General features: G+C 42.9%; 1 protein-coding gene across 2 annotated transcripts; it reads right to left on the bottom strand.

Moving 5' to 3' along the window:
* Positions 1–11635: 11635 nt before the first annotated feature.
* On the bottom strand, positions 11636–191244 carry LNX1 (ligand of numb-protein X 1). Of its 2 annotated transcripts, XM_066573077.1 has the most exons (11): positions 191130–191244; positions 170135–170585; positions 110735–110982; positions 105576–105737; positions 96418–96620; positions 93055–93426; positions 71119–71253; positions 50434–50611; positions 46017–46251; positions 22236–22394; positions 11636–18039 (listed from the first exon to the last, which is right to left on the bottom strand). In XM_066573077.1, exons 2-11 carry the CDS (start codon positions 170527–170529, stop codon positions 17904–17906), a joined length of 2223 nt encoding a protein of 740 aa, XP_066429174.1. In that variant the 5' UTR covers positions 170530–170585; positions 191130–191244; the 3' UTR covers positions 11636–17903. The 2 variants fall into 2 exon arrangements, with proteins under 2 accessions (XP_066429174.1, XP_066429175.1); XM_066573078.1 differs by lacking the exon at positions 71119–71253.
* Positions 191245–220369: the final 29125 nt, after the last annotated feature.

Below are 220369 nucleotides of genomic sequence, written 5' to 3'. Positions count from 1 at the left end.
CATACAAGCTCCATGTGTTATCCTGCAGCACATTTGTCCACAGAAACTAGGGTACCTAGATTCTGCACACTCGTAGGCTGCTGAAGCTGCCGCTCCTACCGGTCCCATAAATGTGCCGAGTGGTCAGGCCAAGGAAGAGTGGCAACCTGACGGGGAGGCATTCCTGGGAAACCCTTGCTATGTGTGGGCGAGCATTATCCTGCTCGAAAATGCATCTTGGAAGCCCTGCCATGAGACAAAGCTGTAGCTGCAGTATTTCTAGCACATACCTCTGAGCTGTTAGTGTCACTCATATCACTACTAGGGGTGACCGACTATCCTATGCGATGGCTTCCTCGATCATCACACCAGCAGTTGGGGCAGTGTGTCGCTCAACAGTAAAGGCAGGATTGAAGCACCCACCACGAGGCCTTCGTACTCTAACAAGATCGTTGTCTGCTTCTGGAATCTCCTCTGAAGACCATCTGGAAATGATCCAGGCAATGACAGCGGTCTGTAATGAAGGTGCCACCTATGTCTGGATGGTGGTCAATGAAACTGTTGGATCTGTTCGCGCTTGTCGGCATATCAAACAATCCTTTCCACTGGCGTTCTGTCTGGGCCGTCCAAATCTTGTTTCCCTCATGTAACCACTGCTCCCAACACCTTCTAACAGCTTGGTCAGAATAGCCTAAATGCTGGCAATTTGCTGAAATGACCATCCTGCTTCTCTCATTCCAATGATGCTCCCCCTCTCAAAGTTTAACTTGGCAAAATGTCTTCCAGTTTGTGGTAGAGGCATGTCTAGCAGTCAACGATCTGTGCACAAAAGGTAACCTTCACAAAAGTATCCTCCGAGCCTTTTTATAGAACAACGAGGAAAGCCCTTTAATGGCAAGAGCCAGTGTCTAATCGTATCACAATCTGCCTGACACATAACTGCATCAGAGTTTTACAGCAATCTGACATTTCTATCTAGGTGAGAGTACATGGGCAGATATTAATCCACCAACAAGGTCACGGATGCACAAGCCTCATTGATAGGCACCTTATCCATGAAGACCCCCACCTCACAACTTACATGAAAGGATCCAATGCTAATGCCAGGTACTAGACGACACCTTCAGAGGTCTTGTGGAATCTATGATTCTACGGATCACAGCCATATTGGCATACGAGGACCAACACAATGTTAGGTGATTTTTGGCTGATTACTCTATATTACCTGGTATTTTCCATGTGTGACCACTGCACTTGGATCAATTCTGATCTGCTTAGAAACTCTAATGTTTGCAAAGTGCTGGAAAACTGAGCAGTAATGTACAACTGAGCTCTCCAGCCTTGACACAGGCTGAATAGTATTAAAGAGATTCTGTCAGCAGTTTGGTAGATGCAAAACTTGATGACAGCGATAGAGAGATGTCAATGCATTATTATGGATGTTTTCATGGTCTCCATCGCTTGGAAAACTATAATGCTGCCACCACAAGTGTTCTGGCGGTAGGACTGCTAGCCAAAATGTTCACTTTCCCTCGTCATCATGACAGCATATGTTGGAGTATGTCCCATGGACTCCTGTAGGGACAGGAAATGGAAGAGCATAAAAACGCATCTCCCTCCACCTGAACACCAGTGTCTTCCTATCCCTACAGGACAGCTATAGCAGAGGTCCTACTCGGATGCTGCTTGACTTCCCAGGTGGGGTGGGGCAGCTTACCTTCCTGGGCTTCTTGTCGGTGTCAGCGCGGGTAGGGTCTTTAAGGAAGGGTCCCCTGCCGTCCGGGACCGCTGTCCACAGCGGTCTCATCCTCTGCAGCCCGGCCTCCTTAGGAGGTAGCGTCCTGCCTGGGCCTTGCTGGTGTCTGCGCAGCCCGGGGCACAAGGAAGAGTCTTTACCCTTTGAGTGCATTTCCCGCTTACGGGAGCCTATGGATAACAAAGTTGATATTGTGATGCGGAAGGCTTGGACTATGTCAGCCCTAGCAATCAAATCTAACATCGCAGCCACGTTGATGGCCAGGTCTATGTCCGTATGGTTGGACCAACTTACTACACTGATAGACCAGAAAACCACGAGGGAAGAGATCTCCAACTGTCTCCCTCTTTTACAAATGGCCATTGGTTTCCTAGCAGATGTGTCTATGCAGTCAGTCTGCTTTGGGGCCTGTACTTGGGTTCTCGCTAATACCACTAGGAGAGCCAACTGGGTAAAGGACTAGTCAGAGAATAGCTCGTCGAAGAACAAACTTTGCCTCCTGCCATTCCAAGGGCAACACATATTTGGCCCGGACTTGGATCGCCTGCTGGAGAAGGCAGTGGATAAAAGCCCAAGGGTTACCAGTGGATAGACCCCCTAAGAGACCACATATACCACATCCATAATCTCCATATCACCTAAAGTCAAGGACTCCCTTCGTTGGTGGATGTCGGTAGATAATCTTGCCAAAACCACGAGGTGGAATCAAGATCCTTCAGTCATCATTACGACTGCCAACTCCACAGCCTTGGGGGCACATCTACACGGAAAGTATGTACAGGGGACTTGGAGTCCTAATGAAGTAACTCAGACCTCTAACTTTTTTAAAGAATTAAATGCTGTCTGGAAATCACTACGTAACCTTAAGACCAAGATAAAAGGGAAACGCATTAAAATCTTCTCACATAATATAACTACTGTATCGCTTATTCGCTACCAGGGGTCCACTAAGAATCCTTACCTGCAGCTGTTGGCAGTGAAGATCCTACTCTGGGCGGAACAACTAACACTATCTCTGTCAGCCTTTCGCGATCAGAGGACATTACAGCTGACTACTTCAGCAGGAGGAAAGTGAATCCTAGAGAATGGGAGCTGCATCCCCAAGTGTTCAAGATACTCACTACAGAATGGGGAACCCCACAAATAGACCTGTTCGCCTCCCAGGAGAAACACCAAATGTCCCCCATTCTTCACCTGGGGCGTGGAGGCCCTCTCGCATGTGTGTGACTGGGATTTAGCATACACTTTTCCTCCCCTGTCTCTGATCCCTCTCATGCTAAGCAAGAGCCAGAGGTCAAGAGCTACCGTAATAATGATAGCTCCCTTTTGGCCCAAGAGCACCTGGTTCCCACTGCTAGATTCTCTCTGTCGGAGAGCCCATTCGCCTACCAATGAGACCAGATCTTCTACTCCAGGGACCACTAGAATACCCGGAGGTTCAAACTAACCGCCTGGATGTTGAAAGAATAAAATTCCTAGGCCTATCTAATAGTCATATCAACCGTCTGCAAAAGTCTCAAACCCTCGACTAGGAAAATTTACTTGAAAGTCTGGGGGTAATTTTCTGAGTGGATAGGTCAGGACATCCGGGAACTTACCTCAGCATGAAATACCTAAAATCCTTGACTTCCTATAGGCAGGATTAGATAAGGGCTTAAATCCAAATACCCTAAAAGTAGAGGTTGCGGGCTTGGGTGCTTTCTTTGACCTTTTCATGTCGGAGTACAGGTGGGTTAGGAAATTCCTCAACGGAGCTAGTAGACTCCACCCCTTTTATCAGGAATACTACTCCTTCTTGGGACTTAACCCAAGTTCTTCAATCACTCTGTGAGCCTCCCTTTGAACCTATAGCAGACTTGTCAATTGGCACACTCACATATGAAGTGATAGCAATTACATCAGCTAGACGAGTGGGAGAGATACAGGCCCTCTCCCATAAGGCCCCTTATATAATGATCTATACCGACAAAATAATATTTATGGTAGACCCCTTCTTCCAACCAAAAGTCCTAACAGACTTCCATAGTGGGCAGTCAAAGTGGATCTCATAAAGGTGTAACAACTTTCTGTCAATTACTAAAGATAATTACCTTACCCAACTTCTTCGCGACCCGACTAGGGGGACAGTCATTTTGGACTTAATATTAACCAATATACCTGACAGAATACCCGGGGTGCAAATTCAAGGGTACCTGGGAAATAGTGACCATAATATAATAAATTTCAAAATGTCCTTCAAGAGAGAGTTTTATAGGGGAGCTACGAAAATATTACATTTTAGGAAGGTCATGTTCGATCAGCTTAGTGATGCCCTTACCCTAATTGACTGGGATAATATCCTCAAAAAGAAGAGTACAAATAAAGTACTTAATAAAGATGTAAAAGGAGCAATAAACCACAAACCTAAAGCATTTAAACTATTACAAGAAGGCAGGGAAAAAACACTAAAAACCTATAAGGAAAAAATAAATTATGTAAAATTCAGATAAAAACAGCAAAGATGGAGACAGAAACTTATTGCTTAAGTGAGTAAAACTAACCCTTAACTATTCTTTAACTATATAAATAGTAAAAAGATTAATACTGTAAGTGCTGCCCCTCTAATAAATAATGTAGGAGAAATTATAAAGGGCGATAAGGCGAAAGCAAATCTATTAAATAGTTTTTTTATCCAGTGTATTCACAGAGAAAATGACATTAGGTGGGATGCAAAGTGATAAAGTAAACTCTCGACTAAATGTCACTAGTCCAACCCAGAAAGAAGTGCAGAGCCATCTTAAAAAGATTAACATTGACAAAGGGCTGGGTCTTGATGGCATATGCCCCTGGGTTTTAACCCCTTAACGACCGCCCCATCGGGAAACTACGTCCTGCTGTTGCAGGACGTGTATGGAGGGAGGTAGCGCCGCTATCTCCCTCCATACAGCGCGGGCATCAGCTGTTTATTACAGCTGACACCCGCGGGCAATAGCTGCGCTCGCCCGATCGCGGCTATTAACCCTTTAAATGCCGCTGTCAATTCTGACAGCGGCATTTAAATCCCCCGAACGCTGTTCGGGGGTCCCGCACGGCCCCCCCGCGGTGAGATCGGGGGAGCCGTGCAGGTGTCACGGCAGCCGGGGGCCTAATGAATGGCCCCAGGGCTGCCTTAGCAGACTGCCTATCAAGCCATCCACACAGGGTGGCTTCATAGACTGCCTGTAAAAAAGCAGTATGACGTAATGCTATAGCATTACATCATACTGCAGGAGCGTTCAAGCATCGCATGTTTAAGTCCCCCAGGGGGACTTCAAAGTAAAGTTAAAAAAAAGATCAATAAAGTTTTTTTAATTGCTAAAAAAAAAGAAAAGTTATAAAAGTTTAAATCACCCCCCTTTTGCCATATCCATTATTAAAAAATCAAAATCATAAAATAAAAATATGTATTTGATATCGCCGCGTCCGTAAAAGTCCGATCTATCAAAGTAGTGCATTATTTTTCCCGCACGGTGAACGTCGTGTGAAAAAAAAAATAAAGAACGCCAGAAATACACTTTTTTAGTTACCCTGTCTCCCAGAAAAAAACGCAATAAAAAGTGATCAAAAAGTCATATGTATTCCAAATTGATACTATCGGAAACTTCAGGACATCCTGCAAAAAATGAGCCCTTGGTCAACTACGTCGACGAAAAAATAAAAAAGGTATTGCGCGCACAAAATGACCGCAGAAAATAATTGAAAAAAATTAAATATCTTTAAAAAAAAATAAAAGTACTACAGCAAAAAAAATACTATACAAGTTTGGTATCGTAGCAATCGTACTGACCCATAGAATAAAAATATCAGGTCGTTTTTGTTGCAATTTGTGTGCTGTAGAAACAGGATGCACCGAAAGATGGTGGAATGTCGTTTTTTTTCCATTTCTCTCCGCTAAGAATTTTTTAAAAGTTTTTCAGTAAATTATATAGTACAATAAATAGTGCCATTGAAAAATACAACTCGTCCCGCAAAAAACAAGCCCTCATACAGCGACATCCATGGATAAATAAAGGAGCTACGATTTTTTAAAAGAAAGTAGGAAAAAACAAAAATGGAAAAAAGCAAAAAAGCTCCGTCACTAAGGGGTTAAGGGAATTAGGGCGCTATAGTGACGGAGTCAGTTCTACTCGATTGGCACATAGCCGGTTATTCGAAAAAGGGTCAAAAAATGAACCTGGAAATTACAGGTCAGTAAGTCTTACTTCTATTGAGGGTAAAATGGTTCAAGTGTTTCTAAGAGATACTGTCCTTGAATACCTCAAGAAAAATGGTTGTATAACTCCATATTAGCATGAGTGTAGGAGAGATCACTCCTGTCAAACCAACCTGATCAGCTTCTATAAGGAGGTAAACTCTAGACTGCAGTTTGAGCCATGCCATCTGGATAGCCACCCACAGCTCCATGGTATTGGTAGGTGCAAGACCTTTGGTGCAAATAAACCTCTCCACATCCCATGGGTAAATGTCCAGGCCCCACAATTAATAGGAAATTTTTACAATGCTCCTCATACCAATTCTGGGCATCCCAATTACGCAGTACACTATCCTGCTGTAATATCCCATCATTGTTTGGGGGTACAGGAAGGACTGCAAATGATGACCAATCAGTGAAACATAGTGGATACTGGTCAGTGACGCGTTTAGATGGAACACTAGACCCAACTCGCGCTATGAGAACACCCCCCCACACCAGTATGGAACTACCTCCAGCCTGCACAGTGCCTTTTTGACAACTGAGATCCATGACTTTGTGGGGTCTGCGCAACACACAAACCCTACCATCAGCCCAAAACAGTTGGTACTGTGACTCATCCTACTATGCCAGGTGTTGCCAGTCCTCTGGGTCCATTTAGCAACTTCATGAGCTCAGGTGCGGTGTTGTTTCTGGTCCCATGATGTATTAACAGTGGCACTCTGGTGGGTCTTCTGCTCCCATGACTTATGGAGGCCAAAGAATGCTTCACTGACCTGTGAGATTTGCGTGTAAACACTCCTGATTATATGTTTGCATGGACAATTATAGCCAAGCTTTTGATTGTGATGGTTAAGCACCCATTGTGTGGACAGTAATGCCTTCCATGACATATTTTCGATACACACGTAACACTGGATCAAGAAATGTTAAATGTCCGCACAACTTTGGAATTGGAATGTCCCATCCATTTAGCACCCACTATAAGGCCTCATTCGAATTGATAATTGAGGTTACTTTCTCATGAGCGTGCTGGCCAGTGTTCAACCTCACAAGATCACACCTCACAACTTATACAAGTATGGGCATTCCCAAACTGTCACCTAAGGTAACACCACTTCATAATCTGTTTACATACTGCTATCCCAGGACTGTTGGCACGTCAGCATAAGTAGTTAAAAAAAATATTTTTTCACTTTTAGGGTAACATTTTTATTATTTTTCTTACCCATCTAGCAGGCAAATGTTTAGTTTTAGCAGTTGTATAAAAATTTTAAAATGCGTGCCGCTTTGTTCACACAGTCTTTTTGTTGCCTTTTTGGGGCTCGTAAAAAGTGCAACATAATTTGTGAGGGGTTTTACAGGCATTTTTGTTTTCTCATAGAGAAGCTAGTGATTTGCAATTAGGGTTTAAAGTGGTATTCCAGTTTTTCTTAACCGATGACCTATTCTCTGATAGGGCATTAGTAGTTGAAGGACAGTACTCGCCGCTCTAGACCCCTGTCCATCATCAGATTGTGTCAGTGCAGCAAGCCGTATGTCATCATCAGTGGTCAGAGAAGGAAGTCGAAGAGCCGCGCTGTTCCTACAGTTTCTGGTCAGGACGTCACTGTCCTTCAACTACTGCAGACCTATCCAGAGGATAGGTCATCAGTTAAAAAAGACCGGAATACCACTTTAAGGTCGGCTTCAGACGACCGTATATCATCCGCGTTTTCACGCCCGGCCGATATACGGTGTCCCTCTCTACAGGGGAAGGAGGCTGGAAGAGCCGGGGGCAGTGCACTGAGCTTCCGCCCCCTCGCCACTATTTGTAATACGAAGGGTCAAAGCTAAATTCCGTAACTTAGCTTCGACCCCTCCCATTGCAAATAGTGGCGAGGGGCAGAGAGGGGGCAGGAGCTCAGTGCACTGCTCCCAGCTCTTCCATTCTCCTCCCCCTGCAGAGAAGGACACCGTATATCAGCCGGGCAGGAAAACCCGACCGATATACGATTGTCTGAATAAGCCCTAAGCATGTGAAAAAAATATAACAGCTCTGGCCCCTTTCATATATTTTTTTATACAGTCTCACGGCCTGTCTACATTGTCTGATGATCGGGCATGAACATTCCCTCGAACATTCATTTTCGCAATGATTGATTAGACACCCAATCGATATGGTTTTATAAACTGTTGTCTCTTGCAAGACTAGAACTCCCGCCATACCTTGTACCTATGCAACAGCCAAGCACCTGTGAGTCTGACACCAGTGCTTGGTCGACACCGGCAGAATAAAATGCAGGCAGGTTGTAGAATATAAATGAAGTTGACTTTTATTGACAGCAAATATAATCTTGTATTCACTTTTCCACATTTTAAGAAACAATACTTTTACAAAAAAATAATTTCATTGACACATGAGAAAAAATATTCAACAGTTACATTTGTAGAAACCCATCATCTAGATTAGAAAAATATTTTAAATGGTTTATGACATGCAATTACCAGTCAAAAAAAAAAGATCACTTTTATTAATTTACACTTCACAAATACAAAACAGTTCATCTGTAAATAGCAATGTAACTGACTGACCCTTAGAAATACAACAGCAAAGACAAAAGTGGTAGAAAGAAGACAGGAAGGAGTTTCCTTTTCGATTTGTATTGAAAATACTATATAGTCAGGCACATCTTGTGATAGAACGACTTGTCCATGTTATTTCTCTATAGGATATTCCATTAGAAGTAATGCGGAGTGGGATTAGGTCATTGTGATGTCATCCTAACCTGCACTGGATTTGCCGATGCTTTCGTTTAGACCAGTTTGGGATAGACCGCCACTTGGACCCACACAAGTAAATTAGCCATATGTTCTATACATACATATAGGTTTTCTTTTATTTTGTGGTCATAGTCCAGAACCCAATAAATTGCGTAAAACAAAGCTTTAGGGTATATTTAAGTGTGGAATAATCACCGCTCTTGCAAACAAACAAAAAAAAAAACACACACAAGTTCTGAAGCTAGAAATGGAGAAGTCAATTAAAACTATGGCAATTAGTGGTAAAACCACATTTTTGGGCTGCATGGTTCTTGGCCATGCTAACAAGCTCAGCAGTTTACCCTTAGTACACTTAGAGCAGTGTTTCGCAAAGGGTGCTTTCATGTGAGTGGAATTAGCGTACATGATGCCCTGTACCGCATGCCGCAGTGAATTCCGCACCAAAATCCACAAAGCTACTTATGGATTTTGATGCAAAATTGAAAATTGCCGATATACGGTGTCCTCATCTGCGGGGGGGGGGGGGGGGGGTGGAAGAGCCAGGAGCAGGAACTGAGCTCCCGCCCCCTCTCTGCCTCCTCTCTGCCCCTCTGGAGTATTTGCAATGAAAGGAGGTGGGATGGGGGTGGGGCTAATTTCCATGAATTAGCCCCACCCCCGTCCCGCCTCTCCCCATTGCAAATAGTGCAGAGGGGCGGAGAGGAGGCAGAGAGGGGGCGGGAGCTCAGAGCACTGCTCCCGGCTCTTCCAGGCTCCCCCCCTGCAGAGAGAGACGACGTATATTGGCTCAGCGTGAAAACCGAGCCGATATACGGTCGTCTGAATCCAGCCTTACCTGCAAAGTTTGGTGTGGAATTTTGCAGTGTGGATTTTTCTCTGGATTGCGTTAATTCTGGCCTGGGTGGACACACCCAGATACCTCTAACTCATGTTTTGAGGCTATCCCATAGAAAGAACACCTGTGGCTATTCCTGATGTACTGACAAGGCTATTACTTGTGTAATACTAAGGAAATCCTGAAAACATGACTTATTGGGAAAGCTTGAAAATTGGAGTTGCTGCCTGAATCCTCGTTGTAATGCCGGTACGGTTTAGCATGGATATTATGAATGCAAATACTAACTCAATGGAGGGTCTATTGACTCAAACGAATATCATCATACATCTTATGCATGATTAGTAAAGTATTAATGGCTAAAATGTTGTTGCATTACAGCCAACTAAATGAGGTCTCAGGCTTTCTTCACGCGACCGTATATACGCAACTATTTACCCGTGTAAATACGCCGGCCATCAGAAGGAATGCATTGAATCCAATATATTTATTCAGATTAGCCAACGTATTTACGCTGCGCATATACGCTCGCTTGAATAAAGCCTCAGACTGCGTTCATACAGCGGTTCACCCTACATCCTGGGTTTCTGTCCCCAAAAGTGTGATTCAGAATTTTGGAACAATAGGCTTTCATAACTCAAAATGAGACCATTAGTGCTGAGTGAACTGAACCAGTAGAACCTTGTTTCAGGTCAAACTTTGCTAAAAGTTTGGTTCGGCACAAACCCAAATTGAGCTTTGAGCAAAGTTCTACCCAAACCAGGATTTTACTGGTTTGCTTCGTTCAACACTCATCCTGAACACTGGGATGTAACACTGTCTAAGAGTCATAAAAGCCCTCAATAACACTCTAAGTGTTATACACCGCTTTTATGGCTCTTAGAGAGTGTCATACACTAGTTTTAGGGGTTTTGGAGAACCTGATCGTTTGCCGGTTGAGCAATGCAAGCCTATGGTTCCATCTCAGGATTCTTTCTCCATTCCGTTTTCAAAGATCCATATGGAATCACAGTACATAGGGTGAAATGCTGTGTGAACATTGCCTTACACATCTAGATACTGTGCCTTGTGTTACTGGAAACCGACAAAGGTGGAAAATACCCAAATGTTTCCCAGACAGTAAAGCTTATTTATGGAATATGGCTGATTTTATGGAGTGCACCTGAAATTGGCAGTGTCAGTATGGAGCACCATTCCATGTCTTCTGATTTGTTTTTTCTATTCATAATTAAAGGAGTTTCCAGTTACTAGACCTCATTCCGCCAATAGAGCTCTGCTTTTTTATTTTTACACAATTGCAGCTTTTTCCTATCCTCTGCTGTAAGGATCCAGTGCTGTAGCGTCGTCCTGGTCGTTGTTGTGGAAGATGTTGTCACAGGAAGTCACCTGACTGCTGCAACCAATCAGATACTTCCGTTCTGAATTCCTGGCATCATGGCACCTATAATGTGAGCGCTGATGCTGCAGACTCTGATTGACTGCAGCAGTCAGGTGACTTCTTGCGACAACATCTTCCACAACAAACAGAGGATGGGCAACTACAGCTCTTTTTGTTATTTGAACAGAGTTGCAGCTATTGCAGGAATGTTGTCTGGTAACTGGACAAACCCTTTAAGACGTCTTAAGATATTTCAATCAGAATTAAAGGGGTTGTCCCGCGCCGAAACGGGTTTTTTTTTTTTTCAACCCCCCCCCCGTTCGGCGCGAGACAACCCCGATGCAGGGAGGTAAAGAAAGCTCACCGGAGCGCTTACCTTAATCCCCGCGCTCCGGTGACTTCTCTACTCACCGCTGAAGATGGCCTCTTCCTCCGTGGACCGCAGCTCTTCTGTGCGGTCCACTGCCGATTCCAGCCTCCTGATTGGCTGGAATCGGCACGTGACGGGGCGGAGCTACACGGAGCTACACGGAGCCCCATAGAAGACTGCAGAAGACCCGGACTGCGCAAGCGCGGCTAATTTGGCCATCGGAGGCCAAAAATTAGTCGGCTCCATGGAGACGAGGACGCCAGCAACGGAGCAGGTAAGTATAAAACTTTTTATAACTTCTGTATGGCTCATAATTAATGCACAATGTACATTACAAAGTGCATTATTATGGCCATACAGAAGTGTATAGACCCACTTGCTGCCTCGGGACATCTCCTTTAAGGTCTTCACAGTGAACGTTGAGATTCTTATCATGGCCTCGATTCCAGAAGATGGTACTTACACGGCCCAAGTGCCCAACCACATGTTCATTAATGCCTCTTATCCTTTTCGTATTTAGACTTTGGTATAAACAATTTCAGCAATTATTCCAATATTTATCATGCAGAAGCATTGCAGGTTTGTAGGAAGATTGGAGTAGTATCATGGGAGATGAGGATGTGTGGGTCAGACCATGGATTGGACATGTAGGGGTGGCAAGTTTTTGTCCTCCTTTCCAAGCGAATGTGTCAGCAACTTTATAAAACGAACATGATCTCGTTGGCCAACAAACTCATCGAAAGTCAATATTATACTTCCGGAAGCAGCGCATAGAAAATAATGGTATAGCAGCAGTCTAATGTAAACTAGGATGATGAGCTATATTTTTGTTTCTTTGGTGTTACTGGCTTGTTCGATAGGGCACTCACCATTATATATATAAAAAAGTTATTTAGGCTAATTAATATACCCATTGTGTGTGAATACTACTAAATAGAACCTGTCATTTCATCGGTAATCCATCCCAACTAGTTCAATCAGCTGGTGTTTTTTAGTTTATTTATGCAGTAGCACCTAATTAAATGAGTGGCACTAGTATATATATAGGAGTTATGCAGTCTCACATCCTCATTTTTCAGATCTTTTTTGTCCCAAAATCCCATCCAAGATGGAACTGTACACCAACCGCTGTTACATTAAAGATCCCCTCCAGCCGAGACAGCCACTTTTACAACTTTAAAACCTGTATCATCTCCATGTGTTGTAAAGTTCAATCTATTCCACCTGAGGACAATGTGATGACTATCAGGTAGTCCATAAAAATGTCTGCCTCCATAGTAACTACCTTAACTTAAATACCGCCCGTCTTTTTTGAGTGATGTGATCAAAAATTTTGGAATCAGCTGGAGACAGATTCCAATACAAAAAGTTGGCCTGGTAAAGAAATGGTAAGAAATGTATTATTGTGGATGCAGTTTTTGTACTCCTAGCTTGTCTGCCATTGGTGGTTAACTGGCGCAATGTGGTTCATGTTCTGAGTGTTTTCTACCGTACTTGTACACGGTTTGATATACACTAGCCACTATATTAGCCTCTGTATATACGAATAACCACTGTATTAAAGATCCTAGCACGTCACGATTGAAGCCAGCTTGCTTTTTTGTATAATATATTCATGTTTAATTGAATTGTGTTTAGAGTGGTGAAGTCCATTTGTAATGCGGCGCTCTCATGCATCCTCATAGACCTAGTCTAGTTCAACCACGACCTTATCACTGACTGATAACCACTACTACACTAGTTCAAGCAATGACAATAAATCACCCACTACATAGCACATCCATAGTCATGTTACTATTACACACTCCCCTATGATATTATACATTTACAGTGTATATTTGGCTTTATCATATCAGTCACCTTTATAAACATTTGCTTTATCATAAAGCATCAAGGAAAGTGATATTTGGGTCTTGTATATTCTCCAGGAACAATAGTTTTCAACTAGTCCTCTTAATTCTACAAACAGTGAACCAAATTCAATGAGTATTGGGCTAGAAAAATAAATGTCACATACAAAAATGAAATTATATTATATCGGTGAGAATCTATCACTCGGCAGCCCCACCGATCACCTTTTTGAAGAGGCCACGGCACTTGGATGAGTACCGCGACCTTCTTCTCCGGTCAGGTGGCCTAAGAGCAACTCAGTCCCATTCAAGTGAATGGGATTGAGCTGCTATAATACCAGGCACAGCCACTATGAAATGTATGGTACTGTGTCTGGTAAGCAGTGAAGTGGCTACAGCGTTCACCCGAGCATCTCAGGCATTTCAAACAGTTGGTGAAGGTAGGTTATCAATTTTTTAGACCCAGAAAACCCCCTTCAAGATGACCCATCAACTGCAAACCACTATCTGGACCTAACCCACCATTCACCAGAAATTAGTGAGATCCCAAATTCTTCGGACATAAAAGTAAATTTGTGTGTTGATGGTAATTTGATTAGAGTTTTTATGCTGTGGCCAATGGCCAGAAGATTGTGCCAGTGAAAGGGCAGTATTACTGGCACAATCTTCCAGCCATCGGACACAGCGGGATTTCTGGCACAGGTGGTTTGGGACCATACCCTGACACCTTACACAATGTTGGGCACTGGTATACAGTTAACAAATCTGTTGGCTTGGTACATATTTTGCTTCGATAGACACTCCCTTTTGGGTAACTTTTTCCTAATCAGTGGTGTTGTGTATTTGTTGAACGAAGGAGAGTTGGATCAAACAGCTATTGTTAGCGGATGTTGTAGTGCCCCCCTTTGAAACTGAGAATCTACCCAACTATTTGGTCATCTATATTCTATTTCCAGATGTCATATACATAACTAAGAGATCTAACTGGCAAACCAAAACATACTTCCTTGTACAAAGCTCATGGTGTGAGACTGTCTTTCGGTAGTGGCACTCTTACCATCCTTCCTTTCCTTACTATTCCTACAGACCTTGACTTGAAGATACAACAAGGTCCTCCTTGTCATGCTGCCTTCCCCAATGCCTCCCTAGTATTTAGGGTATGGCATGACATGTATTTTGCTCTATATGCTGGCAAGAAGGAATGTACATAAGATTATGTACATGATCATAGCAAAAATCAAGTACTTTTTCATATAATTCCCATTACCCCAGGACCGATGAGTTCATCGATGCCTCCAAATCACTTCCCATTCCTTGTATGAAGAAGGAACACTGTGACCCTTAAGGTATGTTCTTGGGTTATACACTGTGCATTTTCTGCTACAGATTTGCGTGTGGAAAATCCACATTGTATGATAGTACCAGCAAAATGGATGGAAGTTAAAGGGGTTTTCTGGGCAAAAACAATTGTTGACCTATCCTCCGGATAAGTTACCAATAGTTAGTTGTTGGCAACCTGATGCTCGGGATCTCTGGTTGCCCAGCTAGCTGTCAGTGTAGCAGGCCATATATCATCTTCAGGCTCAGGAGCAGAAGTGTCATAGCCAACTTAACTCCCATTGTTTTCACTTCCACTCCTGACCCCGATGATGATGTCCAGCCCGTTGCGCTCACAGTGGACTGGGCAATCAAAACATTGCCGGAAATCCTGAGTTATCCTAAGGATAGGTCTTCAATAGTTTTTGCTCGGAAAACGTCTTTGAAGAACTCTTATCCAAACTCTGCGTTAACAAAATTTGCGGTGCAAACTGACCAGAAGTGTGGATCCCAAGTCTAGAGAATGCCAATTCATTCTTCACATTTCCACATTGGGCACATTTTGTGACACATCTGCATGTAGCTTGCAGATTTTACCCATGGCAGATTTTCTACTGCCAAAAAAATACATTGTGAACGTTCCCTAAGACCATGTCCTCCTCCTATATTTGCCAAGATCACAGTGCCTATGGAGACGACCATGTCCACAACCCATTGGGAAGCTTGCTTTGTAGTGACCCACTCTATGAAATATACACTCTCTGAGAAGGAATGTTGAATTAAATGTAATCCTTCCCCGACAGGACAACCTGGTTTCTTTATACACTGTTTATACCCACTTCAGAACAAAGCAATCATATAATATCGGATATGCCATATACGCAGCAGTGTTTAACATCGCCATACTATAATTCTGAGGAGGGCCTTCCTCCTTCATTTCGGATTATTGTATATAATTATTGTTCGTTACTTTGGTCACTGTAATTATCCTAGAAAAGTCTAAAAATAAGCCGAAGGAAAACAAACAGTATGCTGGTGTTCTTCCATATGTAACCGTATTTCCTCTGGGTCATATAAATGATGGACTGTAAGAAAATATACACAGAACACATATAATCTCCGTCACCCAAGATTGTTTAGTAACCTTTTGGTCCTATAGAAATCCCTGAAAGTTAAAGTGTAATTCACCAAGGAATGTTTTTGTATTTCTTCATGTTCTGCTCAATGCAGATGATATACAGCACCTTATTATGTCCTTGCTGTAAACCCTGCAGCGTCGTCTTTCTGCATTCCCAGCATGGTAGTAACCGCAGTGCAAGTCTCTGGCAGTGATAGCCATGTATTTGGAGTCATTTACAATGGAGCAGTACAATAGCATGATGAAAGAGAGGAACCGTGACAATGACCTTCAACCCACCACTACCGTCCATGAACTAAGGGTTTTACTGTTTGACAATTGTATTTGTAAATGCATTCAACTATTGATTGGCTATCCTTATTATAAGCCATGAATAGCCGATCAGCAGATATTTGACACCCAGAATAGATATCCCATTCAAGTGAATAAGACTGAGCCTGCAGTACCATTGTGGGCCACTGTAGCTATTCGATGCTGTTTCTTATGACAGTGGATTTCTTATGACAGTCATGTCACAGTTGTAGGAGGTTGTATGCTACGATGCAACCACATGATGTGACACATGTTCCTGTGTAGCCCTAGCCTTATATAGCTGCCAATGAACTCAACAGCGCTAAATAAATTCATCTTCCGTTTGCTCCCCTCAGTAATAGCCTTGTGTGATTAAAAAGTGCAATGATTGTGAAGCTTGAACATTTCTGGCTAGTCTAATGGTTTTGGAGGTGGGAGAAGCACTTGGCTTATGTTTAAAGAGTAAGTGGACTTTAAAAAAAACTTTTGACAAGTCAAAAGTTTGGATGAACAGGGGTTGGGATGCTGAGACCCCGCTGATCGTTGACAAGTGACTTCTACTTTTCCTTCCTGCTGGGTCCACTTCTGGTTTTCGATCAAAATCAGCTTTTTTTCCCCAGAAAGTGGTTGTCCAGAATTACAAATAAAATATCATGCTTTGTTTCCTAAAACTGTGCCACCCTTGTCTGTGGGCCGTTTCGTATATTGTGACCTGTCCCATTTAAGTGAATAGAGGTAAGTGAATAAAACCCATAGGCATGGAGGGCACTGTTTCAGCTACTGGACAAACCCATTTATGGTGAGTGATAGAGTCCAAAATTATTCATTTGGGTGGGAAAACTCCACATTGCATTGATAAGCCCTTAATGAAATTTAATGGGATTCTCCAGTTGTAAACCATTGATGGGATAGCCTGCAGGCTAGGTCATGAGCAGTAGATCATTGGGCTGATGTGCTAGTGCATGGAGTGAATTTCAGCAGGAAGCAGACAGCTCTGTTTCCACTGTAGTGGTGAGGCTTGGTATTACAGACAAAGTTCCCTTAGAAAATAAATGGGAACTTTGCGTGCAATTTCAAGACTGGCCTCTGCAGTGGGATCGGAGCTGTTTGCTTCCTGCACAAAATCATCTTAGTGCATTGGTCCAGATCCCCACTGATTGACTACTAATGGGCTATCCTGCGGATAGGCCATAAATATTTTACAACTGGACAACTCCTTTAACTTTAAAGTGTACTGCTTCATCATACATAACTTCCAAATACTGAGATGCATCATCAGAGAGGAAAAGACACTCAGTATGATGCATGTATCATGCTGATAGTAAATCAGGATACATCACCATCTTCGTTCAGGTAACACATTTCCTTATGACATATGATGCTTGACGTAGGTTTAACATGACAATGAACACTTTGGTCCCAATTGGTTAGATCTGGTCATTTGGCAAATCGGGGTATAAAACAGAGGGCTCAAATAGTTCAACTTGGTCATCAATCTTGGTTAACCCCATGGACTGATCGGTTAGGTAACAATGACTTTGGGAACTTGTAGGAAACTGAATAGAGCAACTTTGTGTCACCTTCCGGATAAGAGATCAATGACGTAATAAAGCGTAAGACATTTCGAGATGGTTCCACAAAGAATGGTTCTAGTAAGACTGTATCTGTTTCCTCTATGTGTGGTCACATCAGTAGTGATGGCTGATATGATGTATACAGTATGTTAATGTAACACACAGATACTGGGAGTAACACGCAGATAACATCTGTCACATAACAGACAACAAATAAACATCTAAACAGTTAGATTCCTCGTGAGGATGGTGTAAAAGTGCTCGATCTCTGGAGTTTAAGAACACATTTTTTTTTTTTTGCATGCATGAGAATCACATTTGTGGTCATTTACACCCAAAAAAATGACAAACAAGTGTTTAAAAAAATCTAATACCGGTATTAAGAACACGTGAGAAGCAGAACGTCATGTGGAATGTAAGAGATGTGACAGTGACGCACTGTCTACAAGAAGGAGCCCGGCCATGACACAATGGAGAGTACAACTCTTCCTTTCAGTTCTTTTAGCATCCTTACTAGGAGGTTGTAGGGTATCCCAGACGTGCATCTTCCATTTACAGCCAAGAGGATATCACCGCACCTGAGAAGAAGACATACAGGTTACAGTTTACGGCATACAATCCAATCATAATTAGGTCCGGTTATCAGATAACAATTCCTCTATACCACCAACAAACGGATCAGTACTTACCTCTCTCTGGCTGCTGCCCCACTGTGGTACAGGTGAGCGCTGCAGCATCCCCACCCATTCTCCTATGAATATGCCATAAATGCCTGAGATTGGAATAGCCATTTAATATGACCAAGTGCATGCCATCTAACTATAGTTTATATTTCTGTACCAAGTACTAATTAGTTTTTTTTATCATGCATGAAGACCAATGTTACCATTTTGAAGATAAGTCACTTTAAAGAGGACCTTTCATGTCTTCATATTCGCCAGCCCGTTGCATAGCTTTGCACCTGCAGTTCCACTAATTCCGATGAAGTCTTTCTTTTGTGTCGCGGTCTCCACCGTTCACTGTCTATCAAGTCTGATGCCACCCACTTAACACAACTACAGCGCAACTGGGAGCCGATAAGAGCCAAATCTAAGGAGAGCCTGTATGGGCGAATGGGGATGAGTACGAACAATAAGAAGACTTTGTTGGAGTTAGTGGGTTGCAACCACAAAGCTATGTAGCCAGTCCTGGAAATATAGGAGTGGTAGCGTGGGCAACAGCTTGACAGGCACAGGTTCAGGTCTATAGACTCTGTTAGGAGCATTCCCTCCCGAAACCCTCCAACATAGGGGACATGGAGTGGAGTGGTGATAAGGCGCACTGGTCGCAACTACATGACACAGACTTCTTCTCAATCTCCACTCCTGGAACTGCAGGCCAAAAGTCCGCCAACTCCCTTATATCTCTCTTTAAAGGAGCCATAGCCCCATAAACTAAACAATCAACCATACTAACTGAAGAATAAGCGTTAAGGTAATGCAATCTGCCCGTACCTCCCTTACACTAATATGAGAACATGACAAGTCCTCTTTCAATCCATCATCGACTATGAGTGCCATTCATCATCTGCCAGTGATTACTGCATGATTGGTTCCTTCTTAGTATAATGGACATCTAGTTCCAGAAGCGTCCTCTGAAATGCTCCGCTTCTCTTAGAACACATTGCTATAGTCTTCTTTTTAATTATATTGTATAATTATTATCAAATGCTTCAAATTAACGGGTTTGTTTTCAATACAAATAATTATTCCAGCATTGGTTCCTGTAACTATAGAAGAAGGCGGTAGCCGGGAACACTGAATTCTATTAATGAGTCATGGTGCATTTAGTAGGTGTTCTGCCTCCTACACAGCATCCTGGGAAGGGATTTATAGGGGACACAATGTCTATTAAATATAGGGCTGCATGGCTACACAATGTCATCCACAAATCATGCGGAAATTGCAAACATGGCGCCATTTCAATGTCTTCCTATGTGAAAAATGACACAGGTGACCTTACAACTATGGCATCATTTCTAGCACGGTCACTTTGTAACTCCAAGTCTCATGAGTATCAGTATACTGGACCAGAATACAGTAGTACTGTGTGCACCAGGTAAAGTGGAGCTATGCCAATTTAGGGTTGGGTTCCTTTATCATCTACCATAGAAGTCCAATATGCAAGAAGGGTCCAGGGCACCACCAAATATAGCTTTCAATGCTTTACTGTGGAGCACAAAAGAACAGAATAGTGATGTTTTGGCATACAGGTCTTCCTCAACATTGCTGTTATGTACCTTTGTGCTCCACAATTAAGCAATGAAACATGTATTTGGTGGCATCTTGGACCTTTCTTGTATTCTATTTCGCATTAGGAAACATCCAAATTGTGGTGTACCGTATATACTCGAGTATAAGCCGAGTGTTTCAGCACAAAAAAAATGTGCTTAAAAAGCCCCCCTCGGCTTATACTCGAGTGAGGTAAAAAATAACCCCTCAATACTCCCCTTCCAGCCAGCATCTGTGTCCCCGGCGTGATGTTATCCCCGGCTTGCTTTTGAATTTCCTGCCATCAGCACTGTGATTGGATTGAGCGCCAGCCAATCATAGCCAACGCTCGATGAACCAATCACAGCCATTCAGTGATGTCACTCTGAATGGCTGTGATTGGTTTATTGATCGCTGGCTGTGATTGGCCGGCGCTTGATCCAATCACAGCACTGATGGTGGGGATTTCAAAAGCAAGCCAGGGAGAAGACTGCAGCAGCTTGCCGCACCGCCGGGGACAGCATCGCGCCGGGGACACAGACGCTGGCTGATAGGTGAGTATTGTTTTTTTTTTTTTACCTAGTATATACTGGAGTATAGCTAGGCTTATATTCGAGTCAATAAGTTTTACCAATTTTTTGTGGTAAAAGGTATTGACTCGACTTATACTTGGGTCGCTAATACTCAAGTATATACAGTAATCACAATTTTACCTTGACTCATAGGTGATCTTCATATAGCCCTGATTTTAAAGCGAAGGGAGGACTCGTTACTACGTGACCTCTGATTGGCACTTCAGGTCGCTATTAATAACACATACAGATGCTGACATTTAAAGGGACTTTTACCCAGTGATAGATTTCGATCTACAATGTTGCTAAAGCTTTTCTGCCACTTTTCAAAAGTGCAAACCAAATGGCTACAAAAAATGTAAACCGTAATTATTATTTATGGTGGAAGTATTGACCTGAGAAACAAGGACTGCACTATCTTACCAAAGGTAATGGGACACATGAGCAAGAATCAAAAGTAGTAAATATATTTCCATAAATTAATGCTTTGTAGGGCTCCTCTGGCCCTAATGGTATTGGATACTCTCTGTAGCATAATTTCTACTAACATGTGATACATTTCAACTGGTATTTCCCTGCGTTCATCCTGCAAATATCTGGAGAATTCTCTCAAAGAAGATACATCAGACTGTCTACAATGGTGCAAGAAGTGTCCTTATTGGAAAGTTCAGCAATGTAAGAACGTTCTATGGAGTTACGAATCACACTACTCCATCTTCACATCAGATGGACGTACCTGGGTGTGGAGGAGCCTGGGGAAGCCTTTTGTCTGAGTGTGGTAAGTACAGTGGAGGTTCTATTATGGTCTGGGGATGTGTTACATGGCATGGTCTTGGTCCGTTGGTTATAGTGACAAGAACCATCAACACAGAGGTGTACAGTGACCTTCTAGTGAATAATGTGCTGCAGACAATGTGATAATACTCTGGGAATGATCAGCCATACTTACAACAAGACAACGCATCTTGTCATAAATCCAATGCTGGTTTACATTGGTTTGAGGATATGGATGTTCCATGATTAGACCGGCTGCACAGATTCCCGACCTAAACCCTACTAAACATCTTTGGGATAAATTGGAAAATCGGGTTAGGAAATATGAACAGCGTCCATCTTCTTTGAGAGAACTCGCCAGACATTTACAGTATGAATGGAGGGAAATACCAGCTGAAGTGTATCAGACGTTAGTAGAAAGTATGTCAGGGAGAGCATCCGATGTCATTAGGGCCAAAGGAGCCCCACTAAGTATTAACATATGGAAATACTGTAAATACTACTTTTGAATCTTGCTCAGCTGTCCAACTACTTTTGGTAGAAAAATCCAGATTTGGAAACCTGAATTTGTCTTCATGAATATCCCAGATTTTATATACGGTCATCGCCTTTTCTCCTGCACACTTACACTTGGTCCCCCATTCTTTTCCTTTTGCTCTCGGATTGATTAAACCACATCTCCTCCCCTGACCCTTTGATACCTAGATTCCCCTTCCTTCTGGTATTTCATGTTTTATGAATGTAACATATTAAGAATCTTCTTTTATGCCACTTAAACTAATATAACACTCATATCTGTGACTATAACATCCAACTTCCATGAAGTGGTGTCACTTCACATAATACATTCAATCTCATTGCTTCACTGTTTTACTCAGGACCTTTCACAAACAACGGAATTATGCCGCAGGACGCAGCGAAATCCGCAGCTGCGCAATTCCAAACCACAATCCGCAAGCCTAACTGCAGATATTGAAGGGGAACTGCAGGCAGGTTTCAAGCCATTTTCAATTCCGCATCAAAATCTATAGGTAGCCTGCGGAGTTTAGTGCGGATCTTACCACGGCTTGCGGTGCGTCGTGTGGCCTATTCCGTTTCGTGTGAAAGGCCCCTTAGAAAATGAGCGCTGCTCCTGTATCTGACATCACTCTTAGTGCTTTGAATAAAAAGGTGAATTACCGTATCCTCCCGTCGTTGTAAGCAGGCGTGCCCTCCAGTATGGATTTAATAAAGAATGGCTTGTTCCGGTTGCAGTCCTCCGAGCCGCCTACAAAGCTGAAGCCCAGGCTCCCTGCTGTATTCCTCCTCAGCACAATCTCCTTGCAGCTGTACAAATACCTAAAACACAGAGAAATGGCCGTGTTTATTCATCTCGTAATCGCCAAGAACCCCTTCTCAATTGTCTTATTGTTTGCTTTGGATCACACACGCCTTAATATGAAGTGCATTCGCTTGTTTAATGACTTTTAGTCTTCCTCTATTACACATCAGCTTGGTTGTCAGTCCAGATTTGCTTAAAAGAGTGAAATCCCTGAGCCGCCTCCAGTACAAGTAGATATCAGCGCGGAGGTGCCCTACAGCTGACAGCTGTTTCACCCCCTTATGCAGAGTTTAGGGGTACGCAAATGTCCGGATTGTTGGGGTTCTATGCAGTCAGATCCCCAGCGATCAGATACTTATCGCTTATGCCCCCATCACACGGGTGTAACTATATTTGAGGGCTGCGTATTTGCAGAATGAACAATGCTTTTTTGTGAGCATCAGCACATTTTATTGTACTTTTTGCGCGCATCGGCATATCTAACTGTACATTTTGCTCCTTAGCGCACAGCAACAAAATACGCACCAATTGAAATGATGTGTTCCAGATGTGTTCTTTTTCCTGCGCCATTATGCAGTGTTTTATGCATCTCCAAGCGTATTTTGTGCGTATTTTAGTGACGTGTTTAGCTAATAAAAGGAGATGCAGTTGTGAACGGTAGCCATTATTTATTTTTAACAAGTCCTACTGCCCTTACATGTCCAAATTTGCAAACCATGTCCTCAGAAAATCATGTCAGAATTCAGTGATTTTTAATACATAATAGTAATTCATATCATAAGAGTAACGCAATTCATAATTTTTACCACTATCATTAGTAAACGGATGCAGTAATTGTTACCATGACTGCCAGCATGATAACTTCATTTACAGTACATTGTGGCACTGTGTAAAGTTAATGTTTGCTTAATTTGTAGTTGATACATATTCCTCAGGTCCAGAGGCGTAGCTAAAGGTCCAGGGGCCCGGGTGCAAAAGTTTATATTGGGGCCCCCCAACTTCTCTTAACCCCTTAATGCAGAGACGTAACTTGAAGGTCCTGGGCCCCAATAGAAAACCCTTTAAAAGGGCCCCCAACTGTAATGCTTTATTCATAGGCCTTATGGGCCCCCTAAGGCTCCTGGGCCCGGGTGCAACCACATCCCCTATAGTTACACCAGTGCTCCGGTCCACACTAAAGAGCAAAGCACAGAAAGATAATATAGTCAGGGTGGTTTCACACCTGTGTTGGAGGTTCCGCTTTCTTGCCCCATTCGGGGAGCAGGAAAAAGGGGAATCCCCTTGGCCAAACAACTTTGTCTTAGGACGGAACCAAACAGCAACGGACAGACGCCATTGACTATAATGAGGTCCGTTCAGTTTCTGCTCAGTTGCCCAGCTTTTGTGCCAGATCAGCGACGGAACCTCCGACCGGACGTTCCAACAGGGGTGTGAAACTGGCAGAACTACAAATGTAGCAAACTTGAGCCACATTTACCTGGGCAGTTTTACCACACTAGTTTTGTGCATTGTTTAACATGCAAAACTCACACGAAAATAGAACCCACTACTCGCAATGGGCCTGTTTACAGGGGAGATTTATCTCGAAAGGATGCTGCAAGATAGAAAAGAGATGTGATTCAATTTTCTCACAAACTGCATCATAATTGGAGGGAAAACCTTAGGGCTTCCTCAGACGACCAAGAAAATCGTGGCCGCAAAACAGGATGAAACGAAATCATGGATTCACGGATCAAAACTAAATACGCCCATGTGAATGAGCCCCTGACATGGCTATCAATGCACTACGATAGCTTTCTGTGCCGCAGTTTATTTCCCCTTTTCATCACTTTACAACGGCTTTTGCTGAGTTAGGATAAAACAACAACAGTTATGGTAAGATCACTTGTTACAGAAAGTTATCGCAGTCAAGTTAAACTTTGCTACATCTGTAGGTGGCAGACTTGAGCCATTGCACAATTCAGGATACAGATCTTGCAGAACATGCTCCCTGCAGACTTGGAAATAATTCTGGTGGATGAGCTCATGACACAGAAATGTCCATTGACTTAATGATTATCGAAAACTTCCACAGAACCAGTTCAGCAGGGAACAGAAAAATGTCTAAAAGGTGCAAACATATAAAGTACAAGTCTGGAGAGCCAAGTCCGTCTCTCTCACAGGAGCACAAAGTTGTTCTTAGTAAATGGTAGGAGGTATTTGCACCCCCCATAACAGAGTACAAGCTGCTGTCTTGTGGGTAGCAGACTAGCTTTTCTACGTCTGATGGCTGCTCTGTATCTTATCTTCTGTGCTGTATGTATGTTACATATGCTCTGTGTTATGGCATAACAAGCAGCGCGACCCCCACCTTCTTACCCCCTGCAAACAAGTACTACTAAACTAGCACACATAGCACTCCCTGTTGCATGGATGGTGGCGGATGTACACATTTTTGGAAATTCATATTCAGCATGGCAAATATGAGAGGGTAGGAATGTCAAAGGGAACGGTAGATCAGATACATGTGTGATACATTCTATTTGTTCCTTGATACATAGCACAAAATTCCACAAGCAAAAAAAAAGTATCACACATCTATCTAATTGATATATATATATATATATATATATATATATATATATATATATATATATACACACACACACACACATATATATATATATATATATATATATATATATGGCAGGAACGGCAGCGCTGAATTGAGCGGTCTCTCTTCCAGCAGCTGTGCAATCTGCTGCCTGTCCTTAGGCATTTGCCTTCTCTAGTAACAGGGACATGGGGACACAGCTAGTAACTAGTTGCAACACAGGAACGGGCATCCAGGTGCTGCCTTGCAGCTGATTGGAGCAGGGATATGTAAGGCAGAATGGGAATCGTGGGAGAGGAAGTAACAGCCAGTACAGTATTGTCCCCTCCTACCCTGTTTCCCCGAAAATAAGACGTGTCTTATATTAATTTTTGCTCCCAAATATGTGCTACGTCTTATTTTCAGGGGGTGTCTTATTTTTCAATGAAGAAGAATTCACATTTATTATTTAACAAAAAAAAATGAACACTTGTAATCAGGGATGGTATTGCAGCTTCCGGCCACCAGGGAGAGCTCATCACAGCAGACGCGTACAGCAGGAACAGAATGTACAGTATCACATTTTCCGGCCAGCAGGGGGAGCTCACGACAGCACACTCGTACAGCACAGCAGGGACAGGAGAAGGTGTAACGGCAGACTGTCTGCAGATCTACCGATACATCTGGCAGTAGGAGACAATGGGGATGGCAGCAGGGGACGAGCCTCTTGACATGCCTGCACATTTACAAGCGATGGCCGCGGAAGGGAACATCGGGATCGGCGGCAGGTGACTGTCTTCATGTCCTGCATGCAGCTGCTTTGCAACGGATGGTGAAGGTAGGGGACAGGTGTTCTGTTCGGCAAGCATGCTTACATACAAACACACTTTACTATGCCTTACTATCGGGGGGGGTGCCTTATATTTGGGACTTACTATGTCTTACTATGTCTTACTTTCAGGGGGTGCCCTATTTTCGGGGAAACACGGTAGGTCCTGGATTATTTGTCTGCTCTCCACTCCATTACAGATTCTGATGCAGAACTAAATTCATGGAGGAAAATCCACTGTGGATTTTAGTATGGATCCACGTCAAAATCCACATTACATGATGTGGATTTTGATGGATGCCAATCCGCACTACAATCTGCAGCGGAGAGCATGGAATCGAGTCAAGACTTGAGAAAAGGATTTTGGTGCAGATTCGCATCCAATTCCACATGGAAATCTGTATAGAATATGCAGATTTTGGTGCAGGTGATATCTGCACTGTACACAACTATCAAAAAAAAACATCCTTTATATACAAAAAGCAAGAAAAGGTGTCAGATTTGTTTAGAAAACAGTGAAAATTGAAAAACATTTTTTTGCATGCCTCCATGTGAAATCAGGTGAGTATGGAGGTATAGTAGTACAGTACAAGCCTCATACACCATAAAAATCCCTGTACTGCCCTGTAGAATAAGCTGACGCTATAGAAATGTAGAAAATAAATCTAAGGTTATAGATTGGATGATACTGCAGCAAATCTGCTAAAGCCCTGAAATCCAAGGATGGTTGCGGTCCAAACAGCTCTTTGCATGATCCAAGTCCAACCTATGAATGTATGTATGAGAGGAGGCGAGTACCATAGAGATCTCATTTACAGTGCATATAACTACTGAGCAGCAGTGATAATGACTGCTGACAGCTCGGGGCCAGTGGAAGGGAGTGTTGTTCTATCAATGGTCTCAGGAGATATGAAACAGTACAGGAGATGAATATTAATAGTCAAGTACGGTCTGGCTTCAGGCAAAAGCACCTTGAAAACAAACCTTGTGTCGGCTGCATATGAATTGCGTTGCAGCGCTGTTAAAAATATGAATATACACTGAATAGCCACTTTACTGGAGACCCCATCTAGACGTGTATTGGACCTGCTTTGGCCTTCAGAACTGCAGGAATTTGCTGTTGCATAGAGTCCACTAGGTGATGAAATTGTCTTGCAGAAATATCGGCCCCTGTGGACAGGAAATGTCTTGTAGTTACTGCAAATTAGAGGAGGTGCTGAGCAGCTGACAGGAAGGGGTCATCGATTCATGCTGCTTGAGCCAAATTCTGACCTCCCATCAGCAACAGAAATCTGAATTCATCTGACCAGGTGATGTTTTTCCACTGCTCAGTGATTTTTATTTTTTGTGCTCTTTTGCCCACTGGAGACTCACCTTTCTGTTTTGCTTAGATAGCAATGGCGCTGGAACTGGTTGTCTGCTGTTACAGGCCATCTGTGTTAAGGTACAATGAATTGTGTGTTCAGACACATTAGTAAGAGCACCAGCATTGTATTCAGCCACAATTTGCTTGATCGTGCACCACCTGTTCTTGACATCCTCCTCTGACCCCTTTCATCTAAGTTCTTTACATCCACAGGATCCCTTTCGCCGGATGTTTTTTCTTAATCACATCTTTCTCAGTATACTATCGGCACTGTTGCATGAATGTACGATATCCTGACCTCGGCTAGTCTACACTGTTGACCAGGTCCTGTTGGAAGCCACTCAGATCGCTGGATTTTCTCATTCCAATTTGGATTCACACCGAAACTGATCCATGAAAAACTTGTGACTTGATTTTATATTTCTAAGCTCTAATCAAGAAAGAGACGTTGTCTCTAATAACATGGCCATTCAGAATAGAGATTGAGTAAGAATCAGTTTTAAAAATGATTATGCGTATAGATGTTATAGTATAATGCTACTATTAATAATAATTGCTGCAGAAATAGCAGCATTTTACATTTTCTCCCAAGCACTTTCATAAATCGAAAACCCAAATGAAAATGTATCGGTAATATAGTAACATATTAGCTCAGCCTTTTCTCCTGAAGTATTAATCCAGAGGAATAAAAAAATAAACCCCATGTAAAAGCCAACTTTCTCTTCTCTAAGATAGAAATTGCAGTATGGTGTATTGTACATTGTATTACAGACTAATGGTTTTATGGGACAATGGAGCACCACACAAAATACCTATGGGCCCATAATAAAGAAACACAGTGCCATCATACAGGCTTCTTGCACACATCTTTGTTGTATTTAAGAGTCCTTAATTGAAAGAGACACATTTACAGGCTATGGAAAGCTATGTGCATGAAAAAATCAATACACACACTTATCTGATTTTTTCGCATTGAGTTTTCCTTCTCATAGATTTAGAAAGCCTCATACTAGGTTTGTAGGCTCTGCTACATTCAAGTTTCAGGCTCAAAGGTGTTCCCAGCACTGATCAGCTGATCAGTCTCATGAATAATCATAGGCTCAGCTCTCCTTCCCCTCTCCTATTTCAGAGGCTGTGTAGCATAACCATGCCTACTCAATACCACACAGCTATCTCTCCATCTTTCTCATCCTCTCTATGAGCAGCGGCTGGTCCCTTAACTGTTGATAAGAGCTCCTGATCTCCTCCACCAAGCCCCCTGTATAGTCATAGAGCCCTCTGTAATTGTAATTTTCTCTGCTCTTTGTCCAAGTGTACATTGGGCAGGCTAGGGGAGTGGCTGTGTTACAGCCCATCAGTTTACTCTGACTGATGGAATTTGCCAGGATTTCAGTCCTCTAGACTGCAGCGCCTTGGAAGACAATACAAGCATAGAAATAAAACAAAGTTTAATGAAAACCAATGACAAAAAGTCTTAATTTCCAAATACAAATTGATAAAAAAAAACATTCACTATACATAGTTGTGGGATATGACGGTATTATATAAATAATTGTTAAGTAAATAGTTCTAATAATTTTCATTTTGGGTCAACTTTTCATTTTTAGAAGCTTTTTAAAGAAAATAAATCTGGAAAAGTGAAAAATCTCAATGGTAATAATTACGAACTGATACACAATAAAAAGTTTCATGTTACCTACTTAATGCACAAGGTCTTTTCCAGAAGAAGCTGGCTCAGGCAGCAAGGAACATAAATGAGCTCTGAGGCTAATGGCTGTAGGACATCCCTGTAGTAAAAGGCTCCTCTGTATATTATAGCACACAGAGGGGCTAAGCCATTGTTTATCCAAGCAGCATAGCTTGCGATGTACAGATAATGAATGTATCACGTGGACTCTAGTTGGTCCAGAAAAAACATTTTCTAACTTTCCCCTCTTATAAATTTTGGGACGTAGTATTTACAGCTTGGAAACCTTAATAAGGGGCCCCTAAAGGACGCATGTAAGAGGGGGGGGGGGGGGGATGAGTTAGGGGTTGTGGAGAAATGACTCGCTTTCAATGTGTGTAATGTGCAACTTGGCAGGAACACTGAAAGGAATTCCAGATGTGGAATCCGAGGCCTGCAAGGTCACATGAGTTAACACTCAAGGTCACCATGCACCAGAATGAGTCAGGAACATTTGGTGATGATAAAATAGAAAAGAGAAGACAACAATTCACACCTACAAGCTTTGTGTTACTTCATTAACAGAGCGTCAGCGTCGCACTTCCAAAATGAGCTCACGCCGTATTCTTGCCGAAATGAACACAATTTAAGAAAGAAATTATTTTAAACATTTTCTTAAAGGAAACGTGTAATCGGAAAATGGTCTATAGTATAAATCATGTTTTTATGTTAACCCCTTAAGGACATGGCCTATTTTGGCCATAGGGACGTGACAATTTTTGGGAATTTTCATCTCCCTTTTCAAAAGTCACAACTTTTTAACTTTTCCGTCAACGTGTCATATAAGGAATTGTTTTTTTTTTATGGCAATCTGTAGTGTTTACTGGTACCATTTTTGGGTACATATAATGTATTGTAAAACTTTTATTAATTTTTGGGAGGCGAGTGAGAGAAAACACATCAATTCTGCAATTGTTTATTGTTTATATTGCCAGGGTACAGTGGGAAGTGGGACCCATAAATGAGGCAGGGGGCACAGTGGGGGCTAATTAATTACTCAGGACACAGAGGGGACTTATTAATGACTCAGGGGGTAGAGCAGAGTCTATAAATGACTTTGGGGGCATGGCAGGGCATTACGAATGACTCAGGGAGCGCAGTGGGGCCTGTAAATATCCCTGGGGGCATAGCGGGATCTAGAAATGACTCGGGGGGCACAGCGATGACTCAGGAGATACAGCAGAGCCAATAAATTACTCAAGGCGCCTACTATGACTCTGTCACCCAAGGACCCATATAAACCTGGAGCAGTTTCTATATATACCAGACGTCCTGGATGTATTGTTTTCCACATGGGCATAAAAGGACAAGTTCCATGTTTTTCGGTGTCCGATTCAAAATGAGAATTCCTATTCCTACTTTGGATCTGTAATGGGAGTAAATAACTTAGGCCTCTGGCACAGTAGTGTATTTTGGGGCCGTGTGCTATGTAATTCTATAGAAAGCACACAACCCTATTATAGCCTATGAGGCTATACACATGGGTGTTCCACCTAAAAAAAAAACTCATGGCATATCCTTTGCTGTCTTTTTCATGGATGAGAAATTGGACATGCCAATGCATGTCAATGTGCTGTGCCCGTGCAGATTTGGGCAGCACATGGACTGGGGTCCTTGCACTTTCTAATGCAAGTTGTGCCTTAGTCTCACGGGTGCAACTTGCTCATCCAGGACGTGTGTACCCGGCCTTAGACAATGTACCAAATGTCATCCCCTCATTGCATGAAAAATCCACAGTGTAAATTAACCAACGCCGCAGATTTAAAATTCACTGTATGTCAATTTATACGGCAAATTTTCACCACAGATTTCACTGGTGATGGATGGGGTGAAATATGTGGCAGATCCAATGCAGAATCCACAAGTCTGCATGTAACTCATGTGGATTTTGCTGCAGATTAGTCAGGAATTTCCAGTGTGAATGTACCCTAAGAGTTCACCAGCAACTGGATGCCTGAAGTAATGTGATTGTTTGTAGGAAGAGAAATCTGTAGCAACTAGTTGTTCTACAAGTACAACACTATGAACATGATCCAATATTTTTCTAATTATGAGATGAAAAATGTAATACTGTGCAGAAACAAAGGGAGAAATGTCTGTAATGGGGCTGAGTTCTGTGAAGCTCTAGAAAAAATGAAAGTTAATAACTGGAAGCAATAATGTTTAAAATTAAAAGCGTATGTTTAAAGCGACCCTCCAGTTTAGAGCTTAGAAATCATGATTACCTGCCATTTAGTTTTCCTTAGTCCTTGCTTCATTGCTGTTTTTTAGCTCATCTCTATTAGAACAGAGCTGCAATCTGTGACTAGAGTTTAGCTACAGTGTATAATCTGAAGTAGTCTGGGCCACACCCCCTGTGCCTTCTCTGCAGCCTGAACCAATGATGAGATAGGAGGGGGGTAGACTACGTCAGAAGCTAAACTATATTTACAGATCATAGCTGTGGCAGACAGATATTAGGACCCTTTTAAAGCGGCCAATCATTGTTAAGAATCTCACTGGATTCATGGGAATCTGAATGATGATCATTCAGTGTAACGGCTGCCAGTGACTGGTTATTGTTCATCATTCAGTTCATGCATGCATGAAAATTGAATAATGATCGGCCCATGTAAACAGGCAGTGTTTCATCTATGAATGACTGCCTGTTTACTGTAAATGGAGGTGGGCCAGAACGATTCCCGGCCAGCTCCGGAGCAATTACTGGTGGGAGCAATTACTGGTGGGATGACTGTCAGGCGCACCTGCACCCAATAGTTGTCTCATGTAAAAGGGCCTTCAGCTATAGGTCGATACGGAAATATGAAGCACATGCAAACACTGTTTTTTTAGTGGCTTTTTTCACTAGTCCGTTTTTTTGGTCAGTGTTTTTTTATTTTGCAGTTGTAGCAAACTCTAAGTGTGGCGGTCTTTTTCTAGTGTTTCTGCATTGGCTTTTTTTATAGGGAAAAGTAACACCAGAAAAAACTAAATGTAAAGTGTGTGAATTAAAAAATGCCACCTAAGTGTCTGTTGGCCAAAACACTCCACTGAAAAAGTGTTTGTGAAGGAAACCTAAAGGCCTTAAGTCTTGAGCTCTCTTATCACTTCTGACTGGCTGAGAATACAGCACACTACAGATTACAGCCCACTGCAATTGTCATTTTAGGTACCCCTTAAGTAGGCGCAAGTTTATCCACAAGCTAGAGTCTATTAGGTCATCTTGTAGATGTTCTAACTTGAAGGGTTTGAGGACAGATCTTCTTCAACTCTGTTCATGAAGTCAACACCCCCATCCCAAACATAATATATCTATACATGGCTTCTATAAACACAGAAGCAGTGGCGTAACTATAGGGCATGCAGGGGATGCAGTTGCACCCAGGCCCGGGAGCCCTTGGGGGCCCATAAGGCCTCTGCTCTCCATATAGGGAGCCCAGTACTATGAATAAAGCATTATAGTTGGGGGCCCTGTTACAGGTTTTGCATTGGGGCACAGGAGCTTCAAGTTACACCTCTGTGTTAAGGGGTTAAGAGAAGTTGCGGGGCCCCAGATAAACTTTTGCACCTGAGCCTATGAGCCTTTAGCTACACCCCTGTACAGAAGCCAAGGTGACTTGTACTGTGTATGTTCAATTGTTACAATTATAATAAGGAATGTAGAATGCCCTTGCTGACTTTATAGGAAATGCCTTTACAATGCTACAAATCCAGAGGAGTCCACAGTGTTCAAGTTTCACTAACTTTAATGGCTGTTAATTAGTTAATCCTACTGGAAGCTATGAGGGCTTAAAAGAACAAGTGTGGCATTCACCAAGTCAAGTCACTTCACTTGGTGAAATGGTGAGACATGATTTCCTAATTGGTTTAATGGGTAAATAATAAGTTGTTTTGGAGTAGCAACTAGTGTTACCCATCATTAGTGCCACTGCATAGTACTACAGGAAGCACAAAAGAGGAAACTACCCCTTGCCCCCCCAAAATCTGCCTCCGAATAATTAAAAGCAAGGGTCACTATATAGGTTTGTTTGTTTGATACGCACAAGGGTAACTTGGTCTTATCTGGTATCCTTTTAGGCCCACTTTGCACTGGCACTTTTTACCGTGATTAGCGTGGCACTTTCAGCACCGCGCTAATCGCAGTACAACACGCCCATTGTTTTCAATGGGACCGCTAACGGGTGCAGTCAGCAGCTCGATGCTGATGCTTCTCAGCCCCGCGATTTTCGAGCGGAGCGTGTTCTATTTTGGGGCGTTTCAGTGTTTTTAAATGCTGTGCATTGCCCATTGAAATGAATGGCTAGAGTTTTCGGCACTGCTGAAAACGCGGCACAACTTGGTACTGCATTTTGTGCCAGCGCTAAATGCCTTAGCTACACTAAGTGAAAAAGGAAAAAGCAATACTCACCTAGCAGGCGCTGTCCGGGTCGTTCCGCTGCTCTCTGGCATTCCTGCAGGCTTGCTTGCAGTTGTCAGCAAGGACAGAGCTTCTCTTGAAAACCTCACCTCCAGCAAGAGATTGCTCTGATTGGTTCTCAAGCACTGCCTCAGCCCATCAGAGCCAGCGCTCGATGAACCAATCACGGCCATTCAATGAAAAATTAAAATAAAAAGATATACTCACTTTTCCCGCTCTTCCACTGCTGCTGTTTTGCTAGCACAAGGTCTTCTGGGTGCAGAGCGCTGACACCACTGAAGCAGGTCACGTGACCATCAAAGCCAATCACTGGCTGAAGTAAGCCGGTGATTGACTGAAGCGGTAACACGGCCCTGGTGTTGGTGACATCATCGCCAACTCCCTGCACCTGGAAGTGAAAACTGAAGTTTCCGGATGAGGGAAGTTGGGCTAAACTGATGCTTTGCCCCGAATGACGGAAAACCTAACTACGCCTCTGGCCCGTGTGCACCAAGACTTCTTCCTCTGATGCTTTCCCTCTTTGTCCCATCAGATGCTCTACAGCAATGATAGACTGCTGTAGTATTCTCCTGATTGCTTTAGCGCCTCTAACAGGACAGAGAGGGGGAGCACCAGAGGAAGACGACCCACTGGCATACCACTTGTAGTGGGCGAGTGCCTGTGATTAAGAGTTGAACTTTGCCCTGATGAGGCTACCGATATCTTTAATACAGGCGTGATGCCTCTTTGCTGCCTTGCCTGCTCTGTCAGTGATTTTGCATGGGCAAAGCCACTGTCAGAATCCCTTTAATGTAATGTTATGTCTTGTCTCCACTGAAGTAACTGTATATGGAAAATGCTGAGAGCAGAAGTTGGTGGACCTCCATCTACCCAATTAGTGCGGATCCCAGAGGTGACATTTATGGCATATTCAGCAAAGGGTGAAATCAGATGTAACGGTTAAAAGCTGCGCCAATGTATAGTTTTATTGCAAAATTGAGAAGTCTTGAAATTGATTTTTAATGGCTGCATGCCTTTTCAAGCGTATTACCGTATTACCGTATGACCGTATGGGGATTAGCAATCAATTTGAAAACCATAACAATTTGCGTTAAAGCCAAATGTCAGAGTGGTTTTCACGTGACCTCACCCTTTCACAAGGGATAGATTTGTTCTACAACATGCAGCTTGTCTAAATGCGGATTTTGATGCAGAATCGCAGTCAGAATTTAGCCATTTTTAATTCCGCAACAAAATCTGAACATTAGACATGCAGATTTTGTTGTGGAATTTCTTGCACAACTGCAAATTCCACCGCCAGTTCCGTCTCGTGTGAAAGAGCTCTTAAGAAGGTTCCTTGTTGAATGCAACCTGTGGGGAAAATACAACTGCCAGCAGGTCCTGAAGATGTACAGCTGTCAGGGAAGGACCTGCAAGAGGGTTGGTGATAGAGGACCTGCAGGAACATTGAAAAGGCAGGTCCCAGAGAAGAAGGGTTCTGGCTGGCCTGTCAGTGCACCACTCGTGAAGGGAGTGAGGGCTGGAGGTCCACTTTTGAGTAAATGACCACTAGGAGATTCGCTCGTTTGCCCGTGGGCTAATCCAAGCCGGAGGTTGTTTTTGCGGTATGTATATTGATTTCTGCAAGTTCTTTTCAGATGGATTGGACAGTTGGAGAATATCTGCAAGTCTTAGTAGCTAGTCAGACACTGGGAAACTCCAATATAGTTCCTGCTATGGTGACAGCCTCTCTCTAAGCGACATGATTGCGTGGTAAGACTGAAAATCAAGTACATTTCAAAGAATTTCCTGATGTCCTCTGCAAGGCTGAGGCTTCAATGACATTAAAGGATGAAATAATCAAGTCTGTAAATTCTTGGCATTAACAAGAAAGTCTGAATGTGAACTACAATGGGCGAATTACGTACAGAAATGCAGAGCAAGCAAAACGAATTTTTATTTATAAGTCATCCTAATTTTGTCCTTGCTAAAAGTATCACTTGTACAGTAATCATGTAGCTCGATGAATTATCACCCTTTGCAAGAACTCACAGTTTACATCTTGGCAAGAAAAAATTGCGCAGCTAAGGACATAGAGAAATGCATCCAAGAAAGTCAGAAAATGTAAGAATGGTGGACAGTGGTTACCAAACTGTTCAACTGTTTATATAAGACTACTGATACATTACCATGCAATCGCCGTTCATGCACATGTGACCACTGAGGTCAGCAATTGGCTGCAGCGGTCATGTAAGTGATGAACGTGATGTCATCGTTTCCTGTAACTGTGGGGACTGGAGGATGGGAGCTGCAGCAGTGGAGTGGAGGGGCAGTTAAGGGGCGAGTATGCTCATCTTATTATATTAAGCCGTTATCTAACCTGGAGCAAATTTTTAAATCTCTCGGAAAGCCTCATTTTTGAGTATGTGTGTGTATGCGTGTGTGGGGAGGGGGGGGGGGGGGCATTTCTGCAGTGGTCATGGGGGTGCAGGGTTGTAAAAATGACATACTTACTTTATTCTGCCCATCAGTAGGATTACATTAATATACCGAATTTATAAGTTAATAATCTGGCACTGTGTATTTTTTTCCTTATGACATTCACACTGATATAACAGTTCGGACTTTTAGGGATGCAAAAATACCAATTACGTTTCTTTAAATTGTTTAGTTTTTTTAATGGGAAAAATTGGAAAAGGGTATTTTAACTGTTAACATTTTTTATTAAATATTTTATGCAACTCTTTTTGCATTCCTTTTTTAGTCCCACTAGGGAACCTGAACTTGCAATCACTTCATCAGCTTGTATTTTTATTCATCACCTATTAAACCCTGCCATAGGCAGGACTTAATAGGCATCTATACATGGCAGCCTTGGGAGCCTTCACTAGGCTTCAGACAGCCATGGCAATCCATTGGTAGGGTGGGTCAGATAGTGATATAATAATAAAGGGGGTCTCTACCTCTACTTACTGCTTAGACAAAGTGGTCAGTAATGTTAGTTCAGATCATGACTGTTATCGGTAGCCATCAGCTGTTAAAAATAGCTGAGACCTGCCTGGTATGGGGCAACCTCGGCTCTCGAGCCAGCTCCATACGTCCCCCACAAAACTGTATGAAGGGGGGTGTTGTGAAGGGTTAACATCCTATGAAATTGGCCCTAGTGTGTCTTTAATAGAGAAATTATAGTTTAAGCCCAATTGAGAACAGGCATTGGTGTGAGGGATGACATTCGCTGCAAAATATGTTGGCACTATATAAGTAAAAAGGAAGTATGCTTCTTACTAATCAAGTGCAAGTAACTAATGGAAATATCTCAATGCACACTCATCCAAAGGAGGATTATGTTCATTGCTTTTTTTTTGCTAAGGATAGACATTTTTTTGTTACAATTAAACAAAAAAAAGTTCACTAAGGCACTATGGGAGTATTATGTATATGCAAACTATTTAGGTCTGCAAGCTAGTGCAAAATTTAAAGGGATTGTCCAGAACTAGAGATGAGCGAACGTACTCGGTAAGGCCGATTTCGCAATCGAGCACCGCGATTTTCGAGTACTTTACTACTCGGGTGAAAAGTACTCGGGGGCGCTGTGGGTGAGCGGGGGGTTGCAGGGGGGAGTGGGGGGGGAGAGGGAGAGAGAGAGAGCTCCCACCTGTTCCGCGCTGCTACCCCCCGCTCCACCACACCACGCCTCGCCCCCCGGCGACCCCCGAATCTTGTCACCCGAGTACTGAAGTACTTGAAAATCGCCGTGCTCAATTGCGAAATCGGCCTTACCGAGTACGTTCGCTCATCTCTATCCAGAACCTTTTACTATTGATGACTTCTCCTCAGGATGGTTCATCAGTAGTTGACTGTTTGAGATCCATCACTTGGGATCCCCACTGATCAGCTGATTGCCAGGCCCGCTGTCAGTGTGGACAGCACTGGAAGCAGATAGCGCTGTCTGTATTGCAGCGGCCCGGTTTGGTACTACAGGCACAGCTCCGATTGAATTCAATGAGAGTGGTGACTACAGTATCATACAGGACCACTGCAAGGTTGACAGTACTATCTGCTTCCAGCTCTGTCCGCACAGACAGGGATCAGCTGGGATCCCAAGCGGTAGACCCACAATGATCCCCTATTGATGATCTATCCTGAGGTCATCAATATGAACCATTACTATGTTGTATAGGTACAATGGTATAGAGGTTACTACTTCTGCATCAAGACTCAGTAATCTTGAAGTTTTCTGACACTAAGAAATTGATGATTTATCCTCAGGATAGGTCATCAATATCGGATCAATATGGATGACCTATCGATCGATTGAAGCACTGGAGCGCCACTGTCACTTTAAAGCATACCAGGTACATTTCGTAGCGACTTTGCCTGGTATTGCAGCTCAGTCCTATTCAATTGAATGGGATTGAGCTGTTTTCAGAGCATGTGACCATTGAACGTGACGTCACAGACCCGAGAAGAGTCTGGAGCGCCCACCTGAACGCTGTGGCATCTTCAATCAGCTGATCGGCAGTGGTCCTGATTGGAGGACCACCAACAATGTGATATTGATGACTTATCCAGAGGATAGGTCGTCAATATTGGAGTCCTTGAAAACTGCTTTACATTTGATTTCAGTCTAGCTGCTATGTAGCTTTAACCATTAGACTATTACACTATATCCTAGTTATAATGGTAGTATATTTGGTTTTGCCTGTATTTGCTCTTCTTAGTATATAAAGCCCCATTAATATCATGTAACCATATCCTAAGTAGACCTCTTTCATTGGGCTTTGACAAATAAACATTTGCTATTATGGAAGAATTCGGCACGGACAGTCACAAGTAATATAAGCTGAAGGGACATGACAGAACTGTGCAGCCCTGGTAATACCATGTGTATAGAAGTGCGGCAGGGTCATTTCCTTCCACAAACACGTATGAGGACTGATGGAGGTCGGCGGTGAGGATCTCCTGCTCCCCACCGCTATGGACGTGAGAAGAGTGAAAGCTGTAACAATATTTGTCTCCAGCATTATTTTTTACCATTCTCATTCAATCATCTTTCAAGTGTCAATAAACACTTTCTTGGATGAAGGGATATGGAGTTGTTTCTTGTGTTGTTCTGCCAGTGACACTGTCTGCAAACAAATCTAATCAAGGCTGACATCCAAACGAAAGAAATTGGTTGACTCCGTTCCTACGTCTCCATATATTTCATTTATCTCTATAGTGTAGACACGAGATTTTTCCTTTGATGTTTTGGAACCTCATGTTTGGCTTTCTCCATTTAATTCAATTATTGCTTATAGCGGAGCTCCACTTATTTCAATTTAAAGGGGTATTCCGGTATCACTAAATAAATGATTGCCATTGTACAATGAAGTGTTATATCATTTTCTGATATACTTTCTGCACCAGTAGGTAGCAATGTTCACTTCTAGTGGATAAAACAAGGGCTGCTTTAATCATGGGGCAAATGGTTCATGTGCACTGGGCCTCCTGGCAATGGCACCACTTCCAACTATATCTGCATCCTCAACCTGTGGATACAGTTGAAAAGTATTGTGGGGCTCTAAAAATAATAAAACAATAAATACTCACCTCTTCAGTATCTGGCGGATGCTGTCCCACTGTCTCTGTCACTTCCAGGGTTCACATGCCCATCTAAGTGCATGACTGAGACCAGTGATTGGCTGCAGTAGTCACGTACGTAGACGGACATGGGACCACTGGACCCAGAAATGAGAAGAGACCATAGGGAAGCCGGACAGCCTGCTGGGTTAGGCAAGTATATCTCAGGATCGGAGTGAGGCAGGGTGATGGCACGTCGTGGGCAGTGCGATGGTGGGGCCCATTTATATGTTATTGTCTCTCTTCAGCCTAACTTACTATGTAACATACTATGCATATACCTCTGCACTGGGCCCATTAGTCTAAAATAGCCCTGGATGAAAACCTGTCCGGGTCAAGATGAACATACAGCATAACTGGACTTCCCGTATTGCAGTTGCCTTTTTTGGGTACTACTGGTGTCTCCCAGCACTCAGATACCCCCAAGACAATATTATGAAGCACATATCAACATCAGAAGGTGATAGACATGCAAGAATAGGAACTCACCAATAGATGACAGGAACAGAATGGTGATGGCAATCAGGTGACAAACAATGAGAGGGCATTAAGACTCATAGATAAGAAAAACAAACTGAGCAACACTGAATTAAAGGGGTATTCTGGGACTTTAACAACCTATCATCAGAATAGGTCATCAAAAGTTGCTTAATTAGGCCATCCACTCAGGAATCCCGCCAATTAAGAAGCAAGACAAAGACAGATACAAACAGTGAGAATCCAGAACATACTTCAAAGCTAAGAAGCGAGAACTGGACTAGAAATAACCACAGGAACAAAACTGTGCTGAAAAGAAACAATGCTAGACTAGTAAAAAAAGATACTAGAAGCAACCAAGGAATATTGGATTTAAGTCCACATAGCATACGCTATAACCAGCAACACATTACAGAAGCAGGAATATTTAAAGAGAGGTACGTCAACTAGAAGCTCCTTTTTAAGGGAGTCTGAGCTGCAGTGGTGTGGTCAGTTGACCCACTCTAGTGCATCAAATGTGAGATAGCCACATAACTGCCCCAACAACAAACTAGCAGATGTGAGATAATGTCACTGCACTGGAAATGTGCTTAAAATGTCATTTTTAGCAAATAATCTTTATTTGTTAAAAGTGTAATATCCCTTTAAATCTACACAGACTGCTGAGTAACAATGAATTGCTGGTTTATTTTTATGTGGCAGTAGAGGGGAAGAGATTTCTTCTAGGTTAAACAACAAAGTGTCTGCTCTTGAAAAAGTTTATTTAGCTAATAAATGGAAAAGTAATCATTCCCAGGTAGATAGTGTGGTGGAAAGAATGGATGCACCAAGATTTGACGAGTCATTTAAAATGGACTTGGAGTAGTTAGGTAAATTATTTAGAAAGTCATGATAATGTTTCAGTGTTCCTTTCCCCGTATGTGTATGAATTATTAGGTTGGTTTTGGTTGTTATTATTTTTATTTCTATTACTTTGTGAAAATTAATAAAATCAGCCCCCTTACTGATACTTATCAGGCTTCATCTTGAGACTGAGTTTTGTTTTCACAGTTTCACATTTATCCCATGATGCATTAGCACAGCCTTGGCTGAGGCTATACCATTTTTGCCTGCTGGGGGACAGTTTAATTATCATAAGCTCCTACAGTCTTCTAAACAAGCTGCAACCAATAAGTATACAGTCGGGAGGATGAGCTGTGATCTCCTCTATTATACCTGTGTGACAGGAACTGTGTGATCATCATCAGTAACTGTGACAGAAGTACATGTCTCCCCCTGTTGGCAGTAGGTGCATGTAACAGCATCACAGAAACTGTGAAACTGACTAGTTTCAGACAGCATAACCCCAAGTAGATCTGAGCTGGTCATATTTGAGACCACATGACTATCTGAGTAAAAGAGTCCAGGAGTCTCTGTTACAAAAAAATAACTAACCAAGGTATCACTAGTTGACTTGTATATACTGAAGGAATAGCTACGTAATGAATGGAAAAAAAAAATACCGGACTGGTTCTTTAACTTTGTGTTGCGTGGCTATAAATTCCCACAATTCAATGCTTCCTTATAAACAAGAAACCACCAAAATTGTAAATTTTTGCTTTGGATGTGAGTGCGGTTAAATCCTCGGAGTAACTCAATATGTGCAAAAAGTGCTAAATTGCTCAACGTTGTACTTATAAAAAAGTTTTAAAAAATATTCTTCTACCGCGAGGCTTACAGATTTGTACTCGTCTACACTTTCAGCACAACATAAGGAATACACACTTTATGTTCGGTAACGGGCGGATCTGTAATTGAGATGTGGAAGATCTTGTACGTTTAAGAAAAAAAACACAAAAAAAACAATACAAAAAGGTTTCAAGCTGCGTTACTCCCAACCTGGTCAACCCGCAGACTGTATTCATGGCTTTGTTTTACAATACACTGGAGTGCGATCTGATTTACAAACACACAGCTGCTTCCTGAGCAAAAAATACATATACAGCGAGAGAATAAAAAGCAAAAGCTCCAAGAACACAGCAAGTTCTTTACTGGAATTGTCCTGGAACATCTGGGCTCTGTCAGGCAATTAGTAGGAAACCCTTTCTGTGCCGGATGCCGAGGTCTTCCTGGGTAGACTTTTTCTTTCAAGTATGTAATGGAGTATTGGGTGACATATAATAAACTCTCAGAGGGTGACCTAAAGTTTTACTAAGACTCGCACGACTAGCAATGACATCACCTATGTATGATGACATCACTCATGCCATATAAACGCCATAAAGTACTCATTTGTATAGTGATATAATGCACATCTGTACAGGGAGGGATGCAGTTTCTCTATGTGGAGAGTGCCAAGTAGATATAGGAAGACTTAGAGGTAATGCAAAGCTCTTCTGGGAAATGTGATATGCAAATGAGAGCTGGTACAATGCCTCTGCAGCACCACCTATTGGAAAGTTGCTTCTCTATAAGGATATGTATACGATTCTGTTGTATCTTATCTCCGCCAGGATTATGGGTGGAGACAGCCTGAGGTGAAGGGAATGCCCCAAGATTCTCATTGACAGCCAGATACACACCCTCACCAATCTGCCCATAGCTTGGTGGAAGCTTTTGATTAACAGCCACTGGCTGCCGATTTACCCCCGCTCATAGCCACAGGCTGACTCCTGCTGTTTATTCCTGCTGATAGCCACAGGCCGCCTCCCGTTGTTCATCCCCACTGTTTAGCCACCGCTGAAAGCTGCAGCCCGGCCCCCGCTGTTCACCCCTGCTGTTTTTTCCTGGCTGATAGCCACAGGCCTGTTTCTGTTGTTCACCCCTAATGTTTACCCCCCGCTGATAGCCGCAGCCCAGCCCCCGCTGTTCATCCCTGCTGTTTTCCCTAGGCTGATAGCCACAGGCCGGCTCCCGCTGTTCACCTCTGCTGTTTTCCCTAGGCTGATAGCTGAAGGCCGGCTCCCGCTGTTCACCCCTGCTGTTTTCCCCAGGCTGATAGCCGAAGGCCGGCTCCCACTGTTCACCCACTGCTGTTTACAACAGAGGGAGCTCCCTCCCTCTGTGAAGCCTTTGCAGGCCTCCATCGAGCTGCTGCTGCTCTCGGAAGCTCGCTGAAGGTGTGTACATGGCAGCCAATCAGAAGCTATCACCGACCTATGGGCAGATCGTTGATTGTGTGTATCCAGGCTGCCAATGAGAACCTTTGAAACAACACAAACACGTCAGGGAGGCGTTACCCGTGATGGCATGGAGTTAAAATGCAACCTATGATAAAATACTCTATGGGAGTATTGTTGCTGGGAATATAAATTTGAGATAGACTCACCCGGTGTTAGGCGAGTGCTCCTGATTAGAAGCCTCACCAACACCTCCACATCCTCGTTGGCTTATAAATCCCCCGGTGTGTCCGATGAGCTGCTGGGCTTCTGTGTCCTACTGGATAGCAGGACCCACTCGGAAGAAATTCAGATGGAAAATCAATAGAAAAATGCCCGCGCTACAAAGAGCTAGCCACCAGGATCAGGCTCCACACACTTCTTAGTTACGTCAATTTTATTTAAGATACTTTCTGTGCAACGCGTTTCGTCGTCATGCAGGACGACTTTCTCAAGCACAATAAACATACAATACATATGCAATCTATATATAATGTCCTTACTATGTGATGGCAGCATCCCGTTCGTCCGGTTCCATAGGTAGGCGTGTTTAGCGTCCGCATGGGATGAATCATCATGGTAGGTGGATATAGGGTAGTGAATCCCAATATCGCGCTCCTACTGCGTGTTGACGTATGCCGTATGTGTGACGTACCTACGTATTTGGATTGACACCTACTAGGACCAATCACAACTCAGCAAAGAGCGCCGAGTAGACGTAGGTACGTCACACATACGGCATACGTCAACACGCAGTAGGAGCGCGATATTGGGATTCACTACCCCATATCCACCTACCATGATGATTCATCCCATGGGACGCTAAACACGCCTACCTATGGAACCGGACGAACGGGATGCTGCCATCACATAGTAAGGACATTATATATAGATTGCATATGTATTGTATGTTTATTGTGCTTGAGAAAGTCGTCCTGCATGACGACGAAACGCGTTGCACAGAAAGTATCTTAAATAAAATTGACGTAACTAAGAAGTATGTGGAGCCTGATCCTGGTGGCTAGGTCTGTGTAGCGCGGGCATTTTTCTATCGATTTTCCATCTGAATGAGAACCTTGTGGCATTCCCTTTACCTCAGGCCATCTCCACCCATAATCCTGGTGGAGACAAGATATGACAGTACCTATAAATCCTTAGGACATATTCACATACAGAGGAAAATCTGCAGCAAATTGTGCTGCAAAAAACATGTCCAAATCTACATCAATTGAAATGGTGAAATCGGCAGCAATAAGAGCTTATATTGGTGGGCGTGTTTTAGCTCCGTTATGCGGACGTGAAAATCACAGCGGCATAACGGGACAATATGAAACCATTGATTTCAAGAGTTTCATTTTCACTATTGGAATTCCCTCGCTTTATCTTTCTGGCATGTAGTCAATACTACGTACCAGTTTTCTTGCTTTTTTTTTAAAGTCGCGCACACTGGCACGGAGTTTGCATAGTCCAAAAAAAAAAGAACCTGGTTCATGCGCAACTACTCTCTGTAGCGGCCAGCGTATTAGTGCCTACAACGTGTGTTTTTGCCCTAATAATGTGGATTTCGCACACTGGAAATAGGTGCTCCAAAATTTTTTTTTCCTTGGGAATACAAGTATTTATTAGGGCAGACACGTCAGGAGAGCCGACAAGTCCTCTTCATAATCATGATAGAGCAGTCAGTGGATCATATTCATGACTTTGGAACTTAGTCCTAGTTCCCTTGTCGATATTTTCGGGCCGTGTTCTGCCCAAGTCTACAACGGACCAGGCTAGAACATCACATGTAGCCATAGTAGACAGTTTGCCAATTCACATAGTCCCCATGGAATAAAAAAATTGCAGCATACGCCATTCTTATCCGGGAAAGACACGTGACAAGTCAAAATTATTATTTTTTACCATTTAAATTTTACGCCATTGCGCATGGTAAAAAAAAAAGGTAGAAAGATAGAGCAAGACCTAGTTTTTCTCACACATAGTAATATTGCGCAAGAATCATGCTACTCAAAACGAAACCATTGAAATCAATGATTTTGTCTCATCATGTTTAAGCCCTTAGGGTATCTTCACAATGCAAATTTGACAGGGCTGAAAAAAAACCTATGTCAAAATCGGCCTAACTAAATCCCAGATATGCTCTGTTTTTAGTTTCGTTTTTTGCATCTGATGCGTATTTTGAAGCGCATTTAAAACGTATATTGAAGTCCCGTTGATTCCTACGGCAAAATACGATACGGAAAACAGAAAAAAAGTGACATGTCCCTTTTTTATGCAATGCATATTTTTAAATACATATCGGTAAAAAAAGCGTAATTAAGAAAGGGACCAATTACAAATCAAAGGGATGCATATTGTAGGTGTATTTTGGCAGTACTTTGGCTCGTAATGTGTGCCAAAATATGCACTAAAATCTGCCGTCTGCACATACCTGTAGACCACTCTCACACAGCCGAGAAAATCGCCGTTAATGGGGTCATACACATGAGCGATTTTTCTCACGGTGTGGAAAAAAATCATGGCATGTCCTATTTTTGGGCGTTCCCTCGGAACGCCTTGCATCCTATTGCCCATTGCTTTCAATGGGTCCCGCAAAGCATCGCACGGCGTGTGACAAGCACGTGAGTACAATGCAATGCGAGGTTCCCCACTGAAAACAATGGGAAACACTCGCTACTTCCCTGAAGTGATGTAAGGCGTTTTTAACACAAAAAGAGTTTCACGGCCCGATACCGCACTCGCTCATGTGACATTAGCCTCAGGCTGATAATACGGAGCTAATATAACTCTATGTATCTATTCACATGGCCGTATTTTTTGCGATTTTTTTTTTAAGCGCAGCATGACCTATTTTTGCATTTCGTCCTCCATATTGCTATTCTTTTCTATTGGGGAAATATGGGCCAGTGTTAGCCCAGTAGAAAATAAAACAATACGGAGGCAAATATTGCTGACCTAATGTCATCTGTAATGCATCCGTAATATGGACATATTTAATTATTCTCATCTGAGCCTGACGTCCGCATCCAAAATCGTCGATTCCATTATAGCTTTTTTTACAGGAACCACTCCAATCCTCTTCGTGCCTATTATGACTCCATTGTCCCCTCTTCGTGTTCCGATGATCTCTCGGCATGCTGTGTAATTTGCGCCGTCCATGTACTTGACACAAATCTCACCACAATTATAGCACTCTATTGGCAGCCTATAAACTCACATTTGTTGCTGCAGGCCTATTTAGATCAATTGACAAATGCGTAGTCACAAAGGAAGGAACGGGAGATGAGCAAGGCCTCACGAATGGGAACATTATTTTCATCATCCCCGCTGCTTCCTGTGCAAGGTCTTTAGCTGCAGCCCTCTATGCATCCAATTAGAAAAAGAAAATACGCTGTTATGCAAAGTTCTAAAGCCAAATCTGGCATTAATTAGGACACATCACCATAGTGAATAATAAACCCAGAGGAGGGAACGGCCCAAGAAACATCAATCTTTCCACCCACTCTCTTGTAGGAGATGAAATGTTAAGACCTACCGAGGCAGCTTCAGCCACATGACCCAGACTGGTGACCATTCTCTGTTTTCAAAGCCATTTTGGACCGGCTCCATGATCGGGGAGTCGCTGTCGATGTCTTCTTCTGGCTCGTATTCTTTTGTTTCCAGGGCTCTCAGAACCACACATGAGGAGGAAGAGTTTTTTAGTAGTGACACGGCTTCACTACGGCTGACCCCCGTTAGGTCTACACCATTGACATTCAGCAAGATGTCACCTGTGAATCAAGGAATGAAATTGGTTATTATTATGAACACATTTTTGTGCTTCTTTTTACTTTTCATGTGACCACCGAAAGGGAAAAAATATCTTGAAATATTGCAGTTTTCAAATTGACCACTAGAGCAGAAACAATAGGCTGAACGTTCGTGCTTTCTGTAGCTCACTTGTCAACTTTGCTGTGTAGATTGGGACAGAATGAATAAAAGTCAGGGGATTTGATGACAGCTCCAATGTTCTGCTGGAGATCTAGATAGTAAGGATCCTTTTATAAGGGACAACCATGGAGCACTTAAGGACCTGACAGTTGTCCCAAAGATTATGACTCCTGTGCTTTCATAATGGAGCAAATCGGTCAGTGAATGGAGACGGAGAGTGCAGGAGATCTTTCCCGCCCGCCTCTGTTTAGATTAGGACTGCTTTTACACTGACCAATTATCAGCAGGTTTTCATGCCTGCATAAATGAATGACCAACGATAAGTGAATGAATTATTTGTCAATCGTTGGCAGTTTTTGCACCAGAATGACTATCACTCAGTTTCGCGCAATCCAACAAGTACCTGAATGATAATCGCAATGTGTAAAAGGGCCCTTCCTCTATACATATAGGTAAAGCTCTGTATCATCTCCTCTGCTGCAGTGTCTATACAGACAATACAAGAACAAAGAATGGAATCTGTCAATGTAGAATTGGTGCAAGAAAATCATAAATTTTGGCGCATGGTACTTTGCACAAAAATTTGCTACTTTTTTCAATTTTTCAATAAAGTGGGCGAGGATTAGTGGGAGGGGGCATACAGCCACTTTAATACATTTTCCCCTGACGGTCCGTTCACACAGATTTGAAAAATTCCCACCAAAATCCGCTTCAAATTCTGTGTCAAAATCTGCACAATTTATGCGGATTTTGCCACAGATCCGCAGCAGGCTTTACCCCTTCAACTGAAAGGGGGAATTCTGCGGCAGATTCCCACCAAAATCCGCTTCAAATTCTGTGTCAAAATCTGCACAATTTACGCGGATTTTGCCACAGATCCGCAGCAGGCTTTACCCCTTCAACTAAAAGGGGGGATTCTGCGGCAGATTCACACCAAAATCCGCCAATTGTGAACCTTCAGTGTTCTGCAGAGTGGTGGTTATGGTGGTTTGGACTCTACCAGTGTCAACAACAGATTAATCCCGGCGGGGGTTTTTAGGGTATGTTCACATGGTGGAATCTGATGTATATTTTCTGCATGGATTCTGCCTCTAAAATTGCAGCAGAAATCTGCATCTATTTTGCTGCGCCTCTGCACAGAGATTTATCCCTGTCAATGGGCAAAATCGGCATACGGAATTTGCGACACAATTCCGCGTGAAGAAGGGACATGTCACTTCTTCGAACTGATCAGTGCTGAAAATTCTGCATATGGATTTTGCGATTGACAGGGATAATCCAATCTGCGTGTGGATCTGCGGCAAAATCCACAGCAGAAATATGCGCCATAGCTGTATATTTCTGCCATGGTTTCAGGTGCGGAATCGGCGCAGTAAAATCTACATCAGATTCCGCCGCCTGAACATACTGGAAAGCTGACCTTACATTCGCAAGTAAGCAACTGCCAGGTAAACTACAATGTTCTTATCACAACTCCTATCATCTATTCATTTCCACATGGCCATAAATACATAATAAACACTCCATGAAACCTACAGCATCGCTCGTCATCCCAGCAGCCTGACTCCCATCTTGTAACATCTCAGCAAAGTCTATGGTCAGGATCCCCCCCCCCCTTAATTCTGAGACGTGATGTGATTTATTATTCTGCGCATGAAGCCTAGTACATACATGTGTATTCATTCCTGGACTTGTAGGTGTTGGAACTTGTGCCATCGCGTTATGACAGCAGGATACGGCTATGTGCCGCACGTCCACTAAGACCGCAAACAAAAACATCCCTCATCATATTTAGAGTAGCACACAAGAAGAGAAGGCAGCATCAGAGTAGTTACTGCTGAGCATCGGTGACCCTTCCAGAAAGTCTTGTCACTTGTCCGATGATACATCTTGTTTGACAGAGTTTACGGGAAAGTGGGAGAATGCACTGGGAATGGGGCCTGTCATGGGAAATCTGGAATGTGCACACAGCTCAGATAAGTGACTCAGGACCCTCTCACACATACTTCACCCTGCGATGTGCTGCTCGCTGATGGAAGCCAGCAGCCACTAAGCCAGAAGAATCTGACAATGATTCTAACTGGAACAGAAATGTTACAAAGAAAGCTTGTAAATGCGGAGAACTTAGGAGAGATAATCTATACATCCCTTTTATTTCGTAGTAACATAGTATGTTAGGCTGGAAAAAAGACATATGTGCATCCAGTACAATGTTGATCCAGAGGAAGGCAAAAAACTCTAATGAGGTAGGAGCCAATTTTCCCCATTTAAGGGAAAGTTCCTTCCCGTCTCCAATCTGGTAGTCAGAATAATCCCCGGATCACCCACCCTTCTGAGGAATCAGTGACTATAGCATATAATATTGTATCACTGAAGAAAGGTGTCCAGGCCCCTCTTGAACTCTTTTAGTGAGTTCGCCATCACCACATCCTCAGGCAGACAGTTCCATAGTCTCACTGCTCTTACAGAACAGAACCCCTGTGTTTCTCTATGTCTCAACTACATAAGACGTACCTACAGATCTAAATATAAGCAGATACTTTAAGAATACTTCCCTCACAAGGAAAAAACTATTCTGGACGTCAGCAGCCAGGTATAATGGCGCCCACTGAAGTGTGTTATCCTTTTATAATAATGGTTTGTCTATGCAAGTGGTCATAATTATGGCTGATATACAGTGTGGGACCACCTTATTAGAGACCCCCCATCTGGTAGTGTGCTGGACCTCCTTTGGTCCTCAGAACTGCAGCAGTTCATCATGGCATAGATTCCACTAGGTTATGATATCATTTTGCAGGGATATTGGCGCCAGTGGACAGGAAGCTTCTTGTAGTTGTCACAAATTAGTTCGCGGTGCTGACCAGCTGACAGGAAGGGATCATCGATTCATGCTGCTTGCACCAAATTCTGACCTCTTATCAGCATGGTGCAACAGAAAAATGGATTCATCTGACCAGGAGATGCTTTTCCACTCTCAGTGATACAACTTTTGCACTCTTTTGCCAACTGGAGTCTCGTCTTTCTTTTTCTCTTAACTAGTAATGGCAATGGAACTGGGTTTCTGCAGTCATTGTCCAGCCGTGGAAAAGATGATGAGTTGTGCATTCAAACATGTTAATTCGAGCACCAGTGTTGTACTTAGCTGCAATTTGCTTGACTATTCAGCACTTGGTTGCCAGAACAATGCTTGACATCCTCCTCTGATCCCTTTCAGTGAATTTTTTATGTCCCCAGGATCAGCTTTCATTGGATGTTTTTTCTTGATCACGCCATTCTTGATATACTCTCCCCACCATTGCACAAGAAACCCGCACAAGGTTGGCAGTGAAATCCTGGCCTTAGCTAGTCTAGCCCTAATGACAGGCCTCATTGGAAGTCGCTCAGATTGCTGGATTGTCCCATTCTAATGTGGATTCACACCAAAACTGATCCACAGAAAACTCGTCACTTGATTTTGAGCTGCACTCCAGGGTTACAGGGATAATTTCCATACAGGGAAACACTAGTTGTGAAAAGGCCAGGATCTCTCATATAGTGGTCATTCAGTGTAGATTAACTCTGAGGGTGCCTACCCACTGGCGATTTTTTTTCCTGCGATGCTAAATTGCGTTTTGTGTTTTTTCTGAAGAGCAATTAGCATAGAATGTGTTCTTGTCCATTTGGGGTTTTTTTTCGTTTCGTTGCAATTTTTCACATAGGAACTGTCAGTTGCATATGTCTCCTTATTTTTCTCTTAATGCACCCATGATTGTCAATGGAAATTAACGAAAAACGCCGCAAAAAAGGCACGGAAAACGAGCGAAAAACGCTGCGTTTTTCACGCACGAAAATCGGCAAAGCCAGTGGGTAGGCGCCCTTATTAGGGGTTAAGTGCAGAAAAAAAAAGAATTTCTGACTTTTTTATTTGCACCATTTACTATCATAATAAATAATGTTTTCATACTGTATGTAGATCATTGAAATAACTTGATTGCAAGCATTTACATTGCAAAAACACATGATTTGAGAAAGAATTAGGTCACCTGTTTTTATTCTTCCATCTCTCCCAATAACTCCATCAGGGTCTACGCTTGTGACAAAAATAGGCAGGTCCCACTCCCAGTTCGATACTCCACCAGCCACTGTCATGCCTAACGACTCTGTATGATCCTTAACAATGTTCACAATCTTCTCCACACATAGTACTGTTCGATTAGCATTCTGGTAACAAAGCGATAAGGTTAATGAGATATAAAAGTAACAATTTAGAAGATCTTATTGAAAGTATCTACAATAGTAATGAGCAAACTTTTGAAAAGTTCGGTTCAGCCGCTTTGACAAACCTTTGCAAAAATTTGTGTTTGGTCCAAATTAGTTTGAACTGAACCGGAAGTTCCTCAAAACCCTTAAAACTGGCGAATAACACTGTCTAAGAGCGATAAAAGCCCTTTATAATACTCTGAGAGTGTTATACAGGGCTTTTATGGTTTTTAGGCTAGATTCACACGAACGTATATCGGCTCAGTTTTCACGCCGAGCCGATATACGTCGTCCTCATCTGCAGGGGGGGGGAGGCTGGAAGAGCCAGGAGCAGGAACTGAGCCCCTGCCCCCTCTCTGCCTCCTCTCCGCCCCTCTGCACTATTTGCAATAGGGAGAGGCGGGACGGAGGCAGGGATAATTCTTGGAACTTAGCCCCGCCCCGCCTACTTTCATTGCAAATAGTGGAGAGTGGGTGGAGGGGAGGCAGAGAGGGGGCGGGTGCTCAGTTCCTGCTCCTGGCTCTTCCATCCTCCCCCCCCCCTGCACATGAGGACGACGTATATTGGCTCGGCGTGAAAACCGAGCCGATATACGTTCATGTGAATCCAGCCTTAGACAGTGGTATGCACCAGTGTACAGGACTAGTGTTGAGCGAACCAAACCAGTAGAACCCTGTTTCATGTAGAACTTTATTAAAATCTTGGATCTTCTAGCAAAGTTCTACCCGAAACAGGGTTCTACTACATCAGTTCTCTCAACACTAATTCACAGACCAGACAAGACCACCTTTTGGGGGAGACAACTCCTTTTTTCCAGTATATTTTCAGCTCTATCACATATTATGCATACTTCATCTTCTTTAAGAGTATCACCATTTTGGGTGGTCATACCAAAGGCTACCATTAAGTCAATGCTCGTTAAGAAGGAAGACTTACAAAGTAAACCCGAGACAATTGTAATGAGTAGGAATAATAAAGCTAATGTACATAACTTTGGTTTATATTGAGTTATTATCGGTGAAAACAAAAGCCACTGAAATGTACTGAACACAGAAATTAATGGTCAGATGCTGTCGATTAGAAAGATGCTGCCTGATCTTGTAAGGGAATATCCAAACAAAACAAGCTTAGATAATCCGTATAGCAGCAGATAGTGGCAATAGGATTTACTCTTGAGAAAGTCTCTGTAATTATGTGGTAGACCATTACTAGTAATTTTATTGATTGTTGGCTCATAATAAGCCACCACAGACCAATAAACCAGTGGCACACAAATCCCCCACTACTGTATACTACACTATATAATATAGCCATTAGAAAAATATTGGTTAGAAGTCATGTTCTGCGTCTAACCGTCTGAAAATACATATTAGATGTGTAACAGAAAACACAGATATTGGATGGAAAGGCCAGTATTAAATATAGATGTGGGATGCTGCATTCTGAGCCTAGTCGGGGGAATAACACACTGTATAAAGGTGGAAGGAAAATGAGATGGTACCATAATAACATTATAAATGTAATATTGCTACACAGAAAAAAAAACTTTCCTTTTACGGGTGTCAAAAGAAGATTTTTTGAATTTGGTGCTGTATTTGACTAAACATAAAATTATTTTTGGGATAACTTCTTTAATGTTAATGGAGAAATCACTTACTATTAGTAACAGCAGCAGCAAATAGTACTAGTAATATGTGTGTCCATTTCACCGCTGGAGTAAGGGCCAAGAAATCACCCTAGTCTAGAGATTGAATCCATGCGACATGACGAAAAAGTCCTTCAAACGGTCACTATTGTTTCAAACAACTTGTTTTCATGGGATTGCCAATGTGATAACTAGCAAAATTGCAAATAACTTTATTTAGCTGTAAAGTGCAAATCACTTTATTTACCTCTAAAGTTCTGGCCACTAGGGGTCTCCCTACCTTCTAATTCACTGTCCTCAGCCTGTTCTCAGGTCATGCCTGTGCTTAGTAATAGAGATAACAAGATGGATAACAAGAAAAGGAGGGTGATGACTCATGCTGCCCATTGAAATCTGTGGAGAGGGAAGGGGATTTGGAGGGAGCTACTGGAGGGAGAGTCTCACACAGAGGTGGCTGCTACTTCTAATAGTAAGTGATTGCTTATGGTCTTGCAGCTACTAGAATCACATCTTCACTGCTTAGTAGTGCTGTACACTGTCCTGCATACTGCTGTTATTTCCCTGTGTGTGCTATAGATAGTTAGGGAGCAGAATCTGTGGTTTTCTGCATGTGCAATATATATAGAGATATCATAATAGCAACCTACTCCCACCAGCTGAGAGACAACTGAGAATTAGAGATACAGCCTGCAGTGTGGAAAATTATAAAAACTGCAGGATACAAGTTATATAATGGCCAGATAGATAGTTTTCCATGATGTATGCACATGGCAGTTTATTCTAAAAACTCGTCTGAATATCTAGGTACACTTTAAGAGTTATTCCTATGACAGGTAAACTTTCCATGTAGAAAATGATTGGTTTAGTGCTGATTTGCATGAACCTAATTTTCATGGATTTTTTTGCATGGTGCTAGAGATGAGCGAGCGTACTCGCTAAGGCAAACTACTCGAGCGAGTAGTGCCTTAGCCGAGTATCTCCCCGCTCGTCTCTAAGGATTTGGGTGCTGGCGGGGGAGAGCGATGAGTTGAGGGAGTGAGCAGGGGGGAGAGAGTGATAGATAGATCTCCCCCCCGTTTCTCCCCGCTGTCCCCCGCCGCTCCCCGAATCTTTTGAGACGAGCGGGCAGGTACTCGCATAAGGCACTACTTGCTCAAGTAGTTTGCCTTAGCGAGTATGCTCGCTCATCTCTACATGGTGCCATCTACAGAACAGAAATGTCTTATCTTAATTAAACTCTACATTGTCCAGTGCTACTCTATAACATCATAATTGAGGATCAAGCGTAAAACAAAAATATGGCAGCCAGCAAGCAATAAACTACAGGAAACTATTTGTCTACACTGCATAGCGTGAAAACAATGTGAAAAATAAATTAGGGGCTGTCCGCGTTCTACAATTACTTTTACAACACTTTATTGCTGAAATGCGTCTACAAATTAAAAAAGGAAGCAACTTTGCCGATATTCTTGATTATAAATCTCCTATCGCTTTGAGTTTAAAGTTCCCATACAGATTATGTGTTTCCATGGTAACAGGCTACAAAGGGAGCCTGTGTTAAGTGTTTAATCTTGCAGTCATGTGTCACTCCACACTTTTTCTTGCTGACCTACAGAATGTAGGAGATAGCAGATGGGAAGCAGCAAGGCATGATTGCAGGATTGGACTACACTCGCTTAGTCTATAAGCATGGAGACACACTAGTCTGCATGGGAACTGTAGACATAGAAGATATTTACATATTTTTATCTGAGACTCGTTGCCAAGTAGTTTTATTTTCTATTTGAGAAACACTGGAAAAATCCAAAAAAATTTACAAAAGTGCACAATCTTTAAAACCAAGAATGTAATACGATTACATATTAATGTAAACACCTACTACAGTTGCAATCAAAATTCTTCAACCCCCATTGCAAATTAGGTTTCTTTGCCAAATTTACAAACTTACAGCTGTTTGCAAAAAAAACAATCAGACAGAAACAATTTAAATAGCTCAAAACAAGTATAAAAAGTAGCTTCTCCAAATTCATCACAAAATGCCTCTTTAAATGACTACTAGAGTCTCTAATATAATACCTCATAAGAGCACATGTTTGCAAATCAAGTGCTGTCTGAAACACACCTGATGCAACTAATCAAGAGCTTCATTAGTTGCATCAGGTGTACTTGAGAAAAACACATCAAATACCTGGACTGGCTAGGACTCTATTGACTCTGATGTTTGATTGCATGTTAGAAATAAGGCTAAGTCAAGAGCTTGCCTAAAAAGTTAAGAAAAGAGATCATTGCCTTGTACAAACAAGGAAAAGGATACAAAAAGATAGAAAAAGCACCGAATGTTATTAAAGATACAGTTGGAAGCAAAGTTTGCAAATTCTAACTTAGTAGAACACTGGTTATATTACCTGGACAAGGCAGAAATAGGACGTCATCACTAGCTGCCACCAGATTTCTAAGGAAGCAGATGGTCAAAAAGCCTTGAGTGACTGCAAAAGACCTGAGAAAGATTTGGTGGCAACAGGCACTGAGGTTTCCATTTGCACAGTAAAGCACATATTAAATGCTGAAGGTCTTCACATGTGAACTCCAAGGCATACACCTCTAGTGTCCCAAGTCGTCTCCAATATGCTCAAAGCCATATAAATGAGCTACAGAAGTTTTGGGTTCTCTTGTGCGGAGCAATGAAACAAAACTGGAATTTTTCGGGCCTATGGATCAGCAGTATATCTGGAGGTGGAAGACTGAAGCGAACGCTGAAAAGATCACCCTGCCTACAGTGAAACATGGTGGTGGCTCACTGCTGCTCTAGGGCTGCTTTGCTTCCTCTCTTCCTTCTGGAAACCTGCAGCGTATGAAGGGCAAGATGGATTCAATCAAGTATAAGAAAATCCTAGGAGAAAACATAGTACCTTCTATAAGGAAGCTGAAGTTTGGGCATCATTGGAGCTTCCAATGGTATAATTATCCTAAGCATACCTCAAAGTCCACCAAGGCTTGGTTTCAGAAGAAGTCCTAGAAGACTCTTGAGTCGCCATTACAATTGCCTGGCTTGAACCTCATAGAAAATCTTTGGTAGGATGTAAGGTTAGTTGCATCAAACAAACCCAAGAATATCAGTAAACTGGAGGCCATTGCCTATGAGGAATGGGGTAAGACTCCTCAAGACCGCTGTCAGAAGCTGCTGTCATCACATTTATAGCAGGTCATAGAAGAAGGTGCTTCGCTAACTACTAAAGACACTTGTCAAGAAAGAGTTGAATAATTCTGAGACTGCAGAAGTCATTAGAAGTGGCAAATTTGGAGAAACGACTTGTTAAATTAGTTGTGTTGAGCTATCTAAATTGTTCTTGTTTGATTGCTTTTTTGCAAACAGCCAAAGTTTAAACCTAATTTGCAGCGGGATGAATAATTTCGATACATGCAGTGGATTGTTTACACATCTTGTAGTTTCTTAATAACCTTTAGAACGTCTTTAAACGTGCCAGGAGGCTTACGAAGATACAAACCACCACAAGTGACACATCCTCCGCAATATAAACTCTTCCAAGTATTATTATCAGTTTACGTTTTGGCTATATCTACATTCCAACTCAGCTGTCCTTCTCGTATGACCCTTTCAAGGCATGACACGCAAGAAAATACAGCCTGTGCCTAAATTTTCCTGTTTACTGCAAGATAAATGTTTATCTCTGAGAAGCCCAAATTGGAAGTAGTAACACGTGTCTGACACACAAGCCACAGCTGCATGTGCACAGAAAGCCGGAGTGGATCTGACCGCTCCCTCCAGCTGACACAACACGTGAGAGTCATTGAACACAGTACAGCGCAGGACTTCATCTCCCTCGCTTATTCCATTCAGCAAATCACAAGGACTTGGTAAAGAATCCAAAAGAGAAAAGTCTTCACTGATAGATGATGCTGACCTACTTCTGTCATATTTCACGTAATGAGCTTTTAACAATGCATTACTGCCCGAATACAGTCATTAGTAGAGTTCATTAGTCCATTTCAGTTCCATAGCCTCTTGTTAAACCTTAAGAGGTTTGCCGGTGTATTTTTTTCAGTTGCAGTCCAATTCTTGTGACCAACCAAGATAAAGAAATTTATGACCTAAGTCCTGCTCAGATCTATACCAAAGGTGCAGGACTACTATGATATATAAAATAGGTCATGCATTTAGATACAGACCAAGTCCAGTGTAGGACCTAATCAGCTTAGATGGAACCTGGTAATCTTCTTCTGCTTCTCAACTGGCCAAACCATATACTTTATATACAGACCAAGTCCAGTGTAGGACCCAACCCGCTTAGAAGCAACCTGGTAACCATCTTTTTCTCAACTGGCCAAAATGTAGAACAACATCAACATCATTGACGCTACTTACGTAACCTTTGATACAAACATTCTGAGAAACCTAATTTGTATAATTGGTGGCAAATTTTGGATAGTCATCACTGCATCCAATAGTGTCTGTAGCTCTATAATAGGGATAACAATGTCTGGCAGATGCCTTGTAGTATGCATTGTGTCATAAAATGACATCAGGACCTGGATGATGTCACAGTGTCTGCCCTGGCCCACATGTTGGTGCTTGCTCATTATAATTTCAGTGCGTCAATGGATGGGTCGGCTGAGCCAGCCAATCAGCGCTTGACTTTACACATGTATTCCGGCTCCTCCTCATGGAGAATGCCAGTTTTACTTCTGGTGTGAAGGTGTTTCTGGTCAAGTCGGCTGCTCCTGTCCTGTTCCACTCTCAGCTAAGTATGTTTGTTGTTAAGAATATTTTGTGGTGTTGTAACATCTATCTCCTGACTTATTGCTATTCCTACATTGGTAGTTCATCTGGTTAATTACATGCTTGTTTAACATCTATACTGTCTATATTACTATTTACTGTTGTAACCATTATCTCTGTTTTTCAGCTAGGGAGAGTAAGGGTCGCCCTCTCAGATTTCTGACATGAGGTCACCCTCATCAGGGCGAGTGCTCCACTTTTAGGGAAGGGGTCTCACCTCATTAGTAGATTAGGGTCAGATTTACTGTTCTCCCACTTTTTGGTTTCATTATGAGCATATTGTTCCTCACGTTAACATACTATGTGCATATCCATCCATTTAAGAAAATATATTACGTTTGATGTGGACGAGTCTCTAATGGTGCAGGGTTTGCAGGTACTACATATAGTGAAAGACAATGCTGAGTTCAACTTTCTGTCACTTATACTGACCACTTCATGAATTTGGGAAAACATACACTTCGATGTTTACAGCGAACAGCTGAAATGAGTCTGGTGCAGGTCATTAATATTCATATATTCACGGTTCACCCTGCCTCCCTTGCCTGCCTTCCACTGATTGCTAGCTTTCTGTAATACTGTGCATGCAGAAAGACCTGTTAATTAGCAGGTGCTTGTTGGCCAGCGGTCCATGACCTTTAATGCTCAGAGGGACAAATTATTCTCAGTCCAAGTCTGCATCCAGCCACAACACCTTAGTCATGTTATTTTTAAAGTGAACCTGTCACCAGGTTCATGCTGCCCGAACCACAAGTAGCTTGAACCCAGGACAGATATGCCGATTCATCCGATGTATGTTTTATCCTGAAATGCTGCAGTGTTTCAGTAGAAACATACTTAGAAGTTTGACTTGGCACTCAGCCCTCGGAGCTCTTGAGTCAAAGAGGTTCAACCCACCCCGAAGCATCAAGAGTGACAGGTTAACATGCTGTGGGTGGGAAGGACCTGGCACGACCGGCCTCTTTGACTCAGAGCTCCGTTCCAGCTGAGTTCCAAGTCCAACTTTTAGGTATAATTTCTCTAAAACTCTTTTGTGTTTCAGAATAAAATATACGTAGGCCAAATGGGCATACCTGTCCTGGGTACATGCAGTCTGTGTTCCAGGCAGCATGAACCTTGTGCCAGCTTCCCTGTAGAGGTGAGTGATGTAGCAAAATTGGCACCTATTGGGCACCCATCTCCATTGTTTGCTAATATCTTTGTTTGTACATGGTGGGAAGAGATATAAATACATAGTGTCCACCATCTATATGCCTCGTACATTCGGTGTTACGGATGCTATATAGATGATCTGTTGCTGGTGTGGGAGGGGCCTATTCATACCCTCTCTGAATTTATTTACTTAAAGGAGAATGAAGATAATTTGAGGTAGTACTAGTTGCTGGAGTAGATTTCTGGTAAATTTACATCAGTTTCTTGTGTAAAGTACTGCATACATAAATGTGTTAGCTACTCCCCCTCCTGACAAACCACGTCACTTTTTTTGGGAAAGTGGCGTACAGCAACGTACCTATGAAATAGTTACAAACGTTTACAAGTAGGTCTTGTGACAAATTTAGCTATTTTTTAATGCCAAAAAAGGTAAGCTAACTCTCCTTCATAGACTTCAATGAGTGCCAAATTATAATTTCATAGAATGTGAAGGTTGCACAGTAGTGTTGAGTGAACAGAACCAGAATCCTGTTTTGTGTCGAACTTTGCTAAAATTACAGTTTGCCATGAACCTGAACCGAGCTTTTAGCAAAGTCCTACCTGAAACAGGGTTCTACTGGTTCAGTTTGCTCAACACTAGTCCTGAACACTGGTGTATAACACTGTCTCAGAGTGTTCAACTGGATTTTATGGCTCATAGATAGTGTTATACATCAATTTTAGGGGTTTTGGTGAACCTTTGGTTTGGTTCAAACTATTTCGGACCAAACCAAACTTTGTGCAAAAGTTTGGTGAACTGGATAAACTAAACTTTTTAAAAGTTTGCTCATCAGGATTGCACAGTGAGGTGATACAACCTGTGTGCATGAACCCCAAGTTATTTTTAAGGTGTAGTTGTATCCAGATTATGAAAATTGTAGCAAGATGCAACAAAGCTCCTCTAAAAATAACACCCTAAAACAAAGTTGTTCAACCAAGGTATTCCTATGTATCTCCAATTATACAGGGTGTAGTCAGAAAGACGGATCCAAAGTGGATTTCTGCTTCTCACATGCTACTCTTCAACTTTGTAATTGGGTTTTACTCTCTTATATCTTACAAGGGCCACAACACAAAATTGAAATCCATATTCCAGGGCCCCTGGGGGTCTATGCACCATAGCATCATGTACCATCCATGCCTTCCCATTCAAGTGCGCTATTATTATTTCCATATAGGACACCAGTACTGAGATATAGTGCTGGATCCGGCTTTTTGACTAGACCCCATATAGCTACAGCTGGGAATGGCATACTTTTTAAGCATTTTCCTATTTAATTTTCATTGACTTTTTACTGTTCATAGTCCACCCTGGTTTCCTCTTAAAGCTGTCCTGTTAATATCTCCTTTATGGCATTGCTTACACGGAGCCTTTATAAAGGTCACTTTAATAGGATCGTAACATGAACGGTTTGCCCAGATGTACGTATCTCTGTTTACAGAGTGTGTACATAGATACATCATTAGGAAAAGACACTTTTTCCTCCTGTCCAGACAGATTGGTGACCCGGCTGCGCACTGCCCATCTCAGCGTGCTAATCGCCGCCGTGCGCTAACGTTTGTTTCCACAATGACCAATCATCTTCCATGTAGGGATGAATGATGGTTAGGGGAGTCGGCGTGCTATGAACCAGATGCTGGGATGTAGTCACAGGGTTCTTGATCTACGCTTTAATCCAGACACAGCAAAGACGTTAAGCCTCTGACAGCTGTTATCATAGCATGTTACATTTTGCCATAAGAGATAGGGTTGTGTATACAGCTTGGGCCATATATAAAAGATCTAAGAAGGAGGCAGATCCCATAAGGAGCGTATACAGTTACACGGATCGCGCCCCTCGTGCACAGATGCTCCGTGGTGCTTTACTAATTGCATGCTAGCAATGTAATTATCGACTAGAGACGTCTCATGATGAGGAATTAGAAGATTACCATATATTACACTAGTAGTAATCCTTAGCTGTTTGGAATTTGGGGTCTTCAATGAAAGAAAGAGTTACTATATACTCTGAATGGCCACTTTATTACAGATACCGGCTCTTTGGAGTTTCCCAGTATGGAAATTAGCCCAATGCAGTATAAAATTAAGTGACGAGTTTTCCCTGGATCAGTTTCATTGTGAATCTGCAACAGAATGGGAATATTCAGGGATTCCAACGAGGACTGGTTCTAGACTAGCCGGGCCCAGGATTTCATATACTGCCAACCTTTTGGGGTTTTCTCACGCACAGAGTATACTGAGAATGGTGTGATCATATAGCGAAAGGAGATATTGTGGACATAACTTGTCAAAGAAAGGGGTCAAAGGAGGATGTTAAGATCAACAGGCAGTGCAGAGTCAAGCACAACTCGTGCGAAATAACAGCAGATGGTCAGTTTAAGAGACACAGAAAAGCAACTCCAGCGGGCAAAAGAGCAAAAATTGTAGCACTAGGCATTGGAAACACATCTCCTGGTCAGATAGATCCAGATTTTGGTTGCTCCGTGCTGATGGGAGGTCAGAATTTGGCACAAGCAGCATGAATCGATGACCCCTTCATGCCAGCTGCTCAGTACATGTCAGCACCTCCATCTAATTTGTGGCAATTGCAGAAGTTTCCTGTCCACGTGGGCTGATATTCCTGTAGAACAATTTTAACATCTAGTATAGTCTATGCCATGATAGGTTGATGCGGTTCTGAAGACCATAGGAGGTCCAATGTGCAGGTCTGTAATAAAGTGGCCATTCAGTGTATAGAATAAGAGTTCTGTTTCCATATAGTAATAATTGCTGCCATTCAAAAGTTGTAACCAATGTAAATGTCCATACATGAGCTATCATTGAGGAAAATGGATTTTCAATAAATTATTATATAATTGATATCATAGAACTGTAACGTGTAAATAGTCATCGCTGCTATCCTATTAACCCTTTCCAATCCACTGTCTGACGTCTGAAGACATTCTGATTGAAGGCTGTACAACTCTGATGTTGGAAGATGTCCAGCAGGGTATTCTTACTGTTTATTACTGGCCGCTCTGTTGTCGGAGGGCCTCTCCAGCATGTCCCATACCACAGCACTGGCTCTAGCCAACAGATGGCGCCATTGTGTAATGGCAGAAAAAGAAAGCCCCCCTAGGAAACCCTGAATCCAAAATTGGATTGCAAAGGGTTAATATAATGGCATATGCTTAAAAAATTGTTCCAGGTATCTACAACGCGTCATGGTAAAAATATCCCCCCCAAAAATTGGAAATGTACATTTAAAGGGGTTTTCCTGGCATTGCCTGCTGTCAGAGCCGGCATACAACATGATCAGAGCAGAAGCCGCTGCTCTGACCCCTGTGTAGTGGCCAGCGCTCGTAACTGCAGGCTGGGGTCTCACTGAAAACAATAGGAGCAATACCTGCAATTACAAGCGCCGGCCACTTCTGCTCCAACCCTGGCGTATCCCGGCTCTGACAGAGGGCGCTGCCTGGAAAGGTTCTTTAGGGCTCCTGCAGATGAGTGTGATGTTTTAATGCTAGCGAGAGCAACATAATTGCACTCTGTACTTTTTTCCACTGCTGGGTCCATTCACATCAACGCTCACATACCCGCACCATGTTTGAACAGGCAGGCCAGCCAACGCCGTTCAGTGCACAATTTCGTGAAGACGTGTTGCATATCTGCGAAAATCTATAGACACACATTGAGCCTGGGTTGTTGCACATTTTTTCGCCTGGCGTAAATGTGGGCGCAAAAATGCTCCACGTGTGGGAACCCTTTGAAACCAATGGGTTCTTATGGAAGCGGTTTGCGTAAGCGATATTGCACACGCAAAACTGCCTTTGTGTAGGATAAAAAATCCAGTAGATACCGTGTTTCCCCGAAAATAAGACAGTGTCATATTAATTTTTGTTCAAAAAGGTTTAACTTTTTTACATGTATAGCTGCCTGGACACTATTTAAATTGACTTTTTAAATTAACTGTTAGCAGGGCTTAATTTTGGAGTAGGGCTTATATTTCAAGCATCCTCAAAAAGCCTGAAAAATCATTTTGCATCCTCAAAAATTCTGGAAAATCATGCTATGTCTTATTTTCAGGGTATGTCTTATTTTCAGGGAAACAGGGTATTATGGAAATGGCGTTGCACGTGCTTTATCAATGCGCATTGGCGACTTGTGATGCGTTTGGCAGTGGATAGAGGATAATGAGCATTATATACATGGAACTAATCAACTTCTCAGCATTAGTTGTAATGTACATAATGGAACGGTCTTCATGCAGATGCAAGAAAAAAGTAAGTGAATCCTTTAAAATGACCTGGATTTCTGCATTGATTACTAATAAAATGTACAGGTGTTCACGACAACAAGCCGAAGAAACTTTGGGTGATGCAATAAAGCAATGAACTAAGGCATAGAAGGAAAACAACCAAAGAAGGGTTGAAAAGAAGATTTGCATTATGGAATGGCCAAATCAAAGTCCTGGCCTTAGTCCATTGAGATAACGTGGCCTGACCTGAAAACGGCTGTGCATGCAAGGCACCCCAGAAATACTGATGAACTGAAACACATTTGCAGGGAGGAATGGTCCAACATGGAAATGTTTGGTGGAGGTCATTTCTGCTAGAGAGGGATTTACAAGTTATTAAATGTAAGGGTTCATTTACTTTCTCCTAGTACTACGTCTGATTATACAATAGACACATGAATGGTACAACTGTTTGTGCATTATTAGATTAGATTGTGCTCGTCTATAATTAGGACCACATTGTATTAGTAATTAATGCAGGTATAGAGGTAATGCCAAAGGGTTCACTTACTTTTTTTGCAAGTGTAAAGCTTCAGTGCTTCTGTATAGCAGCATATTATCGAGATATTTCCCCCGATGCCTTTTGAGGGGAATAGCTCCATAATATGGCATCTGATGGAGTAAGCCAAGAGGCAAGCCCTGCATGCTTTCATATGACACCGGAGGCATACAGGGGTAGAGAAAGGCCCTATACTGCTGCTATATTACATCTCCATACAAAGCAGATTTGTACACCAGCCGTTACATTCAACACCGGTTTAAATAATAAAACAGAATTGATTTTCCAAAGTTAATTTCAGAGTTGACATTGAGCCACCGCTGAATAAATCAGGAAGCTTTATAGAATAAGACGCCATAACTTTTATTTAAACCTCAGGGCTCCATATTATAGAAGCAGCACAAATTACACACAGCTACCTATTAACTTTGTCTTTCCATGGGGCAGAATAAAGAATCTAACACAAGACCACAACACTGAACTCAAAGAGAATGAGGACTTATTCTCCCATCCCTCCATTTAACCCTTATCATCAGGCAAAAACCTGAGCAGCAGTACAGACCCGCTATCCTAGAGTCCTGTCACTTGAAGACAACTAAATCAAAACATTTCTTGCACCCTTCAAGGAAACTTTGGAGCTGCTAAGAAAACACATACACACCAAATTCAGCTATATAAAACTTACACACGATACATGCAAGCTGTCCTACCCTGAAAATAAGACATAGCATGATTTTCCAGAATTTTTGAGGATGCTTGAAATATAAGCCCTACTCCAAATTTAAGCCCTGCTAACAGTTAATTAAAAAAGTCAATTTAAATAGTGTCCAGGCAGCTATACATGTAAAAAAGTTAAACCTTTTTGAACAAAAATTAATATAAGAGACTGTCTTATTTTCGGGAAAACACGGTAGTAATCGCAGGCCTTTAAGGCCTTGTCATTAGAGTTGAGCGAGAGTACTCGCTAAGGCAAACTACTCGAGCGAGTAGTGCCTTATGTGAGTTCCTGCCTGCTCGTCTCTAAAGATTCGGGTGCCGGTGGGAGGCGGGGAGAGCGGGGAGGAACGTGGGGGGGGGGGGGGGGGGGGAGGGATCTCTCACTCTCACTCTCTCCTCCGCCGGCACACAAATCTTTAGAGACGAGCGGACAGGTACTCACATAAGGCACTACTCGCTCGAGTAGTTTGCCTTAGGGAGTACGCTCGCTCATCTCTACTTGTCATCATAAAGCCTGGATCTGGTATTGTATCTTATCTATGTACTGAGGTTAGTTAGTGCTGTATATATCTACTGAGCTTGGTTCTGGTGATGCATTTCTAACCAAGCTTGGTTCTGGTGCTAAATCTATATACTGAGCTTGGTTTTGGTTCTGCGTTTATGTTATGAGTTTGTTTCTGGTGGGGTATGTCTGTACTGAGCTTTGTTCCAGTAGAGCACTTATGATATGAGCTACGTTTTGAGATTTATTTTATGACCTTTGTTCTAGGACTGTATTTATGTAGTGATGTTGGTTCTGGCACTGTATTTATATACTGAGCTTGGTTTTGTTGCTGTATGTATGTAATAAGATAGATAGATCTATATACTGAGCTTTGTTCTGGTGCTGTATTTATTTTGTGACCTTGGTTCTAGGGCTGTATTTATGTACTGATCTTGGTTCTGACGCTGTATTTATGTACTAAGCTTGGTTCTGTTGCCGTATGTACTGCGCTAAGTTCTGGTCTGTATTTATGTTATAAGTTTGGTTCTGGTATTGTATCTATGTACTGATGTTGGTTCATGCTGTATGTATGTTAGCAACTTAGATCTGGTATTGTATTTATGTTAACAGCTTGCTTCTGGTGCTATATTTATATTATGAGCTTGGTTCTGGTACACTGAGCTGGATATGCTGCTATCTTGCTGCTATCTGTGCAAGCAGAATATAAGTAGACTGCATATCAGTGCAATATATACATCATTCTTTTGACACAGTGTGCCATCTATATGTAACCAGAGCCTAAGGTGCCTATATACATTGGGAAAATTTGCCCGAACACGACAAGATAACATATCCACACCAAAACAGCTTGATTAATAAATACTGTACCAGAACCAAGCATATAACATAAATACAACTCTAGAACCAAGCTCAAAACATTAATACAGTACCAGAAGCAAGCTCATCCCAGAAATACAGCACCAGAACCAAGGTCAGTACATAGATACAGCACCAAAACCAAGCTTGCAACATAAATACTGCAGCAGAACCAAGTTCATAACATATAGCAAAACAGAATAGTAGCAGAACTAAGTAATTGTGTTTCAGGGTTGCTGTTGGGCTCACAACTACGCCTCGGAACATGAATAGGGAAGAGACAGGACCATGAGGAAGATGATTCATGTAGCTCCACATGACGCTGCCTTATGGTGGAAGAAGATCATTTGGTCGGGTGGACCTAAGGGGGCAGATCACCTTAGCGTACCTTAGTGGAAGGAGCTGTACAATCACGTGGATTGCATGTAGCTAAGCCCGCCATGGCCCCTAGAGCAGTCTGGGAGCAGCTTTACCAGTATGCTCTACAGCTTCAAAATTATGAAGTATGGGAAACAAATAGAGATGAGCAAGTATACTCGCTAAGGCTAACTACTCGAGCGAATAGTGCCTTAGCCGAGTATCTGCCCACTCGTCTCTAAAGATTCGGGGGCCGGCGCGGGTGACAGGTGAGTTGCGGTGGTGAGCAGGGGGGAGCAGGGGGGAGAGAGGGAGAGATCTCCCCTCCCTCCGTTCCTCCCCGCTCTCCCCCGCCGCTCCCAGGCCGCCGTCGGCACTCGAATCTTTAGAGACGAGCGGGCAGATACTCGGCTAAGGCACTACTTGCTCGAGTAATATGCCTTAGCGAGTATACTCGCTCATCTCTAGAAACAAACTATCACACATTATATCATCATGGATTGTGCTAAAAATAATAGAACCCTTACTTACAGATAGTGCAGAACCCTTAGGGTGATTTCACACATGGCGGAATAATCCACACCAAAATCCAGTTGTCCAACGTACGGATTTGACCAGGATTTGCAAATGGCTAATTCCACTGCAAATCCCCCTCAAAATCCGCATGTCAGACATACAAATTCTGGTGTGGATTTCCATGGTGAATTATTTTGCCACGTGTGAAAGCACTCTTACTGTATCAGTCTAAGGTGTGTGCTTATATTGATGGGCTAGTATAGATTACAGGCTGTCTGGGCTATAGTTTAGTTCTTTGCCAAGTCTTACACCCTGACAGGGGTGAATAGGCATCCAACACACAAGATATAGTAACTGTGTATGACTCCGTACTTACCATTAGGAGCGTGTAGAAAGAAATATTAGTTGGTAACTATATAAACATGGCAAGGGTAGTACAATAACTAACAGAATTATTCCTTCAAGGCAGAGTTATCAGGTAGCATAAGACATTTCACAATACTTACATATCTTTAAAGGGGTTGTCTGGCACTTTTACTATTTATGACTAGAGATGAGCGAGCATACTCGGCCACACCCCTTTTCCGCCCGAGTACCGCGATTTTCGAGTACTTCCGTACTCGGGCGAAAAGATTTGGGGGGGCGCTGTGGGTGAGTGGGGAGTTTCAGCGGGGAGTGGGGGGGGGGGGGAGAGGGAGAGAGAGAGGGCTCCCCCCTGTTCCCCGCTGCTACCCCCCGCGCTGCCATGCCTCCCCTCTCCCCCCGGCTCCCCCCGAATCTTTTCACCCGAGTACTGAAGTACTCAAAAATCGCGGTGCTCGATCGAGTAATTACTCGAAACGAGTACGTTCGCTCATCTCTATTTATGACCTACTCTCAAGGATAGGTCATCAATAATTGCTTGGCGGGGGTCCACCGCTTAGGATCCCCGTCGATCAACTGATCATTGGGACCGCTGTTACGGTGGACAGCACTGGAAGAATATAGCGGTATCAACATTGCAATGGCCCAGTTTTGTACTGCACACACAGCTCATTGAATTTAGTTGGAGTTGTGCCTTCAGTACCAACCTTGGCTGCTGCAATGTTGACAGTGTTATCTACTTCCAGCTCTGTCCACACTGATAGCAGGCCCAGCAGTCTGAGGGTAGGCCATCAAGAGTAAAAGTTCCAGACAACCCCTTTAAGCACATTTCCAACATGGCACTGTGATATGACGTTAGTTTGGAGCAAAGTGTTACATGATAATCTAGGACTGGTAGATGCCAGGAGAACTCTTCTTGCCCAAATAGATGGTACTAAATTTGTTGGAGTAGAAATATTAGTCAGATGTTTTTCAGGACCCAAACTGAGACTCAATGGATTTCAATGGACAAAATGTTACAAAATACACAGGGGCAGATATATAAAGAGTTTTTACCACTACTTAAAATTGCTCCACAACCACTTTGTCCTTCCTTGTTGCTGCTGACCAGGACATGTGACTGCTGCAGCCAATCATTGGCTATAGAAGGTCATTGCTGTGGCCAGTGATTGGCTGCAGCAGTCACATGTCCTGTTCAGTCTTAGTGTTTGTGAAGCAATTTTAAGTCACGGGAAATTGTAAGACTGCGGTTTCATGTGCCAGTCTAAAAACAAAAATGTTAGAAAGAATTATGCCAAATTTACACATCTCATAATACATTTGGTGCATTTTTGACTGTCTTAATGTTAGAAAATGAAATTTACGCCTACCATAAGCAGAGGGAGAGTTCTGCCAAATTTAAGCCGTTTTCTGTTTTTGGTATTATTTTAACAAATTTGTCAAAAAGTTTCAGATTACACCTCTTCTCAATAAGCCAGGTCCACTTTTTCAGCTTTTGCTGTGTGGTACGAAAGCATTTTTTTTTGTACAAATTGTAATTTTTGGGGGCTCAGTTTATACCAAAAATTGTTGGGAAGGAAAGATGGGGGGAGGGATTGTTACTAGCAACTGTTTTATTGTTGAAAAAGCTCAATAAAAGGATTTTAATGAAAAGAGAAAATGTGGCCTTTCAACTTTGAAGCAACAATGAGGAATTTCTCAGCCCTTTCCTATTCCAACCAGGCCCACAAATATAACATAAATATTATTGTGGCAAAATCCCTTTAATTTTTTTTACACTAAATTTGCTAACTATCCACTATTGTGACCCCAGCTGTTCACTGGGCCATTTCTCTCCAGTACTAAGTTAATTTCTGCAAGAAGCAGACAGCTCTCTTCTTACTGCAGTCGCCCAGCTTAATATTACAAAATTTGCTTCAATTGGAACTTTGCCTGTAATACAAAGTCTGGCCATTGCAGTGCAGAACGGAGCTGTCTGCTATCTGCAGAAATTAGCTCAATGCACAAGTGCACTGGCCTAGCACACAGCTGAACAATGGGAGTCTGGGGAGGAAGTCCTCTGCAGAGCTACTAATGATGGACTACTAGCGGATAGACCATCACTAGTTAACAACTGGACAACTCCTTTAACACATATGACAAGAATTATTAACCAGATGGAAAACCCCTTTAAATCCAGCCTGAGACAATAGACAATTTCAATATTAGTTAACATCTTTTGTGAAACCCTGAATGAAAGTAGCCACTATCTTGCTACACCAGTGTTTGGCAATGCAGTTACCATTTTTGAGGGCACGTTTACATGCTGAGAATCGGACAACTAGTATGAGCACCAATCAACAAAGTACATATCGATTGGCGCTCGTTACTGCCATTCACACCAACAGAGAAGGGGAAATATGATCATTAATATGATCCTTCATTCCGATACTCGGTAGCACATCTTTCTGTTTACACAGGGGAGATGTGTTGCCGACCAGCAATCATTCTTATGGTGGCATGAGAAATCCGATCAGCCAACGAATGAGTGATCTAACCATACGGAATAAGTGCATTGACTACGAAACAGACAATAGTGATAGGTGACGACTCTAAAGTCAGCTCCAACATGCCTCCCAACAGTCCTGAATGTGGCAGGACAGTCCCGGATTTGGATGGCTGTCCTATCATCCCGGGAGGCAGGAGACATGTCCTGCATCCCCACTCTCCAGGCTCCTGCTCCCAAACTTTAAGAAATTAGTAGAATGTCCACTGCATCCTCTATCTACATCACTTGCATAGGACTCGGCCTCTCACACAGCAGCGCTCTGCACATAGGCTCCCCTCTCCTGCTCTGAGCACAGTATGTCCAGAGCCAGGGGAAGAAGATTTGTACAGAGCACTTCTGTGTGAGAAGCCAAGTCCCATGCAAAAGATAAAGATAGAAGATGTGGTGGATGTCCTACTAACTGATTGAGGTTTGGGAGTGGTGAAGTAGGGTCTTGATGTGGGGAGGGTACACTTTAACTGGGGCCAAAGAATGGGGCCTCTTTAGTGGAACCACAGAGTAGGGGGCACTATAACTTGGGCCACAGAATGGGGGAACTATTACTGGGGCCACAGAATGGGGGAATTATAACCGGGAACACAGAATGAGGGCGCTATATCTAGAGCCAGAGAATGGGGAAAATGGTACTGGGGCCACATAATAGGGCATTATTCTTGGGGCCACATAGGGGGGCATTACTTTGTTGAGCCGCATGAGGGGCACTGGTACTATAGGGGATTACTGAGAGGTTCAATAGGATTGACAACAGTGTGGGAAAGGTGTACAGAGACAAGTTGGGACTGATTATGGTGGTCTGGGCTCAGATAAAGAAGAAAAAGTGGATGTCACCAATCAGAGGAGACATCGCCTGTGATCACTGGAGGTAACTGCACTGTAATAACTATCACTGTGTAAAACTGGTATCTATTATTATTTATAGTAGAGATGAGCGAGTATACTCGCTAAGGCTAACTACTCGAGCGAGTAGTGCCTTAGCCAAGTATCCTCCCGCTCATGTCTAAAGATTCGGGGCCCGGCGGGGGGCGGGGAGCGGCGGGGGAGAGTGTGGAAGAACAGAGGGGAGATCTCTCTCTCCCTCTCTCCACCCCCCGCTCCCACCTGCTCACCGCCGCAACTCACCTGTCACCCGCGCCGGCAGCCGAATCTTTACAGACGAGCGGGAAGATACTCTGCTAAGGCACTACTCGCTCGAGTAGTTAGCCTTAGCAAGTATACTCGCTCATCTCTAATTTATAGGTATACTTGTATTGTAAGGAGGTCACTAAAGGGCACCATTACTGTGAGAGGATCACTGAGGGGCACTACTACTGTGGAATCTCTGAGGGGCACTACTACTGTGAAAAGATTGCTAAGGGGCACCATTACTGTGGGAGGATCACTGAGGGGCACTATTGCTATTGTGGGGGGTCACTAAAGAGCACAATTACTATAAGGGGGTCACTGCTGGCCACTTTTTCTATGAGGGAATACAAAGGGTGTGGCTTAGTGTAAAAGAGGCATAGCCAAAATTGGTGCAGAGTGCGAGTGCATCACACAACGTGCCCCTTTTTTGTTGCTCCAAAGTTGGGAGGTATGAGCTCCAAGTTCAATAGATTTCTAATGGACCTTCAGGGTCCTGCTGTATGAGAGCCTGTGCCTCCTAGAGGACCCTCCGACATCGCATCAACGTGATGTTCAGGGGTACAAACAGGTTTAGCATGTATTAGGGAATTGAATAAATAGCTGTTCTATAATATAAAGGTATTCTCAAATTTCCTTAACTTCGCAGTAATGCCCTTCCACCCATATCCTGTAGGGCTGTATACTATAGGCTTAGATTCCTTGCACTTGCCCTGTAGGTCCAACTGCAGAATGCAGCCTGTTTTCTGTCAATGGAGTTGCAGACATGGTTGTAAAACAGCCTGTATCTGTTGATAGGTCATACAGGAAACCATGGGGACATTGAGATTTATTATGGGAAGGCTACCACTGCTAAAGGCATAGGTTTACCAAATGAAACTATATATGAAAAGTTAAGAAAGTTCATTATGCCATTCCTTAGCTCCAAACTTTCCCAATCTATGACATGTATGTGACACGTTAACCATCACATCGCATTGCCATGGAACACAGTAATTCATAAGCGCACGTATTCTGTATTTCGGTCAACATAAACAACATTAGATGGATATATTCCCAGAAGGATGAATAAAATACCTTGTTAAAATGGTTTCTCTCACTGGGGCATGTTGGAGGGCTGCTGTTGTTATGCCATCCAGCCTCCTGTAAGATATCAGGGGTCTGATGTCTGGTCTGTCGTGAAACAACAAAGTAAACCCCTTCCTCGCTGGCCTGTGTGATGAAAGACAGATGTCAATGCTGTTTCGCTGCTCCAGACAGAACCAGAGAAGTTAGAATTCTGCTTCACACTTGTTACAGCTCTTCTATTCTCGATTCACATAGACGGTCAACAATGAGGGAAGAGGTTAACGTATCATTGATAATGCGCTCAATGTCTAAAGGAGAAAAAAAGGACATCACCATGGCAACTAGTGATCATTAAGGCTAATTGAGAACATCTTAATGTGAACGCTTGACTTCCTTCTCATTTTAGGAAACTTCAAGACCAAGTGGACTGTGCTGATCACTGAGGTAAAGGTAATCCATATACGCTCTATCGGTAAGATAGACCGCTGGTTCCTGAGAAGCTGAGTAGAATTTTAGCATCAAGTTCATGCATTAACGAAAATGTTGAATGTGGCTCTCAGAGAAGTTTTATGTTGTGGTTCCAAATGTCTTTGGCTGTAAACAACCCCTTTTTGGGGATCATGATGACACTGGCGATGGGTTTGCAATGACTAAAGATGGTGAAATGGCCAATACATTATGAGTTTTTAAATTCCAAAGGCTTTTTTTTGGTACTTAGGGCACATATGTAGGGTCTGGATGCAACTGGCTTTATACATGTCTCCATCCTGTAGCAACAGATTGGGTGAGGTACATATTCAATGCAGTAAGTACATACAGTGATGACCCAATCATCTTTTTTATGTATCATGCTTCTATATTTGGCTTCACAGCCCTTTTATATTATATACTATGCAACTGAAAAGGATTCTGTTATGGCTGCTGGTCAAAACCGGAGGATTTCCTACCTCCTTTTGCCATTGGCGTGACCAGGGCTGTGTTCCCCATGTTGTATATGGCATACATCATGCCTTTTGCCAGCTTCCCAATACCCCTAGGGTTTGTGTGTCTATGCCCAGCCCTCCTGCTAAAGAACCAGGATGTGGACCCAGCATCCCAGCTCCCAACCAACCATGACGGGTCCTCACTATTTATGGCTACTCATTTCAGCAATAGGTGCCTGAGCAACCAGTCTCTACATTGTACGAAGGTGTAAATATGTTTCTGTCTGATCGCCTGATATTTGATCCATGCTTGAATCACCCAGCTTTCCTGATCTCTCCAATCCTGGCCTTAGCTCATTATTTAACCATACGTTCCTTATTTACACCTTGTTCTGACCCTTACCCTGATCTATGTTGTGCAAGTATTCTGCCTGCCCTGAGTCTGACTCCGTTCTACGACTACATTCCTGTCTACACTCTCTGGTAAGTGCATTGTAGAAAACCTAACCAAGTGCATCAGCTGTCTTTTAATTGAGACTATGTTTAGGGTAATAATCTGGCGGTTCCCACAGCAAAGACCAGATCCCGACTGGAGGGGTGAAAGAGTGAAAACTAGGGAACACCAAGTGATGCCCATGGATGCAGCCCAAAATAAAATCAGTTCAGAGACAGATTGAGATGATTATAATATACTAGCCCTATCTCATTTTCATGATGCACATTTCGATGACCTCCTCTTTGACTTGAGTGGAACATGGTAACGCGGTATGGTTATGGCATACTCTGGACAGCTCTATTTACTAACGCTGGTATCACTGGCTTACTTGTTAGCCTTGAACATGGAAAAGAGGAATCCCTAACTGGATTGGAGGTTCAGTTCTGGGGATTTGTAGGATTTCCATTATTTTATTTGCCTTCACTTGTATTCATTAACTATAGCACATATGGTAAAACAGATGATAAAAAAAGCTGAAAAGCAAGGGTTAACATAATGCCATTCTAGTTGCATTCATTTAAACATACCCTGCAATGATATGATGGAGCATACATTATATTATTTAGTTGCCATGACAACACATATCGTAAGCGCCTTATTCCTCTGGTGAATCAAAACCAAAGTAAACATGTTTCTACATTTATTAGTAAGCAAAGCAAAACTTGACTCATACCGGAAACCAAAGAGCAAACAGTCAGGTGGATCTATATTCATGCGCTCGGCAGTGTGGGAGTAGCTGGTTTCGAGAAATTCAGTCACATTAGGATGAATACATTGTAGATCAAACAAACATGCATAAATGGGGTTATTACTTCTCTGAGTATTTGGTTAAAACCAAGCTCAAGGGGGTCGTATGCAAATTGGCACACGTCAACCAAGACAGAGACTCCTCCAAACGAAGAGTGACCCATCTGGAGATAGCATGGTTTCAGGGTTCTTGCCCCTCATCAACAAGAAAACTCAGTGGGTGTATGGAGACTTATTTTCTAGGCAGTGCTCCATATGAAAAGTGTATACAAATTAGTTCATGTCAACCAAGCCAGAAATTCCTCTAAAAGGAAGGGTGGTCCATCTGTAGATATCATAGGTTTGGAGTTCTTGTCCCTCGCCAGTACAAAGCAGGGTAGTGGTTGGCTGGATGAGATGCTTTTGCATCTAACGCATCTCATCCAGCCAACCAGTACTCTATGCTGTACAGATAAGGGGCAATGACTCAAACACAGTGCTGTCTACAGATGGGTCACTCTTCTTTTTGGAAGTGGACACTTTGGTTTGGGTGATATGAGATAAATGGCATTGATTTAAAAGTTAAGGGGGCTTTACATGGGACAACTGTAGTTGCTCAATAGATCAAATGTAATTGAAAGTTGTTCCGTCTAAACACGGCCACCAAGAGGGTAACGAGTGAGGTGGCAATCGTCTGTCCTTCAGCAACTAGGCCACAACTTTGGGAGGTCCTCTCTCTTTCTCTCATCCTCTTCAGAGATCAAAATTGAACAACAACCTTTCAACATAAACTCACACAAACAAAAGTTTTTCATTCACTAACAACTCTCTGGAGTGACTATTATGGACAACTTTTTGGACAATAATTGTCTTGTATAAAGCCACCCTTAAAGCAACCTTTTAGTTGTGGGACAAAATTTTGTTTAAAGGGACAGAGGTGAATGGGGGTATATAACCGGCAGTTGTTCTTCTTTGCTGTCCCTCCAATCTTACAGTTCCAGGTCCTGTTTGCATTGTCCATCTTGGATGGCTACAATCTGTAGACTACCTAATCATCACAATGCATTGGGAGGGCTGAACTACTAATGCACTATGCCTGCTGTATGACTGGCCAGATCTGCTCATGTGATGATAGAACCATAGAATGGTAGAGTTGGAAGAGACCTCCAGTGTCAGCATTAGCCAAATTAGCCGAGTGTATTAGCTAATTAGAAAATTTCTGCAGTAATCTTGGATGACCAAAAACAGGGCCTGAAACTAGGTGGTCATAGGGACAGCAGAGAAGAACAACTCCAGGTAATATAACCCCTTCCTCTCCTGTTCTAGACCAGAACTTTGTTACGAAACTGAAGGGTCACATTAAAGAGAATCTATCGTGTCGTGTGATCGAGAGGGCAACTGCATCTCCGCTAACTCTATTCTCAGTTTTCTTTTGTTTTTTACACCACCCATTCTCCTGTACTGGTTCCAGTTAGACTCAGCTATGCAGCTAGCCCCGCTGATCACAGGATGTGACAGATTGTTTTTACAAGAATGTGTAAGCCTAATTCAAAAATAAAGTATTTTCTTCTGTGAGTCCATTTTTTAGGCTCATTTGTCTGTTTTGGACACGGGAGCCAGATTGCAGTTGACCAGTCCCTATTATGGTGCCAGTTTTTCTGTTCTCTTCTAGCATGTATTCTTTCAATGATTTCTGAATTGCTAAAGAAAGACTTTGGGGGTGATTTATTAATACTGGTGCACTGTCTGAGGAGAACGCTAAACCTCAATGCAGTGTGTGTGATATGACACAGGGTTAAAACAATAGAAAGTCGAACTTGGCAAAAAATTGACAAATGAGTTGTAAAGAGTGCAAGTTCTGCTCACTTTTCCCGACACATTTGGATGTGTCAGAAAAAAGTTTCCCAATGCACTATATAAATGTAACATTCCTCCGAATAACACATCTCTCACTGTATTAGTGACAGAAAACTGGCGTAAGTACATTGTTAGTTCCAGTATTTTCAAGTCCATGTTGGTTTATGGACCGTATTATTGGAGCCTTGTGACATAAAGCATTTAGATTGTAATGAATGGAAAAATAACAATGAATGTAACGATATCTTCAGCTGATTGGTTTACACATCATACTGCCAATGCAAGAACGAAGAGGGGAATACAGGAGGAGAAGAAGAAGACAAAGAAGGAAAAATAGTGATATGAGGAAAAGATGATAATAGAGAAACAAACAAAGAAGAAACTAAAGAACTGGAGGAACTAAAGAACAAACAGGTTAAGTATGGGGAGAAGAAGAAGAGAATTAACAGAAGATAATAGAGAAGTGAGCAAGAAAATAAAGTAGAACAACAAAATGGAGTTTGACTACTGAGTATTTAATGCGTATTTGCCTCGGTTTTTCATCGCAGGATCCCCACAGAGAATTTGCAATGTGTGCTGGTACCCTTAGAAATCTCTTTCACCTGGCAAGCATTGTAAATGCTGCAGCATTTCCACAGCAATTCTACCATGTGTGAAGACTAGCAATGAGCAAATTTTCAATAATTCGGTTTGGCTGGTTTGCTAAATTTAGGCAAAAATTTTGGTTTGAATTAGTTTGAATTGAATCGGAACTTCACCGGTACTCCTAAAACTGATGTATAACACTTTATAACACTCTTAGGTCACTTAGGAATTTAAGTACTTTTGAGATGCTTTAAGGCAAAGTTAATGAAGAAGAAGAAGAAAGAAGAAGAATATTGAAGGAGAAAAAGAAAAGAAAGATGCAAAAGAAAAGGTAGCAGAAAAGTAAAAGTAAGAAAAAAAAGAAGAAAAGGAAAAGAAGGAAGAAGAAGAAGAGGGAGAGGAAGAAGAAGGAAATAATAGGAAGAAGAAGGAAGAGGAAAAAAGGTGAAAAGAGAAAAAGAATAGGAAGAAGGAATGGGAAGAGGAACAAAGGGAAGAGGCAAAGGAAGAGGAAAAAGAAGAGGAAGAGGGAAAATGAATTAGGAGAAGAAGAGAAGGAAGAAGGAAAGGAATAGGAAGATGAAAAAGATGGAAAATGAAGAGGAAGATGAAGAAGCAGAAGGCATTTTAGTGGGTTTAACAGTCCGAAGTTGGGGTTTATGCCTAAACGGACTTTTAGCAATGTTTGACCAAAATCAAAACTAGTGACAGCCTTATTGTAGCAATATGCTCGTAATATGAAATGGATATTTTTCGCACACCTAGACTCTCTGCAGTAAAGTTTGAACGCTGTAGAAACATGAAGGATTTGTATATCTATACCAGAATATACAAGCAGTGAGCTTGATACCACTATTGTATCAGTGATAACCTCATCAGGACTGCTGGCAAATGAAGTGTGTTTATTTGCCAGAATACAAATCTCTCAGGTCTCCTAGTAGATACTTTACAATTCCTGCAATATAATCAGCCACATCTGACTGGAGTGCACCCAGTCCATACACTAATGCACTCCGGCATTAGCAAAGTGATGTGAATGTAAGCAATCTATCATGAGCTGACCCTAAAAGTTCAGACAAACAAGCAAATTCAAAGGCAATCTGTGTCTTGGCTCAGTGGCGGACTTTAAGGTGCATTGCCCCGTAGCGGAGTTTATATTTTTAGTCCTTTTTTCAAACCTCTAACCTATAATTTAAGATGTCTCTAGAGGACCGTGTAAAGGAGACTTACGGCCTGTGAGCCAAAAAACAACATTTTAATAAGTTTAGTCTGACTTAAAAGAGTCCAATTTCATCTTATCCAATTTCAAAAATGAAATGTTTGGCCAAAAGACTAAAAGCAAACTGCTGGTAGGTGAATGAAATATTGACAGGAGAACTGGTACAGTAGCACACAATGTTATATGGATGACTAGTTAGTCAAAAAAATCTCTTTAATATACAGTATTTTTATATTTTAGCTGGACTCTTCATATGACACAAAGGCCTAACATCAGTGGGGTCTACTGTGAAAATACATATTTAAAAACATTTAAAGGGGGGTGCATTCTAAAACCTGCATGGACAGGAAAGTATATGTCATGCATTTAACCCATAATAAAAGCTAATATACACAGAATGGACACTTTATTGGAGACACCGACCCTTTCACGATTGGAGCTTCTCTATATAGAAATTAGACCCTTGCCCCCAAACTGCAGCATAAAATGTAGTGACAAGTTTTCTGTGGACCAATTTCAGTGTGAATCCACATTCGAATGGGGAAATCCAGCGAACTGACTCACTTCCAACGAGGCCTGGTTATCAGTGCTAGACTAGCCAAGGCCAGGATTTCACAGGTTTTCTTGTACAATGGTATCTAGAGTATACTGCGAATAGTGGGATTGAGGAAAGACATCCAGCAAAAGGGATCCTGTGGATGTGGATGTAAAGAACTTGTCGGTGAAAGGGGTCAGAGGAGGATTTCAGGAATCGTTCTGATGAACAGGTAGTGCACAGTCAAATATGTTGCAGCCGAATACAATGTTCGTGCAGTGTTCCATAGGGTGACCCTGGAAACAGGGCATATGCTGAGGAGCTGGGAGGGTAAGATGGTTACTTATCATGGTGGCACTTACCAAGCTCCTTCCTGGAGGGATGCACGTAGCCTCGGCTAGGACAGTGCTGGGCCTCTTCCCCTCGGAGAGGGATGCCCAATAAACTTGCAAACAGGGATAGGGGTTGTCACAAGTGACACCACCATTCCGATACCCACTGGAATGACTCTTGGCGGTAAATAAATGAGCTGAAGACTTTGTAATGTACCTCAGGTCCCTGGGAACAGTTAGGGCCTGGCAAAACTTTACTTAAAGACCACACTGGGTAAAAGGCACAATTTACACAGGTTGGAGGTGCAGGAAAACTAAACAGTAAGATAGTACCTCTACACGGTGATCCCTGGCATGGGACAGTCATGGAAGAAACAGCGGTATTTGAGTACCTCTACGCGGTGATCCCATGCACAGGACAGCCGCGTAGGAACAGTAGACTTTACGTATCTCTACGTGGTGATCCCAGACACAGGACAGCCGTGTAGGAACAGTAGTAAAGGAGTACCTCTGCACAGGGACTTTGGCCTTGACTCACCACCAACAGGCTCACGCTCTCTCTCCGCAGTGAAGCAATGAACCTCCTTTCCTGCTCTCACACACTCCGATTTATATTCTCACTCATACCACATGACAGGACATAATTGATACATTGCAAGCATCTCCCAGGCTCATGCAGCACTTAACTCCTCAGTTGCTGCAGCTGTGCAATACACATAACAGAATGACTAGACACTTTTGCACAGCGCACCAACACAAGACATGACATGTATGACATTATGGAGGAGGCCAGGAATAGATGTACTGGGCCACTACATTGGTGCTCCAACTAAAATGTCTGATCATTCAACTCATTTTCCTTAGCACAAATGCAGAGGGATCAGCCCTATTCTCATTTGTACAAGGAAAGACTAGAAGCAATGGGATGAAACTGAAAGGGAGGAGACACAAATTAGATATTAGAAAAAACTTTCTGACAGTGAGGGTGATGAATGAGTGGAACAGGTTACCATGGGAGGTGGTGAGTTCTCCTTCAATGGAAGTGTTAAAACAAAGGCTGGACAGACATCTCTCTGGGATGATTTAGTGAATCCTGCACTGAGCAGGGGGTTGGACCCGAGGACCTTGGAGGTCCCTTTCAACTCTACCAGTCTAGGATTCTATTCTATAACAGTAGAGGAAAAGTTTCAGCACCCTTACTATCTAAGAGAAACAAGAAGATGAGATTCCAGTGGGCAGAAGAGCAGAAAAATGATATCATTGAGCAGTGGAAGAACATCGCCTGGTCAGATGGATCTAGATTTCTGTTGCACCGTGCTGATGGGAGGTCAGAATTTGGTGCAAGCAGCATGATTAGCTGAACCCTTCCTGTCAGCTGATAACAGGTCAGGCTGGTGGTAGTGGAGTAATTGTTATGGGGAACGTTTTCTTGGCACACCCTGGGTCCTCTGATACCTGGGGATGGATGCCATGATAAATTGCTGTGGTTCTGAAAGCCAAAGAAGGTCCAACATGCTACTGCATGAGTGTCTGTAATGAAGTGGCCATTCAATGTTTGTACAATACTATTTGTAATTTTTACTTTTAGTCTGGAATAAAAATGTTTTTAAAAGACTTAGAAATTTTTTATATAAATACCAATAACTTTTACAGAAATGTACAGAATTTTCTTCCAATCTGTTCAATACTCAGGACTCTGAGGAAATTATTTTTTTTCCTTTTAGGGTAGATGGCTCATGCTTTATGGGGGCAGTTAGGGCTCTTGAGTTTATCCTCATTATTTCCCATCATTCACAGGGAGTCAGGAAGGAATTTTTTTCCCCAAAAGGGCTAATTGGCTTCTGCTCTTAGGGTTTTTTTTGCCTTCCTCTGGATCAACGCAGGAGGATAGACAGGCTGGACTAGATGGATATTGTCTTCATTCGGCCTAACGAACTATGTTACTATGTTACATCCTTTCCTACCTCTTGGCTGAACATAATGGACATAAGACCTTTTTTTACTTTACTATGTAGCTATGGCTTTACAAATTCATTTAATTTTGTTAAATCTTTTAAAAAAACTAAACCTGCGCTATTACATATACAATAAATCAGCTGATTCTCACTCCATGGCCTCAGGCCTTGAATCATTGACCGTGTACGGCGACACCATCAGAAGGTGATTAATATGTCCATTTTGCATCTATTACTGAGGTTGCACAGGCAATCCATACTGATGGGGGAACTTTAACCTATTGGTGATTAAAAGCTGCTCTGACTTAACTGCAAGGAGACGTCTCATGTTACATATCTCCTGCCAGACTCGCATCTCGTAAAAATACATAATGCTTCAAGAAAATCGTCAAGTTGTAATTTAATATGGTAGGAGCGGCTGGAGATTTCCAGGGCACCTGGTTGATCAGGATGACAGCCCATTATTTATACTGAAAAGGTAAAAAAGTGGAAATCGGTTTTATATTTGAGTAAAATAGATAGAACCACAAATGTCTTCACAAAAGCAATGGGAAATATCATGCTTATCGAGAGTGTTAACTAATAATGGTAAGGGGAGATTATATGGAACTGCACTATCCTACCCAAAGTATTTGGACACTCCTATCAGTGTATTGGATCGTGTCTTATTAGTATGGCATATGTCCGACTCCTAAACCATGCTACATTAGATGCAGACCCTTGGAGGTGTCGGCCATAGTTTCTGACGGGAAAGGCACATTATTGGATATATGGGTTATGTCGCTGCAGACAAGCTGTTCATCATGAAGTGCAATGCATCTACCCATCTACAGGGGTGCAATAAGTGTTGGCATTGGTCAGTTGAGCAATGGAAGAACATTCTATGGAGTAACGAATCACACTACTCCATCTTCACATCAGTTGGATGTACCTGGGTGTGGAGGATCCTGGGGAACACCTTTTGCCCGAGTGTGGTGTGCTGATAGTTTAGTACGGTGGAGGTTCCGTTATGGTCTGAGGATGTGTTACATGGCGTGATTTTGGTCCCTTGGTTGTAGTAACAAGCACCATGAACATGGAGGTGTACTTTGACATTCTAGAAAATAAGGTGCTGCCGACAATGTGGTAATACTCTAGGAATGGTCGGCCATACTTCCAACAAGACAACGCGCCTTGTCACAAATCCAACGCCGTTCTACATTGGTTTGAGGATATGCATGTACCACGATTGGACCAGCTGCATAACGTCCCGACCTGAACCTACTGAACATCTATGGGACGAACTAGAACGTCAGGTCAGAAAATATGAACAGCAAGCCATCTTCTGTGAGACAACTCGCCAGATGAATGGAGGGTAATACCAGCTGAAATGTATAAGACATTAGTAGAAAGTATGCCAGGTAGAGTATCCAATGTCATTTGGACCAAAGGAGCCCTGCTAAGTATTAACATATGGAAATAAATACTATTTTTGATTCTTTCTCAGGTGTCCAATTACTTTTGGTAGGAAAGTGTATGTTCACTCCTCTGGTTATTGTGCGTCATAGGAGATGACTTCCTACCGCAACAGCTAGGCTGACAATTAGATGTAAATTGCTAAATATTAAAATGACATAAGGTTGAGTGTAATTACACAGCGAATTAGAATGTGCTCATATTAAATCTAATTTGTTTTTAATATAGTTTTGGCCTCAATTTGGAGGGCAGTAATAACCAGTGGCCCCAGGAAGGTAGAATCTGTATCATATACTTGGATACTAGCACAGAGTCTTTTTTTTATTACAGGCCTAATATACTGTATTGCGGAGCTATATTTCTCTGGCCATGGAGATAAGTGCTACATTTTGTAATATGCTGTTCCGTAGATGAGGTATTTCAGCTTCATCATGTTGACTTTTAATGGTTTATTTAGCACTAAGATATTCTGCAGCGTTGTACACTAATGGCAGTTAGTTCCTGTCTCCAAAGGGGCTCAAAAGTTAATTTCCCTATTTCAGATATATTTGTCAGTTAATGCACATAAAGGGATTTTAACAAACTGAGAATAACCTTAGCTAACCTTTTGGTATAGTTATGTGAACAGGACTAGCATAGGCTGATCACGATTCAAAGCCAGATATAGCTAAAAATGCTGGATGTAGGAGGTTTTAGGAAATAATGTATCTCTATACTATATACATACTATGAACAATCACTGCATTTGGAGCAGCCGGTGCATGACATCTTGAGATCAGTAATGTGGTACCACATGATGGCCGCGTCACGATCTACTCTCAGATAATGTGTTGACCTCTCCTCTAAGCAGCATAAGGCAACATTTGGCAGCCCTTGGTTAATGTGGTGACTTGAGTGACTTTGACCGCAGGCCGATTGTTAGTGCACAGAGGGTGGTGGCAGTATTTCCGAAACAGATGCAGTTGTAGGCTGTTCCTGAACCATGGTATCAAGAGTGTACCAAGACAGGTTGAACCATGGAAGACATCCAAGAGAAGATCACACAGCGGCAGGCCACGTGTGGTTGATCCTGGAGGAGAGTGTCTGGTGGCATGTCTGATATATCAGCAACAACATGCCAAGGTGGACCAACTGAACCAGCAGTACAACAGCAGGGAAGTTAGACAAATATCCACAATGACCATGCGGTGCACTTTGCGTTGACAGAGGTTCAATAGCTGAAGACCAATAAGGGTGTCCCCGATATCCCCCTGTCAATGCCAACAATGTCTTGCAAGAACCCAGAAAAGGTGTCAGTAAACACATGGCAGAAGGTTGCATGACATGACAAGTCCCATTTTCTACTGAACCATATGGATGGTTGGGTTCACATCTGGCATAAGCAGCAAGAAGCCTTATCCCATGGGTGTACCATTGGGCTTCAACAGGCCAGTGGTGGCAGTGTTATGGTCTGTGGAGTGCTTTCTTGGCATGGTCTATGGCCATTGATTATGCTAACACAACAAGTGAATGATGAATGCTACAGGGACCTATTAGCTGACCATCTGCACTCATATCTTCAGGAAGTCTTCCTCAACTACAGCGCCATCTTTTAACAGGACAACGCTTCACGTCATTGAGCTCAGAACGCTAGGGAGTTGTTGGAGGAACACGACAATCAACTCTCCACACTGTCTTGGCCCCCAAACTCACCAAATTGTAACCCCATTGAACATGTTAAGGATATGCTGGAAAGGGCTGTGAGATCTGCTCCCACTTATCTGCAAAATGTTCACCAACTGATAGAGCCGCTGCAGTGGACATGGGTCAAATTGAGTATGGTGGGTGTTTGCCACCTTGTGGAATATGTTCACTAATGTCTGAAAACTGTGATTGCCCAAAAAGGTGTACTAATCTGTTGTTGAGTAGGTGTTCTTAATGAGGTGATCGTTCATTACCTGTAGATGAGGTATTTCAGCTTTATCGTATTGACTTTGTTTTATAATTACCTAGATACTATAACTTCTGTCATCAGCAGCCCTAAGGTCAAGACATTAACCAATCTTTTGTAGTCATTATCCAACGTTCAGAGATATTTCATGCAGTTAGCTGTTGGCTTGATTGGGGCCTCTAACAATTACAGTAAACTGCCATGTTATTAGAGCTCACCAACCTTTCATGAGCTTCCTTGTATGGAAATTAGATCCGTGACCCCAGAACAATCCTAGTGACTTTCAATAAAGCCTGGTCATTGGTGCTAGACTAGCTGGGGCGAGATTGTCATACACTGCCAACCTTGCGTAATGGTGTGGGGAATAAGCCAAGAATGGTGTGATTGAGGAAAAACATCCAGAGAAAGGGATCCTATGGATGTAAACAAATGGTCAATGGAAGGGGTCAGAGGAGGATATCAAGAACAGGTGGTTCACAATCAAGGAAATTGCAGCCGAAAACAATGCTGGTCCAAATGTACAACTTGTTGCTCCTTAGCATGGATGGACTATAACAGCAGTTCCACCACCATTGTGTCTAAGAGAAACAGATAGATGAGGGTCCAGTGGAAAAAAGAGCAAAAATTGAGTCACTGAGAAGTGGGAAAAAGATCTCCAGGTTAGATAATACAGATTGCACCGTGCTGATGGGAGGTCAGAATTTGGCGCAAGCAGCATGAATCAATGAATTCTACTTTTGAGATGTGGAGGTGGAGTAATGGTTCTTAGCACACCCTGGATCCTCTGATACCTGTGGATGGGCACCATGACAAATTGCTGTGCTTCTGAAAGCCAAGGGAGGTCCAATGCACTACTAGACGGAGGTCTAATAAAGTGACCAATCATTGTATTTCGAGAGGGTAGCATGCAGTTAATTCACTTGCTGAACATATGAATGATGAATAGCATAATAGCACTAATGCTTTGTAGCATAGAGAATATTTTGACCAGGTTGACCTATGTATGACAAATTAGATTACACTGATAACTGCTATGAAATTGTCATTAAGATTTGTGATGATACGCTCATATATGTAATGACTTTTTTGATTGTGCGTTCCTTCATAAAGGAGGTGTCCCATTAGGCCAAACCCTATCAACTGTTCATCATGAGTCTGGAAACTCTATCAGCTGATATTGCCAAGGGAAATAACAGCACATGGTGTGCATTATTGCATAGCTCATTATTGCCCATATTGTAGCAAAAAGACTATAGCCATTGTTACCTAAAGAAATTACACCTTCACTGGGTGCAGGTGCCAATGTAACAAAATACTTCTTCAAGGGGTTGTCTGCCCTCTTGTCCACTGATGACCTATTTAGAACAGTAGTTGATTGATGGGGGTCTGCTCCTCAATCCGCTGTCGGTGCAGCGGGCTGGATGTTGTCATCAGTGGCCAGCACAGGAAGTGCAGGCACTGGCTTCACTCCACTTAAAATCACTGGGAGCGCTGCATTGCTACGTCACATCCAATCCTGATCAGGAGAGCAGCAGGAAGTGGAGGAGCAGCGCAGCCCTCCCATTGATTTCAGTCGGAGTGAAGCCTGCGCCTGCACTTCCTGTGCTGACCACTGATGCCAGCGGGTTGGACGATCAGCTGATGGATGTGGATCTCGAGTGGTGGACCCTTTTCCATCAACACCTACCATCCAGAGGATAGGTCATCACTTGAAAAGAGGGCAGACAACCCCTTTCGCTGGAATATGTTGGCGTCGTATAAATATAATGGGCATAATTCTGCTTTCTACATAACAGCCTGTTACTAAAGTTACAATATACCGCATATGATTAGAGCAGATTCTTTCCCTAATGACTATGTAAAAGCAGTATAAACATGTAATTGCTGCATATATTAATATGACAAGTCAGCTGAGGCTCATGAAAAAGAAAACAATGGCACATAGCGAGCCTCGGTTGTATTCTATATTGCTAAGACTATAACTGTAGCGTTGGAATTCTGCGCGCCGCTACATCATGAATTAGCATAGAAAGCACGGCACGCTCTTTATGCAATCCGGATGTCAGTTCTGGGTGACTTGGCATAGCGATGACTCATTGATTACTAGTAATGACTGTAGGTTGTCATCCAAGACAAGCAGTATGGCAGGTATGTTAGAAATGTCCCAATGTGTTCCATCTATTCTTGGGCTTATAGATGATAACATAACTGAGCTCTTAGAAGGTAGCGAGATACTTAGCCTTCTGGGGAGATTTCAGTCCTGAAGCCTGGAAAGTTGTGAATGCAGCTCTGCACTATAAGACCATATTTACATAGGAGTTATTCTTGCGCTAGTTCTGTCCATGTCTGACACAGACAGAACTCGCATGGAGAATGAACCCCTTCATTTGGGTGGATTCATTCACATGAGCGATTTCTCATTCGGATGGATGGTCGGCGGAAAAATTGCTGCAGGTCCAATTTTTGTGCAAGTTCCGCATTATAATAGGGCATAAAGTATGCAGTAGGCTTGCCACTGACCAATATAAAAGGGGAAGAGGTTGAGGGTATGACTAGGGGCATGGCTTATTACTACGGTATGTAAAATGTTACCTCTCAGTGGCCCCTATAGTAATAGCCCCCCATCTCAGTGGCCCCAGTAGTAATGCCCCCTCTCAGTGGCCCCCTTAGTCACTTCATTAGCATCAGTGCACCACATTAGTGGCCTAAGACAGAGGCGTAACTTAAAGCTCCCGGGCCCCAATGCAAATTCTGTAACAGGGCCCCCAACTATAATGCTTTATTCATAGTACTGGGTTCCCTATATGGAGAAGAGAGGCCTCATGGTCCCCCTAAGGCTCCTGGGCCCGGGTGCAACTGCAGCCCCTGCATCCTCTATAGTTATGCCAGTGGCCTAAGAGCAATAGTGTGTCTTCTTAATGGCCCAAATAAATAGTGTCTCTGATAGTGTCCTGAATGATAGTAGTGTGGCCCCAATAACAATGGTGCGCCGCCCCCTTATTGTTTTCAATGGGTTCATTCTTACTTTTGCCTATGTGCACGCATTTCACACACGCAAAAAAAGCCCAACATGCTCTACTTTGGCGTGCATAGCAGTCTATGCGGGTGCGCAAATAAACACCCGATCCTGTGTAATTGATAACTAATTAGTCACACTAATTAATCACAAGCGTATCTTCTCCTACGGTGGTCTGAAGGAACCCTTACACATGTGGATTTTGATGCAGATTTCCAGAGTGGCAAATTCCGCTGTGTCCTGTGGAACAATTCTGTTCTGGGCAAAAGGTCCCTAATAAGTGCCCTTTTATTGGCCAAGTCTTCCTGCCGTGGGCTGCCGCAGCTGGGTGGGGTTTGGGCTGCATGCACTTTATAGCAGCCTCCTTTCCTTCATTCTATCAAGGTATCAGATATTTTGTCTCATGTTCGACTGTGGGGATTTTGATTAATGGTTTAACCTACTGAAAAACTTTTGAGATTGATCAGTGATGTAGAGACATCTGTAACCGATAACCCCCCCTCCCCCACCCACCGTAAGGCCTGATTTATCAGCTGATAAGACAAAGTTCCCAAACCTCATGTCAATGATTTATCTGCGGGTCATAAAAACTTTATCCCACAAAAAAAACTTTTAAGCCAAAAGTAACCCTTTATTAATGATTCTCTCGTGTCTCCTCCTGTTCTGGTGGGGTTTTTTACTTTAAAAAAATGCCTTTAAATGCAGCCGTGATTTTTGACCATTTAATACGGCACCAAGCAATCATTTTTTTTAGTTCTGTCATTGTCGTATTTTAAGACACATAACTTTTTGATTGTTCCTTCAATACAGCAGTATCAGGGCTTGTACTATGTGCAGGATATTTTTCGAATATACCGGTATACCGGCATATAGTTTGTTAGCTTTTATTCTTTTTTTGTGAAGGAGGGAATGCAAACATGACAATTTTTTTCGTGTTTTTTCTTTGTTGTGTCTGTGCGCTAAAAACACCTTAAGGGCTTATTCACACAAACGAGAAACAAATTTTTTCCTCGCAGCATGTTTTTGCAATAAATTTGGTGCGGAATTGAAAAAAGCTGAATCCTACCAGTAATTCTACATCAAAATCCGCTGATTTTGGCGAGGAATTCAGGGATGCCATCAGGGGCGTAAGTAAAGGCTCATAGGCCCAAGTGCAAAAAGTTTATCTTGGGGCCCCCCAACTTCTCTTAACCCCTTAATGCAGAAGCGTAACTTGAAGCTCCTGGGCCCCAATGCAAAACCTGTAACGGGGCCCGAAACTATAATGCTTTATTCATAGTACTGGGCTCCCTATATGGAGAAGAGAGGCCTTATGGGCTCCCTAAGGCTCCTGGGCCCAGGTGCAACTGCATCCCCTGCACCCCCTATAGATACACCAGTGGATGGCATATTCCACAACACTGTGGCGAAAATGTCCGTTCTGTTATAAGGTTCCTAAGGAACCATTCGCGCCATAACTAGTGTAAAATCGTTTTTTTTTTACATTTTTTCGTTCAGCTGGTTCAGTCCATCGCTGGTCATCAAGGAGTCTGCAAATGCCCAGGAATGGTTTGTACATGACTGAACGATCACCTTTTATATAGAACGACTGGCAAACGACAAATGATCATTTTTACACCTGCATGAAATGAGCGCTGAATGATAAGCGAATGAATTATTGTTCATCGTTCAATCATTTTCTGTGTTTACGCTGAATGGTTATTCTTCATATTCGCACAATTCATTGATTATTTGAACAACAGAAGGGCCCTTGGTAGAGGGTTAATAAGGAAGGATCCGGTATGTCTTAGGCTGTATGCTGCAGAATTCTACCTTCATTCATAAGAAATAATATCATAACTTTATTGAATCTACCGTGTTTCCCTGAAAATAAGACAGTGTCTTATATTAATTTTTGTTCAAAAAGGTTTAACTTTTTTACATGTATAGCTGAACACTATTTAAATTGACTTTTTAATTAACTGTTAGCAGGGCTTAATTTTGGAGTAGGGATTATATTTCAAGCATCCTCAAAACACCTGAAAAATCACTTTGCATCCTCAAAAATTCAGGAAAATCATGCTATGTCTTATTTTCAGGGTATGTCTTATTTTCAGGGAAACAGGGTATACAGGTAAACCTCTATACCACATTTGTGAGCACAATATGGAAAGAATAGTACTCATTGATTTCACATTTCCGTATTTTGCATATGCATTTCGGTCACGCAAAAAAAAAAAAAAAAATAGAACATGTTCTATTTTTCTGCGTATTTGCAGACAAAAGCTCCCTATAGAGATCAACGGGGAGATGCAAATGCAATACAAAAGGATATACGTGAAACGCTGCGTAGTTTTGCTGGAAAAAGAACGCATATTGGACTAATTCGCTATTTCAATCGGTGCGTTTGTTTGCCGCACGCAAATAAACTTGCACTGCGCACAGAAAAAGTACATTAAAATACGCCCAATATGCGCACAAAAAAAGCCTCATTCGGTGCACAAACACGTTGCGCTGCTGAGGCGCGTGCTATTGCCCTTACGCTGATATAAGGCCGGCCCAAGCAGAAAGGGGAGTTCATATTTCCTCGCATAGAATGAAAAACCAAATCTGATTTCAACATAAAGTTTTCCTAGTGGCGGTTCCCAGTGTCCCCTCCGTAACCCCCGTGACGCGGCGAGGAGGCTCCACGTATGAGCTACATAATCACTTTCAGGTGTTGCGCTCAACAAATTACAAATGCCTTCTTGGCAAGTTGTCAGAGATTGCCGGAGTCGGTGGTGAGCGGGATGAATGGTTGTGATGGCAGTGATAGATGCTACAGAAAGCCCCACCAGCCCTGCTTTATGTCACCGGCTCTGGACAGCTTTCAGGGGAGAAGGAATTTTCTAATTGCATTGCTGAGTATGTGTCAGAGGAGCAGATCCCAATGGTTCTCCAGCTTTCATTTCTCTCCTGTCCTTGGCGGGAGGAAAGCTCTAAGCATCCTGCATTAAATGAGAAGTCTGGAGCCTGGAGCTTGGATAACAGTGAGATTAGCTTTTGTTATGTAGAAAGAGATGCGGAAAGAGTCACAGCTGTTCGGCTGCAGTCATGTTATGTTATACGTATTATATGAAAGATAATGGCATGCTATAAAAGCACAGAACATACAGTAATATTCACCAAAACAAAGATAATAACCTGAAGCACGAAGGCCAGGAACACAAACCAAAGACCCGTACAACATGCAAAAAAACTACAACAAAAGTATCATAGAACACAAAGCCAATAATACAAACCAAAGTACCATACAACAAAGAGCCAAGAACACAAGTACCATACAACACAATACAAAAAAAAACTTTAAAAAACTACCATAGAACACAAAGCCAACAACATAAACCAAAGTACCATAAAACACAATACAAAAAAAAAAAAACTACCATAGAATACAAAGCCAACGACACAAATCAAAGTACCATAGCTGTGACAGCTATGACAGGGGATTGGAGGGGGGAGATAGAGGCTTGAATTTAATGGATGACTGTGATTGGCTGAGCGCTGTTACCAATCGCAGGCAGCGCTGAGCTGTCATTCAATGATGGCTGGGAGCTGCCTCTGATTGGTCACAACGCTCAGCCAACCAAAGGCAGCGCTTTTTGGAGGCGGGGATTTTTCAGTCCCCGGCCACCAGAAGACAGATGAAGACTGCTGGGGATGGAGAGAAGAGCCGGAGTGCTCTTATAGGTGAGTTAAATTTTTTTCTTTTACTTTTTTTACAATTAGCATCGATTTTCAGGGAAGGGCTTATATTTCACCCACCCCCACTCCCGAAAATCAGTGCCGCGGTGGTGGCCTTCATTCCATTGCTTTCAATGGGGCTACAGCAGTGCCAGCCCCATTGGAAGCAATGGGATAACAGCTGTGGCAGGACATTCCTTTATCCCCGCAGTCCCCACAGGAATGAATGAATCCTCTGCCATAGCTGTCACAGCTGTGTCAGGGGAGCGCGATGTATTCCCTATGTTTTCAAAGGGGCTGCCGCTGACCCATTTGAGAACAATGGGCGATAGGGCAGAACTTTCTTAGCGCTTGCGAGTCTTAAGTGAAAACATGGCAAATGAGAATGAAACCTTTGAAAATCATTGGTTTCATGATCATGTGGTTCACTCATTCTCGCATCGCAGAAACACCTATCGCCAGTGGGCAGGAGCCCTAAGGTGGCTTTACACAGGACAATTACTGTCTAAATAATGCGAATGTAAGCAATAGTTATTCTTTATAAAAACGGCCACCAACCAGGTGATGAGTGAGAATTCATTCACAAGTCTTTTCGTATCAGCTAAAAATAGGTGCTGGTTAATTAAAAAGGTTTTCCGGGCATTTAACCCTTAGCATTATTTATGATTTATCCTCGGCAGGGGGTCCCCAGCGATCAGCTGATCACAGCACCTGTATTCACTGCAGCAGGGCTGGTTGTCCGGATTGGAGTCGGAGCTGGAAGTACTTAAGAAGGTATAGCTCTCATTGATTTCAATGGGAGCTATATTTTCTAGGGCACTTCTGGCTCCGAGAGCCCTCAATGCTATCAACATCCAGCAAGCTGCAGTGAGTGCCAGGGCTGAGATCAGCTGATTGTTGGGGGTCCCGACCGGTGGACCTCTGCCAATCAACTACTGATGGCCTACTTGAAGATACGTCATCAATATTGCAAGAGGTTGAGTGCCCGGAAAACAGGAAATCGTTTGTCTTTCAACTACTAGTCAATAACTTTGCAGTTACAGTTTTGAAGTCAAGACTAATTCCATCCCATGTGAAAGCTCCCTAATCCACCCTAAGTCAACGACACAAATAACCATAGCAGAGACTACAATACAACATTACACTACCATACAACACAATGCCCACAACACAAACTAAACTACCACAAAGCACACATAACAAACAAGATAAAACTGACACAAATGGCAACTATTATACTCCAGTGGAATGGAAGAAAAACAAAAAAGTCTTGACATGTAGAGATAGCCAGATGGTTACGTCACACGGAGGATAAGAGATCTGTGATACATTAACACAATGGAACCTGACACTGTACAATGTGCACATAAGGACTTTTCAGTTCAGCATTTTAAGCAGCATTAAATCCAATAATATCATTATACCGCCTGGCATATAGAAACTATCAAACAACTCTATTAGGCCGGGTTCACATTTACGCTGGAACCTCCATTTGGAGACTTTGTCGCAGATCTGCCACAAAATACCGGAAGAAATAGCGCTGCATGCAATGCTTTCTCTTCCAGTAAAATGCTGGGCAGATGAGTGGAGAACGAACGGACGCCATTATAGTCAGTGGGGTCTCTTCGGTATTGTTCAGTTCCATCATAAGAAGGATCCCATTCGGCCGGGGGATTCCCCTTTCCTGCTCCCCAAACTGAACAGAAAATTGGAATCCCCACCACAGATGTGAATGCAGCCTTATTAGTATTAAAAAGCTTTGCTGCATTTCCTAAGGGTTCCCCGGATCCCCAGGGAGCAGAGAGGAGATCTACAATAGCAGAACACAATTTTTGGACGCTGCTGTATATTTTAGTGCTATATATCACAATAAAAGGGAAAACACTGATGCTGGAATTTGGACAGTTTCTCCGTGATTCACCTGAAGATTTACCCCTGTGTATGTTGGTATACACTATCCTAGCAAAAGTAATTGGACACCTGAGCAACAATCAAAAGTACATCCATATGTTAAAGGGATTGTCCAAGTCAAGGGAAACCCCTGTCATTGGGTCCCCCATTGTATAAAATAAAAAATCAGCAGTTTCTCACCTCTCCCCACTCTTCCGAGCTCCTGTCGCAGCCAATGACAGACACAGTCATGATTGCTCAGTGCTGTTATTGCCTGCTGCAGCTTGTTTGTAGATGGGCTTAGTCTGCCAAGTGAAATCACAGGGAGACCAGAGCCGGCGGCGGGGAGAAGTGAGTAAGTGCGGATTTGTTATTTCATACATTGGAGGACCTGGTGACAGGTGTTTCCTTAACTCGAACAACCCCTTTAACACCTAGTGGGGTTCCCTTGGCTCTAATGACATTGGATCCTCTCTGTTGTAAACTTTATACCAACCTCAAATACATTGCATTTCCCTCCATCCATCCTGCAAGTGTCTGTTCAGTTCTATCTTGAAGATGTATCGACCTGTCTACAATGGTGCAAGAAGTGTCATCATTGGACAGTTGAGCAACGAAAGAACATTCTATGGAGTGATAAATCACACTACTCGATCTTTAGATGAGATGGACGTATCTGGGTGTGGAGGATCCGGAGGAATGCCTTTGGCCTGAGTGTGTTCTGCCAACAGTTAAATACGGGGAGAGTTACATTATGGTCTGTGGATGTGTTACGTGGCATGGTCTCGGTCCGTTTGTTGTAGTGGAAAGATCCATGAACACGGAGGTGTACCCTGACATTCTAGACAATAATGTGCTGCTGACAATGTGCTAATACTCTGGGAATGGTCAGCAATACTTCCAACAAGACAACACGCCTTATCACAAATCCAACGCCGTTCTACATTGGTTTGAGAATGTGGATGTTCCAGGATTTGACCAGCTGCACAGAGTCCCAACCTGAACCTACTGAATATCTTTGGGATCAACTGGAACATCAGTTTAGGAAATATGAGAGAACTCGCCAGAAGTTTTCAGGATGAATGGAGGGAAATTACCAGCTGCAGTCTGTCAGACGTTAGTAGCAAGTATGCAACGAAGAGTATCTGATGACAATAGGGGCAAAGGAGATCCCATTAAGTATGAACATAAGGAAATAAATACCTTCTTGTTCAGGTGTCCAATTACTTTTGGTAGGATAGATGTACAAGCTACATTCAATGCATTTTCTTGGTCAACATTATAATGATATTATTGATTTACCGAACAATATATTATACAATACCTGTATGAGTTGAGCTGCGATTTCTGGGGTCCCATTTCGGACGTCATGGCCATTAATTGTCAAAACACGATCATTTTCTTGTAAATAACCATCTCGAGCTGCAACTCCTCCTTCCAGTAAATTAAATATAAATATTCCAGGCTCATCTCGTTTGCGGACCAACTTTATCCCAAGCTGGACATCTTGGCTGCTTTTACTTAACACAACATGTATGCTGTCGTCCCGAGGGGAGTGTGAGTCTATGATGACACCGTTGCTCCTACATTTGTACCTCTGTTCCCTGAGAACTGTAAGTTTCAGCACCTGGCAGGGCTGTCTTAGGATGGAAAGTGCATAGCAGTGAGGCACATTGCTGATGTCGATGCCGTTGACCTGCAAGATTACAAAACAACATAAAATTAGTAATTATTACCAAAAAAAAAATTAAAAAATAATAGTGAATGGGCATAGTTGTTCGGTGGTTTCCAAACTGCATGTAAAACCTCATGCAGCTTCTGACCTGCCAATAATGAGCCCCAAAGCTCCAGCAGAAGACTTCCCATTAACGTCTATACAGGGTGTAGTCAAAAAGACGGATCCAGCGCTATATCTCAGTACTAGTGTCCTATATTGAAATAACAGTAGTGTACTTGAGTAGGAAGGCATGGATGCGCTACATAATGGTAATGCACAATGGGCCCCTGGGGGTCTGGAACATAGATTTTAATTATGTGTTGTGGCCCCTGTAAGTGATAGAGAGTAAAACACAATTGCAAAGTCCAGCATCTTTCTAAATCCCGTGGGACTGCTATTGGACATAATAGGGACTGCTATTGCATATATCTTTATAAGAAATGAATAAAGGTGACATAGTAGATAACCAGATCTCATTGTTTAGTATTATTTATAGCTATAAAAATGTGAAAATCTACACTATCCTACCAAAAAGTAATTGGACATCTGAGCAGGAATCAAAAATAGTATTTATTTCCATATGGTAATACTTAGTGCAGCTCCTTTGGACCTAATGACATTGGGTATTGTCCGTGGCATACTTTTTATTAATGTCTGATATACTTCAGTGGGTATTTCCCTTCATTCATCCTGCAAACATCTGGCGAGTTCTCTTAAAAAAGAGAAGCGCTGTTTATATTTTCTGACCTGACATTCCAGTTCTCCTCAAAGATGTTAAGTAGGGTCAGGTCGGGCCTCTGTGAAGACCAGTCCAATCATGTCAATGTACAACCAACAGATTGAGATCATGCCATATGAAACATCCCCAGACCATAACAGAACCTCCGCCGTACTTAAAAGCTGGCACAACACACTCAGGCAGAAGGCTTCCCCAGACATCCTCCACACCCCGATACGTCCATCTGATGTGAAGATGGAGTAGTGTGATTAGTCACTCCATAAAATGTTCTTCCATTGCTCAACTGTCCAATGACAGCGCTCCTCGCACCATTGTAGATGGGCTGATGCATCTTCTTTAAGAGAATTTGCCAGACATTTACAGGATGAATGGAGGGAAATACCGGCTCAAGTGTATCAGACGTTAATGGAGAGTATCCAATGTCATAAGTGCCAAAGAAGGCCCCACTAAATATTAACATATGGTAATAAATACTACTTTTCATTCTTAATCAGGTGCCCAATTATTTTTGGTAGCATAGTGTATATGCATATGTCCTTAATCCTTCTATAGAAGTGAATTGCTTTTAAAGTCAGTTTTACTTGAAACTAATCAGTTAAATCTTCCGCTCCCTGATGTTAAACTCACCTGCCCCCACACTGTCGTACTTTCCATATGTATTCAACTTTCCGATTAGCTAGGTCATTATCTCCCTCTTTCAACTACCTATGTATCTGAAAATCTGAGCAGTCAGCAAATTTGGTTAGGATACAAAGCCGCACACATACTAGAGTGATTAGGCAGGTTTTATGTGGCTTAATATCCCTAGGAAAAGATGATGAAATATCATAAAAGATGGAATGTTTCAGAATCCCAAATGAACCTTATTTTGGTTTTCAGAGAAGTTGTGTCATCCATGACCCCCGTGCCCAGACTTTGGAATATTGTGTATGAGAAATAAGGACTGCTTATAATAAAATATACGGAGTGGTTTCCAGGTGTTCCACTATTCAGTTATGATCTAGAACCACAAAAACATTCCTTCCTAGCAGTGTTGTATATTTTATGCTAAAACTAATCCTCAGCTCTTGTGGTTCAGTAGAGAAATAATAAGGATGTTACTTGACTTCATCATACCTACTACTCTGCTCAGCAGATTCAGTGTCTAAAGTTGGCCAACTATTGTCATGACTTACTAGTCTCTGAGAGATTGTAAGAATGGCAGCCCAGTGCAAAGAGAGAAAACAACAACAATCATCAATATTGCCGGCATCATCTGTAAATACAGAGAATGGTCACTATATTAGAGTGGTTTCACATCCGTGTTGGATTCGGAGGTCGCAGATCCGGCACAAAATATGCTTCATGTAGCGTTTTTTTCTCCCGGTACAATGCCGGGCAGCTGAGTGGAAGCCGAATTGCCCCTATTAAAGTTGTTGAGTGGGTAAGTTTTCCGTGGATTAGTTTCAATGTGAATTTACATTAGAATGGGAAAATCCAACGATATGAGTGACTTCCAACAAGGCCTGGTCATCGGTACTAGACTAGCCGGGGCCAGGACTTCATACACTGCCAACCTTGTGGAGTTTTTTTGTGCAAGTGTGGAGAATATACAGAGAATGCTGATCAAGGAGAAACATCTGGAGATTCTGTGGGCGTTAACAACTCATTGATAAAAGAGGTCAAGAATTTTTGTGATGAACAAGGGGTGCGCAGTCAAGCGAATTGTAGCTGAATACATTGCGGGTGCTCCAACTAATCTCCGAACACACAACTCATTGTCCAGATTTCGCTTGCACCATGCTGATGGCAGGTCAGAATTTGGCACAAGCAGCATGAATCGATGAACCCTTCCTGTCAGCTGGTCAGAACATGTCACTACCTCCAGCAACTACAAGAAGCTTCCTGTCCGCAGGGGCCAATATTCCTGCAGAGTGATTTCAACACCTAGTGGAATCTACGCCATGATGAATTGTTCTGAAAGCTAAAAGAGGTCCAACATGCTACCAGATAGGTGCTTCTAATGAAGTGGCCATTCAGTGCATCAATGCCACTTGTAGCAACATTATCAATAACTAATTGATGCATAGTGTGTAGCTTTTACCAAGCGCCTTTACCATGCAATTAGGATGCTTCCTGTGAGCAGTGAGGCTTGTAGTAGTGGAAATGTCCAGATCTTCGACATTAGTTTTATAAGCCACCAATCACATAATTAAATGGTGTCACTGAAGTGTCCCCAGAAGTGCTGTTACCTTCAAAATCATGTCTCCTGGAAGAAGTCTCCCATCTCGAGCGATGACCCCATCTTGGTAGATGTGTTGTATGATGATCTGGGTCAAAGGAGTCTCATTCCCACCCACAATCCTGATGCCAAGACATTCACTTGGATCTGAGCGATTGATTTTAATACAAGTAATTTCTCCATCTGGGATAAGGTGGGCCAGACTTGGCAGTACTGCGGAGATACAAGAAAACAAACATTAATTTATTCCTAAAGGATACAAGATTATTTTTATCCGAATGGAACAATATTGATCTGATGTAAGCTAGTCTTGTTTTTGTATCACTTAAAGAGTAGTTGAACTTTCAGAAAACTTTTGCCATGTCATAGAGACCTCATAGAGGTACATAGGACACTTCTATACACCTCTATGAGACCGTCTTCAGCTGCCGGAAGCAGCCAAAAATGACCGAACATAGCTGAGGGGGCCCCGCTGGACATGACAGGTCATCTTTAAGAGGAAATCTATTGAAACAGGATAAAGAATAACTCTTGAAATATCATTTGACTGAAACTCTGAATTGGTTTTTGAGTTTTTGATGTACAGGATGATTCAAAAGTCAAAGTCAGGGTCATTCAGTATATCTTCTGACCGAAAAGAGGGAGAAGTAGGAAAATTCGTAGAACACTTAGATGGGTGGGGGGAAACGTTTTGGCACGAAGGTGATGCCTGTTGGCAATCTTACTCGCATCTTAGATTTAGACCAAGAGACTTCTAAGGAAAGTGGGTCATGACTTAAAGGCGTTGTCCCGCGCGGAAACGGTTTTTTTTTTTTTCAACCCCCCCCCCGTTCGGCACGAGACAACCCCGATGCAGGGGTTAAAAAAGAACACCGCACAGCGCTTACCTGAATCCCCGCGCTCCGGTGACTTCTTACTTACCTGCTGAAGATGGCCGCCGGGATCTTCTCCCTCGGTGGACCGCAGGGCTTCTGTGCGGTCCATTGCCGATTCCAGCCTCCTGATTGGCTGGAATCGGCACGTGACGGGGCGGAGCTACACGGAGCCGGCATCCTGCACGAGCGGCCCCATTGAGAAAAGAAGAAGACCCGGACTGCGCAAGCGCGTCTAATTTGGCCATTAGACGCCGAAAATTAGGCGGGCTCCATGGAAACGAGGACGCTAGCAACGGAGCAGGTAAGTGAAAAACTTCTTATAACTTCTGTATGGCTCATAATTAATGCACAATGTACATTACAAAGTGCATTAATATGGCCATACAGAAGTGTATAGACCCACTTGCTGCCGCGGGACAACCACTTTAAGAGGAGAATTCCATCAGAAAATTGATAGGTGCAATCATTTTTCAATAACTGCAACCATTTTTGAGTTACGGACGATATTGTGTTAACTATTAATAAAGTTAGTATGTTGAATTATGTGGAATGGAACACACAAATCCCATGTCTTTTCAGGTACCAGAAGATGCCGTTAACAATCCAGGAAAATTGAGATTATCTTGATGGTCGGTAACAGAAGTTTATGTGAGGTGGCCGAGGCTTTCAATAAAGAACACTCAGGAAGAAGGCCAGAGAGTGCACAAACTGTCAGGAACCTCATTCAGAAATTCAGGGAAGCGGGTAGTGTCCAGGACAAACCGAGAACTGGTCGTCCAAGTAGTGTTTCCAATTTTCATGAAGAGTCCATAGAAAGGTACTAGGAGACTTGCATTAAAGAATGGTGTGAGTGTAGTTTTTGGTTTGTGCTGGACACCACCAGTTTCCTTGAACTCCTGAATCATTTTCCTGACAGTTCGTGAACTTGCTGGCTGTTTTCCTGGGTGTTATTGATCGACAGCCTTGACCTCCTAAAGTGAACCTCTGTTACCAACCATCAGGATGATCTCAATTCCATTATGGATTACTAGCAGCAAATTCTGGAACTGGCAAAGACATGTGATTAGTGTTTTCCATGTCATATAATTTAACACAACAAGGTAATTAATGCTCAACATGGCATCATCCACAACTCGAAAATGGCTGCAGGTATTGAATAAATGACTGCACCTATTAATTCCTGATAAAATTCTACCTTTCAATCATGTATCTCATGACCCCCTTTCTATTGACGTTTCTTGGGCTAAATCCAAGATGGCTGCCGCCAAGTGGCCAACAGGCACCGCCATACTGTCAAAATGTGTTCTCCCATTCATCTAAGTGTTCTACAAAGTTTCCTACTTGTATCTTTTTCCATTCAAAAGATATTTTGGGTGGGCTGACTTTTGAATCACCCTGTAGTACAGAGAACGTAATGTCATGAGCATTATGGCCCAGAATCAACGGGGCCCCTCCATAAGTATTAATGTGTTTGTCTTGTGCATTTGTATTGTCAGTGTCTTCTATGTGTTTGAATTTGATGTGTATTACACCTCTATAGCACTGAATGGTTTAATGTCTGGGTTATGTCTGGGAAATGTATCTTGTTGTGTGTCATATATGTGGTATATATGTGTTTGCAAGGATGCTAAGAGAGGGTAGGTCTTCTTGAGTCATTCTATGCAAGTGAGTTGTGGAGAGAACTTCTGCTGAGCAGGAAAAACTGTGCCTCGTCTTGTGAGAAACCCCAGGATGAAAGAGGCTGAGCGATTGCCTGATGTGTGCCCTGGGCCCAATTTACCCAGGCTTCCTCGCTGTTACTATGAGGAACTGAGAGAGATAGTGAGAGAACCTGTTAGGCAGCGCTGAGTGCCACTTCTAAATGTGAGTGTTGACCTTTAGAGAGCTGGAAAGAGAAAGAGAGTGGCTGGGAGCAGAACCCTACAGATAACTGGGACTGTGGACTCGTCTGTCATTCTGTGAATCCTCCCTGTCACACCACTATTGTGACTGCACCAGGATCCTGCTGGCTTATGTAAAGTTTTGGACTGTAACAGTTTATTGGAGTAAATGAGCTCTACCGAGTGTTCCCGGTTTTGCTCAGAAAGTTATCCCTGTGTGTGGACTATTTATTTTATAACTTCTGGATTCACCACAGGAAACAGAACAATGACGCCAGTGACAAGGACTAAAGGTAAACCGTGGACTAGGTTTCTCCCATGAAACTCCCCCAGCAGTAACTTGGTCAGGTCCCAGGGGAGGAGATGGTAGAGCCGCATGACAAGGTATTATCTACCCCGCTCTCTCCTCGGTTGTGGGCCTGCTCCTTGGACACTACAATTGACGAACAACATTAACTTATAATAAGGTCCATCAGGGTCTGCACTATTCTACCCATCAAAAGTGATGACAGTCTTGATGGAACCCCCAATGTAGGCTCATAATGTACACGTGAACAAATACATATGCTCAGAACTGTTGTTTATTGTACTTGAGCGCTGGGCATTAGTTTCAGTGCTGACTATTCTGTCATCCAGAATATTTCTTTTGGATGCAGCAGAGGGACGGTGAGCATAGATTGTCATAATAGTGGCTACGGAACTATGATTCAGTCACTCGGGGTACCTAGTGGTTTGCATCTGTATGCATACACACTCCTCTGTACCCTCTCCTTGCCTCTACGGTCTCTCTGTTAGTCAATCTTGTACTTGTAGCATCCGTCGTCATACTTCTCTCTCTAGTCAGATTGTCATTAACATCAACATTAACACTCAGGAGGAAGCAGGTGGAAAAGCTCAATAAAATTAATGGTGTGCAATTTATGCCATCCTGGGAGAAAAGGTGTAGAAGAAAATACGCAGTGCATTCGTTTTCTAATACAACACCATATAGTTTTAATGTGTAGCGCGAGGGACATATGAAGTGTAATAGTTACAACCGTAGATCCACTGTTCATATTGTGGAGATTATATTTCTCACACTGGAGCTGTTCCGCGATTACTTGGGTGCCGCTGCATCTACATTAACAAGTCATGGGGTGCTTCACTTTATACAGTGTTAATGAAACTTGCGCTGAGGGGTTTTAGTTAGGGGCTTATATCTCTAGGAGGGTTACCAAGAACAGTTTTATTGGACACACGTAGTGTGACTTTACAGTCCAATGAGGCTTGAAACCTCAACCTCCACGGGAGATGCCACCAGCTTGGTTTTATTGTAGGCCTGCCCTACTGTACCATGATGGATCCTTGAGGGGCTCCAATGCAAATGTAGTCCTGTCAGCAGCACACAACAGCAGACAATAACCCAAATGGATGAGGCATGCAAATATTCTTATGCAGAGCCACCAAGGAGTCTGAGCTGCGATTCCCATACAAACCAATCGATAATCAGAGGATAAATAGTGGAATTACAATATTTATTTAATATTTTAATATTTCAAGCTTGACAAAGACCGCAAGAGGTCGAAAAGATGGAGGAATAAAAAGAAAAATATTTGAATTGCACCATTTATGCTGGCATGTCTCTAATTTTCGTTTGGATCTCTGGGGGGCTACCCTCTGCCACTGATGGGGGTGCACCAGTCCCTTTGAAGGGGGATTGCTTTGCAAATTCATGAGTCCTTGTGACTCATACACCACTCACTGGGTACTATGACCTCCCATGACGCCGAAAGTGTAAGGTGCTGTCAAGTGAACTCTATAGTGCAAAAAATCAAATGGCTCTATGGGGCAGTCACAGTTCTAGTCCAAGTCCACATAATTAAAGGGATTGTACCAAGATGGACTTTTACCACCTATCCATAAAATAGGTGATAAAAGTCTGATTATTGAGGGTCTCACTGCTGAGACCCCTACCGATTTTGAGAATAAGAGTACCATGTTCCCTTCTTCTGTCACTGTAGGAATGTTTCTCCTAACTGCAGTGATGTCAGACTAAATGCAGTGATAGCCGTACATGTGCAGCCGCCGCTCTGTTTCGTTCAACGGGGCTGACGGAAATAGCCACGTGCTTTTACTCGCTAACTCCATCAGCCCTATTGAAAAGGAATGAAGTGGCATTGGCAACCCCGGACCATAACTTCTCCCTCTGATGCCAGCAATAATAGGCAGACTGAGTTGTCTTTCTTGCCCAGTCAACCTATCAATCTCCATGTTAAAGTATTTAAACCAGTCCCTTGGTTCAAGGGGGAAGGGTTATACACTGTGGGTACTGGCCATATGTTGTGCCAGTGAATTCTGTGTTAAAAGGCTCAGTGGGTCTGTGCTCAGAAGTTCTGGACCTGTGTTAAGCTCTGATCCAACTTTGGTCCCAAGTACTGAGTAGACTGTCATTCAGAGGTCAGAGTTGTCGGTCCATCTCAAGCAGTTCCCAGCTCCCCTCTCACAGTATTGTCGCCCTTTTTGTGGCGGGTGCTCCACTTGAGGGGTTGGTCTGGTTAGGTCAGTCCTGGTATATTTAGACACTGTTGCCACAGTTCTGTTAGTTGAAGTCCAATAAAGATTCTACATTTGACTGCATTAATCCTGTTTATCTGTTGATCCCAGTGTTCTGCACTAGAATTTGTCACCTGTGTATCAGATGTGACAAAAATGCACTGCCCCTTTACTGCCATTGCAAAGTGTTATTTTCCTGCGCTCATCAATTCATATTCTTCTATGCAGAACAGTATCACATACTAAGAACTAATCTATAAACTACATGATTTCAATACAATCACTTTGTGCAGAACCAAAATATTAGAACCCTCGTCACAATGCATATTAAGCTTTTATCCAGCGCTGTCTGCCCTTTCTACTAAGCCTGGCATTAATCTCAGCGCAGCTTTTCACAGGGGATCAGGGGACCCCTCAGGGGTGTATATTGTAGAAAACCACCCACGCTGCAACTCAAGAAATACACAAACAACAATGCTGCTCTAGCAAGCGGGAAGCAGAAATGGATTCTGTGTGGAGTCAGTCAGCCGCAGATATATACATAACAGTGAATCATTTGCCTTCAACCAAAATAATGGTATAAATATTCAGTCTAGATGTGTTTAGTCAGACCCCCATCTGTTCTACAGCTACTGAAACTGTCGTCCTCGCAGCGCAGTGGAAACTCCATGACTGCACAAGAGTTTATTACTGCATGTGTAGATATAGATGATCCCTGCCTTGTAGAAGTATAAAAGATATGAGTGAACCACCAGTGGCATAGCTATAGGGGTCGCAGGGGTTGCAAGTGTGACCCGCCCCTAAGCCAAGGGGACCCAGAGGCCCCCCTCACCACACATGTTCACGTGGCGGATTCCATGTGTAAGGCTGCGTTAGAAATCCGCGGCTATTCTGTCGTGGTTTTTGTAGTGGACCCTCACCCAGATCTAGCCCTGTTAGGCCTCTTTCACACAAGCGTGACACAATCATGCTCGTGAGAGCGTGACGTAATTGCGCTTTGAACGGTGTCAGACCATGTCCTTTTGTGAGCATTCCTACGCAGGTAAGTTTTCTACGCAGTCTAAGGAGTAGACAGGCCAGCCTAATTAGTCGCCGGTGTTAGTAATTAACACTGCAAAATTGCTTAGTTATGAGCATGGTTTCGTGCACACGGGCGCGCATTTGTGCACCACCATAGATTCCTATTTAGCCTCAGGTACACAAAAAATACAGCATGTTGCGTATTTTTGCTGATGAAAAGGTGCGCAGAAAATCGACCAGTGTGAGTGAACCCATTAAAACGTATCGGATTTAATGATTGCCGTTCCTGCAGCCAATTTTCTATGTGCAAAAACGTGCGCAAAAGCGCTTGCGTGAAGGAGGCTTTAGCTGGCAAAGTCCAAGTGCGGAATTTCCGACACATTTCCGTATGGATCCGCATGAAGAAGTGGCATGTGATATTAGGTGGGTTCTTTCAACCAGTTACATCTAAGCAAGGCATAAATATTGGTCTTGCCATAAAAAATACCAGTGCTCATTGGAAATATGAACCTAATGGATGAGTGAAACACTGCACAAAACCACGGAGAAAAAAATCTGGACCTCATTAGGCTATAGAGCCTTTTAAAGAAGAGCGGAGGGGTGTCGCACGTGCATATGCGCTAAAAACTACAGTTCTATGTGCAGAGAGGCGCTCAAACAAGCCTCTTTCACTGCACAAACACATTTCACAGATACAAGTCTATTTGTGCATACGCTCATCTGAAGCCTCTCATAAGGCCCATTTACATGGAGCGATGATCACTAAAACATCGCTAATCGGTGATCATTTTAGCAATAATCGGTGCGTGTTTCGGGCACTGCTGGCTGATCGTTAAATTCAAGCTAACCTAAAAATCGTGGTTAACTTCTATCAGCAGTTCTCCACTGATAGCATTGTTTCCCGTGGAGAACAAAGGATCTGAGCGCAGATATTCACCTCAGGCTATTAACTGTATTCAGCTAAGGCTTCATTTGCATACCTAATTGCTATTTAAGTAGCTGCTTAATACTTTATGTAAAATGATTGCTCAAAGCTGTCACTCAGGGGGCCTTCAGACCACCATATATCGGCCGGGTGCCGATATACGGCGTCCCTCTCTACAGGGGAGGAGGCTGGAAGAGTCAGGAGCAGTGCACTGAGCTCCGGCCCCCTCTCCGCCCCTCGCCACTATTTCCAATGGAAGGGGCAGAGGGCGCGGGGCTAAGTTGCGGAACTTAGCTCCACCCCTCTCATTGCAAATAGAGGCGAGGGGCGGAGAGAGGGCGGGAGCTCAGTGCACTTCTCCCGGCTCTTCTAGCCTCTTCCCCCCAGCAGAGAGGGACGCCGTATATCAGACGGGTGTGAAAACTCAGCCGATATACTGTGTCCTCAATACTGTCATTTGAGCGATTTTTGAGCGATCATCTGCTGGTGTAAATGGGCCTTTAAGGCTATATGTACATAGGTGTATGCCCATTTATGCATTGGGTGTTGTGCCTCTGCATTTTTTACTGTACTTTTCGTGCATGCAAATCATTCGCATTTGTACACGCAAAAAAACGCAATAACGGTCCCGGCCTTTGACAGGCGCTTGAAAATAGAAGCTGCTGCTTATTTTTCGTGCTAATGAATTGTGCGTGCAAAATACATGCTTGTGAATGAAATTAATGGGCACTATTCCCTGCGTATTGTGCACGTAAATACGGGCGTGGGAATCTGGCCTTAATGTCAGCACTTATTTTTTCAACTCTGACATATGAAAAAAAAAAAAAAAGCGGGAAGAGAGGTCCTGCCCTATCTTTTCTCGTGGGTAGTATTAGGGCTCCCACCCACTAGTGTTTTTTTCTCCACTGCGCTGCGAGAGTAAGTGAAAACTCTCGCATAGCAGTGTGAGAAAATCGCTGCGATATCGCTGCGACAGTCTTTTCAATGGGGCCAGCGGCAGCAGCGCTAGCCCCATTGAAAAGATATGGAGAATGCCGCAGACTTCTGCCACAGCTGTGACAGCTGTCACAGCTGTGGAAGAAGTCAGCGGAATGCTATCCCATTGCTTTCAATCCCATTGAAAGCAGTGGTTTCTGACAAGCCCTGCAGAATGATTATCGGAGAAGCGCTTGAAATATAAGCCCTTCCCCGATAATCATAAAAAAGTGGTTAAAAAAATTATTAAAAAGTTACTCACCTCTCCTGCTGTCAGCCGCATCCTCCTCCGGCTGGCTCCCCGACACTGCTACTGAGCTCTTTCAGCAGACGGGATTTAAAAATCCCCGCCTACTGAAAGGGCTGTGCAGATTGGCTGAGGGCTTAGCCAATAGCAGCTAGTGCTTAGCTATTGGCTGAGCGCTCAGTCAATGGCAGATAGCTCTTATCTATTCATTCATGAACCGCGGGGATGAAGGAAACTCCTGCCACAGCTGTGACAGCTTTGACAGCTGTGGCAGAAGTCCGTGGCATTCTCCATATCTCTTCAATGGGGCTAGCGCTGCTGCCGCTGGCCCCATTGAAAAGACTGACGATGTCACAGCAATATCCCAGCGATTTTGGGATATCTGCCTGCGTTTTTCTCGCACTGCGATGCAAGACTTTAACTTTAGAATCGCATCGCAGTGGAGAAAAAAACGCCAGTGAGTGGGAGCCCTTAACGTACAAGAATCCCGCGAGTCAAAATTAAACTATTGAAATCAATCGTCCCGTTTCGCCATCTTTTGCGGCCGCGATTTTCATGGCTGCAAAACATGATAAAAGCGCAGCCTCAAGCCCTAAGGCAGTAGAGTCTGTAGGTCACCGATGGATTTGGCAGAGTGCTTTCCTTCTAAATGGAAGCCATGCTGTATCTGGCCCGACGGTGATCTGTGCACATAGCAGGCAGTATATCACCAACCTATACAATCTTCTGTGACATTTGCATTTTGCAGGATCCCTCGCTCCCTGTCAGTAGAATGCAGAACAGCGCTTCCACTCTTTGTTCTCCGCAGTACGCTGAGGGCTCGGTTCAGCTTCTTAAATGACAGGCTCCTTACGGTGGAACGCTCAAAGTTACGACCTGTAAGAGGAAAATATGCTTTACTTCCATGATGAGTAATGGTGAACATCATACAATACCCTTTTCTGCCTTTAATAGGTTATAGTGTACGAGGCTTATGGCGTCTCTGCGAACGCTCCGCACATCCTAGAGAATTAATAATGATAAGCCCGGAGTACAAAAGGTCACTTATTTCCCAACTGCTGTTACCTATTTTTCATGCTGAGCTCAAATGCTGCAAAGGGGATAATGCAAATGTTTCCATGTCAACCATATGTGAGCTATGATGGTAAATACTCTGGGATATAAAAGTATTACATAGGTGATACATTTATTGGCCAACCAGATAAATGCTGGCTTTTGAGGCTACTAGGCTTCTTCACCAGGCTGGTGTAACAACATATATCTGAAGAAATATATATACATATATATATATATATATATATATATATATATATATATATATATATATATATATATATTACAGAGTAGAGACATTGTATTCAAAAAAAGAAACAAAATGACAAATAAGACACTGAGAAGGGCCCAGGATTTAACCCTTTTAGTATCTGAGCACCGTAAATATACAGCTCTTGGTCCTCGGCTATAAACTTGCGCTATTGTAAATTAACCCTTTCCAATCCAATTTGTATCCTGGTTTTCCTAGGGGGCTTACTCTTTTTCTGCCATTATACAACGGCGCTATCTGCTGGCTAAAGCCAGTACTACATGAGGTGACATAGGCTCCGATAGTAGAGAGGCTGGCAATATACAGTAAGAGAACCCCGACGGATGTCTTCCAACATCGGAGCTGTACAGCCTTAAATCATAATGTCTTCAGACGTCAGACAGTGGATTGGAAAGGGTTTACGGCATGAGTAATCTTGCAAGAACGGGTTAGGTGCTCAGCTTTATACTGACAGTTGGGTTCCTGTTGTAACGTTCAGGAGCGGATAAATCTTTGCTCCCAATTGCTTAACCACATCCATGCCATGATCAATAGCGATCAGCGATCAATATGGTTTCCATGGCAGCAGGAGGCTTGACAAAAGTCTCCATGTCTGTCAGGAATCTCAGCTTATCAGACCCCCGCCTCCAGCAGTGTCTGATAGGTTGACAGCATATGCATAGTACACTGCATTACAGAAGTTATGCAGTGTAATATGTTAACGATCGAATGATCGCAACTTCAATTCCCCTTGAAGGACTGAAAAATGGGGTCCAAAAACTTTGAGTAATAAAAAAAATTCATACGGAAGACTGTGCCAGTGAGTCTATAGTCCTGTGTGTTGGGTGTGTGGACAGTGTCCATTGGTAGGAATTTGGTACCGGTCTTGCATTTTCTGCTGATACAAGGAAAAGTGCCCGTCTCTGATGGTGATGAGAGGCACTTCTGACGAGGGATTCCTTAGGTTTGGTGGCTGCTTATATGAGAGCAGAGTTTCCTATAATAGCCTGATGAAGAGGTCTAGTAGCCTCGAAAACTTGCATGTAGAATTCTTCTGGTTAGCCAATAAAGATAACACCTCTATATAACAGTTGTCTTTTCTATACGGAAGTATTTAACATCACAGACTTTTTTGGCTAACATGGTACCACATTTTTTTGCTCCACGTATATGAGCTAGACTGATTTCACAAAAGCCAGGCAGCTAGGCGGAAAGTGGGCAATGGGGTCGGTCCAGCATTGTTGGGTTCCATCCAGAGATGGAACCATTTCGGTTGTGGGGATTCCGAACAGAGCTGATGTAAAACCAGTAAACCACCCTTACATATATATGGACTTGTATATTTGCTTTGACATACCTTAAAGGGAAGCTCTAATTGTGGAAACAATAATATAATACACTGTAGATAGTAAATTCCTAAGTACATTACACAGAATTTGCTCAATCACAGTTGTCCTTTGGTACTGGCAATCTAGTATTCCTACTACACAGACCTGGGTGGGTCATTTTCATAGAATGCCAATTTACATATTTTATGTTATTAGCTTATAGGAAAAGCATAAGCACCCAGAAGAGAGCACCGAGGTATGTGAGGAACATACAAACTTAGGTATTTCAAGGCACAAGCGTTAACCACAGTGTAAACTGCAAAATCAATGGGCCATTGGCCACTATAGGTGGCCAGTTATGCCAATGTGCCTCCAACCAGATGCGTAGCCTTAATTCATTTTGCAGTGCTGGTGCTGCAGGTCCATTAGCAGATATCAGCCTGTATATCCGCAGCTCAAAATTTAACGTGACTCAATGTGTTAAGATGACGTGACGTCCTGTGCTGTAGCTTTTTGCCCTATCAATTGTTTTTTTAATAGCTTTTATTATGTAAAGACAAGATACCAATTGCTTTTCAATGGGTTATGATGAGATAACTTGTAGCAGAATGTTACTTATCACATTCAGGTTAAACTTTGCTACATCTGTAAATACTGTAAGTCTTGTTAAAGGGTTGCATATTGACTTATTGGGTTTATATCCTCTAGGCAAGACCAGAGAGCCAGCTCTCTTCCTCCTAATTTGCATACCTTTTTTCCCAGGGAGCATTGCCTGGCCTAAAAGCTCCTTGTGCCAAGTGGCGCTCTTCGAGACCTTTGTCAAGTACTGAAATGTATCACATACACTCACATTATATTAGTAAGACTTGAATCATAGATGTAGTTTTTCATGTAGGTTTTGGTGCAGTTTTCTTTAGGGTAGTTTCAAATGGGCCATTTTGCTATAGTTGTTGAAGCCAAAAATAGGAAAAAACTCAAGAATGGACTCAAAGAGAAGGCAATGTATGAAAGATAAACTGAAATTTCTCCTCTCCTTTGGATCCACTACTGGTTTTGGTTCAAGAAACTACAGAAACAAACTGCACCAAAACTGTCTGAATCTAGCCTAAAGACCCTTTTAAACGCAAAGATAATCGCTCAAAAGATGGCTCTTGAGTGATCATTTTGCATTAACTGCTAATTGGTACTAATGCCAATTAGTAGCTTATTAATGTGTGTGAGCCGCTGGGAGCTATATTCAGAGAACAGCGGGTAGTCTGTTCTCTGAATACATTCCCTTTGTTGAGACAATGTTATCAGCCCTCCCCGGGCTGAACACAGCGTGAAGTCTTTGTTATCAGCTCTTCTGCAGAACGATGGATTTTATGCTGAACATAAAATCATCCTTCAGCAGAAAAGTGAAAGATGGACACATTTACATGCAACAATTATCGCTCAAAAGATGGCTTTTAAGCAAATTTTGAGCGGTAATCGTTGCGTGTAAAAGGCCCTTAACACTCCCAAGCTTATAATAATACAAGGGGAAATTTAATTAAACTGCTGATTTATATGCTGGTCTAAAATCAAAGTGCTCTGGCGTGAAGTGCGCCAAATTTATTAAAGGGAATGTATCACCTATAATTATTTTTTTTACTAATCAAATAGTGAAACCCTTTTCTAACCTGTTTTTATTTTCTGATTTTAGATTTTTTGATTCTAGCATCTGCACATGACTATGTGGTCTATTATCTCACCTGAGCTGTAGTTAATTGCATTTCTAAAGTTTACTCATGGTCATAAAATGGATAGATGGGGACCCATTAACCTCTATGGGAGAGTGTAGTAGGCATGCTCTGTGTCTTGGGCAGAGGTCATTGTGCAGGGAGGGGGAGGAGGTAAATTGTGATCATCACCTATTATGAATGATGGATCCCGTGTAGAGATGAGTGAACCTACTCGGCCACGCCCCTTTTTCGCCCAAGCGCCGCGATTTTCGAGTACTTCCGTACTCGGGTGAAAAGATTCGGGGGGCGCCGTGGGTGAGTGGGGGGTTGCAGCGGGGAGTGGGGGGGAGAGGGAGAGAGAGAGGGCTCCCCCCTGTTCCCCGCTGCTACCCCCCGCTCCACCACGCCTCCTCCCGCCCCCCCGGCGCCCCCTGAATCTTTTCCTCCCCGAGTACAGAAGTACTTGAAAGTCACGGTGCTCGATCGAGTAATTACTCGAAACGAGTATATTCGCTCATCTCTAATCCCGTGTTATCTATATATAAAGGCGTCACCTTTCATCGTAATTCTGCCTGTGATTATGTTTTTATATAGACCATAAGATGCTTACAAAAAAAACACAAAAATTGAAAAAAATGTTTATCGAAGAAACTTGATTTATGTAATAAGTCATTTTTCAATTACATATTTCCATTAAGAGTCACACAACCTTATTACCGAGGAGCATTGCTGGACCTATAAGCTCTCGATGCCAATTAGTGCTCTCCATAAGGAGAAACAGTTTCCTCCAGATTTATGTAGAGCACTAGGAGTTTGAAACTCGTAATAAATTTGGTGCACGTCTGGCCAATGCACATGCCAGAATATGAAATCTATGCCAGCTAGGAGCTGGCATACACTCCAACTTTTATGAAAGTACAAAGTGAGGCACAAAAAGGTCAAGTCACAAGTTTTTGCACAAGTATGACTTGTGCAAAACATAGCAACTTTTTTTTACGCCAAAATCTGGGGCAAGTAGTTTAATAAGTTTCCACCTAGTCTTTTATAACTATATAGTTGGAGAAATGATACATTTGTATTTAAATTGGCTTTACTATGTGTTACATATATACTCCACATTCCCTCCAGTGTCTGTTTTCTATGCCATATTCATCATTAAAGAGCGTATAGTGCAGATACTGACAGGTTTCCCTGACCCGCTACATGTTGAAGAATACTGCCATTTTTCTATTATTCTCTTACTACGTATTACATCCTACTATAATGCAAGCACCCCCTTATTTCCAAGACTTCGTAAGTGTCAGGAAAAGGGGTCAGTGCTTAGTACAGAAAATCGGAGTGATTGCATTGATAAGTATGCCCAGGGTTCATCAAAGGTGGCTCACAAAGCTTATTGAATCAGCCCGGCTCTCCCAATGATACGAGCGCGTCTCAGCCTAGAGAGCATTATTCACAGCCTAGTAAATTGCTTTTAATGTGAAATGGCTGCAGCGGAGGCATAAATAATAAATTACTGCAATGAAGCGGAGGTTGACTTACTCCTGTTCCGATTAATTCTGCAATGCTCTTCAGATCCACTTCCCAAATGGCTGTCTCCTGTGGGTGAGCTGTATACAGGGTTATCCTGACCCGTTTCATCAGATACTAAGGCTGCAGCTGAGGCAGCTGATAATTCAGATGACACGGCTGCTATGGTTAAGTCTAGAGATGAGCTGCAGTCTGGGGAGCCATCCTGTGAACGTCTTTTGCGCTCTTTAGTAAGGCCATAGTGTGATGCACCTTTACACCTGTGAAATGGAAAGACATGTTAGGTTGGAACGCAATGTCTAAGACGTAGATTGGGCAATAGAAAGGAAGTAAAATTGCAAGGACATGGAATCGTAGGACGCTTACATGCTACTCAATCACACCGAACACTTCCTTATGAGCACACGCATCAGTAGTCTACTATAGACAAGAACCAGTGGCGGTAAGGGAATATGTGAAGGCAGGTAATAGAGTGGCATCTCTCAACTTAGCACCCCTGCTCCTCTGAGCCCATAACTTTAACCCATTTTTTCCCAAGTGCTTTAAAACTGCACCATGGTAAATATACAGCGCTGATTGAAAGCCCCCGCTCCTGCAATGCAGCAGGAACAGGTTGGGTGTTCGGCTGTCAGAGACAGACAAGGACTCAGAGGAGGAGACGGAATGGTTTATAATTGCTTCTGTCTTCTCTTCAAGCCTACATAACACTCAATAAGTACTACCAGAGGAAGCGTTAGTACCATTTCCTCTATTGGACCCAGCGATCACATGGTCGCCAGCAACCCCCCCACTATGTCAGAGCTGCTGGGTCTTAGTAGACCCTAGCACAGCTCTACCAGTAACTAATGTCAAGGGGATGTTTGCCCCTATAACTGGGGCTTCTATGGATGCTGCTCCAGTGGATGCTCCAATTACAGTGCAAAACTGTTAAATATTAAAAATAATGCGAATGTCGCCCAAAGGTCTTAAATGACGTCATGGGGAACATAAATTAAGAAAAAGTATAAAAATATATGCCAAAATAAGTTTATGAAATAGTATAAAATACAAATATATTTAAAAAAAACCCACTACCCATGTCAACTTTAACCCTTTCCAATCCAATTTGTATCCTAGTTTTCCTAGGGGGCTTACTCTTTTTCTGACATTATACAACAGCGCTATATGCTGGCTAAAGGCAGTACTGCATGAGGTGACACATTGGATAGGCTCTGACAGCAGAGAGGCTAGCAATATACAGTAAGAGAACCCCGACGGACGTCTTCCAACATCGGAGCTGTACAGCCTTAAATCATAATGTCTTCAGACGTCAGACAGTGGATTGGAAAGAGTTAACTGTCAGCCTATAGCCACCATGTAATTCGAGACTATACACGTTATATATAAAAGCAACTAAAATAAACATAGGAAACCCATTTCTATGCTTTGAGTATCAATGTACTAATTTCAAAAATAAAGAACTAAACAGCCCAATAACCCATTTAAGAATACAGAGCAAAAATAATTTTGGTCGTCCAAAAAAGTAAATAGTGTCATAAATCCACCACTGATATAAAAATGCTAAAAAGTGTCCAAATCTTTAGGACTGAAAAACACTCTGGTCATTAAGGGGTTAAAGTAACTCCAATCCTAGTACAAAATTATGTCCCGGGACAAGAGGGAGGAGTTAAATTATGTACCATCCATGCTTTGTACTGTTATCCCTCTGATCTACTGGTTCTCGTCTGATTGCTGGAAGTCCAACTACTGAGATCACAAGAAAGGTGTACCTCAATACTCGCTAGAGAATAGAGTGGTTGCACCTGTGCATAGCCACCACTGTATTCACTTCTATGGGACTGACCAAGAAGGAGATACCAGAGTGTGGTCTGCATACATATGCACTACCACTCCATCTGCAAACTGAACTTAGGTAGTGCTGCTCTGGTTCTCTTGAATTAGTATGCTGCAGTAGCTAGATGCAAATTGGACAAATATATATATATATATATATATATATATATATATATATATAATGGAACAACAAGTTCCCACTTAGCTGGTTATTTTCCTAGTCTGATGCTAATGTTAGAGGTGAAGCTCAGCTTATAAAAAAAGGAACCACGTCAAAAGTATAGTTGGAGGATTCATACAATATTTTTATACAACTGTTCTCGTTGTGCAACTTGTCTGGGGTGCAGAAGAAGTGGGGTATGGACAAGAGATAATGGAGACTACATGCATTCAAGCATGGTATCCGGGCCACAGGCCGCTGCACCTGATGCTTCTCCCAACAGTTTCCCATTCATTTCAATGGGAACTTATCTTGCAATACCAAGCCTGGCCACTGTGTAAAAACAGAGCTGTCTACTTCCTGCAGAAAACAGCTCAGTGTGTCATCACACAGGCCTAGGGAACAGCTGATTGGTGGAAATCCCAACTGATAGACCTCCACCTATCTGTTATTGATGACCTATCCTGAGAATAGGCCACCAGTAGTTTACAGCTGGTCAACCCCTTTAAGGAGAGATGTCTTTGTGATGACAGATGAATCTCTGCCCCATTCCCAGTCATCACACATGTAATTGCATGGCATTTCATTTTGCATGTTATACTTATAAAATGACTGTAGGTTTACAAACACAATTTTTTGTATCCTCCTCCAGTTCTCTGCTGGTATATATTATATAAATGTAGTCTGAAGTAAGATGCCACATCCGCTCTGCTTGTTACTATTGTGCAATAAATTAGTATGAAGCAAATTCTCAAGAGTGCCATCAAAATGTTGCAACTAAAGTTTTGAAGAAAATCATTATTACAGCGTGGGGGGGAAGGAGCTGAACATTGTGATTCATCTTATTCCTATGATCTAGAGGATGCTTTAGGGCCCGTTATTTCCTTAGCTTTTTGCAGAGGATAATCAGAATATTGTCATGGTCTGTTCTTCTGTTCTATGTTTTCAGCCTATTTCGAACAATACTTCTTCTTATGAGAAACTTCATCACTGTGCCTCCCCCCGTCAGATAAAAGCTGGGATATCAGGCCGTGCATAAGTCTGTACCGAATACAAAGCGCATTAAAGCATGCTTTCTCATGGAGCATCACGCCAAGCTATGATTCATTGTGTTTGTTTTATCACGCAGTCAATGTGATTAATGCGACTATATCGAATCAGATGACAAGAGCCGTGTTTTTATCTAAAATGCTTATTGCCAATCTGACATTTTGTTTTGGAGAGCACAGAACTATTAAGAGCAAGATAGAGGAGATAATGAAATAACCCTGCGAGCAGCAAATGATTTCACAGCAAGATGAAAAGCGAGATGTCTTGCTCATAAATGGATTTCTTGTGGGCTGATATCTAGTGTTCAACTACCTTACTATGGCCACTTTATTACAGACCCCCATCTGGTAGCACGTTGGACCTCCTTCGGCCTTCAGGACCACTATGATTTGTCGTGATGTCCATTCACGAGTTCTAGTAGATAAGTGAATCCGCGCTCCAAGCGAGGAATCAAATAAAATCAATGAATTATAATAATAATTTAAAGGTGCCATGTTTCCTTTAAAATAAGAACCTGTCTTATATTAATTTTTGCCCCAAAAGAGGCGCTAGGTCTTATTTTCAGGAGATGTCTTATTATACTTACTTAGCAAGTTTGATCCAGGTCCCTCCTGCTGCTCTTTGCAGCTCCAACGCATTTCTTGCAGTCCTTGGCCACCCACAGAAGATCACTTCCTGGTTACGGGATTCATAAATCCCGCCTCCAGGAAGCAATGTCTCTGATTGGTTCTTGAGCGCTGCTCAGTTAATCAATGCAGTGCTCAATGAACTAATGGGATGGCTGTGATCGGTTCATCAAACGCTGCATTGATTGCCTAAGTATTGATCGACAAACCTTTCACAGCCATGGTGTTGTGGATGCAGGATTTATGAATTGGAAAGTCAATGCCGTGGCTCAGCCAATTCATAAATCTGGCCTCCGCAACGCGATGGCTGTGATTGGTTCTTCAACTGCTGCTCAGCCAATCAATGACAAGCGTCGCATTGGTTAATCAAACGCTGCATTGATTGGCTGAGCAGCGCTTGAGAACCAATCAGAGCCATTGCTTCGTGGAGGTGGGATTTATGACTTCCGTTACCGGGAAGTGATCTTCTGTGGGCGTCTGAGAACTACAAGAAGCATGTTTTGAGCTCCGGAGAGCAGTGGCCTGGACTGAGCCTGCTAGGTAATGTATAGCTTTAATGTAATGCAGCTGGGGCTTATTTTCAGGGTAGGGTTTATATTTCAGGCCTCCCCAAAAATCTGGGTAGGTCTTATTTTCGGGGAAACGGGGTATAAAGGTGGACTCAGCTGGTGTGCTGGACCTGTCCTTATGACAGGTCTCTACACCGTTAGTCCAGGAGTAACTTCAAAGTAGTCGCAAGCACCAGATCTCAAAGGTACAGGAAGAGTGTCAACAGAGATACCCAGGACATCAAAGCCACGGTTAAAGAATAGAACAGGATATACAAAAAATAAATAGCTCCTGGGCTACTATAAGTGCCTGTAGATCTTGTGTCAACAAACAAATAGATTTACTTACTCTGAAGAGGAGACCTATGAATCCAACAGGTCTCCTTTATATCCAGGTATACAGATGAGAGGTCACCGTAGGTATGCAGATGACTTCCAAGCTTTAATTCATAAAGTATTTCAAATTAGAAATACAGGGTATGGAAATATAAAAACATGAGTATTAGGCAACTTGTATTAGGCAATGCCTTTGAAATGCATTGCCTAGTACTCATGTTTTTATATTTCCTTACCCTGTATTTCTAATTTGAAATACTTTATGAATTCAAACCACCCTTGTTATTATTCCATTATTCCATTATATTCTTCTATAAAAATTAATATTGCATATTTTTGTAACTCCTTCTGCTGCATCACATCCTGAATCTGCGTAATGATGCAACCACCCGTGACAGTAGAGAAGACAGTGTATAAAATCTTACTAAAACAGTGCGGAGCATATTGCGGCGGAGTGTTGGTCTGGCTATGGGTAGAGTCCTGCATACAGATGGGAACTACTGAACAATGCCCAGGAGATCCGTCTGTGCGCTGATGTATGTAAGATATATTATGCGGTCTGTTCTTTTTTGATCAGGTAAATTCCATAATGGACCATTGTTCGCAGAAAGGAGGTGTCCTATAGGATTGTAACCCACTAATAGCAAACAGAGCTGGTTACTGGCAGATGATTGATTATACATAGTCCAAGAGATCTCTTTACAGTCAACACATGTTCACCAGTTGTGAACTAGCAATGTAACAACCATTACTACTGCCTTGAATTCAGCACTCACTCGCACCACATTTGAAGATGTATATCAAAGCCTCGCCTTGATAAGCAACCACTGGAGTTTCCAGCTCTTGTTACGTATCTGTCCTTCCAGTCTGTACAGCCTCACATTGCATAGTATAGGCGACAAGCACAATATTCATTTCTATATAAAGTATGGCTGTCTTCTAAACATGAAAGACTTGTCGGGAGAGTAAACTACTAACATGCAGGCAAACTGCCATAGGCACATGAGGCTCCTGGAGGAGGCCGCGCAACACATCGTGTAATTATGGCTACACGACTTTGATCATTGCCTACGATTTACAAATCTCTAGTTGTTGTCACTTCATTTGTAACTGTGCGTTAAACGGAGCTGAAGTGTATTATTATAATAGGACGAGTCAGCCACAACCAGCTGTCCTCAAATAAGGATTCTCGTTACCCATCGTCAGCACATGGCAGAGAAGAACTAGGACAGATTTGTATTAGCATCTTAGCTCTGTTCCTTAGAGACATTTATAGAAATGTTTCAAGTATTAAAAGTCTTGTTCTGAGTGTCCTTATGTAAAGGTCTATTCTACATGTTTCCATCTGTTCCTGAGTGTCTTTATATAAGGGTCTACTCAAAAGATTTTCATCTGGTTCTTAGTGTATTTATGTAGAGGTGAAATCAACATTCTTTATGTAGTCCTGAGTATCTCGACATAAAGGTCTGCTCTACAACCTTTCATCTGGTTCAGAGCGTTTTTATAGAAATGTCTACTCTACATGTTTCTATCCTTTTTTGTGTATCTTTTTATAAAGGTCTACTGTACATGTTTGAACTGGTCCTGAGTGTCTTTTGGCTCAGCGATGATGACCTCTTGGTGTTGTTGGCTCAGTAATGATGAACTCTTAGTGGTGTTGACTCAGTTATGATGACCTCTTGGTGTTGGCTCAATGATGATGACCTCTTGGTGATGTTGGCTCACTGATGATAACGCCTTTGTGGTGTTGGCTCAGTAATAAAAACCTCTTGGTGAGTTGGCTCAGTACAACTCCAATAAATGAGCAATTTGTTGCTCAGTGTCCTGTCGGTGGCCATTTGTACACAGGATGACTATCGAATTAGCTGTTTCCATAAATAATTCAGGTGGTAATCGCCTGATGTAATGCTATCTTTAGTTAATTAATTAATAGCTGAAGAGGGAACTGATATGTCAATCACTGCAGTCCAGTTAACTGGAAGGGGAAGACATCCCAAGAGGCCAAGCATTGCAAAATAGCGCTGTCCACATGGCTCTTGGCCCTAGGATGTCCAGTAGTTTTTGTGTGGGCAGACAATAGTAAGTCATTTTCTCAGAAAAGCAGTAATTAGGCACTGTTGTTGACCAGAGGAACCAATAGCTATCTCAGAGTTTAGCTACGGTAGGTGCAGTGTATGCATAAAAGGAGGAGTGATTGACTACAAGTTGATTAAATAGTTGATTACGATACTTCACTCTATGGTTCTAGTGTGCAATAGGGCACTGCAGGCAATGCGGTGCACTACAATCAGCTAGCTTGAGGAGAACCCATGCTTTATGGTAGGTCTGCAGTAGCAGTGAATTATTCTCTCCTTCTTAGGGTGCGGGCAGACGAGCGCATAAATGGCGCGTTTTTGCGACCAAACGTATATACGTGACCATCTGAGGCAATGGTTTCGAAAGTATTCGTTCACATGGGCGATTTTACGGCGCGTAAAAACGGCAATTTGAAAAAAAACGGAACATATGCGACCGAAATACGCGCCAACGCATATTCGATCGCCGAAAAGACCGTTTGCAAAGTAGGAACAAACGAAAATACGCTTTCTAGCTCTGGTCGTGATCGGTGAAAAACGATCGCTCGGGCGATTATACGTTGCGCTCGTGCGAACGTAAATACGCCTACGCTCGTCTGCCCGCACCCTTATGGAAATAAACATGCATGGGGAGGTTGATATAGTTAGCAGGAGATCTTCTTGTTTGAGCCATAGATATGTGATATTTATGTCATATACTTGCATTCTGTATTCAGAAACTAATAAATGCTAACCACAACAAACTGCTTTTCGCCCAATTTGGGGGACCACTGTACAGGGGTTCATCATACTATCTCACATGTGACCCAACAGCTTGGATAAAATATCATCCGCCTGCCCAATAACTAAATAAGTGCATATCTGAGCATCTCTGTATAGCTCAATCAGTATTTCTATATCAATGTAGTCTCATAAACGGCTGAACCATCCATCAGTACTGAAGAAATGTCATCACATAGTTCTGTACAAGGATTGGACCAGTCCCATGAAGACAGGAAGTTCATCCGGTAGACCGCCCAGCCCTTGACTCGGCAATGATCCCAAGCAGTTTACTATACAATTAGGGCACGTGTTCATTAGAGCTGGCCGGTGTGCCCTCAGCCTCATTTACTCTGCTCCTCCCTGATTCTGTTAAAACCTGTTTCTGTTAGTTCGGTTTAATGTGCACTTTGTTTAGTGAGCCTTGATTTATTTTTACAATTTGTAGACTTATTTAGCCAGCTGACAATAACAAGATGTACACTGAACACACAAAGTCTTATAAATTCAATCAGACAATCTGGGAGCTACAAGCTGTCCATGTCATGCAATCTGGGTAAGCTACGATAATAAAATACCAGATTAAACGAGGCTTTTTGGTCATCTACTCATTTTAAAAGGTTTTTGTAAACAAAAGGGGGGAACGTGCATTAACAAAGGAAATACACAGGTTGGTCTGCTTAGTGTATTTAGGCTAAATGAAATGGGGGAGACAGCAAGCAGAGTTACTCACTACTACTCTTTAATGGGAACGTGCCATCAGAAAAACAACCAGGTTTTATGTTAAACATATTATTAAGAATTTTTGGTGATTTTTAAAATGTTCAATGTCACAATCTATACTTGAAAAAAAACTGAAATCTTGCAGTTTTCACACTGACTGCTAAAGGCCTTTTCGCATGGCACAAATATTGTGCAAACACCTTGTTAGACCGAGCTGTTTGCACAATAATTGTTAGGTGTAAAATCTTTTAGGCAAACCCAAAAATCATTGCGCGATTGTCGCTGCACTGGCCTGTGCAAACAGGCAGTGGTGCATCTGTAAATGTCTGCCTGTTTACTGTGAGGGTGGCTGGAACAATCTCCGGCATGCTCCACCTCCATTCATCAAGTAATGATGGCTCCTGTGTTAATGCACAAGAGTCATCATCGCTGGGTTGGCAGTTGGGGACTTTAGCGCCTGACAGCGATCCCGTATAAAGGGACTAAAGACTATGAAAAGGCTGATACTTCCTGTTCTATAGAGAAAACTTTTCAGCAGTTATCTCATTATCATCACAGCAGGATTACAATGAAATGTAACACCATGTATGGATAACACAAGAGCCACCACTTACAATTAGGTGATGGTCACAGCTCACCTCCTTCCCCTTCCTACACAAGTCACAGAGCATGCTCACAACTATAGATGAGCGAGCGTACTCACTAAGGCAAATTACTGGAGCGAGTATTGCCTTTTACGAGTACATGCCCGCTCGTCCCAAAAGATTCGGGTGCCGGCGGGGGTGAGCGGTGAGTTGCGGGAGTGAGCAGGGGGGAGAGAGAGAGATCCCCCCCGTTTCTTCCCGCTCTCTCCCTCCGGCACCCGAATCTTTTGAGAAGAGCGGGGCAGGTACTCGCAAAAGGCAATACTCACTCGAGTAAGTTGCCTTAGCGAGTACGCTCGCTAATCTCTACTCACAACATTAGCTCAGATGATAGTGAGATTTCTCCTCTCCATTGTGTCTGTGATGCACAAGGCTGCTGTAAAGCATATCTCTAAATTCTGTTAACTACAATTCAGGGAAGATGGTCACCAAAGAGGTCTCCATCTCACATATTTTCCCCTCTTTCCACCCTGGTTCCTTCCTATGCAGTATTCTGCACGGAGGATGGAAAGCTGAGACTGTATCGAAGCTGGATGGCGAAACGTAATGTGAAAAGGGCTTATGACTTCCTTTTTATGCCTTTAGGATCCATTACTGGTTGAAAAAACATATTAAAAAAACTGCACAGAACTTCCCCCAACTAATGCAATTGATCAGCAAATATAGAAATCCTCACATAAAGTAAAGGAAATCCATGATAAATCTGTACTTGTTCAAGGACGTTTTTAGCAACACACACAAGGTTGGAAGAAACCTAAACTACACTTGACAGATTAGCCGGCGGACACAATTGATATTCAGGCTCTACCTGGCTGAGCAATACTCATTTATCTCATATTATATTAAAGTGTCCCTGCAGGAGCGGCCTCTTCGTGATATTTTTATGCAAATGGAACCACAATAAATGTCGTCATACAATCCGTGAATACACCTGGAGGAGTATGGAAAAGAGCAGCATGTCCCTGTCGTCTGTTGATTGTGCATTGCATTGTACAGGGATTGCGTTTATGCATATTGCCCCTACAGAGGTTACAGTTATATATATATCCCTACCACAGGTATGCACACAAGTATGTATGATGTTGAAATGTTGGAGAATAAACAAAATCGAGTCCATATGAACATATGGCATATTTTCCTTTTCATATATGCTAGGTAACATCATAAAAGAGAGGCCCAATAAAAAAAGATCAAATGAACTTCCATTATAAGAAAACGTTTTGCAACCCAATACAGAAGGGTTTGCTGTTTTGGTCTCCTTCCACATCCTTTCAATGATCCTATGACCAGTTCTTGCACAGATGTTACTGCCCACTGGATAGGACCAACCGATATTGAGTTCCCCTCTTGCCAAGGGTCCTATGGAAGCCACATAGGCTGCCTCTATGGTATGGAACAGTCAACATTTGAGTAGCCTGTGCTATAAATGTCTATAGCACATAAATCATTGTAATTCATTTACCCAGTTGACCCAAATAACTTAATAGCTGTATGTATGTATGTATGTCTCCATTACTTAACATTTTCGAATTCCAATAGTCTTAAAGAGATCTTTAATCTCTTGCCATGGTTTATAATACTTGCACACTATGGCAGTGTTATCTCCCTGTAATATAAATGCTGCTAAGTTTTATGTGTTTTATATCAAGCACACCTGATGCAACTAATGAAGCTCTTGATTAGTTGCATCAGGTGTGCTTAAAAGGAAAACTTGATTTGCAAATGTGTTCTTATAAGGGATTCTATTCAGGGGATTGAATAATTCTGAAAATGCAGTAGTTATTAAATGCAACAATTAGTTATTAAAAATGGTATTCTGTGTTGAATTTGCATAAATTATTTGTCAAGCAGGCAGGCAGTTGTGGATCTGCCTTGCCACACAGCAATTTGACTTTGGGCTATTAATGAAGGCAGCACTTGGGGAATCCCATTTTTCATCCTTGACCCCTCCAAGCAAGATTTGGTCTTCTCTATTAGTCACAGAAATAGTCTTGGTTGTGTGACTGTTTACGCCACAAAGGGCCATGGCGCTGTATCTGATGGTGTTAATTTGCAGTGGTCAGGGCTGGCAGCAGAGCAGAACTCCATTAATAATATACAGGCAAAGGCCAGGGCAGGCAGCAGGGATATTGCAAAGTTCAATTACATAACTGAGGCCAGCAGCACAAAAATCAGGATAGTCAGCAAAACAGACAGAGGTCAGAACCAGAGTAAACACTTTGTCACAAATAGGTTGGGAACCAATTGCTTAAGCATCATCCATGGGGCAAAGATGCCTAATATAGCCAAGGATCTGAGATGATTGGTGGGAAACAGGATAGGGAAGTGCGCTGGCCCTTTAAGAAAGGATGGTGAGAGTGTGCGCAAGCCTTATGGCCAAACACCAGAGAGTGAGCTGAGGAGAGAATGGGGTGTAAAGCATATGAAACCGAGGGGCGCCTGACCACAGCCCTATCAGCAGGTGAGCAGGGTGGGCAGCGGTGGAGCACCATTATACCACTTGTTATATTAGCTGTGTTGAATTATTTAAAGTGTTTTTCTTTGCTTGTTTTTTTTTGCAGCTGAAAGTTTGTAAATTTGACAAATAAATCCAATTTGTCATAGGGGCTGAATAATTTTGATTGCAACTGTACTTACAATGAATACCTATACTGTTCTCCCTAATTCTGTTGCTACTTTATTCACATAAGAGTCTTTATTTCCGTACAGCAGAGGTCACACATTGAAGGTAAGTTAACTGGGTCAAGACGTGCATTCATCATCTTCTAGTGTTGTATGCAGAATTTTGTCAGCCTTGTTCCCCAGTGTATGGATCTGGGAAGCTGAACCTCAGTTATAATTCATCAGGAATCTTCCCGCTTTAGCACTGAGGAGGACACATCCCTGTTTGCTTTATTCTTCATTCAATAAAATATAGTGATTCCCAGAACATCAGCACAATTACTACTGTTTATCTGCATGTAGGCGGTTAGTGAATTGCTTTTTTGGGATCGTCACTTCAATGGGAAACAGTCATCTGTACGTTTTGCTGAGAAGCGCATATGTGGTGGTTCAGTTAAATGGTCAAATATAGTATCCAGAGTTAGGGCTAAGACATGTTTACTGAGTATCAAATACTAAAGAGGTGAAATCTAGGTTAGAAGTCGTACATGGGAATTAACATAGTAGAATATTTATAGTGAATTGATCATATACAGGGGTGAAGCTGGTGAAAAGGGCAAGCAGGGCATGTGCCTCGGGTGCAGCTAGGAAGGTGGGCATTGGATGGATGGAATTCTATTGTAGTAAAAAGAAATCATTTGATTTGGCAGTTGCTCAGCCCAATATGCAATCACTGATTAGCGTCACTGTATGACCAGCAATTGCAAAGGTGCTGAGGAGTAAAGGGTGAAGTTGTGGATGGAGTATACCTCCCTCCAAGGCTTTTAGCCTGGACAGGGTGGCGCTCCAGTCCATAACTTCACCCTAGTTCTCAGGAGGTGCAGCTGTAGGCCCTGACCTCATTACTGGAGCATAAAAAGACTGCAGCTCCAGGAAGTCAGGGCCTGACAGCCTGAGGAGAGAAACCTCTGTACACTTGGTGTGGTGAAAACTGCCTTTATGCTTGTGTGGACTGGAGCACCCTGCGCGGTGCCTATGCTACGGGGAAGGACACTGTTTGTTTGCTGTGCTGAAAAATAAAGTTTGCTGTGAATTCATTGTTTGGTTTGGAGTCCAGTGTGTTGCTGGAGGACACTAGATCACAATTGGTGTTTCGGATGCGGGCAACAATCCCCGCTGCTGAGGGCAACAGCGCGGCACCTGGTTGTCCTGGATAAAGCGACCACGATGCAAGCGCCAACTCCTGCTATGGAGGAACTATTGGCACGAATGGACAGGCTAACAGATGTCCTGCTGAAACACCCAGCCTTGAGGAAGGACGGAGCCCCAACTACAGCCAGGCCCAGAGAGATGGTGCAGAAGTTCCTACAAAAGATGATTCCTGATGATGATGTTGAGGCCTATCTGACTATCTTCGAAAGAACCGCCAAACGAGAGAACCTCCCCAAGGCTGAATGGGTCGAGGTTCTAGCACCATTCCTTACGGCAGAACCTTAGAAAGCATACCATGATCTTAGTGCCCACGAGGTAAGCGACTACTCCAGATTAAAGGCAGAGATCCTGGTTCGTCAGGGTGTTACAGCGGAGGTCTGGGCCTTAAGGGTGCATAACTGGAGCTTTGCGGCCGACCAGTCAGCCAGGTCGCTGATGTGGTGCTTCTATAATGCACCATATGACAGGGATATTCTCTCAGGCATGTGGTGGAGCATGCTTCTGTATGAAATATGAGCTACAACAGAAGTCTATACAACTCAGAGGTTGTATTACAATCATGTATGTGAGTCCTTAGACTGATGTTCCATAAGTCCCAGAATACTATTACTATATATGGACTCTGGCCATACAATTTAGTTATAAACCCTGACACCTGATAAGACTAAAATGGATACTCACTACGAGTCTCTCCCACAGTTTTCAGAGTGTGTTCACTGACCCATTTTTTCAACATCTCCTTCCTACTTACCCTTATTTGTCCCACTTTCTGACCAAACAATTATTAGTTGTCTACCTGTTATAGCTGCTGGCGCCTTCTCTCACTATTCTCATCCTTTGGCGGGGGCGTCAGTTGTTCCCTCAGTGCGGCAGATGTGGCATTCTCTTCTTTTCTGCCATTGCTGCCAATGGTGTGCATGCACATGGTTGGCACAACTCTTAAGGGCCAGGGGGCACACACAGTTTTCTCATCCCCATCCAATTCTGTGCTGTCAGAGCTCTTTAGGCACCTTTGCCCAAAAGAGGATGCCTGAGCAATAGGTTCTATTAGTGTAGGTACTATTAATTCTTGATTGACTCCTGGTTTTAATCTGTGCCCATATGCCCAGCTTTGCCAACTACTGCATACACTGCTTTTAATTTGCTACAATTTGCCTGATTTCCCCCTTCCCCGACTCTCTGCAGACTGCACTATTGGTTCCATTAAAAAACACAAATCTAATGGAACAAAAGCAAACGGCAGGCTTTGCATTTTTTGGAAAACCCCATTAAAATCAATGGGGAAAATATGGAAATGTTTAATTCTATTTTCCTGCTCCAAAAACGGAACAGAGAGATAGAAAGAACTAAAGAGCCCTAACACAGATGTGGACGAGCCAGCTCCTCTATTGAGCACAACCCTAAACCTATGTTGTGTCTTGTCACGTGTTTCCACTGTGAAAACCATTTTTTCCCGTACGTAATCTACTAATGAACTACAGACGCCTCCAAGCTACTAGAACCCAACCATGCATCAAGTGGCCGGGCAATGGACAGCTTCTTTTAAAGAATAATAGATTCTCAGGGGATACAGCTCTTGGCTGCTTAAGGATGTCACAATGATTTTCTTGATTGGCTTTTACTGTGTAGCTGAGAATTTTCGTAAACGCTGTATCTGCATTGTAAATTTCCCTTGTCGCTCTCGGCCGATCCTTCCTTAATGGGTATCAACATCTGGCACATTACTAACTAGGAAAGAAGCTATGCACGTACGAATGCTAGAGACAACTCTAATGTGAATTATAATCAATTATGGAAATAAAGAAGAAGAGGCAAATGGGAAATTAGAGGGATAAACAAACTGCACACTAGAATGTCATATTATGATATTCCTGATATTACCATAGTGCAAATACTTATAATAAATATTAATTTCTACCAAATACATTTTCACTCGACCTTGATATTCACCTTCATTCCTCACTTTAGCATGGACTTTACTGTAAGCAAAAAGCAATATGGTCAGGAAGTGTAATGTGTTAATGTATGTGCCTTATGTCATTAGAATATGGTTTTGCAGGAAAGCTAGTGTACATTTCAAGCAGTCTATATTCATACTTTACCCAAACAGTTGAGGTTGGGCATGCACAGTGCCGCTCCATTCATTTCAATACGGCTGGCAGAAACACCCAAGTATAAGCGCTGGGCTATCTCCGGAAGTCCCATTGAAGATAAAGCAGTGACACATCACATCCTGCTTCATTCAATCTCCTCCTCATTGAGAGGGATGCGGTGAGCTCTAGGTGAGGAGGAGAGGCGGACACGTAAAGTCAGAGCTCAAAACCAGGAGCCCCTGTGTTACAGGCGGGAGCTCTATCTGCTGAGTTATTCAGCTCTCCGGAGAGCTCCCCTGCTAAACCTTGTCTGTGTTCTTGCTCCTGATGTCCCTTGATTGCATACTCCATATAAACCTGGCCGAGCACCTCCTATTCTTGCAAGATTATTGTGCTCTTTCCCTTTAGTCAAGCTTTACTACCTATAGCTCCTCCCTACACGATTGCTGCTACATGTTACTGACCTCTGGCTAAATCCTGACTACACTACCTGCTTGCTCCCTTGTACTGCAATAGATACCTACTTCTTACTGACCCTTGGCTTTTGTGGACCACACTATCTGACCGCTAGGGGTTACATCATGAGGCTCCGAACTCACTCCAGACCATTACACATAATTCTGGATCGGTGAGACCCTCATCTGTCAGACTTTTAGCACCTATCTTATGGATTGTGGTATAACTAGAATGAGAAGGCCTGGAAAACAAAACTTAAAACTTGGAAATTAAAAAAAAACTGTTTTTTTCCCATTTTTTCCCAAAGCCATTTTTTATGTTATACAGTTTGAATACCATGTCATGGATAAATTATTTATCATTGGAAAAGAACATTTTCTACCCACATTTTTTTCCAATTTTGCTGGGAAAAAAATGCTTTTCTACCAAGTTTTAAGATTTTTTTGCAGACCTTCATATCTCTAGCTATTTCCACATTTAAAAAGGACCTGTCTCTAGATAAAGACAGGGGTGGCTGGGTACATGGATCTGCAGCCCCGGCCCCATTGGCTTTCTTTACCCAGATGGGCTTTTCTTAGGTCTGACTCCTTGTCGAATTAGCGCCCCCCTCCACTTGCTATCAATGTGTGACATAAGACTTGATTGACAGTGAGCGGTGGGGAACACTCATTTGATACAATGACAGCACCGAGTGCTGGACCTAGGAAAAGCACATCCGGGGAAAGGAAGGTGAGTATGAAAAAATAAGGGATAGCATCAGCGGGGCCGTGACTTTATCCACTGACAGGTCCTCTTTAAAAGCTTCTTTAATAGGTAGTTCTACTTAAAATGTCTACTTAAATTTACGTTAGAGTCACCATCAATCTCCTCTATCGTTATGAAATATTAAACGGATTTGTATATAACAAAGACATCTTTCAAGGACACAGGTGTGATTAGATTAGAAGACAGGAACATTTTGCAGGCTAGAAACATTAGTAATTCTAATTACGCAACTAGACTGCTTTGCACTGTCAAACACATTCATTTTATGCATTGCGGTGTGTGGAAGGGAAGGTTTGGTGGAGAATAATAGATGGAGATCACGTGCGTTTTTTTTCCTTCTAAGACTCATCTGGAATGAAGTAACACTCATGGATCTTCTGCCCCCAGTAGCTGGATTGACCCGTCCTCCACATTCTAGTGTCCGTCTCCTGCAGAGATCTATATATTTTTATAGTTTATGTGTTTTTTGGTCATGCAACAAACCATGTGTCTTTTACTAGATTTTTTGTATATCAGTTAAAAGTGAAGAAAGTAAAATAAAGGTGACACTTCTCACTGAAATGAAAAGCTTGTGTACATCTGGCCATATGAAAGTACACCGAGTTTATTACAGCAGTCTAAGGTCTTACGTTCTTTACAAGGCCACAAACTCAGATGGCAAAATGAAGACAATAAAAAGCCAGTAGATTGACATCTTTTTTCCTTTAGTTAACCTTTACTATATTATTCTGCACCTTTAAGAGATATATCTGTTGGGCATTAGTTATTTGTTGTTCTTTGCTATTGCTATTGGGTTCTTCCTTTAAGACAACTCTGGTCCTTTAGGCCAATTATAGGATATGGGCATAAGAGAAGGATGGTCTCCCACTCTGTGCTCCCTACCATAAGTAACAAGAAGTGGCTCTTGCGCTGCTAGTGAAAGGGACTCATTCTAAGGGGTTATGGTTGACATGAAAATGGACTGAAAAATGCACCAAAAATTGCACCAAAATCACTGCAACTAAGCATTCTCACTAAACTAATTGTGACTGATGAAGCCCCTGATATAAAGATGGCAACGTCTTGCTGTGTAGTGAGATATGTAGGTGCTGGACAGAAGAAGGAGAGGCTGCTGGCTGTGAGGAGACATGCAGTGCTGGTGAGGAAGAAGGCAGAGAAGGAGAGCGAGCACCGCTGAGAGGAGACAAGACTAAGCCTGAAAGAGATAGAGATGGTGCTATCTCGGCTCAGAGAGGAACAGGATCACCCAACGTTTGCAGAGAGGCACAAAGAGGAGTGGGGAGTAATGCTCCCGACTCCTGAACAAAGCTGCAAGATCACTTGGGTTGGCAGAAGAAGCAACACCTGCTTTTTATGGATATCATTTTGCGATACATACGATTTTTTAATCACTTTTTATTCATTTTTTTTCTTCGAATTGTGGTGACGAAAAAGCAACAATTCAAGCATTGTGTATTGTTTTTTTCTGACAGCATTTGCCGTGCAGAATTATTAACATGATATTTTACTAAATTGGGCTATTACGGAAATTGCACTATCAATTTTTTATTTACATTTTTTGTCAAATAATGACTGGAAACGTTTTTTAACTTTATACTACTTTCTATTTCTTTTTTCTGATAATTAATAAAGTTTTTTTAAACTCATTTTAATATTTTAGTCCCCATAGGGGGCTTGAACTTGCACCTATCTGATCGCTGATACAGTATAATGTAATACTATAGTATTGCATTATACTGCGTTATGACTTTCATTTTATTAAGATTATCCACAGGCTACCATGACACCTGGAGGCACCTCAAAATATCATTCAGGACCCCCAAACATTGATTGGGGCATTTAAAGGCTTAACAGCTGTGATAGGAGATACTGTTCCACCAACTGTATTTTTTGTTGGCAGTTGTCAGTTGCCAAAGATGGCTGACACCCACCATATATGTAATAGGCTCGACTCTACAACACAGACACTCAACATGCACATCTACAGCATATGTCAGGAAGGGTTCACCTGAATAGCCCATGTGGTGACCATTGTCGGAGAAATATCTGGCTGGCTTAAAAATGCCAAATCTTACAGTACATAAATTTTAATAGTCCTTCCAACTAGCCGTGACATTGTGTTGGGAGGGGGACATCTCCCATTCTCAAGCATCTATGATCATTATGGGATCACCATATTGCTTGTTAACTTCATCACAGTTAAGCCACTTTTACACAGAACGATTATCATGAAAATCGCTCATTAGATCAAGAGGTGTAAACGTATTGAGTGGAAGACTGATCACCAATTTCTCTGATTGGATCTTTCTAGCAAAGCCTAAAACCATCGTTGGTCTGCCACTGCATCGCTCCATTTAAAGAGGCAGTTGTTCATCCATAAATGACTGCCTGTTTACTGTGAATGGAGGCGGCCAGGCTGGAACAATCTTCGGCCCGCTCCACCACCAATCACTGAGCGATGATGTAAGAGCACAGGAGCGATCGTCGCTGGGACAGCTGTTGGGTACTTCAGCGCTCAACAGTTGTCTTGTGTAAAATGGGCTTTAGTTTCCCTCATGCTAAACGAATCAAGTGAGCAGTAATGTAAAAATGATCATAATGGAACTCTATTTGTTTTCTTTCTGAAGGTAAGAGGGACCCTAGAGAACAAGACAGCACCCCTCTGTCTGCCGTCATTCCCCAACATCTGCTTTTCCTCTCCATCCATTGAGGCTGATGCTTAGTAAATCATTGCAGGGCTCTCCGTATTGAATTGTCATCCTTGCACTGGGGCCATCGTATCTGTGAAATATCACTACAAACTGATGAAATACAGATTACACTTTCATGAAATTAGTTATGAGATGATCTTGGAGAGCAGCCATAAGCGATTTTAAGTAGCCTTTTTTTTTCTTTCCACTTTAGATTCATGTTTGCCTTTCGTCACGAGTATCAGAGAAACAGACGATGTTTGGATTCCATTGCGAATTGAAACAATGATTTCTACAAAGACTGAGAAGTAATAAAGAAGATGCAATAAAAGCTCTGCCATTCCCCATATGTCCACCATTTCTGATGGATCCTGATACATTCTCTATATTGCTCCTAGATGTTCAGCGCAAATGAAGCTTTTCAGAATTGAGTGCAAATCGTCCAGCATCAGGGACTACAGATATTGCCATTTTTCTAGTCCTTTTCTATTTTTTTGATTGTAGAATTGTTATTGTCTGTATATGACTATCGGGGTGACTATCTTGCCTGAGCTGCTGTTAATAGCATTTAGAGATATGCTTTACAGCAGCCTCATGGGCCATAGTTACCTGTTGTCTGAAGGCTCATTGATTTCTATGGGAGAGTGTTGTGGGCATGCTCTGTGACCTGTGCAGAGGTCATTGTACAAGGTTAGGAAGGAGGAGGAGAAGCTGCGCTGTGATCATCACCTATTATGAATGGTGGATAGATATAGGGACCCTGGACGATCAACTGATCGGCCACCCAATGTTAGCACCCCAACACACAGTGGTCACAGCAGAAGCTGATGCTCTGACCCCTGTGTAGGCGACAGTGCTTGTAATTGCAAGAAGGAAAAAAGAAGAAGAAAAGGAAAAAGAAATATAAGAATCTTTTGCCTTCTTGTTCTTCCTTCTTCAACATTTTTCATCTTTTTCTTCATTAACTTTGCCTGAAAACCAGCTCAAAAGTGCTTATATGCACACATTGGTGACCTAAGAGTGTTATATGGGGCTTTTATGGCTCTTAGTGTTATACACCAGTTTTAGGGGTATTGGTGAAGTTCCAGTTTGGTTCGAAGTGGTGCAGACCAAATCAAACTTTTTGCCGAAATTCAGCGAACCGACCGAACCAAACATTACAAAAGTTTGCTCATCCCTACTTAGAAGTTTAATTTTTTCATGGTCAATAACTTTATTAGAACATTATTAAATTTTCTAGCAAGTTTCAAAAGTTATCAATATACCGATGTGATGTTTCTGGGCAAAAAAGTTTAAAAAATTGTTATGGCATTGGAAGTTATAAAACATTACGAAAGAGACTTTTAAGCAGATTATGTAGCAATCACACATCCATTGATTGCACGGCATCCGTCTATATGTACCTGACAATTCTCACTTCTCTCTATTCATTTTCTGTCATGTGTTCAGGTTTCATTTCACAGCTAGAGAACTACGTGGGCTGGAAACTCACGGCTAGCGATTACTATTCAGTATACATTCATTTCTGCGGGCTTCACAAAATGACTGGAACATGAACCTGCAAGACGTAGTTAGAAATTATGTTCCATCTGTCACCAAAATTCTCTTTTTTTATGTTTTGACTCAAATCACTTTAGAGTAGTGTAATAAATAGATTCTCCACCATGTGAAGGTCATATTCTTCATATAACTTGCTCTTGATAACTTGATGCTCCTGAATTACATCTGGGAATCTGCTCAGGAATCTTCTTCAGAGGTTCCATCCCCGTCCAGTCAATTTAGAAGATATAAAGTAATCTGGTGTTTTCAGTAATGATGAATCATATTCATTCAGAAGTAGGGAACTTCCTTAGACCCTCAAACCCTTCATGACTCCTAAGTCAAACTTCCTGCACTATTGCTTGGTAACTTTTATTCTAGAATTGTTATATTATGGTCCGTGTAATAACCTACAGATGCTGCACTCTATGTAACAATAAGGACTGTGATCTACGTTACCATCAAGATGGACTGATCCTTTAGGAAGAATAACAAGAAGGCAACAACACACACACTTCCCTTAATAAAGGTGACCATCTGGTTTATTGATGAAATGTGAACACACAATGTTTCGCCTTGCTTGCCTTTCTATTTGCACCACTATGCTTTTGACCTATTACAGTGTCTCCTTGCTATCCACCAACTCATTGCCTTAAGAAAGTGCAGAACCAATTTCTTTGAGAGGACCATTTCCCTAGAAGGCCACTTTGTAATGCAATTTTGATTGATCTTCTCAAGGAAATTCATTGTATCTTATTTATTAAGCTATCGCTAATCAAAGGAAACTTGTGTTTCTACATATGTAGTATATATATATTTACGTCAGGTAAACAACATCTCAAGGTATGGTAATTGACCAAACACCTCCATAGCTAAAATGCCATAAAAGTACAATAACCTCACATATATATAATTATGACTCTGAGGCCTCTTTCACACGAGCGTATATCGGCCGCCGTTTTCACGGTCGACCGATATACGCTACGATGTGAGGTGTAAAAACTCGTGAACAGGCGCACAAATTTAATGAGGCCGCTATGCTGTTGCCCCTTCCCTCCCCCTCGCCGACTCACCTCCTCTCTCCTCCCCTCTGGCTGTTTGCAATGGAAGAGGGAGCTAAGCACCACCCCGTCCCGCCTCCTCCCATTGCTGGCTGCGGACAAGGGGGGGAAGCGTAACCCCGCCCATTGTCCTCAGACAGCAATGGGAGGAGTCGGGCTGGGGCGGCGCTTAGCTCCGCCCCACCCTTGCAATCAGCCAGAGGGGAGGAGAGAAGAGGTAGGGAGGGAGCTTAGCAGACACGCTGCTAAACATACTCCAACCTCCCTTCTCCGGCCGCTGTCACATATTCCCGCCCAAAAGATAGTTCCAGGACTATTTCTTGGGCCCGACGTAAAAGCGCACGACGCTATATTGGCCCGACCGGGCGTTTTTACATCATGGGAATATGGCCATGGGATCTCATGCATTGGAGTCCAATGCATCAAATCATAGCATATATCAGCCATCCATGAAAACGGCAGCTGATATACATTTGTGTGAAAGAGCCCTAATACTGAAAAGTAGTTTTATAGCACTTTAAACTCTTTTCAATGTCTTCTTTTATTTGGACAATTACTGCAATTATCTTCAACTAGAAAACAAAAGGTTGTAATTATCCCAGTGACGATGAAAAGAAAAGTGTTGGTCATGACTAGAGATTTTTTTGTTAGAACTGTTTTATTTTAACACGTACTATAATCTTAAGATTAAGGTTTTCCTGTAGCTGTAACCTTCATTTGTTCCTTCACTTTTGCATTTAGTAAATTACATGTTATTATGAATGCTGGGCTAGTACAATTTATTATTCTATTAATGGACAATTTGATCCCAAACACATTTCTGCTCAGTTTTAATGTCCTTGAAGAGACACCTATGGAGTCCATAATAGTTACTATCTTCAATGGCAAAAGAAAGTTTACTGGGATATAATGGCATAGTCCTTATAGGGATTCCATCAACAGTTTTGCCTATACAAAACTGCTAACAGATCTACATAGGGGCTGGGGCTCAGGGAGTCAGGATACTTGACAAGGTGTTCCTGCATGTTGTCCTCGTGGTTGATTGGGCAAGCTGTGAGATGGATTGTCCAGCCAGCCAATCAACATCATTCTGTGCACATATATTTTGGTCCTTCCTTTCAAAGGGCGCCGGTTATTCTCCTGACTTCATTAGGGTTTGATCATGTATGCTGGTCAGATCTCTGTCAGTTTGTGTTCCGGCTCATATTTTTGTCTTGTCTTAACCCGCTAGATGTAATGTCTGATGCCTGCGTCTTGTCTGTATTGAGTCTAGTCTGAACCTTATTTGATATAACATTAGAGTCTTGTCTGATGCCTTTCTGAATACTGGTCTGTACCCTGTCTGACTTCCGTGTGTAATCTCTCAGTCTGTAGATGCTTTGTTCTTGTCAGCCGCACCCGTTCCTGTCAAGCACCTTTGTTAAGAGAAGCCAGTCTGTGGTTGTACCTATAAGCCGGAGTGTTGCAACATATTTATCCCTGTGCTTATAGTATCATATTGTCATCTAATGTTTGCCATCTAGGGAAAGCCTGGGTCACCTTAGGTTCCTGATGTGGGGATGTGGGGTTGTCCTTATCAGAGCGATCACTCCACTTATAAGTTGGGTTATCCACATTGGTGATGTTGCACTTGTGGTATTTTCCTGTCCAGTTTGGTACTAATATTACCTCTGATCAAGACCTTATCAAGGTGTTTGGCATCTTGACCATAACATAGATTATAGAATGCTTTACTCTATGCCAAGATACATATAATTTTTGAAAGTGCGGGAGTTGAATGGATATTCTGGGCACTTGCTATTGATGATGTGACCTCAGGATAAGTCATTAATAGTGGATCTGCAGGATCCACGACTTGGGATCCCCACTGGTCAGCTAATCCTCCGGCCTGCTGTCAGTGCAGCAGATCGGAGCTGGAAGTTCACTGTTGGTCAAAGTCAGAAATGTAATAGAAAGGCTTCACTCCCATTGAAATCAACAGGAGCAATGCCTTTCATTACAATTCTGGCTCTGACCAACTATGTGGACATCCGACTACACTGCACTGACAGCAGACTGGAGGATCAGACTCCCATTTATTTCAATGCTTGCAATACCAAGCCTGGCCAATGTAGTGCGAACGGTGCTGTCTGCTTCCTGGGAAATCAGCTCCGTGTACAAGCTCACCAGCACAAAGACCAGCTTATTGATGAGGTCCCAGGCAGCAGACCTGCACCGATCCTTTCTTGATGGGCTATTCTAAGGATAGGCCATTAATAGTTTGCAACTGGACAACCCCTTCTTCAATGGCAGGGATGTATATTGTGACAGATTTATCAAAGAGGGCACATGCAGTGCACTCATGCATTTGTCACAACGCATACATTTGCCTTTGTGTCGTATGATAACTTTTACTATTTAGATTTGATATCTTGAGGACAATTAGTGAGCAAAGAAAACAGACACAGTATCTCCTTGAAGTTAGTTGTCTGGCTGGAGGTTATTTGCTTAGAGTATAGCTTGTATATAGAGAATGTATACAGACTGACAGAGATGTTACACAGCAAGCACATCCTCAAAAGATCACAGTTCATTGCACGACTCCTATTAGTCTGGACCTTTGTAGAATGTTCCAACTCTGTATAACCGTGACCGCCAACATGATCATTACTGAAAGGGTTGTGTGGTTACAGGACATCATCCCTTTAATAGGGCTGGCTATACTAAGAGAATAAAGTGGTCTGTACTTACCTCTTCGATGTCGGGATCCAGGGCTGCAGTGTCGCTGTGGTCCCGATATTTGTTGTGACAGATGATGTCACCAGAAGTCAGGTGACTGCTGCTGCCAATCAGAGGCTGCAGCATCACTGCTTGTTCTCCTGACATCGGCGCTCCCATCCTGAGTGCCATGATGCCAGGAGTTCGGGAACGTGATGCTGCATTGGTCACCTGATGTCCGGTGATGGCAGCTGTCACAACAAATGCCGGGACCACAGCGGGGCAGCAGTGCTGGATCCTAGTGGTGGCGGAGAAGTAAGTAAAACTCAGTTTATTATTTTAATGCAGTCAACCCTATTAAGGGGATGTTGTCTGGTAATCAGTCAATCCCTTTAAGTTCTTACAAGTGGTCTAACAAAGGAGAATCACATTAATATCTTAATGCAATTAAGATTACATAATATATATAATATTTGTCTTGAAATAAACATTTAGCTTCTGTAACATTGTGCTCCTAGGATCTGTAGTAGTGGTTGATTTGGCTGGCTGAAGGTGTAGAATTCTCCAGTCAGCCAATCACCATGCGTCGGTATATATAAATACCAGCCCCTCCTGCTACAGGGTGCTGGTCATTATCGATTACTCATCCTGCTGCTTGTTTGAGTTGCTTCCCCCAACTTCCCTGAAGATAGTCTGGACACCCGATCTAGTAAAAGTTATCATACAGCACAAAGGCTATAGCTGAGAGCACTAGGTATTACGATGGTACCCCGAAAATAAGACCCTGTGTTATATTAATTTTTGCCCCAAAAGAGACACTAGGTCTTATTTTTGGGGAATGTCTTATTTTACTTACCTAGCAGGCTTAGTCCGGGTCCCTCATGCTGCTCTGCCGCGCTTCTTCACTCCTCGGCCACCAACAGAAGATCACTTTCTGGATGTAGCATTCATAAATTCTGTCTCCAGGAAGCGATGGCTCTGATTGGTTCAGCGAGCGCTGCTCAGCCAATCGATGCAGCACTTACTGAACCAATGCAACGGCTGTGATTGGTTCTTTGACCGCTGCATTGATTGGCTGAGCATCGGTTAAACAACCAATCACAGACGCCATATTGTGGAGGCAGCATTTATTAATTGGCTAAGCCACGGCATTGATTGTCCACTTCATAAATTCCGCCTCCACAACGTGACGGCTGTGATTGGTTCTTCGACAACTACTCAGCCAATCAATACAGCGGTAATGTGTTGCTTTTTTCCTGTAGTCTAGCTAGGGCTTATTTTCGGGGCGGGCTTATATTCAGGGTAGAGCTTATTTCTGGATAGGTCTTATTTTCAGGGGGGGGGAATAGTATGTATTACCTTCCCCCCTCTAATCCAGGGACAAATGTTGTCCTTAGTTGATTTAATGAATAATAAATTAGTACATATGAGTGGAGCCTGAGTGCCACTATAAGTGCTATAGACTTCCCTAGATGTACATGTATGGAACCGGATGTAAAAAGGTATCTGAGTGTAGCATATACAAGTTTTGGCTTGCTATATCAAACTGTGCGTCATAAAATGTAGCTACCCGTGGCTCACTAGATTGAAGCAGAACATTAGCTCTGCAGGGACAAATAATCTATTTTCACCTCTTCCAGAACCTTTTCAAACTCACTTTGTTAATCTGAAAAAGAAATTCACTATTTGTTACTTGTATCCCCTCATACCAATTATAGCAGAAGGTGGAAAGCAAAGGCTCCGTCTACACAGGCAGATAAATTGTCTGCAATCGGCAATTTACTTGCATTCATATATTTCAATAATCGCCAGGGCTTTTTGTAAATACGATCAATCAGACAGTTTCCATTACAAGCAGCAGACGTCCGTATACACAATGGGATGTGCTGCTGCGAAATGATCATTTTTATGTTGATGCAATCAATAACAAATGAGTGAACCACCATCCTATCATTGGACATGTTTACACCAGGCAACAATTGTGGACGATCATTTATAGGAGCGATCGTTTGGCTGATCATTCCACTGTGGAAAATGCCCATTAGACTCTTTCACACGGGCGTATGTGTTTTTACGTTTTCTCATCCACGCCATAAAATTGCATGGACAAACGTTTTCCAGCGCTCATGGTCAGCGTTTTCTCACCCATTCACACAACCGGGAGCAACGTTTTTAGCGAAAACTTACGTCGCACCCCCGGAAAACCCTCACTCTACCAAAATCCTCAGGATGCCTTCCAATGCCTATATAGAGGCGCCTGTAAGCTTTTCGCAGCGTTGGACGCTGCAAAAATGCCTCCCCCGCCCTTTTTTCCCGGCTCCCATAGGAGTCTATGGGAGCCGCCACCGTATATCGGGCAAAAGATGGTTGCAGAACAATTTTTTTGCCCGCCATATATGCGTCTGCGCGTATTTCAGTCGTATATGTTCCATTTTTCACAGTGCGACAATTTTACGCGCCGTATATTCGCCCATGTGAACGACTGGATGGGAAGCCAATGCCACAGATGGGCGCGTATATCGGTCGGCTGTAAAAACAGCCGTTTATGCGCTCGTGTGAATGAAGCCTAAAGAGGTTGTTTGAGACTTTTGACATTCATGACTTACTCTCAGGACAGGTCATCGATAGTTAATCGGGGGACGTCCGTCACTTGGGATCCTCGCCGATCTGCTGATCTTCGGCCCACTGTCAAAGTGGAAAGTGCTGGAAGTAGACAGCACTATCTATATTGCAGTGGTCCAGTTTGGTACTTCAAGTACAGCTGATTGAATTCAATGGGAGCTGTGCCTGCAGTGTTGACAGCTCTTTCTGCTTCCAGCACTGTACAAACTGATAGCAGACCCAGGGATCAGTTGACCAGCAGGGGCCCCAAACAATGTACTCCCGTCAATCAACTATTGGTAACCTATCCTGAATAAGGGTCATAGACATCTCCTTTAAGGCTATTTTTATGGTTTTGCTTCTGGAAATAATGACAGAGATCTGAGCAAAGGGAATATTGATATGGTTATTCATTGAGCTTTTTGCTTGTCCACTTTATAGATTTAATGGGTGATCTTCATAACCTCAGCTTGTCCTGTGGGCCTTTCAATATATCACCAGGTCAAAATCTAAAGTGACCCTCCAGTTCTGGGATAGAATTTGTTTCAGGATTGGAGATGGGAGTAATATTACTTGCATCCTACTTTCTCACCATTCTGCTCCAGATCTACCAGTTTAGAGGCTTCTCTGACTATCCAATGCACTCTGAGCACTGGCTGTGCCCTGGTAGTCTAAGAAGCTACATGTGGCTCTGTTGGCCAGATTGTCTCTGATTGCTTATGTAAGCAGTATGAAGTGTCTCAGACTACTGATGCATAGTGTGGACCAGTTAGTATAAGGAGTGTCCACCTCGAAAGAGAAATTGGGATCCAGTGGATCCAGTGCAGAATGGCGAGAAAGGAGCAAGTTATATTACTCACTCCCTCCAGACAAATTTAAGAGGGTTTCCCAGGACAAACTATTGATTACCTATCCTAAGGGAGCTTAAGCTGGCTACCACACCTACCTCCGACACCGGTGGAAGTGTACTAGGAGGCTTCCGCTCCCATTGATTTTAACGGGAACAAAGCTGGCTATGGCACTTCTGCTCCTACGGGTCCCTGCCAATTCACTATTGATGACCTATCTTGAGGATACTGTCCCAGGACTGTCCTGGGACAGTATAAATGAGGAATGGGTAAAAGGAGGAAATGTTTTGGTATATTTCAGGGTAACTGATGCTAAGTTTACAGACTCAACGGTGATAAATTGCCTTCAAGACATACAGTATATAAGTGAAGCCTCCTAAAAGTAATACATCATGAGTAACACCAGCAGCACAAAAGTAAATATTGTGTCAAAATAATTCAAATTTCCGGTTTTCCCCTTTTTTTTTCCAAAGCCATTAACTGTATTTGTACACTCTGAAGAAATCATGCATATCATCTAAGGCGTCATCGTTGACCCGAGGCCATCGGTAGTTAACGTTATGGCGTCTGGAGGGACGTTGGTGTTGGTGTCCTGCATGTTGCAACAAATAGTTAGTATTAAATGTGCTGACAGACTGAATCCAGACATATTGAAAACAAATCCAGTTCCCTCTCTGTAAATATGACGAGAACAGCATGCCTTTGCAGATGTCTAATCCAGTTAAACTGACCAGCTTTCCAAAATGCAATATTCTTACAGCTACAGTAGGAAATTCCTTTCATTCTAGTTTTAAAACAACTACTTAAAATGGAAGATTTAGGACAGGATGTTTTTAGCCGCCAAAGACAGACTAAACATCGTGATTAAGACGCGGATCACATGATTGCTATGAAAATCAATGGTTAGAAAACTCTTAATTCCATGTTAATGGTTATTAAAATCCATAGAGCAGTGTTAAGATCCATGTACTTATGACAGGTGCTTCACCTGAAATACTCGTTCAAATTTCAAGGGCACGGGCGCCTTTAAGTGGTAAATATTTTTTCACTTAGATTCATGTATTTTGGAACTGACGATCATTTTGGGTTTTACTGAAAAATATTGCACAATTTGTCTGCTGCAGATTCTACATATCACTATATTTAAAAACTGCCGTCTAAGGGCTCACGCACACAAGTGTATATTGCCTGCGTATTATGAGCAAATTTGTATGCATGTAATATGCAGTACCATGTGTGTTAAGGCAGCAGAAATGTAGTCCTAAGCTCTCGCTCACGACCTTAAGGTTGCAGGTTCAATCCCTGTTTGGTTCAGGTAGTCGGCTCAAGGTTGACTCAGCCTTCCATCCTTCCGAGGTCGGTAAAATGAGTACCCAATATGAATGACGATTGGGGAAGGCAATGGCAAACAACCCGGCAAAAACAGTGTGCCAAGAAAACGTCATGATGTGACATCACCCTAGGAGTCGGTCATGACTCGGTGCTCGCACCAGGGGACTTTACCTTTTACCAATATGCAGAACACAGAAAATACGCAGTTAGCGCAGTTTCAGACAAACATATTAGTCTCCCCTAAGACGGTCGTGATAATCACAGCCGCATAACGGGACGCATATTTTGTATTTCAGCCGCAATTCAGTAGCGGTGAGCGATTCCAGCAACCTGATTGGTTGTTGGGTACACACACCCCTTTGGAGATGTGCACGAGTGGGCGGCCCGTTAAATAAGCAGCAGCACGGCCGTAGAAGTGTCGGCAACTAACCCTAACCCCAACCCTAAATCTAAGCCCTAACTCTAAACCCTAACCCCTAACCCTAACCCTAAACCCTAACCCCTAACCCTAAACCTAACCCCCCCGCAGGTCTCGTGAACTAGTACTCGTGCAGATCTCCAGAGGGGGGTGTGTACCCAACAACCAATGAGGTCGCTGGAATCGCTCACCGCTACTGAAGTGCGGCTAAAATACAATATATGCTAACGGGACAAAATGAAACCAATGATTTCAATGGTTTCGTTTTCACTATCGGGATTCTTGGACATTAATACTACGGCCGAGAAAAGATAGGACTTGCCCTATCTTTCCCGCACCTAGAATTAACTACGTGTTGGAAAGATAGGGCAGGACCTATCTTTCCGCTATTTCTTTCAAACTCCTGCGCTATGGCGCAGGGTTTGAAACGCCGTTGAGGGCAAAAAAAACCTAATTCAGACACAACTATACCAGTGAGCATAGTTGCACCTATGGCCGCCTGAAACCGCCCTAACATACATGTAGACTGCATACTTTATGTAACCATGGACTATAATGGGGCATATTTCGCACGTAATCAGCACCAAATAGGACATGCTGCTTTTTTTTTCATGTATGTAATATGCGTACATGAAAAATGAAGGTCTAAATGGCCCAAGTAAATCAATGGACTTTCAGCACTGCGCATTATGTGCGCAAAAAATATATGTCATGAGTCAGCTGACAAAAAAAAAAGCACAAAAATTGAGCCAAAATGCTTATTGTTGTTCATTTCGCCTCCCAGTAAAATGCAATAAAAGTGTTCAGACATTTATATTTGCCCTACAAATGAAACCATAAATAGAGAATATAAGTTAAATATATATTGTAGTATCACAGCAGAAACGGGATAAATGGTCTATTTTCTTTGAGGCACTACAATTAGTGACATTGTGAAGGATCATTTTGTGAGACCCGGACTGTACTCTGTAGACCTTCATCTTAGGGCTTTTGATTTAGTAATTTTCAGAAGCATGAATAATTGCTCAAATGGGAAAAGAAGTCAAGTCTTGTAGGCGACTTCAATATTTTTACACCCCTTGTACTTCCTCAGCTCCTTTAAAGGTGATTAATCTCCTTACTGGATTTTCCTCCATATTTGTGTTCATCAGAGCTGATTTATGAACATTCCTATAAAAACACAGTCGCAAATTATGATGCATTTGAACTCAAAGCAATTCTACAAGTCAGATGAACTTAAAAGATAGGAGGTGCAGGATCTCTCCCACGGACTGGGGATAAACGTACAGGAAAACTTCTAGATCTAATATGGCGACTTCCAAACAAGATCCTGTAACTTTAACCCTTTCCAATCCAATTTGCATCCTGGTTTTCCTTGTGGGCTTACACTTTCTGCCGTTATACAACGGCGCTATATGCTGGCTAAAGCCAGTACTGCATAAGGTGGCACGTTGGATAGACTCCGACAGCAGAGTGGCTGGCAATATACAGTAAGAGAACCCCAACTGATGTCTTCCAACATCGGAGCTGTACAGCCTTAAATCATAATGTCTTCAGAGGTCAGACAGTGGATTGGAAAGGGTTAAGTCTCAGCCTTTGCTTACTTGTAGACGTATCAATGTACCAGACAAGTGCTAGAAAAATATCAACTTGAAATAATGTAAATAAAATGGATGGAATGTAAAAGTTGCGCAAAAGAAGTTAACGTGCCATAACTCTAGCAGCTGGAATGACTTTCTTACTGAAAGGTAATTAGGTTTGCTTGCGGTTGTAGGACAAGCGGAGGGAAAGAGCTTGAAAATATCAAGGACAGTCGACATTTCAGGGTATTAGTGAGCAGTTCTACAGTGTCAGTGGTAATGCTACAATGGGAAATATATGGGAAATATCAATTATCTGATCATCATTGATACATAAAGGATACCGGTCACCTCTTTTCCACACAATAAACCATCTCATCAGCACTCTGTTAACCATCAAACCACCTTTCCTAATGTGTATCCATAATTGCCGATAACACCCACATGCCACAGAATTCTAAGGAGGGCAAAATAGTCTGGTGGGCCTGCCTGGATTTTGCAGCCACCTAAGGGATCCTTTGAGACTATGAAGACCTCTGGGAAGGTTTAGCTTGAAAAAAAGAAGGCTGAGAGGTGACTTAGTAGCTGTCTACAAATATCTGAAGGGCAGTCACAGTGCAGAGGGATCAGCCCTATTCTCATTTGCACAAGGAAAGACTAGAAGCAATGGGATGAAACTAAAAAGGAGGAGACAGATTAGATATTAGACAGTGATGGTGATCAATGAATGGAACAGGTTACCACGGGAGGTGGTGAGTTCTCCTTCAATGAAAGTGTTCAAACAAAGGCTGGACAAATATCTGTCGGGAATGATTTAGTGAATCTTGCACTGAGCAGGGGGTTGGAACCGATGACCCTGGAGGTTCCTTCCAACTCTACCATTCTATGAGTCTATGATCCACATGACTATCCAAATCTCTCATGTACAGTGGAAGCTGAGGAGTTTGACAGCAGCAGGACAAAAGAAATTGTGCGTGCAATCTAGGATGCGCAGTGCATGTCCGAGATTTAGACAACTGTGTGGATCACATAGGGGACAATCAAAGGCCAGATGCATGTGGTTTCTAAGAATCCTTTGGGCGGCTACCAAGACCAGGCACACCCACCGGACTGTTAAACCCTCCCCTGAGGAAGCTGAAAGCACAAAGTCATGCACGTGGGGGCTTGGCTTCTCACAGCACCTTATACTTAAATGTATAACTATAACTAGGAGGACATTATGTTTTGGGGATTTCTACATCTTTCATTTCTAAGTATTTTTCCATATTGTTCATGGTTAGATGTCACATTACTAGTTTCCCCAAGTGGGATCTTTTGCCTACAATATCTAATGACTGTTTGCCCTTGTATGCATGGCCACTTTACTTTAGGCACAACTGCACTTTAATGGGATTGTTTCTATATATGCGCATTCTTGTATATTTTAGGTTCACTTTGTCTATGGTGCAATATTAATTATCTGTATGGTTGTTTTATTGGTGATTTCATGCATTAGATATATTAATTAATTTTTCTCCACTATATACATAATCCATTATTTGTACAGGCATTGCTGTCTCACTGTAGACTATTTGCTAAGTGCATGAATCTTATAATATTGCTGCATATCTTGTTTCCCCTGATTTCAATGGTTTTAGATAATTGTGTTGTTTGCTTTGCCTATAATAAACGTTGTCATTTATTATATTTTTTGGTGTGAACAAATCCATAATGTATTCCCTTTTTTTTTCTTACATCCATAAAAGCCAATAACATTAGAGATAAGTGAGCACCCAAATGCTCGCGTCCGCGTTATTCGAGTCGAGCTTTTCCTAAAATTCGAGAGCTCTACTCGAGTAACGAACCCCATTGACTACAATGGGAGACTCAAGCGTTTTTGTATGTGGGACGCTGGGTGCTGAACTTTTTTTTCCCCTAGGTTCGTCTCTCTCTCTCCCTCTCTCTCTCTCCCCCCTGCCAATGACATGCGCTGCGTCGCGGTGGGGAGGAGCTAAAACAGGCATGTCACAGCAGGGAGGAGCCAAAGACTGGGGCGGAGTCGAACACGGTTTGATGCCCGTTCCAGTAACGAGCACCATCGAGTACGCTAATACTCGAACAAGCATCAAGCTTGGCAGAGTACGTTCGCTTAACTCTAAATAACATCCATATGGCTTAAGCAACGTACTTTATTAAACTTCCACACTGTATTTTAATGAAAGTTTAATGGTCCGGTGGGTATGCCTGGATCTTGCAGCAAGGATTCTTTGAAACGAACCCCTCCGACCATTGATTGACCCCCTACATCATCCACATGACTGTCCAAATCTAATGCATACAGAGTTATTTCTCAAACTACACAGAATGTGGAACTTCACTACTGTCTCTCAAAACCTTTCCATGGTGCGTAGCACCTTTATATAGTGCCTTGCATCTTCATACAACATCACTTTTTTTGCAGACACATTTAACCAACTCCCTAACTCAACTTAATGTGCCGTCATTTATTAATACAGTAGTTATAAAGATGGCCGTATAACTCAGTCCACTTTGGTGGAGATACTCCCCCCAATCCATGTCTATTACACCATCATTATCTGTCAAGTGTGTGCATACTTAGTCACCGGAAACCGGTGTCACATAATTGGCAACTGTGTCCTTATCCCGGCTCGGATCCATGCTACCATCAGCGTTGTCTGGGACCAAGCCCCGTGCGAGGAGGGAGACTCCCTCTCCTCCCATGTGCCGTGGGCTCCTTAGCCCTGGTGATCTTTCTGGCCAGTACACATCGGACATTGCCTCTTCAGCTCTAGTCATCAGGTCTTTTTTGCTGTCCCAATGATCCTAGAATGGTTTCCCATTGAAATGAATGGGGTTGTCTATCTCTTACCTATTAATGACTTATCCTTAGGACCCAACTCAGGACCACAGCCAATCAGCTGTTCTCCGGGTGGCTGTCAGTGTGTATAGAACCGGAAGCTAACAGCTCTGACCACATTGCAATATCCCAATTCAATGGATGCTGTGCCTGCATTACCAACCCATGTGTAGAAAACTGTCTGCCTCTGGTTCTGTTTGCACTGACATCCACTGGGTAAAAAACAGCGGACCAGTAGAGGTCCTCTACGGTGGACCGCCACTAATTAACTATTGATCTCTGTCCTGAGAATAGGTCATCAGTAGTTAGGAGGTGGACAACCCTTCTATAGTAGCCACTATAAGTGTATTTCTTCCTCTCCAAGAGCTCATCTCCTGAAAATACCTGCGGAACAGACTCCTGGCTTTGCAGGAGACCTTCTTAACCCTTCTGAGAACATGGCAGGTCTCCTTGTCTGGTACACTCCTGGATTATCTCACAGGACTGTCAAATATAGCGTTCTAATGAGATTATTGACAGGAAGTGCAAAAAACGTCTTCCCCATTTCTTATCCCACAGTCCCGATAACCTCTAGAAACATTTCCATGCATGCATGTGACTGGTAGTAATTCTTTTTATGAACATTACCTTTGTAATTCGTAGATTTTAGTTTAAGTCCTGCTTCTAATTGACAATTCAATTGCAATGCTTACCGGCCATTCAACTACTAATCTGTTGACACGGTAAAGTCTACAGTGTGATGGCTAATCTTTAATCTGTGAAGTGAGATTATTAAAGCGGTTCCACCTATATGTTCACGCTACTATCTCCAATGTGGATCACTCAATGTAAACACAGGGACACGTGACAAGAAATAGCTGTTGATTCAGAGTTTACGAGGAGCTAATTAAAGAAGAGGCATGGCACCGTCAGCCATGCCATGAGCAATTACCGAGCTATTAATTAATAATTAACCACGTCCGTAGATTTTAGGAGAAGCAAGCTCATCGGCGGACTGTTTCATCGGGACCAGGTCTTAAGTTGTCATCGAGGTTGCAAGTGTTCGGCAATGACATGTTAACCCAGTGGTTGCAGTCACCAGGACGAATGCATTGTCCCGCTGCTTAGTCACCACTTAGAAGGTTATTATCATCCTTGCCTACATGATTAATGCTTTCTTGAAACAAACACAAGTCACTGGAGAAATGAATGAAATGAATTTATCATCAAGGCATTTCACATACAAATCCTGGACATTTAACAGTTCATCCATGCTAATTTCCAAAGAAATGGAGCAAACAGCCGATTTCTTTTTCTCTTCATTGCTAATTCATGAAAGAATGCTAAGATGCTGCTATGGAAGGATGCAAATAATGATCCCCAAGCATACCAATGAGCGATCTTAAAGGGAAAAGCATGCTTTATAGATGTTGGCAATCAAATACAGTATTTTTCGGAGATGCAACAGGTTTAGACAACAGAAAATAGGAAAAAAAATATTTCATACAAAGTTCCTGCTTGTCTGAAGAAGTGGAGGGTCTACCAGCATTCATTTTGGTATTGCAATGTAGAGAAGGGGGTTAAGAATTAACATTCAGCTCCTGTTACACCCAGAGTGTTCATTACGCATCAGTTCCCTTACGTCACTTTCACGCACAGCTAAAAAAAAAATCCACTATTTCCGCCTTCAATCCAAACAAAAATCTGCAGTTAAATTAATACCATTTTTGCTGATTTGTTGTAGATTTAGCATTGGGATATCTGACATTGCACTGAAATGAATGAAACTCACAGCAAATTTCCCGCAACAAACAGGTCATGTGGTGTTTTTAAAAAGACCTGAATCCGCAGCTGAATTTTTCCGCCACTTGTGAATACTGTATGTTAATACCCCATTTACTAACATTGTAGTACATGGAGTTGCGGAATTCCTGTTGGGAAAAATTCTGCAACAAGTATACTGTGTGTGAAAGTGGCCATATTACATTTTGCTAAGCACATCATACACACACAGCTCTGCTGCATGCATATTGAACACACACGCATGCACTGACAGAGCATGTGCATACACATACATAGCTCTGCTACATATACACATACATAGCTCTGCTACATATACACACACATAGCTCTGCTACACTCACAGCTCTAGTACATATATAGTGGAGGGGGGTGATATGTCAGTGAGTAATGTATTCCAGCTCTGCTACATGCATAGTGTGTGCTAAGGAGATATGTCAGTGAATGATTTATTCCAACCCTTATCTCCAGCATTATTTACTGGAAGGGAGTCTCTCCTGCCCTGTACTGATCGGGCAGGGAGAGGGAGGACCATATAGCCATGCTATATAATGCACTACTAAATCACTAAGGCAGGGGACAGGAGGGTCTAGCAGTAACAGACCCCCCTGACTCTGGAGTATAAGATGCAGGCACTTTTCAGCAAATTTTGTTCTTCCTGAAAACTGCATCTTATAGTCAGAAGAATACAGTAAATACAAATAAAGAAAAATATATAATAATCATCATCATCAAACTAAAAAGCAAACAGCAATACAAATACTGCATTATGGAAGCTTAACAGTCAATGACCAGCATACAAATGAATACACATGCAATGCAAATCCATCCCATTTATACAAGTAGCTGCAAACGAATCGCCACTCAGCTGAACCCCTATTTAAAGCACTAACTTTCTCTGGCTTCTGCACCTCTCCAACTAACAGAGTCCCTGTAGTTTTAACTCCTTGTTAGCCAATGTATTCGCTTCAATTATTTGCAAAGCACAAAACACCAACAAGCACAAAGAAATATTTTATTGCAGCGGATTTCCCTTTAATGCAAGGAAAAAAAAAAAAAAAGTCTTGGTGATCTAAGTCCATAAAGTACAAAGACACTTTAGCTAATTATACCATCAACTTTGGACACATAGGGTGGACAGGACACACAGACACACATATAGAGTCACTGTGAGTACTCACAGTTCAGAATAGAGGAAATGTAGATTGCCCATATTGTCTATATAGTTGGCAGGGCTTAGCCAAGGTAGAACCAATAACAGAAGAGCCTTCATTTTGAGCACAGCGTGGATATGGCTTCCTCCTCACCAATTTCTTTTGCTGCTATTACAAGAAAAGGCTTCCAGCTTCTAGGATAGATAGTGTATGATAAGATGTAATTTGCAGATGGGTTTGCTGCTTCGCTTTAAATCAGATGGAAGCACATCATGGCATCTGATTGAAATGTCATACTTAAGCAATGCTGGAGCGAAAAAAAAGAAATCATTGACCTGTAAGAGGATTAGTTCATTTGGATGTCAGATTGGTTAGAGATGTGGAAGGTTTAGAGACAATGCAGCCAGCATGGATGGCGAGACAGTGACTTATGCTGGGAAACAAGGCTGATGTAAGGTAAAAGGGACCAGCCTCCTGCACTCCACAGAGTGGTTCTCTACAAACAGCTGGTACATTTACATCACTGGCTAGAAGCAGATGGGTTGTGAGGGCTTAGGAAGCCAAAGAGGTTTGACTCACTGATGCGGTGCGATGCCTATATACGTTCATTTACATGTATTGCTCTACTAATACAATCCCTTTAAAGAGACAGCGTTCCTGCAGATGGACCTTTTACGTGCGGTGTAATAGTATTAGGACCTAAAATGGTTAATTCACTTGCAGGGCTTGCAATATACAATATGATACATAGTGTCTGTTTAGGTTTTATGGCGATACATCTCTCCAGAAATGAAACAGTCATCTCAACATAGTTGTCCTTGTTTATAATTTTATGCTTTGTTATCAAACATTCAGTTCAGCAGGAAAACACATATACCTGGAACTAAGAGAATTATAGTCACCCCTATATTGCAAAGATTCAGGTTGCATCAGATGTAAGGGACCATTTACATGAGATTGAATGGTCTGTGGGACGCAGCGCAGATGCGGATTTTGTGAATTATTGCGGATTTTATTGTGTTTTTAACTGTGGAACGACATAAAGTCTAAGCCAAAAAAAAAGTAAGAAATTTTATAATTGTGGAATTACATTACCCGAGCAATCCAGGACTCGCAGAACGTCAGGCGTGCTCTAAAAACGCACCTCTTCAGGGAGGCATACCGCATTCCCTAAACAAACCCCTCTGTACTCCGCCTGATAACATGCTCCCTGACCTACTGACTGCAATCCCTGCTAGCCATCATAAACCGCTCCTGCAGTCATACTGTTTCTGCCGTCACACGGCTGAATGTCTGACCATTGTCTGTGTATATCACCCCTCACTCTCCACCTCGCCATACCGTGCACATCCCCAGCCCCTTTACCTTCTGTCTCACCCCATTACTTGTAGTATGTAAGCTCGTTGGAGCAGGACCCTCACCCCTATTGTTTCCATCAACTGATTACTATGTAACCGTGGTTCTGTAATGTTTGTACTTTTGTCTTTCTGTATCCCCTGTCTATGTAAGCGCTGTGGAATATGTTGGCGCTATACAAATAAAGATTATTATTATTATCTCCTGTATGTTAGAAATCCGCAATAATTATTCCACAAGATGTCCTTCGTTCTGCGGCAGAAAACTTTTCCACTTTGGAATTTAATTTTGTGGTTTTTGCAGTAAAGACTTGTGGATTTTAAGAGGTGCGGAATTCAAGGCCCATAGGAATAACATTGTGACACATTCTGTCCTGTGTGGAAAGTCCCTAACAAGGCAGAGATTGAAGTTGGAGGATTCTAATGAACAGCCTGTTGAATCCATACAGATGTTAATAAGGACGCGTGGACCACATATGATGGTGTACGTGATCATCATCCAAGTGACACTGTCTATAAGATGAGCCACAATGTACTGCATGAAGATAGAGCTGAGGTCGGGGGCTATAAATGTGACCACCACAGGCGCGAAGTGTCCATAAAATTGTTCTCTTTCTTTTTACTCCAATTAGTGGTGGAAAGAGGACTAACCCAGTCCACAGAAAATAGGAGATGTACAGTCATTTTTACCAACGAGTGGGGGTGAAGGAAAGACAATGCCAATTTGGGTGTCAGACCCACAATGTGCTTGTCTTCCCTTTACTCCTACTCATACATATGCACACTCCGTTCAACTGAACATGCATATTTTCTGGATGCAGAGAGAGAAGTTAGATGCTGTCAGATGAGCAGATTATCTACTGAATGCAAAAGAGTCAGAAAGTTGGAATCCAACTGCCCGTACTTATCTTCCCTAAGATTTGCTGTCAGGAAAGAGACGGGAGGTTGGCATACACATTAGATGGTCGGCTGGACCTCAAAAGGTTCAACCACTGTATACCTAATATGTATGGTGACTAGAGATGAGCGAACGTACTCGTTTCGAGTAATTACTCGATTGAGCACGGCGATTTTCGAGTACTTCCGTACTCGGGTGAAAAGATTCGGGGGGAGGCGTGGCGGCGCGGGGGGTAGCAGCGGGGAACAGGGGGGAGCCCTCTCTCTCTCCCTCTCCCCCCCACTCCCCGCTGCAACCCCCCACTCACCCACGGCACCCCCCGAATCTTTTCACCCGAGTACGGAAGTACTCGAAAATCGTGGCGCTCGGGCGGAAAAGGGGCGTGGCCGAGTAGGTTCGCTCATCTCTAATGGTGACCCTTAATCATACATGTGTTGAACAATGAAAGTTATCATCAAACTGGTGCATTCCGATGAGCATGTATATGTTTTGCATGTATCGAGGGGAGAAAACCATTTGCCAGACACCTGGTGGCAGCGTCTTATTTTCCAAGAACAAAAGGAATGGGTAGTTAAAATCCAAATGCCTGATCCTTATTTCTCCAGACTAGGGAGCGTCTAGAGGCCACCATACAGATTAGATGGCTGACTAGTCCTAACAAAATTGGGGAGTTGGCTGATCTATATATAATACGTATCACCTGCCTAAGGATGGCTTTACGGGTTTGTGAAAATGCAAGCCAGTGAAATAGCTGCATTGTTGCTTTCGACTTTTGCAGCATGTAACCATTCTCGTGTGACTAGTTTGACAACTGGTTTGACTAGGCCATATTGCTGTAAGATCGTAAAATCACAATATCTAACCAACATCATTCAGTGATCTTAAAGAGGGAACAGGGTTGGTACACATGAAAATCTGCCTATATTTATGAATTTCCATTCGCCCCTTGTGTTTTTAGAAACACCCCTTTTGTTACTGCAGGAAGGAGATGGCCACACTTCAGGATGGACGTCTCCCTGCAGCGCCGGAGGAAAGAACATGTGACCGGCTTCATTGCAGGTCATGTGTTCTTTCTTCTGAGCTGCGGGGAGTCGTCCGTCCTGAAGTATGGCCGTCTTCTTCCTGCAGTAAGAGCACAGTCACATGGGCGCATCGACGCCCGTGTACGGGTGCCAATGCGCCCGTTGACTAAGCCCTCACAGCAACAATTATTGCCTTCAGTACCACGATTACATGGCAAAAAATCAGAACCTAAAATCCTGTTGATCACAGAATAAATAAGGGTGGTTTCACATCCAGGTCAGAGGTTCTGCTGCAGATTGGCACAAAATGCCAGAAGAAAAAGTGCTGCAAACAGTGCTTTTTTGCAGCTAAGAGCCGGGCAGCTGAGCGGAAACCGAACAGACCCCATTATAGTCAATGAGGTCCAATTGGTTCCGTTCTGCTGTTCTGCCGCGGGGATTCCTCTTTACTTTTCCCAAACAAAGCAGGAAAGCAGAACTGGGGTGCAGGTGAGAAACCACCCTAATACACATACAGATGTTGCAAACTTTGACTTGACACTTACAGTAACAACAAAATCCATTGAAAAAAGTTAAAGGGGTCATCCCACAATGCAACAATTTTGGCAAAAGCCCAGTAAAGTCCTAATAGCAGAAGGTAAAATGCTGAACACCCAAATGAAATTACTATGTGCATACCTTCTAAGTATTTCTACCCTGTTATTTCTTTTGGTGAAGCTTTCCTCACTGAGCCATCGGGAGGTCCTTCAGCTCAGTCACATGACCAGCATTTCTAACTACGTTTCCCAGAAGTACCTGCATCATGTTCAAAAACAGATAACGTGATTGGCACAAGACATAAAGACGCATTAGTAGCTGCATGCTAAGTGCACTTGACCAAAACAAGAACAAGCGAAAGGAGTGTGCAGGACGCCATACAATCAATATACTATATGCGCAGATACAAATCTTTATTAATATACCATGTAAGAATAAAGACACATGAAAAGCACCAAATGTAGCATTTATGAAAAGGTGGTACAGTACAATCCACACAACCATCAAATTAGACACTATGCACAATATGTCCGAACCAATATCTGCATGAAATGGACATAAAAGTGTAATAATCAGCAACTAATAAGGCTGAAAAAAGTTGAAAGCGCGTAGGTAATAAACACAAGAGAGGAATTGTAAATGATTAACAAAAAAGGGACCAGCAAGCTGATGTCAACATAGAACCAAATTAAGTCCTAAAGTGTAAGTGAACAGCAGATAATGCATCATGGGAAAGTAACTGAGTTACATGTACCAACAGTCTATAAGAGGGATGTATAGAGGACCCCATGCGCATCGCCACTAATGTGGCTTTCTAAGGGCTGCTACATGTTTTTGCATTTAAGGCCCCCTGTTCACGGGCGTTGCGGTATCCCGGGAGCAGGAGACACAGACAGTTCTCCGCAGGTCAGCCTAATCTCCGCATGTCAGCTTCCACCTCCGGATTCTGCAGCAAATACCTGTCATAGCTTGCTATGGAAAAACGATTCTTCCTGCCTAGTAGCGGATATCAATTACAATTTTCCACTCAAGGGGAAAAGAAATCGCAACATGCTCTATTCCTAGGCAGATTCCGTGCATATGGCTTCCGTTGAAGTCAATGGAAGCTGTCCGCCGCGCGGCCCTTTCGCAGTCATCATTGTGGAAAGATCGCAGGATCCGCGTCTTCGCCTAGCAACGGTGCGGCATTATCTATACTGTGCAGGTGCGATGGCCAACACATCTTCAATACAGATAAGACAACTGCAGACTGGTACGCGGGGGTCACCGGCCAGACACAGGGTCGAAGTCCACTGTGGGATCCCGCATGCGGAATCCGACCCATTTGTGTGCAGGCGGCCTAAAGGAGGGGGAGCTGAGCTTACTGAATGCAGGAAAGAGAGAGCAGAGACAGAACGTGAGACCTCTGAAAATGCTCATCCAGTGTGCTAAAGACAGGGACAGAGCCAGGAGCGTAGCTAAAGGCTCATGGGCCCGGGGGAAAAAGGTTTATCTTGGGACCCCCCAACTTCTCTTAACCCCTTAACACAGAAGAGTAACTTGAAGCTCCTGGGCCCCAATGCAAAACCTGTAACTGAGCCCCCAACTATAATGCTTTATTCATAGTACTGGGCTCCCTATATGGAGAGGAGAGGCCTTATGGGCCCCTAAGGCTCCTGGGCCCGAGTGCAACCGCATCCCCTGCATCCTTTATAGTTACGCCAGTGGACGAAGCAATTGCATAGAAGTGAAGGCAAGATGAACTGAGCACGCTCGATAGGAGTGAAGAACTACTGGAGGACATGTCCAGGAGCAACCATAGGTAAACAGAAAGTGGGTATGGGATGTTGAGGAGGGAAGAAGTCAGGACCGGTGCATTTATTTGAAAACTGGGTGTATTTGTAACGATTAATGATTTTAGATATAGAACTCACTGAGCCACCAAACTGATCTTGGGAAAATCACTTCTGTTGAAACTATTTAATGAGTTAAGTGCCAAGTTAAAGGGGTTGTCAAAGTTTACAATAAAGCAGAGAGCGGACTCCACTCAGAATACTATCTCAGTAATGAGCTTTGTATTATATGTGTGTACAGAGCACTATGTACACTGACCCCCTGACCCCTGAGGAAGCTAACATTGAGGGTTACATGTGAGCTTCATGACCTCCTCCCCTCCACACTCTTGTACATCCTACTATGAATCATTTAGCTTGCGTACTTGCACTATCCTTGCACTTTGCCATCTGATCTTGGCTATACTGGTGGAATATCTTCTAACATTCTGGTCCTTTGTATCTATTTTCTATTGAAGTTAAATTCTTATTGCTATGGTCCTATTTTATTTGGAAAGTATGTGTTCCTTTTTCTGATAATAAATCCCCCAATCAGTTTTGCGAGGTCTCAGATGGATCCCTGCGAGGTGCTGTTTGGTTGCCGTGGCAACCTGGGGCCTTCTGAAGGCCCCCAGCGCTGCCATGGCTGATTACCTATCAAAGCCATGCCTGTGGCATGGCTTGATAGACTGCCTGTCATATTGCGATATAATGTAATAGTATGGAATGAGATTATACTGTAAGAGCGATCGTACGATTGCCAATTTAAGTCCCCTATAGGTACGAAAAACTAAAATAAAAAATGAGTTTTGAAACATTTTATCAAACATTAGGAATAAAGGTCAGATTTATCAAAATAACACATTATTTATACGTTATAGTGAACGTCGTCCAAAAAAAGAAATATGTGTCAGAATTGTGTTTTTTTGCTCACCCTGTCTCTAAGAAACAATTCCGTAAAAAGCTATCAGAAAGTCATGTATACTCCAAAATGGTATCGATGAAAACTACAGGATGTCTCTCAAAATACAGGTCCTCTCACATAACTAGGTCAATGGAAAAATGAAGCTATGGCTGTCAGAAGATGATGGCAGAAAATGTTTAAATATTTTTATAAAGTAGTACAGCAAAAAAAAAAAAAAAAACTAGATAACTTTAGTATTGTAGTAATTGTACTGACCGACAGAATAAAGCTATCATGTCATCTTTGTCGCAGTGTGTACTCTATAACACCTTAAAAACAAGTCCACCCCCCCCCCCCCAAAGATGGCAGAATTTCGTTTTTTCCATTTTACTCCACTTAGAAACTTTTTAAAGTTTTTCATTACCTTATATGGTACATTAAAAAGTACCATTGAAAAATAGAACTCGCCTCACAAAAAACAATCTTTCAGGGATTATTCACACGTCAGTAAATCGGTCGGGTTTTCACACCCGGCCGATATACGGTGTCCCTTTCTGCAGGTGAAGGAGGCGGGCCGGGCCAGGAGCAGTGCACTGAGCTCACCCCCGGGATGGGAGGGATGGGGTGGGGTCGGAGCTAAGTCCCACCCCATCCCGTCTTCTCCCATTGCAAATACTGATGAGGGCGGAAAGGGGGTGGGAGCTCAGTGCGCTGCACCCCGCCTGGCCCCCCTCCTCCCTCTGCAGAAAAGGACACCGTATATCGGCCGATACACAGACATGTGAATAATCACTCAGTCAGCTGCATCAATGGATAAATAAATGGGTTATTGGTTTTTGAAAGCAAGGGAGAAAAGTTGACAATAAAAATGAAAAAAAGGGCCGGTCCTTAAGGCCTCCTGCCCACTGACGGAGCGGGATACACCCGCAGTTTTGCACTGTGGGAATCCTTTGAGGATAAACAAAATAGTCCCCACTGGCGATTGTGGAAAAACTTGCTTTTTACAGCGTTTTTCCGCGGTCTCCATTAATACTATGTTAATGGAGACACCCCCCCCTCCCGCAGCAGAAAAACGCGGTAAAATAGAAAATGCCGCGATTTCTTTCCCTCAACGTAAATCCGCGGGAGAATCCTGCATGTGAGGACTGAGCCATTAGATTCAATAGAGCCTAATAGCTGCATTATTACGCTGACGGTCATTATCCGACCGTGGGCATTAGCCCTAAGGGGTTAATGTTTTGAATTGTATCTTGCTTGCCATTACATTCCAAGTCAATACTGATTCCTTTATAATGATATTTGGGAATAATGTCCTTTAACATAATATTTTGTGTACGCATTACTCCTGTGCTCGTTGGCATGATTAAAAGGGTTGCGCCAAGATGCACAACCACTATGAGAATGTTGAGCTTGGGGCAATCAGTTTCTTGCCATGAATCCTGCCCTTTGCACCCTGGCAAACAACTGATTTTTCCTGGGGAAGTCGTGGCCATTCTGACATTTCGCCTGAAGCAGAAAGGAAAATGTAGTATTATAGAACGGCCATTCACATGAATGACCACCCTGCAATAACAGGACAGCAGAAGGTCTACCGGGAAGGGAGCCACTTTTACTAAGGGGTCTAATAGGGGGCATACGAACAGGGGATGCCAACTTGACAAATCCCCCTTAACATTTGCTACTTATGTATGCCCTATTAGAACAGCACAGATCTATGCCAACACTGGCTTGCAGAAGCTGCGGATTACGATAATTAGCCATGCCATTCATGGACTGCAGCTACATTTTGTACTTGGAGAGACAACTGGCATCTGCGTACTGTGATGCCATGCTGTTCTAAATAGGCCGTGGCATCAGCAGCATCCACTACGGGCCTACACACATCACTAAACATGAAGCGACGGGCGACAGCTCCTACATTACCAGTGATAGCGTTACAGTCTTACAAGTACATTATGGCATCTCACATTGCATTTCTGCAACCCATGAAAGAAAAGCAATTGGGTCACATGAGCGTGTTATATAAGATCACATATTACATATATATGCATTCTAGGTAGCTTCCTATTTTCAAAGTATATCCACAGGAATTATAAGGATACAAGGAACGAGTTCACATTAACATACAAGGACATGATAGGAGTCAAGATTCCTTTGTTATCTTCAAGGAAACCGCGAGCAGCCAGATTGACTCGGCAATGACCTCAGTGCTACTCTTTGGGGAACATTCGGAGAAAGATACTAAGATGCCTTAAGGCCTTCTTCCCGAAAGATGTCTTTTACAAACAGCACTGGTGGTCTTATATAGATGGTAGAATGTATATAAAGATGTAGGAATCGTTAGTATGACGGCAGCATTGATCTGCAGCGATGCAGTACATGACGGTCAAGGGCTCTTTCACGTCAGAGGAGCTACAAAACAGAAAAAAACTGTTCCATTATAAGGGGCCAGTCACAGTAGAATTGAACCCCCTCAAGACCAAGCCTTCTTATGTCTCAATGACTAGGCCAAATTTTTAGAAATCTGGTATGTATCACTTTAAGGGCGACTTCACATGGGATTATGCGTAATTGCTCACGCCTCAGTGCAATGTACTTCTGCTGTGTCTGCGTACTTTACTGTAATTTTGTGCGCAGACACAACCGTGCCCTGATTTAAATGGCTATTTAGCCTAATAGATTCCAAATGTGTTCCTTTTCCAATAAATAGCGCAGCGTATTGTGCGCACATTTGAACCCTCCCCCATAGACTTGTATGGGGACCTTTGATGTGCGAAAGGCGTGCGCAAAATATGGAAATATGTACGAAATGGGTTTTATTCTCTACGTATTGCATGCGCAAATTTTGTGCATGCAAATAAACACATGTGAAGATATATATTTCTACTGGTTTATTTTGTTTTGGAAGCACATTTGAAAAAATTTGCACATTTCTGTGCAGTTTAGGAGGATTTCTGATTTGACGTTAATTGATAAAATGCTAACATATATTGTTTTAACTTTTCATATATATTAAATGCATAATTTTTAGTGTGTGTGTATAAAAATACGATATTGATGATTTACCAATGTGATAACTAATTTATGCAATAAATTAGTGTAAGAGTACGTTCACATGTAACAGAATTGGTGCAGATTTTGATGTAGATCTGCAACAGACTTCATCCCTACAAGGCAGTTGTGGATCCACGTCAAAATGTTGATTTTGACACAGAATTTGATGCACATCCACACCAAAATCATTGTAATCAAAGGGGTTAATGTGTGTGAGGGGATAATGTCTGGTCTTTTTACAGAGTGTGTTCTCCTTATTGCTCCTCTGATGTCACAGTGATGGGAGAATGGAGTTGAGAGGAGGAGAGATGCTGATGTAGCGCTGACATGTTGGGAAAGTTTGTAGTATATAAACTTTCCTGGCTAGTGCTGTGATTGTACGTCAGTGGTGACATCATCAGGACCTGAAGCAACCAGGTTCCGATGGTGGCACCCAAACAGCCTGTTTTGGGTGTTTTACCTGCTGTGAGGGGCATCAATTACTAGAGGAGCAAATTACATAAATTTACGCCACTGCTGCACAGAGCCCAGGCAGCTGCGTCGTGAATTTACTATTGGCTGTTGTAAAAGAATTAAGCATCCATGAATGCATTTTAAAAAATTGGTTAAAAAACAATAGTTTCATATACCCATGGGCTAGAATAGGTGAAACATAGTTAAAAAAAAACCCAACTTTTGACTACGCAGACCTCCCATACATTTGTGAACTTTTTTTGTGAGATGGACAAACAGAGCCTACTGTGCTTTTATGTTCTACTATAAAAGCATATGGAAACATATTGCTTTTTTTGTGACATTACAGTCAATGGAAACATATGGCTGTATGTTTCCATGTGTTTAACTTCTAGATTTTTTGTTGTCAAATGCCTCAAAGGGGAAAAAAACAGTTGAACTACAAAACTTCATTAAGAATAAAAGAGTTTACGGGGAAAAATGTATGTTTTCTATTGTAAAAACAGACACAAATTATATGGCTATCAGTTTAATGTAGATGTTTAAACAGTTTTTCATGTTCATTTAACATATACAAGAAAGAGACATGGGAATCCTAATGTGTAGTTCTGTAGGCCCTGTAGTTCCATTTGGTGGGGTTTTCTGAGCTTCAGTTATGCTCAGCTCAGTTTTGTTCCGTGTGACTTCCATGCTTTGTGGAAACAACAAGCAGTCTGGTCTATTATTGTTGTTTAAAAACAAAAAATCAAACTGATCTTTTTTGTTTTACATCAATGCTTGACTGAACTGAATGGAAAACTCCATTTTTGACAGGGTTGTGGAGTTGGAGTCCCACTTTGGTGGAGTTGGAGTCGGTAGAAATGTACAAACTGACTCCAGCTTTTAAAAAAAATATATATATATTATAAATATGGTAGAATTCAATGTTTATTTTCTTTCATAGGAATTTAAAGTTTTCTATCCTGAAATATTTGCTACATCTGTGCTATATTCTCCAGTTCACAGAAATAGTGTCAATATTGAAGAACAGAAAAAAGATACAAAGTTTTGGACCCGAGCTTATGGGTGATCTATTGAACAGGAGATGGGATGTAACATGTCTATCTGTCCTGTAATTAACCCACTTTGTGTATTTTGAAGGAAAGTTTGTAACAATAAATCAGACTACTTTTTGTTAGCAATGACCTAAAAATAGTCACTTCCCAGCCATGTTCTCCGGTCAGAGAATGGATTTTATTCATGGGCAGTAATTTATTATCATGTGTCACATCCGTAAGCTGGAGGATATTTTCTCAGTTGCAGCGCTGCACGTGTTACTGGTATCTGCCGTGGATTCTCTAGATCAGATCTTCATGCGGACGTTGAGTTATTGCTCATTAGGATTGGAATACCAGGACCACATGGTAAACATTTCTATATAATACGGGTTACACATGGTAAACAATGGCCTTGTGATCGCGGCAGGGCACACCTATCTTTATTTGCATTCCATTATCTGCATCAAGGAAATGATCTTGACAACTAGGGCTCTATTCCAATCCTACTTAAGTTCTACAGGATATTTGTCGCATAGGCTGGCAAGGCTCCGACAAATGCACCAAACATATTTGGGGTTCTTCATGCAGCTGACATGCTATAATAAGTGTCTTGTTTTTTTTAACATTTGTTGAGTTGATATACATCCAGATGCTTTGCTGCGTAGGATAAGGGCCCTTTTACACGGAATGATTATTGGGCACTGGAATGACTGTTAGGCATTAGGGATGAGCGAGTATACTCGCTAAGGCACTACTCGTCTGAGTAATGTGCTTTAGCCGAGTATCTCCCCGCTCGTCCCTAAAGATTCGGGGGCCGGCGTGGGGCGGGGAGCTGCGGGGGAGAGCGGGGAGGAACGGAGGGGAGATCTCTCTCTCCCGCCCGCTCTCCCCTGCTCCCCGCCACAACTCACCTGTCAGCTGCGGCGGCCCTCGTATCTTTAGGGACGAACAGGGAGATACTCGGCTAAGGCACATTACTCGAGCGAGTAGTGCCTTAGCGAGTATACCCGCTCATCCCTATTAGGCATACATCGCTCCTATGCAGAGGTGTAACGTAAAGCATCTGGGCCCCAAAATCTGTAACAGGGCCCTAAACTCTAATGTTTTATTCATATAATGGGCTCCCTATATGGAGAAGAGAGACCTTATGGGCCCCTAAGGCTCCTGGACCCGGGTGCAACTGCATCCCCTATAGTTACGCCGCTTTCACACAGGAGCGATGATCATGTAGCAAACATTGCATTATTCTAGTTCCTTTTAAAAACCATAGCCAACAGAGCCATAAGAGGGCTTGTTTTTTGGGGGTGGGGTGGGTGGGGGGTGGCAAGTTGTATTTTTCAACAGTATTATTTAATGTACCATACCATGTACTGCAAATTTGAGGAAAATTTTTAGCAGGGTGAAATGGAAAAAAAAACATAATTGTGCCACTGTTTTGGGGGTTTTGTTTGTACAGCCCTACTGGGGCAGTAAAAATGACATGTTCAAATGACCCTGGACAAACAAAGATGGCCACAACGCTTATCTATATGCTTCATCAGTCTAAAACATTACATGCTGCTTTGATTGGTCAGTGCTGCTCACGTGACCAGCACTGGCCAGTCAGAGCAGCATGTAGTGTTTTAGACTACCAATATATATTAATGCGCAGTGTGCATCAGCTAGTCAGAGAAGTGGTGTGGCCATCTCTGTATTCTAAGGTTGGAGTGTTGCTTTAACTTTATTCTACTAATGTGGAAATACCAAATTTACAGTTGTTTTTACGTAGTAATATAGTATGTAATAGTTCAGACTATTACCCCTCAATGTTGATCCAGAGGAAGGCAAAAACCGCAATGAGGTAGAAACCAATTTTCTCATTTTACAGTGAAAAATCCCTTCCCAACTCCAATTTGGCAATCAGAAAAATCCCTAATAATCAATAATTATATGTGATTGTTTTTCTGTTTTAGTAATTTTGGTGCCTGTCCAGGTGCCTGATGCACAGCAAAACTTTGGGTCTGCGGTTTACACCTCAGAAGCTTCGCCACTAGAGATGAGCGAGCATACTCGCTAAGGGCAATTGCTCGAGCGAGCATTGCCCTTAGCGAGTACCTGCCCGCTCGAAAGAAAAGGTTCGGCTGCCGGCGCGGGTGACAGGTGAGTTGCGGCAGTGAGCAGGGGGATCAGGGGAGAGAGAGACCTCCCCTCCGTTCCTCCCCGCTCTCCCCCACAGCTCCCTGCCCGTCGCCGGCAGTCGAACCTTTTCTTCCGAGCGGGCAGGTACTCGCTAAGGGCAATGCTCGCTCAAGTAATTGCCCTTAGCGAGTATGTTCGCTGATCACTATTCGCCACCCCTCGTACCGTACATATAAAACGGAAAGGCCAACTGTGACAATTAGACGGCACAAAAGCAAAGTGAAGAAACAGAACTCCAAACTTTGTATCTTACACCATTTCCTAAAGCAATGTCATCTTAGGATAACAGCGCTGACTTTTACCTTTGGTGACCCGTACCCTCCCGCTTCATCCTCACATGTGTGTACCAGGACCCAGCTGTGGTTTTAATTTTCCCTGCACAATATACAAAAGGCTCCTTTTTGGTGAAGATGGGAGAAGGGGTTTGTCCTAATTGATTTATTGTGTTTCCTTTTATCACAAGAGTTCAGAAGGGCCATAATTAGTAAATGAACGTTTTTTCTTACAAACATACTATACGTTAATCCACATCTTGCATCTGTTCATTATACGAAACATGTAAACATGTTTTTCATGTTATGTGAAGACAAATGTCACAAAACCAACAAAACATAAATATGAACTTTGCATGTAATGCTAAATCTGACCACCGCAGCGGGAACGAAGCTGCCTGCTTTTTGCAGAAATTGGCTCAGTGCAACTGGACAACCCCTTTAACCATATCTGCTTATATTCTCCATGAAAATAGAACATTTGGTGAGTAGGGTAATGAAATGACTGAGGATACCCTACTTTACATTGGCCTATGCATGTAGTCATCCTGTAAAAGAAGAGGTAGACTATAATATAGATTAGCATCTGTAGGTCTGAGCCCCACTAGAGGCAGAAACTAGAGATGTGACAAAGTTTAACTTGGCACTTTGGGGATTTTTTTCTATTGATGATCTATTCTCAGGATAGATTGGCAGAGGTCCACTGCCCAGGATCAGCGCCGATCAGCTGATTCCTGGAACTGCTGTCAGTGTGGTCAGCCTGGATGCAAACAATGCTGTCAACATTGCAGCAACTCGGTTTGGTATTGCAGACACAGATCTTATTGAATTCAATGGGAGCTGCACCTGCAATACCGGTCTGGGTAGCTGTATTACGGATAGTGTGATCTGATTCCTGCACTGTCCATACTGACAGCAGTGTTGGGAATCAGCTGATCGGTGGGGATCTAGAGCAGCAGAACCTCATCAATCACCTATTGGGGGGGGGGGGGGGGGGAATTACCAAAATCCTGGACAACCCCTTTAAAGGGAATTTATCACCTAATTTCAGTTCTTTAAGCTAAACCTATGGGCTGAAAGCAGATGGCCCGCTGAGTCGTGGGATGTAAGTGTTATACTTACCTCTCCATCGAGCCTTCTGTATATGCACTGCATTGAGTGGCCCTCCTAAGTAGTTCACCCATTATAAAATTAGAATGGGTGGACTACTTAGCAATGCTGCTCAATGCATTGATAGCAGGATGGAGGATCAGGTGATCAGCAGCGATCCTGAGCAGAGGACCCTCGCTGATCAACTATTACCTATCTTGAGGCTAGGTAATGAATAGTAAATGTCCAGAATGTCCCTTTTAAGCATGTGCCAGTGTGAGTAAAGGCTGACAAGTGCTGTTTGAGTGAATCTTGCATTGGGGTAGACGACATCCTGGGTCCCCTATATTATTTGTGTCTTGCATCGCTTGCAGCATGTGCACTTGATGTAATGCGTGTAAAGCACTTTATATATTTATGATGCCGGACTTTATTGCACTGCGATGCCTATTATTATTTGTTTACTCATACTGGTACGTGCCTTAATTACAAAGTATTGCAGCTTTGTATTGTTATTTAGGGACACTATTGTTTTAGATCCTGGGTTGTCCCTCTGTATTTTCCTGCTCCCATTTCTCTTTTTTAAGTGTTTTTATGCATTGCATGATAAATATTAAAGGGCCACTCAGTGATTTAAAAAAAAAAAAATCATTCACTATGTAGCTATTCCCCCGATATTTATAGGTCAGCCAGTGCTACCTTGCTTAGTTATTTCTCTCTACCTGAGACTCCTGGCCTCTTTTCCCTCAGATGATCATGTGATCTCAATTCTGACCAGCTCAGACCTACTTGGGGGTTTTGGATTCATTTTCTAGTCAATTTCTCAGTTTGTGTGATGCTACAATATGGAATTGCCTAGAGAAGAACACAAAAAATGATGATCACACAACTCCTGTCACACAGTTATAATAGAGGAGATCACAGCTCATCCTCCTCACTATATACTTATGGGATGTAGCTTATATAGGTGAATATAAAAAGTAACGAGTGTCTCTTCCAGCAGGCAGGAATGGTATAACCTAATGCCGTGCTGATGCAACACAAGATACATTGAAAGTGAAAGTAACAAAGCTCACACTCAAGATGGTACCTGATAAGCATCAGAGAGGAGGCTGCACTACATGGAAGTGGCTGCAATATACATTGGAGATCTCCAAAGATTCCAGCCATCTACTTTTACGCGCGGCCGGAAAAGATAGGTCTTGTCCTATCTTTTGGCCGCGATCAGCCGGCACCACCCATAAAAGTCTATGGTAGCTGCCGGCAAGGGGAGAGCGAGGGACATTAGCAAAGGGAGGGGGAGAGAGTTTAGCATACGCCGCACATGGCCGTCTGAATGGGCGAGAAAATGCGAGCTTTCTCTCGTTGATACCATTTTACACCACGATGCGAACAGACAAAAATCGAAAGGCCCGTGTGAATGAGCCCTTAGGGTTCTTTTACAGATACAGACACTGTAAATTGCCAGTAACAAGTGCTAATTGACAAAATAACGAGCTGTTTAGACTGACAACTCTCCCATTTATGTGTTACGATACTCATGTGCATATTTTGCGCCAGTGATTGCTTGCCTTTCCTCCTCTCATGCTGTCCCATTACAAGCAGACCTGATTACACAGTGGATGAACTGTTGACAAACAAGCATTTATACGTCTGCATAAAAGATACAATCAATGACAAACAAGTCATTTATCAGTTGTGGTTTGATGGCTGCACATGTTTACACTGGACAATGAATGGGAATGATCATTCTGGTGATTATCACCCTGTAAAGGCCCTTAGTACTCAAGTACACTTGGATAGTTGTAAACAAACAAAGTAATTAGTGTTATTCGGTGACCTCATCTGCTGACATCATCGGTGCTGCTCGCTGCCTGACCTGAAACTAGTCACTGCTATGAGATGGGAACAGGCAGGAGCACAGACTGAGGACTGATCAGTGGGGAGCACCACTCTGGTTCAGTTTTATCATGGTCTTTCTTTCTTGCTTATACTGCAAATTACACTGTGTGATGATTATGTTTTAACCCCTTAAGGACCCCGACCTTTTTTTTTTAAAACATTTTTGGAATAGCCTTAACTTCTTTAGTTTTCCGTCGGCGAAGTTGTGCAAGGGCTCTTTTTTTTGTGAGATGTCCTGTAGTTTCTATTAGTACCACTTTGGAGTACATATGACTATTTGATCACTTTTTATTACGTGTTTTTGAGGATGGGGTGACCAAAAATGCACTATGCTGATGTTGCATATTTTTTTTTCTGTTGATGTTCACCAACAATGTGTTATTTTGATAGATAGGACTTTTGTGGACGCAGCGATACGAAACATGTTTTTGATTTTTTTCTTTAGATTTTTTATTATAAATATGGGAAAAGGGGGGGGGGGTAAACTTTTTAAATTAGTAATAAAACTTATTTAAAGTGAGTTTTACATTTTTTTTTTACTCCCCAGAGGGGACAAGAACTTGCGGTGGTTTGATCGCTCTTGCAGTATGATGTAATACCGTAGCATTACATTATACCGCTATTTGACAGGCAATCAAACCATGCAACAGGTATGGCTTAATAGGCAATCTGCAATGGCAGCCATGGGGACTCTCAGAAGGCAGGAGGCCGTTCAGGACCCCTGAACTTCGATAGGGGCATTTAAAGGCCACTGTCAGAATTGATGACTGCATTTAAAGGGTTAAATGACACAATCAATGGAAGTGCTGTTCGCAGCTGTTGCGGGCGGCGTAATAAACAGCCAACACCCACATTGTATGGAGCGGGATCAGCTCCCTATCCCCCTCCATACAAACCTTTGGTGTGCAAATATGCACAAAGATAGAGCGTGCGTGTGCAGAAAAGAGTAATGAGAATGAACCCATTGAAATCAATAGGTTCTATTCTCTGCGTATTGCATACGCACATTTTGTGCACGCAAATACGTCTGTGTGAAGGGGCCCTTATACCTAGTGAGAAGGGAGGGGAAAGTCCTGCCCAACTGTGAATGATCTTGACAGACTGACACGCTACTTCTGATTCTGAGAAGGCACTGGGACCCTAATTCACAGCTACACTGCTAAAAAAGGTCTCCATGAATATCCACGTCAGCAGAGTACCACCGATCTTGCGCTGTGTTGTCCGCCAGCTCACAAGCTGTTAAGTAAAGTTGAAGTTTCATATGCAACAAGTGTTGCCATCCAATATGTGGTTACTGCCCATCCGTCCCCTTACCACGCTGCTGGTGATGCCCTACCTGGTGGGTGAAAACCCACATGTTGTTGGCCCGGTCCATCCAGGCATATGGATGTATCTGGGGATATCACTTGAGGCACCACCACGATCCCTCCCCCTGCAACAACCCCCTCAGTGTCCGACCACCTCTGCACCCCAATTGCCTGAACTCTGACGCGGATTCCACACCACAATACACGCCTGATCCATGCTATTTTAGCATTGCATAGGATGCTGTGGAAATCCATGGCATTGCTCATAAGATGTGGATTTTTCCATATACAGATTTTGAAATCCACTTCACAGAAGAGAACAATTGATGTCAGTTCTTGACGCAGTTTCAAAGTTTTCGGGTAGCCGCAAGCGAATTTGCCCTATTGAATAGTGTTATATCTGCATCCACATCCAGGTGTAAATCTGTGGCAGAATTCTACAGCTCAGCCTTGGAGTCAGATGCACATTGCAAAAATCCAACGCAGATCTGACACTATTAACCCTTTCCAATCCACTGTCTGATGTCTGAAGACATTCTGATTGAAGGCTGTACAGCTTCCGATGTTGAAAGACGTCCGGCAGGGTATTCTTACTGTATATTACTGTCCGCTCTGTTGTCGGGGGTCTCTCCAGCATGTTCAATACTGCAGTACTTACTCTAGTCAGCAGGTGGCGCCATTGTATAATAGCAGAAAGAGAAAACCCCCTAGGAAATCCTGAATCCAAAATTGGATTGCAAAGGGTTAAAGCCATGTGAATATGCTCTAATCAAAGTCAACTCTACTCAAAACCAGAAAATAGACTGTGATTGGAGTTAAGCCGGTAGCCCACAATGCTATATCTATTGCACTTTAGGAATCAGACTGCTTTCTTTGCAGGTTAAAACGGCAAGCAAACACAACAGCAATCACATCTCTAGCAGGGTCAGATTGGGCCACCCAAGTACCAGAGCATCCTACGGTGGGTCTAGGTGCTAGCACATTAATAGCCTCAACAATCCAGCAGAAGGCAAACCCATTAGGCGCTGACGTAGGTGTAAACCATACATCACCATTCATCAGCAGCACAGAAATGACAGATGAAGGTGCCGTACACATGTATAAATATTGCAGCAAACTGAGAATGGGATGGTATCTAAAATACATGAGCTGCTGTGTACGTAATACAAAGCAGGTGCTGCACCGCACGCAAGCGTAACCACATACACACCACAGACGAATCCTTCTATAGTTCACAGAATTAGCACAAACCCATCTTTAACTTCCCAACTAATCCCAACTAATGTTATGCTTCTTCACAGCTTCATAATATCTTGAACGCATTGCATTGTGTTATCCGTGTGTATGCCAAAAACATCAGGAAAGATGCTGCCAATAAAATAATCACTACATTTCTAGTCGCCCTGCTACATTTAATTCACTCTTTGTCAAAAAAAATGAAGCACCTAGGAGTTGACATTTTGTTAGCCATTAAAAGGTATCATATCTAGAAGATTACTTGGTTTCTCTCACTGAGAACAATCAATTTTGTTTTGCTGTAAAACTCGGCATGCAGGCGTATATGTAAATGATTAAAGTTGTGGTGGGACTAGATGAACGGTCTTGTCACCTGAGGCCCTAAAAGTGGTTCCTGCCTTGGCCTATAAAAGGCTCTCAGAGGCTCCTTGTGTGTAGTGGCCTCTTCTTCTGCTTGGGTAGAGCTTGTTGACCACTAGGCATATCTCTACAATGCAATCAAAGAGATTTTGCCCAGTTAACAATCTGGAAGAAGTGCATTATTGGAAGGCGATAAGCTGGAAGATTGTTTTGACAAATTGTTGCCACCTGGGCCATTCTGACCAGACTGTTAGGAGGTGTTGGGACCAGTGGATGCGTGAGGGCACACACAAAAGGCAACCGGGCTCAGGATGCCCTCGACAGACCACAAGAATTAGAGAGGATCCTCTGATCATCACACAAGCAGAAACAGTTCCAATTGTTTTGTTGTTTGCCATCCAGGGATAGGTGGCACCATTATTACAGGCCCTGGTGGTGTCTGTCGGGTATTATTTCTGAGCGCTTGACTGAAGCACTTTCGGTCTCATGGCGCCCATTACATGTACTGCCTTTCACAGCAACCCACTTTCGCCTCTGTTTGCAGAAGTGTCGTGAAAAATTAATCTAAACTGCTACAGAAAGGAACCGGTTTGTCTTCAGTGACTAATCCAGGTTTTGTTTGGACACTGATGACAGCTGTGTTCATGTCTGGAGAACTAGGGATCAGCACCTCAATCCTGACTTTGTTGTGGAGCGGCACACTGCCCCCTGCCGGTGTGATGGTCTGGGGGACCATTGCATATGATAGTTGGTCACTCCTAGTAGTGGTACGAGGGACAATGACAGCTCAGCAATATGTTCAGGACATCCTGCAGCCACATGTGTTCCTCTCATGGCGGCTTCCAAGAGGCATTTTCCATCAGGATAATGCTCGGCCGCTCACACAAGGGGGTCACAGGGATGTCTCCATAACATTGTCACACTTCCGTGGCTGCCCAGACACCACGTTTATAGCCAACAGAACATGTATGGGACCATCGGCAACAGCCTATGAATTTGCACGATCTAGAGACTCGCTTACAGCAAATGTGGAGCAATATGCTGCAGGATACCATGCCTCCGTGCCCACCTGTATCAGATCTTGTATACAAGTTAGAGGTGGCCCAACAGGGTACTAGAGCCTCCATGCCTGCCCATATTACACCTTGTATACAAGCTAGAGGTGGCCCAACAGGGTACTAGAGCCTCCATGCCCGCCCATATCACATCTTGTATCCAAGCTAGAGGTGGCCCAACAGGGTACTAGAGCCCTTCAAGCCTGCCCATATCACATCTTGTATACAAGCTAGAGGTGGCCCAACAGGATACTAGAGCCTCCATGCCTGCCCGTATCACATTCTGTATACAAGCTAGAGGTGGCCCAATGGGGTACTAGAGCCTCCATGCCGCCTGTAACACATCTTGATTTGCAAGCTATAGGTGGCCCAACAGGGTACTAGAGCCTCCATGCCCACCAGTATCCCATCCAAGCTAGAGATGGGACAACAGAGTTCTAGAGCCTCTATGACAGTCCATATCACATTTTGCATCCGAGCTAGAGTTGGCCCAACGGGGGACTAGAGCTTCATGACAGCCCGTATCACATCTTGTATTCAAGCTAGAGGTGGCATAACATGGTACTAGAGCCTCGATGCCCACATCACATCTTGTATACAAGCTAGAGGTGGTACAACAGGGTACTAGAGCCTCTATGACAGCCCATATCAAATTTTGTATGCAAGCTAGAGGTGGTACGACAGGGTACTAGAGCCTCCATGACAGCCCATATCACATCTTGCATCCAAGCTAGAGGCTGCCCAAAAGGGCACTAGAGCCCCCAAGACAGCCCATAACACATCTTGTATCCAAGCTAGAGGCGGCCCAACATGGTACTAGAGCCTCCATACCTGTCTGTATCACATTTTGTATACAAGCTAGAGGTGGTACAACAGGGTACAAGAGCCTCCATGACAGCCCATATCACATCTTGCATCCAAGCTAGAGGCGGTACAACAGGGTAGTAGAGCCTCCATGCTTGCCTGTATCAAATCTTGTATACAAGCTAACGGCGGTACAACAGAGTACTAGAGTCTCCATGCCCACCAGTATCACATCTGGTATCCAAGCTACAGGTGGTACAACAGACTACTAGAACCTCCATGTCCACCATTATCACATCTTGTATCCAAGCTAGAGGTGGTACAAAAGGGTACTAGAGTCTCCATGACAGCCCATATCACATGTTGCATCCAAGCTAGAGGCTGCCCAACATGGCACTAGAGCCTCCATGCTCCCCTGTATTAAATCTTGTATCCAAGCTAGAGGCAGTACAACAGAGTCCTAGAGCCTCCATGCCCGCCCGTATCACATCTTGTATACAAGATAAAGGTGGTACAACAGGGTACCAGGTCCTAACTTCAAGGTGTCAATTTTCCGCAATAAATGATCATTTGGCTCTGATATTGTAATCACTTACTTATAACAACGTTGCAATCACACAGCCAATGTTTTATTCCATTCTGACAACTCCTTATAGGAGAAGCATTTTTTTTGACAATTAGTGTATAATCAGATTGACACTAGTGTAGAAACAGACTGGTTGATCATTATGAACATCTTATTACTAAATTGTTTTTAAGGCCTGTTCAGTGCTGTTAGTGCAGTTTACTCAAACGGTTATATACTAATCTTCCAAAAGTAATTGGACACCTGAGCAAGAATTAAAACTGGTATTTATTTACATATATAAATACTTAGTGGGGCTCTTTTAGTCCTAATGACACCAGATACTCTCTGTAGCATACGTTCCATTATCGTCTGATACACTTCGGCTGGTATTACCCTCCATTGATCCTACATTGTTATTCGGCCATACAATATAGTACAAAATTTTTAGACCATCAATATAACTTGTGAATTGACGTCTCTGTCTGATGGCCAAAAAGTATATGAATAAGACATTTTAAGGAAAGTTGACCATGCTTTATAAGGCTTTTTCTGGAACAACTGAGAGTTGTGAATGAATAAAACTGAACCTACTGAACATATGTCCTTTTTTCAAGACTGATATTGGATTAGTTACTCTAATTATAATGAGGTTTTCTGGTTTATAAAACCCTTTCTAAATACAATATGAGGGAATTTTGAGTTAATAAAGGAGGATCCTCTACTCAGGAGCCTAATTGAATAGCTAGAGAGTGTTTCTAGCTCTGGAGGACTCAACTGTGCAATTCTTCATTTTCCCTGAGGTGGGGCTGTAGGGGAATTTATCATTTACGGTTATGTTCTCCTATGGATTACAGCTGATTGCTAAGGGCCCCAAAGGGTTTGTTTGGAATGTTGAAATTATTTACTGCATTTACATGAATAAGTATTTCTTAGTGCAGGCTGAATGCATTAAATAGGACAATTAAAAATAATTTCCATCTCTGCCCTTCAGAAAGGCTCATTATTCAAAGAACTTGCTCTATGACATGGCAAAAAAATATCCCTTTGGAATTACACATGATGTATAATGACAATAGTTGGATGCACACTGTAAGGAAACGTACTGTAGGTCTCTATAGAAAGTCATTTCCTACCTGTTCAGGAAGTGATCTTCGAGGTCACATCGTGGAAGAACATCTTGACAATACTCACTGAAGGGACAGATAACCAAAAGTTTATCCAGTAAGTTCTTTACCAGCACAGTAGACTTTTTGCATGATTGCAGCATGATATATTTACGGTCCACAGGGCAAAAATTCTCATGGAGGAGAAAGTTAGTCAGGCAGAGAGTACAGTACGTATGACCACACGGAGTGTCCAAAGGTTCAACCAGAGCATGTAGACAAATGTGGCAAGTTAGGTCATCATCCACTTCATCAGTATATGCATAGAAGTGGTTTTCTTCATCAGAATGCTGCTGTCCACATGCGGCACATAAAGGCTCTGCGAAGTCATTGTCCAATATTTCAATCTCATTATTGTAATCCATGATTAAGACCCAAATATCTGTATGTTTCAATGTGATTGTGGCGTGGACCAAAGTACCTTGGGCATAAACATGACACAAAAATGTTAATATCCAACAATTAAGGGCCTTTACATTTACTATCAATAGTGCTAATAAGAAGACAACACAAGATAGTTCTACCACCTAGGCATTCCTAAAAAGTCAACAGGGTTTTTTTGTGTTTGGTTTTTTTCGGAATGTTATAATCAATATAGCCACTATTCCAATTCCTACTTGGGGGTCTTACTCAATTTTCCCACACTCCTAAATAGTAAATCCAGGTGATACAAGATGGGGAAGGGATTTGGTGAAACCTTACTTTTTGGAATCACGTGTCCATGGATTAAAAGTTTTTACCATTTTGGATGACAGCGACCTTAGGACAGCAGAACATAACCTGTTACACACAGCATTAGTTCAACATCCTACTATACATGGCCCTTTGGACCTACAGACAGGGCTACTCATGAAGACCGATATCTGTTCCAAGAGGCTCTGTGCTGGTATTTTTTATATCATTGGCATTCAGGAGTCTGGAAAGCTAAGTTATACCCTCTGTGGGAGATGTAGTGAGAGTCATATTGGTTGCTACTCAATGTTCATAGGCCCAGATATAACTAACCGAATGGCTGAACAGAAAAATACGACTAAGGCTGGTGACACACCACCATATTCTGGACATATTTATGCATCCATAGTAGGGACATGTGAACTAGAATGACTTTGGGTCTTCTGAACCAAACTCCAAGCATCAAGAGTTTGAGTCAGAAGATCCACGGTCAAGTGGGCACTCATACATATTACACACTCATAACTGTGGCCGGAATATGCTGGTGTGTTACCAGCCTTTGGCCATATTCACATCTGACCTGGAGTTTCAGAGTCTCTGACGCAGATCTAGCACAAAATAAAGCAGCATGTGGCTCCATTTTGCCCAGCAAAATATTAGAGGTTATGCTGGAAGCCAGGCGGACCTCATTATAGTGAATGGGGTCCATAAGGCACCGTTAGGGTCCAACATGTAGTATACAACCACGAAGACACATCAGTCTGCATTTAAGCTGTAGACAGGAAATGGTAGAAGATTTTTAATTAACACTATTTGCAAAGTGTTTTGTAATTGTAGATGCATTGGAGTAAGATAAAAATAATTCTTAAGGGCTGAAATGCCTTTTTGTAAGAGCATATACGGGCATGCTGGGCCTTTCCTCAAGAATTGCTATGCTTAAAAATTTATTTTTTATTATGTCGTGTGATGTCACTTTAAAAATGGTGACTGTGGCATATTATAATGGAGCAGCTTGGGTGGAGTATGGCTGATGACATGGCTGGTGGGAGTGGCTTTGAGTACGTAAGTCAGTTGCCATGAGCTAGTAGGCTGTGTGGAGTATAGATGTGGTAGGCACACATGTGTGGTGACGAGCAAAGTGCTGAAAACTGGCATTAGAAAGACGTTCCCTGTAGAGTGGCGGCGGGTCATGGGTAGCCATTAGTGGCCTCCAGAAAAGTGCTGCTTGGAGAGGGATTGAAAGCACTGAGGCTAACACTATCAGCCAAGCCAAAGTGTGCTCAACATCTCCCCAAATAAGCCCGGTTGTTGCTGCAGTAGAAGAAACGTTGACAAGTTTGACCTGTTTCCAGTAAAGTTTGTTTTGAGCAAAAATGCTTCCTCAGTCTTCCTCCTGCCTGACACCAAGTGATACATGGTATTATAAATATAACTTTATTAAAGTGATCCTCCAGTTTCAGGACACAATTTTGTCCTAGGATTGGAGGTGGAGGGGTGCATATTGCCTGCCTGCAGATGTTCTCTGTCATCCCCATGATCCACCAGTTCTAGATCCAATTTTTGGCCATTCAAGATGGTCAACGAAATCTTCAGACTAGCTAATCCCCAAGTTGCATTGTTAGTGTTAGACTATCAATGCACTATATCTGCTGGATGATTGGCCAGAGCTGCTTATGGGATCAGCATTTGGCAATCAGAGAATGAAGAATCGGCGGATTGGAGGGACGGCGGAAAACTTAGTCATGAAACTGGAGAGAAGCTTTAAATTTCCAGTTGGTGACGCTGACCACCAGGTAGAACCTGAGGAAGCTGCGAAAGCTCTGGAGGTCCTACATTTTAAAGGGGTTGTCTTGTTACTTTTTGAAATTTAAAGGGCAGGAGCAGATGTGGTAAATTAACAAGTAAGCAGTACCTACCTGTCTTTGGACCTGGCAATCCAACGCTACAGCCCCGATCTTCTCCTGGTCTCTGTTGACGGTGGAAGTCAGGTAACCTTTGTCTGCCAATCAGAGGCCGCAGCATCACCACCCGTTCTCCTGACACCAGCGCTCACATCCTGGGCGCCATGATGCCAGGAGTTCCAAACCTTATTTCTTCTGTCAACAGAGATGGAGAAAACAATGGGCCTGCAGCGCTGGGGCCAAGGATGAAGAAGTACTGTTTGATTAGTTATTTTAGAATTGCCTAAAAATGGGATGTGCAGATATTTCAATCTCAGACCATCGGTCCAAGAGAAAGATATCTCATGTGAATAAAAATATTGAAATACATGTGTGTTTTCTTACCTGTGTGAGTTCCATCCGTATCGCAATAGAACAGAACTCACACGGGAATATCATTTACGCGAATACAACCTTACATGCATAGTTTTTATAAAACAAATTGCTTCGTACAACAATAGCACCTGTGATAATGGGATTCTACAAAGCGCATCCTATTCACTATAGTTGAAGGGGTGGACTTGTGGTATCTCGCCATGAAAAAAAAATCGCGGCTTAATTATATGTCAATTTCGAGAACCTAATAGAAGATGACAGTGACCCATTGTACTCAGCGGCATTACTTGTAGCTATTGAAGACTTCGGCTTTTACAAATTACATATATATCTAAGCAAAGGCTATAAGCGCAGCGGATGTATTTTTTATTCAATGTAAGCTTTACCCTTTATGTCATATCAAACAGTGAGAATGACGGATTGCTCCCATTTCGGCAGTAATGTGCTACTGGAAAGCACGGTAATGATAACCACAGGGATTTCTGCCGCAGACAAAAAACATCTTTATGCGAAGCCGATGCAGGAGAATCAATCTGGGGCAAAATAAGCAAATAAAGATCCCTCTTTGAATATTTCTGATATCCAGAAATCAAAAGAGGATTTTACAGAAGGGAGCACAACAATGTCATAAGGAGAAGGCGCAGTCTTGTAAAGGTCATTGTTTTTATTGACAGGAGACTGGAGTTCTGGACTAGAGTTAAATATAACCTGGCATTTTTCCTGGTCTTTCATTATTTTACCAGTGACATAATCATTTTTTCCTCTCTCGGGTAACTTAACGTAATTCAAGACTGGTGTAAAATGTCAGTTTAATCCAAACCTTGTTACATTTCACACTTTCTTCTTTCAAGATGAGAACTTATTTACATAACCTTTTTTTTTCCCATGGAGCATCGCCTGGTCTATAAGACTCCCTACGCCAACCGGGCGGTCTCCACAAGGAGAAATTGTACCCACTTAGACTCTTATTTCAATTAGATAAATACTATTGAGTTGCTTTGGTTGCCTCTCTTTAAAGAGGAAAGGATTAGAGATGAGCGAGCAACCACATGCTTGGGTCCTCGTTATTCGAGTCGAGCTTTTTGTAAAGTTCGAGAGCTCTACTCGAGTAACGAACCCCATTGACTACAATGGGAGACTCGAGCATTTTTGTATGTGGGACGCTACCTGCCGAGCTTTTTTTTTTTTTCTTTCTTGGTTTGTGTTCTCTCTCTCTTTCTCTCTCTCTCTTTTTCTCTCTCTCTCTCTTTCTCTCTCTTCTCTCTCTCTTCTCTCTCTCTCCCCTTCCTGCCCGAGAAAATATTTGCCAATGATGCGTGCTGCATCGCAGCAGGGAGGGGCCAAAACAAGCATGTCATAGCGGGGAGGAGCCAAAAGCTGGGGCGGGGTCGTTCGAGCACCATTGAGTACGCTAATACTCGAACGAGCATAAAGCTCGGCAGAGTATGTTCGCTCAACTCTAGAAAGGATGAAAAACTAGAGCAGATTTGCGAATAAGTAGGTGTACAATGGGCCAGACACTAGTACGACACTTTTCAGTCTTCATCTTTATGTGTAATGGGAGGACTCTTCAATGTCTATGGGAAAGCACACAAACCGAAACCGTATTATTATTTATTTCACAGGTTCCTATGTCACTGGTGGAGGTATAGCAAAGTGGAATTCAGGATACGATGCAGCAGATGGAGTAACTAATATGTACAATATTTAAAAATTATTAATAAATAAAGGTGAACATTAGAAAAACAATGGTTAAAATTGAACTTTTGCCTTCGAATACCTTTGTGCTATCTACTGCTAACTAAGAAGTAAGATTGGTAGTATTACATGAAAAATCTGAAGCAACAGTAATACCTGACGAACACTTGCAATAACTCTTCACTAGAGATGAGCGAGCATACTCGCTAAGGCAAACTACTCGAGCGAGTAGTGCCTTATTCGAATACCTGCCCGCTAGTCTCTAAAGATTCGGCTGCCGGCGCGGGTGAGCGGTGAGTTGCGGGAGTGAGCAGGGGGAAGCAGGGGGGGGGGAGTGAGAGAGAGATCTCCCCTCCGTTCCTCCCCGCTCTCCCCCGCCGCTCCCCGCCCCCAGCTGGCAGCCGAATCTTCAGAGACGAGCGGGCAGGTACTCGAATAAGGCACTACTCGCTCGAGTAGTTTGCCTTAGAGAGTATGCTCGCTCATCTCTACTCTTCACCAATATGGGTAATCTTTCACATAAAAAGAGATTGTGGAAAATAATGGGCAGTTTCTCTTTAGGGGTTAACCCTCCACTACTATCAATACAGTCTATTAGAAATGCAGTGTACAGAATGCGTATGTGATGTCTTTTTGTGTAAAGCTTGCTCGCTACCCTAAGCACCATTTGACTTAACTCTTTAAATTAGGCCCAGATATGCTGCCTTGGTCTTAAGTCCCTTCAGTAATGGATTTTCAACCCTGTGTGTTAGAAATACCATGATATAGTAACTTTGAAAAGTCAGCGTCATTCTCACACTGTATATGTAAAGGGGGATACAGTGTTGGCCTTATGTTAGATGACACCTCAGGTGGAAATTTTTGCCCCCTCCCATGTTCAAAAGACATGAACAGTATGTATGGCATTGATGGGCAATCAGCCTGTATTCTGCTTGTGCAGAAAGCAGCGAGATAGCAGCATACCCACACCAGAACAACTCGGTGAATAAATACTTTACCAGAACTAAGCTTATAACATAAATATATCACCAGAACAAAACTCAGTACTTGGAGACAATGCCAGAACTAAGCTCATAACATAAATACAACCACAGAAACAAGCTCATAACCTAAATACAGCATCAGAACCAAGCTCAGTACATAAATACAGCAGCAGAACCAAGCTCATAATATGTATACAGCACAAATCAACCTCAGTCCAGAGATACAATACCAGAAGAAATACATTACAAACCAACTTTGTTTCATAGATACATCCCCAGAACCAAGCTTGTAACTTAAATACAGAAGCAGAACTAAACCATTGTGTTATGGGGATGCCAATGGGCTGATAGTGGCGGATCAGAATATCAGAGGATAGGAGAGAGCCAGGAGGATGACAATTCATGTAGCTCCACAAGACAGTGCTGCAGGGAGGAAGAAGGTTATTTGGCCAGATGGACCTAAAGCGAGCCCTTACCCCCAGCCTACATCTGCCTGTTGCCCTCCTTCCAAACTAAAACCGGCCATGGGAGTATCCGCAGTTAAGACCAACCATTTGCATTCCTTACAACTGAATTTGCACCAGTTGAGAAATATAGTGGAGCTGGGATCCATAGTAGCCATTGTAGGCCTGGGGCTTATGAGATGCTAGAAGCTCAACATAGGCTGCCGCTCTGCAATTTCTTTACTGATAGGACAGGCCACACACCAGGAGAGGCCCGTTGCCCGAGTTTCTCTGTTCATCATGGGGACGGGTTAGGTGAGCATTCATTTCATTATTTTTCGGCAGCACTTTTATTCTGTGGGTTTAGTTACACTCTCTTCAGCTAACCCCAAATCAGCAGGCAATCTCCTTTGTACTCCTGGAAATGTCAACACCGGAGAACCTTAGCTGGGGTAGTCACAAGGGATTTATATATTCTGAAGACAAATTCCAATTCATTCATCCTAACTAAGAAGAAAGTAGAAGATTCTAAAGCTGTGTTTATTTTATGAGTCAAGGGAAACAATTGCAAAAACGTGTACGCTACATGTACTGTGACAGAACTTGTACAAAATAAGTTTCCATTTACTTGTAAAGTGCACTATTAAATATGTTAACCAAACAAAACCTTCCCTACCACAGCTAGACTGCAGCGCAGCTTTAAAAAGGGTAATCATGGCGTTTTAGTTGACTATTTACTGTTACAGGCGTTCAATAGACAAGCGGTACTGTTGTACCTTGTCTCCACCACAAGTATTGGTGGAGACCTAGTGATGGGCTGTATACGCCCAGTATACACCCAGCATACGCCCACAAGCTGCTGATTGGCTGCCTGGAGCAAGGTCCTAGCAGTGTGGGGACTGAGGTTCGCCTTGAATGCAGGGTTAGGGTTAGTTGTTAGGCTTACATTATTAGTTGTTTACACCTAATAATGTAAGCCTAACACTTAAACTAACCCTAACCCTGCATCCAAGGTGACCCGTCCCCGGCAGCCAACCATCATCTCGAGCGACAGCTCTGGTCCTGGGTAACTAGAGTGCACATGGCTGTGCGGCGGGGAGAGGAGCGTGCATCATACTGACAGTGGTCCCGGCCACAGGGGGACCAGTAGCGGAGATTACAGTCCGGCGGGAAGAGGAGTGGGGACCCCCAGTAACAGCTCTCCCAGCTGCAGCGACCGAAGGGTGAACGGGAGGCCAGATGGCAGTGCAGCGGGGAGAGGAGTGTGGAGCACATTTACAGCAATCCCCGTCGACAGAGGGTGACAGGGGAATGGGAGTGGCGGCGCCAGTCCACCGGGGAGAGCAGCGGGGAGCTGAGTAACAGCAGTCCCGGCTAGTGCGGTCGCCAAAGGTATGAGTTCGGCATCAGGAAGGAAACAAGCTGGCCCCGCTGTCAGTGTTCCCTGCTTGGCCCCTTGGCTCTCAGTCTCCTCCTTCCTTGCTGCAGTACTAGCCAATGGGAAGCTAGGGGCCTGACAGGAGGCGTTCACTCCACCAAAGGCCGGTCAGCCCCTAGCTTCCGGTGTAGACATAGTACAACAGTACCTAGACAAGCTACAATACAACCTGTCCCAATCTGCAGGCAGCACGCAATAAAGCAGGAGGAGCTGAGCAGATTGATATATAGTTTTACACATTCAAATCCCTGCAGACTCTGGACTTATGAGTCTAGAGGTTGGTCTTACTCATTCATTGACAACTCTTTCTGCAGATATACTCATGGACAGACATGGAGCCAGTGCGGTTGCACAGGGAGCTGGCCCCCAGCTTGTACGGGGCACATCAAGCTGGGGGCTATTGTCCCCCTTAGGTCCATCTGGCCTCAAGTAGAGACTAATAGGCTGATGCAATAGGCATTGTAGAATACACTGCATAGGTAATGCAGTGTACTATACTAGCGATTGAACGATCTCATCTTCTATCCCTCTTGAGCAACTCTTCCTGCAAAAAAAAGTTCTCACATAGCTCTATTGCTGGAAAAATATAAATGCTATGGATCTTAGGCCACTCTTATACAGCTGTTTTGAATGCTGCGGTAATCGCGGCATAACGCTCCCGTTGATTTAAATGGAGCCTCGCAAACATGTGCTCTTATGCAGAGCTTTCCAGCGCCACGATCTTCGAGTGCTGTATGTTCTATTTTTTGCGTTTAATGCACCTCATCAATGATGGGGTGTGCTAAAACCGCTGTCAGAGACATAAACGCTGCCTCCGAAAACGAAAGTAAAATTGCGGCGCTTTGCCGGGGCCAGAGTGGCCTTAGACTGCAGTGATGTAGATTCCATTGTTTTCATTCAAAGGATCTGGGGAGGGGCGTAACTATAGAGGGTGCAGGGGATGCGGTTGCACCCGGGCCCAGGAGCCTTGGGGGGCCCATAAGGCCTCTCTTCTCCATATAAGGAGCCCAGTACTATGAAAAAAGCATTATAGTTGGGGGCCCTGTTACAGATTTTGCATTGGGGCCCAGGAGCTTCAAGTTACGCCTCTGGATCTGGGCCCATAGTAGAAATCTCTGACCACCGCTTGGTCATTTCCCCCTATACGTGATATTCCCTGTACTCTGCATTGCTATTTGTATACTGCTTGAATAAAGTAAAAACTTGTTAGATCTGTCATCTGACGTCATAAACATAGAGTTACATAAATGCAGTAGAGGTCAGAGGTTAGACTGCGCTATCTCCATAAAACATGAAGACACATCTCTCCTTTCAGATGGAGTACAAATACCTATGGGAGATGATTGCTTAACATGTTGTGATGTTGTGACTAATCCGTCCTTATGTGCATTTTAGACAAGCCACTGCAAGCTAAGGCTTTTGTCAATATCTGTAGACATTGTGCGTGTAATTAGCCTGAAGCTATAGAGTTTCGATCATTCTATCTTTCTATTTCACCACAAGGTCGGGGTTTCAGGGTGACTTTTTAAAGTGCAACTTTCTTATTTTAACTATACACAGTTTAAGTATTCACAGCATTGCACCCAGCGCACAGTATTACCCAAGACTGCAGCTGTAGCTTTATACACTAAACCAGGGGGTCCCCAACTCCAGTCCTCAGGGACCACCAACAGGTCATGTTTTCAGGATATCCTATAGTAAGAACACCTGTGGCAATGTCTGAGGCACCGACAATAATTACATCACCCGTGTAACACTGAGGAAATCCTGAAAACATGACCTGTTGGGGGTCCCCGAGGACTGGAGTTGGGGAACACTGCACTAAACTACCCAAAGTAATTGGACAGCTGAGCAAGAATCCAAAGTAGTATTTATTTCCATATGCTAATACTTATTGGGTCTCCATTGGCCCTAATCACGTCAGATACTCTCCGTGATATACTTTCTACTAATGTCTGATAAACACTAATTGTAAAATAGAAAAATCCCTCCCCTAGAAGGAGTTGATGGAATCAAATGAAACTTTCTCTGTGTGATTGTAGCATTGATATAAGTAAGTGATTACAATCAGAACAAAAGGATCCTTTATTGTGGTAAACTGAACACTTGAAGGAAGGCTCCAGTACCCTGTTGTACCGCCTCTAGCTTGGATACAAGATGTGATACGGGCAGGCATGGAGGCTCCAGTACCCTGTTGTACCGCCTCTAGCTTGGATACAAGATGTGATTCGGGCAGGCATGGAGGCTCTAGTACCCTATTGTACCATCTCTAGCTTTGATACAAGATGTGATTCGGGTGGGCATGGAGGTCTAGTACCCTGTTGTACCGCCTCTAGCTTCGATAAAAGATATGATACGGGTGGCATGGAGGCTCTAGTACCCTGTTGTACCGCCTCTTGCTTGGATACAAGATGTGATACAGACAGATATGGAGGCTCTAGTACCCTGTAGTACCACCTCTAGCTTGGATATAAGATGTGATACGGGCAGGCATGGAGGCTCTAGTTCCCTGTTGTACTGCCTCTAGCTTGGATACAAGATGGGATACGGGCAGACATGGAGACATACAGACAGACAATTAAGCAATTGGAGCTGCTCGTGCAGTCTGTTCAGAACAGCTCATTTGGCAGGCAATTCGATGATACGACCATCCAGCTTTTCGCCATCCAATAATGCGTCCCTCTCAAACTCTGTTAACTGGGCAAAACCTCTCATGTTGTGTCATAGAGGCGTCTAGTGGTCAATAAGGTCTACACAAGCAGAAAAAGTGGTCACTATACACAAGTAGCCTCTGGGAGCCTTTTCCAGGCCAAGACTGGAACCACTTTTAGGGCCTCAGGTGGCAAGACCGTTCATCTAATTGCATCACAACTATCATCATTTGCATATCTGCCTGAGATGTAACTGCATGCCGAGTTTTACAGAAAAAACAAAACTCCCCCTAGCTGCTTCATTTTATTTTTACAAAGAGTGTACTTCAGCTGGTGTTTCCCTCCATTCGCTCTGCAAATATCTGGTGAGTTCTCTCAAAGAAGATGGATGCCGTTTACATTTCCTGATTCGATTTTCCAGTTCATCCCAAAAATGTTCATTTTGGGACTTTGTGCAGCCAGTCCTATTATAGAACATCCAGATCCTCGTTTAAACCAACGTAGACCAGCGATGGATTTGTGACAAGGTGTGTTTTCTTGTTGAAAGCATTGCTGGCCATTTCCAGAGTATTACCACATTGTCGGCAGCACATTATTGTCTAGGATTTCAAGGTAGATCTGCATGTTCATGGTTCTTGCCACTACAACCAACAGACTGAGACCATGCCACGTAAAACATCCCCAGACCATAACGGAACCTCCGCTGTACCTAACTGCTGGGACTCAGTACTCAGGTAAAAGGCGTTCCCCAGGTATCCTTCACAACCAGATGGAGTAGTGTGATTCATCACTTCATAGAACGTCCTCCCATTGCTCAACTGTCCAATGACAGTGAGATGGAGGGGAGAAAGCATTGCACGTAAAGAGATACTAACAGAAAAATATAACAAGTTATAGTGACGGCTAAAGCCTGGTTTAGACGCAACAATTATGGCTCAAAAGATGTCCTATGAGCGACTTTTGAGCGATAATCGTTGTGTGCATTTAGAGGGCAAGGTGATTGCTCAAACGGCAGTTTAATTGACAGTTTTGAGCGATCACTTTGCGCTCCGAGTGGTTTGCAGAAGACAAGTGGGGCTGCTTGCCTTCTGCATTCAGCTGTTTTCAGCTGTATAACAACTGAGCGCTCCGAGCGGGGTATGCAGAAGACAAGCGGGGCTGCTTGTATGCATCCAGCTGTTCTCTTCTTGGAGCGTTTAGTTGTTAGTTATTGGGTCGCCCCTCAGCGTCTTTTTTTCCAAACTAAATAACCCCAAGTTTGATAACCTCTCTGGGTATTGTAGCCCGCCCATTCCATCTATTACTTGAGTTACCCGCCTTCGTAACCGTTCAAGCTCTGATATGTCCTTCTTGAGTACCGGCGCACAAAATTGGACACAATATTCCACGTGTGGTCTGACCAGTGACTTGTGAAGAGGAAGAACAATGTTCTCGTCATGTGCACATAGACCTTTTTTGATGCTCCCCATGCTCCTATTTGCCTTGGCAGCAGCTACCTGACACTGGTTGCACCAGTTAAGCTTACAGTTAACTAAAATCCTCAAGTCCTTTTCCATGTCAGTGTTCCCCAGTGGTTTCCCATTTAGTGTGTAATGATGACACGTATTTCCTCTGCCCACGTGCCGAACCTTACATTTATCAGTGTTAAACCTCATTTGCCACTTTTCTGCCCTCAACTTATCCAGATCCTCTTGCAATGACATTCTGTCATCTACAAATATTCATATTTTACTGCACTATCCTTCCAGCAGGTCATTAATAAATATATTAAAAAAGAATAGGGCCAAAAACTGCCCCCTGTGGTACCCCATTAGTAACGAGTATGTACCATTCATTACCACCCTCTGCTTTCTATCATTGAGCCAGTTACCTACCCACATTCTTGCCCAGACTAGTCTTTTGAATAGGGATATATGGCCAAATTGGCAGCAGTGGTATTCTTCCTCACACTGATGGAAGGTATGATCGATTGGCATGGTCACTACCAGTTTGTGTATGAACGGTTACACAATGCCCCAATGTCTTTCTTCAACTTGCACACCAGACTGGGGATCTCTTGCACATCCAGTGCGGGTGGCCATCTCAAAGTCCGGTGCTCGTAGCCCAACCACAGTCTTCCACCCTCTCCTGCAGCACCTTCCTCCAGAGACTATCTGCAATTTCTATATTAGGGCTTCACCACCAGGACCAACCAGCCCCAGTGTGGAAATAGCACCCCATTATATAGCTTCCTCTCTGTACACATGAGTCACACAATGCTTTTGTATCTCTTTTTCACCACGCCTTACAGTAAAAGCAATGTTACCCTATATCATAATAAAATAGTTATTTTTCTTTAACACCTATAACAGACAACAGGAACAGCATCCATATGTAAGAACCCCTCAATATCATACATGTATACCCTGTTTTGTGAAAAAGACAGCAAAAATGGGCCATATGAATAAGCCCCAGTGCTGGCCTTAGGTTATATGGCACCCTATGCAGATTTTTTTTTTACCCAAGTCCCCATCAAAAGAAATAAAGGATATATATATATAATGCTCTGGCAGGCAGTCTGCCTATATTCTGCTTGTGCAGAAAGCAGCAAGATAGCAGCATACCCACACCAGGACAGCTTAGTGAATAAATACTGTACCAGAACCAACTCATAACATAAATACAGCACCAGAAACAAGCTTAGCACATAAATATGGTATCAGTAGAACATTAACCAACCTCAGTACACACCAGATATAGATATAGCACCTGAACCAAACTCATAACATAGACCAAACACAGTAACCAAGCTAAGTACATACATACAGCACAGGAACAAGCTCATAATCTAAATACAGCAGTGGAACCAAACTCACAACATAAATACAGGACAAATCAACCTCAGTACAGAGACACAATACCCGAACCAAGCTTCTAACATAAATATAGTAGCAGAACAAAGTAATTGGCTAATAGCCACACCTTGGAACATTAGAAGGGAGGAGCCAGAACCAGAAGGAAGATGATTCGTGTAGCTCCACAAGACACTGCTGCACAGAGGAAGAAAATTATCTGGCGGAGTGGACCAAGAGGGGCAATCGTTCTCAGTCTACATCCACCTTGTGCCCCCTACAAGCTTGCTGTCGGCGCCAGCCCTATGTAACCACACAGGTCGCACACACCTAAGGCCAACCATGATAAGCCCTAGTGTAGTTTTCTCTGTAAATGTCACCAAAACAATTCAGCTAGAAGCTGTGGAGGTGGCGGAGGCCTCAGGATTCTTGTTGACTAATCCGGCCCTGCTGATAAACCCCTAAGTATCCCACATTATTCTGCATTATACCAAGATGTCCTAAATGTTCTGGGAATCATTATATCTTATTATATCGGTACGGACAGTAATTCCCCATCAGATAAATGTGTATGTATTGTATGTTTCTTCAGACAGAGAGAATTTTTGCTAGACTCCAGCGTACAATGCCAGCACGCCCGTTCATGCGCGACATTTAATAATGCTAAAGATTACCTGCTCAAACAGCATGAAGCAATTCCTACAGCGGCTATAATAGAGGGCTGAGTAGTATAGACTGCGCAGATCCGGGCACCACAAACATATATAAAAACTAATGGGTAATATGCTGGAATATTCTGAAATCTACATCTATAAATATGTGATTCTTCATGACTCAAAGGCTGCAAATGCCAAAGAAAACTGGTCAGTGCTGCTCCTTCACCCACGGATCATGAAACGTGACTAGTTAATATAGATTAAGCCATTCAGTCCCTGAGGCTGACACACCAGACTACTGCATTGTAGGCTGACAATATAGACGATGGTGACACATAGGGGCCACTTCTGTCTCCTTCTGTTTTCCTCCAAATCCGATAATCATCTTCATGCTTCCTTTTATAAATGACTGCATTTTATACTGATAGACTGGGATGGCAAATGTCATGCAGCATATACATTGAGATGAATATTTAATTGCCTGCAGCGCTCCTTGTTAACTGGGCACTCTGGAAAGGAAAGAGTTAAAGGGGTTGTTCAGCTTTGACCTATTGATGTTAACTATCCGCAGGATAGGTCATCAATGGTTGACCCGCTGGGGTCTGCTGTTCAGAACCCCCGTTAATCAGTTCTTTTCCAGCTCTGTACTCATTGCAGTACGCGGGAGTCCCAGGTCGGACAATCAGTCTTCTGCCATAAGGAGTGGAGCAAGGAAGGACATTAGGTACCTGCAGTATAAAGGGTCATAGGAAGGCAGGGCGGATACTGGGTGAAAATATAAGGGGCTGGGGGTGCACTGGATCCACGTGATTCTCAGGTCTCGTAAAACGTCACTCGACTACATCTTCCAGTTTGAACGCCAACTTTACTGAACGGTAACTGGAGCACTTCAACGTTAGACAGCATCAGTACATGTTCTTGCCTTGGTGAGGAGTCACTGCCAACAAACGTTTCCACTTTCTCTGCCAAATCTGCATTGTAGAGTTCGCTTCCATGCCTTAAGAGTCGCGTCTTAAGACACCCAGCTCTAGAAGCGCTGTTCCACTGCATTCTCTCTCTATGGCCCTAGGCCTCAAACTCTTCCCTCTTATATAGCATGGTATAGCTCTGACTCCACCTCCCAACATATGACACCTTGAACGGGAATGGGCACCATGAACATTTAAAGGTACAGCAGCAAAACAATAAAACTTGCTATAAAGAAAACAATATGGTAACAAGTGTAAGCACATTAAAGAGGTTACATCACTCCTGGGTTAGAAATGAATTCAACAGGAACAGCGCCTGCTATACCAATCCGGGGAGCTGCAAAGTGTACGGAGCCGTCTGCTTCTGGCTCCATATCCAATGTCAGAGACCCAGCAGAGGTAGTGAGCGGTACATCATCGCCAATCAATCAACTATTTGTGACCTATTGTAAGGACACCAAAGGCAATGTGTTGATGTCCCTCACTGAATACCAGAACTGGCATTCATCAGACAATCCCAACGGTTTGTGCTTGCCCATCAAAAGGTCCCAATAAAAAATGACTAGATGCTTTTGGCAAGCCTTTATCAACCATGTTTGATAAAAGTTTGCTATTGGTCAAAATGTTCTACTTTATAAGTTGTAAATGTTGTACTTTGTAAGCGTTACGAAATAAAAGAGGATTTGGACATGTTGATATCTAGTGGATTTTTTGTTGGACCTATCCTGACCATAGGTCATCAATAGTTGAAGATGGACAAGCCCTTTAAGACAACATACGAATTAAAGCAACATGAATGCACAGCTTACAGGGAACAGCGCCGTTGCTATGAAATGGGGATATTTTAAATAATGGCATCTGTAAAGGCCCATTTAGATGGGACGAATGTCGCGCAAACGATGCCTGACACTCATCCCTGCACATACTCGCTCCCGTGCTGCTGCACAGAAGCTAGTATCGCTGGCTCGCTCACAGAGCGGTCAGCAGGGGGGCTGCAGGAGATTTCTCTCCTCGCGCTCCCCTGCCCCTCTACATCGACTTAACATAGCTGCCGTTCAGTACTGAACAGCTGCTATTTACACTGAACGATGTCCACAAAGAGTTAAAACAGCAGGTGCAGATCAAAGTACACAGCTTGGCAGCAATCAGAGGAGTAACTTGAAACTACTGGGCTCAATGCAAACTTATAAACCTATCCTAAATGTCACTGGCATCTTCTTATGTTTGGGCCCAAAAGAAACATACATCGAGGCAGCTCACCCATCTAGCAGCAGATTCATCAACAGGTTGGGGCAATTGCAGCAGTATCAGCAATTCCAAATAGTTCCATATAAAAAAAAAGCCCATCACTAAAAGAGAAAGGACTTAGAGAGACTATATAGATTTCGAATGAAAATAAAAAAAAGTTCCAAAAACTCTTAAAAATATATATTTAACACAAAAATGTGATTTATATAATAGGTCATTTTCTGATAACACATTCCCTTTAACTCATCTAAAATGCCTAGACTCTTTGCTGACTTTTAAAATAAAAGAATAAAGCTTTGAAATTGTATATTTTTTTGTATGGAACTATTAAAGTTCAGCTTCCTTCACATATAGCTTTTTTGTGGCGTTTATTCTGGCTTGTTATCTGAAAAAGGTTTGGTACCTTGTGCATTAGTGATAAGAGACATCATAAAACTGTCGCATTCCTCAGCTTAGTGTACTGATTTAGCGTTTGTCTCTCTGCTCAGACTGCCTTGTGTTTTTTCAAGTCTCAAATTCTGTGTGTGAACATTTATTTAGATTAAGAGGAGTGTGTCCCCCTCCCCTCTGCATCTGTATGTTATAATTATGTGCCCCATCCAAGCTAGTTTCATTCAATAGCCTGACCAAGAGGGCAAGATATCCCCGAAACATTGCTGTAACATCATGTTTTTTTGTTAGCCATTAAAAGGTATCGTATCTACAAGATTACTTGGTTTCTCTCAGAGCTGGAGCTAGAGCTAATACACCTGATGGCCAGTCTGACAGATATACTAGTGAAAGGCATTCTGCAGCTTGCTTTATTCTGGGATATACAGAAACTACAGGAGTCAAATGGTGCAAAGTTTGTATTAAAATTGAATTGCAAAAATTGATTTTATCCAAAGATACATGATTTCACTGAACAAAATCCCCCCAAAGGAGTCCACAGCCTTTATATTTACTTGACTAGATCAGGTTCTATTGGTGTCGGTATTTTTCCACTTTCATTAGGTCAGTCAGTGGTTATAGCTGACCGGATGACAGTGATTGTGTAGTTTTACTTTTAGATTGTGGCAGTGATTTAATTAGACACATGTGAGAGATTCTGTAATTCATCCTACCTAGTTATCTTATCTAAATTGGCAGCTATGCATAGTGCACATGCTGGATAGCCGCATTACTATTAGTTCACATGGCTATGGTTTTTCATAGGAGACATATTTCTGCGTCATTCAGGCATGGCCAGATTTACGATGTCAATCAGGTTAATCTAGGTGTTAGTCATCTAATTAGTATTTGCAATAGGCCTATTTATGGACATATAACTATAGCTTAGGTTGCTTTTTAATGTTCTCTTCTTAACCTTTGGTGCTTTTACTAAGTTCCCCAGAACTCTGCAAAAAACTGCTTAATGGAGACTATTCATACTGTATAATCGCAACCATTTTGGGATTGGGATTGTTATGATATATGGAAGAAGAAAACTTTAGATATTAACTAACTAACTAACTAACAGATTGGAAACCTTCCTAGGAGAACATTATCGCACTCGGCACGTGCCAACAAAACTGCCAGCATACTGTGGATATCCACCCAAACAGCAGGCAAAGCAGTCATCATCATAGATGCCAACTAGAAACACCCAGTTCTACCCAGCAAAAAAAAAAGCGGACAAGTCCGCCCAATATGAGCCCGCTGTATGCTAGCGATTTTAATTGGTGACACAATAAATGTTTTGCCATTAAGGGTTGGTTTGAAAAGTTAGGCATCTTGAATATCGAAAAATCACCATCAGCGTGCCAATTAATATTTACATGATGCTTTGGATGGAAGCAGCGATAGGTGATGAGACTTTCCAATTATGACAACGACTGCACTCAACAACGACTTAAAGAAATACAACCCATCAGATCAACATTTCTATTGATATCTGCTGCAATTGGCGTCTGTCACATTTCATTGAATGAAAAAGTACCACAAAGTTGGCAGCCAACAGTCTAAATGAGCCTTCATGACCACCTAAAATAAATGGCCATAGACTAGACTAATTTGCCACATAGATGTCCCCAGTTTCTACAGTATCAGCCTAAACAGGGTTTTTCTGGTTCAGTTTGTTCAATACTAGTCCGAACACTGGTCTATAACACTGTAGAAGGCCTTATTCACACGAGCGTGTTATCGTGGCTATTTTGCCATGATAATACGGCTGATAATTGCAACCATATGAAGCAATGCATTCATTCACTTGGGCGATTATTAGCCACGTAAAAAACATCTGGCCGGCGAATATAGGACATCGGTGGCTGAATACGCCACCCGATGTTTTGACATGGCCGAAAAAAAGATAGGTCTTGCCCTATCTTTTAGCTAGGATCAGCTGGCAGCTCCCATAGGCTTTTATAGAAGCTGCCAGCAAAGGGAAGGGGAGGGAGTTTAGCAGTGGCTAGGGCTGCTAAACCATGTCACCTGACTCTATTTAACTAATAGAATCCATGCTGAACATTTATCCCGGCCGAAAGAAGTGCAGGCTGCGGCGTCTATACGTCGCACCCAGCTGTGTGCATTGATGAGAAAATGTGAATTTTAGCCGCGATTTCGTTGCGGCTTCCTCTTGTTCATGCATATCTCGTCCGTGATGTGGCCGGCTGAAAAATGCATCATCCATGTGAAAGAGGCCTAAAGGCCCATTTAGAAACAACGATTGTCGCTCAAAATTCATAATCGTTGTGTGTAACTACACACACATCGTGCACTTTTCGTTTTCCCGTCGCTCATCGTTGTCTTATCGATGAGTCTTATCAGGAATTCACAGCGGGATACAGCTGATACTATTGTTTCAGCTGTATCCCGCTCCCTGATAACGGATAGCAGCTGGGCGCTCTGTGCAGAATACATCTGGATGCAGAAGACAAGCAGGGACATCCCGCTTGTCTACTGCATCCTCCGCTCTGAGCGCCGGGCTGTATAACAGTCGGGCGCTCGGAGCGGAGAACAGCTGTATGCAGAAGACAAGCGGGGATACCCCGCTTGTCTTCTGCATCCTCCGCTCCGAGTGCCGGGCTGTATAACAGCCGGGCGTTTGGAGCGGAGGAACAGCTGGATGCAGAAGCAACAGCTCTTCTGGATCCTCCGCCCTGAGCTGTATAACAGCGGGCGCTCGGAGCGGAGGAACAGCTGGATGCAGAAGACAAGCGGGGACACCCCGGTTGTCTTCTGCATCCTCCGCTGGTAGCGCAAGGTGATCGCTCATCTTGAGCGATCATCTTGCGCTGTAAATGATACAACGATGATCGCTCAAAATTCGCTTGAGCGACATCTTTTGAGCGATTATCGTTGCATCTAAACCAGCCTTTAAGGCCAAAGAAGCCCTGTATAATACTCCCAGGGCTTGTATGGCTCTTAACCCCTTGAGTGGCACGCCCGGAAAATTTCCGGGGACGAGCTCCACTGCTCATAGCGACATAGCCCGGAAGATTTCCGGGCTATGTATCACTATGGGAGCTGCAGAGCACAATGCCACAAGCTGTAGCATTGTGCTCTGCCTGCACAGTCCCACAGAGAACAAAGCAAGGGCTTTGAAAAACCAGCAGAAGATATTGCCGACATGTCGGCAACCTCCTGCTTTGTTTACAAGTTGCCATAGAGACCATCGGCTTGTCAGAAGCAAGCCGATGGTCTCTGTGGCAGGGAGAGCTGGTGCTTGGCTGCCAGAGGACAGCTAGGTACCAGCTCTTACAGCAGAGATCAGAGAAAACCTCCGATCTCTGCTGTGTTAACCCTTTACATGCTGCAGTCTATGTGACTGCAGCATGTAAAGTGTTGTCACTGCTGCATGTAAAGGGCTGTCACCATCGGACCCCCGGAATGTGATCAGGGGTCCTGATGGGTCCCTGTGGAAGTCCCCTAAAGGGACAAAAAAAAAAAAAAATTAGAAAAAAAAAAAGTAAAAAAATTATTAAAAAAATTAAAAAAACACTTGTCTCCCTTTACTTTGTAAAAAATCAAAAATACAATCACACATGTGGTATCCGTGTGTGTCTTAATGACCCAGAGAAGGAAGTTAATACATTATTTAACCCCTTAATGACATGGTCCCTTTTTTTCTTTTTTCCCCATTTCTTTTTTTCCTCCCCCCTGTTTAAAAAATCACAACTTGTCCCGCAAAAAACAAGCCCTCATATGGCTATGTCAATGGAAAAATGAAAAAGTTATGGCTCTTGAGACGCAACTGCAAAACTAGTTGAAATTCAATGATTAGACCATTTTAAAAAACCTGCCCTGGTGGGCACGACAGGGTGGTAGGAAACCTGCCACTCAAGGGGTTAAACAGCGTTATACACAAGTTTTAGAGGAATTGGTGGACTTCTGGTTCAGTTCAAACTAATTTGGACCAAACCAAACTTTTTGCTAAAGTTTGGCCAACTAGCTGACGTGAACTTTTCATCACTACTGTCTAGTAGAGGTCTTTCATATGAATTCAGAGACAGACCAGCTACGGTACCAATACTTTATACCAGTTTCTTCCTCTGAGTAGTATAAGACGTACCTATATTTTTGACATTTCCAGTAATCTGACTTTTCCCACAATCTTACGATATTACAAATAGCTTTTTGATTTCTGTTGTAATCCGTAAATTCGGCAGAACTTGCTTACGACTATTTTTAATGCTGCCTATTTAGCACATGGCTCTCTGACCTTCCTACCATCTGTCAGGTGTGCATACTCGAAATGGAAATGAATTTCCTTCAACAAAACTCCTGACTACTCCTGAGGTCTCAGGTGTATGTATTGTATAATACAGTGCTCAGGCAGTCTTGTGATCTACGGCCAGGTGTGACGGGACTGCCAATAGCTCGTATAATTGATAATTACCACCTATTGCATTGAGTATCGCCTATTAGCTCTATCAGGAAGCTCCATGCTTTGTTTCTTAGACTTTTTAGTAAACTGTCACTAATATAATAGTGATACAGATATAGTTAACATTCTTCTTCATATTAATGGAATCCAACCCGTCTTTCCATAACCATCAAACCTTCCATAGACAAGCTATATCTAGTCCATAGTTCCTATAGCCTTCACATATGTCATATCAATCTGTAATATGCTTTACCTTACCTTCAGGTACAGAAGCCAGGACTGCTGTCCATCAGAATTAGTGCAGCCATTGTTCTTGGTGTAAGTTACATACAAGTAGGATAAAGTTGTACTTTCGAGTCACAAGGTGAAAACTCTTCCTGTAAATGAATCAAGGTGGTTATTCACACGAATCATTCAGTGACATCACAGACCCGCCCCGGCTGGCAGGTAAAACCTTGCTGCAGAATGCAATTCATATGCAGATCAGGTCATGTAAACACTTGACAGGGAATACACTCTCTTCTGTGGCAATAGGACGTCATGGAAGGAAAACATCCTCAATAGATCAGGGGTTCCTGAAGCTTTCTTCCACTAGATTAGGCAGTAGCTTTACTTTCCCTTATTTTTTTATCTACCTTATAGGAGTTACTGGTAGCAATAATATTGTATATCTACTGTGGATCACATTTAGGAATAGTCACTTTGTGCAAATGACCTAAAGAGATTGTTAGTAATGTACAAAAATCATTACTAATATTCAAAGTTCATTCATATATCCTCCAATTGTTAAACTCCGATCAGTTATCAATATTTAAAAGGATTTTTTTAAACATTTGCTGTACTTAACCCCTTAGTGATGGCCCAATAGTGTTTTTATGTCCTGTCGTTGCAGGACGTGTATGAAGGGAGATAGCGCCGCTATCTCCCTCCATATAGTGCAGGCGCCAGCTGTTTATTACAGCTGACACCCGTAGGCAATAGCCGCAATCGGCCATACGGCCGATTGCGGCTATTAACCCTTTAAATGCCGCTGTCAATTAACCCCTTCCCTCTCCATGACATATAGGTACGTCATGGAGCGGCGGGGTATGTATGAAGAGAGGTTGCAGGGCAACCTCTCTTCATACAGTGCGGGTGTCAGCTGGTTGTTACAGTTGACACCTGCGGGCAATAGCCGCTATCGGCCGTCAATTCTAACAGCAGCATTTAAATCCCCTGCACGCCCCCCCCCCCCCGCCGCGGTGAGATCAGGGGAGCTGTACAGGTGTCATGGCAGCCGAGGGCCTTCTGAAAGGCCCCAAGGCTGCCTTACCAGACTGCCTATCAAGCCATCCCCGTGGGGTGGCTTGATAGACTGCCTGTTAAATGGCAGTAGCATCGCTGGTTGTAGTCCCCCAGGGGGACTTTAATGTGAAGTCCAAAAAAATCAATAAAGTTTTTTTAATTGTAAAAAAAAAAGTTATAAAAGTTTAAATCACCCCCCTTTTGCCATATCAATTATTAAAAAATCTAAATCATAAAATAAAAATATGTATTTGGTATCGCTGCGTCCGTAAAAGTCCGATCTATCAAAGTAGCACATTATTTTTCCCGCACGGTGAACGTCATCCAAAAAAAATAATAAAGAATGACAGAAATGCACTTTTTTAGTTACCCTGTCTCCCAGAAAAAACGCAATAAAAAGCGATCAAAAAGTCGTATGTATTCCAAATTGATACTATCAGAAACCCTTGCTCGACTACGTCGACTGAAAAATAAAAACGTTATTGCGCGCACAAAATGACCGCAGAAAATAATTGAAAAAAATTAAATGTCTGAAAAAAAAGGGTAGTATAGTAAAAAAAAACCTATGCAAGTTTGGTATCATAGTAATCTCACTGACCCATAGAATAAAGTTATCATGTCGTTTTTGTTGCAGTTTGTGCGCCGTAGAAACAAGACGCACCGAAAGATGGCGAAATGTCGTTTGTTTTTTTTCATTTTACTCCACTTAGAATTTTTAAAAAGTTTTTCAGTACATTATATGGTACTTTAAATAGCCCCATTGAAAAATTCAACTCGTCCCGCAAAAAACAAGCCCCCATACAGCGATGTCGATGGATAAATAAAGGAGTTACGATTTTTTTGAAGGGGGGAGGAAAAAGCAACAATGCAAAAAGAAAAAGAGGCCGCGTCATTAAGGGGTTAAATCCCCCGAACGATGTTCGGGTGTCCCGTACGCCCCCCGCGGTGAGATCGGGGGAGCCATGCAGGTGTCATGGTAGCCGGGGGCCTTCTAAAAGGCCCCAGAGCTGCCTAGGGAGACTGCCTATCAAGCCATCCCCGTGGGTTGGCTTGATAGACTGCCTGTCAAAAAGCAGTATGACATTATGTCATACTGCAGGAGCGATCAAAACATCGCTGGTTGTGGTCCTCTAGGAGAACTAAAAGAAAGTATAAAAATAAGATCAATAAAGTTTTACTAATTATTTTTTTTTTAAAAGTAATAAAAGTTTAAAAAAAAACCTTTTTCCATATTTGCAATTAAAAAAAATCAAAATATTAAACCAAAAATACGTGTTTGGCCCTTCACAGATATAGACTAAAAATACGTTTTTGGTATCGCTGCATCCATAAAAGTCCGATCTATCCAATGAATGCATTATTTTACCCGCACGGTCAATGTGGTATGAAAAAAAAATGAAGAACTCTAAAAATGCACTTTTCTTCCTAGATTTTCTCCCCCCTAACTGATTTTCCCACACTTTTCTTACCCTTTTATCTCCTCCTATAACCCCCCCTTTTTTTACCCCTTTCTCCTAACTTATATTAACCCTTGCATTTCCACCCCCTGTCATATAGATGTCACCGACGGCCCTAAGGCCTCTGTTACGGCCCTTACTTTCTTTGTTTAGTACCACTTAAAACTCTATGAAATTAGTCTAACACAGCACTGCCCACAAATGCTTTTCAAGCCACTAGCGCTCTTGATCACATCAGGATGCACATAGAATTGGGCAAACATTTAAAATCACGCTGAACCAATTAAGTTAGTAAATACAATTAAAGTGATACACACCATGCAAATATAGCCTGCACTAAATGATCCGCATTCAAAAAATTTTATAATTAATAAATATAAAGTAAATCGCTTTTATAATTCATCCCTAATAAGAAGCAACTACCTAAGCATAAAATCCAACATGCTTCCCGATGTAATACAAATCGTCTTCAATCCCCTCTACTTTTCGGCTTATGCACTAATTCAATGCCTTTGAATCTGAAACTCATTAAAATTTATCATGTGTTTCTACGAAATTTTTAGCCACCCCTGAGACATACGATTGCCCCTTGTATATAGCTATAATGGGCTCTATAATACACGTCTTCAGTTTCCTAACTGTGCACCCATGTATAAAACGTATCGTACATTCAACAGAATACACAAGATGGCGAGAGTCACAGTTGATAAAGTTTTTAATACAGAATTCCTTAACCTTACTTGAATCCTGCAGAACAGACGATTTTTGGCAGAATGTGCGCACATTGCACCTACTGCCACCACAAGGGAAAAAGCCTTTTAACGACAGCCAGATATTCCTAGGCGATAACGATGACACATAATCACTAGGTGATAATGTGTTGTCTAGGGTTTTATCCCTCCTCGCAACACATTTAACACCTTCCTTCAATATTTTATTCAAAGTATCCCCCTGAGACAGTGCCGGAAGATGTGGAATATATTTCTGATGTCCTGAAAATTTCTACTATACGCAGTAGAAAAGCCAATTTGCTGTTCCAGACACTAATTGAGAATGTCTCTTATCCATAAGTAGCTGATGAGGTTACTTCTGCCAAATATAAGAAATATCACAGGTATAATATGAAAAAATGGCATTTTCAGGTTGACTGAGGAAGAAGAATTTGATCATTAAGAAATCTGATAATGGGGGCCCAATAGGGGTATTAGATTCGGCCATTTATTGCTTGTAATGTTGGATGATAAATTGGCACACAGAAGACTTATAGAAATCCTGCAGAGGTGTTTACTTCAAAAATGTAGGCTCTTATTGCCAGAAGATATATCTGCGCATTTTGATGGATACAGAGGCAGCCTTTTTGGTACCAGAATGTCTTGGAATGTCTGTTTTTTATGGGTTACCGAAGATGCAAAAGGAAGTGTTTCCTCCACCATTACGTCCTATCATAGCAGGCAGTGGGTCTCTCATCAAGAGTGGAGAGAGTCATATTAATGACAATTTACTAAAAAGTCTAACATAGTGCAGAGCTAATAGGCGACACAAAAGGTAAAGTCCCCTGGTGCCAGCACTGAGTCACAACGTGACGTTTCCTCATCAGACAGTTTTTGCAGTCATCTGTTTTATATCCCCCAGAAAGCTGGGTGCTCATTTTACCTGAACCACCCAGGGATTGAACACACAAACCTTCAGGTTGTGAGTGAGAGCTTAGGACTGCATTTCCGCTGCCTTAACACTCTGCACCAGACAAGGCAATACTCAATACAATAGGTGATAATTATACGAGCTTTTGGCAGTCCCGTCACACCTGGCCGTAGATCACAAGACTGCCTGAGCACTGTATTATACAATACATACACCTGAGACCTCAGGAGTAGTCAGGAGTTTTGTTGAAGGAAATTCATTTCCATTTGGAGTATGCACACCTGAGTCTCTCTTAACTAGAACAATGACAGATGGTAGGAAGGTCAGAGAGCCATGTGCTAAATAGGCAGCATTTAAAATAGTCGTAAGCAAGTTCTGCAGAATTTACTGATAACAACGGAAAATAAAGAGCTATTTGTAATATCGCAGGATTGGGGGAAAAATCAGATTACTGCCACTGGGAATGTCAAAAATATAGGTACATCTTATACTACTCAGAGGCACAGACTGATATAAAATATTAGCACTAGATAAGAGGAGCGAGCACCAAAATGCTCGGGTCCACGTTATTGGAGTCAAGCTTTTCTTAAAATTCGAGAGCTCTATTCGAGTATCGAACTCCATTGACAAGCTTTTTTTTTTGTTTTCCTTCTTTCTCTCACTCTCTCTCCTCCACCAAGCCAACCACAAACTACCGTTGACGTGCGCAGCGTCGCAGCAGGGAGGGGTCAAATCTGGGGTCGGGTCGAACACGGCGTGATGCTCGCTTGAGTAGCGAGCACCATCGAGTATGCTAATACTTGAACGAGCATCAAGCTTGGAAGAGTACGTTCGCTCAACTTTAATAAGCACCTTAGCTGACCTGTCTCTGAAATCATATAATAGACTTCTACTAGACAGTAGCCAGTTAGCCAAACTTTTGCAAAAAATTTGGTTCGGTCCGCAATAGTTTGAACTGATGTTTACCAAAACCGTTTAAACTGATATATAACACTGTCTAAGGGCTCTTTCACCAAGCGGATATACGGCGACGGCGTTTTTACGTTTCACACCTGCTCCGTATAAGCGCCTGAGATGGGCATTTTTCCACGATCATGCCAGCATGAGCCTGTGAGTGCTCAGCCAGGCAAACCAGCGCTATCTGGGGGCAGGGATTTTTTAATCCCCGGCCTCCAGAAGACAGAAGACGACTGCCGGGGCCGGATAGAAGAGCCGAACTGCTCTTCTAGGTGAGTAAAAATTTTTCTTTTTTACTTTTTTTTACAGCTAGGGCTGATTTTCAGGGAAGAGCTTATATTTCAAGCCCCTCCCCGAAAATCATTGCCTGCAACCTATTGCTTTCAATGGGGCCGCAGCAGTGCTGGCCCCATTGAAAGCAATGGATAGCATCCTGGACTTCTGCCACAGCTGTGGCAGAGGATTTCTTCATCCCTGCGGTCCATGTGGGGATGAAGGAATACCCTGCCATAGCTGTGACAGAAGTCTGTGATGTACTCCCTATGTTTTCAATGGGGCTGAAATATGTAAGTGCGTATATATCTGTGTTGTGTTAACTGTATTGCAATTGTGAGCTTGAGCAAGGCATACCAGCCGAAACACGTTGCTCATTGTATTAATAATAAAAAGTTCGATGCTACCGGACACCTAGAAGACTCAGTCAAGTCAATTTTATCCATACAAGCGCAGAGATTTTTTCTTCCATTTGGCTAGTTCACTTTCAAGCGCCTGCCATTGGATTGCTTGGTACTTCAGCATCTCTACAGACCTCTGGATTATGGATTAAAGACATATTTACACGCCTAGCAGGACAATGAGTGTCGGTGGGTTTCCCTAACCAGGGTCATCCCACTGCTGCACCAGGTGAGTTGATACTCATTGTTATACCAGCTAATCAGCAGTAATTTTTCATCTTGTCGGTGCAGCACATTTGGCGCACTCCTGATATATATATGTTCTATTAGATGTAATCTTTTCACGTGCCTTCACTGCCCTAAAACTATGCTCGTGTGAACAAGCCCTAACACTCTGAGAGCACACACATACCCTGTCTCCCTGAAAATAAGACCCATCCTGAAAATAAGCCCTAGCATGATTTTTAAATAGTGTCTAGGCAGCTATACATGTAAAAAAATAAATATTTTGGAGCAAAAATTAATATAAGACCCTGTTTTATTTTCAGGGAAACACGGTAACAGCAACATGGAAAACATTATACAGCAGTACTGAACAGTGTAGATGTAGTTTCAGTAGCTACAACACAGCAAATCACTTACTGTTATCTTCAGCAGCTTCTCCCTCTCCTCTCCATCGATTTTTATGGGCAGCTTGAGACAACATCATCCTCTACTTCCTGTGTTCCGTGTTGGTTATTAGAAAAGGATTTCACTTGACAGCGGGCAGTGGACAGCAAATTAGGAAGGGAGACTTCTAATTGCCAGCAAATTAGGAAGGGAGACTTCAAAATGCCAGCAATTTAGGGTTCGTTCACACAAGCGCTGTGTGCGCGCAGTATAGTTATGCACACACTGCTTTTATAGGAACTAATTCTTTCCTATAGAAGTGTCTACATAAAAGAATATTAGACCTGTTAAATTTGCGCCCATAGCAAAGATAGGACATGCGACTGCAAGGTCGCATCTAAGCTCTGTGGTGCGTGCAAAGATAGGACCTGACTAGAGATGAGCGAGCACGCTCGTTTAAGGCTGATGCTCGGGCGAGCATCGGTTTTTTCGAGTAACTGATTACTTGTCCGAGCAAATGCGGGGGTGTGGCGGGGGGGGGGGGGGGGGGGGGAAGAGATCTCTATTGCGCAGCACTTACATAGACAGGGGGAATACAGAAAGACAAAAAGTACAAAAATTACAGAACCACGGTTACATAGTAATCAGTTGATGGAAACAATAGGGGTGAGGGTCCTGCTCCAACGAGCTTACATACTACGAGTAATGGGGTGATACAGAAGGTAAAGGGCTGGAGATGTGCACGGTATGGCGAGGTGGAGAGTGAGGGATGCTATACACTTAGCAATGGTCAGACATAAGCCGTGTGACGGCAGAATCGGTATGACTGCAGGAGCGGTTTATGATGGCTAGCAGGGATTGCAGTCAGTAGGTCAGGGAGCATGTTATCAGGCGGAGTACAGAGGGGTTTGTTTAGGGAATGCGGTATGCCTCCCTGGTGCTTGGGTAGCCTTTGGCAGTGCGTTCCAGAGGACCGGTGCTGCTCTGGAGAAGTCTTGGAGGCGGGAATGAGAAGTTCGAATTAAAGGGGCGAATTATATTGTCCAAATAATAACATCTCTCAAAATTTTCATCTGTTGTTTTAAAATTTTTGCCCCAATGTCCTAATCTACAGTTTAAGGTGCGGCCGACTGAACGATAGAGAAGAAGGGATTTTTAATTTTTTGTTTTTCCTTCCTGCTGCATTAGTCATCTTGGACTGTACATGGTTGTAAATATCTGTAATGCTAGCGACCTATAGGCCATTCCAACAACAAGGAGTCACTAATGTAAATGTGTCTGCAATTCTATCACCGGTCAATAAGGAAAGCCGTGTTTACTCAGCCTATGTGGTCAGAAGCGTAGATTACCGATGGCGATTAGGCACGAAATGTCATGGTTTTCTTCAGCATTTAATTTGGAATTTGTTAGCAGGTCATCGCTATTTGTTAGCATTTCCTGAAAGATTTAAGCCAGTCGGCTGCAGATGGAAGAGGAGGGGAACGTGGTTTGTTATTTCTACGTTTCCTGCTTTCCTGCGTTTTCTAATTGTGTAAACAAATATATTATGCTTGTAGCGAATATTGTTTTCTCTACACAAACCGTAAAGTATTTCCTATGATAAATCAAGTGGTTTGCTCTGCATCTGTTCATTAATAAACTATGTAGTGTTCCATCCTCCAAGTTGTTGCTATTTAAATAACATTTACTGTTTATTGTAACTTATTACATAAGATATCAGTTACTTTGTAATTGATGAGCAATTCAAAGTTAAGGCTGTATAGTTGCATCCGGCCAGAGGGCATGACGGAAATCCAAGGGTCCCTATTAGAGATCAGCGAGCGTACTCGCTAAGGCAAACTGCTCAAGCGAGTAGTGCCTTATGCGAGTACCTGCCAGCTCGTCTCAAAAGATTTGGGTGCCGGCGCAGGTGACAGGTGAGTTGCGGCAGTGAGCAGGGGGAGCAGGGGGGAGAGTGGGAGAGAGATTTCTCCCCTCCTGTTCCTCCCCGCTTTCCCCCACCCCCCACCGGCACCCGAATCTTTTGAGACGAGCGGGCAGGTACTCACATAAGGCACTACTCGCTCGAGTAGTTTGCCTCAGCGAGTCCCTATTATTAACTGCCCAAACATTTTAGATTGCTGTCGACTAAACACTCATTTGGCTAACTGCTATCTCGCCCGATGCTCCCATAGACATGCACTCTCAGCCCAAGTGAGTGTAGATGTATTCTAAATGTCGAAAGGGGAGAAAGCTGATGCTAGACACCTCTGGCAGCGGCTTGTCTCCTGAAAACAGAAGGATCAGGCAGATGAAAACCAACTGCCTGATCCATATCCACCCTGAAGGTGAATCGGGCAGCCCCATAGTTGGCAGTTGTGGTTGATCGAATATGTATGGTCACCTATAGCCTCTCTACTGCTGACTTCACTCCTTCTCCATCTTTATCATATATTGGAACTACAAAGAACACTGACCTGACTAAGGAATGATTCATTCGCCCGAACGAACAATGTCAAAGTTTGCTGAACAATAAGTCAACAAATTTGCTCAATTGTTGGCTATGTTTACACGGAACGATTATCTTTCATTTTCGATCGTTTTTGAACAACAATCATTGCGTGTAAAAGGGCCTTAATTATCCGCACTCAGCCTTCAGAGCTTCACATACCAGCCTACTGTAACAATGTACTCTGACATACCTTCTCCACTCATCATTAAATTGCTGTATAGCATAAATCTAATCTGCATACAAAACTGATTAATTTTGAAATTAGTTTGCATGACTTAACTTTTTCTAATTCTGAATTAAAGGGATTAATGTCTTAAAGGGATTGTTCTATTAGGACCTAATATCCTTTCAGACAAAATGATACAGTAGAACATAACATCTGTAGTTCATTGTTGGGGGTTTCTGCTCATCATCAGTGGGTCTTCATTTAGGGAAAGTATTGTAGGGATAGGACAAGCATTTCAAGCTCACCATACCCAGGGGATGCTGTAGCTGTGTGGCTAGCACCTTCTCTCCCAGCATCCTGCACATATGGATCTGCTGCATGTGCATGCTCATTTCAAAGGCGAAAAGGAGACAAATCCCTGCTGGGCCTGTCTGGGAGCATTTGTCTCCTTCTTTCTCCTGCTGTCAGTCATATAGAACATTACTTATTAGATGGAGACATTCTTTAAAGGGGTTGTTCAGAATAAGAGAAATATTGCTATGTCTTTTAAAAACAGCACCACACCTGTCCACAGGTTGTGTATGGTATTGCAGCTCTGTCCCATTCACTTCAATAAAGCCAACAGCAATATGTCATATGTTTGAGCAACACATGCAAAGACTATATCTGCCATAACATAAAACTTAAGCTCAAGCTCTTTATTTATTGTAAAGTAGCAGGGGCTGCTGGGAGATTTGAACTGAGATCTGCAGAACTGTGAAGGAATCCTTGGATGCAAATGAACATACTGTAACCTGGGATCATGGACAGCCTTAGCTACATTTGACCTGTGCACAGTTTATAAGGGGGCAGGAGGATGTAGTTTGGGACCGATTGTCCCCCTTAAGTTCAACCAAACAGATGATACTGTTCCTCCATGCAGCAGTGACTTTTGGAGCTGCATTAATCATCATTCACCTGGCTCTGTACCCTCCACTCTGATGTTACAAGGCTCTGCTGTCAGCCCAACAGTGTCCCCCACAATTGTTTAGTTTTGCTACTGTATTTAGGTTATGAACTTGGTTCTGGGGATGTATTTAAGTTATGAGCTTGGTTTTGGTATTGCATCTCTGTTCTGAGGTTGGTGTGTGTTGTATTTATGTACTGAGCTTGGTTCTGGTACTGTATTTATATTATGAGCTGGGTTGGTTCTGGTGTTGGATTAATGTACTGAGCTTGGTTCTGGTGCTGTATTAAAGTTGTGAGCTTGGTTTGGGGGCTGTACTTTATTATTTGAGCTTAGTTCTGGTACTGTATCCATGTACTGAGGATGGTTCATGCTGTATTTGTGCACTGTTAGGTTCTGATGCTGTATTTAGGTTATGAGCTTGGTTCGGGTACTGCATTTATATAATGAGCTTGGTTCTGGTACTGTATTTAAACATTGAGCTGTTCTTGTGTGGGTATGCTGATATCTTGATAACTTTCTACACAAGCAGACTTCATATCAGGGCTATATACAAGACAGTGGGGACCAAGAGAATTCTGCCCAGGGTGCTATCTAACCTAGGGCCAGCATTGCTTGGGATCACAACAAGATAAATGAAGCAAAGTTGAGAAGTAATTCAATGTTATATGTAGAATCGGCATGTCCATTGACTATTTCTGAATTTTCTCCAAACATTACTATAAATAGCATTATATTTACCCAACTTTAGCCAACCATAAAAATGTATTTTTTTCTGGTTTGCTTGGACCAAAATATCCCATCAGTTATTTTCTTGAGTAATGGGGACTCACATGAATCACCGGTAAGTCCAGATCATGTTTATTTTAATGACAGAAGAACATTAAACTTTCTTATGAATGGCTGAATGAAGCTTTCTCTTTCCACCTTGCTGACTATGACAGGTCAAACAAACAGCGTGTCCCCAAAAAGAAATATTATTACTATTTGTGATTGTAAGGTATCATTTGTCACTGTATGGGAGGTCTGCTTGTATACAGGTAAAAGGAACAACTTGCTGAATGTGTAATAGTATTCAATGTGGGTTTAAAAAGCAGAGATAGTCTATGTTGACCAAAGAATATAATCACTGTATGTCATCGGAGGAATGATTGGATGGATGAGATCTGATCATTATCTGAACTAGTGAAGTTATTTATTATACTACTCACCATTAGAGATGAGCGAACGTACTCGGTAAAGGCGATTTCGCAATCGAGCACCGCGATTTTCGAGTACTTCACTACTCGGGTGAAAAGTACTCGGGTGCGCTGTGGGGCGGGGGGTTGCAGAGGGGAGTGGGGGGTAGCAGCGGGGAACAGGGGGGAGCCCTCTCTCTCTCCCTCTCCCCCCCACTCCCCTCTGCAACCCCCCGCTCACCCACAGCGCACCCGAGTACTTTTCACCCAAGTAGTGAAGTACTCGAAAATCGCGGTGCTCGATTGCGAAATCGCCCTTACCGAGTACGTTCACTCATCTCTACTCACCATCTATCATTCACATCCCAGGAAACAAATCCCATAGATAGTAATCCTGATGATAAATTCTTGAGAAGTCAGTGTAATTAGGAGTCAAAATCTTTTATCTGTAACCTGAATTACATATGCACTTTTTACAGCCTGTTAGCTACTATGGTGATGGTCTGGGCTGAATAGAGGAGAAAAGTAAAGAGAGTCTTCAGATTAAATATTCTGCCTTCATCGTTTTTTTTTTAATGTGTTTAAACCCCTTAAATTAGAGAGTGTACTATGTTTTACTTGATTCTAGTGGTTGCATGTGAAGGCTGGGTGGAGTGCAATCTGCCTAAGGTACCTAATCACCTTGTCCCGGACCTAAGGCCTTCTTCATATGAGTGTATATGTTTTGACCTTGGCCGGAAATTCCTCGGTTGGCATAAAGCCTTGGAATGACTTCTAATGGCCGCATCACATGGCTAGGTCTCGCAATTTCTTGCTATTCACGGAGTATATACGCTGCAGTCTGGAATTCCTTCGGCCAGCATAAATACTTCAACTAGCTCAATAGAGCCAGCTGACAAAGCTTAGTAGTGCTAGCCGCTGCTAAGCCCTCCCCCCTCCCTTTGCCAGCAGCTCCCATAGAAGCCTATGGGAGCTGCCAGCTGATCGCGGCTGAAAGACAGGGCAAGACCTATTGGAATTCAATGCTTCTGCATGTGTACATGAGGAATAAAAATAATAATCTTTATTTGTATAGTGCCAACATATTCCGCAGCGCTTACATAGACAGGGGAATACAGAAAGACAAAATACAAAAATTACAGAACCACGGTTACATAGTAATCAGCTGATGGAAACAATAGGGGTGAGGGTCCTGCTCCAACGAGCTTACATACTACAGGTAATGGGGTGATACAGAAGGTAAAGGGGCTGGAGATGTGCACTGTATGACGAGGTGGAGAGTGAGGAATGCTATACACATAGACAATGGTCAGACATTTAGCCGTGTGACGGCAGAATCAGTATGACTGCAGGAGCGGTTTATGGTGGCTAGCAGGGATTGCAGTCAGTAGGCCAGGGAGCATGTTATCAGGCGGCATGCAGAGGGGTTTGTTTAGGGAATGCGGTATGCCTCTCTGAAAAGGTGTGTTTTTAGAGCACACCTGAAGTTCTGCGAGTCCTGGATTGTCCTGGTAGCCTTTGGTAGTGCGTTCCAGAGGACCGGTGCTGCTCTGGAGAAGTCTTGGAGGCGGGAATGAGAAGTTCGAATGAAAGGGGCGCTCAGTCTGGTTTCGTTAGCAGAGCGGGGAGCCTGGGCTGGGTGATGGATTGAGATGAGGGAGGCGATATAGGGGGGCACTGCACTGTGGAGGGCTTTGTGGATGAAGATAGCGAGTTTAAATTGAATTCTGTATTTAACGGGCAGCCAGTGCAGTGACCGGCACAGGGCAGAGGCGTCCGAGTAGCGGCTGGACAGGAAGATGAGCCAGGCTACCGCATTCAGGATGGATTGGAGAGGGTAGAGTCTGGTGCAGGGGAGGCCGATCAGCAATCGAGCCGAGAGTGGATGAGGCAGCAGTAAGCGTTTTTAACGTGTCCACAGTGAGAAAAAAACGGATTCTTGCGATGTTTTTGAGGTGCAGCTGACATGTTCGGGCCAGAGAATGGATGTAGGGGGTAAATGATAGATCAGAATTGAATATGACCCTAAGGCAACGGGCATGTTGTCTAGGTGGCGCCACACACTGAGATGGAGATGTCAGGATGAGGTTGGTTAGTGGAGGGTGGAAACACTAGTAAGTCAGTTTTAGAGAGGTTTAGTTTTAGGTAGAGAGAGGACATAACACTATTTCTGTATAAGGCAGGTGGCTGTGGATCTCTTTTGCCACACACCGCTTTGACTTTGGGATATCTGAGGAGGCAGCATCTGGGGAACGCTGGTTTTCACCATTGACCACTCCGTGTGGGATACAGTCTTTGCTGCAGGTTCCCCAAGCTATTAGTCTTCTAGATGGTCCTGGTAGTGTGGTTGCTGATGCTGCACTGGGCTCTGGCGTGGTTCCTAATGGTCTGAACAGGAGTCTTACAGGACTATAGGTTATGGTGCAGACTGGTGGCACAGGTGCAATAACAAGGTCCAAGCAGGTGATCATGACAGACAGTAAGCAATAACAAAGTCCAGAATGCAGAGCTGAGATCAGGGAGCACAAAAGTCAGAATAATCAGAGTCCATAAGGGGTCAGAACCAGAATATACACCAGCAGGGGCTTTGTCACAAATAGGGGCAGGAGACTAATTGCTTAAGCATCTACCCTAGGATTTGCATGCCTAATATAGCAGGAATGGGACTGAAGGGCGATAGGTTTACGGAGCATGCGCTTGTCCTTTAAGAAAGCCTACATGAGCCCTCCTGGGAGGCAGCAGGCATGTAGAGGAGGACAGAGCATAGTCTACAGGATGGCTGAGCCCAGTGACAAGTGAGGCAGGGGAGTGGTGGCGATGCAAAGTGACATTCTGTCTATTATATGACTTGCATCCTGTACTTATCACAAACTTTTCCTAGGCAGGCTGTATCTCAAATTCTCATTTTTCTCTGAGCTAGTGGGAGGAGCCTAACTACTATGATGCCTCTATGCATTGTACATGGAGAAACGGCTAATTCTGTTCCCAAACTTGCTGTAGTACACACAGAGGAATAACAGCATCATGAAGGACATTATACAGCAGTACTGAGGAGTGCAGATATCATCACAGTAGCTGTAACACAGTAACTCACTAACTATTAGCAGAGGTCCTATCTGTGAGTCTCCCTTACTCTTCTTCCCTCCTTGACTATAGATGTCTATGGGCAGCATAAGTCAACCCCCTCCTCCACTCCCTGTTCTCCATCTTTTGTTATCTTGGCTAGACAGACTTCACATGACAAGAAGTAGTGAACAGCAAATCAAAAGTAAGTGGCCAGCACTATAGAGGTTTTTTTTTCAGGGGTGGGGTAACATCATTTGAGGTATCTTTTGCTTATCACATTGGCTATTACATGAGCATAAGTTGTCTCAAAGTGTGATGACCATTTAAAAGGGGTATTCCTAAATTAAGAAGTGATGGCATATCACTTGGATATGTAATCCATTTATGATCAGTGGTGGTCTGACCTCTGAGACCATGGTCTATCCTGAGGAATAAGGGGCATAAGCCTCTTCAGCACTGTCTCTGCTTAGTGCATGTTGTATATAGGTCAGCAAAGCAGGTGGGTTGCTGTGCATTCTAGCAGGTTTCTTTGTGCCTCTTGTTTATCTGTTCGGCTTGTTAACGAGATGTGTGATAGAAGTAATTTGATAGTCATTATGGATAATGATGACTAATCACAGATAAATGCATCACAGGAGTGTATTATTTACTGCTGTGCTCACTTTTATCACTATGCAAATTTCCTAATGCAGATTTATTGTACTTTGCATATTGTGGATCTTAATCATCACTGATTTTCTTTCTATTCTATTTTTTTGTTGTTCTTGCTTGGTATATCGGATAATAAACCCCATTATTGGTCCTAACCACTTTATAAATATACAAATACAAACCCCTGTTGACGTTTCGTGCTCATCCCTATGCTTCTGTCGTCTTAGTACTGGTCAGTAAACTTTAACCCTTTGCAATCCAATTTTGGATTTAGGGTTTCCTAGGGGGCTTTCTCTTTCTGCCATTATACAATGTCGCTATCTGCTGGCTAGAGCCAGTACTGCGGTATGTGACATGCTGGAGAGGCCCCCTGACAACAGAACTGCCAGTAATCTACAGTAAGAATGCCCTGCTGGACGTCTTCCGACATCAGAGCTGTACAGCCTTCAATCAGAATGTCTTTAGACGTCAGACAGTGGATTGGAAAGGGTTAAAAATGTGTTTTATTTGCGAAGGAGCAGTAAATAACTTGGTAAAGTGTAGCTATTGTATTTACTTTTTTTTTATTCTAAGTAGGTCCAAACATCTGTGCCGATTAATGACTAATTCTTCGTAAGCATATGAGCCCCATTTTTTTCTGTTGTGGTGCCAAATCCTTTCCTTTTCTTCAGTAATAGTAGGCAGGCTTCACAGTATTCCAGCTCTAGGTTTGCGTTTGGTGCATACGCCAGAACATTCTCACAATATATACATCTAAGAAGCCCAGATGTTCAGCCACTTTATTAGACGCACTCATCTGGTAGCGCTGGACCTCATTTGGCCTTCAGAACTACAACAATTCATTGTGGTGTCAAGAGGATCCAGGGTGTGCCACGAAAGCTTTTCCCACACCTTTACGGCAATGCCACCAGCCTGACCTATTGACACCTCACAGGAAGGGTTCATCAATTCATGCTGCTTGTGCGTCATAAGGCTTACCCAGGATCCTGCAGCATGTGGGCACTTAATTTCGGAATGACCACGATACATTTTTTGCGCACTTGGGATTTTATTGGGGTAACGTTCGGCACCATAAATGGCCAACAATGCAGAGGGTGTTGTCTGTGGTTGTAGGTAGTTGTTCTTCTGTCTGGGCTCAAGTTTACCACACTGTCCGATTCAACTGTGTTTGGTATGGTGTTTCTCACACACCACTTGGTTCAGCAACGAATAGGCATGCAACCTCATGGCAGCCCTCAGAAAGGTCTCTCCCTTCTGCTTGAACAGATTCTACTCTATCACTGCTGCAGATAGAATGTAGTGATGCAGGATTCAGGATGCGATGCAGCAGATGGAGTAACCAAAGTGTGCAACGTTTATTTAAAAAAAGGAAAAGAAGATGAACAATAGGATAATAATGATTGTATAATGAAACTTTTACCTTCAACTACCTAAGTGCTATCTACTGCTAACCAAAACATAGACCTTTTAAGTAATCTATAGTAACCCTAATATTTTGTGAACACCATCAATAACACTTACTTACCGTACCATTTCACATCTAATATAAATAAGCCTACAGGTTTTTTCTTGCACCATACTTTGACCCCTTTGTCTGACCTTTGGTGGACGATTTTTGTGTCATTAGATTGGTGACACACTCACCACCACCGTAAAATCCTAAAATTTGAGTTTAGTACAGCGAGTGACCTGTAAGGGCAGCCCAAAGTTCCTATATTAAGTGTATGGGCACGCGGTTGGGGACAGTAAAGCGTTGGTAAGCGAGCGCAAGCAGGCGGTGCTGAAGGAGAGCAGGCAGTACTGAAGGAGAGCGGACGGTACTGAACAGCAGTGGACGTTACTGAAGGGCAGTGGGTGGTGCTTAAGGGAAGTGATGATACTGAAGGGGAGCGAGTGGTGCTGAAGGAGATCGGGCGGTGCTGAAGGGGAGCGAGCGGTGCTAAAGGGAAGTGAGCGGTGCTGAAGGAGAGCAGACAGTACTGTAGGAGAGCGGATGGTACCGAACGGCAGTGGACATTACTGAAGGGCAGTGGATGGTGCTTAAGGAAAGTGATGATGCTGAAGGGGAGTGATTGGTGCTGAAGGAGATCGGGCGGTGCTGAAGGGGAGTGGGCGGTGCTAAAGGGGAGCGAGCGGTGCTAAAGGGAAGTGAGCGGTGCTGAAGGAGAGCAGACAGTACTGTAGGAGAGCGGATGGTACCGAACGGCAGTGGACATTACTGAAGGGCAGTGGATGGTGCTTAAGGAAAGTGATGATGCTGAAGGGGAGTGATTGGTGCTGAAGGAGATCGGGCGGTGCTGAAGGGGAGTGGGCGGTGCTAAAGGGGAGTGAGCGGTGCTGAAGGAGAGCAGGTAGTACTGAAGGAGAGTGGACGGTACTGAATGGCAGTGGATGTTACTGAAGGGCAGTGAGTGGTGCTTAAGGGAAGTGACGGTGCTGAAGCAGATCAGGCGGTGCTGAAGGAGATCGGGCGGTGCTGAAGGGGTGCGGGCGGTGCTGAAGCAGAGCCAGCAATGGCTGTGATTGGTTCATCCTATCAATGCAGCGCTGGATGAACCAATCATAGCCGTCATGTTGTGTCATGGAAGCAGGATTTATGAATTGGCTGAGCTGCGGCTCAGTCAATTCATAAATCCCATTCATCCAGCACTGCTTAATGGCAGCTCCTGAGAACAGAGGCAGTTCCGGGGACAAGACGATGGAAGAGGGCATGGAGGCCCCGCCCATCATCGTCTGACACCCTCCCTCTGGGCCGCCAATCACTGCCAGAGACAGAAGAGGAAGAGCGAGGAGACAGAAATGAGAGGCACAGAAGAGAAAGAGGCAGACAAAGACAGAGAGGAAGGCAGAGTGAGAGACAGAGAGAGGCAGAGGCAGTGATAGAGAGAGGCAGAGAAGGAGAGTGAAAGGCAAGGGCAGAGAAAGAGACAGAGGAGGAGAGAGAGAGAGGCAGACACACTGAGAGAGAGAGACAGAGAAAGAGAGCAGAAGACAAGGGCAGAGAAAGAGACAGAGGAAGAGAGACAGGAAGAGGCAGAGAGAGTTGTTGATGTTACCCCTCCCGACCCACGTCACAGGCCTCTCACTAGCCAAGGCAGGATTCTACTGCACTCCGATGAGGAGCAAAACCCCCGAAACAGTTGTCTGTGTATGGATTCTGGCTTGGTTTTTAATTTCCAATCATTGTTCTAAAGACCAGTCTAAAGGGTCAACCATTGATTTGCAAGAATGCTGCCATCCAATAGGTGGCGCTGCAGAGCTATTGTTCCATTTTCCTTATTTGCAAAAAAAAAAAACACATTACTAATTAATGAAACTACAATGGAAGACAGAAGACACATGACATTTGATAGCTTATCTACCTTTCTATCTATCATATATTTACAAACTTCTAATCCACTAATTACTTTGCTTTGTTTAAGATTACAAACCTGAGTTTCCTGAAGGACCAGATTAATGACAGAGAGCCGCACGCTGCATTATGTGATGTCATTCCAAGCAGCATTTAGTAACTTTGTGCTGACTCATATTATTGAAAACATTAAAAACTTACCATTCACACCCTACACCCCGCTGCGCTCCAGTTGGAATGAAGCTTCTCGCGTATTCAGACTTCATATGTGATAGATACACCACAAATCACGAAACACGCTCAATTTAAGGATCTTTCACATGGGATGGAGTAGGCCGCATGACGCAACGCAACCAGTGATATATTCTGCATCACAATTCTCAGACTACCTGCAGACCTTGAGGTGAAATTGAAAATGGCTTAACCCTTTCCAATCCACTGTCTGACCTCTGAAGACATTATGATTTAAGGCTGTACAGCTCTGATCTTTGAAGACATCCGTCGGGGTTCTCTTACTGTATATTGCCAGCCTCTCTGCTGTCGGAGCCTATCCAACCTGTCACCTCATGCAGTACTGGCTTTAGCCAGCAGATAGCGCCGTTGCATAACGGCAGAAAAAGAGTAAGCCCCCTAGGAAAACCAGGATAGAAATTGGATTGGAAAGGTTAAATGCATCAAAATTCATAGTTAGACCTGCGGGTTTTGGTGTGGAATTCCTCAGCTGCAGATTTGGCTGTGTCCTGCGGCGTAATTCCATCCTGTGTGGAAGGTCCATTCTAGAAGTTTCCCAATATCGACAGTCACCAAGCTCCTATTGAGCTGTAGTACACAGAAATACGTAAGTGTACGGAAATACTTCTGTGATGTGAATATCTCTCTACTCACGCAATGATGGCTGCTCTGTAGAGTAAATGCCAATGCATATACTAAGGCTGGATTCACACGGCTGTATTTGCGCCCGCAAAATTTGTGCGTGCAATACGCCGTGAACAGAACCCTTTGATTTCAATGGTTTACACTGCCCCTCTTTGCAAGGGGAGGACAGACAAGAGCTAGCGCACTGAGCTACTGCCCCTTCTCCGGCCCTCGCCACTGTTTGCAATGGGAGGGCGGGGCAGGGGTGGGGCTGTGATTACTGCATTCAGCGTTGGCTGTGATTGGCTGAGCCCACGAACTCAGGCAATCAGAGCAATCTCTTGCTGGAGGCAGGGTCCCTTCACTAGCAAAAGATGCTCCGTCGGCGATGACAAATGCCCAGAAGCCTGCCTGGAGCTCTGGAGAGCAGTGGTGATACCCGGACGGCGCCAGCTAGGTGAGTATTGATTTTTTTTTTCAGCTTCTTTGGCTGCGCTTCCAGACGTGCTGAAAACGCAGCCAAAACGTTGTCAGAAATGCATGACAGCGCTGCTGAAACCGCAGTAAACGTAGCGGTGCAAAATGCTGTGCTTCTGCAAACGCCAAGGAGGCCTGCGGATTTTGGTGTAGAATTTACTGCTGCTTACGATGCATCATGCTGCCTATTCCATCCCCTGTGAAAGGTTCCTTACAGAAATGAGTTGTTTGTTATGCTAATTGGTCTTAAATTGATTCCCTTTGGTTATTTTAGCGCTGGAACACGCATTCTCCTCCGATCCTGATTTCTTTTGCTCACTGGTTTGATAAAGGGCTCTTTCCCGAAACATTGCCCAGCTGCAACAATTTGGAGTTCTTGCAATAGATCCTTATAGTTTGTATACTTCCTCCAAGTATGTGCTGCCTGCTCTTATGGAAGAGATTAATAGCGGGGATCGGAGTTCTCACTGTTGCAGCGGGATGGTGGTTGTCATAACGGCTCCTGCTGCAGATAGCGTGGGCTCAGCCCCTGAACTTCCACTATCTCACTATCTACATGCCGTACATATACCATTTATGGATACCGCTCTCATGAAGTACATGTGCAAGATGGTGACCGGGTTGGTCATAATCTTACAAGTTACATTGTTATTGTTTGAAATGTATATATATTTGTAGGTTTCTTCGGGGCTGGGGTGTGGGTTGGTGGAAGGTAACATGAAGCGGGGAGACAGAAATAAGCGTTCCTAGGCAGTGTCTTCGGAGTTAACATAAAGTGTTGTTGGGTTCTGGTGAGAGAGAGTGACCGGAAGTGTTGAGTGCAGGAAGTGGGTTCTGACCGCTATGCAGATTCGGTTTGTTGGAGAGGCTAGACAATACAAATGGATGAGCAGTCGTGATTCTGAACACTCTTCTAAAGTGGACAAATGTCCGCTTGGACTATCTTTGCACCTGAACCTTACTGTTTTCTGGTTCCAAAGAGAAGAAGCAAGACCTTTTGAATAAAATTCCTGTTCAGTTGCATCATATTGTGGAGTGGGTTCCCTCCCTAGAACCCAAGGTTGGAGTCTTGGAAGATCATGTAACCACACTTTTGCATAAGGGTTCCCGGTAACCTTCACTTCATGCCCCCAATGTCCATAGCTCCCTTTCCTTTTACTGATCTGGTGAGTGCCATGGCCTTTGCTACTAACCCCCTAACCCAGGAATGCCGAGATAAGGTCCTGTCCAAATATCTACCTACCGCTCTGGAAATTACACATATACGTCATGGGGCGGGAGAAGGTTAAAGAAAACCTGTCACCAGTCCTGACTTGTTTCTTCTGTCACATATTTGCATACTTTATGAAATAACAATTCTGGAGCATTTTCTGAACCTCTGTTATTTCTCCTAGAAATTTATGAATAAATTGACAACTGCAGTTACCAATTCCTTGTCAAAGGGGCGTTTCCCTAGATAGTCCAGCTACTCTCAGCACTGATTGAACAGGGACTGTATATTTAGGGACATGTCCCCAACTGGTAACACCCAGTTGTCAATACATTTAGAAATTTCTAGAAGGAACAACAGGAAGTAAAGCTGCTTCAGAACTGTTATTTCATGAAGAATACAACGAAAATAGACCTAAGAGAATTGTTGACAAGTCCTCCTTAAATATAGAAGTTCCCTTTCAACTTTGTTGTACTTGACCCCTCTATAATAGCTGCATGTACCTGATAAATGGAAGGTAGGAGTTGGTTGCTAGGCAACATGATTTCAATGCATTGTGTTACATTGCGTTATTTTTCTTGCTTCTGTGTATATTCCCTCCTATAGTTTTGCTAGAATGTTTCATGATATTCAACAGCGGTCTATAAATTGTGACTCCCCAGAGAAACTACAACTAGTTCTCAGCATTCAGAATACTGAATTATACTGAACAATGAATTATGTACAGATCTTATATGTCATTGTTTGCTTTACGAAGAACATGAAAACGCTTATTATTATTGATTTTATGCTAATTCCAAGGTGCCTCACATATGAAAACGGGTTTACATACATTACATATGAAAAACAACAAACAATAAACAGGAACTAAATGAGATACAAACTGATATAAAAGGAAAGAGTGGGCAGACGAGAGATGTGAGAAAATATCTGGCACACGGCCCAATTGTCCAAGCGAAAAATGTTTTGACACAAAGTGAAGGATAAAATACTCTTTATTGGACAGTTAAACCAGCATAAAACACGTTTCAAGGTAGAGAGCCTCTTCTTCAGTCAACTGGAATAGGGACAGTTGGGCTGTCTGGGGGCTAGACGCACTCCTTATGCTTGCCTACGTTGGTGCCTGACCCTTTCCAAATAAGGAGCATCAAAGCGTGCCATGTCAGTACAGCTGTCCTTACCCCAGTCTGATGGCAGAAGAGAGACCCCACCTTGAAACGCATTATATGCTGGTTTTACCATTCAGTAAAGAGTATTTTAACCTTTACTTTGTGTCAAAACATTCTTCACTTTGATGTTTGCATTGTTTGCCAGATATTTTTTTTGCCAGACCTCTAGTCTGCACATCGTTCCATGCCTGCGATCAGTTAGGTGTATATGTGGCCTGCAGCATGTCTGTCTAGTCTATGGACTTAACTCCTACAGCCTCACCATAGCCTTCACCTCTAGGCACCACCAATTGGGTTGCTCCACCCATCTTTATTCATTATCCATGGAGGGAGAGACGACCCTACCAGAATACAAGGGAGGGGAAAGAAGACAGTAGGTGAGGGTGAAAGGTGCCCATGTAGTAGTGGCAACAGTGTTGCTGTGGGTTATGTGCTTTTCTGCAGAAGAGGGTTTTCAGAGGAGAGCAGCAGGAGAGTAATTGGGAAGAGGTCAATTTACCTGGGCAGCTTAGTTGATGATGGATTGGAGGCTCAAGAGTGTTAGAAGGTAGCCTGCAGAGAAAGATGTTGCGGTAGTCTAGACGGGAGATGATGAGGGCATGCACTAGCAGTTTTGTTGAGGTTGAGGTAAGAAGTAGAGGCTGAACTAGATGGACATTGTCTTCATTCAGCCTAACATACTATGTTACTATGAAGGATTGTAATTGACAGATAGTTTTAAGTTGGAGGCATCAGGATGTAGTGAGGGCTTGTATGTGTGGTTTTCAGGACAGGGCAGAATCAAATGCTATACCGAGACAGTAGAATTGTGAGACTGGGGAAAGTGTAGCATCATTGATTGTGATTGAGGGTATTGGTGAGAGTATTGAGTGATGTGGAAAAAATGCTGAGTTAAGTTTTCTCCTTGTTGAGTTTTAAAAAGTTGGAAAAGAAGGAGGATATAGCTGATAGACACTTTGGGATTCTGGATAGTAGAGAGTCAGTGAGGAAGATTTGAGTATCATCAATGTAAAGGTGGTACTGAAAGCTGTTGGATACTATAAGGTATCCTAGACCAAAGCTGTAGATGGAGAGCTATACCTACCCAATCCAGTTCAGGTTTAGCAGTGTTGACATCAGCCGTGATATAGAAGGGGTCTGGCTTAGCTGATGAAATAAGCCAATCAGCCAGTTTCCTGCAATGACGTCACCAACCCAAGAAAAAAGGGAAGGAGATCTATAGCAGATGACCCGGTATAGGGACTGGGCCAGAAATGGAGGTGCCAGCACTGCTGGACCTGGATTAGACTCGGGTAAGTATATCGCGCTCCGGACAACCCCTTGAATTTACAAATCAGAATTCCAAAAATCTGTAATGAGATGTTTTACAAATAATTTTCAGTAAAGTCTAAACATCTTTCATTCGGATTTTAAATCCAGAAAATCTTTTAGCCTTTTCACCGATAACATAGAACACATATTAAGTCCGGGCTACTTTATGAATAATTATGTAGCTTATTGTGAGAATTGGGTTGAAAGCATTTTAAATCTATGTGTCTTACTGCGACGACCAAAACATTCTTTATAGAAGGAAATTGAAGTCGTTTTTGATTTGTTTCTTTTGCTTGTTATTATTATTTCTGTCTGCAGATCAGTTTCTGCATTCCAGACAATCAGATAACTGTGAGCAGCTTCTGATCTGCAGAATTACCACCGGTGCTGTCCTGATTATGTGGAGAAGGACTGTGTATGTACAAGCAGAGGCTTCTCCTTCCCCCTGTTACAGTGAATAATGTGCTGGGTAATAGAAGCTGACACCTAACTGACGGCTGATTAGTATCTGGCGAATGGAACTCTACAGGGAGACTTTCATTTTACAAAGTCATCATAGGAAGGTTTATGGCTTAAAGGGAATGTGTCAGCAGAAAATAACCCATTATTTAAATCAAGAACGTATATCATTTTTAAAAATTGTTGGTGATTTTTTTTTTTCTTGAGTTTCCATGCCGCTATGTACGATGCATTTGGAAAGTCTTCTGACTCTTTTTTTTTTTTTTTACATTTTGTCATATTGTGGCCTTGTGCGAATTAAAACAAAATTGAAGTTTTTCCCTATCATTCTGCACTCAATGCCCTATAATGATAAAGTGACAGCAGAATGTTAGAAATACTTGTAATTTTTTTTTCAATGAAAAACTAACATATTGCATTGCCATAAGTATTCACACCCCGTACTTCCTACTTAGACGAAGCACATTTGGTTAACAACGTTTTTATTAATTTTAGAGTAATCAAAGCATGTCACTCAAGACTTTTTTAACATTACATTCGTGGATAAAGTCAGAGGAATATAAAATTAGGCAAGTTGACGATGAAACATTTTTGTCAGTGATTACAGCTTCCAGTCTTCTTGGGTATGATGACACAAGGTTTGAGGATTTTCTGCCATTCTTCTCTGTAGATCCTCTCTAGTTCTGTCAGGTTGGATGGGGGCCGTCTGTGGATATCATTTTCAGGTCTCTCCAGAAATGTTCGGTTGGGCTCAAGTCAGGACTCTGGCTGGGCCACTCAAGGACATTAACAGAGTTGTCCGTAAGCCACTCCTGTGTTGTCTTAGCTGTGTGTTTAGGGTCATTGTCTTGTTGGAAGGTGAACCATCTGCCCGGTCTGAGGTCCCTTGAGCTCTGGATCAGGGTTTCATTAAGAATGTCTCTGTTCTTTGCTCCATTCAGCTTTCCATCAACCCTGACCGGTCTCCCTGTCCCACAGCATGATGCTCCCACCACCATGCTTCACTGTAGGAATGGTATTCGGCAGGTGATGAGCCTGGTTTCCTACAGACGTTAATACTTCAGTTCAATCTTGGTTTCGTCAGATTGGTGGAGGCTGCAATGATGGTTGGCCTTCTGGAAGTTTCTCCCATCTACACACAGGATCTTTGGAGCTCAGCTAGAGTGACCATTGGGTTCTTGATCGCCTCTCTTACCAAGGCCCTTCTCACCAATTACTTAGGTCGGCAGCTCTAGGAAGAATCCTGGTTGTTCCCAAATCCTTGCATTTAAGAAATATGGAGGCCTCTGTGCTCTTGGGAACTTTCAGTGCAGCAGAAATAGTTTGTAGTCTTCTCCAGATCTGTGACTCCACACAGTTCTGTCTCTGAGCTCTACAGACAGTTTTATCCACCTCACAGCTTGGTTTTGGCTCTGTCCTGCATTGTGAGCTGTGAGACCTTATATAGACAAGGGGGTGTCTTTCTATAGTTATGTCCAATCAACTGAATTTACCTCAGATGACTCCAATCGGGGTGTAGAAACATCTCTAAGATGGTCATGAGAAATGGGAGGCCCCCAGAGCTAAATATCAAGTATTATACCAAAGGGTCTGAATACGTAAGTCAATGCTAAATTAAATTTTTCAATTAAAATTTTTTTACAACGATTTCTAACATTGTCATTATGGGGTATTGAGTGCAGAATAATGGGTTAAAACTAGAGATGAGCGAGTATACTCGCTAAGGCACATTACTCGAGCGAGTAGTGCCTTAGCCGAGTATCTCCCCGCTTGTCTCTAAAGATGTGGGGGCCGGCGCGGGTGACAGGTGAGTTGCGGCGTGGAGCAGGCGGGGGAGAGGGAGAGAGAGATCTCCCCTCCGTTCCTCTCACTCTCCCCACTCACTACTTGCTCGAGTAATGAGTCCCCTCTTGTTCATTGTGTCTATGGCCCATGAGGGGAAGTCTTAGCTTATTATTAGACTTAGTGATTACAGAGGAAACTGCAAGATTTAAGGATTATTTTTCAAAATAGATAGTGGCATAAAGATCAAGGAAAACAAAATGTATTCAATATAAATCCTTGATTTAACCCCTTAGTGACGGCCTCATTGCCTTTTTACGTCCTGCCTAAGTGGGTTTTAATCCTAGAGGACGTAAAAACATGCATCGTCTAAGGATTACAGCCCTGTGGGCTGAGGATGTGACAGCTACATGGAGCTGTCATGAGGGGCTGCAGGGAGCCCCCCCCCCTTCCCCCAGCAATGCAATCGGCACTATCCAATGGATAGCGCCGATCGCAATAAAGTAAAGAAAAAGTTTTAAAAAGTTAACGATTCAGCTGTCCTGATGGATCGGATCCATCAGGGCAGCTGAGCATACTCACCCCAGGCCTCCGTGATGTCCAGCGGTGATCTGCTCCTCTGGGACCTGACGCCGCTCTTCTGTGCATGCGCGTCAGACGCGTGACGTCACTCGCACAGGAAGAAGGCCAGGAGCCTCGGCAAAGCTGAAATCTCCTGTCTCCCGGCTCCTTAAGGTAGCCGGGAGGCAGGACATGTCACTGGGGACAGGAGATGTCACGGACAAGTCAAAAAAAGTTTTAAAAAGTTAAAGTTTCAGCTGCCCTCATGGATCAGATCCATGGGGGCAGCTGAAAATACTCACCCCAGTCCTCCGTGATGACTCACGGCGATCGGGACCCGCCACTGGATTCTGCGCATGCGCCAAATTTAAAATCTGCCTGCACCTGGCTGTCAAAGATAGCCGAGTGCAGGGAGATGTGACCGGGGACCGCTGTATGCAGTTCCTGGTCACATGATCACTGTTATCCATTGGATAACAGTGATCATATAAAGTTAAAAAAAAGTAAAAATAAAAAGTTTAAAAAGTTAAAGTTTCATCTCTCCTTACGGATTGTATCCGTAAGGGGAGATGAAATTACATAATTAAGGTCAGCGGATTTCTCCCACAATGGGATCTTTATCAGTGTACTTTACCAAGGCTTCTGCACATGCGACAAACAGCAAGATGGCGGACGCATGCGCAAAAGTCGAGGATTGCCCAGAAAATTTAAAATCTCCCTGCTCTTGGCTACCAAAGGTAGCTGAGAGCCTGGAGATGTCATGGGGGGCTGCGGTGAGCAATTCCTGGTCTTGTGATCGCTGTTAAAGTGATTACGTAAAAGTGAAAAAAAAGTTGAGGTTTCATCTCCCCTCACCGATGGGATCGGTCGGTAAGAGGAGATGAAACGTTTTACTGGAGGCCTCTGTGTTTGAACCCCAACGCGATCCTCCTCCACGGACCTTACCCGGATTCTGCACATGCGCCCGTTGGCAAAATGCTGGACACATTCGCAGGAGTCGGGGAGCCCTGAAAATTTAAAATCTCCTTGCTCCTGGCTACCAACAGTCACCGAGAGCCTGGAGTAGTGACTGGTGGCCGGTCTCATACAACTGGATAGGATTTGCGGATTCCGCAAGCGTTAGATCCGCAGTAATACACAGATCAATCAAATGCATTAGATTACACAATTCCGCTCACATTAGCAGGTTGGAATTACGTAATTCACTTGCAGAAAACAGAACGCAGCAGTTTCTAGTTTACCGCGCATATCCGCAACATAGAGCCCATTATGCTCCATGGTCGCAGATATACCCGCAGCCCATACGCAACTACATTGTGTATGGGCTGCAGGTACCTGCGTCATCGCTGAGCGACGGTGTGGGAAATACAAACAAAAAAACGTGTACGGTGCATGACCCCTGTGTGAGTACGCAGTCATGCGCAGTACATTACACGGCCGTACGCAGGGCCACAGCCGGGCTCCTAGCTGGGATCCGCTGCAGGCCTCCACAAGCGGATTCCACATCTGGCCGTGTGAGCCCGGCATTATTTAGACCGCTACCTGTAATACGTAATTTACAAGAAGCCCTGAGAACGCTCGCCTCCTTGCAGTTCCAGGAGCAGCTTGTTGAGTGCCTTCTGTGTGAGACGGCCGCACCTCAGCAAGCTTACGAAGCCTCACAGTGCGCCACTTTTTACACCCTACCCCAGCCGCTGAGGTCAAGAAATACCCCCAAAAAAGCATGAGAGGAGGGGGGGGGGGGGGATACCCGTTTTATTGCCCCATGCCCCATCCCAACCAGCCTCTGTAATTACCCCTGTCTTCGGACATACCACACAGTTTAGATTATTACTTTTATCTAAAATTTATGGAACGCCAAAAAGGGCGGGATTATTTTTAGGGAGTCAATTTTTATTCCGCACAAGTGGGCAATGGGGCCTGGAATTTATTCAGTTGTGCCCTGAAAGCCAACGGGTGTTCCCTGCATTGTAGGCCTAGCCATGTGTCCTGTAAGTAGGTTAAGGCCACAATGGGTATGTTTCTGAACACGGGACAAACGGGGTATACATTTTGGGGTGAAAGTCTTTATTTATGTGTGCTGTACAAAAAAAACTGTTTTTAAAATGACACAATTTGCAAAAAAATAAAAATCATAATTTTTGTTTTGCTTAGATTTATTCACAAACTGTGGGGTTAAAATACACAGTAGACCCCTAAATTAATTTGTTAAGGGGTCTAGTTTTTTTTAAATGGGGACATTTGTGGGGGTTCTCTATCGTTTTGGCCACTCAAGGGCTCTACCAGTGTGCCATGGGACCCAAAATGCCTTCAATTAAAATTTCTGTTCTGAAAGCCACTGGCTGCTCCTTTCTATTTGGGCCCCATTGTGCATACGTACATAAGATTAGGGCCACAATGGGTATATTGCTGAACACAGGACAAACAGGGGTATCCATTTTGGGGTGTAAATCCTCATTTTCATGTGCACTACAGAAAAAAAAACTGCCTTTAAAATGACATATTTGCAAGAATATGAAATTTTATTTTTTCTCCTCTAAATTGACTTAATTCCTGGAAAAAAAAACTGTGGAGTAAAAATACTCCTGCCCTTCTCAGTGAATACATTGAGGGGTGTAGTTTTTAAAATGGGGTCATTTGTGGAGGGTATCTATCAGTCTGACACCTATGAGCCTTTACAATCTTGGCTTGGTGCAGGAAAACAAAGTGTTCCTCAAAATGTTGATAATCAATGTTAAATTTGTACATCTCCTAAATGGTTAATAAAATCCAATTGTGCATCCAGAATAAAGTAAACAGATGGAAATATATATATTATCAAAAATTTGTACAGTATGATTGCACATATTTGAGATATTGCAATTAAAAATGTGAAAAAAATGATAATTTCTTTCAAAATGTTCCCAATTTTGGCACTTTTAATGACTATACACAAATTCTATGGGTCTATTTTCACCACCTAAATGAAGTACAACATGTGGCAAAAAAACATTGTCAGAATCGCTTGGATATGCAAAACCTTTACGGAGTTATTCTATGTCAAAGTGACACGTGTCAGATTTCCAAAATTTGGCTCCGTTACTAAGGCGCAAACAGGCTTGGTCACTAAGGGGTTAAACAAAAAAGTTATTTTCTGATGGACATTGCTGAGCTCTGTGATTGGCTGCAGCGCCTGTAAGGCTCCATAAACTAGGTGCGACTG

This window comes from Eleutherodactylus coqui, chromosome 7, assembly GCF_035609145.1.
Source record: "Eleutherodactylus coqui strain aEleCoq1 chromosome 7, aEleCoq1.hap1, whole genome shotgun sequence".
NCBI classification, from domain to species: Eukaryota; Metazoa; Chordata; class Amphibia; order Anura; family Eleutherodactylidae; genus Eleutherodactylus; species Eleutherodactylus coqui.
This window is presented reverse-complemented; position numbering and strand designations above follow the sequence as displayed.

Bases quoted from the DNA above. Each gene is read 5' to 3' on its own strand.
- LNX1 (XM_066573077.1), bottom strand. From the start codon at position 170,529: ATGGATTACAATAATGAGATTGAAATATTGGACAATGACTTCGCAGAG. The intron at 50,612-71,118 runs GTATTTTATTCA...CTTTGTTACCAG, and splicing joins AGAGAAACCATTTTAACAAG to AATGCTAATCGAACAGTACT. The intron at 22,395-46,016 runs GTAGGTCTTAAC...TCTGTGTTTTAG, and splicing joins ATGTGGCTGAAGCTGCCTCG to GTATTTGTACAGCTGCAAGG.